The 287,166-nt window shown below is 36.6% G+C and overlaps 10 protein-coding genes and 1 long non-coding RNA gene across 17 annotated transcripts in view; 7 read left to right on the plus strand and 4 right to left on the minus strand.

The window, feature by feature from the left end:
• Positions 1–6,933: 6,933 nt before the first annotated feature.
• LOC137404334 (uncharacterized) lies at positions 6,934–23,379 on the plus strand. 2 transcript variants are annotated; one of them, XM_068090528.1, is made up of 6 exons: positions 6,934–7,072; positions 17,090–17,248; positions 17,468–17,660; positions 18,951–19,084; positions 21,861–22,007; positions 22,847–23,379. In XM_068090528.1, the coding sequence occupies exons 2-5, from the start codon at positions 17,106–17,108 to the stop codon at positions 21,964–21,966; spliced, it is 576 nt and encodes a 191-aa protein (XP_067946629.1). In that variant the 5' UTR covers positions 6,934–7,072; positions 17,090–17,105; the 3' UTR covers positions 21,967–22,007; positions 22,847–23,379. The 2 variants fall into 2 exon arrangements, with proteins under 2 accessions (XP_067946629.1, XP_067946630.1); XM_068090529.1 differs by lacking the exon at positions 6,934–7,072 and adding an exon at positions 15,884–15,990.
• A 34,358-nt stretch (positions 23,380–57,737) lies between these two features.
• Positions 57,738–67,948, minus strand: LOC137403648 (Y-box-binding protein 1-like). Its single transcript, XM_068089627.1, has 5 exons — positions 67,778–67,948; positions 67,599–67,696; positions 59,048–59,275; positions 58,613–58,805; positions 57,738–58,492 (listed from the first exon to the last, which is right to left on the minus strand). The coding sequence occupies exons 1-5, from the start codon at positions 67,845–67,847 to the stop codon at positions 58,152–58,154; spliced, it is 930 nt and encodes a 309-aa protein (XP_067945728.1). The 5' UTR covers positions 67,848–67,948; the 3' UTR covers positions 57,738–58,151.
• Positions 67,949–68,222: 274 nt separating this feature from the next.
• LOC137405391 (eukaryotic translation initiation factor 5A-1-like) lies at positions 68,223–82,056 on the plus strand. Of its 2 annotated transcripts, none has more exons than XM_068091632.1 (5): positions 68,223–68,361; positions 68,893–69,072; positions 74,238–74,480; positions 78,850–78,926; positions 81,797–82,056. In XM_068091632.1, the coding sequence occupies exons 2-4, from the start codon at positions 68,905–68,907 to the stop codon at positions 78,907–78,909; spliced, it is 471 nt and encodes a 156-aa protein (XP_067947733.1). In that variant the 5' UTR covers positions 68,223–68,361; positions 68,893–68,904; the 3' UTR covers positions 78,910–78,926; positions 81,797–82,056. The 2 variants fall into 2 exon arrangements, with proteins under 2 accessions (XP_067947733.1, XP_067947734.1); XM_068091633.1 differs by having other exon boundaries at positions 68,333–68,433.
• A 479-nt stretch (positions 82,057–82,535) lies between these two features.
• Positions 82,536–84,380, plus strand: LOC137405332 (eukaryotic translation initiation factor 5A-1-like). Its single transcript, XM_068091561.1, has 3 exons — positions 82,536–82,676; positions 83,819–84,064; positions 84,321–84,380. The coding sequence occupies exons 1-3, from the start codon at positions 82,536–82,538 to the stop codon at positions 84,378–84,380; spliced, it is 447 nt and encodes a 148-aa protein (XP_067947662.1).
• A 17,387-nt stretch (positions 84,381–101,767) lies between these two features.
• LOC137403647 (rab-like protein 2A) lies at positions 101,768–115,722 on the plus strand. Its single transcript, XM_068089626.1, has 8 exons — positions 101,768–101,922; positions 104,554–104,583; positions 105,525–105,604; positions 105,777–105,856; positions 107,390–107,501; positions 112,957–113,054; positions 113,273–113,359; positions 115,418–115,722. The coding sequence occupies exons 1-8, from the start codon at positions 101,816–101,818 to the stop codon at positions 115,493–115,495; spliced, it is 672 nt and encodes a 223-aa protein (XP_067945727.1). The 5' UTR covers positions 101,768–101,815; the 3' UTR covers positions 115,496–115,722.
• Positions 115,723–115,740: 18 nt separating this feature from the next.
• Positions 115,741–219,409, minus strand: LOC137405333 (cation-independent mannose-6-phosphate receptor-like). Its single transcript, XM_068091562.1, has 38 exons — positions 219,279–219,409; positions 215,311–215,414; positions 210,776–210,888; positions 207,215–207,446; positions 197,923–198,110; positions 196,132–196,303; positions 195,405–195,591; positions 189,121–189,224; positions 187,630–187,771; positions 183,906–184,053; positions 183,315–183,464; positions 179,165–179,338; positions 178,678–178,819; positions 177,807–177,990; positions 177,540–177,649; positions 172,932–173,048; positions 172,645–172,796; positions 170,145–170,222; positions 168,870–168,996; positions 152,537–152,599; positions 150,422–150,569; positions 148,852–149,043; positions 148,441–148,597; positions 147,706–147,838; positions 145,877–146,063; positions 141,943–142,156; positions 139,343–139,555; positions 138,031–138,177; positions 137,640–137,807; positions 131,935–132,112; positions 129,003–129,090; positions 126,922–127,059; positions 125,182–125,312; positions 123,946–124,106; positions 118,933–119,051; positions 117,284–117,453; positions 117,041–117,148; positions 115,741–116,675 (listed from the first exon to the last, which is right to left on the minus strand). The coding sequence occupies exons 1-38, from the start codon at positions 219,407–219,409 to the stop codon at positions 116,344–116,346; spliced, it is 5,802 nt and encodes a 1,933-aa protein (XP_067947663.1). The 3' UTR covers positions 115,741–116,343.
• On the minus strand, positions 152,890–165,138 carry LOC137404499 (melatonin receptor type 1C-like). 2 transcript variants are annotated; one of them, XM_068090722.1, is made up of 7 exons: positions 164,912–165,138; positions 161,522–161,706; positions 159,651–159,842; positions 156,752–156,899; positions 154,863–155,010; positions 153,471–153,647; positions 152,890–153,332 (listed from the first exon to the last, which is right to left on the minus strand). In XM_068090722.1, the coding sequence occupies exons 2-7, from the start codon at positions 161,680–161,682 to the stop codon at positions 153,109–153,111; spliced, it is 1,050 nt and encodes a 349-aa protein (XP_067946823.1). In that variant the 5' UTR covers positions 161,683–161,706; positions 164,912–165,138; the 3' UTR covers positions 152,890–153,108. The 2 variants fall into 2 exon arrangements, with proteins under 2 accessions (XP_067946823.1, XP_067946824.1); XM_068090723.1 differs by lacking the exon at positions 164,912–165,138 and adding an exon at positions 162,149–162,204.
• A 9,873-nt stretch (positions 219,410–229,282) lies between the features above and the next one.
• On the plus strand, positions 229,283–235,744 carry LOC137404714 (uncharacterized). The gene is made up of 4 exons (XR_010979741.1): positions 229,283–229,356; positions 233,667–233,813; positions 235,268–235,327; positions 235,609–235,744. It is a non-coding gene; the product is annotated as an uncharacterized lncRNA (long non-coding RNA).
• A 2,850-nt stretch (positions 235,745–238,594) lies between these two features.
• On the plus strand, positions 238,595–263,463 carry LOC137404070 (threonylcarbamoyl-AMP synthase-like). Of its 2 annotated transcripts, none has more exons than XM_068090226.1 (7): positions 238,595–238,696; positions 250,436–250,494; positions 250,916–251,111; positions 255,874–256,108; positions 257,688–257,824; positions 259,740–259,869; positions 263,185–263,463. In XM_068090226.1, exons 2-6 carry the CDS (start codon positions 250,452–250,454, stop codon positions 259,831–259,833), a joined length of 705 nt encoding a protein of 234 aa, XP_067946327.1. In that variant the 5' UTR covers positions 238,595–238,696; positions 250,436–250,451; the 3' UTR covers positions 259,834–259,869; positions 263,185–263,463. The 2 variants fall into 2 exon arrangements, with proteins under 2 accessions (XP_067946327.1, XP_067946328.1); XM_068090227.1 differs by having other exon boundaries at positions 259,740–259,865.
• Positions 263,464–264,488: 1,025 nt separating this feature from the next.
• Positions 264,489–271,706, plus strand: LOC137405334 (dentin sialophosphoprotein-like). Its single transcript, XM_068091563.1, has 2 exons — positions 264,489–264,503; positions 270,618–271,706. The coding sequence occupies exons 1-2, from the start codon at positions 264,489–264,491 to the stop codon at positions 271,704–271,706; spliced, it is 1,104 nt and encodes a 367-aa protein (XP_067947664.1).
• Positions 271,707–271,786: 80 nt separating this feature from the next.
• The window catches only part of LOC137404355 (tripartite motif-containing protein 3-like), a 40,593-nt gene continuing 25,213 nt past the window's right edge, over positions 271,787–287,166 (minus strand). For 2 of the 3 annotated variants that reach the window (XM_068090553.1, XM_068090554.1), the window contains exons 2-6: positions 279,769–279,913; positions 274,372–274,592; positions 273,075–273,313; positions 272,561–272,779; positions 271,787–272,265 (exon numbers count right to left, since the gene is read on the minus strand). In XM_068090553.1, coding sequence (XP_067946654.1) covers positions 271,990–272,265; positions 272,561–272,779; positions 273,075–273,313; positions 274,372–274,592; positions 279,769–279,913 — 1,100 coding nt within the window. In that variant the 3' untranslated portion in view covers positions 271,787–271,989. Of the gene's footprint in view, positions 272,266–272,560; positions 272,780–273,074; positions 273,314–274,371; positions 274,593–279,768; positions 279,914–282,441; positions 282,567–283,891; positions 283,968–287,166 lie in introns of those variants that run through there. The other variant, XM_068090552.1, reaches the window with a different exon arrangement.

Here is a 287,166-nt window from a genome sequence, read left to right on the forward strand (position 1 = left end):
TAACTAGTACAGCTATTGGGATAGTAAATATGTTTATTTTAACTGTTATATGAGCAGCCACCGTGATACGTCATCCTATCGATATTCATTACGCTCTGTTTTTATAGAAAGGCTGGGTATAGTTAGATCTCAAAGGTCTACTACCATATGTTGCACTTACTGCTGTCGTTGGATAAATAAGGGGTAAGAGGGATACGTCTGCTTTGAGCTGCAGCTTACATTAAGAACTCTTAGCACTACCTAATCCTAACATGTATCTGCAGAACAAATACAGCAAAGTGTAATATAAACTTCGCTGTGATAATCGGGCAGTCAGTAAAAATAGACAAAATAATATTTGGAACAAGATAACAGGAAATGGTGAGAAGATGATGACCAAATATCACGAGGAAGGAGCAGGAGCGATCAGATGGCTTCCTTGTGACTCTGTTTATAGAGCAGCATAAGTGTGTTTGTACATGTTAGCTCTCGTGGCCCTGAGTAGCTATGATGTTACAAGATAAAAGTTTGTTTTGATCTTAGTAGCTAGTATACGCTGATGCTCTGAGCCTAGCTGATATTTGAATTGTGAAGAATATCAGTGGCTGAAGTGTTGATTAGATGCCGTTGTTGCTGGCAGTGGTTATCTATAGGCGTAGGTCACTTGTAATCTATGAAAGATAGTCAGTTTTTTATCTCTTGAATGCTTGAGCTCTGCAGAGCTCATGAGTAATAACTCTCCCTAGAAGCTGTATAAACTGTGCCTATAAAAGCTGCGTATAAAAGCTGAAGCATTCTGCATGTGAATTAGGATGTGCTGCAAGAAACTAGTGTTAGCATCAATATTGCCATAAATGCTTTAAAAAGCACATGGAAGTCAAACATGAGAGCAATACTTGTTCTTGAAATTTGCGCAGATTGATTGATATTATGAAACTTGTAATATAAAATCTGTATTTCTAGGTATCCATTTTAACAATATCTTATGTAACAGAATTTCTATATGCTGAATAGTGTTATATCGAGCGACTGGTTTATATAAAATCAAACTATGCGCCTTTTGTTCGTTTTAGGTTTTATTTTATCATATACTCATCGGCAAACAATCGGCAAACCAATCACGCAGGCGTAAATATTAAGTCTAACTTAAAGTATTAACTTAACTCTAACCGTATTCTCATTATGTTTTTTACGCAATAAACTAAGATGTAGAGGGTAAGATGTAGAGACAACTTCTAATCAAGAACCATAAATTGAGCTGTGGTCTTGCTTTAGATTGATATTGCAAATGGAAATCTTTCAGAATAAAAAGGATGTCAGTTTTACTACTTTCATAAATCCCACAATAAACTGTATAGGAAACATAACAAGAATATAGCTTGCGTGCAGCATGCTACTACAAGCATGTAACCTACATGTACACCAGTGAAAAAAAAATATTTTCATTATTGGTGAATGGACAAGCCTTACAACTATTTGAAATAAAAACCCTTGATCTAGACATCCTATGGTTAAAAAGCCAGAAGCAATTTTTTATTATTGAAAAAGCACTATTTAACAACGATTTCGCCGCATTCAAATGAAAACAACTACGTAAGTACATGTAAACAATGATATACAACTCCCACAATGGTGGTTTATATCATTGTTGTAAATAAAAACAATCATGTAGAATCCCACTAACAAAATAGCAGCTTCCCAACGTGGCTGATGTCGCTGGCTTCTTTGGCAAATCCATCCAAAAAAGTTGTTAATTCAAATTGTTTAGTAAGACACTCCTGTTTATACACGTGCAAGATACAGTATATATCTCAACTTTCACATACTATATACAGTGACTGTCACTTTGGAGCTAATCGATGTGAGGCTAGGATAGACCACCAACAGTAATGTTAAAAGGCTTCAATCAGTGAAAGTTCATTCTTTCACATCTGAAGATGTTCTCAAATAGATTTGTGTTGGAATAGTAGTGAGACGACTAGTAACTATATTGATCTTATGTCCATACTTGTGTAACGCTAACCATTACACTGTCAAATACTCGAACCTCATATGAGATGGATGGGAATTATTAAATAAAATACCTATCAAAATTCGACCTTGTCTTTCCATACACATGATTGGTGAAGGCTACAAAAATTTCAATTATTTATATTCATGTCTTGTTCAACCTGATATGCCACTTTTCTCTACCGAACTAGAAACTCTCATACAAGATGTGTGAGAGTTTAGTCTTTTTTGGCATTTCCAACCTTTCTGAACAAAGAAGATTGTCTGAATTATCCGGGTCTTACATTGTTTTGGTTAAACTAGTAACCTACCTTTTACTTATTCATTAACCTTCTAGCTACCTTCAAGGGCAATTATGACTCAGTGCTAATAATGTTTGTCCCAGTTTGAATGTAGATCGAGAGATTTGTTGTTAATGGTTATACATCAACTTAGATTTGAGGAACCTTTGGTTAAACACACCTTCGGATATTGTTTACAATCGGTCTTTCTTATTATTTCTCTACTTCCCATTAACTTTAATTCCAGTGATAATGCTCAGTGGCCTAGTCGTCTAGAAACCTTGACCTGTAAACGACAGGTCGGTGTGTAATTCCCAAAAAGGCCACTGGTGGTGACAGGAATGACACCCAACCTTAAACTACTCTCCCCTACTGGGCATGTCTCCAGTCATCGAGATTCTCTCACCTCTGGACCCAAAATGTCAGGCTAAGGCCATAGAGCAATTGTTTACGCAACAATACTATTAAAACTCGCACAGCTTATTGCTTGAAGTAAGCAGAACATCGTAGTCGATCTTTGAAGGATTGCTCACACACAATACTCCGTATTATTTATCCTTAAGGTCCAAACACACTAGGCGATTTTATCGCGAGCGTCATGAGGGCGGAGATATCGCTGGCGTGTACATAAACACACTTGAGCGATTCACTAGCGAACGATATAATTGGCACGCCCACAAACTGCCAATAAAATTCCGTATCATTAGTTTCTTCGGAGTTGTTAATAAATCTAGGTTAGTCAATATGGCGCCGTCTAAGCGACAACGTAAACAACTTACTCATTTGTTATTAAACCTATCTCACTTTCACGGATTGTACACTGCCTACACTACAAGAAGACATAAGAAAAAACGATTATTGTATTTTTAACTGTAACATTTTTTACTATTTTTATACATATTTTATTTTGTAGTAGTTTTTTATACTTAATACATGTATATTAAATATTTCCCATTCTCAAGGTGGTCAACCTGCGCAACGATTGACTCCAAATGTTGGTTTTCAACTCGGAATTTTGTAATTTTGTTTGTTATGGTGTACAGGACTGGGAGTGCTATTATTAAATTTATGAACAATCCAGTGTTTGTTCTGAAGATGTTTCAATCGTAACAAAATAGCAAATTGTCACTGCTGTACGTTGGTGAACAGCGATAAGAAATAATTACCCGCCATAAAATTGCATTCTGGTAAAAGCCAACCAATCGAAATGCATCTCGCTAGCGATAAAGTTGTGTAGATAAAGTCTAACGTTATCGCTCTGCATGAGCACGCTGAGTGAATTCTAGCGCAAATTAGCGCCACGCAGCGCGATATCGCTCTAAATATCGCCTAGTGTGTTTATACCTTTAGAGCGATAGCACTCCTGTGAAAATAGCAAATCTCACACCCAAAGCTAGTACATACACAATGTTTTACTCTAGTGAGAGACTACCAGTTTGTATGACAAATATAAACACTCTTCATAGAAGGGACTGTCATATCAAAAAAGGTAGCAACTTAATTTTGCTCGCGGTCTACTCATTCTTGCTCAAAGTTTGGAAATAAGAGAATATGTACCAGATGTTGGATAGAACAGACCCAGTTGTTACTCTTAAATGTTGACTTGCAACAAAATTCACATTACAGTTATTTGGTATCAAAAGATTCACCATGTCTTACTCTGTTGTGTTGTAGGTGTCAAATACGTGGAAATGTGATTACCAGCTCTTAAAAGCTCAAAAACGAAAAGCCGCCGTAGATTGGAATCTGTTTATTCATCTGACGTAGTCATTCCAGTTTAGTTATCGTCTTGTCACGTATGTTCTCACGTGAATTAAAAAGCCAATAAAAAGCTTAATGCAAAACTTATCGTAGCACTAGTTTATGACAAACACTTCGGGTTTTACCGAAGACCCCGTATCAAATATAGATGCTCGCTACTTTACAGTTTTCTTTCGGCATGATTCAATCGTCAAGTCGTAATCTGATCACGTGACCCAATACTTCGCAAATAATTTTTGCAGCTCTTTTCGATTATCACAGGTAACCAACAGGCTCGTCATGATTATCAGACAATGATATATACTCCTTCGAGGTAAGGTTAAAAAGTTTAACGATTTTTTACGGTAAGTTATAAAATATCAGTGCTAAAAGTGACAGCATTACAATGACGATAAAACAGACGCGTAAAAACAATAGACATGGTTTTATTGAATGCGTGAGGTATATTTGTGAAAATATTTCGACGAATAAGGTTGCATGAAAGTGTAAACAGAAACCATCCTGTAACAACTATGTCCCATTTGAGCCGTTTTGGAAAGCGAATCCAAACTACGGCTGTCTCGTGTGGCTGCGATTAACCGTTCGTTTTTGAGCTTTTAAGAGCTTGTAATCACATTCCCATATATTTTGCACCTACAACACAACAGAGTAAGACATGGTGAATCTTATGATACCAAATAACTGTAATGTGAATTTTTTTGCAAGTCAACCTTTAAGTTATATTCCTTTAGTAACAGTGGCTCATTTCAGCATCCAAGGCCTATTCAGCTCAACCTTTGTTGATTATTCAGGTGAGATTATCCAACACTGTGATAATGTTGGGAACCAGAGTGTAGAATCCCATACTAACAGAAAAGACACATTTGCTCATGGTAACAAAGCAAGCGATAGCACCCTGTCACTTGGAAGAGTGCTCAGTCTGAAGTTGTGTGATGGATTTGCAAGGTTCAGCTGTCATTTAGTTAACTGGTTAATACTAAGCACTAAGCCAGCTTGTATGTAAAGCGCAAGAATAAGGCAACTCCTAAGATTAGCGCCTTACGCTCACTTATACATGTATATAATGTATGTCTAGGCATCTACATTTCAATTGGCTGGTAAAAGAGTAAACAAAGAAACATGAGCTACATCGAACTACATTCCAACTAACTACCTAGGAGATTGCTACACTCTGAGTATTTGTTATCGTTATATGCTTCCATCAGCACTCTACATGTACAGCCATACCTCGACATATGAGTGTGCCAATATGCAAAAAAATTGAAATGCAAAAAAAATTCAAAGCAAACTTTTGCCTTGAAATACAGGAAAAATTTGAATTACATGTACAAGCGTAAGAGACAGTTTTCTATGTGACTACTAGATGGTCGGGTATGTGAGAACAGTATTACGAGAACAGCATCGCTCGGTCTTTCTCTTCTGACCATTTGACCAAAATTTTAAAAGGGCTGGCTAAAAGTGAAGTAGAAAACGAGGCAAAAAGCCAGACAAAAAAAGCTGGAAGAAGAAAGTAAAATACTGAAAATGCATGAGAAGTTAGAATTAAGTTTAGTGTAAAATAGGACTAAAACCTAATTTAAGTGTGTGAATAGTAAGCTAAGTTCATTTAAATTAAATTAAAAGTTTATATTACACAGTGTCACCAAAATGTAGCACACTGAGCGTGTTGCTGTCACGTCTCTCTCACGCAGCCATTAGCTACTACTGTCTGTGTCGAAGGTAAGAATCCCATACAGTACTGTAAATATTATTGCAGATCATAAGCTCATAAGATCATAATACTGTTACTTTGTGAGTGTAGATGGGAAATTAGAATAATTAAAAACACTTTTCTTAATGTGATATCCTGTATTTATTTCATTCAAGAAAAACTTGATTAGAGATATGAGCACATTGACATATCAGCTCGGTACCGGAACGCGTTAAGTTTGTATGTTGAGTTTTGCTTGTACAACCTTGTAATTGCTGATTTGAGCACTCAACAAATAGCGATCTAAAGCTGGCTTCTACTTCATGTGTCCACTCCCTTGAAAGAGCTAATAGCTCAGGCTATCTATTGAAAACTAACTCTGAGTCTTAGATGCAGTGCAATATATACTCAAAACTTTATGAGATAACTCTTCAATTGCAATTGCTGCTGTGTTCTTGCTTGAGCTAATAAGCATGGGAGCTATTAATTAGTTTGTATATGTTGTTGTCTGGGTGTTGCCTCTCCATTATACTTTGAATAAAAATAGTGGGCGTGGCCTGTTAGTTTGGAAACTAGTTAGCTCCCATTTACATTTCTGTTGGTCACGCAACTTTCCGCTACTCCGGCACTGGCTCAGGCTGTATTTTGAAATCTAAGTCCTAGTCTAAGATTTACTTATTCTTGCAAACTGCTCCCCAATGTTTCTGCTGCAATATTACATAAGAGATTTCATCGAATACTTATGTAACACGATGTACATTTTTAGATAGACTTTTTTTATAAATTCTTAGCACAAGTTAGGACTAGCATTATCAGACACGAATGAGTAAACCATAGACCCATTAAATATACTATATAAACCACGGGCTAGCCGGGTCACGCACTCAAGGATTTTCGCCACGCACATACAAAACAAAAACAACAAAAACAGTTGTTTTTGTTTTGTATGTGCATGGCAAAAATCCTTGAGTGCGTGACCCGGCTAGCCCGTGATATAAACTTTAGTTAATAGATCTATGGAGTAAACTGAAGAAAAACAACAAGAAAACCCAGAAAACACGGCGCGATGATTTTGTGCAATAATAGTCAAAATGGCTTCATTAAATATTAGCCCAAAATCAACAAATAATAAAAATCTAACACTCAGAATGTCCCGTCCAAACCAGAACATTTTGGCTATCGAGCTACAGAATCATCCACTCCCAAAGATCAGATAAAAAATTTCCGCAAAAGACCCTCTATTGGAGCTAAAAAAAAAAATAGCGGAGCTCTACTTAGAAGAACAAGCTAGCTATTCAATCTCGGCCCGGACTCCTCTCACCGTTCGAGGCCAAAAAGAATATCTTAGCTGGTCAGTATTAATGTGGGGCAGGTAATACTTTCCAAGTCGAGTAGAAAAGGCAGGAGGCCTGTCTTCTTCATCTAAACCACTTTCACTCCTACATTTATATTAACATCGCCTCCCACACTTCTACTAAAAAACCTCTACGCAATCTAGATCGTCTATTCTCCAACGACTCAAAAGAATTACTTTCTCTTTAATTACTAAAACTAACGATTCCTTTTTCTTAAATATAAATCTCAGTGCTATGTTCTGTGTTTGCTTCAATGATAGATCATACTTCCTAAGGTGTGGATCCCAAACCATGCACCCATATTCGAGACCTGGTTTCACTAAGGGTGTATATGCAACCTTTGTAGTTCAAGCATCTGCATCTCGGGATACCCTTCTAAGCATCCCTATTAACTGCTTTCCCTTAGACTCAATTTTGTAAATGTGTTTATTCGGTTTTAGGTCGCTCTGCAGCTCTACTCCAAGATACGGATTAAATAATACGTTTTCTAGTTTTTGAGCACATAAAAAAAAGTCTTTTTATTCGACATGAGATGAGATTTCCTCACTGAAAGGTGGTAACATTTTTTAGGATCAAAACTCATCTGCCAGAGATTCACCCAAGCCTCGAGTGAATGCAGATCTTGTTGCAAGGTATTGGCTTGGTCTCTTGTGGCATACGCCAGAGCGTCATCTGCAAAAAGTCTACACTAAGATTTTATCTGGAAGGTCATTGAAATGTTATGGGTGGATGTGGAGAAATTATGTTATGCATAACTAATACGAATCCATGCACAACATCAGTGTTGAAATTGCTTGTCATATTATTCTATTTTGATTATGTCTAGTTTGTGCACTTTTGCTTAGCTTGTAGGAACTAATTTGATTATTACTGGTTCAGGTACAAGTGAAGGTGTTAAGCTGTTGTAAGCAATACTGATATTTACCAGTAAAAGTTTAATTATTTATTCTATTACATTTAAAGTAAACGACTAACAAAATTCTAAACAATAATATGAATGACAAGAGGTTAGAATAGCTAATAAAAGTGGCACCCTTACTCAAACGGTCGTCCATGTTTGCTTGCTCGGTCCAGACAGCTGCGAGTTTCGATAGTCAGATGAGAGTCACGGCAATCCTTATATGTAGAGGCTCGGTAGTTGAGATAGAAAAGTAGAAGAGGATCAGCTGATGATGGCGAAGGAAGCTCCATAGGTAGGGAAAGGGTAGAGGCTTCAGCGGCAGAGGGAAGAGAGAGGGAGGCTCCAGTAGCGGGAGAGGCTCCTCAGCAGGCAGAGGAGAGAGCGTCCAAGGAGACCCTCGGGAAGAGAGAGAGATGAAGATGGATGTAGATGGAGAATGAGATGCTGAGTCATTGGAGCTGTTCTCGTTTATAGATATCTGGCATGTGGGATGGTTAGCCTGTGGGTGTTGGTTGAGTGTTAAGGTTCAATGCTTTCTGTCAGGCGTATGAAGATATATTGTTTGCGTAAGTCTTTAGCTGGGGCTGCACATGATGTCGGCATGTAGGGTCAAGCTCATGACTTACTCCTGGTATCTAGGTCATGTTTGACAGGAGTGGCAGATCTGTATGTGACTCATTTAATTCGTCTTCAATGTTTCTCTGGTAGTTTTCTGGTGATGGTGGATGGTAAGTTTATTTGCTTCAACTTCCCTTTTGCATGTTCTCCATCTGGTGTGGACGCAATTTCTATGATTAAATCCTCCAGTTTTGAAGTTTTTAATTTACTTTTGGCATTTTCTAATTATTGGATCTTTTGATGTTCTCGGGCGTGTTGCTGCTTTTACGTATTATATGCTTATCCTGTGGTCTGGCTGCATTCCCTATTGGTATGCTGTTTTCACAGTATTTCCATACAACAAATAAAAAGCAAAAATAATAATGGACCAAACCTTGCGGCATACCAGAGGTTACAGACACAATATTTGACAGTTTATTTCCTACCTCAACTACTTGAGTTCTATTATCTAAAAATGATGTTATTCAGTTTAAGATCTGATCGTGTATTCCATAATTCCTGATTTTATATATTCCTGATAGTTTTCGATGATCCACACAATCAAATGCCTTTGAAAAGTCTAGTATTATTATATCTGTAATCGAGTTTCTATCAAAGTTCTTAGCTAGATCATCTAGTATGCAAATGAGTTTTGTTTCAGAGGATCGTTTAGGTGGGTAATTTATTTAGGTGGGCACTTCTGTGGGAATGGATAATATGTTCCAGTAACTTACAACAAACACTACTCAATGATACTGGCCTATAGTTGGCAGGATCATGCCTTGAACCTTTCTTATAAATGGGCACTACTTATGCATGTTTCCACACCGATAGTAATTTCGCTGTGTTTATTGAGTATTGAAAAATATTTGTAAGTGGCCGAGCAAGAGAACGTGAGAAAGTCTTTAGCGTAATTCCTTTGATGTTGTCAGGACCCCCAGCCTTGCAGGTACAAAAGTTCAGGTACACCAATCTCAGTTATTTCTATATAATTAGTGTCTTTAAAACGAGGTGCAACTGTTACAGGTTGGCAATCATTTTTATCCAAAGTAAAAACAGAATGAAATTGTTGGTTTTGCATATTAGCTTTTTCAATCTAATGTTGTAGCTACTTATTGAAAATAAGTTAATTGCATGTTAATGTATCGCTGCATTAACATGAAGTAGTCTGCAGAACCCTCAATAAGATGCAATCCAAGTTTTTAAATAAAAATTTTAAAAAACGTGACCTTCATATTAAAAAGTTGCTAGCACCGAATTTGCAAGGTATTTCGCAAAGTTTGCAGGCCTCTTCATGATCCTACCATAAAACAGTCAAAACAATCTACCATTTTAATATGCCTTTTTGGCACTCTGATCAGGTATTGTGTTAATGAGTTTCAAAACACCCATCTATTATGTCGCCTAACGGAAGCCTGTTAGTAATTGTTGATCTTATACGGGCCCTTTTCCTTGCCTAGCGTGAGCTCTTGGATTCTGTTTTACTTAGACTTAACAGCTAGTAGTACTTTGATATGTTATACATCAATGCATTTAATCAGGCTTTAACTCTGGACTCTATCATTAATTTGTTTTAACATCTAGGAAAGAAAAAAGGTTACACTTCTAGGGAAAAAAATTTAATATAAAAACTTCTAGAAAAAAGGCTTCTTTAATACGAACTGTGACAGCTAGCAAAATTTATGTGGTTGGCTTGTTGCTAATTTTTTCTTCATAGTAATCTTATTATTTTGCAGCTTGAGCCTCGAGTTTTAAAGACACCTTTTATATTATGTGATGCTTTTTTGTGGGCTTCATTACCGGATGGTTTTTATAAGTAATTGCATAAAATTTTAGTTAATAGCCTTTTTCTCCTTTGGTTGTATAATTTGGATACATACGCTTGTATTATCTAGATATCAAATGAAGAAGATGAAGAGTTCTTGGAAGACGCTTTGTGGAGATACGATTAAAATTTTATTTCACGCTCAGCCCAAGTGTACCGCAACAACAACGTTCCTAAGTAAAAGCAATCCTATCAAACCGGATGTTAACATAAAGATACAATTATACAACATCTTCCCTTTTTATCTTTCATGAACAATACAAAGGCATCTGAGCCGCAAACAAAAATGAAAACGAGCAACTCTTCTCAAGAGTTGCCCAAAGGGAAAAACATAACAATTATGTAAGGAACAAAGCAGTAATACAACAATTCACAGCACGTAAAATCGCAACTTGCTAATATCTAGGTACATTGACGAATCCATCTACTCACAGTCAGGATTCCAAAAATCACAGGATACTGCCAGCGGTCGAGATAGAGCTGTACCAACTAAATTTCAAGTTTCTTTACGACACGTCCGGATCTAGTCATTGTTACTTTAGAGTCCTTAGCAGGTTTTTCAGTGTTGACACTAAAGGAAGCAGCTAGAGACTAAGGAGTTTTTTTGAGGCTACTTACATAGTTTTTTTGGGGATTCCAACTTACATGATGACAGACTTGATCTAGATAAGGCATCTGCTACTGTGTTGGACTTTTCAGAAATATGTTCAACATGATATGAAAAACGCATCAAACGCATCCTAAATCCTTGGACTCAGACTGGAAGTTTATCGAGTTTGATATCGTTTAGCAGAGACACGAAAGGTTTATGATCTGTTTGAATGGTCACTGTGAGGCTTACTATATAATTCTTAAACTTGTCACATGCCCAGACAACTCCAAGCGCTTCAAGTTCAATAACCGCATATATTTTCTCTTTTTTTGTTAGGGAACAAGAAGCAGCTCTAACCAATTTAAGATGTTCATCTGGCTGTACCTGAAGCAGTGCCGCACCCAGGCCATTTCTGCTAGCATCAGTCTGCAATATTGTCTTATAAGCAGGGTCGTATGCAGCCAGCTTTACTGATTTTGACAGCTCATTCTTTGTCTTGAAATGTCTTTTCTTGTAAATGGCCTCAATACCACTCAGTTTTGTGGTACACAGAAGTGAACGTAGAGGCCCACTAAGTTCTTCCAACAATGTATTGTATTTGCTTAGTTGATTAGCCATTCCCAAGAAACTACGTACATCATCGACTCCACTAGGTTTAGCCAAATCTTGAATGCCTTGCACTGCATCAGGACTAGCCTTTGTGCCATTAGCTGATATCATGTGCTCCAGAAACTGAATGCTAGATTTAGAAAATTCACATTTTCTTTCATTCAGAGTCATTCCCGCTTCACTCATACGACCGAATACCTCACGAACATGTAGATCATGTTCTTGAACCGTTTCGCCAAACACACACACACATCATCATCCATGTGAATTATCACACCATTCAACCCACTAAAAACTTCAGATATAAGCTTAAAATAGATTTCTGGACTGGATAACAACCCAAATAATAACCTAGTAAACGCAAACCACCCAAACAGTCTGAAAAAAGTTGTGAGAAGTTAAGGCTTGTTGGAGAGAGGGATTTGATTAAAGCCTGAATTGGCGTCGAGCTTTGTAAATACAGTACTACTTGACTTTGCTAGACTGCCTTCCATGTGTTACATGTGATATATCTCGTGTCTCACCACTTTATTCAATTCAGTATGATCGACACATATTCTGACAGCATGGTTTGATTTTCGTACTACTATCATTGTTGACATTCATTCATTCCATTCCACTTTGAATCTGACGTCCTTATCCACCATGTCCCTAAGCTCAGATTCAACGCAACCTAGCACTAAATAAGATACTGACCTAGGAGTATGTATCGCATACCCGCAGTGACATTCTGCCGACAGCTGTCTCTCCACCTTTCGGTGCATTTGACCTAAGCCTGAGAACAATGAGTTGGATTCAGTTTTAAACTTTTACCCCCAACTATCTACAATTTGGTCTACATTTCACAGGTACATTTATCAAACATAGCCTAACACATGCATCCCTGCTTAGCAATGCTTTAATGTGATCTACTACATATATTCTTTCACCCACACATGTTCCTGCTACTCTCAACTCAGTAACAAAATGCTCTAAGACATCAATGTCACTTGTGCCTGCCCCCTTGAACAAATTGTCTGATGGCTATAAGGCTACATTACTCCACAACTGTTTAGGCAAGATTAACACATCTGCCCCCTGAGTCTAATTTAAACTTGACGGATATTTTTACCTCTCTCACATTTACAGTTTTTGTCCATGATTTACTATTTTGGCAGGTTTCAACAGTTCCAAGGAATAGCTGATCATCTGGAGGAACCTCAGCCACTGTATTGTGTACTGACTTTATTTGACAGCATCTAGCGTAATGACCTGGTTTATTACATTTCTTACATGTGGCATCTAGTGCAGGGCATCTCCCTTTGGTGTGTACTTCAAACCCACACCTGCCACATGCATCATCACTGTTCTGCTGTGTTGATGTATTAGTCTTTAGTCTGCTCCTATAATAGTTGACAGCATCAGCAGCTGCTTCTTTGATTTCATCCTGACAGTTTATTAGAGCATCGGCAGCTGTGGCTACTGGCTTGCTACTGATACTGAGTTCCTTAATGTTTATGTCTATTTGCTCAGCTTGACGAGTCATGTTAATTGCCACCCCTTCTGTGAGTGCATCTACATCCATTTTTTGCATCTCTACTGACTGATGTGTCTAAAATGCCCACAACTATTCTATCTCTCATCTGTTCAGATCTGTTGGCACTAAACTCACTCCTGGTCGCTATGTCATTCGAAGCCCTAACATACTGTTCTACTGTTTCTCCAGGCATTTGGTCACGGTGAAAAAATTTTGCTCGTTCAAATATTACGTACTTGCGTGGAAAAAAAATGTTTATCAAAGCCTTGCTTCACCTTACTATAGTCCTGTCAATCAGCATCACTCAATGCTAGACTGTTGAAAATACTCTCGCTGTCATTGCCCATAGCATACAAAAACAATTCGTTTGATACTTTTCTTCCTCGTGGTCAGTCTTAGATATAGTTCTAAATCTTTCCCACTATTGACTCCACTCGGCCCACTTTTCTGATACAAAATCAAATTCCTTGTGTGGGTTAACAAACTTAGTCATGATAACGTCAGTGTAACTCCTACTAGATACCAACAAGTTCTAGTACCACTCTCAAGATTAGTGCTCTGCACGGCTAGTTACCACCACAACAGTTGTGCACTGTTATTATTGTTATTCAAGAAGAGGGCTAATAAATGTCCCATGCTTAAAAAAAGTTCTTGCCAGCAGCGTCACAAGTCCTATTTCGTACTGGCCACCATGTTGTGTTAGCTAGATATCAAATTAAGGTGAAGAATTCTTAGAAGACATTTTGCGGAGATACGATTAAACATTTATTGCGCACTTAGCCCAAGTGTACCGCAGCAACAATAACGTCCCTAAGTAAAAGCAATCCTATCAAACCGGATGTGAACATAAAAATACAACACATGCCAGTTAAAGAACAGCTTATGAAAATTAGTGGTTGTTCTAGCCTTAGCAATACTGCTCTTATACCATAAGCGTATATCTGCATGTATACATGTTTTAAACCTTTTACCTGGATTTAATATGTAATGAATTTTTCCTATTTTGTTTTTATATCTGATATAAGGTATATAATCATGTTTTTTTCACTGCGGAAATATTTTATAGTGGTTGCATTTCCTTTTTATTGGCTGTTTTTATGGTATTTGCGCTATTTAGTTGACTGACTTGTGTTTCATATTCTATAACAATGATTTTTTATCAATCCTGGCATTGCTGGATACCATGCTACCCAGATATCTGAAATCTGTACAATGAGAAAGTCGCTTTGATGTCTATCAGGCGGCAATATGTGAGTTCTGGTGATGGATGCAAAAATTTTACACGTTAATATAAACATTCGGTCTTTTTCATGTTCACTGCCAGGCTGCACTATAATGCTGCTCCAGCAAATTGATCTACAATCAGCTTTATGTCATCAACTGAGTGGCTAACCAAGGCACTGTCAGCTACAAAATACCTCTCTCTTACAAGATATACCTCCCTTTACAAGATATATCTCTCTCTTACAAGAAACTTGGTTATGCATAATTATTATTTGAACTGACTCTTAAAAGATCTGCGTATCATGTCGAATGTAGGCACCTTTACCGACGTCTTTAAAACCAGCCGTCAGCATCACAATATACTGAAAACAGGGTTTGCGCCACAACGCAGCCCTGCTTGACATCTTTTTTAACTGCACATTTTTTTGAAGCTTGATTTGCCTGGACTCCTTGAGCATTTCATCTTGTAAAGGTCTTATCAGGTTTATCATCTTGTTAGTAGAGCTAAAGTTCCTCAGAAATATGTAAAGATCTTGTCTTGAGACCTTATCTAAAGCCTTGGTAAAATCAATAAAAACAGCATACAAAAATCTATTTTGTTTTAGATATTTCTCCAGTACTTGACAAAGGCTGAACACCATAACCATTGTACTACACCCTTCATGATGACCACACTGTATCTCAAATGGTCTTTCCAGCAGTCTTTACAACCTCCTTTCTTAAATCTAGGTGTTATGAAGGCATCTTTCCAATCCTTTAACATTTCCTCTTTGTCTATTATAAGCCTGAGTAGCGTCTCTTGTAATCTCTGACTGCCAAACTTTCATACCACTTATGGAATCCACATCATCCGAGTGCTGTTTGTTTTTTCTTATTACGAATGCATTGAGGAATTTTGTTTCATTGGGTAGTTCATCTAGCTAGCTCTAAACTGCTCTTTGCTTAATGCCATTTCATGCACTCTATTCAATCAATTTTGAAATATTTAAGAGTCGATTGAAGTGATCAGCAAGAATGTTTTTTCAAGTGTTGCCAACTGGGATGTTCTTCTTTTTGGGGAGGTATATGCTCCTGTAAGGCTCTGATGGAATTCCTTCATACTATTGCGATTGGCAGTTTACTGTAAGTTTCTTGATTTTTCTTTCTACTGATGAAAGAGACAATGGTTGTATGGTGGATTGCTGGAGTTCATTCCTCACTGTTGTAAGTTATGCCTTGTTTGCTCTGGTGCGATGTGCCAGACACGTACTTCTTGCAATATTTCTCCCTTCTAGCAGTTGTTTCAGTATTCCACTAAGCTGTCTTCCCCTCCCTAAACTAATCTTGGTGTCTATTGGACGGCCTCCCCAGTATCTTGCTTGCTGTATGAAATGCCAGACTACCTAAAGTCTTTCATCATTCAATGGTTACTCCTGTTACCGCATTCTCATCTAACTTTTGGTTTCCTATTGAGCTGTTTTTGAATCGTTCGGTTTTTCATTCAGCAACATTTAGCTTCTTTTGTTGGTTTTTGTCTGGTTTTTCTGTATTTTATAGACAATGATTATGGTCTCCGAACAACCCATGTGATCTGTAGAACAGTTAATAGGTTTGAATAAACCTGTGTCCAAAACGTCTCTTCGGTCTCTGGTTTTGTAATTATGCAGTCTAGTAAGTACCAATTCAACTGTTCTGTTTTACAAAAGTTCATGTGTTTAAAAATGGTGTTAGCGATGATGAGATAAAGCTCAGAGCAGAATGCTAGCAGAATTTCATTTTTGGAATTTTCTTACACCTTGATACGTAACTACTCTGCCAACTCTCGTGATTACATCATGAGCCAGGCAATAAAGTAACCTTGCAATGACTGACTTATCTGTACTAAGGTTGGTCTCCATCAGTTAACTAGCTGTAGAAGTCTTTCATGGTCTCTTCAAAGTTTGTCATAGTGTGGTCATATGTATTTTTGACGTACAAATATGCATTCCTTTCTCATTGCAAGTCTACAATCGTGATCCTATCACTCGCTTTAGTTGAGTCCTGTTCCATCTGCCTGGTTATGTCACATCTGATGGCCAAACCAACTATAGTCTCTTCTCCTCATTCATGATTCCTTCGGCCACTCCAGGATGTGTAACCTTTGTTCACCGAGGTTTTTGTTAGCACTAGACAGGTTTCACACAGTCTGGTGATCTCAGGTCCCTGCAGTTATTTTGCTATCAGTGATATTCGTTACGTAGGTTGATTAGAACACATCCTGTCTAGGAATGTTTTGGCATTATTTTTTATAACTTATAAGATAGTATTACTGTGCTTCTTTTTGACTTTTCACTGGATGCCAGTGCGGGAGAACTCCAAAGATCAAGCTAGTCTACCATGTACTTATCTAAGCTGTTTTCATAAAACTGCATACAAGTACATTTAAGACTGGCTTTTGCATTACATAGATTTAGTCTGGCAAACAGGAACAATGCTTGAGGTATAATACCCTACAATGTTTACCAAAGATATTGCCAATCTACCTTCAGATCTCTCAATTATGACAAATATAATTATCTCTATATGTCATTAGTTTTTTATGAAAATCGCATTACATGATGTAGCTTTTAAAACATTTCATAACTGACTTGTTATTGCATGTGATGAACAAAGTTTCAAATAACAAGTAATATCAATTTTGGATTTTTTCTATTATCATTTAAAATAATTTGTAAATACCTTCAAGGTTGCGAGTTGGCAGATTAAATTCTAATTTCAAATAATTTTGTAGAAAAGGCCTAAAAACCATGTTTGGTAAATCAAGGAGCAAATCGAAGGCAAACTTAGCCTTGAGCAAAGAGTCAGTGGAAGTCGGACATGATGCGATAGGCGAAGGTTTTGTGGGAAGTCGGGAATTAATTTTTTCTCAGAGTCTTCCAATCCACAGCCGGTGAGCGAGTTAGAAGGTCTTCTCACTATACAAATATTTGAGTTGTTGTCCTACACTCATGATATTACTTACAAGTTTTTTCAGCTAGTAAGATGTTTTTGTTGAGACGTAATAGGTTAATCATTGACCAGCAAGTACCATACAAATGGTACTTGCTGGTCAATAATAAATGAATTATCATTTATTACTGTGATCGTTTTGCTCGTGCTCTATTTGTAGACCCGCTGGATTTTCTGCCCACTATCTTGGTGTGGTCTCACGGTTTATGATGCAGACGACATCCAGTGACAGAAAGTCGCCGGAGAGCCAGCTCATTGCTAAAATAGAGGAGGAACAATTGGATGGCAAACTACGTCTGAAGCCTTTGGCCTCCGATGCCGTAACATTGAGACTGGATAGGCATGGCTTCAAGGTGAGTCCCAGTTCGATTATCAACTCGATATCAACTCGATTATCAACTCCCTTTTAATACAACTCGATGAAGACATTTAAATGCTTTCACCATTTCTAAAATGAAGAGACTCCTTCTTATTTAAAAGGGAAGTAATCATAGTCTTGGTTCCTTTGACCTGCCATTTCCTAAATGATACACTCAGGTGATGTATTGTTTTACTGATGCGTATGCAATAATTTATATAAGCGTTTGCTGCAACAATTATTGAAGTAAATATTTAATATATGCATGCATATATATATATATATATATATATATATATATATATATATATATATATATATATATATATATATATATATATATATATATATAGGTGTATATAAATGCACTATATTTTGTTTAACTTGTTCATAAGCCTAAACAAGTGATGATTACTTAAAGCAACAAAATATAGCATTAAAACAAATTATTATATAAAATTATGTAAACACTGAAACTAAATACCTAGATTACAATTTATGTAAGATAAAAGAAAGTAACAGCCAATAAAAGATGTGTTTGTTGTTAGCTTACAGACAGAGTAATAAGTGTCAGGGTTCAGCAGCGTGTATGTCTGGTAGGATAGTGAAGGATAGAAATATTGTTTACTTCTGCTTACAAAATTGAAATCTTTCAAAAGATCTTTGACGTCATTTATTAAAAATTATTTCATCGGTCGAGACAAATATTTGCTTAGATTTGATGTTGTATGTCGCAAATAGAGGCATGTAAAGGTGATTGTAAGTGCTAGACAAATGTTTCTCTGCTCTAAAAAAGGCTACATGAGTCACAGAATATGTGAAATCACTTAACTGTAACAGTTGGTGTCTATTTATTGTCTATTTATTGCTGTAAAACACCACATTTAAACTAACCTGTTGTCATGACTTATTTCACAAATGCATGGCGTTTGGAGTTATCATACTTTTACACAATAAATATAGCCTGTAAATGGTACTTGCTGGTCATTATGATATAGGGAGTGAAATGCAATCATACTACTTTCAGTTGAAATCCTTCAGTTCAGGGATTTATATCTATAAAATGGGTGTTTCAACTGTTTTATTAATATAATATACGAGTACGTCTATATATCTACACTTGGTATTCAGTCTGTTCATGTCATGACTCACAGTCGAAGGTTCCTGCATGAATATCAAATGTATAAATGTAGTGTATGATGCTTTTACAAAGCCATTGAGATAAAACTTGGCACACACTCTAACGTGTAATCATGTTCGGTGAAACTTGTAAAGTTGGATGCAGATTACGAAACAGGATGGTGAAGACATCATATTGCGGGTGCCTCTGCACACCCTCGCTCAGCTAGTCATGTACGATGATGGCTTCAGCAAGAGCAACCTCGCTGTCAAGGTGATTGTGGGCAAAGACCTATTCAGGTGAGCCGCTCAGATAAGTTAATGTATATACGTAGAAGAGGTAGTATAATTGTCAGAAGAGCCGTGTCCAACTGTATGAAGCCAAGGGTTAGTGTTGGTAAAAATATTGCATTGAACGGGATGTGAGCTAGGACATCCACGCTACAATACCATCTCTATCATACACTACCATCTGTGCCACTCCACCACCTTACTGCATCTCAGAATAATTGTGCGCATAGCTATTACACGTGACAATCTCTCATGGAATGCCCGACTGCCAGGGTACTGTATATATTATTTGGCATGTTAAGAAACTGGCACTTTTTTGGAGTATTCTTAATGCATTTTTATAGTGTTTTTTGCTGTTGTTTGCTCAAGAAATTGCAAAAACTCTGTCTATGCTAAACTCCATTCATAGACAAAGTTAGTTAGTTTTAACAGAGTTTATTTCTCATTCGTTTGATCAACAAATCTATTAAATGGGAGTTGTTTTCATCATTTAGAGGAAGGACAACTACCATATAATTATGACATTCCAACTAGTCCGAGTGTCGCAGTTGAGGGGTTTCTTATGAGATGGCTTGAACGAATGCATCCATGCATTGAATGCATTGTGCATTTCTGTCACTTGTGCGCTTCTGTCGCCTGTGCAATTAACGTAGTAAGAAAGTATGATATTCTGAAAGAAGCAATACAGTGGAACCTCGGTTCTCGAACATAATCCGTTCCAGAAGGTTATTCGAAAACTGAGTTGTTCGAGATCCGAAGCAATTATTCCATTAGAGTTAAGTATGTAAATTTTAATCTGTTCCAAGCCGAGAAAACAACTTCGGTAAAGTAATTTGTTTAATATTTCACACCATAAACTGTACTGTATACTACATACTATAAATAAAAACGGGTAGATATAGATCGTGTTGAATTTTAATAAAAGATTTTCTCTCTATGATGATGAAAAAAGAAAACAAAAAGTAAACATTTCATACTTTTTGCTCTTAAAACATCGAAAAAATTCCAAGTTAAGATACAATACCAAAAATTGCAGAAATTGATAATGAAACAGTAAAGTATACAACAGATCAGTTACATCAAAAATCATGTAAAAAGAAAATATAAACAGCAATGACACATTTACTTCACATCTTTGAAAGATATCCTCCTCAAATAATTTATGAAGTGTAACTTGCTTCTTCCTTTGTTAACGAATGTTTCCGTGCTGTTTCCAATGTGCATGCTCCGGTTTGGTAGAAAACCGAATTTATGTTTGAGATCCGAGAAGAACAAATCTCAATTTCTTGGTCGAAAACCGAATTAGACGAGAACTGAAGCATTCGAGAACCGCGGTTTTACTGTACCTCTAAAGGTCTCTGTAGACTTCTTACCAAAAAAACTACAACTGCATAGTATTCTTATCTGATGAATTCTATAAACTACTCATATCTGTACAAGTTACGCGCATCTAAAGTTTGTTAAATCAGTTGTTACACTGTGGCGTATCCTGTAACCACACAAGTTTATATCTTTGACTCATAAGTCTAGACCAACACAGTGTTAGCTCACTATCTGTACTCTCCATACCATCAAATCTGTATTGTTAACTGTACATTCAATTTCCTTCCTAGTTTAAAAACCTGGCTACATACACCTATAAGGTGCATCGGCAACTCGTAGTGTAGATATTTGTTGTGACTCCACGCACACACACACACCACACACACGCACACACAACGCACGCACACAAGCACACTACACGCACACACACCGCACGCACACACACACCACACACACACCAAAGCTACTAAACGATGAATGGTGTTGACAAGTAGATTGACCTACGTATGAAAGCTGGTCTCAATTGTGTCAAGGCCATGGCGTCCTCGCTTGATTTTCCAGTATTGAAGGTTCCTCAATGATTTGTAATAACAATAATGCTTGCGAAATTTAAAACTTTCAGATACTAAACTGCTTTATGTTGATGACATGAGTCAAATAATAGAAAAAGGGATTTCGTACCAAATGAATTATTATGAATGTTTCATAACCAGTTTCAATTTACAATAGTGACTTTCGTATATCTGTTGCAAGCGAGAATATCTTTGTCCATATATAAATAGTTGGTTGTGTTTGGTGTGAACTCAGAGGTAATTGTCATTGCTTTTTATTAGTGAATCTTAAGAGGTGGGTAATCTTCGGTGAAATTCACTTGCGTTGGAAATAATGAAACAGCATCGAGATTGTCATGGTCAACTATTTCAGCCAATCACAGACGCATCAGTTTTATACTATACACTTAGACCATCCTGTTCATTTTCAAACGAGACATCGACAATGCGCTGCCCATCTGTTGCCAGTCCGTTGACTACATAAAGTGCGCATTCCGTAGCTGTGTGTGTGTAGCTGACATTAATACTTTATCCCATTGGCTGACCAAGGGAAACTATCATTATGTTGATTCCCCAATTGAAGCTCTCATTCCATTAATTAATTTATACATACATTATCACCCCTCTCTTCCATCTGGCGTGTGTCCATCCCTATCTGTATCTATATATCCTATCTACATGTGTATCATAGTATGTATATCATATCTACATGTGTATCATATTATGTATATCATATCTACATGTGTATCATAGTATGTATATCATATCTACATGTGTATCATAGTATGTATATCATATCTACATGTGTATCATATTATGTATATCATATCTACATGTGTATCATATTATGTATATCATATCTACATGTGTCCCTTCTTAAAATCTAACTAGAATTCTATTTTCATTTGCAGCTGTCACGTTTTCCAGTGCGTTAGTGACGATGTGGCTATGGGTATATGTGATGCCCTTCAACGGGTGTTTAGAGTCATCATGTCTGAGTCAGATGCTGCCATGTGACCCTCTCTGACCGTGCTCGCAAATGCCTTTCGATCACACTAGTGAGTACATGACTAAAGCCAAGGCGGTGTATAGATGAGTATTTGACATACTTTCTCAACCAGATTGTTGGTTTTTATTGGCCAAGTAGTAATGGATATGTCTGTGATTGACCAGAGGCGACAGTTTCTTTTTTACGTTTACATTTTGAAATGTTTGGAATTTATATTCTCTCCTGAGCAAGAACAGATTCGTTATTAATCATCACTCCTTCATCTTTTAATAAGAATAATAATAATAATAGTGATATAACAATGCTACAGTCTACTCCATCATTAAATGTTCACAACTAGTGAATTGGTGATAGCGTTAAAAACAACCGACTGTTTGGGAAATCTAGCATGGCTGGAAGAGTTCACTTTATCGTGGCTCATTTCCATTGGTCAATCAATTTGTCTACTCCTGGTGTCATTAAGCTGTGTCAGTATTTGCAGCTATGGCGGGTGTTTTTCTCACAGTCACGGGTTAAAGCTATCATTTGACTACACATTTACTTCTTATATGAAGTCAGGGTTTCACCCTTTAGTACACATGTACATGCTTACATTTATGAGTAAAAAGTGGGTACATTAGCACACGTCTCCAATTGTTAGAAAGTGAAAATACCGACTTGTTTGTTTTACAATTGAAAGCAATGCTTGTATAGTCCAAAATATGGAGTGCTACCAGCTGAATATCAGGAGTTGGAGATTATGCTAGTTGTAATGTGTTTCTGTTGGTTCTGACTACATGATGTCCTGGTAAGGAAGGAGTTCATGAAGTGATATTTAAATGTATGTCAATCACAGGAGAATAGCAGCAAATCACAAGATATCTTTACTCTTGTTATTTCATGTTTTAGACACAAGAATGTTACGATGAAATATTGGAACTTTATCCTGGTAGGAAGAAATTGTGTTTGGACATACGCAGAAGGTGATTTCATGGCTCCATAGATACAGAGTAATGAAAATACTCCATAGATACAGAGAGTGATGAAGGGACTTCATAGATACAAAGAGGGATGAAGAGAATCCATATACAGAGAGTTATATAGAGACTTACAGCTACTAATAACACTCAACTATCTGTAACTAGTATATACCTACTTGTCCATTCAAGGACAAGTTTTGAAATTCATATCACTCAAATGTGGAGAAAACTCCGTCATCTCAAGCTGATGGCATGTAGTTCCTTATTGCTTTGCTGGATAACAAATGAGATTACCTGTCACCTTATCCAAAATGTCATTTCTGTAAAAGGTTTTTGTTTCATGAACTATCTGGTAGTTATTGATACAAAAACATTCTTCAGAAATAATTGTTCAGCGGTGGGAAAGTAAACTGTCTCTCTATTAGTAATTTGCTTCACATATTTAAATATATTTTCATCTATAACCACTGCAAGTGGACTTGTTTTTAAATGTTTGCGGAAAGTTGAGCTCGGCATAAAAATTTCATTATTGCGCATGATAGCAATTTCATTTCTTATGTGATAGCTAGCTATAGCTAGTGATAGCTAGCTATAGCTGATGATAGCTAGCTATAGCTGGTGATAGCTAATTATAGCTGGTGATAGCTAACTATAGCTGGTAATAGCTAGCTATAGCTGATGATTGCTAACTATAGCTGGCGATCGCTAGCTATAGCTGATGATGGCTAACTATAGCTGGTGATAGCTAACTATAGCTGGTGATAGCTAGCTATAGCTGATGATAGCTAGCTATAGCTGGTGATAGCTAACTATAGCTGGTGATAACTAGCTATATCCGATGATAGCTATAACGGTGATAGCTATAAAGGGTGATAGGTAGGTTACCTGGGTTTGCCAGCGTCTGAGACTAATGGGTAATTAACAGTGCCTGCGACTTAGGAAAGTTTCAACACTTCTCCTGATGAATAAAAAGACATCGCAAAATCTTGCTATAATTCCCAAAAATTATTAACAAATCTATTTCAGTGCAGTTTTTAGCTGTTTCATTCTAAACCAGTAAAAGAATAACCATACCATAGTTTATCATTCTTATTTCATGATCCTCTTTCTTCCAAGTCTAAAGATCTCCTGTTGCCATCAAAATGCCTCAAAAGCTTAGACAAATCAGTTCTCAAGGATTGCAAGTGTTTTTGCACTTGATATAAAACCTATACTGAAACTTGGCCTTAAAAAAGCTTTTCACCAATCTTTAAATTGCTGGTAAGTTGAAAATTTCCAAGGGATTTGTTTAATAAAGTGAATTGTTTGCAGAGATCAGACACCACCTGCTTCTTTCTTATTGAGTTAGCTAATCTCAAACAGTCTTCCTTGAGTCTATTTTCTAGTTGAAATTAAAAATACAATGAATGAAAATAATTGAAATTTGCATTCCACCAGTTTCTAAACCAAAGAATAAGTTGAAATATCTGCTATGGCAATGCAATTGTAGCTGAATAAGATAGTGTTTTGACAAAAAGTCAAGACGCACATTTGCATCGCAGTCGATTTGAAAACTTCAAGATGGCAAAATGGCTTTACACTATGTAGCTATTGTACTTTGGTTTGTTTTCTATGGTTGCTACCTGTGACATAGGTAAATATCCTAGAATACATAGCTTCATTTTAATTAAGTCATGCTATGTAAACCACAAAATACATGATAAACTGTAGTTACAACGTGAGGGTTTAGCTCTAGTAGAATGCCTCTGCCTTTCTCACTCTCCGCATATAGGATTGGATAGAGCCAAAGATCATACTCTTCGTTTATAGGATAGAGCCAAAGATCATACTCTCCGCATATAGGATTGGATAGAGCCAAAGACCATACTCTCCGTATATAGTATTGGATAGAGCCAAAGATCATACTCTCCGTATATAGTATTGGATAGAGCCAAAGATCATACTCTCCGTATATAGTATTGGATAGAGCCAAAGATCATACTCTCCGCATATAGGATTGGATAAAGCCAAAGATCATACAATTTTTAACAGTTCGGAGAAGTTTGCGTTTCTGAATAGCTGATTGATTTGTCATCTTAGTAGCAGGAGGTACAAAAGAATAATCAGTGATATTTATGGAGAAATCCCACACATTCACTAGTGAATATGTGGTATTTAGAGCGTTCGGTAATTCATCTCTGAGTAAATTAGTTAACATCAACCATTTGATCACCTGATTGCATCGCTTTGTCCGCCGACATTTGTCATACGTTTTCCCATTGTAAAGCTAAATTAAACTGCCGATCAAAATTAAATTTCAGCATTTCGTTTTAAACGGCGTGAGAACATTCAACAGTTGAATATTATTTTACTCGAGTTAAGGATAGTGACCTATTGTTATGTGAACTGCTAGAGCGGACTCGTATCGTCATCATCAGCCCACTCAGGCTTCCTCCTTACAATGGCAGAGGGGCTGAAGGCCTTTCTCATGCGACGATCATGCACACCAATCTAAAACCGCTATTGCACTCGCTTTCATCTTTCCCTTTCTTAGCATGAAAATGAGATTAAATTGAATGTATTATCCGTTTGGTCATTTAATTCATCTTATATTTAATATTAATTGTTGGGGAAGCTTCGAGGCCTTGTATTTGTCGGTGATTTTTAGGTGTAAGAGTGCTTGAGGTGTGATAAGTGGACTCACCGAGCTCAGGTGTATTCAAGGCTAGCCGCTGCACCAGCCTCCCTTTAATTATCTTATTTTAATATTGTAAGCAGTGGAGCCTCTAGCAGGCTTTGATCTTGTGTGAATTCACCAGCTTAAGGTATTTATTCTTGCTTGGCTGAAAATACGAACCTCATTAATACGCCTAACTTATTGTTCTGTTACAATAACAAGGTTTTTGGAATGTGATATTATAGCGGTGCGATTACGATCCCTTGTTTATCATCAGAATATATAGGAGCAATAGAGGTGAAGGCAAGGGAGACAATCATCAGCTGCCTCAAATTTACTACAGCCGAGGGCCTGTCTGGAATGAGCTACAATTACATGTATTTATAGAGGAAAGACTAAACCTTATCTTGACTAGCAACAGATGGTAGTAATGTTGTCATCTTGTATAAAACCAAAGTATGCATAGTTGATAAGGCATATGACAGTGGGGCCCATTCCGGCCACAGTTAATAAAGAAATGTTGCTTATGGTGGTTTGTTAGTAAGTGTTTTATAAGCGAAATCAGATAGTGAATACAACAATAGAGTCAAGAGATATTCAAGCATGTAGGCACAATAATTGCATCCCTATGTGCGCCTAGGAAATACTTGCTATCATGGGTACAGGTAATCCGTGCTCATGTAGGCACAAGAAATGCACCCCACATGAGCATAGGAAATACCATGGGCACAAATAATGTACGTGAATATGTGGGCACAAGAAATTCATGCCCGCGTGGGCATAGGAAATACATACTGAAGTGAGCACAGATAACGCATGCATATGAATAAGAAAACAATATTAAATATTGGCACGAGGACACTGACTGATTGACTAGAAGCTAGCAGCGCTGTAAAAGCGCTAGTGAACCTCACTGCTTGAGAGAGGTCCATTTTATTGGCACCGTATCCCATAGTGCTCCCTCTCGACTTCTTAAGAGTGGAGTACTTTTTTATGTTATTAACACCGCTCCGTAAAATTGACATGGTAGAAAGCACCGTGGCAAGCTATGCGTTGTGATTGTTTCACTTGAGTAGCAGGTCAAGTAATTGCTTTTTATACTAATATATTATTTTTATAAAAAAAATCTCTAGCTACTACATTAGTATAAGTATAACCAGTTACAAGCAACAAATATGCATTATATATATATATATTATTATATGTATATTATATATATATTATTGTAATCAGAATAAAAATAATGAGAACAAACAGAATAGTTATTTTTTAATAAATTGGGCCTCTTATTTCCTTTTACGATTATTTTGAAGGCATCTTTAACATGGTTTTCTTACACGTTGAACATTGAGAAATTTCTTTTATAACAAACGCAGTAGCGAGCAAGATCTAAGCTATTTATGTAAAGTATTAATGACAGTGTAGTTGCTATGCTCGCTGGTGTATGTTTAATTTACAATAGGTCTGATGTGATTGGCTGATATTTGCAATGGTTAGGTTATATTCACCGCTACTTCTCATCCGCTACACACATTACCTCAACTCCTATCTTCCATGCTACAACCGCTATCAACCTTTTGACAAGGTAACATTTTATTCATCGTATAGTCTACATGTTAACCATCAGTCTCAGAACTCAAACAGTCATATATATACACGTTTTTACTGAAACAATCCAGTTATAAAAAAAGTCATTCTTTTATATTAGCTTTTTTTAACTTTTTGGACTGCAAATTTTTTGTGTATGGCTAAATGATCCAGCATATCAGATGGCTTTGGATATCTGACATATATGTCTACCTAGAAACTGTTTATCCCCACATGTATGTAGACCTGGCTGTTTGCCTTTGCTAATTTATTTTATGTTCAGCAGAATTATATTAAAAATCAACTACTCTTTGTAAAAACTATAGTGTGTTGTCGTAGCAAAATTGTTTGTTTTTTATGAAATGACATTAGGGGTAGACTGCCACCACAAACTCTGTTCGAACCCAGCTGTAATCTGTAACCTTTGTACCAGTCAGTAATACACTTAGCAAAGTATAAGCTAATTTATAGCAGACAAGAACATACGATTTCAAATACATTTTTTCCCAATATATTTCAACTTCTGCCTTTCGCGATAAGAAAGAAGCATTCCTGTGCTCACAAAGTCGCAAAGTGTTTGGTGTTGACAAAATCATAACAACTTCATATTTGTAGTTAGAAGTATTATAGAAACTCTTCAAATGTATGTTATTTCATCGAGAATAAATTTACCACTTTCTTGTGTCATGCGTTTAAACATGACCAGAAAGCTCATAGTGTAATAAATATATTATAATATATTTATTAATAATATTTATAATATTATTATTAATATAATTATAATAAATATTTCTCAGTTGCTGCCTTTATTTAGTTTGTAACTCACTTTATTTTGCAGTGACACAGATAAGCCGAGAGTCCAGAGTCAGATATGCATGCAGTAAATCAGGTACTTTAATAGTTATTTTAGTAATTATTGTTTATTCGTTGCACTACGAGATCATTTATGTATAGAAGGTAAACAACGAGCCCTTTCTGAGATGTTAATAAGCTACTCTAGCGGATAAAGGGAAATGCTAAATTTTAATTATATAAACACAAATATTTATAAATGAATATATTTATAAATGAAAATATTTATAAATGAAAATATTTATAAATGAAAATATTTATAAATGAATATATTTATAAATGAATATATTTATAAATGAAAATATTTATAAATGAATATATTTATAAATGAAAATATTTATAAATGAAAATATTTACAAATGAAAATATTTATAAATGAAAATATTTATAAATGAAACTATTTATAAGCAAATATTTATCTAGAAATATGTATATTTAATTATACATATTTATATTTCTTGACATGTATTTTAAGTAAATTTGGTAATTAATATTTTTATAAATATATATATGTACTTATACATGTAAATACCCATATTTATTTGTAAATATATGTACATATTGTTACGTGTAAATACAAATATTTACTTTTTCTTTTAAATACATATATTTACTTATACATCTAAATACATATATTTACTTGTAAGTACATATATCTCCTTATAAATACATCTATTTCCGTATAAAAGTATACATTTACTTACAAATACATATATTTACTTGTAAATACATGCATTTACTTATCTATGTAAATACATATATTTACTTATAAATACATATACATGTATTTACTTGTAAATATGTTTATATATATTTATTTATAAATACATATATTTCATTATAAATATTTTACTAAAGCATGTAAATACATATAGCTCCGCATAAAAAAGTATATTAACTTGTAAATACATGTATTTACTTATCCATATAAATACATATCTTCACTTGTAAATGCATGTATTTACTTATACACATAAATACATGTATTTAGTTATACCCATAAATACATGTATTTACTTATCATAAATATTTATGTAAATATACACTTATACACATAAATACATGTATTTACTTATAAACATAAATACATGTATTTACTTATAAACATAAATACATGTGTTTACTTATTTATGTAAATACAAATATTATCTTATAGTTACCTATATTTACTTACAAGTACATATGCTGACTTTTTGGCACTGTTTAGGATGAAATTTTTTGAGATAGCACAGCATCAAATAGCGTTTAAAATAATTAATTTATTAACAATTAATTTGGAAAGGTATAAACTATTAGAGTTTTTGGCAGATTTTGGCTAGCCAGTCATTTTACAAACAAATCTAAAATCAATTAGGCGATCAATATGTACAGAATTCAAAGGTTGTGTCAGCAGGTAACTAAAACATTTTTTATCATAAAAAAATGTTGTTAGTTGGTGGTGCTAAATTTTTATCATAAAAAATGTAGCACCAACAACTGACGAGAGAGGTCTTTATTAAAATAATGTATGCAATTATATCTACATGTACCTGCAAGTAATTTAGACATCATCCGCAGTTTTGTAAATCTCACAGAAATCACAAAATCTTTGCCTGCACTTGACCCTTTTTGGTTTACACACTATTTATGATTATAACTGAGCAACTATTAGCTACAACAAAGCTGTTGCAAATAATAAATTGTTATGTAAAAAGAAAGAAGATTAAATGTAAAGTTTGTGCACAATATAATAATAATAATTATATTGTGTAAATATTTTATACTCGCTTAAATTTCTTGCAGCTCGTAATGCGCAAAAATATTTTAGCTGTTAGTAGACCGTAGAAGAGCCATCTTTACAAATCTATGCCCATAAATATTGCTACTAAAAATAGATGCAACTAATCGGAGGCTAAGACCACAATGTAATACTTCCATTTGCTAACATTATAAAATTAAACTAAATTTAAATTGTTTCCTTTGTTAAATATTAACAAATAAATAGATGTTTATTTATATTGCTATTTATATTGCTACTTCCCACAATAAAAAAATACAACGATCAACCATTAGATGCAATATATTTAGACAGAATTATGGATTATGGATTATGGATTGGACACGCTGATTAGATCAGTACCTAAACCATCTTTTATATTTTGATTCGGGTATCTGTAGATTACTAAAATGGCTAAAACACTACCTATAACAGGCTATAAATGGCTAAATGAATGCTGTTTGTGAATATTACGTGAATTCCTCAGTTACTGCTGCCATGAAAGCTGACCAGTAGAATTAATGCTCGGTTTGTGAAATATTTAAGGAGAAATCTCGCATCAATACATTGAAATGCATTTAGATTTTAATAATTACAGACTCGACATGCCCTTCTATGTCTCCACATCTGCCTCCAGCATTATTTTATGATACAGAGGTTTCAGTCCGTGACCAGACTCGTCGATCGTATGCGTAGTAGTCAATAAACTTGAATTAAAATCTTCTCAAATAATCTGGATTTACTTGCACAAAGATATTAATTAGATGGTGTGAGAACAGCGTGTACTCATTATGACATGTATAAGCATAGATATAATGGTTTAACTAGCGCAATATAATAACAGTCTTGCATCGACTTCTCCGTACACATCGCCGGTACTCCTAAGTGAGCAACACGAAGCAATTAAACTGAAATGCAGCGTGTATCTAGCTTACAGAACAACATTTCAATTAATGTCATCGGCCTTTTTCAATTTTCCACTTTAAGCTTGTGATTCTGTTGAAAATCAATCATGCCAGTGATTGTGGTAGTAATGAAAGCGAGGAGATTAGATGGCGTGTAACTCGTGCAATTATCAGCAAATCGCTGCCTGTTACCATGACGATACATGAAAGGAGCTCCTCAAAACGCTCTCTAGTTAAAATGAACGTTGTCTGTGCATTGACATTTGTGATATTGGCTTTTCTAAGCAGGTTTTTGCTGTCAGACGTGTATCCCAAACAGGGTTTCCAGAGCAAGTATAATTTACATTTGTAGAATGTCACTTACTCGGCATCACCGTAGACTAGCTACCAATGCCCAGATTGGAAGTAGAAGAGGTGGTTTCTTTTATTAAAATGCTCCAACCTTCCTACTGATTATTAGTCTATGCTACTAAAGAGCTTCTCCTCACTAAAATGAATTTATGTTGAAATTTTCTCCATTTTTAAGTGCTCTCATTTTTTTCAGACAGATTTTGTAGAGTGAAATGTTTAATAAGTCTGAACCAAAGTTTGAAGCTTGCAAGACAAAACATCCAGAGTTAATAAAAACTTATAAAATGTATGAATAATTATGTGCCAACCGCGATTAGTATGAAATCATTAAAAATCCAGTGCACTTGTCTCAATTGTTTATAAATGAACGGAGGGTCCAAAATTGCAAACACTGACAAATACATGTACATACGTTCAGAATAAATTTTATTTCATCTGATTTATATTTTTTACGCGACCTGATTTGCTTTTATCGGCATTGGCTGGTGAAATAAGGTCAAAGGCTGGTGAGATATGGTTAAGGTCGAATAAACTGTGGAAAATCCATGCTAGGAATAATTCGCTGCAATATTTTAAATGTGTAAATGCTGCAATACAGAGTACTAAAGCATTATAGAGGAGATTCAGTTATACTATGTTACACTTCTATTAAACTCAATTATGTTATGATATATTAGGCAGTTCTATAGTCACACCATATTATGTTTATAAAATGACTCAACACAGTATACTTTTAATGGCTGCAAACATTGTTCTGTGAAACCGGCTCGGCTGGAAATATGATATAATCTAACATATTTTAGGAACTTAATTAATCCAATAGAATATCATATAGCACAATATAATATACTATACATAACAAAATATAGTATGATGTATGATGATCACATATATATGTTATAATACTTTATAATACTAATACAGTATTAGTATACTAGTACAACATGAAGAATGCAGATGCATGAAACTGCCAGTAGCTAAAAACAAAGATTAGTAAACATTTAAACATTATTATACTTTATATATATATATTATATATAGTATATATCATAAATTTTAAATGTATAGATATAGTTTAATATTATATATGTTAATATATAATATGCTACAGAACTATATAACATGCCACATCCTATATAACACGATATAATGTAGTATGACATAATACAATTTAATATGACATAATATGCTATTTATAACTTGATTTACAAAACATCCTCTTCTAATGTTTGCTCTAGAAACCAATAAAAATAATGAGCAATGTGTGCGCCTCTCACATATCACATGCCTAGATTAGATTAGACTAGATTATCAACATTGTAATTACAAGTATTGAACAATTCCATCCTCCTTTGGGGACTTTTCAATGTCCTGTTTCCTCGACCTGTCTCCTCAGCCTATCTCCTCAACCTGTCTCCTCAGCCTATCTCTTCAACCTGTCTCCTTAACCTATCTCCTCAGCCTATCTCTTCAACCTGTCTCCTCAGCCTATCTCTTCAACCTGTCTCCTCAGCCTATCTCTTCAACCTGTCTCCTCCACCTGTCTCCTCGACCTGTCTCCTTAACCTGTCTTCTCAACCTGTCTCCTCAACCTGTCTCCTCGACCTGTCTTCTCAACTTGTCTCCTTAACCTGTCTCCTCGACCTGTCTCTTCGACCTGTCTCCTCAACCTATCTCTTCAACCTGTCTCTTCGACCTGTCTCCTCAACCTGTCTCCTCAACCTGTCTCCTTAACCTGTCTCCTCAACTTGTCTCTTCAGCCTGTCTCTTCAACTTGTCTCCTGCCTTTCTCTTTCGCTATCTAACTTTTTCGTTTTGAAGTCTGGAAAGGCTGGTGAAGAAAGCTATCGTGTCGGTACTGTCATACTCAACGACGAGCACCTAGTTTCTTTGCTGGTTGATGGGGAGGAGCGAGTATGTCTTGCACAGCTATCCAATACACTTCTTAAGGATTATAGCTACAATGAAATACACAATAGGTTGGTGACAGTGCCTATATACTTACTTATACCTGAATCTATAGTTTAAAAACTATAAGAAAGATGTAAGTATTGATCTTTTACCTTAGTGAACTCTTATTCTCTTTTCAGACGAGTTGCCCTTGGTATAACCTGTGTTCAGTGTACCCCTTTCCAATTAGATGTACTGAGAAAGTCTGGTGCCATGCCCGTCTCCTCCCGCAGGTAATCATTTGCACACACAGTGTTACCCTGAACCATTTTGGCAGGGATTGATAGTCATGCTAGCTGTTTTCAATTCAAAGTTACCTTTTGGCCGTCTGTACAAATTGATTAGGTAACGCATTTGGCGAGCCTAACACTAAATGAAAATTTAGTGGCTGTCTGATTCCTCATCAGCTGCCTCCAATATTCGACAGTTCGGCATCTCTATACATTTATTAAGAGTTATTGTAAATATAAGACGCATGCTACAGCTGTCCGCACGCTGTTTTCGCTAAGTCTTCTGCCAACTGCCCACTTTCTTGTGTTGAGAACAGATTAGCTGTAATACTGCTTTATTCTTATTCTCATACCAAATTGTAAACATTTTGAATGACCATGAACTGTGGCAGCTAAAGGGCATGAACTGTGGCAGCCAAAGGGCATGAACTGTGGCAGCCAAAGGGCATGAACTGTGGCAGCCAAAGGGTCATAAACATATTGCTTACGAATAAACATTTTGAGAGCAGAACACTTTTTATAGGAATTTGTGCTGTTTGCTAGTTACATAGATATTATATACAAGCTATTAAGGCCATCTAGTGAACTGAGTACAGGGTGTTTTGCATTTAAGCAGTTGAATATTTAACAATTTAGACACATACTGTCAAAAACTTGCTCATACCCAAATGAATCTATAGATGTGGGATGATAACTAAGAGAGAAGCGGAGCGGCTGTTCAAATCATTTTTCAATGAAGTTACACCCCCTCGCTTGCCCATGGACTTTATGTTTAACGTGTACCACAAGTGCGGGTGGGGATGCACAGGCTTCTTTATGCCCAACAGATACACAAGGTATATACTGTAGCTACATTATAATAAGTATGTTTTAGTCAGTATACTGATCTTGCATAGCTACCAGATTGTATTTGCTGATACTATTATAGCCGCCTGGCAGTGTAGTAAAGGAGACCATTGTAGCAGAGATTTTTACTTTGCCGGCGTCGCCTTATGGCTTTCACCGATCTACTCTGTGAGCAATAAAGACCCTCCACAACTTCTACACTTTGTCACTTTGTCATACACCTACTGAGGTCATACGCTTGCTAATAGATCTTATCTGGATTAGCAACTAGTATACCTAGGTGAGGTACCTAAAGGTTAAGTAGGTACTTAGAGGTTCGGTAGGTAGGTACTAGGCTAGGTAGATAGGTACTTAGAGGTTCGGTAGGTAGGTACTTAGAGATTTGGTAGGTAGGTACTAGGTTAGGTAGGTAGGTACTTAGAGCTTCGGTAGGTAGGCACTAGGTTAGGTAGGTAGGTACTAGGTTAGGTAGATAGGTACTTAGAGCTTCGGTAGGTAGGCACTAGGTTAGGTAGGTAGGCACTAGGTTAGGTAGGTAGGTACTAGGTTAGGTAGATAGGTACTTAGAGCTTCGGTAGGTAGGCACTAGGTTAGGTAGGTAGGTACTAGGTTAGGTAGATAGGTACTTAGAGATTCGGTAGGTAGGTACTAGGTTAGGTAGGTAGGTGCAATGTTAGGTAGGTAGGTACTAGGTTAGGTAGATAGGTACTTAGAGGTTCGGTAGGTAGGTACTAGGTTAGGTAGATAGGTATTTAGAGGTTCGGTAGGTAGGTACTAGGTTAGGTAGGTAGGTACTAGGTTAGGTAGGTAGGTACTAGGTTAGGTAGGTAGGTACTAGGTTAGGTAGGTAGGTACTAGGTTAGGTAGGTAGGTACTAGGTTAGGTAGGTAGGTACTAGGTTAGGTAGGTAGGTACTAGGTTAGGTAGGTAGGTACGCAGAGTAAAAAGTAAATTAGAACTTTCTAGAAATCCATGCGCTTATGACTGATTCTGCTCAGAGTGGGGGCTAAAAAAATATTTATTACTCAAGCGATATAATAATTATAATAATAATGATTGCATATATCGTTACAATGTTATATAAAATACTATTATATATGCCTACTATGTATACTATAATAATGCTTGCATATAATTGTTACAACGTTATATAAAATACTATTATATATGCCTGCTATGTATACTGTAATAATGCTTGCATATAATTATTACAATGCTACATGCATGTAAAATACTATTTTAAACTATATATAGATTATAATAATGCATACAAGCGTTACGATGCTGTATGAAATACTATATTGTGTTATGGTTTTACATTTTGTGCTGTATAGCTACAGATCTTGAGCATTTTAACTCTTTTGGCATTAAATAAATTTTTAAATTGCTACAACTCCGTATACCAAATTAAAACTTCTAATTGCCTCTCAAACCCATCATTACAAATTTGGCATCACAGCTGATTTTTATATATAAATTGATGTATGTAATGATTAATGTGTTGTAGCAGTAGCCCTGGAACAACTATCATTTCATTGTAGTCTACCATGGCGTATTGCATTGTTACCATAGTAACAAATTCTACAGAACTAAATTACATTGTATTCTTACAGCTCGAGGGCCAAGTGCATTAAGTGTGCTCACTGCGGCCTTATGTTTTCTCCAAACAAGTTTATATTTCACTGTCACCAGACTGCGGCCGCAGAGTACACTCACCCAGATGCTGCCAATTTCAACTCATGGAGACGCCACATACAGCTGACAGCTCACCAAGGGTAGCTATTATTATCATCTCTCTTCTCTCTCTCTCTCTCTCTCTCTCTCTCTCTCTCTCTCCCTCCCTCTCTCCCTCTCCCTCTCCCTCTCTCCCTCTCCCTCTCCCTCTCCCTCTCCCTCTCCCTCTCCCTCTCCCTCTCCCTCTCCCTCTCCCTCTCCCTCTCCCTCTCCCTCTCCCTCTCCCTCTCCCTCTCCCTCTCCCTCTCCCTCTCCCTCTCCCTCTCCCTCTCCCTCTCCCTCTCCCTCTCCCTCTCCCTCTCCCTCTCCCTCTCCCTCTCCCTCTCCCTCTCCCTCTCTCGCCTCTATTATTGTTTTCTTTTTCATGTCATCTCTCCTCTCTCATTCTATCGCTCTGTCTCTCTTCCATCTTTCCTTTATCATCCCTTTCCTTTTTTAAGATGTCTCTTTTTCTCTCCCTTATCTCTTCTGTTATCTTTACCTTCACTTCTCTCCCTCTTCTCTCTTAGCTCTCTTTTAACTCTCATCCCCCTTCCTTTCCTGTTCTAACCTTTCTCTCTTCTTCGTCTACTCTTCCTCTCTCCCCTTTTCTCCTCCCCCTCTCTCCCTCTCTCTATCTCTCTCTATTTCTCGCTCTCTTTCACCATGCTATATTGTGGTATAGACAGAGGCATAATTTGGGGGATTTTTTGGACACCCTATATACGTTCTAAACAAGCCACTTGAAGCTCTCAAGGAATGCTCTTTCAGTTCAATTGTTTGAGCTTTTTATTTACACTCTGGGACATACTTTACTGAAGGCTCGTGCAACACGCAATACAATGCCAAATTGTTATTTACGATGCATTTCATTAACACTCGCTTTTATGCATGTTGCTAGATAGCTAAAGCAGTGCGTCATAACTGCCACACTTTAAATCCATAAGGGAGTCGTGGTCTCAGGTTGGGGCTCTCATTAGGCTGATGGCATTCTGGTGCTTTGCTCAATAATTTATCAACCAGACAAAGCTTGATCATTATCCCTCTCATTCCATCACAGTTCGACAAGGCCAAGCATACTAGATGAATGCGCAAGCAATTACATCGCTGAAAGTACATCGTCAGCTATAAAAAACTGCAAGCACTTATTGAGTGGTTCAGACATTTTAGATTGAGAGCTTGCTGTGATAAGGCTGGCAGAGTTGCATAAACATGTTAGAGAATGTAAAGTTTACTAACCATGCGCAGGTAATACTTGCCATCTTATGTTTCTGCTTATACCAACCAGAATAGAGCATGCTCACCTTCCTTTACTCGCAATACTTCTAAAAATCCAAATGCAGATGATAGCATTTTCTTCTATAGTGACTTCATGTTTGCACGATGGGCTAGGTTGTCACCATGAACATTTTATAAATTTATTGTTAGAGATAGCTTATTATATTATGCAGCGTATCGTGTTATAATTTATATGATATACATACTTGTAGTAATAGATAGAGTATCATGTTATAGTTTATATGATATACATGCTAGTAATCGTAGGTAGAGTATCATGTTATAATTTATATGATATACATACTCGTAGTAATAGGTAGAGTATCATGTTATAGTTTATATGATATACATACTAGTAATCATATGTAGAGTATCATGTTATAGTTTATATGATATACATACCAGTAATCATAGGTAGAGTATCATGTTATAGTTTATATGATATACATACTAGTAATCATATGTAGAGTATCATGTTATAGTTTATATGATATACATACCAGTAATCATAGGTAGAGTATCATGTTATAGTTTATATGATATACATACTAGTAATCGTAGGTAGAGTATCATGTTATAGTTTATATGATATACATACTAGTAACCATAGGTAAAGTATCATGTTATAGTTTATATGATATACATACCAGTAATCATAGGTAGAGTATCATGTTATAGTTGATATGATATACATACTAGTAATCGTAGGTAGAGTATCATGTTATAGTTTATATGATATACATACTAGTAATCGTAGGTAGAGTATCATGTTATAGTTTATATGATATACATACTAGTAATCATATGTAGAGTATCATGTTATAGTTTATATGATATACATACCAGTAATCATAGGTAGAGTATCATGTTATAGTTTATATGATATACATACTAGTAATCGTAGGTAGAGTATCATGTTATAGTTTATATGATATACATACTAGTAACCATAGGTAAAGTATCATGTTATAGTTTATATGATATACATACCAGTAATCATAGGTAGAGTATCATGTTATAGTTGATATGATATACATACTAGTAATCGTAGGTAGAGTATCATGTTATAGTTTATATGATATACATACTAGTAATCGTAGGTAGAGTATCATGTTATAGTTTATATGATATACATACCAGTAATCATAGGTAGAGTATCATGTTATAGTTGATATGATATACATACTAGTAATCGTAGGTAGAGTATCATGTTATAGTTTATATGATATACATACTAGTAATCTTAGGTAGAGTATCATGTTATAGTTTATATGATGTACACACCAGTAATCATAGGTAGAGTATCATGTTATAGCTTATATGATATACATACTAGTAATCGTAGGTAGAGTATCACGTTATAGTTTATATGATATACATACTAATAATCATAGGTAGAGTATCATGTTATAGTTTATATGATATACATACTAATAATCATAGGTAGAGTATCATGTTATAGTTTATATGATATACATACTAGTAATCATAGGTAGAGTATCATGTTATAGTTTATATGATATACATACTAGTAATCATAGGTAGAGTCATGTTATAGTTTATATGATATACATACTAGTAATCGTAGGTAGAGTATCACGTTATAGTTTATATGATATACATACTAGTAATCATAGGTAGAGTATCATGTTATAGTTTATATGATATACATACTAGTAATCATAGGTAGAGTATCATGTTATAGTTTATATGATATACATACTAGTAATCATAGGTAGAGTCATGTTATAGTTAATATGATATACATACCAGTAATCATAGGTAGAGTATCATGTTATAGCTTATATGATATACATACTAGTAATCATAGGTAGAGTATCATGTTATAGTTTATATGATATACATACTAGTAATCATAGGTAGAGTATCATGTTATAGTTTATATGATATACATACTAGTAATCATAGGTAGAGTCATGTTATAGTTTATATGATATACATACTAGTAATCGTAGGTAGAGTATCACGTTATAGTTTATATGATATACATACTAGTAATCATAGGTAGAGTATCATGTTATAGTTTATATGATATACATACTAGTAATCATAGGTAGAGTCATGTTATAGTTTATATGATATACATACCAGTAATCATAAGTAGAGTATCATGTTATAGTTTATATGATATACATACCAGTAATCATAGGTAGAGTATCATGTTATAGTTTATATGATATACATACTAGTAATCATAAGTAGAGTTTTACAAAGACAATTGCTGTTTGACCAAATCACTGCCCCCCCCCCCCCAAAGACTCAGTTTTCTACATGATTTTGTAACTAGGAGAACGAAGGAGATAGAATATGCATGGGAAGACGTGAAGGCGCTATTCAATGGCGGGTCACGAAAGCGCCTCGCCGCTTCTCCAGCTGATGAAGAGGAAGAGGAATCTCCTAGAAAACTTGTCAGTAACCTATTTCCTTCATATTCACAGAGATTGCCAACTTCTGTATCGGCGTGTCAGCTCACTCGGCCATCATCCCTCTACTTCTCATCTCCACCAAACATCTCAGCTGCCTCACCAAGTTTCACAAGCTTTTTAAGGTAATGTATTATTACTCGTTATGGCACAGGCATTCCAGAGATAGGGTAACGCTTAGAGTAAACACAGGAACCATTGAAGGAAATAGCTAGATTCTAGGTCATGATGACTAACTTTCAAACATGGCTATTTAAACTTGCTGTTAAATCAGGTGAGATAATAGAACATAATAATGCCAATTAGTAAATTATTCTCACAGAGCTAATCACCACTCCCCTCAAGACGAGCACCAATGTTACATTAACTCTGGTAGGTTGGAGAGCCCCACTGAGTTTGACATGTAACTAATGTTTCTTCCACGAGTAGTGAGCGTTCAGCTGGGTTGCTCTTTAGAGCCACATGACTAGAAGGTTATTTCAAGTGAGAAAAGAAAAATTGTGTTATCAACTGCTCTCTGGACTATAGGAGAGCACTTTGCTACCACCATACCGGAAAAACACCTCTGCGGTTCGATAGGCAATGATTCTGGTTACTGACAATGACAAGCTCGACTACAATATTTTTATTGAAACAAAGTTAGAATACAAAAATAATGAATCTTTGCAAAAACATGTTGGTCTTATAGAGTTTGCATTCCATTTTGAAGATCTTTACACAAGAAATCTACATAAATATTTATGTTGAACATGCGACGAAATTTTTAAATGTTTAATCAACTCTAGAGCCAAGTTTATAAATGTGTGTAACAATAAAAAATTAAATAATTCCCCGTAAATGCAGTCATTTAACTACAAATTCAAGATCTTTTATTTAACTAAAACATTTTAAACTCCAGATGAAACATTAAAATGAGAGAGTCCTTAAATTGAAAAGTAGCTCATGTAAAAATAGTAAGTTTCAATTTGTTGGTGTTTCAGGTGGTGTTTCAGGACACTGATGATCAACAAAGGTCCTCACAAACTTATCATGCTGGTGGTTTAGTGGCATATGATATGCTTTCACTATTTGTAACAATAATTACAGTAACCCTATAGTATGCTGCCATTTTGCATTAAGGTATAAACACACTAGGCGATTTTATCGCGAGCGTCATGAGGAGGGCGGAGATATCGCTAGCGTGTGCATAAACACACTTGAGCGATTCACTAGCAAGCGATATAATGGGCACGCCCACAAACTGCCAATAAAATTCCGTGTCATTAGTTTCTTCGGAGTTGTTAATAAATTTAGGTCAGTCAATACGGCGCCGTCTAGGCGACAACGTAAACAACTTACGCATTTGTTATTAAACCTATCTCACTTTCACGGATTGTACCCTGCCTACACTACAAGGAGACATAAGAAAAACGATTATTGCATTTTTAACTGTAATGTTTTTCACAATTTTTATTCATATTTTATTTTGTAGTGGTTTTTTATATTTAGGCCTAATGTATTAAATATTTACCGTTCTCAAGATGGTCAACCTGCGCAACGATTGACTCCAAATGTTGGTTTCCAACTTAGATTTTTTGTAATTTTTGTTTGTTATGATGCACATGACTGGGAGTGCTATTATTAAATTTATGAACAACTCAGTGCTCGTTCTGAAGATGTTTCAATATTAACAAAATAGCAAATTGTCGCTGCTGTGCGTTGGTGAACATCGATAAGAAATAATTACCCGCCATAAAATTGCATTCTGGTAAAATCCAACCAATCAAAATGCACCTCACGGGCGATAAAGTTGTGTAGAGAAAAGTCTTGCGTTATCGCTCTGCATGAGCACGCTGAGTGAATTCCAGCGCAGATTAGCGCCACGCAGCGCGATATCGCTCTAAATATCGCCTAGTGTGTTTATACCTTTAAAGATTATTTTTAAAAATACTTTTCAATGTTTGTCACTAAAAAATATCATAACGATTGCAATATCCGCAGTACTATTGGCATCACTATCATTATTATCATCATTCTCAAGATTGTTACTCATGTTATTAATAAATAATCTTATTATTCTTGCTAATGCTAGAGCTGAAGTTTGTTCATAGACCTTCCAAGTCCCTCAAGTTGAGCTTTCCTTAGCCTTTATGCGTGCAAAATCATTTTTCATCAGTATTTCCACATTCTTACCTTATCTCTAGCACTAGGTATGCAATACACATTTTAGTTACTAGCCTCAATGACCGTGAGGAAATTATGTACATAAGGAAACAATAAATAGAGACGAAATTGGCTGTCCAACTTGGTCTTGAGCAAGGGAATCCTCTAGCACCAAAGTACTTGAACCACTCTTTTATTCCTGTTCATGTTTAAAACTTTACATAGTTTGTCATGAATATTAATCTACTCTCTTACCAAGAAACATGTTATCGAGTGTGGGCGGCGAGTATATACTTGTTTTTACGTATTTCTGCTGACGAGGTCGTTTATACTCAAGGGTACTTGTAAGTGAACCCTGGCCATCTAGTTGAGCCAGATTCAACCTTTATGGCGTTCATTATTCATAGACCAAGTTCTGCGGAGCCGACTATTCCAGCGCTATGGCCTGTCCCGCAACATATGGCACTCAGTGAGCTACTACATAGGTCAAGAGTGTTTGTGCCGCGGCATCCTTCCCTAGCTCAGTTTCATCAGATACCCGGTACTCCCCACAGTTTCAATCTACACACTTGCGCAGGGGCGCTCAACTCCGCAGCTCACACGATCATGTCTAATAATCCTGGTGATTCTGCAGGTAAGCTCTCCCTTAAATAAAAACCAACTATGTAATATCCTATAGCTAAATCGAATCGCTTCTGGCACTTATTTATCACTAACTGAATACCTACCTTTGATAATAACAAATGTTAAGCACTGCTGACTAATAGGCATATACACGTACATGTACACTGTACATGTACATTGTACATCATCTCTTGAATATGCTGTCAAACAGTTGTTACTTATTCTAGATATACCTCCTTTAACAAACACATTCCTCTAATATATTGTGAGCTCTGGCAGATGGTCAAGTATTAAGAATTTAACAACTTTCAAAGTAATGCTCTCATTACATAAAAAGTATTGCTTTGGGTTAACACAAAAGTATTGCTTGCACAAACATGAAAGAATTGTGTGCACTAACATATAAGTATTCATTGCACTAACATAAAAGTATTGCTTGCACTAACATAAAAGTATTGCTTGCTGGAACATAAAAGCATTGTTTGGATAAGCACAAAATTCATGCATGCACTAACATGAGACAGTTGCTTGCACTAACATATAAGTATTCCATGCACTAACATGAAAGTATTGTAAGTATTGTTTGTTCTAACAAAACAGTATTCCTTGCATTAACATGAGGGTATTGCAAGTATTGCTTGCACTAAGACGGTATTGCTTGCACTAATAATATGGTATTACTTGCACTAACATGAAAGTATTGTTTGTATGAATGTACAAGTTATGCATAAACTAACAAAAATGGATTGCGTGCACTAACTTATCCGTATTCCTTGTGCTAACATAAAATTATTGCTTGCACTAACGATATAGAGTTGCATGCACTAACATATAAGTATTTTTTTGCACTAACACAAAGGTATGTCAAGTATTGCTTGCACTAACAAGACAATATTCCTTGCACTAACAAGAAAGCATTGCTTGGACTAACTTAGAAGTATTGCTTGCATTAACACAAAAATACTGCTTATACCAACATCCAAGTATTGCAGAACGTAACAAAATTGTATTGCTTGCATCTACATGAAATAATTGCATGCACTAACATAAAATTGTTGCTTGCACTAACATAAATGTATTGCTTGCAGGAACATGCGGTCATGAAAAAATAAAATGTACTTGTTTTCATATGGAACGCACGGAGTTGTCATCTGAAATCTTTTTTACAGTTGAAGAGATTGAAATAGGTGAAACAAAGACAAATAAAGATAAAAAAATTAAGCGGCCATGGGTAGATACAGAGGTAAGTATAAAGGGTAGATACAGAAGTAAGTATAAAGGGTAGATACAGAAGTAAGTATAAAGGGTAGATACAGAGGTAAGTGTAAAGGGTAGATACAGAGGTAAGTATAAAGGGTAGATACAGAGGTAAGTATAAAGGGTAGATACAGAGGTAAGTATAAAGGGTAGATACAAAGGTAAGTATAAAGGGTAGATACAGAGGTAAATATAAAGAGTAGATACAGAGGCAAGTATAAAGGGTAGATACAGAGGTAAGCAAACTTCCATAGCCTTAAGGTCAATGTTTTATAGCAGAATAAAAGAAAATCTAAATGTACCAACAAAGATGACTTTTTATTACAATGATCTTATTTTTCAGTCATAGTTTGTACTTTGTTGTCTGGTAACCTACAGTAACTTACAGTAACTTTCAATAACATAATTTCTTTGTCAATCAGCATCATACAACCGTGTAAAAAGGTAGACAACAGACAATATGAGAAACATACCAATACCTAAATATCTATCCTGTAGGGGGAGGAGGTTCACTCAGTATCTGATGGGACAAAAACAACGAGCTCAAGGTTCACTTCCCTCAGCAGTGAGAGGTGATAAAGCATATACCCATGACCACAACACTAGCTTTAGAACCATGGTTACCGTGAGCTTGTGAGTTTGAATCATTTTTTAGGCCTTCCAAACACCTGTCAGCGTGTCGGTAACTATCGACACTCCAACATAAGTCGACTGGTCAATAGCACGCTATGCCACTCTTTCTGCTGGAGTAACATTTAGGCAGTTTGTAAAGGTAGTTACACTGACTGACTTTATTGAGAGGAATGAGAAGCGAGTACCATGACAGAAATAACTGAAAGTGAATTTATTCTCAACTAGATTCAACTAACATTAGCTACTTTATTAGAAACCTCCATATGACCAAAGACATCTCTGTGAATTTATAATTATCTGCATGCTTATTGTTTATGTGGGCACTGAGTAATATTCAGCAAATCTACCTTATTTAAAAACACTTTTTATTAAAAGAAAGGTCAAAACTTTAGCCCTGCTCGTTTTCAATCTTCCAGAATGTCTTCAAAGACGTCATAGTTGTCTTCTACAAAAAAAAACAAATTAATCAGTAAAACATTTATTTGGTTACTAGCAAAAGAAAGCATTTCTTAGCATTTGGCGAACTGTAAAACAGAATGGATATGATAAACTCAGTCGGCTAAAGATACCAACAAGGAGATTTGATGAGCAGAGCAACTCTCATTGTATTCACCTAACTAACACAAACTCTGCGTATAACTACCCTATAACTCATACCGTCTCATAACTCGGCGTTATACAGCTGCGGAGTATTGCTCATTGTCTCCTCTTGTCAGCTCCGACAGCAGCAAACTCTTGTATAGGTATGAGTTTCTTTACAAAGCTAATTCCAAAAATCTATACTAGTTGATTTTGAGCAAAAGTGGAGTTGACGCAATTTCTATATACTTTTCTTGTTGTCAAACACTCTTACCCTACCATATAGATTTGAGATGGTGCAATAATATCTGTTTTATTTCTGTACATTAATTGTATGGCACTAGCATTTCCTTTATTAAACATTTAAGAATCTTTGTATCGCCTCTACTCATTTTTCAGTAGGCTGGTCATCATGGATTTATTGTATAATAAAGTATAAAACCGCTCAGCCTTTATAGTTCAACTAGTACAACATTTTAGTGGACAGCAGGTTACTTAGAAACTAGTTTGATTATAAAATTTGTGCTGAAATTTCCGTTGTACAATTTGGAAGGTGAAGAATATTGAAACAAGAATAATAAAATCATTTGACTGGTTAGTCAGTCAGTCGGTCAGTCAGTCAGTCAGTCAGTCTGTCAGTCAGTCAGTCATTCAGTCAGTCAGTCGGTCAGTCATTCAGTCAGTCAGCCAGTAAGTCAGTCTGTCAGTCAGTCAGCAGGTCAGTCTGTCAGTCAGTCAGTCATTCAGTCAGTCAGTCGGTCAGTCATTCAGTCAGTCGGTCAGTCAGTCATTCAGTCAGTCAGTCAGCCAGTAAGTCAGTCTGTCAGTCAGTCAGCAGGTCAGTCTGTCAGTCAGTCTGTCGGTCGGTCAGTCAGTCGGTCGGTCGTCAGTGAGTCTGTCTGTCTGTGTGTCGGTCAGTCAGTCAGCCTGTCAGTCAGTCTGTCAGTCAGCAGGTCAGTCTGTCTGTCAGTCAGTCAGTCAGTCTGTCAGTCGGCAGGTCAGTCTGTCTGTCAGTCAGTCAGTCTGTCAATCAATCAGTCAGTCAGCAGGTCAGTCTGTCTGTCAGTCAGTATGTCAGTCAGTCTGTCAGTCAGTCAGTCAGTCTGTCAGTCAGCAGGTCAGTCTGTCTGTCAGTCAGTCAGTCAGTCTGTCAGTCGGCAGGTCAGTCTGTCTGTCAGTCAGCCAGTCTGTCAATCAATCAGTCAGTCAGCAGGTCAGTCTGTCTGTCAGTCAGTCAGTATGTCAGTCAGTCAGTCTGTCAGTCGGCAGGTCAGTCTGTCTGTCAGTCAGTCAGTCTGTCAATCAATCAGTCAGTCAGCAGGTCAGTCTGTCTGTCAGTCAGTCAGTATGTCAGTCAGTCTGTCAGTCAGTCAGTCAGTCTGTCAGTCGGCCTGTCAGTCAGTCTGTCAGTCAGCAGGTCAGTCTGTCTGTCAGTCAGTCAGTATGTCAGTCAGTCTGTCAGTCAGTCAGTCTGTCAGTCGGCAGGTCAGTCAGTCCGTCAGTCAGTCTGTCAGTCAATCAGTCAGTCATTCAGTCAGTCAGCCAGTAAGTCAGTCTGTCAGTCAGCAGGTCAGTCCGTCAGTCAGTCTGTCAGTCAATCAGTCAGTCAGTCGGTCAGCCAGTAAGTCAGTCTGTCAGTCAGCAGGTCAGTCTGTCACTCAGTCAGTCCGTCAATCAGTCAGTCAATCAGTCAGTCAGTCAGTCAATCAGTCAATCAGTCAGTCTATCAGTCAGTCAGTCAGTCTGTCAATCAGTCAATCAGTCAGTCAGTATGTCAGTCAGTCAGTCAATTCACTTTAAAGTTAGCTATCTACTGACACAGTTGACTGTTACTTGACAGCTTTGAAACTGGCAAGATTAGCCTGTACCTACTTTTTGTGGTGAAATTATCGCTATTGAAAGACTGCAGAACAGCAGCATGCAACTCGACTGTCTCATTTGCTACTATTATCCTACTAAACGCCTTCAACTCAAACTTACACTCATAGTATTTGCTAGTCAAGAGTTGCTACTCAAGACCAAACACTAAGATCAAAGGAGAATGTCCTGTAGCACTTCTTGATACATTCGGCATGTGTAGGGGATAGGCGTATAGGGTACAAATACATGTGGCAGTATGGACTCCGTTCACATATCTTTCATAATTGTAAGACAATTATGATAGTTTTTCTTCATCAGAGGAGACGACGATACATAGATAACAGAGTCTGATAGGTTCTGTTGATGCTTGATCAAAAATCAGGGCCTGAGATCGTTATAAATCTTTCTTAGTTTGCAAGCGATGATAACCAACTACTGGTTTTATAACAAACACTTTTAGTGGATGCTAAAAATATATCATTTATTTGTTCATGTGTCATCGATAGAGTAGATACTGTGTTGACTGCGTATCACCAAAAGTGGTGTTTAGATGACAACTCCAGGTTAAAGATTACGTCAAGGACTAAACAATGTGCAATGTTTAATATTTTTGATATTTAATCATGCATAGTCCTCTGTGTGTGTATGTGTAAGGTATATGCATAACCCTCTGTGTGTGTATGTGTAAGGTGTATACATAGCCCTCTGTGGGTGTATGTGTAAGGTGTATGCATAACCCTCTGTGTGTGTATGTGTAAGGTGTAGGCATAGTCCTCTGTGTGTGTATGTGTAAGGTGTAGGCATAGTCCTCTGTGTGTGTATTTGATTTGATTTTGATTTGATTTTTATTGCGTAATAATAACATGACAATATGAGTAAAAAAATACACAGAGTAGCAATAGGACATGCCAGATAGCCAGAGGCTAGAGTCAAGGCAGCCCCAGCAAGCAGTAGGAAAAGAAACAGAATCAGCGATAAGCGCACACTCCGGAGCACCAGAGTCAGGAAGGACAGTCCCAGGACGCCCACAGGCGCTCTACCAACTTCGCCTTCAGCTGACCCGGAGCAGAGCCCGCACAATCACTCAAAAATTTATTATATAATTTCATTGCACTAAAAAATATCGATCTCTGTCCCTTAGAAGACAAACACTTTTTCAACTTTAATTGATTTTTACTTTTTAAACGGGTATCTTGACAATGATCTATCATAAAATCTTGCAACTCTTCCATGGGGAAAGAATTTGTTAAAAACATTAGCAGGCGATACTGGAATAAAATTTCAATTGGCATTATTTTTAAAATTTTAAAATTTTTGGAAACTGTTTGATTTGGTTTAAAATTGAGTATTATTCTGATTGCCTTTTTTTGCATGATTAAAAGTTTGTTTAAATCAGTTTTGTTGCCGTGGCCCCAAAACTCGATTCCATAAATTAAAAGAGAATAGAAAAAACTGTAGTACAAATTGATCATGGTTGATTTGTCTAGGTAGGGGCGAATGAAACGTAATATTAGTAATATGTAATTAAGTTTTTTGATGAGACTTTGGATGTGTTTTTTAAAAGTCAAGTTGTTGTCTAACGTGATACCTAAAAATTGAGTCGAATCTTTGATTTGTAGTTGAGAATTGTTTAAAGAAAGGCTTAGATTATAATTTTGAGTGTTTTTAGACGGATTTTTGAAAACTACTTGAAATGTTTTACTGTTGTTTAAAATGAGTCTGTTTGATAGGCACCATTCATTAATAATATTTAATTCCTCTTGGAGTTTAGAATTATCTGTTGAAAATATATTGGTGTCATCTGCGAATAAAATACAATCCAAATCAGGTGCAGCATTTACTAAGTCATTTATAAAAATTAAAAATAAGAGGGGTCCTAAAATTGATCCTTGTGGGACACCAATCGTAATTGCCCTCATTTGCGAACAATCAGTATCTGTTTTGGTAAATTGAAATCTATTTTGGAGATAACTTTGAATAAGAGAGGAAGACTTTACACTAAAATTGTAGGTATGTGTATGTGTATTGTGTATGTGTAAGGTGTATGCATAACCCTCTGTGGGTGTATGTGTAAGGTGTATGCATAGCCCTCTGTATGTGTGCATGTAAAGTGTATGCATAGCCCTCTGTGTGTGTATGTGTAAGGTGTATGCATAGCCCTCTGTGTGTGTATGTGTAAGGTGTATGCATAGCGCTCTGTGGGTGTATGTGTAAGGTGTATGCATAGCGCTCTGTGGGTGTATGTGTAAGGTGTATGCATAACCCTCTGTGGGTGTATGTGTAAGGTGTATGCATAGCCCTCTGCGGGTGTATGTGTAAGGTGTATGCATAGCCCTCTGTGGGTGTATGTGTAAGATGTATGCATAGCCCTCTGCGGGTGTATGTGTAAGGTGTATGCATAGCCCTCTGTGGGTGTATGTGTAAGGTGTATGCATAGCCCTCTGCGGGTGTATGTGTAAGGTGTATGCATAACCCTCTGTTTGTGTATGTGTAAGGTGTATGCATAGCCCTCTGTGGGTGTATGTGTAAGGTGTATACATAGCCCTCTGCGGGTGTATATGTAAGGTGTATGCATAGCCCTCTGTGGGTGTATGTGTAAGGTGTATGCAATGCCCTCTGTGGGTGTATGTGTAAGGTGTATGCATAGCCCTCTGTGGGTGTATGTGTAAGGTGTATGCATAGCCCTCTGTGGGTGTATGTGTAAGGTGTATGCATAGCCCTCTGCGGGTGTGTGTGTAAGGTGTATGCATAACCCTCTGTGTGTGTATGTGTAAGGTGTATGCAATGCCCTCTGTGGGTGTATGTGTAAGGTGTATACATAGCCCTCTGCGGGTGTATGTGTAAGGTGTATGCATAACCCTCTGTGGGTGTATGTGTAAGGTGTATGCATAGCCCTCTGCGGGTGTATGTGTAAGGTGTATGCATAGGGAGCACAAAAACGCCCTTTTTACCTGATGTAACGAAAAGTAAGGACTTTAGAATTATAAAAATTAGCAGCTGGACCTCTACACAAAATCAGTAGTCCTGTCTGTTCTTGGAAATGAGAACAGGAAACAGTATATCCATGACAACGCATCATCTCCAAAATCACATCTGTACTCGGAGATAAGAGATGGGTCAGTGTGGTTTCTTGTGCCATGCAATAAGCCTTCATTGTTCCCAAGCCAGTTCATACAAACATTCAAGGTGTTTTCAAGTCTGTCTATAATATAATATCTCTTGACCATCTATATCAACAGATCATGTCCCAAGTGTGATTAAGTTTGCATGTGTTTGGGTTTTCTATATTTTTTATAATATGCAGAGAACTGATGTCTCTTGAGCTGTTTGTTTGTGTATTAGTATAGTAGATGCCACATCTTTATAATATTTGTGTATGAGGGTAGTAGATGCGACATTTTTGTAACGTTTACACCGAACTAATAGATCATGTCCAAGAGCACTATGACATGACAACTCCACACTATCCAGTCTTATATCCGTTTCAACATGAATGATGCTTATTTCTTTTTAACTGAATCACTTTATTCACACAAAGATGATAATTTTCTTTTGTTGTTTTTCCAATAAATCAGCCAGTTTCTGGTTGTGATTAATTATTTCTGTCAGGCAGGGCGTCCTCAATACTTTGAAAAATGATCATCCACTTATTCTCTAAGCTTTTAAGCATCACACAGATCGCTTGAGTAAATAGAGGAAAAAAATAAAGCTATATGTACCAATAATTAGATGACGCTCTTCCAAATTTCGAAGAAAAGTAAAAACTTTAGTGAAATATAAATGGAACAGCCTAGATGAGGCTGTAAAGGAAGCGTTGTTACATCGTCACAAATTATGCCTTTGGCTGCCATATCATGCCTTTGGCTAGTATTAAAACTATTATGAACAGCAGAAGGTTAAGTGATGTCAAGAGGTAAAAGTCCGGTCAAGTTGTTTAGACCAGGAATATTTCTTGTAGATAGACAGCTTTCAAACAAGCTCGGCTTATTACCTACAAATACGGTCAGCTGATATAAGATGTTTATAAAGGGAAATCAAACTGCCGCAAAACTTGCTTACATAGGTCTGAATGGGTCGTAGTGAGACTCCAAGTGGCTGTGTCTCTTAACAAGGCTTTGTTTAAATATTACTTTACTATCGAGTGACTTGCAAAATGGACACTCTTATAAAATGGTCAAAGGTATATCCTACCTTTAGATACTATATCAAACCAAATGGTTTTTGTTTCGTTTCAAACAAATCATGATGAGGATGTGAAATAAGCATGCGTTTTGAAATAGCAATCATGGCATGATTAATACTAAATTTCAATATAAAGCTTACATCAGCACTACAGATTGTACGCTTGGGCTGACAGGCGAGTATGGAAAACAAGAACCTGCCAAGAATGTCATGCCAGTGTGAAGCAATCCATCACGTAACGGTAAACATACATGAGTGAGTCGTTTAATAGTCATGAATGAGACAAAAGTTGTTGCCTTTCTGAATAGTTAGGGGCTTTTATTGATTTAGGAGGAGACTTTAGGAAGCGTAGAGCTGTGGGGAAGCAACTCTGCTTGCGAATGATAACCCTCGGCAGGGCTGTTGCCGATCCATTGTCTAGGAGTAAAACTCTAGCTGAATCAACAGCTGACATCTGATTTGATGCCTTAGATTCTTTGAGAGTTTTCATCGCTTTGGCGTGGATGGCCTTATCTCCTGACATCAGCACCTAACGAAAGTGGCATTTTACAATCAAGATTCTCAACATATAACATGACAGTTTGTTTAAGTATCGCTGGACTGAAAAGAATAAAACTTCTGTATACCTTATGGTGCGTTTATATTCATATCAAAGCACAGGACAAACTTCAAATGTCTATTTTTACAAGAAACACCAAAAGATAAATCCCTAGTGCAGCGGCCATTTCGCACTCCGAAGATATCAGGTGGTGAGCAACCAGTTCTGAAGCACCTAGTAGCTGTAATATATTTTCGCGCATAGCTCTAAACAAGGTGTACACTATAATAAAATGTTATAAAACTCAGACTCCTTAACGACGATTTAGCAGTTACCAGCCTTAAAAAAGAAGAGACAACTTCTAAAAAGTTACGCAAAGTTTGAAATAGAAAAATGGTCGATTAAAAAACACTACGGCTCTACTTCCAGAGCTTGTGAGATTTTACACAGGCTTTAGCTTATCATAGCTTTTGTCAAATTCGACACAAAAATCTCTTCGTAACGACATAGCATTCAAGCCCACACCATGCTACCGACAAATCAATCAAAACAAAAATTTCATAAAAGTGGATATTAGAAATAGTTTTCATCAGTTTGCATTCATTGTATTACCAAAGAGATGCGTGAGTTTCCCAAACCAAACTGAGTCGGATGTCAAAATTGTTTTGGGAGTTCAAGCTTGGTATGCTCTCCGCTTAAAAGATATCATTTTTTGTAAGAGAGGATAAAGTTCTAGACGAATTCTTTCAAAGAAGTGTTTGATATGATAAGCGATGTAGTGTTTACAAGAGTCAGCTGTTACCACATGTCAACACATTCTGAGTAATAACTTTCTAATAAAGATCGACATTGATCAGCTTGATCAGCGTGCCAAACTTTCAAGAGCTAAAACACATGGGATGGGATAATTTGAGATGCAATGCTTTGTCAACCACCAAGCAAAGCATTGGATTTCAATATTAATATTACCAGTGTATTAAATGACTTAACAGTCAAGTATTAAACATATGTTATTGATGTGTTATATAACTTGAAGTCAAGTATTAAACACGTTACTGATGTGTTACATAACTTGAAGTCAAGTATTAAACAGTTACTGATGTGTTATATAACTTAAAGTCAAGTATTAAACATATGTTACTGATGTGTTATATAACTTGAAATCAAGTATTAAACACATGTTATTGATGTGATATATAACTTGAAGTCAAGTATTAAACACGTTACTGATGTGTTATATAACTTGAAGTCAAGTATTAAACATATGTTACTGATGTGTTATATAACTTGAAATCAAGTATTAAACACATGTTATTGATGTGATATATAACTTGAAGTCGAGTATTAAACACATGTTACTGATGTGTTATACAGGTTAGAGTTAAGCATAATACCTATGTTACTAATGAGCTGTATATAGTAGCCAAGTTGCTGCTGTTGAGAGTTGAAATGATGAATACCTGCTAAACAGAAGATACACAGCTATCGATCAGCAACCATAACCATAATGTATAAATGAAATACTAGTATATAATAACCTGAAGACAATGAACTGTATTACCTTTGCACTCAAAATGAGGGGTTCTGAGGAGGTCTACTTCACTTCCGCAGCACCTCGAATATAAAAGTCAGAGTAACCTAACTGTTCCGATATGATCAAAGTCGTCCAACTATTTAGTACTCCGTAGCCTTTCTCTGCTCAAGTCTTATGTACTTCCTGAAGCAGCAATTCACATCTAGCAGCATGAAGATAAAAGTGAAGAGTTCTTATTGACAGCTCCTCACAAGACTACATATGGTTCTTCCCTCCAATCACAGCTGTTTGAACTGCGTTTTATTTGCATTTCTACGCCCTGATTGGTAGAAAAGTATAACCAGTCTATGCGTGAGTCAAGCAAAGGATGATAAGGGCTAAGTGTTTTGTGGTAAGGAGACTCGCAAGAATGCCATTGTTGATGACACATGACTAAAGGTCAAGTGAGTCTTTGGTCTATGTACATTATATGCTAGCGAGAATGATGTTACAAGATGAAGTGTATGCAGGATCAGATCTTGTGCATTCATACTGAAAACTTGCATAACAATGTTCTTGAGGCCACAACCATGTTGCCTGAATCCTGAACTCAATAACCAAAGGTTTTGTTCTTGGTAGAAAAACAAAAACATCAAAAGTGGATCTGTGACAATTTAGGCTGAAAGCATTGTGTATAGATAATAAAGAAATATAATGTGTCGAAGGGTATGGTATTGCATATAAGGGTACAGAGAGTATAAGAGTACAGGGAGTATAAGGGTACAGAGAGTAAAAAGGTACAGGGAGTATAAGGGTACAGAGAGTATAAGGGTACAGAGAGTGTAAAGGTACAGAGAGTATAAGGGTACAGAGAGTATAAGGATACAGAGAGTATAAGGATACAGAGAGTATAAGGCTACAGAGAGTATAAGGGTACAGAGAGGATAAGGGTACAGAGAATATAAGGGTACGGAGATTATAAGGGTACAGAGAGTATAAGGATACAGAGAGTATAAGGGTACAGAGAATATAAGGGTACGGAGAGTATAATTGTACGGAGAGTGTAAGGGTACAGAGAGTATAAGGATACAGAAAGCATAAGGGTACAGAGAGTATAAGGGTACAGGGAGTATAAGGGTACAGAGAGTAAAAAGGTACAGGGAGTATAAGGGTACAGAGAGTATAAGGGTACAGAGAGTATAAGGGTACGGAGAATATAAGGGTACGGAGAATATAAGGGTACGGAGAGTATAAGGGTACAAAGAGTATAAGGGTACAGAAAGTATAAGGGTACAGGTAGTATAAAGGTACAGAGAATATAAAGGTACAGGGAATATAAGGGTACAGAGAGTATAAGGGTACAGAAAGTATAAGGGTACAGAGAGTATAAGGGTACAGAGAGTGTAAGGGTACAGAGAATATAAGGGTACGGAGAATATAAGGGTACGGAGAGTATAAGGGTATAGAGAGTATAAGGGTACAGAGAGTATAAGGGTACGGAGAGTATAAGGGTACGGAGAGTATAAGGGTACGGAAAGTATAAGGGTACAGAGAATATAAGGATACAGAGAGTGTAAAGGTACAGGTAGTATAAGGGTACAGGTAGTATAAGGGTACAGGTAGTATAAGGGTACAGGTAGTATAAGGGTACAGAGAGTATAAAGGTACAGAGAGTATAAGGGTACAGAGAGTATAAGGGTACAGAGAGTATAAAGGTACAGAGAGTATAAGGGTACAGAGAGTATAAGGGTACAGAAAGTATAAGGGTACAGAGAGTATAAGGGTACAGAGAGTATAAGGGTACAGAGAGTATAAAGGTACAGAGAGTATAAGGGTGCAGAGAGTATAAGGGTACAGAGAGTATAAAGGTACAGAGAGTATAAGGGTGCAGAGAGTATAAGGGTACAGAGAGTATAAAGGTACAGAGAGTATAAAGGTACAGAGAGTATAAAGGTACAGGTAGTATAAGGGTACAGGTAGTATAAGTGTACAGAGAATATAAAGGTACAGAGAGTATAAGGGTACAGAGAGTATAAGGGTACAGAGAGTATAAAGGTACAGAGAGTATAAGGGTGCAGAGAGTATAAGGGTACAGAGAGTATAAAGGTACAGAGAGTATAAGGGTACAGGGAGTATAAGGGTACAGAGAGTATAAAGGTACAGAGAATATAAGGGTACAGAAAGTATAAGGGTACAGAGAGTATAAGGGTACAGAGAGTATAAAGGTACAGAGAGTATAAGGGTACAGGGAGTATAAGGGTACAGAGAGTATAAAGGTACAGAGAATATAAGGGTACAGAAAGTATAAGGGTACAGAGAGTATAAGGGTACAGAGAGTATAAAGGTACAGGTAGTATAAGGGTACAGGTAGTATAAGTGTACAGAGAATATAAAGGTACAGAGAGTATAAGGGTACAGAGAGTATAAGGGTACAGAGAGTATAAAGGTACAGAGAGTATAAGGGTGCAGAGAGTATAAGGGTACAGAGAGTATAAAGGTACAGAGAGTATAAGGGTACAGAGAGTATAAAGGTACAGGTAGTATAAGGGTACAGAGAGTATAAAGGTACAGGTAGTATAAGGGTACAGAGAGTATAAAGGTACAGGTAGTATAAGGGTACAGGTAGTATAAGTGTACAGAGAATATAAAGGTACAGAGAGTATAAGGGTACAGAGAGTATAAGGGTACAGAGAGTATAAAGGTACAGAGAGTATAAGGGTGCAGAGAGTATAAGGGTACAGAGAGTGTGAAGGTACAGAGAGTATAAGGGTACAGGGAGTATAAGGGTACAGAGAGTATAAAGGTACAGAGAATATAAGGGTACAGAAAGTATAAGGGTACAGAGAGTATAAGGGTACAGTTTCCCAGAACTATTAAAACTCTAATTTGCGAGTAAATATTGGTTAAGGGCCAAAATGGTAAGCTACTCTTTTGTAAAAATTGTCCTGAATCAGCATCAGCGCATGTAGGCCTGGCATTGCCGAGGCATTAGAGTTTTCTTCTCCTGTGCTATATTTTCAATATCATGGTGTCTTGACTCCCACTCAGCTCGGTCAAAACAGCAGCTCAAACAGATTATGTACTCCGAAGTATCTCATGCCAGAGGTTTACTCAAAATAGGGCCTGGTTAGAAATATAAGTGGCCATAATATATAGAATAAACAAGCAAAAAGCACATCAACATGAAGAATAAGAATGACATTTGAGGTACAAATACTAAATAATGTAAACAGCATAACTAGCAACTAGGACTAACAGAACTAGCAATTACGTTAACAATTTTGAAATCATGTTAGCAACGCAACTAGTAAATAATATTAATAACACAACGAGCAAATAATATTACAAGTAACAGCACAACTAGCTATTGATATTAACAGCACAGCTAATAAATAATATTAGCAGCACAACTAGCAAATAATATTAGCAACACAACTAGCAAATAATATTAGCAACACAACTAGCAAATAATATTAGCAACATAACTAGCAAATAATATTAGCAACACAACTAGCAAATAATATTAGCAACACAACTAGCAAATAATATTAGCAACATAACTAGCAAATAATATTAGCAGCACAACTAGCAAATAATATTAGCAACTTAACTAGCAAATAATATTAGCTGCACAACTAGCAAATCATGCTAAAAGCACAGCTCGAAAAAAATGTTAAAAATGTCATTAGCAAATAATGTTATCATTTCAAAAACGTTTTAGGCACTGCATCTTTACCCATATGAAGGAACATTTTGAAGAACTAAACTTAGCACCTACATTATTGATGGTATTTACAATGATAAAACATTTGCCTCATCATCTGAACTGATGTAATCTGAACTTAAGTGCTTCCACCAATATTTTTTGGCTTTAAAGCTATGCTAAAATCAGACAAACTGCATTCCACAATGTACAACCTTTTGTAAAGAATTTTAACAATTTGGTATATTTAATCAACTTAGCGAGTGGAAGGTGTAACATAAAATGTTGAATATTGTATCAGATGGGCACAAGGACCACTCAGGTAGTGAAAGAATATGCACAAATATGGTTAGGATTTTTCATAAAAACAAAATTTTTGAGGTTACTCAATGTTTTCACATGTTGAAGGCAAATGGCTGGTGCAGAACCTTATATGACACTCAGCAGTGTGCAGTCTCAATGACCATGCCACCCTAGTTTTCTTTGTTTGCCATCACAAACCTTAAATTGTCAACAATACAGCCTGTTTTTCAATGGTGAAACCAGACAAAAACTGCAGTTACTAGATGGTTGTAAGGCCACACTCAGTAGGCACAGCATAGATATAGAAGCCTCAGTTGTTATTGCAGCAAATGCTGAAAGACAATCACTATGGTAATACATGGCTAAGCATTATATTGTTAATATCTGTGTATTCTTCAAGAGGCCTAATAGAAGGTAGTCATCATTACACGACGGCATTCATTTCATGTAAAAGCCTACTTCCTTTGATATCATACTAAATTAGATTTGTCTGAGTTAACTAGGATCATTTAGTTTCAAATTTTTGTAGGAAAACCAATATTGTATAGGGTTGTATTGTATATATATTGTATAATATTGTATAGGGTTAATTCCCAGGATATGCTTCATTACCAGTGCTTTTGGAACACGCAACTGTTTTGGTCAATAACTACTTCACCTTCAATAAGCAAAGGCTCACCAAGGTTTTTATCATTAGCAGCAATCTAAAATTTCAGTTTTTTACCACACAGCAGTCTCAAATGGAGTGATGATTAAAGCTTAATTAATTTACAGTAATTAAGTAAATTGTAATTATGTCAAACCTACAATATTCGATTTATTTTTTTTCAAGTGTGAATACAAGGTATTTCTAAATGTGACTCCATAATCAGCAGGGTTGCCCATTATTAAACTAATGCATCACAAATTTGCTGAAAGTGGAATTGTTAAAATTTTATTGAATGACCTCAATTTGCATATTACAAGACGGCCAAAAGTTCACTTGCGATCATTCATCGATGCTAAATCATAACAGTAAAAAAGAAATAATAACCATGAGACCCGAACCGCAAAGGAAAACGAGTTGTTGTGTCTCACAGACAATGTGGATGTCCTAGGGTTACTGTTTGAATCCAATCACAGACATTAAAAGCAAGAAACTTTCAATTGGATGACACTAATTTGACTTTGTTTTTTATCATTTTTTTTGGTAAATTTTCAGGAATTACTACAAACACACTAGCAAGATCTTTCCTAAATTAACGGTGAAACAAGACTGTTCAAATTGGAAAAAGGACAAATGTCTAAAGAAGGCTGATAGAGAGAAAGCATCAGCTGGTGTGAGTTGCATGATTAAACAGTGACTGCCTCGCTATGTTCCTGGACAGAAGAATCTGCAGCACCTTCTTCACCGCCTGTGTGGGTGACATGACTTTCCGACTGCTCGGTGTTACCACCACGCCCTCTTCCTCTCCTGTAACCTCTGTAGCCTCTTCGATAGCCCCTTCGTCCTTGGCCTCTTCCGCGTCGTGGCGGCATGTCCTCTCTCTCAGCCCCTTCTTCATGGTGCTGCTCTCCTTGCTCTCCTTCTTCACGAGGCCCCTGTGACTGATATCCACCTCTTCTATATCCGTAGCCCCTGCCTCGTCCTCGGTATCCTCTTCCGCGTCCTCTTCCCCTGTACGGTCGCTCATCTACAATGAACAACAACGTACAAATTTATCTTACAGATTATTGGCTTATGACAAATAAGCTAAACCAACCAGGTGAGCCAATGTCTCAAATCAGTTGAGAATCAACAATAATGGACATACCTCGAGCAATTTCATTTCCATCACCCTCTCCTTCCTGTGGTGCATCATACTCTGCGCTTTCTCCCTCATTGTATACGGGACGATTTCTGTATCTTCTGTAAAATCTCCTGCGCCTGGGTGGTCTTTTAGCCTCTCCGTCTACTGGTTCCCCATCTTGCCCAACATCTCCTTCTCCGGTCTCCGTGCCCTCATGCTGTCAATAGGACACGATCCAACACTAACTATTGAATAAGACTGTGAATCTAAGTAAGGAAGCAGTGAAAGCACCTGTACGTTTGTTGAATAATGATGAGATAAACCTCGCTGATCAGACAAAATAGTGACTGACTTTTGAAAAAAATCAGGCTTTCTATAAAATCTTGAACAGGGCAGAAACTAATGAACTGGAGTAATTCCTGCAAAAGAAATGTTTTTGTTGAAGCAAAATGACCACACCTCAGATCTTCTATAAGGTCGTCGTCCACGGCCTCTTCCACGATAGTAACCACGATATCCTTTCCTTCTATCTGCAGCATATTTGCTACCCTGGACTGGCTCTCCATCAGGACCGGTCACATTGGCAGCTTCACTGCCTTTTTCACCTTCCACTACATCAAACTCTACAGTTTCTCCATCACCAACCGAACGAAGGTATTTCTTAGGATTGTTCTTAACTATGGCCGTCTGCAAAGGCATACCACAATATACAGCAACCATATGATGAATGATGAAAAGCATCTGCAAGAAAGCCATTGATTAACAAACACTGTAGTCTAGTGAAATAGAAAATACAGTGAGATCAGATACTTGAACTTAAAATGTGATTTTGTATGGACCGAAAATTCCATGCACAGCTTATAACGCCGATCTTTTAAAAAAATGTTCTTAACCATTAATGAAAATCTTTTCAACTGCTAATGGATATGCTCATGCCTGAACAATTAACCCTTTCGCGGACAAATTTTCATGACTATATCAGACCCCCTGGGCGAAATAATTTTCCGGAAAATCAATTTCTTTTAAAAGGTTTATACACTCTTTTGTATGTTATTTATGGTGTGCATATATCTATGTATAAACATGACATGCATATGTATACATGTATATGTCCAGATGTATATATATATATATATTATAAATGAATAAAAATGTTTAACAAAAATATTTATATATGTAGATCTACCAAGATAAATATATATATTGTATATCTTTTTATGATACAATTATCCAAAAGCATTCTCCTTTACAAAGGCCCACATCACAGTCTTCGCACCATGTGCTTATTCTTGTCTTTCTGTACCCATCACACAGCATCTACTGGAGTAAATACTGGACCTGTCACTACTACAAACTGATGAATTGTAGGAGATATATCTCTCTTCATATTGGTAATATTCTTCCAGGCACTGGCATTACCCCACCCACCTCATCATCATTACTGTTACCAGCTTCTTCATCGATATCACTTCCAGATGTAAAATCATTCCAATCACAATTTGAACCCGATTCATTGTCATCTCTGGCTACTAAATCTAAAAATTCAGTCAGCTGTGATTCTTTTGGTAACTCCGGTACTAGTTCTTGCTGTATTAGAATAATCTTGGAGAGTTCTCTTAGAAGTCGTCATGACGATACACTAAATTAAAACTCGAAGCTTTTAGTAAATAACGACTAAAGCAGAACCAAAATGAAAACAAGTTAAAAAGTTATTTAGAAAAGTTTTCTAATTTTTTTTTCGCAATTTTTATTCATCTATCACTGCTAACAACGATCGTTTTGTGCAAGTAGAAAATTTATTTTAGAGGCTAGCCGAAGCCAATATATCATAGCTTGCTATCGATAAAAAATGTAAACAAAAAACGGCATTTAGCTAACCAAAAGACCCAATAAAAGAAACATGTTACTATGGTGACAAAAACGTCGCTCCGCCCATTTGAAGGAGTATCGCGAAGCGACAAAAACGTCGCTTTGCCCGCGAAAGGGTTAATAAATTACTGAAAACATACATAGTTGACATGCTTGCTCGAGAAAGCCTTTTGACTGGATTTTCTAGCTTCAAAAAGCAAAACGACTCAAGTCAAAATGGGCAATACTCCCTTTATTATTGCCATGACGGAACATCCGCCATGACAGAACATCGCCATGACGGAACACCCACTATGAACAGTGACATTCTTAGTAACCAAATCCATTACTTGATGTGGACATAGACGAAGATGTCAGTGCATTTCCACATTGCCAGCCACACATTTTTACAAGACCTCCATATCACTATATATTTTACTGGTCAATAATATTCAATGTAATATAACTATAATAACTAATATAATATAGCTTTACAGTTTTCCTGCGCATTGACAATAAGTTGAGCTGAAAAGCCTTTGAAGACTCACCTTTGTACCTATACAAAAACATTGATCACAGATTGAGATGTCAACAGATCTACCCAAAACTTTCCCACAATAAACTAATAAAAAATATTTTATCAACTAGCTGTGCAAAACGATTTGTATTTAAAAAATATAACAACATTTGCCATTTTAACTTTTAAACTTCATATGAGGTAAATGTTTCGTGCAGGCCAAATAAATTTAAAAACATAAAACAAATCAAAAAAGTTTTAGATGTAAATGTGAAATAATTAGCAAGTAATAGCAAAATTAAGTCTGTTTAGCTGCAATTACAATAAACGATCACTTGGTACTGATACAATTAATACGAGCTGAAAAAACAAAATAAAAATCCTGAATATGTAGAATTAATAACAATTCTTGTATAGAAGTGTGTGTGTATAAAAACGGATACCGTTCCACCAAAAGCTATCCATCAACACTTGGAATACGACCACACGAGAATAATATAACTGCCCGTGCGAGAAAGACATGCCTTGACCCCAGATATAGTATTCGAATCTTAGAAGAAATATTTCTTAACAGGGGCATCATAACGCATGGCCGCATCCGCAAAACAATCAGCGTGCTTGCGCTATAACTGGACGCTATAACTGGACGCTATAACTGGACGCATATACAGACAAGAGTGTCACAGAGAGTGTCAATTAGCACTGAGGTACACATGCAGATTTTCTCAGCTTAGGAGAAATTATTAACAATTTTGTCTCGGCATTCAAAACGGAACTGTCTCATTTTTTTCGAAATCTAAAAACGGAGCTTGGACTATTATACCCGAACACACCCCCCCTGTTGGAATGTTGCAAAATGGCTTCTGAAGCGTATAGCTTCAGAAACCATTTTGAATCAAAAGGCAGCAACAAATAAATATTTCTTTAGATTATTTGCGCAGTAAGATACCCTGCTTTGTATGCATGTTATATATGTTTGTATGCATGTTGCATAGCTCTGATGCAATTACTTACAGCAAAATTTAGACTTCCATGCATTTTTATAGTATTTGCGGATTGGTCAAAACAAAACGTAAATTTGATGGTAAACTTCATCAATTCTCAAAAAAATTGCAATAGCGATATAATAGACATCAGAACAGACTCCTAGGTAGCCAGCCACAAACTCATGCAAAGCACACTGAGATATAGAATGGGATGTTTCGACAAATGGGGCAAATTATAAGCTGACAAACATGTGACTATATTATGATAAACGTTTCTCAGAACTCCTGTATCACTTCTTGACAATGGTCTAGTGATTGACCCTTCTGTTTCTTACCACAATAGATTTTATAACAAAATACTGTCAGCAATATTCGAGGCGGGATATTTTTTGTTACTGCCATTACGCCTATCTTACCAAGGTTGAACTAAAATATGAAATACATAACCTTTTATGATTGTATCTTTGCAAAGTACTGTGCGAAGATACAGTCATAAACACTTGAACACTTGAAGAACCTATCATAGCAGATTTATGATTAAAGGGAAGTATTAGTTCAACAACCTAATCGAAATATGCTTAGATTTCATGCTTAAAAATGTGTAAATGCTTGAGTAAATACTATAATTTATACTATATACAGTCAAACATGGATAACTCGAACTTCACGGGACCGAGCGAAAGTGTTCGAATTATCAGAGCGTTCAAGTTATCAGAGCGCTGTCACAAGTCCATGTATTTACTTATTTATTAGTAGATACATGTACATATACAAACTATAATATAAATCAAAAGCACAAATGGCTTGTTTCAAATTAAATGCTTCTAATGTAAAGTTTAAAACGTTTTTATCAAAAAGTATAGAGATTTTTCTATCACTTGAGATTGGTTTGTTGTTTGAGGTGATGTTATTGCCAGGACGTTTTTTGGATTGACATTGGCAAAATGTCGCAGAGCCAAATTTTCTTCTTTTTAGGCTCTGCCCATTTTTGCGTAAGAGCAAAAATGGGCAGAGCCTAAAAAGAAGAAAATATATATAAGCTATACAAGCACACTCTGTATATGTTTGAATGTGGTTCATTGCCTGTCATACATGTATGCTTATGTATATTTTAAACATGAATCAGTACTTAGAAACATAAAAATGTGCAAGATCTGTGATGGAATCTTGATCGTTGTTGAAATGATCAAAAGAAAAAACATCTTTTTCTTTTGAGCGTTTTACCCACGAACAATTTTGCCGATTTTTTTTTGAAGTTTGTGCAAAGATTACCTCACTTTACCTTGCTTCCGAAGGGCGATCGCTAAGCGGATGTTTGATATAAATCAAATTTCACCAAACCTTTAGAAAAGTCGTTGACAAAAATATTTTGCCGATGGTGGTAATAACGACGCTTATGAATTACTAAAAGTTCAGGTTTACCTCTATGGCTTGGAATAAAGTGATTTTCTAAAGCAATAACCACCGTCTCGGTAGCCGTTGGGCAAAAAACAGTTCCGAGTTAACAGTGTTGAGTTCGAGTTATATATAGCAATTTATTATTACGTGGGAATGGACCAAAGAAACCGTTCAAGTTAACCATGTATTCGAGCTATCCGTGGGCGAGTTATCCATGTTTGACTGTACTTATATAAATAATGCTTAATAAATACTATAGCATTGTATTGTTATGAGCAATTGAACGGTCTAGCAAACTGAACATGAATCGGTCATACCAACAAATGTAGTTGCTAAAGCAAGAAAATAGGACTAGATAATACTCCGGCATTCAATCCTTCCAAAAATAAATATTTGAAATTGACGCTTAAATTTCTCTAAATAAAATGATTATTTTAATTCAAAAACAACTGAAAATCATTCCTAAGCCTTTGAACCCTAATGCCCGTTATTCTGGCATTGTGTAGGGTGTGTCGGAAACCCTAATGGCTGGAATACCGGCATTCACATGGCTGTTTACAAAAGCTGTTTCTAAGTAACAGTGTAAACCAATCGAATTAATACTTGCACAGGTCCCTGCGTGCTAGACTTGAACTAACGGCAATTACAACCGCAAGGTTCAAACCAGGCGCTTAACCACTGAGGTATATGGAGTCCTTATAATATATTGTTATTATCATATCCATCGTTTTTTGACATCGCATGTTTGCACATGCGCTCGTCCACGAAAAAGCCGCCATCTTTGTAGAAAACGATCGTCATTCTCTTGATTAATAGTATTTTTCTGTGTTGTTTTGATACTAAAATAAAAAAAATTGCAAACAAGACCATTGTTTGCCATAATTAATTGCAGGAGCTTCGTGTTTTTAACGATAAAAATTGTCCATAAAGATGACAGACAAGGATAGAATGACATCACGAAAAAACGAAGGATACTGTGTGGCGTATGCACACTCATACAGTGCAAAAGTGCACACCAAATGAGCACTTTTGATTATTAACTAATATTATCTTTTGCATTTTTTGAAATTGTTCAAAAACTGTTTTTGCTTCTATTGACTATTTTTTTTATTAGTAATTTTTAAATGTGCTGTTTTAATTTCAAATGTGCGTTAAATTATTTTCGGTTTTACGTAAGGTTCGACTGCTAAATCTGTTAAAGTTAATACTTCTCACGCGTACAATTGTATTATCGACTAGGAATAGCCTCTACATTCTCTCTCCGCTCTGTCAAACAAATAACCAGACAAAAAGTCAATTATCTCATTTTTACATTTGTACCAGTATCGTGAGGTACCAGTATCGTCGTATTCAAAGTTTTGATGGATAGCTTCTACTGGAATGGTAACCTTTTTGATACACGCACACTTCTATGCAAGAATTATTAGTATTATTTATTCAACATACTCGGGATTTTCATTTTGTTTTCTCAGTTTTTATTAATTGTATCAGTATCAAATCATATTTTATTGTAATCGTAGCAAAACGGAATTAATTTATTTATTACTTTCTAATTATTTAACATTTACATTTAAACACATTTATAATGGTTTTGTTTTTCAAATTACTTGACCTGCACAAAACGCTTTTCTCATTTTATTATGTTTGAAAGTTACAATTGTTTGACAAAGTTTGAAAACCTTTACAGTTGTATCATTTTTTCTTTTAATTTATTTAAACTGCACAAAACACTTTTCTCATGATATGAAGTTTGAAAGTTGGAATGGCAACTGGTGTTGAATAAAAATAAATTGCTTGTGCAAAGACTTTAATCACCCGGATATTCACCGAGTTCCTCAACTCATTCGCACCCGATTAATTTCCAGGCGATTAGCTCCAAATACCAGTTCAGTTCAGAAAGTTGCTATAATTCAAATTACTACTACAAGAGACAGAGATAATTTACTCATTCAAGTTTCACAAGAACCAGCGAAGTCACCTCTTTCAGATGATATTACATTCATATAGACAACTCATATCCCTTTCATGTAGATCTGCGTCTCAAAGAAGGTAGTTTCAGAAAATTTCCGATTTTCAAAATATACAAAGTTTGACTAAAATTATTTATTACATAAAAACAGTTATGAATATTATTTATACATATACAGTTAGTCATGAACATGAAAATCACAAAACTCTTAATTTCAAACTTTTCCCCGCAGGTCTCATCCTTCAAACCAAAACATAGCTAATCTACCTACCAATATAACTCAAATAAACTGCCATAAACATGTTTCAAATACTAAAAATATGTTCAATAACTATTTTTGATTTTTCAGACTTGATAGACAGCGCTAAGAATCAATATGATCTTATCGAAAGTGAATGATAACTTTGGGTTGACTCCCGACTGACTGCCTAGAAAGTGCATTTTTATTCGAGCATAAAGATTCAAATTGGCAAAACTAATAATTAATGAAAACTTGAACATCAAAAATAATGTTTTAATGTGGTTTATGGAGATTTTCACTGTCTTATCACTTTTGAATCTGCATACCCTAGGACACGTATATTTCGCTAGTATTTAGTTTCGTGAGTAGCATACAGAATAAAATTTCGCTGCAACTTATTTCCGCAGCTCTGATGAGTGTGAAAATATAGTGATGTGAAAATAAATGCAGTTGAACAAACATAATTAGATGCCTCAGGTCCAGCTCACTGGTAAAATTTTTCAATTTGGGACTAGTTTGTAATTGTGAACCGCAGATAGAATTGTGTGGACGATATCAATGGTGCAATTTGATCGCTTGCTGCCATTTGTTTCTTGGACTATCAATAACCAAAGCTATTTAATTTCGCGTTTTCGCTATCATAACGAGCTATCGTTATGATAGCTATCATCATCGCCATCATCGAGCTATCATTCGTTCAGTTTCGCTCATGAAATTTTCGCGAAAGGATGACTCCGCAAAAACGCGAAAATTAGATGAGGCGAATACATAAGTGTCCTAGGGTATTTACTTTTGGAGTTGAAAAAAATGATCGCGAATGAAAATCTAAGTCACAACAATGATTTACAGTCTAGGTAGACCTCGATATGGGTCTAGTATTTTAGTTATAACTTTTGCCAGAGATATCAATGAAGCATATTTGTAAGTTTTTTGATTAGCCAGAATCTTTTTTTCTCAACCGATCAAAAATCGGCTTTTATAATTTAAAAATAATGATACAAGGAGGAGGTAAAGATCAGAGACTAGATAACTCGTGTTGGGTGTCTAGCAACGTTATAAATACCCAAGTTAACTCGCGTCGGGTGCGAATGAGTTGATACTGACACAAACTGAGATCTGTTTAGTACTATTGACGTGCCAGCATAAGCTTGGTGCTGAAAATTCTGATAATGGCGCTAATAAGAGACAGAAACACTTGTAATACAAGTTTCAAACTAATTTTGGTCTAACTAACGGTAATTTTGTTCTGATCTATTTGGTATCCAATTAGTCTCTATAGACCTTTAGGGTCAAAAGTTATGACAGCTTATATACGCCATTTCCGAACATTAGGTTTTACCGAATATTAAACTAATTAAAATTTAGTTGTCTAGAACATTTGATCTGCAAAAAACAGGGCGTGGTTCAATTACCAAAAATGTCACCAGTGGTAACAAGAACGATATACAACCGCTCTCTGCAATTGAGCATCCTCCAGTCGTCGAGGTTATTTTGCCTTTACACCCAGACATGTCAGGCTAAGATCATAGAGCCATTGTTTGTGCAGCAAAGCTCTTGAAATTTGAAAAATATGTTTGCAGTAAGCTAAACAGACATAATAGATTCAAGGGATTGCTCAAACACAATCACGTCTTAGTAAAAAATTAATTGTGTAGCAAAAGAGTTAGACTGCAATATTTAGTAGATCATTTAGCAGAAGATTTTACTCTGTATCACTAGTGCTGATTTTTTTCTTTCAAAGACCAGTACGTGATAACACAGATCCAGAATGATGAAATGCTATTAAATATGTTATTATAATTGTACTTCATCACAAAACTTATGTCACTTCATTCATTAACACAAGGTTGCATGTTGCTGACAACTCGGCAACCGGAAAACATTCAATTATTGATGTTTTGCTCTTTATAAACGAAATACTTAAAAAGTCAATTCACCATAGCCTTACATTGCGAATACAATAGTCGTTACGGAACAATTTCTAAGGAAAAAGTTGCTAATTAAAACCTCATGAACATACGAATAGTTGAAGATTAATTGTATTACGTTACCTGATGAACAAACACATCTTCTTTTGTATCATCTCGGTTGATGAACCCATACCCGTTCCGAACATTAAACCACTTCACGACACCCGTCACCTTGCATGCTAAAACACAACCGTAGACACTTTAAAATCTTACGCGACACATAGGCCCCCGGCTTGACTATAGACGTAATATTACATTACCTGTTACTTTTTTTTCTTGAGTAACAGGACTTTGTGGTGCAGGCTCTGGTTCAACTTCATTGGAGGACATGGCCGTTTTGATGGTACGCAGGCAAGTGATGTTATCAAGAGCCGCCTCTTGGATTACGTCTTTCTTCTCCGGCGTTTTCGTTCTTTCTGGCTTTACGTTATGCTATGACCCAGAACGCTGCATAACAGATAGCCTATTGGTTGGTTCTGATCCACAGCACAAAAATCACATTTAGAGAAAAAAGTCTGTTAATTTACAAAATTAAAAAAAAATTAATTTTTATTATTAAATTGTATGCAAGTTTGTTAAATTATTAAATGCATAAACAAAAAAAATTGTAAATTTTTGGTTATTTGCTGTTGTGATTTTTAGGGATGACTACAATTGAAAAACTTGCTCTCAATGCTTGATTTGATAGTCTTAACATCGTATATACGCCACGTTGTCAGAGCGTACAATCTAAATGTCTATGGCTTTTTAGGAGTATTATCGAAGGTTACAGGAAATAGGTCAAGAAAACGCGCATGCGAATTGATTCACTCTTTTTAAGACCGAGTCTTAGTTCTCATCACACGTGAGTTTTACACTTTGTTGTTGGACTCCTTATCAGAAAGTTTATTACTATTGCTAAACTGTCCGTGTAAATGTAGGTCGATGCCCAGACACGTTTGATTTACTGATTTTTAGATGAAGTTTTCTGTCCTCAAAAATGGTTTGATTAACAATATCACTGTGGTTCTCCGTGTGGATTTCATGCAAGAACTGTTCACCTTTAATTTGCATAAAAAGTTAAGCAGCTTTGTAATCGTGGTGATGTAGAAATCTGTCTTATAAATTCGTCATCAAGCTGTATAATAACGTATGGGTTGATATTATTGTAATGACTGATCATACTCAAAAAGCATTGCGTTTAACATTTGCATTATTAACGTGGTTTGCATATCTTGGTAATCTCATTAAAGTCTTTTAAAGTTGGTAGGCATTTCATTATTAGTTCCAATCGTTGGTTTGCTTCTATTGGTGGTTGGCATTGTTTTTGCCCAAGCTAGGTTCTTTTTTCAATATACAACATAGATAATTAATAGTTTTTGTACATTTGCCCTAGAATCTTCTCAAAATGGCGGATGATCACGAGACTTTTGAAGAAGCATCTGCCGGTGCATCCAATACGTATCCTATGCAATGTTCTGCTCTCCGAAAGAACGGGCATGTAATTATTAAAGGAAAACCATGCAAGATAGTGGAAATGTCTACATCTAAAACTGGCAAACACGGACATGCCAAGGTAAATTTTGTGTATTATTTAATACTTTGTATGACATAACTATAGTATACTTCTGCAAGGACGAGACTGCTCGTTTTGCTTGAGTGATATATGTTCTGGCATGTCATATGTTAAAAAAGGGTGAATCCCTCATTGAACTGTTTTGAAAGCAGCTATTTGTAAAGCGGTATTTTGCGATAGTATCGAATTTGAACTCTTTGTTTGATTAATTTTGATTGTCAATAGCATACAAGCTGAAATGAAGTCATTTAAACTGGCACCTTCGAATTTGGAAATTTCAGCATATGTGGTATTTTGGTCATTTCCAAGAACTAATTGAGGAATTTGGATGGATTCAGAGTGAATGAGGTGAAGAACAGACAAAAATTTGTTATGACAAATTTTCAGCGTAATCATAAATTCAAGTAGTTGCTAATACTAACTATTCTGGTGATTACCAAAGTTCAGATAATATTAGCATGTTTATAGATATGGCGCCACTTTTTGCGTGGTCATGTTTGTTAAAAATGTTTGCTTCTACTTAGTAAACGGTAAACATTTCGTGTGAACTTTTTATTCAACGTATCTGTTTTCATGGTTGCTGTACGCAGTAAATTTTAAAGTTAACATAATTCATCTTTGTTTTGGAATTCCTGATCATAAGCATCAATATTTTACTGTTGTCCATAGTTATAAATGGGTTGTAAATTATGTTTTGATGTTATTATATTTTTGCATTTTAATTTTGAAAACTAAAATGCCCAAGTTGTATGGTTATTACGTTTATATATAGCAGACGTTCCTTTATAACGTAGACGTACAATGTTAATTTCAGATAACGCAGAGTTGATGTAGAATTTTTGCTTCCTACTATGTGAAAACTTTCATCTAAGAAAGTGTGAAGTCGGGCAAGCTCCCAAATTTGATTTGATTGGTAACCTATTTTTTCGCACTTGCGAAAAAAAAGCGACGTGCATATCGTGTAATACCAGTTAGATATAAAACTTTCGCGACTTTCTAGTTCGTCGTGATGGATCGTCAGATGTGTCAACAAAACTGAGGTATCTGTGAAATTGTTCATAGGTGTTACAACGTCAGCTTACCAATCTGCATGTCATGAGTAGTAGCGTCATCGAAGGTTATGTTTTATCTTAACTGTGACCCCTATCTAGATGCGGATAAACGACGAACTGGTAGTACCAGCACCTTTTTTGCAATATAAAAAGCGGTAGGGCCGTTTTCTTAGATTGGAAAAAAGGTACTGGTACTACCTGCATCTATATTTTTTATAGATGCATAAAATATTTGTTATTACTTTTTCTTTGCAGAATAGACTTCTGTTTAGAAAAAAAAATTTTCCAACTAGCAAATCTTTTCGCCCCTTATCAGCTTATTGTAAAATCACCTCAATCGTAGTCTATAAAGCCAATGAAGCTGACCAGAAAAGAAAGTCAAGTCTAGTTTTTGCTTTTTTTGTGGCCAAAGAAGGGAGTTTAGAAAGATCTTAAAACGTATTAAGTAACCTACATGTATTTTATTGTTCGTATAGCATAAAAGCCCTAAAGCCAGTTTTGCCAACTACCCACACCAGTGGGTTGGTCTTGGCCTTGATGTATGAAAATTCAGTAGAAATCCATGTTTGTCGTATATCACTCTACACTTTGGAAAATATTTACCCTGTTAAGGATCTTTTAACAGTATTTGTACACATGAAAACGTTTGATCTTCCAAATGATGTTGGCATGAAATTTAAGAAGCTGGTTTTTCCTACAAAAAAAAACAATCGAAGAACCTGATCAAACGAGTTGTTATGCTCTAGATGTGCTTTGTTATCTTTTTATTTGAAGATCTGCCGGATCATTGTTTTTTTACTAGTGATGTGTGGTTCAGATTATTTTTATATAGGCGCAAAACCATGAGAATGTTGTAAACTTTGCATATGGTAAGTGTTGCGCAAACTTCCATGCTTTTTTATCAGCTGTTGTGAACCTTGTTTTTAATGTTTTTTCAGTTGTAAGTACTGAAATTCTATTAACAGTGTATAACCAATCCTTTGTTTGGAAAAGGTTGTATTTCTAATTTTACACGAATTCATAAAATATAAGATATCCTTATTTAATAAATATGCTCTAAATTTATTCTTGGTACAAAATATTGTCGAAGTTGTACATAGTTTTGAATAAATTTGCAATTGATGTCTTGATTTTTCCCCAAAATACCGGGAAAATTGGAATGTGTTCATTTCAATTAAGTTTTTTGTGCGTGATTCTCTTTGATAAATTGGATTGTTTTGCGCATTTATGCTGGAGGAAATTATCTGTGTATTGCATTGCACAACCGTACTCGTCACTTGCATGCTTTTATTTGACAACTTAGCATATTTCTTGCATTCAAGTCATAAAATTATCCCGTGCAACTTACATGCAATTTAGTGGAGTAGAATGGAAGAGAGGAATGGGAGTCAAAGAGGCACAAAGGCGCTATGGAATACTTGGGCTCATTCTGCTCTTGTGTGATCATGTGAAATATAAATAACCGCCTGCCAGTTTTTCTAGTATATAGCTGCTAGTGCTAAAAGTGTAGAATACTTGTTGATGCTTGTACTTGAGCCGATAACAGTTAAGAGTTGAATGTCGTAATGTCACTATGGAATGGCGAAGTAAAACTGTACCAGATATGGTTGCTACCTATCAGTTAATCCTTTGCGGTTTACTCACTAAACTCAGGTCCTAACATCACTGGTCCTTCTGTAGCATTATATTGCACATACTGTCAATTATTTACATCACATTTTGTAATTCATAACGGAGGAGTGTTTACAGATTTGTTACACACAAACACTGATATTTGCACAATTGTTAAAAATCGTAATTTTTTTGGCAAAAAAATTCTATTTACTTATAAATAATTTTAATTTGATTGTTTTGGGAAAATCCTAAATAAAATGGAAGTATTTCTTTACTAAATTATGTTTTGTGCTTCCTGTGCTGTTTGGGCCTGTAACTACTAGGCTAAGCCGTTTTTAAAGGTTGACTTGCAACAAAATTCACATTACAGTTATTTGATATCAAAAGATTCACCATGTTTTACTCTGCTTTGTTGTAGGTGCAAAATATGTGGAAATGTGATTACAAGCACCTAAAAGCTCAAAAACGAACAGTTATTCGCCGCCATCACAAAACCGCCGTAGATTAGAATCTTTCCAAAACGGCTCAAATGGGACGTAGTTGTACAAAATGGTTGCTGTTTACACTTTCATGCAACTTCATTCTCGTCAAAATATTTTCACAAATATGCTTCACGCAATCAATAAAACCATATCTATTGTTCTAACGCGTCTGTTTTATTCGTCATTGTAATGCTGTCACTTTTAGCACTGATATCTTATAACTTACCATAAAAATTTAATTTTTTAACTTTAGCTCGAAGGAGTACATATCATACCGATTCCAATCTACGGCGGCTTTTCATTTTTGAGCTTTCAAGAGTTTGTAATCACATTTCCACATATTTTGCATCTACAACACAGCAGAGAAAGACATGGTGAATCTTTTGATATCAAATAACTAATGTGAATTTTGTTGCCAGTCAACCTTAAACCGTTTCAACTCTTTATCTATCCTTATTGCGATTGTAGGTTACAAACTAAATATGTGTAGAATATCGGTTACAAACTAAATATGTACTTATTATTTATTAATAATACCTTTTTCCTGTTGCTACTGTTGGAATTTTTTCAAGACATTTCAAAGTTCATTATCTCTTTTTGGAATTTGTAATTATCAAATTTGCCGTTTCAATTTCAAATCTGCCGGTAAGCTCCTATTTCCGGTTTCTCCTTAGGGCAATTGCTAACTCTACAAAGACAAAATACCCTCGTGTGATTCTATGTTTGTGCCAGTATTGTTACTCAAAACTTTGAATATAATTAGCTTCTGCTGCACAGTAACCTTTTTATACACACATTTCTATGTAGGCATTGTTATTATTAGTTTAACATATTCATGATTTTTATTTTGTTTTCCTAATTTTATATGTCAAATAAAAATTAATCTTTTCTGGAACGACTATTTTATCACTCGTGCAGCGCCAGGCATTCTTCTAGTGAAGGATATAAGCCAAGTTATAATCTACTTTACCCGAAAAGAATTTTAAGTTCGAGTAAGTTACCTTTATCGGGACAAATATATACCTACCGAAGCAAACGGTAAAACAAATTTTTATTGCTTGTATGGTAAATTTGTTTAACCCTTTCACTGCCGTAGACGCATAAATGCATTTTCGTGGAACAGCTGCCATAGACGCCTTTTTGCAACTTTCCCAGCAATTGCGTAGTTACCTAATTTTATTATTTGTTGACAACATAACCCACGGTCTTCAAGACTTATGAAATAGACAGTGTTGTCCGAAGATTTGTCTATAAAATAAGCCTAAAATAATGAAGCAATTTTTAACTTTTGTTTGAGAATTTCTAATTTAAAAACAAAACGTTTTTTGTGTGAGTTCATTAATTACTGCTTGCCAGTCAGAAAAAAGGTAATTAGTTATGTTGATGACATTATAGCCAATTCAGATTTTTGTGATTATACGGATAATTAAAGCAGCAGCACTGTCTCTGATAGTGGTGAAAGTAATAATTTTGTGAGAGTAAGGAACATTGTGGAGGATCGTTATGGAGGATAGCTTCACATCGATTGTCACTTCCCATAGCTTTATCATCGCACAAAGTCTAGATCCATTGAATTTTTGCATAGCATTGTTCGTTTAAATGTAGGCAAAATAAAATATGTAACAAGTTTTCTAGATAGAGATTGAAATTGGAAAAAATACTGTGCATTATCGTGAAACAATATCGGCGATTTTCGGTAAAATGGCTGGCACTTGCCAGATACCCGAATTTGTACATGATTGGCAGTGAAGGGGTTAAATGCTAAGTTATTACCTGAAGTATTTGGTAAAAAGTTATTGCAGGCTTTTGGGCTGTTCAATGAATTTGAATGTTTGCCAGGAATTTTGCTCCAATCCCATGCATGTTTTATTTAACATTTAGAAAAGGATCAATCGTGTCGCTAGAGGTCTGATTATGTTTTATAAAATGAGTCTTTACATAAAACAATACTTATCTGACTAAAAATAAAACTTATTTCTGCGTTTTCATTACTAATTTGAATTTGATTTTTCAACAGGTAAACCTTGTAGGTATAGACATCTTCACAGGTAAAAAGTATGAGGATATCTGCCCTTCCACTCATAACATGGATGTGCCAAATGTTAAGAGAACTGAAATGACTCTGGTTGATATAACTCCTGATGGGTATGTTACTCTGATGGATGAGTCTGGTGAAACGCGTGAAGATCTAAAACTGCCAGAGGGTAATGATGACATCAGAATTAAATTTGAGAGCCTCTCTGAAGACCAGTCACTTATGGTAGGTTTTAGATACTACTATGAATGGATTGCTGATAATCGTCTTGAGTTTTTTGTTGTGCCTAGATGTGTAGCATGTGAGAGGTAATTGTGTCAAAACTGAGTGTACCTTAACATAAATTTGAGTAAAAGTTTGTGGCGTTGTAAATACGAGCATCCGAGGTACTGCTGCCTAAATGAGTTCAAACTAGAGCTGTTCGATGTCTACCTGCACTATGCATTCAATTTCAGAGTTGTTTTCTTCTGAAAACTGAATGAAACGAATCTTCAATTGTTACTTCGGTTTACTCATATTGGTATTATGAACCGCATTGCACCGAGATTTGTATATTTATTAATAAATAGTATACTAATAATTAATCTTTGCAAAAAATGTTTAAGTGATGATGAAATTTTTAATTATATTAATATTAATTAACCAATACAATTTGAAAGATTTTATCCCCTTTAAAATTTAATGAATCAACATCAAATTGATTACGTAATTTAAAAACAATTGAATAAATATAAATAGAAAAATTACAATATACTCAGGACTAATACAATCAATGAAGATTAATACCATAATAAGTTCACATGAGTTTCACATGAGTTTCACATGAGTTTATTTGGCAAGAGTCAAAACTATTGCTACAATTTGGATGAAAAAAAACTTATTTGCTGACCGATCGATGCTCTCACGAAAATTTGCTTAAGAAACTGCTGTGTGGGCATGCGCAAACACTAAATCGAATCGTGATGTAAAATTCGGTTCATACACAGTTGTCTTCTTCTGAATCGATGAACCGAGAGAGAACAACTATCGAAAAACCGAATGCACTCGAATCGTTGTCCAGCACTAGTTCAAACAGTGCAGTTTCATACTGTGACTATAATATAATGCCCAAGATATTCCGTACATTGGTGCACAATATAGCTGCGCGATGTGTTGATGTTAATGCTTTATCCACATGGCCATGTAATGATAAGCTTATATCGATATAAGGCTTTTTATAAGGCTTTTGAGATATAAGGATGAAAAGTTTGTAGTTGAGGTTGAAGAGAGCAATGGAACTGGGGCTTTATACTAAAAATCCAGCAGTCTGTAAAGACTCTTCAGCAATGGCTCTTCCTCATTAAAAATTTGTCGTAATGGTAGAAAGTTGTAGTTAGATTTCCAATTTGTTGTAGTATTTTGTGTTTAGCTATAGTTGGTTTTGGCATTTTCAATTTGGAGTAGATTGTATCCATTTCAAAATACAGTGAAACATGGATAACTCGCCCTCGGATATAGCGAACACATGGGTAACTTGAATGGATTTGCTTGGTCCATTCCCACGCAATAATAAATGGCTCTATATAACTCGAACTCAACACTGTTAATTCGAACTGTTTTTTGCCCAACGACTACCGAAACGGTTGTTATTGCTTTAGAAAATCACTTTATTCCAAGCCATAGAGGTAAACCTCAACTTTTCGTAATTCATAAGCGTCGTCATTACCTCCATCGGCAAAATATTTTTGTCAACGACTTTTCTAAAGGTTTGGTGAAATTTGATTTATACTGCTATAAGATGAATAGCACGGGTTAGCCGGGTCACGCGCGCAAGGATTTTCGCCACGCACATACAAAACAGCATGTTGTATTTGCGTGGCGAAAATCCTTGAGTGCGTGACCCGGCTAGCCCGTGATGAATAGTTTTCCGACGTTGATTCCGTGTTGAATCAACGTCGGAATGTTGAATGTTTAAAACGTCTTAAAAATTGTCTTTATTAAACGTATACGTTGTCTTAGCTAAAAAAACTATTCATCGTTTGACCTAAACACAGAATACGTGTGTACATTCAATAAGTATCCATTCAAAAAGCGTGAGTGATATACAATGCACCGTAAAACCTCGTAAAACTTTTAATTGAACTGCCTCAGAGTGTTGCTCTTAACGAATCCCAGGTAAAGTAAGGTAATCTTTGCATAAACTTCAAGAAAAATCGGCAAAATTGATCGTGGGTAAAACGCTCAAAAGAAAAATGTCTTTTCTTTTGAGCATTTCAGCAACGATCAAGTTTTGCCAATGTCAATCTAAAAAACGTCCTGGCAATAACATCACCTCAAACAACAAACCAATCTCAAGTGATAGAAAAATCTCTATACTTTTTGATAAAAACGTTTTAAACTTTGCATTAGAAGCATTTAATTTGAAACAAGCCATTTGTGCCTTTGATTTATATTATAGTTTGTATATGTACATGTATCTACTAATAAATAAGTAAATACATGGACTTGTGACAGTGCTCTGGTAACTTGAACGCTCTGATAATTCGAACACTTTTGCTTGGTCCCTTGAAGTTTGAGTTATCCGAGTTTCACTGTAGTTGTTTTCTAACATTTGGTTTCATTATAATAGTCTTAATTTATTTCATTGCAAAACCTAACATCATTCCTCAGTCATTAGGAATGGCAATATTGTATCAAATATCGTAGGTATTTATAGCATATCATATCAAAATGCAAAAAACTCAGTTTGCACAGCTATAGTGCACAAAATCCTGTCACGTACAACTGATCGCTTAACCTCTCCGAAGCCAACTCAGGATTGGTCAAGCAATTCCAGTGTTGGTATCATAAGGTGAAAATCTATAGAGGGGTACAGAAGTCCATAGTAATTATTTAATGCAAACACCCTGGTTAAAATCATAAAACTTGTATATACGTGTTTTACATATTAAAAATTAGTAACAAAATAATATGTTAACCATAGTTACTAAAGTTACCAACAGTAACTTGAGTGTATTTAGTGGTTATGATCTACTATAAAATGTATCGTTACAATGTACTTGTGTAGTACATACCGTAGGGAGTTCTTTCCTTCAAGACAGACAGACGCATAACATAAATGCTGAATTTAACTTTAATGAATTTAGCTTGCAAAACACATACCTAAAGCTGAATTTTAGTATGTATTTTACTAAACTTTGTCATCGACTAAGATCACAGATCCATTTTCGGTTTCGTTTTCACTACAACTTGTAACGAATGACGCCTTTTAAAAGTTGTGAGGGATTTTGAAAACTACCATATCGGCATCTGCGCTATTTCGACATTTTCAGTAGCACATTGGCTGCCAAATTTTACTTGTTTCGAGAGGAGTGTTTGTTGATATTGTGTGGCGAAAAAATGTTAAATGGTGGGGATGGAAAACCTTGTGTTCTCCATTCTAAGACGAAAAAATTGCATAACATAATTATCGTAGCCCGGGGACACGTTGTTATAGTTTGACCTGTGATTGACCATGCTCCTGTATTGCGTTACTAAGGCATGTATGTCATATTAGTTTCTAGATGGCAATTGATAGGAATAAATGCTTCAACAAAGTCCAATACCTATATACAGCATTGAGCATATAAATTGTAGTTTTCAAGTTTTTGGTTTGGCACAGTTTTTATACATTCTCCAAATGTATACTAAATTACTAACACTTGTTTATTGTGCAACTGATTTAAGGATCGGTGGACTGCAGTACAGCGACAAGACAATATTATTGAGGAATAATTGAATATCTGTGTATTTTTGTTGTTGGTCCATTATGGGCCAGTACTAATTTCATTTGCGCTAGCCACCTTTCTAGCATGAAGTTTTGTAAGGTAACTTTGTAAGCAAGTTTAATGTCAGACTGCGCTTTGACTCTTTTATTCAGTTTTGCTAAAAATGTTTGTTTTTATTTGGTAGACATCATTTGTAAGGCAATTAAATGAAGATGCGCTATTCAACTTTTCGGAATATTCTGATATCTATTCTCAATAAGTTGCCTGAAAAGTTCTTTAGTCCTACTCACTGATTATCTACCTCTAAGTCGACGAGTTTCCACTTATTACTCTTTTAGAGCGGAATTGTTATTTGTATCACATGCATACAGAAATTTATTTATATGATTTGGTAATCAGTTCAAATCTTTAGCAAGTTATTAGCTAGAATTGGCAACTCAACATCCATCGATTAGTGCCCTCATCTATGCTTTACTAACAATAAAAACTGTTATGAGAACTAATAAAAGATGATATTCCTAGTGTTTGTTTTATGGATATGTGATATTTTTTTTGGAAAAGCATACTGTTTGATTATAATTAACATACGAGTTTTAGGAAGACACTTGGATATTTGGTCTTATAGTTGTCGAAGTGTTACTTCTCAATGTCTCTTTTGGGTTTTTGTAAAATGCGCTTTATGACCTGTGTTGAATTAAACTTATAGTTGGCACCTCTTCGTTTGTTAGTTTGTAATTCACATCTATAGGTTGCTTTGAAAGTTGAAGTTTTGGGTTCATGCGTTTAGCCGACTAAATTGCGTTTTTGGCTAAGCGGCTTTATCAGAAGAAATGTGAATTTTATTTTAGGTTACAGTGTTGAAGGCAATGGACCAAGAAATGCTTACATCTGCCAAGGCTGGAAAGTAACTCCCCCCAACTGCCTTGTGAGTATCCAACTCGCTTTAGTAACTGGTATGGTACTTCTGTAGGAGTACTCTGTATGGTACTTAAAAATCATGTCTTGTAGTAGTACTGTTTTATTGTTTCTGTATGTTCGTGATTAACAAATGTTATATGGAAGTTTAGATTAAGAGTAGGTATATTTGTTAATATACTACCGGTTATCCGTGTCTACTTATGTAACCGTTCTTGTAATTCTATTGAACTAAAACTTGCACCTATTTGTTTGCTTACAATTTGGTTGGATTTATGGATAATTGCTCAGTTTTCAGCTTTGCTGGTATGCGACTGTTTATAGCGACTTGAAATCGATTATCTAAATGGTTTCTGAGCACCTTTTAATTGGTCAGCATTGTTTTATTAACAAACTGTTGTTTGGCAACATGAAAACATTAAATAACCATGTACAGTGAAACTCGGATAACAGCTTCACGGGACCGAGCGAGTTCGAGTTATCAGAATGTTCAAGTTATCAGAGCTCTGTCACAAGTGCATGTATTTATCAGTTGCTACATGTACAAATGCAAACTATAAGTTTATCCGAAGGTTACCTCGCTTTTCTTTGCTTTCGATGGGCTATCGCAAAGCGAATGTTTGGTAAAATTTCATTTTTTGCAAACCTTGAGAAAAGTCGTTGACGAAAATATTTTACCGATGATGATTGACGAAGTTGATGTTTATCTCTACGGCTTGGAATAAAGTTATATTCTAAAATGATAACGACCATTTCGGTAGCCTTGGGGCAACAAACTGTTAGAGTTCATGATGTTGAGGTCGAGTTATCTAAAGCAATTTATTATTGCGTGGGAACAGACTAAACAAATCCATTCGTGTTAACCATGTGTGCTAGCTATCCGAGGGCGAGTTGTCCAAGTTTGACTACATAGTTTTATGAACTTGAATAAACATAAAACATTGTGAGGATTATAATTATTCTCTCGAAGTATTCTCTGTTCATATGATCCTTTGAATTGGAAAAATGTTGTATAAAGCAATTTCGAGCATTCGCTGATCATTTCCCTTTCATCTTGACGCCTTTGCTAAAATTCAAATATGGTGCTAGTTTTTCTTCTGTATGGTTCTGGTGCTGGTAATCCAAACTGAAAAGTTATGAATAAAAAATATATATAAGCTGGTCAATGATATTTCACAATTGTAATCATGTGCAGTGATTTGATACATTCTTTGTTGAGATCCTGGTGTTCGTGAAAAGTCCTAATCAAACATTTTCATAAAGGTGGCAATATCAGTTTCCTTTTTAGATTAAACACTAGATTCTTTTGACTAAATTGACATGTTACCAGTTTTCAGTAAGTAGAAAAACAAAGATAATTATTTTCTTGTATCAATAATTTGGATTCAATTGAAATTATTTTTCGAGAGGCAAAAAAATACTTGGAAAATTCCAGAAGGTGCAAGTATAAATTCCTAGACCTGTACCTCACACAGAGATGTGTTTTTATCAACTTTGCTTGTCATTAAAAGATATTATTTTGTATGGAAAGCTACTCAAATAACTTAGTGCTGCATTTTTGGTGTACATTCAACTCGGTGACAACTATTGCAGTCATTTAGCAGTCATCTAAATAGTTTTTACACTGTTTTGTAGATTCTCAACACATTCTCAACGATCTAACGATCAACAAACATTCTCGAATGTTTATTGATCGTTTAAAACATTTATTGTTGAACTCATTTGTATAAATTGCTAATAAAGGTTTAATATTTTTCAAAGAAGTTGTTAGTGCACCATGTGATTTGTCAAAACAAATCTTGCTACCGACAACTTACGTACATTGTTGTACCTGGTTTTTTATGCGAATCCAAGGAATTTTAGTCTTGTCAATCAATACTTTTCAATCATTGAATAATATTATATCGCCTTTGCAGTAGTTGGACAGTCGGTCATGTCTTGATATTATTTGAAATTTTCTTTTTAGCCAACTCGGTCAAATTTTTCTAAAGCAGTACATACGATATGCCCTTTTCGGTCACAATAGAAATGCATGAAATATCTTCGTTCCTCAATTTTTTTCGTGCTATTTACGTCTGAACGTCCCCTGGCAGCAAGCTGACTGTCAGCTGACAAGTAGTGTTTTTCCACCAATATCTTGCCCAGTTAAGATCGTGTTTCAACTATTGTTCGGAATTGACCAGTCCTTCCTTCATTCTCTACAGAGAGTAGGCAATAAATGTTTTCTATCATTTTGCTAGCCTCTCATTGATTAGCTCAACAATATTTAACTTTGACTTGACCTCACCTCTGGTTCTTGTCCCTGTAATGTTTCACTTGCCAGTTCTCTTTAAAACTCGATTTCAGTATTATATATGTCTTAAACACGTATGCTGCGTGATCCCATGTATTTTCATGCATAATTAGTTCCTTCAAGAAAACTCCTGCAAAGTAGGAGGGATTCTTGTATAGCATTAATACAAATTAATTGAATATGTAAAAACTGGTTTATTATGATAAGTAAAAATTTATCCCCATTGTTACTCGTAAACGGAAGTGGAGGTTCAGCAATATTATAGAATGACGGATAGGTATATTTAGCGTAACATATTTTAACTTAGAATATAGATAGTCTAAAATACTGTTAAACCTTTATTTGAACGCAACTTCTAATAGAATGCCTCTACACGGGAAGAGTTAGAAGATAGAGCATCATTGCATTCAGATAGAGGTTTTACGCTAACCCGATTTACATATTTATCTTCTTACTTATGTTTGTTTTTGATTTTCAATCTTCTCTGTATGCAACTGTAACATTTCTAACATTGAATCTGTGTAAGAGGACTGAACCAAGCATTATTCACGTGACAGCTATTTCATTAGTCAAATGTTTTGTTACAGGTGGCTTGATGCTCTGGAATAGAGGTTGTCTCGCCTTGCGTTCCTCTCCAATTCTGCCAAAACTATGTTGGAGGCACCCGCTGTGGCTCTTTGCGCTCATTCTGTTCGCAATTTAGCTGTTAACTGTTAATTATTATTATTGCCTCTAGGTAATTTAAACCATCCCGTGCTTTTTCTTTTTCTATTTGAAATAACTGAATGGTTCTTGAACTTTTCCAGTATTTTGTATTTGGATGCAATATATGACGAAATACTAGATACATGTATTTGGGACGATTGAGAGTTATTAAATGCATTTGATTAACTGTTTGGATATCTCTGTGCTGCATGTTGTCATCATTTGCACATATACATACCAGTCGTTTCCTGGGCGCCGAAGATTTTTTATCATACATAATTCCTTCGAAGGAAAAACAGTTAATTTATGAGCACATGTATTATTCATTTATAGTATGTGACCCCTTTGACTCAATTAGTCCGAGCTGTATGATTAGTAAAAAAAGTACAGCTATAGTATTGGTCCGATTAAGGATTGCCAAATGATGGTGTAATATGGATAACTAAACCCGGGTTACTTGGTTGATGAAGTTGCTTATGTGAAGCTGGTAAGTATTAACTTGTGTTAGTTTTGGATTTAATTTATTCATTTGTTTCGCAGGTTAAATAGTTTTATGGTTATTTCTGTTCAACAACTTAAATTGTAGGACAACTTACAATGTTGTCAGAAGAATTTCCCCACATGACTTCTGTTGATTCAGCTGGCACATACCCAGTGCAATGCTCGGCATTGCGCAAAGGCGGTTATGCGCTTATAAAAGGACATCCCTGCAAGGTTGTAGAAATGGTAACGTGTAAAACTGGCAAGCATGGTCGTGCGAAGGTAAAAAAATTAACAGTTGGCACATGAGAGCATTTTATAAGTTACTGTGTATGATTGTGTTGCTGTTCCTCATCTAGCGTCAATATTTGATTTGTGGGTGAGGCAGTAAGTGTATTGCAATCCATTAACTGGCATATTGCTGTCTATTTAGCCTACAATTAGCAGTTGTGAGATAGTCATTGTCTGACCTACATGGCTTGTTGCTAATTGTAGTTTTGTATTGGGTAAGGCCAACTTGCCTACCAGGAATCAGTTTTTGCTTCAGCTTCACTTGCTTTCCTTTTTGGAATTCCTATTGATATTACTGGGTCTAAATAGTTGGTATTAACTTTACAAATCATTAATGAGGTTTTCATGACTTAGTTTTGGCTTGCAAATGTTAAACGCATGTGATTGTCTTTTTAGTTTTTATCTTCATTGATCAATGCTGATTGTAAGCCCTGTGATATATCATTGGGAATTCCATGTTTTATCAATTTCACCATGCTGGTGTAATTCAGATAACCTAGTTCTTCCATTATTTGTATACATGAGCATATTTTCTCTGGATCGGATTACCATATATTATGTAAGCCGAGATTTCTGGAACTGCAAAATCGCATGCAATACGAAATTTATACAGTTAATATTTTCTAGAATAAGTTAAATTTGTTGATGAGATTTCGAGACAAGGATTCGTCTCATTGTTGATAAATAATTTTCGTAAGTTGTGTGCACATGCATTTATCATAAAAACTTTCAAACTTCGCTCCCGCTCATTTGGTCGTGGGATTACAACTTGATGTAGTTATAGCTCATAATACCTTAATTTGTGCAGTTGCTACGTGGTATTTCTATTTTCGCCAGGTTTCACTCGTTGAGCAGTGATTTGATTTGGCAATTACTCTATAGAAACAATTTGCTTGCGAGTGTGTGTTTGACTGTAAATAATGTCTAGAACTATCAAGGTTAAACTAAAATAGATGCATTTCGAGATTTATGGAGGTGAAAATACTTCTGATAAAATATTTTAGGTCACGGCAGGCAGCCATTCATCTAGGCAGCGGTGTATTAGGCTATTAGCTTATTGAAAATAGAACTGTATTTTTCTACCAATTCTTCAATCTTGGGTGGTATCAGATGTATAGAATTGACTTATGCAGGTGAGTTTAATTGGCATAGACCTATTCACTGGGAAGAAGCACCAAGAATGCTGTCCTTCTACGCACAACATGGATGTTCCTGTGGTCACCCATGAAGAGTTCATCGTTGTTGATGTTGGCAGCACATTTCTTTCATTGATGGATGATAATGGCAGGCTTCGTTCGGACATAAGGATCCCAGAAGGACCTATCGCTTCGGAGATGAAGAGCAAATTTGCGGAGGTCTCTGATGATGAGACACTAGTGGTGAGCTGATCTTTTCTCATTTCTATTATTGGTCTGTGTGACAACCATCACCAAATAGTAGGTTTCCCCAAGCTGTCCATGAAATATGATTCTCTGATCTTCTGCGGTTACACGGTTATGTGTATTGTTCCTCATCAAGAGTTGTTTTCTCCCTAGTCAGCAACATTACTGGTGACTACTCGGGTCAGCTCTGGCACCCAAGTTCACCAATCTTCTCCAGTCACCTTAATGAGTAATATCGGTGTGCTAATTTTAGGTTTCTGTTGTCAAAGCGATGGGTCAGGAGAAAGTTCGAGCGATAAAGCTTGTGAAATGACATTTCATGCAGGCTGGCTTTTCTGGCAGCTGTAATGCAACTGCTTTGAGAGGTTCTTCCAATAGGCGAGAACACCGAAGTGGTTATTATGAATAGCTTGAATTTACATCTTCATCATACTATGTTGATTTCACAATAACCTGTTATAACCTGTCATTTTGCTTGGCTCTAACACACATCAAAAAATCAATAGTTAAAAGGCACTTGCGCCTCCTCGTCTTTATATGCTATATATCTACATCTGCTGCGCTCTCCATCAGCAATGGTACGTGTATTTAGAGATAGAGATCTATAACAGATAAATCCAAACCACAATTCACTGCACATAAAAAGAACTGCATACAGCGAATCAAATAGCAATCTTTTCTGAGCAGAAAGTTCATAGTTCCCTTATCTGCAAGGTTATGAAGTGGTTGATTATCTTGTAAAAAGCCCAATTCGTATACATAGTTTGTCATCGCAATGTCACGCAAGTGATATGAAGAATTATAAATCTGAGCTATACTTGAACCAATATTATGTGCTTAGTAATATTTGATCTTTATTTGCAACTCTTGAAAAACATCAGTCAAGGTTGAATGTTCGAATGTTTGATTGGGTTTTCTTGACAACATTGGTTATGATCATTGACAGCAAGATAATTGTTCATTACCTAGTGAACAAACAAAATGGATGAAACAGCCAAAATCAATGGCTAGAGGAAATATTTTATGGAGTGGTTCCTTACAGCACATCAATTATATCAGTACTGTTTCAGCTTATTCAGGTTCTTCAATATCTTGGCTTTCAAATGAGCCATTGTTTGACAAGGCGAGACTGACATTGGTTGGTGGTTATAGGATTTCCCCAGAGCTCCAACACAGAAATGTTCAATGGTATAGGCTCGCAAATTATGACATCACAATTTTCATATTCGGTATTGCGTCCTCTTACCGCTTATTTATCAACTGCGATAATGACGCTAGGGCAGGTGAAGGTAGGACAACTCCAGAAAACCAATGAAGATGACAAATAACTATCTCAGATTCCATACACCATCCTACATTTTCCCGATGATATTAAGCACGAGCTCTTTCTTTTTATTGTGATGTTGATGGGCACGACTGAGGCTAATTAATTTAAAGCATTGCTTAATCTCGCGAGAGTGCAAGTCATAATTTAATCGATGTGATTTCATTACCTTTATCAATAACAGTATATATATTGAAGCATAATCATAATTCGAAAGCAATGAAATACGAATTCTTCAGATAGTAATACTACTACTACTGCATTTCTGTATGGGACAAATAATGTCATCATGGTGATAATCGTGATGATAATTACTATATATGTTAAAAATAAACGAAAGGATAAAAAAAGCAAACTCTAACTATCACCCTGAATCTATTAACCCACAGCATGTGTTTGTATTGGTCGGGCGTTAGCACTATTCCCGGGTATTGTTGATTATATAGAATCCTAGTTTGTTATTAGCGCTCTCTGGGTTTAAGAGCACTGATTGTCACAGAAAAGCGCAGCCTTAATGGCAGTGAAAGGGATCGACGACTTAAGGCTAAATGATGATTATGACATCACATTGTGGGAACCACAACCAAGTGTTTTTTTATAGCAGGACATACTTTTGGACATAGGTTTTGACATACTGATTTTCATAGTTCTATTATTCTTTGTGTATTGAATATAGGCTCATTCAAAAGCCAAGACTCTGATGTATTGAAATATTTGATAAAAGGACTGATATAATTGATGTGCTTTAAAAGTTGTTAGTTATGTGAGCTATACAATATGACCTTATGACCTTATCATTATCTGGATGGAAGCTGTGTGATGGCGGCACAGAGAACCTGAAAACAGTCACAAGTGCAATGGCACTGAAACTATAAAACCCTTTGGTGAGTTTAATTGAGGTCTACGTACCCAAGCCATTGCCCATATCAGGAAAGCATGTGTCATGTTCAGGGCAGGCAGTGGAGAACATCGTTAGTACAGATGATTATCCCAAATTGTTTTATGCACAATCAATTGACTTGCTCAGACCTGTGAATTTCGAAGATCACTTTAGCTTATAGTGTAGTTAAACACAGCAGTGTAAATAAGCAGTCAGTATAAAGAAACCCAGTACTTAGAGGTTTCTACTGGAATGCCTTTGGAGCAAGACATGGTTTTGAAGAAAAGACTGAAGCTAAAAATGGCAGTAAAAGTTGGGATCCATTGAGAAACAATTGATGACAACACAAAAGAGGGTATGATATCACATGTCACGAAGTAATGGATATAGTAGTTGTTTGTAGCTTCTTTGCATAAGTAAATTAATTAAATTAACATCAAATTAGGAGGCTGATCTGCTCTTTAACTATGATAGCTTGGCAGCAAGTTAACTGTAAACAAATTAGTTGACAACTCGATTGATTTTATGATTACCGTACAGGATGAATTTATTCGCCGAGTTATATTTCGCGAAAATTGTCTTTTCATGCATATTCGCGGATGAATTTATTCGCGGCTGAAAACTGCCACTCTCTAGGAAAAGTTAACTCTATTGCGGCTAGTAATAGAGTTATTCCTACGCATGCGCACACCGCATGTTCCGGTTTATATTTAACTTACAACTGCGAGGCGATCATGCTAAGCTACGGTAAACAATTTTTGCTGCGTCTAGAGGTTTTCACGAATATTCATCGCTTTGGAGGCCTTTGATAAGCCAACAACATGTGGTAAGTAATGAGTTTTTTTTAAAACCATTTACTAAATTAATAATTGAATTTTACTTACGTGAAACGCAATATTTATTTTTTCCATCCTTACCGCTTTGTTATTCGTTTTAGTGTGAGAAAGAGCCCAATAATCTACACGAACCATTGGCAGTAAAGCTAATAAACGCAGACTGCGCAACGGTTGGTCATCTACCCCGTGAAATAAGTATAGTAAGCAGCTTTTTCATCATATCCGGAGGTGCAATGACTGCAAGGGTGGTGGATGTTATTCCTACAAAATCACCAATCATTCAGGGATGTCTTGAATTTGAAGTGACCGCAGCTGCTAACGAGGAGAATATATCTGTTTTAAAAAAGGAACAAGAACGCCTTCACGATCAAACTTTTGGCCAACCAGCAGAAGTTGCAATAGTAAGCCACGAGGAGAGTTCTGATGATAACTTCCTTACTAGTCATGTAGTAGCGAGAGAATGGCCTTTAACATCTACCCAAGACAGTGACAGAGCTGCTATTACCAAAATATATAGTCAGAGAGCACCATTACACGCTAGTATTCACTTATCAAGAGTACTAGTTTAATTTTATTGCTAGACAACCGCCAAATAGACTAAACTGTTTATATTTACTCCATTCATCGTTTGTAAAATTTTATTTGTATTAGAAATATTTTATTTGTACACTAGAGTTTGTAATAAATTATAATATATCTATACATGAAATAAAATATATAATTTAATCATGTTTGCTGCAGCGATATCAAGGAGTTGTTGTCGATGAAGGGGTCTAAGTTGACTGGTTGCTTCTCTGCCAATATTCCTGCCTTGATGAATATTACTACTTGTCTCTAGTTTTCGTAATCGGAGTAGGTTGTTTCATTCTCAATCTGCAGTAAACACAAAAAAGAAAAAATATTAATAAGTGTTAAGAAAGCACAAAAACAATAGCTGAAGTATTTAATGAAAGCGATCGGTTTTTAAACAAACGAATTAACTAATGCAGTTAATTATGGAAAAAACGTATCTGTACTGCAAAGCAAATACATACCATAATGTCCAGATCAGAATCATGATCGTCCTCAACTTCGGTATTAGAGATTGATGGAGTTGATTTCAATGTAAAAAGACTAGGAGAGATTTTTTGCGCTGACGAAGCCATGCCGAATAACTTGTGAAAACCTTGAATAACTTTGTAAAGTTTGATGCAATGGCAATAAAACTCGAAGCCCGGCGATGATTTTAAAGAAGTTTTAGAACTCGGCTACGTTTAGTACTTCTGCTTAGTGGCTATTTTTGCGATGACGCCATTTTGCATATTTTGTGACAACCTTGAATAATTTTGTAAAGAAATGTGATGCACTGGCAATGGTGTTAGCTCAAAGCCCAGGCAATGAATTTAAAAATGTTTTGGAACTCAACTACGTTTAGTATTTATATTAAAAACTAGCCTAGCGACTAGTTTTCAATTTGATGCAGTAGTTATTCTCCCTTGTGATTAAAAATAGAACTAATTATTCATGGAATTTAATAATTCGCGGAATTGACTGTTTGCAAAATCGCGAATTTTTATGACCAACGAATATTTTCATCCTGTAGGGTATTATCAAAAACTTCTGTTGCAGTTAATCAAGTTTTGTGACTTGCGGAATAACACAGGTATATACTTCAGTTGGTCATGAGCTGCTAGAAATTCATAAAAGGTGACTTCTGCTTTACACGCCTTTTTTGTGTGACAGAAGTTCTGTTTGTTAGTTATACCACCTAGAGTATGCCCAACACCCTAAAAATATGTTCTGTAGGCGTTCAAATTAGTTTTCATAAACCCATTTTATTACATGCCTATGAATTACTTTAATGAATGCCCTGCCTTGCCTGGATAAAGTCTGCAAAAAATTTTTTTTATTTAGCATATAACAGCAGTTACCATTCTCACTTTCAAACTTCATACTATTATAAAAGTGTTTTGTGTAGTTGAAATAAATTAAGAGAAAAAATAAAACAACTGTGAAGGTGTTTAAATGTAAGTGTGTTACCGTGGTTACCTTACAGTAACACATTTACACCTGTATTTATACCACGACTACTTACTGTAGTTACCTACAATAACTTTAGTATATTTAGTGGTTATGATCTGCAGGAAAATGTAACATTACAATTTACTACGAGCAGTACGTACCGTGGGGAGTTCGTACCTTCGAGACAAACGTATAACATAAATGCTGAACTTTACTTAAATGAATTTAGCTTACTAAACACGTTTTAGTAAGTATTTTACTAAACCAAGCTTCAACTTTGTCAATGGCTAAAATTTTATCACTTATCTGTTTTCGAATTCGTTTTTACTATAACTTATCATGAGTGAGGCTGAACTGAGATAGCGAGCAGCGTATATCTCTCTCAGGCGTTGTGGGAGGGATTGTGGCAAACAGCATATCAGCATTTTCATCATAACCCCTGCACGGACTGCCTTATTTGAATTTCGAGAGAAATCTTTTGTTGATATCGTAGAGCATAAAACAAATTCGCCCTAGTATGGCGAGGATGAAATAGCTTCGTGTTTCATTAAGTAAGGCAAAAAATCTTATATCAGGGGCATCATAACTTGTATTAATGCATTGGCATGCTGCATCAGCAGTGTAGTAATTAATAATTTGACATGTGCAATCGCGAAAAAGGTATACAGTATAAGGTAAGGGCAATAGGAATGCAATGTAGTGCAATAGTGCATAGTAATGCAATGCAGTTTGTTTGTTCTATCAAAACATACTAATATAGCAATAGCAACATACCCATTATTTACTATAAAAACAAACATGCTTGTCATGTAGTATAATCAATGCACCAAATGAACATTATTGCACTATTCCAAAAACATCTGTATTTGGGTAGATATATCATTCTAGAAAAGAGTGTTTTCCAGTTGGTGTCAGCAGGTTATAATGCAGAAATCATTGAATACAGCACCCTATTAGTTGTTGGTGTCAGCAGGTTATAATGCAGAAATCATTGAATACAGCACCCTATTAGTTTCAGCAGAAAATAGTGAGTTGGTTTCAGAACCTTCCTGTTAGGTCTAGCACATTGCACCGTTGTATTAAAGTAATGCTTATGTACAGTTCACTTTGTTGGCTTCAGCACAGCGAGTCGGTTTTAGCTCTAGGCTGTTGGGTCTAGTCAGTTGCATTTTTACAAGCGTAGAGTTCAGGGTACTCGGTTGATTTCAGCAAAGTACTATCAGTTGGTTGCAGCTTTCTCTTGCTAGTCCAGTACATTATATCACAGGAAGCATCGAGTACAGCGATTGGTTTCAATAAGAATAGCGAGCAAGTTTCAGCTCTATATGGTTAGTCTCAGCAAGTTACACCATACGAAGAACTGGAATCAGAAAATTATGTAGACTGTAGAGCATGAGTTCGTTTTCAAAATCTTTGGTCAGATTCAGTAGATTTAGGTATCAAGATTATTGTATCTAGATTTCATGTCTAAATAATATAGTGTTTAATCTGTTTTACTCCATCCCTTGGTTGCTTTGCATACATACTATAAGCTATCCACTATTCATATCATGTATTCATTTAATTTATATTTAGTTTTTTTTCTAATATACTAGTATTAGGGCGGTCGACAGAATCCTGTATTCTCATGCTAACCTTAATAAATGTTTTATACTAACAAACAGGTTGCATTACAAGAATCCTTAATTACACAAACTCTGTTGGCGCTCACGGAGTGTGTCAAAATGTTTTACAACAATGAAAATAATGCTGGCAAAATTTTTTTTACAATATAGCCTTTGTTACATCTGCTGTCACATAGTAACCTACTAGTCGCACCTCAAGTGCCTCAAACTTTATTTACGAAGTTTGAACAGTGTCATTTAGGGAGAGTTACGGCACCGGAAGTTCACATATTTTCAAGAGTTCCAAACAAACTTACGCGGCCATATGAAGTTCTGTTGTAAATTGAGGTATTGAATCAGAAATATGATATATGCACAGATGAAATCACAATTTTTCTAGCCTTTTCATATACCAAAAAGATTGTCAGAATTTTTTGATTTTTTTCATGTATAGCATGAGCATCTTATCTGTGGTTAGTTAAGTTTACACCAGGCTAAGAGTCTTGTGCCAACAGCTAGAGAATTTAAATATGCTCTAAAACTGATCACTGTGGCACAGTATCTCAAACCGACCAAAAATTCTAACTATGTAGAAGATGAACGAGAGTATTATTGCTATCCATAGAAGTATCAACTGCAGAGCCTCACCTCATAGATATACTTCTGGCTTCATGTGAGAAAATTGGCGCAGTTATGTTACCCAGCTGGCTATTGTCTACAGAGTTTGCTAAAGTTGAAGCAAGTATGTGAAGATTGTTGCACCAGCTTATCAAACACATCTGGTGTTCCACACTGCAGGTCAGCCTATCTAACACATCTGGTGTTCCACACTGCAGGTCAGGTTTTATGCAATTAAAAAACTTTAAAGAAGGTGCTTTGTGTGAAGTTTCTGGTGAAACATTTGCTCTGTTTAAAAAGTGGGAGTCAGTTGTGAGAAGCTTAGAACCTCATCTTAAAAATAACCCTATAGACACGTTGATAGCTTCTAAATGCATGGAAAATATTGATATGCCACGTGAACTGCCCATTTGTCATCCTATATTACAGAAACTAGTGAGAAAGTTGGTGAATATTAGACTTCATATTTTATGTAAAAAACATAAATCCATCTCACAGTCAGTAGCAAATGCATGGCCTTGCGAACACTAGCTCAGAATATTCATTAAGTGTTGCTGAAATTCGATGCTTTCTGTATTTTTACTGCACTCATGCTTGTTGGCTAGTATAATATTTATATACTGTATGTTATTAACATGTGTAGGTCAGCCATAGCACACAAAATACTACTCTGCCATAACTTGCAATAGTACTAGTACATCTTAGCTCCTTTGACTTGTTTATTCGAAGTTAATAATTTTTATTATAACATTACTATGAAGGATTTTCTATGTGGTATAATATGCTCTTTTGGTATTCAGTTTTTATTATGGAAAGTTGTTGAATGTTTATGTTGTACTACATACCTACTTCATGCACTTTCAGTTACAATCATTGTTCATAATAAATTTGCGGTTGTCCATTAATTTGCATAAAACGAGCCTGTTTATAATTTTTATAACTACTAAAAACAAAGAAATGGGCAAGTGATGGTATTATAAATATAATTATTATTGTGAATACATTAAATTGTTTGTCTGGGGGCCTATAGTTGTGAAATTGCAAGTAAACACAATTTAGCTAAGACACTCTAACACATATAATAGGAGTTATTTACTATGAAGTAGCAGAAAACTTGTAAATATGGAGTTTGTCACTTCTATAACTGCAGTGTGAGTTAGAGCAAAACCTGAACTTTTTGTGGTATACTTGATAGTGCTCCAAGGCTACCCAAAGTAGTTTTATTGGCTTATAAACAAATACAGGGAAGAGCGGTCCATTGTAATTCTATATAAAAGTAGGCTTGGCCGGTGTTTGTTTGGAACTTTCGATGAGTTTGTATAGGCTCTGTTGGTAGCGTAACTCTCCCTAAACGATACTGAGTTTGAAGATCCTGACCACTGAATTATACTACCCTTGGAATGGCCAAGGTCATTTATCCGCGTAACAATTTGAGCACCATCTTGGTCCATGCTACATGGTCACGCTCCCTTTTATAGTAACCTAGCAACATTGTACAACATTTAATCTCAATGAGCTTGTGGGTGCTTTTATCCATCCCCAATCTTAATCAACCTATATATCAAAGTCAAGATAAAGATCTACATATTCATTCAACCTATATATCAAAGACAAGCTAGCTAAAGATCTACAGATTCTAGGCTATAAGCTTTTGTTGTAGATGGCTATTGCCATGATTAAAATTGATTAAAACCTTGCAACCTACATTGCATTGTTCGAAAAGTGGTTGGATTGGCCTCGAGCCTAGATTAGCTTTAGCTATTGCGCCAGTAGGTCCCAACACTCAATATATCTTGATTTGTGTAATATTTATATGTGTTATTCGTTGATATAGACCAAAAGTAAACTATAAATCTTAACTACAGTATGCTTGACCACAAAATTTATTTGTGATTTAGAAAATAAATGATCTATGCATAAAAACTTTATGAGCCAGATGCTCTGATGATCCTAATATAACGTCTAATAGCATTATAGTATATATAAATTATATAATAAATTGAACTACTACATGCCTGCAAACCTTACAATTTGTATGCACATATATAGAGAAATCTTAAAAATAAATACTAACTTAAACCGGCTAAAGACAATTTATGTCACAGCGACATAACAGTTTACTGTCCTCTAAATAATATGTTTTTTGCAGCATTATGTCTGGTGTTCACTTTATGTAAATCCAGGTTTCTTAAGTTGGCAAAGTGGTGCTGTCTTAAATCAAAGTATGTTTCAACCACTAAAGCTAGTAGTGAAAAATGATGATTATCAACTCCTACAGAAGTGTCAGAACAATGTTGCTCTAATTCAAATATATCATAGCATGCAATCTCTTCTTTTACACACTTCAGAATCTTGAGATATTGCAAACATTGATTTGCTGATGTAACCGCCTTCAGATATTTTTCGGTGCAAAGAACAGTTGTTACAACACCATCAGAAGGAGAAATTAAGTCACCGTTGTTCTTAATTCTTAACAGAACATGAATATCATCGTATTTGCTAAATTCGTTAGACTGAATTAGGTAGAGTCTACATGGTTCACAATCACAACTCAACTTTTTAAGCAGTTTTCTGACAAGCCAACCAGATAAATATACAGCAATGTTACTAAGAACAGGATGTGATGTAATGTTTAGCACTCTTTCGGGAAGCATAGTTTGTCTGTCAATAATATCTTCAGCATAATCCTCACTACCAACAGTTGGTGGTAGTAGAAGCTTGTAACAACGCAGTGTCATCCATATATCTGACATTACCAGTAGCTTCTGGTGTAACACTACATCTTGTAACCAAGCGCCTAAAGATATGCTGGAACTGTTCTAATGATGGGTTGTTGTTCCAGCCTCCTAAAATAATAACAGTTATCCTTTGATGCAATTAGAAATAAAATGGGAATGGTGCTAAAATATGGACTGAATAATGATTTTTAAAAGAAAATCGTTAGGCAGTTAACGTATCAGCCAAAATGTCCCCATTACAATCAAACATACCAAGAAAATAGATTCATAGTTGAGCAATATCATGGTGTCAAGCAATATATGAATTGATTGTATTTAAATTTTGGCGCCCATTATCTTGAAGCTTGGTGATATCAATTTTTGTATCATCCTTGATTTGGTCCACTTGATCTATTTTGCTTGAAAGCAGCGTGCGGTCTGAAAAGCTATATCCAGCAGGTGAAATCACATACTGCAAAGCATAATATGTGCGTTTTCAGCTATACTTGAATGAGATGGATTAACAAGCACTGTACTCCATACCACACCTCCGCACAGCATTAAAGAACAACCCTAGATTTGACCGTATTTGACCAGTTTTATCGATCCTACACTCATTGAAGTGGGCACTACATAGAGTTGCATTTTTGCTGGGGATCTCCCGCCACCTGGAAACAGTCCACCAAGTATGCCATCTTTCTGGCTCTTTCTGAAACTTGATGATAAGAAAACTAGGTAATCAAATTATTAAAAAAACATACAGATTAGGATTTGTGGTCTTATAGTCAGTTATAATTAGGGGAAACTTTTATTGACAAAAAAAAAACTGAAAGATTGACTTTTAACCTTTTAGAAAAATGTACCCTTGATGCTCAGGATGTTTTTTTTGTGTTTTAAAACATTCTTATCAACTAACAGAAGTTAACTTTATTGAAAAAAACTTGCTCTAGCGATAATGATAAGGATTGCAGTTACTAACAAAGTTTGTTCCATGTAACTGGCACTCCTGATCTATGAGAACAGTGACTGTTGTTATTTGAATTTAGCAGCACCAGTACTGACCTACTTTGTCTCCAACACCAGCCAAGATGAATCGACCAGCACAAATTAATTCTAGTAAAAACGGTCAACGGTCATCGTGATGTGTAAAATAATAAAAATCAGGTAAAGGTTCACTAAAGGCTTGCTGTGAGTAGTAACACAAGCAAGCTACTAACCAGCTATTAGCAAGCGACTACTAACCAGTTGCTAGCAAGCTACTACTAACCAGCTACTAGCAAGCTTCTAACCAGCTACTACTAAAAGCTACTAACCAGCTACTAGCAATATACCAACCAGCTACTACTAGCAAGCTACTACGAACCAGCTACTAGCAATATACTAACCAGCTACTACTAGCAAGCTACTACTAACCAGCTACTAGCAATATACTAACCAGCTACTACTAGCAAGCTACTACTAACCAGTTGCTAGCAAGCTACTACTAACCAGCTACGAGCAAGCTTCTAACCAGCTGCTAGCAAGCTACTAAACAGCTACTACTAGCAAGCTACTACTAACCAGCTACTAGCAAGCTTCTTCTAAACAGGTACTGCTGTACTAGTGCTACTAATGCAGGAATAAAACGCTAAACTCACCTGTGAAATGATATATCATTAACCCTCCGTGTTTCAGGGTTGTCGTAGTAGTAGCAATTAATGACAAAACACTGATTTCCAGCAGATAATGAGTTTTTTTCTTGGGATAACTATGATCTGCCATTGCACTAATTACAACAGGTAGCCCATGTAGCAGTGATCAAGATGGCGCTCAAATTGTTGCTCGGAAGTACATTGGTCTAGATAGGCCCATTGAACTTAAACTCCTGGAATAGTAATCACGTGACTTTTACACGATAGTGGATACGTAATGCATGCGCCATATTGGAGAGCTAATCATATACTAGTTCCGTTTGTAAACAAACAGTGAAAAATGAGAAAAACATACATGTTGAATAGTTATTTTTCAGTTGCGTGTTAACAAAACTCCTCCTACACAAGGTTTAGAGTGCCCTGATAAAATAAAGCCTATTTATAACATATGGAATGGGATATAATAAATGATAAGTAGATGTAAAATAGATTTTAGTAGACCATATTAGTCATACAAACTGTTGTATTACAGATGCATAAACCCAGCAAATGATATATTCAGGCAAATAACAACTGTTCCATTATATTAAAAATTATATTACATATGCATAAACTATAATGGAGAAACTTAGCACATGAAGTATTTCGATAAAAACAACACATATGCTGCCAAAACAGAAACCGTTATCAAGATTTACGTGATAACAGCTTATGAATGTATGATATGTATGATACACTATCTGTAAAAGATGGAATAAACTACTGCAACAACTAAATGGAAATTGAAACCAGTTGTAATGGAGGATAATCAAAATAATGCAAAAAAGGAAATGCAGGCATTAGTGTAATCAGATGATTAAACTTATACATACACGTTACAGATAATGTGTAAAAGGAGATTTGTATATTACATTGTTACTGGCCTTTACAAAGTACTACTTTTGTATTTTATGCCGCAAAGATGCACCTTGCAGTTTGAATGTAGGATTTTAGCATAATGATGCTGTCGAAGATCATGAAATGACTGAAAAAGGTTTTTCATCAACGACGCAGTGGTTGGATATGCCATCTGCTGTGTCCGTAAGGTGTTTCCCAAGGCATAGCACATCACTAGATCCTACACTACTGATAACATAAACCACACAATGGAGTGGATCTGGCTTTGTATTAATACGAAAGTATCGATCTGCAACTAGCAGGATCCTGATGACACCATCTGATGGACGCACCAATCCTCCATTGTTTTGTAGCTTGAGTAAAGTATAGAGAAGTCGGTACTGGATACTTGACTTAGTGGTAACCAGCGACTGACGGCCAATGTCATGACAGCACTTTAGTTAGCTTTTGCACAATGTAGCCAGCTATATAGACTATACTGTTACCCATAACAAAAATTTGACATCTGAAATCATTGTGAGCTCCACAAACTGATCAACTTCTGGAGTAGCCTGTATGATGAGAATCTCGTTTTGGGCAGTAACATTACCTGTCTTACCAGCATCTGATTTTGCACGACATTTGCTGATGAGTTTGCGAAAGGCAGCCTCAAACTGAGTAACAGTAGGATTATTGTTCCAACCCCCTAAACAAAAGCATCAATTATAACAATTACATAAAATCAACAAAAATGAATGTCAAGAATGTCATAATATATCTGACTGTCATAATGACATAACATAATGTCATGTCATATCTTAACATGTCAAATGAATGTTAATATACAACAATACAACTAATAAAATAAGCGAGAATAAAACAGGTCAAAATGCTACCATATCGCTATGTAAAATGAAAATGTGGCAGTTTTCACTGGAAGTCATTCACACACATCTTAGGCATAAAGCTTAATGGAAATTTCTTAATCAAACATGACTCAAAAATGGATTGCATCTATGAGATTATTTCAATAGAAATGATAACAAACAAATTGCAGAAATACTGCAAAGATGTAATAACCATTGCCACAGATGCATTACTAGAAAATTCACATCAACATCTTCTAAGCTGTAGACATATTCATGAGCACTTGCTGTGGCAGCTGTCACTGTTTTGCGTGCTGTTTGAGGTTTCTGATTTTTTTTTATAGATATATCTACTTTAAGTTGAACAACCTTGCAGCACTGTGCTTGACAATATTGTTTTGAATTCAATCATTGAAAAGCACCATTCAGCATTGAAAAATATTACCTTTAAATGACTTCAGTCGAACATTTTAACCTGTTCTGTCAAAACATGGATCATTGAAATGTTCGTTGCAGATAAGTGCCCAAGAATCAGACTTATTCACTCTTCTGCGGTTGCGATACCGTTGTAAATAACGAGAGTTCTCAGTTGCTTTGTTTGGAAATCTAAAAATTAACATGAAACTGTAGTAGTTAGTTAGCAACAGTAGTAATAACAATAGTATTATTACTTTTATTTCCTTACTGCTAGCTATATCCGTACAACAATAAATAATATTATAGGCACTACAAACAATTTTTTCAAATATAAATATTTAGAAATAACCTAATGGTTTGTAGTTCCAAAATATTATTATAATAAAAAATTCTAAATTTAAATAATAAAAACCTTTCGTTCTGAAGGAAGAAAAATTTGACTCACTAGCTTATAAATTTATGTAATCACCGACAACATACAGTCAAATTCGTACACTCAGTAGTGACACTGATCGACTCTCACTCACCTAGTGACTAGTGTAGTAGAACTAACTAGTGGCAGTACTAACTAGTAGTAGCACAACTATTAGTAGTCGTAGACTTTAGCAATAGTAATAGAACTACTAGTAAAAGTGACACTTGTGAAATGTCATGCCCTTTACTTTAAAAGCCCATTCCTGCGGTTTTTGCAGTTCATGGAATAGCAATAGCACTGTGCTCCTACACCTTTCTGTCTCTTACACAAATTATTATTAGTAATCTCAGTAGTCTGTTCCTTTGATTTAGTGGTGTATTCATGATCTTCCTCAGCTGTTAAATCTAAAATTAGATTTCATTCTCACATTGAACACAATGAAATTAACTCAAACGCTAACTGAACATGGCGTCGGCCGGATTTCTGTACCCGCGAATGACCTTTGCCATTCCATGGGTTTTAAGTTCAATGGCTAGGCTAATGCCATTCCATTATAATTCAGTGATCCTGACCTTGCCGATCGCTATATTCACCCAATCTGCTTTATAGTTTATATCATAGATATAGTAAACCCTAGATATGCGAATAATCAAAACAAGTGAGGCCTATAATTAGCATGACGCAACGTCATGGTGATGTGCAAAGCGAATCAGCTGATCTATTAACTCCTATTGACTTAGCACTAAAAACTGCTCAATTTTTCCATAGTTTGTGCATCTGAGACTGCATATTTTATTGAAAATATGTAAAACTTTTATACAGTAATACTTCAACTTACGAGTGCCCTAACGTATGGGAAACTTGAGATATGAGCCAGCTTTCAAGCAAGTTTTAGCACTAACATACGAGCCATGTTTGAGATACACGCACATGAGTCAGTTGCCAAGTATGTCGGAGGTGTTTTATGAGAACAGCATCACTCTGTATTTTTCAAGTGCTCAGATTATACTTTTGTACCATGTTTTTTGTGTGCGATTTTCAGTGCTGAATTGTGTTAATTAAAAGTACCGTGCGTAGACCGAAAGTTTGCCAGTAAAAGGATAGATAATGCAAAGAAAAATTGAATGATAACAATTGATATTAAACGAAAAATTATTGAAAAATACGCAAAATATGTATGCGTGATTGAGCTAGCTCAGCAATATGACAGAAATACATCCACAATTATCAAACACAAGGATTACATTCAATGCATTTAGTTTGCAAAAGGACTAACCATAGTTTCTAAACGACGCAGCGATTTTCATGACCGCTGATAGAGAGACTGCTCAGGCTTTAGATAAAAGACAAACAATTGGCCGGTGACGGCGTAACTGAAACGATGCTACGTAAAAAGGCCGGTGCTATCTATCAAGACTATAAAAAATAGACATTCGGACAAGTTGGCTAGTGGTCGTGCATTAATCCTTGGTGACGACACCTGTGTTCGTCCTGATCGCAACACGTTGAAAGGGCGACAAAGGCAAACGTCCTTAGATAGGTTTCTCTTAAAACAGCCGGCTGGTCGTGAGAGCGAAACAAAATTAGCTAACCAGCGAGAAACTTAAAACTATGAACGCCGAAGAAATTTTAATTACGTTAAGTTAAAGATTAAAGTTTGCTTTTAGGTTTGCTTTTAAGTTTGTCTTTTAAGACTTGGATAAAATCCAAATTGGTCAATGTCAGCTGTTGTAATGAAGGATAATTTATCTCTCCCTCTCTGGCAAATGCTAGCGTTAGCTGCTATTGTATGTATTTAATTTTACATTTTAATTAATCACATTTCCTTGCATTATTTTTTATTTGTTGCTTTTTGAAAGCATGTGGTAAGTTAGGACAATAACCAACATGTTCTTTCTGTTACAATATATTGTTTTGAGTGTTTTATTTGCATTTTTAGAGTATGGAAACCAATCAATATATATTTAATTGTTCTATATATAAATAAATTGCACCAACATGCGAGTATGTTGACATGCAAGCTCATTCTCTGAACGCATTAAGCTCGTAAGTCGAATTATGACTGTAATGACTTTGGATGAGAAAGGCAAGAATCTTACACACGTGGTAATGAATAATACCAATGATTTAGAAGCTTCTATATCATTGATAATACAAAGAGTGACCAAATAGAAATTAAACTAATAACAAACTAATGAGTCAAATGAGATTTAGAAGCAGTTACGCTGGACCACTGTATTAAACACCCATTAGACATGACTGAAAATAACTAGACAAAATAGTTTTTGTCTAAGGTTGGTTGAACTAGATTCCTGCTTTGAAGCGGCATAGTGTATTCTGATTTTAGTATAGCGATTTACTATAGTTTTGAGTAGACTGTTGGCATGCACTGTACATGTAAAACCTTGATTGAGGTTATGTAATAAGACATATATGTTATTGTCTGTGATGTTACTTGTTTAAAAGCTCTCTGTGTGATACCATAGCTCTCCATGTGTGAACGTAGGCACTTTTCTGCAGCAATACATATTCGGCCTATCAATCTGGTCACCAATCCTCCTCTGTTTTTAACTGAGATTAGGGTTATGTCATCACTATTCCTAGTTCCCACTACTTCTACATCGGTCAAGAACTTGATACACTCATCACATTTGAGTTAAAAAACAATCCTCATCACCGAACTCCTCATCTTCACCTTTCTCAGCTTCTGTCGCTTCTTTCTTTTTCTTTCTAGCCATCCAGATCAATACAGTTAACATTGGGATGTGGTGTGATATCTGCTTTTATGAACAGTGCTCGAATTGCAGATCTAAAGCACTGCACATCCGGGTTATTGTTATAGCCACCCTTAGATCGTATTGTGGAAAACAGAATCTCAATGTGATCCTGGTTGATCTTAAAGGTTAGGAAGTAGTTGATGTAAGGGAAGTTGCTGAAAAGATATTGAGCAATGCCATGTACAGATTTGGCTGCTGACTCAAAACCAATGATGAAATGATGATGATTTTCTTATTATTATCCACTAGCAGCTTTCAGCTTGGTGTCTTTAATCGGCATAGATAGCTTATGATATTGTTGAGAACTTCTTGTTTTGAGTTGAAGTTCTGTCTTGTTATGGGCAATTCAGGATATACCTGGGGTGTTGTGGTCTCTTCTGATGACATTTCACAAAGAATTCGGTCTTATTGTTACGTTTATGACTTAGAAACTAGCATGCCAAGCGTGCTTCCACTACTAAACTTATTGCTCAATTGAAGGCTTTGATGCTGTGATGCACATCACTACGACGTAACGTCGTGAAAACAACAGCCAATTATAGGCCTCACTTTTGCTCCATTATAGTGATAGCTATTCGCCAATCTAGGGTTTACTATATCTATGGTTTATATAGGAGAGGCCCCGATAATTTTATTGTTGTTCAGAGTTTAGTATGATTGGATTATGCTGTTTAAATAGAGAAACTATTGGCTAGTTACAGTGTGCAATAAAGCGACTCCAACTCAAATACCGAAGTAGAAAGGTTCGCTTCTAAAATTGTTAGTTAACATACCTTTTGAACGAAAATGGCCTCTGATGACGCATCACAGCCGCGGTACGATGTATCTGGAGACGGAGGAGCAGAAAAGGTGAAAATTATATGCCTGGGCGACAGCGCTGTAGGAAAATCTAAGTAAGTTCATGGAGTTTAATTAGGTCATTTCTCATATACACGCACGTACTTTGAATTCTAGACCGAACCCGACTGGACAATTCTCACTCCAACGAAAGAACATTCATGTAAAATAAGTGTCTCAGAGGCACACATGACAGTGCGTTATACGGTTCAAAGGTTTCAATATATTCGAGGCTGAATATCAGCATGCAACCGGTTTCGTCTGATAAAGATGTATGATTAAAACCATTGAACTTAAAACCCCAGGGGGTTTGAGTTCAATGAGTAAATCATCAGGCCTCTTACGGATTTGGACCAGAAGCCGTTGCAGTAAAGATTACAAGAGGCATAGGCAGATGTTGATTGACTTTTTTATGCAACCCAGGTTACAACAGTTGCGTTTCGTATGTTGACGGATATCTTTGTAAAGAGATGAAACATGTTGGTGTTTGTCTTCGTTCAAGATAATTTTCGTCAGTGAGGAAATTATCGAACTTTTTTCAAGTATCGAGTTCCAGTTATGTGTAAGTGTTGGTTAATGCTATACTTTTATGTTATCTTCTTCATAACGTTCAAAAGCCCGAACCAAGTCAAGGTAAGTGAACCAAAGTTGAGTTACACAAGCAATTTGTCAGTTTTGTGGAACTAGGTGGCAAGTGATGTTCAGGTGGTGCATAGAGTACTTGTTAGGAATTTGGGCATGTAGTTGGAGTCGAAGTGCTTTTTGCCATTTTTTGTGTATCGGGATAGCATTGACAGTTTTCCGCTGTTTGGAAAGCTTTTCACAACTAAAAGATGCGCCAAATATATCCTGTTCAAGATGTTCTGCATTTGAGTCAACAAGAAACTCAAATTGGTATATTTTGTCATTGTTTGATGGCTTGTTATTCTTCAGGTCAGCTATTAGCTTTTGGATCTCTTCAGCATACATGGTTGTTGAGTACTGACCGTCAGAGTGTTATTTTTACAGATTTGGCTATGTAAGTAGGCGTTGAGAATCTCTGCACAATGAGAATGGATAATGGCATCCTTTGGTTTGAACTTCAAAAAGTTTTTCACAATCTTGATGCATGTTAGAAATTTTGAGAAAGTCGTGTCGTGCCTAAAATAGAAAACATTTATGCGGATGATGCTCACTAAAATTAAAATTGTAAACCATTAAAAATCAATGATTATATTTCTGTTGCCACTATAACTATGCAACCTCTAATTTTTACAATTTCTCTGGTCTATCAGATTGTGGACTCTACTGAAATGAGTGACATTTTTGTACCTTTTTTGTGATCTTGTAGATGAAATTTTAATCCTGAAGTGATAAGTACATGTATATATATATCACAGTCATTGCTAGTACCGCATGCACATTAGTAGACATGTGTATAGACATTTCAATATGTACTGGGCATATTTTGTCTATTGTTAACTCTATATTTAAATATGTTGTTTACTGTAAACTATATGTTATCCACTGTTAACTCTATAATTAAGCTGGAAGTATATTACAAATGCATTTTGTCTAACCGATGAGAAGAATGAGATGAAAGTTTGCTATAGTTGTTGATACATAGCAGCAATTGTATACATTTTTTCATCAAACCTGGATTTTAGCTAATTACAGAAATTCAATCATCAAATCCAATCACTTGCCACTCTTTCCTAGCCCTAGAGTCAGCAGACAAGAATTATTGCTACTGAGAAAAACTTATTAAAATAGCAAAGCATTGAAAGATCAAAACATTAAGAGCAGTAGTTGAGGTGTAAGAATCTTGCTATACAATATTTATATGGATGCATTTATCTAATCAGCCTATTTATCCAAAATAATGGTTTTTGATTAGAAGACTGAAATTATACTATTGAACAATGTAAATTTGCATCATATTATTTATATATATATATTATAGCACCTCACTGCTTGCTATATAATACTTGCTTAATATTTTGTGTTTCTAAATAATGTAGGAAACCATCATGAAGTAATTTAAATATTTAACAATTAATTTGTAGTAATGTAGTAATGCAAGCTACATCAAAAACACACAGGACGTATACACGCATGCATGTATCATTAAGTTCGTTATTTGAGTGTCAGCCAATTGAAATATGCTTGAATATTGTTAGCATTATTGAATTTGTTGCTGTTTAGCAACATTAAGTTGAAGTTGTGTGCTCTTTGAACATGTTTAAAATTCAATCCAGGCCTTTTGAAATTGTAAGGAATTGTCCAAGTTCTGTCTTGTTTTGGTTCAGTCGTGTCTTGGTTTGGTCTTCTCATTTAGTTTTTTTTGTTCTATTTTGTTCTGGTTCAGACTGTCCACCTCAGTCACATTGCATCGAACAACAAAAACTTTACCTTAAGTTGTATGCATGATGCTTAAATTTTAAGCTTGTATCGTTCTGCTCGTTCAGCTTCAATATTTCAGCTTGTATTTAACTGTTTTTAATCCCTTTGTGTAACATCTTTAATATTCATTGTACAAACCTTGCTTATAAATTTGTGGATTTCATTATCTCATTGAAACATTGTTGTTAAATCTTTCATATTACTATTTACATCACACAGTGTGTTGCGCGGTGTGAAAAATTTCAATATTCATGTCAATTTTTGAACTCAAAGTTTGAAATTGATGTTGCTGACTATTGTTTTAGATTGGTGGAAAGATTTCTCATGGATGGATAGTATCCTTTATTTCTCTTGGAGGACTATCTACTGCATCTTCACACAATGTTGTTGGAGAATTAGTTGAGTGTAGAGTGGCATGAACATCGGAATTTGCATGCTCTTTGGTTAAAGAAGATTCTGATTTTGTGTGTTGTCCTTGCCATATCGTGGTCTAGCAGCGGACAAATAATAGTAAGAATAATAGTACTATACTTATAATAATAGTACTATATTGCATTATGTCAAAAACATTTAATCATATCGTGCTAGTTTAGAATATTTTGACGTAGTTTTTGTTAATTCAAACATAAAAATATGAGTAAATAACATGAGTAGTTATTTTTTCTTTGTCGTTGATCTCTATCATTTAGCGATTCAATCTGTAATTGAATCCTGTTTTTGGCTTTTTGTTTTTAGTATCTATCAACCAGCAGCTTTAGTTGTGACTCCATGATGATATAGCCCTTATCGTGAATTGTTGAATGTTAAAGTTAGCTGTTGAGGACAATGAGGCGATTATAGATTAACCAAAAGGGAAGAATAGATAAAGTTTTTTTCAACTTTTGCTAACCGCTAGTAGGTCTTTTGTAGAACTATAGCAAAAGGGAATGATCTTAATTCTTGGTTTCAAGAGGAATTTGTGTGGACAGACATTTATTTTAGCAACAAGGTGATAGAATTGGCAAAAATATTATAGATATAAATTTTTTCTATTATTTACTTCTAAACTTTGATATTGACCTCTTCAGCAAGAATGGTGGTATATTAGAGGGGACAGACGCATTGTTGTTATTACTGTAATACTGATATTTACATTGTTGTTGTTACTGTAATAATGATATTTACATTATATTGTTGTTATTACTGTTATAATGATATTTATATTGTTGTTACTGTATTGCTATGTTCTATTTCTTATGTTCACACCTGTCATGTGTTCTTTAACTGTTTGTCTCAGTAAACCGCAACAGCTGAGTACATTTGCCCTCACATTGTTTAGCTATAATACAGAAGTTGGTGGGGAAAAGGTTCAAGTTGGTAAGTGCATACATACTTTCAGTATTTTTATGTTTAATTTTTACATTAATTTGTATTGTGCTTTTTGGTATTTGGAGTATATACTGATTCTGGTTCACTTTTTACTCAGAGTACAATAAGTCTAGCAGACTAACAAGAATTCATTTTAATGTAATACTTATTCATATTGTAGACTTTTGGGACACGGCTGGACAAGAGCGGTTTAACAGTATGCATCCTTCATATTATCATCAGGCGCACGCCTGCATAATCGTAAGTCCAACCTCAGAAAAACAGTCATACCTCGAAACATGAAATTAATTGTTTCTTATGCTTCCTTCGCATCTCAAGCTTGTCAAATATCAGGCCAAATATTCTTATAAGAATATGTTGTATGCCATTTAATTTTTTCACAGCCCTATAGCAATAAAATAAACCTATTATATAAATTTTGATGAATAACTAAATAGAGAAAACTAAAGTATAGCAAGGTTTGATATTGTCACGTCACCTTTAGTTTACCTATGCTACACAAGAAACTGCTATTGTCTAAATATAAGTAGTGATAATGATATGATTATATCCTTATTCGAACATGTTTACGCATATTTTTCTTTTATATTTCACATTTTTTACAATTTCTCAAACGATTATCGCGACCATGTCACTTTCCCTGATTTTTGACTTGAAGAAATGATTTTTGCTCATGTTTTTCTTTAACTTCATATTTCAAATCTAAGGAAAACATCTTCTTCCTTTTTCACCATCAATTTCACGAGTCTTCTCTGGAGTCCATGATTTTAAATGTTAAAAAAGGTATGAAACCTTGTTTATCATTATTGGAACACTGTAGACCCAAACTATGTGAAGGAGAACTGTGGTATATATGTATACTTGAACTCTGTAGACCCAAACTATGTGAAGGAGAACTGTGGTATATATGTATACTTGAACTCTGTAGACCCAAACTATGTGAAGGAGAACTGTGGTATATATGTATACTTGAACTCTGTAGACCCAAACTATGTGAAGGAGAACTGTGGTATATATGTATACTTGAACTCTGTAGACCCAAACTATGTGAAGGAGAACTGTGGTATATATGTATACTTGAACTCTGTAGACCCAAACTATGTGAAGGAGAACTGTAGTATATATGTATACTTGAACACTGTAGACCCAAACTATGTGAAGGAGAACTGTGGTATATATGTATATTTGAACACTGTAGACCCAAACTATGTGAATGAGAACTGTGGTATATATGTATACTTGAACATTGTAGACCCAAACTAGGTGAAGGAGAACTGTGGTATATGTATATTTGAAAACTGTAGACCCAAACTATGTGAAAGGGAACTGTGGTATATATGTATATTTAAAAACTGTAGACCCAAGCTATGTGAAGGAGAACTGTGTGTATATGTATATTTGAACATTGTAGACCCAAACTACATGTAGGTGAAGGAGCGCATAGTTTTAAATTTCTTAAACGATTTTCGCTTTCACTGGTTTTTTATTTTCACGGTGTTGTTGATGACAGGCACAGGTGAAGGGGCAGGGTAGGTGGCATTTCCAATCTATAGCTAGCTATCAATAAGAAGTGGGTGTGGTGCAGTAAAATACATTGCGAATGGTTTGATGCCTTGAGGCATTCATGAAGTTTGGTTGAGATTACTGTCTTTGTTGGATCTGCTAGAAAACAGAAGTACTACTTCTACAGAAAACAGATTTACTACTTCTACAGAAAACAGAAGTACTAAAGCACCTATATGCCCATTGATATCAATATTTGCTGTTTCACAGGTGTTTGATGTGACTCGTAAAGTAACGTATCGAAATCTCCCGCAGTGGTACAAAGAATTGCGAGAATACAGACCCAAGATTCCATGCATTTGCGCTGCCAATAAAATAGATGGTAAGACTGAAGCCCATTGCACTTTCCATGTATCTACTTTGGGACGCAGTAGAACACAAATATAGTCAAACCTCTAGCTGCCTCTGATATACAAGTTTGTTTATGAGCTACGATTAGAGACAAATCGTTGTTTGCTACCTGAGCCAAATTTTTGGTTACTAACATTGCATATACGGCGAATAAGATCTGGTGTGTATCTGCATCTAGTTTACTACTGCAATGGCGCAGGTAAGTATTTCTTTTGTGTGCCATCATGGTACTACTGCAGTGGGGCAGCTAAGTACTTCTTTTGTGTGCCATCATGGGCCAAGTTGAAAGAACAGTAGAAGGATGTCTGTAAAACTAGACTTAATCGAAAACACGAGCGTAGTGTGCGAGTAATGATATTGTGAGACAGTATGACTACTAGTGTAGTGTGCTAGTAATGATATTGTGAGACAGTATGACTATTAGTGTAGTGTGCGAGTAATGATATTGTGAGACAGTATGACTATTAGTGTAGTGTGCGAGTAATGATATTGTTAGACAGTATGACTATTAGTGTAGTGTGCTAGTAATGATATTGTGAGACAGTATGACTATTAGTGTAGTGTGCGAATAATGATATTGTGAGACAGTATGACTATTAGTGTAGTGTGCGAGTAATGATATTGTGAGACAGTATGACTATTAGTGTAATGTGCGAGTAATGATATTGTGAGACAGTATGACTATTAGTGTAGTGTGCGAGTAATGATATTGTGAGACAGTATGACTATTAGTGTAGTGTGCGAGTAATGATATTGTGAGACAGTATGACTATTAGTGTAGTGTGCGAGTAATGATATTGTGAGACAGTATGACTATTAGTGTAGTGTGTGAGTAATGATATTGTGAGACAGTATGACTATTAGTGTAGTGTGCGAGTAATGATATTGTGAGACAGTATGACTATTAGTGTAGTGTGCGAATAATGATATTGTGAGACAGTATGACTATTAGTGTAGATTGCGAGTAATGATATTGTGAGACAGTATGACTACTAGTGTAGTGTGAGAGTAATGATATTGTGAGACAGTATGACTACTAGTGTAGTGTGCTAGTAATGATATTGTGAGACAGTATGACTATTAGTGTAGTGTGCGAGTAATGATATTGTTAGACAGTATGACTATTAGTGTAGTGTGCTAGTAATGATATTGTGAGACAGTATGACTATTAGTGTAGTGTGCGAGTAATGATATTGTGAGACAGTATGACTATTAGTGTAGTGTGCGAGTAATGATATTGTGAGACAGTATGACTATTAGTGTAGTGTGCTAGTAATGATATTGTTAGACAGTATGACTATTAGTGTAGTGTGCGAGTAATGATATTGTGAGACAGTATGACTACTAGTGTAGTGTGCGAGTAATGATATTGTGAGACAGTATGACTACTAGTGTAGTGTGCGAGTAATGATATTGTGAGACAGTATGACTACTAGTGTAGTGTGCTAGTAATGATATTGTGAGACAGTATGACTATTAGTGTAGTGTGCGAGTAATGATATTGTGAGACAGTATGACTACTAGTGTAGTGTGCGAGTAATGATATTGTGAGACAGTATGACTATTAGTGTAGTGTGCTAGTAATGATATTGTGAGACAGTATGACTATTAGTGTAGTGTGCAAGTAATGATATTGTGAGACAGTATGACTATTAGTGTAGTGTGCGAGTAATGATATTGTGAGACAGTATGACTATTAGTGTAGTGTGCGAGTAATGATATTGTGAGACAGTATGACTATTAGTGTAGTGTGCGAGTAATGATATTGTGAGACAGTATGACTACTAGTGTAGTGTGCTAGTAATGATATTGTGAGACAGTATGACTATTAGTGTAGTGTGCGAGTAATGATATTGTGAGACAGTATGACTATTAGTGTAGTGTGCGAGTAATGATATTGTGAGACAGTATGACTACTAGTGTAATGTGCGAGTAATGATATTGTGAGACAGTATGACTATTAGTGTAGTGTGAGAGTAATGATATTGTGAGACAGTATGACTATTAGTGTAGTGTGCGAGTAATGATATTGTGAGACAGTATGACTATTAGTGTAGTGTGCGAGTAATGATATTGTGAGACAGTATGACTACTAGTGTAGTGTGCGAGTAATGATATTGTGAGACAGTATGACTACTAGTGTAATGTGCGAGTAATGATATTGTGAGACAGTATGACTATTAGTGTAGTGTGCGAGTAATGATATTGTGAGACAGTATGACTATTAGTGTAGTGTGCGAGTAATGATATTGTGAGACAGTATGACTATTAGTGTAGTGTGCGAGTAATGATATTGTGAGACAGTATGACTACTAGTGTAATGTGCGAGTAATGATATTGTGAGACAGTATGACTATTAGTGTAGTGTGCGAGTGATGATATTGTTAGACAGTATGACTACTAGTGTAGTGTGCGAGTAATGATATTGTGAGACAGTATGACTATTAGTGTAGTGTGCGAGTAATGATATTGTGAGATAGTATGACTACTAGTGTAGTGTGCGAGTAATGATATTGTGAGACAGTATGACTATTAGTGTAGTGTGCGAGTAATGATATTGTGAGACAGTATGACTATTAGTGTAGTGTGCGAGTAATGATATTGTGAGACAGTATGACTACTAGTGTAATGTGCGAGTAATGATATTGTGAGACAGTATGACTATTAGTGTAGTGTGCGAGTAATGATATTGTGAGACAGTATGACTACTAGTGTAATGTGCGAGTAATGATATTGTGAGACAGTATGACTATTAGTGTAGTGTGCGAGTAATGATATTGTGAGACAGTATGACTATTAGTGTAGTGTGCGAGTAATGATATTGTGAGACAGTATGACTATTAGTGTAGTGTGCGAGTAATGATATTGTGAGACAGTATGACTATTAGTGTAGTGTGCGAGTAATGATATTGTGAGACAGTATGACTATTAGTGTAGTGTGCGAGTAATGATATTGTGAGACAGTATGACTACTAGTGTAATGTGCGAGTAATGATATTGTGAGATAGTATGACTACTAGTGTAATGTGCGAGTAATGATATTGTGAGACAGTATGACTATTAGTGTAGTGTGCGAGTAATGATATTGTGAGACAGTATGACTACTAGTGTAGTGTGCGAGTAATGATATTGTGAGACAGTATGACTATTAGTGTAGTGTGCGAGTAATGATATTGTTAGACAGTATGACTACTAGTATAGTGTGCTAGTAATGATATTGTGAGACAGTATGACTACTAGTGTAGTGTGCGAGTAATGATATTGTGAGACAGTATGACTACTAGTGTAATGTGCGAGTAATGATATTGTGAGATAGTATGACTACTAGTGTAATGTGCGAGTAATGATATTGTGAGACAGTATGACTATTAGTGTAGTGTGCTAGTAATGATATTGTGAGACAGTATGACTATTAGTGTAGTGTGCGAGTAATGATATTGTGAGACAGTATGACTACTAGTGTAGTGTGCTAGTAATGATATTGTGAGACAGTATGACTATTAGTGTAGTGTGCGAGTAATGATATTGTGAGACAGTATGACTATTAGTGTAGTGTGCTAGTAATGATATTGTGAGACAGTATGACTACTAGTGTAGTGTGCGAGTAATGATATTGTGAGACAGTATGACTATTAGTGTAGTGTGCGAGTAATGATATTGTTAGACAGTATGACTACTAGTATAGTGTGCTAGTAATGATATTGTGAGACAGTATGACTACTAGTGTAGTGTGCGAGTAATGATATTGTGAGACAGTATGACTACTAGTGTAATGTGCGAGTAATGATATTGTGAGATAGTATGACTACTAGGGTAATGTGCGAGTAATGATATTGTGAGACAGTATGACTATTAGTGTAGTGTGCTAGTAATGATATTGTGAGACAGTATGACTATTAGTGTAGTGTGCGAGTAATGATATTGTGAGACAGTATGACTACTAGTGTAGTGTGCTAGTAATGATATTGTGAGACAGTATGACTATTAGTGTAGTGTGCTAGTAATGATATTGTGAGACAGTATGACTATTAGTGTAGTGTGCGAGTAATGATATTGTGAGACAGTATGACTATTAGTGTAGTGTGCTAGTAATGATATTGTGAGACAGTATGACTATTAGTGTAGTGTGCTAGTAATGATATTGTGAGACAGTATGACTATTAGTGTAGTGTGCGAGTAATGATATTGTGAGACAGTATGACTATTAGTGTAGTGTGCTAGTAATGATATTGTGAGACAGTATGACTATTAGTGTAGTGTGCTAGTAATGATATTGTGAGACAGTATGACTATTAGTGTAGTGTGCGAGTAATGATATTGTGAGACAGTATGACTATTAGTGTAGTGTGCTAGTAATGATATTGTGAGACAGTATGACTATTAGTGTAGTGTGCGAGTAATGATATTGTGAGACAGTATGACTACTAGTGTAGTGTGCGAGTAATGATATTGTGAGACAGTATGACTATTAGTGTAGTGTGCTAGTAATGATATTGTGAGACAGTATGACTATTAGTGTAGTGTGCGAGTAATGATATTGTGAGACAGTATGACTATTAGTGTAGTGTGCTAGTAATGATATTGTGAGACAGTATGACTATTAGTGTAGTGTGCGAGTAATGATATTGTGAGACAGTATGACTATTAGTGTAGTGTGCTAGTAATGATATTGTGAGACAGTATGACTATTAGTGTAGTGTGCGAGTAATGATATTGTGAGACAGTATGACTACTAGTGTAGTGTGCGAGTAATGATATTGTGAGACAGTATGACTATTAGTACAACTAAAAGAAACAACAAAGTGAGGATTAAATAATAAATAAGTTTAAATTAAAAGTTCATAAAACTCTTTTGTTTCTTTCTTTTGAAAATACATAGACAGTTTTGTTTACGCTATGAAGAATTAATTGCTATCATTATAGTTTTTGTCATTGGAAAAAATAAAGACCTTTAATTTTAAAGTTAAGAAATGCTTTTTCTTCCTATACTTCTTCCTATCCTATCTTCTTTCTGCCTATACTTCTATTGGCCGCATTCATCTATCACTAAGGCAAAATTCTAACATTTATTTTTATTTAATATTAGTTATTTTATGCTTTATCACACATTAATGAAGGATATGAAAAAGCTTTTTAAAATGGTGTTTATTTTTATGATTTACAGCGATAACCGCACGTTTGTTCAGGTCTAAAACACATAAATTTGCTTTCAGTTATTTGAAATTGGATTAATTCTATTAGATCACTAGCTGACCTATTTACGAAAAATGAATTAAAATCGTATTTCTATTTTTAACGCTAGCTGGCAAGACCGAGACGCGTACCCAAATCCAATCATCTTCTAGTTATTAACTGGTTTGACAGGAAGTAGCTGATGAGTATTTCAACTCTATAATTCTCACTCACACTTTTCCCCTCTATTTCAGTTGACTACAGTATCACAAAGAAGGCTTTCGGCTTTCCTTCTAAAAATAACATGCCATTCTTCTTTGTATCCGCATCAGACGGCACTAATGTGGTCAAGGTAAGATTACTTCTGTGTATAGATTAGACTGAACCGTCACCTTTTGATTAAAAATGCTTATAATTTGTGACACTACTGTTAGGGTCAAACAGCCTGCACATCATTTTCAACTCATTTTTCAAGCACATAGTATCGGTAGATACCAAAGTTTGAATAATCCAGTAAAGACGAGAAGTATAAGTAACTCTTATAGCATTACTAATTCATCGATTTTGCAGTTATTTAGAGAGGCTATTGAGGCAGCAGTGAAATACAAGAAGAGTGGTGAAGTGGACTTTATAGATGAGATCATGAGTGAACTCGAGGTATGGAATTAGCTGTCCTCAGTCTAATATGACCTAGTTTAGACACTTATCTAGTGCTGCCCTCAGTCTATTATGACCTAATTTAGACACTTATCTAGTGCTGCCCTCAGTCTGTTATGACCTAGTTTAGACACTTATCTAGTGCTGCCCTCAGTCTGTTATGACCTAATTTAAACACTTATCTAGTGCTGCCCTCAGTCTGTTATGACCTAGTTTAGACACTTATCTAGTGCTGCCCTCAGTCTGTTATGACCTAATTTAGACACTTATCTAGTGCTGCCCTCAGTCTAATATGACCTAGTTTAGACACTTATCTAGTGCTGCCCTCAGTCTATTATGACCTAATTTATACACTTATCTAATGCTGCCCTCAGTCTGTTATGACCTAGTTTAGACACTTATCTAGTGCTGCCCTCAGTCTGTTATGACCTAATTTAGACACTTATCTAGTGCTGCCCTCAGTCTGTTATGACCTAGTTTAGACACTTATCTAGTGCTGCCCTCAGTCTAATATGACCTAGTTTAGACACTTATCTAGTGCTGCCCTCAGTCTATTATGACCTAATTTATACACTTATCTAATGCTGCCCTCAGTCTGTTATGACCTAGTTTAGACACTTATCTAGTGCTGCCCTCAGTCTGTTATGACCTAATTTAGACACTTATCTAGTGCTGCCCTCAGTCTGTTATGACCTAGTTTAGACACTTATCTAGTGCTGCCTTCAGTCTGTTATGACCTAGTTTAGACACTTACCGTAAAACCTCTAATTGAATGCCACCTCTATTTGAATGCCACTATAAGAAAAGGGTTGAAAAATAGAGCGCCGCTCTCTATCTGAACGCGACTTTGACAATCTTTGATCTTTATGAACCCATAATATCAAGGGATTAGTAGAAAAGTGTCCACAAAGTCCTATTATTAATGAATCGTTTATATCAATAACAATCAATTCTCTCGTTGCCCAACTCCAAAGCTTTTAGCTTTTTTTTGTTAAAGCTTTGAAAGCAACACCATAGAAGTAATTAATAACAGTCTCAGGCTAATGGTAGTTCCTTATTTAATGCGGTCTTGATACTTCAAAGTACATATATATAAAAACGGTTTGCATTCACCATGGTACAAATATTACGTACAAATATTACGTTTAGTGACCAAAACTTATACGCGTTCCATTTGTGCTAAATGCACAAATGGAATATCAAGAAGGAATAAATCTTGATAATAAAAAAGTTTTTTCTATGAAACCTGGGAGCAAACCTTGTGATGAAATTCGTTTTGGACACAACAGTGGATTCATTGAAGCTTTATGGTGATCAAGCAGTGTTAACTTTTATGCAGTCATAAGGGAGGGTCGATATGATTGGGTAGTTTTACATGCTCCTTGCCTCCCTCACTTTAGAATAAAACTAGATCTACACTATTACTCTATTTTCTATAGGAAGATAATAATTTACTGCATGCATGTGTAGATTATACCTTGCATTATCATTGACTAAATCGGTAAGTTGGATGAAACGCCAGAAACATTGTAAACAGTGCTGCCGTCAAATTTTGTACCAATGTAAAAAATGTAGACTTCGTTAGAGATTCATACTGGTGTAAACGTGATTGGATATAACACTGTCCAATCACGTAAAATCACAAGCTTTGTATTAGCAGCATTATAAGGGAATGCTGGTGTTCACACTTGCCAAATTCCATCAAATTCAAAACATAAAAATGATTTTTTTATTTCACCCACATTTTAATGATTTTTAAAGACTCACAAGTTTGCCTTCGCAACTTTAACAACCTGGTCGGGCATACAGCAAGATCGGAAGTTTTTTGACATTGATTCAGGCCCAGCGAGTTACTATTCATCGTGTCTGTTCCTTTTACTGGTTTATGGTCTAGGATCACCTGACTATATCTAAGCTATGAAGGACCTACTTGATAGTGACACGGGATCAGTATCGAGCGATTGACTTGCTTGAGATGCAAGGCTGTAACGCCATACATGCATAGGGCTAGAATATCATAGACCTAATTTAGGTTTTTAAAATTTGTTGTATTTGCAGGCCTTTGATTTGGAGGAAGACACAAACAAACCGGGTGCAGCTGGCGATTCTACGAGAAAAGAGAGCGAAGAGACATGAGCTCACCGACTAACGACTAACCATTTTTAAAGTATTAGAATTCTAAATTGCACAACCGTCCTACATGTTAAAGTAGTTAGTGTCTTCGCATGCCTATAAAAATATTTTTTTAAACCTCGACTATCCGTCCTTAAGCCTTAACCAGCTGTGACACAGTTTGACTTTTGACATTTGAAAATAGACAACGAAGTTTCCATCCTCTCAAATATCTGGTCAATTGATAGAAAATAGCGTAAGACTGTCTCTGAGTCAGCTGCTTCAATGTGTATTTGTCTAAATAAAATTGAAAAAATAAGCATGATACTGGTAATATCTAATAGTACAAGAGATTGTAGCAAGAACATTTTCAATATCCTATCACGTGAGAAACGCAGTGTGCCCACAAAAAAATAGTGCAATTCTAGCTGTCTTACTAAGGATGTTGTAAAGCATGAGTGATTATCTCAAACGCTTGTAAATAGGTCGCATTGGAAGGATTTTCTGAGTTCCATGGACCGTTTCTCCTAAATTAGTGAGGTAATTATGCTACAAATGCACAGTCAGGAAAGCATGGAAGTTATGGAGTGTGGCAAGAGATTACAACTCTTACTAAAATATCCTTTCAAAAAAGCTAGTGTCTTGTATTCAAGTGCTCAAAATGTATGAGATGCAAAAGTCAGCTGTAGTGCCAGAGTTCAGTCAAACCATAAAGTAAATTGCACAGAAATGTATAGGAATGCTCATGGATAAGAATTCTTGCTGATTAAAAATTCTGAAAACTTGAAGATATTTCTTAGCATCCGTTGTATAAATAGCAGTTGAGCATCATTGATTCTGGAGAGAGAAACTGCAGAAATGAGGTGAGATGCTTAGATTATCATGTCTTCATCATCATCATCATAAAACCTCGGAGTGCTGCCCCTATTGGCTGATATCAAGCCTGTAGTATCATCATCTTGAGCAACTCCTGAATATTCATACACACCATCCCAGCGTCGACGATGTTTCTTTTTATAAATGATTATACCAACGATGAGAGCAATGAGTAGTAATAGTGCCGCCACAATACTGACAGCCGTGGCCACATTTCCATTTTTGCTCAAAGGTTGTGCGGGTTGGATGGGTTCACAAATGATTGGCGTGTGCCACTCGAATAAGTAGTGACACGAGGTTGTTTCAACCCTAAACTCCGGATTGGAATCTGCAACAAAACTGGATGATGCTAAAGACAGAAATAACTGTTCATTTAGCTAAAATATTCAACTAAGCAATTGTATAGACTAGTCATTTCGGCAACATTTTGATTACCAAAATAATAAAAATGCATCATTTGGAACTCATGGGTTTTGTTTGGGGATTCATGGGTTTTGTTTAGGGACTCATGGGTTTTGTTTGGGGATTCATGGGTTTTGTTTAGGGACTCATGGGTTTTGTTTGGGAATTCATGGGTTTTGTTTAGGGACTCACGGGTTTTGTTTGGGGACTTCCTATTGCTCAGAGACTGAACATATATACTGAGCATAAATACCGCAGGATGTAGGGCAACAGAAGCTAGTCAGAACTTACCTTCAGGCACTTTGTCATTGCATACAAAGTTAACGATAGTTTGAACATAAGTGTTTGGCACTCTTCCGCAGACACTGGTAGAATTTAAAACCATCTGCAGCTGCTCATCTACAATATACGCATATACGCATAGATTGTTTAAACATGAAACAATCAAGGGTTCATATTTTCTCATGAAACTGTTGTAACAATCACTTGGCCGCTAAAATGTGAAATGGATACCCAAACTTATGAGCAACAGACCTTGGTAATAGTATGACGTTATCTGCTGACCCAAGCTCCTGCTAAATTCGGGTTTGTACTGACAGACGCGAGTATCTCCTTTGTTGCAATTGGGCCCAAGGCTTTCCTCATTTGGTAACACCTGGTTGAGTGACAGGGAGTATGTGTACTCGCCATCCATAATGTCAACTCTAGAAATGAATAACGCCTTAGTCCTCAAGTGCGTTCAGTGCTGAGACATCCCTTGCAATTACATCTTACCTCAAGATCATAATAAACATATCTGATATAATAAACTATGCAGAGTGAGCAGTTATATATTTGTTTAACCTAAAGCTAGTAAATTCATGCAAGTCAATCTAACACCAAAGTTACTAATGTTTGGCTATTAGTGCAAGTTTTAAATATAAAAACTGCACCAATTTGCGAATCGTAATATCGGCTTATGATAATCTTTGCTATTCAACATCTTATGTATGAAAATAAAATTCCAAAAAGATTCCAAAGAAAAAACTGTTGAGAGAGATTAATGCTTCAAATTAAAAAATTATTCTAACCAAACTTTCAGGTCAGCATAGCTATTGAAACATTTCTTCAATACTAAGCAGCAACGAATCTGTAAACTAGACATATTGCGAATTTTAAGAGAGCAAGGGCTAGAGTGTAAAATGGCTAAAGAGTGAAGTGTTAGAGCGTGAAAGGGATAGAGAATAAAACGGTTGGAGCATAAAAGAGATAGATAATGAAAGAGCTAAAGCGTAAAATGGCTAGAGAGTGAAATGGCTAGAAAATGAAAAGGGCTAGAAAATGAAAAGGGCTAAAATGAAAAGGGCTAGAGATTGAAAAGGCTAAAGAATGAAAGGGTTAGAGGAGAGGATGAAAGGTCTATAGAATGAAAAGGGTTAGAGAATGAAAAGGGCTCAAGAATGAAAGGGCTACAGAAGAAAAAGTCTAGAGAATGAAAGGGTTAGAGAATGAAAAGGGTTAGAGAATGAAAAGGGCTAGAGAGTGAAAAGGGCTAGAGAGTGAAAAGGGCTAGAGAGTGAAAAGGGCTAGAGAATGAAAGGGCTAGAGAATGAAAAGGGCTAGAAAATGAAAAGGGCTAGAAAGTGAAAAGGGTTAGAGAATAAAAAGGGCTAGAAAATGAAAGGGCTAGAGAGTGAAAAGCGCTAGAGAGTGAAAAGGGCTAGAGAGTGAAAAGGGCTAAATAATGAAAGGGCTAGAAAATGAAAGGGTTAGAGAATGAAAAGGGCTAGGGCATGAAAGGGCTAAGGTATGAAAGGGCTAAAGAGTGAAAAGGGCTAGAGAGTAAAAAGAGCTAGAGAATGAAAAGGCTTAGAGAGTGAAAAGGGCTAAAGAGTGAAAAGGGCTAGAGAGTGGAAAGGGCTAAATAATGAAAGGGCTAGAGAATGAAAGGGTTAGAGAATGAAAAGGGCTAGGGTATGAAAGGGCTAAAGAGTGAAAAGGGCTAGAGAGTAAAAAGGGCTAGAGAACGAAAAGGGTTAGAGAGTGAAATGGCTTAAGAATGTACAAAGATGAGGGTGAAATACGAATACAGCACAAAGCTGGGAAGCGCAAGGACTGAAACATGAAGCTCTGTGTGTTCAATAGTACATATAAATATACAGCATATTGTGGCAAATATACAACCTAGCAAGTCTTATTTGTACCTTCGATTTAAAAGAGCAGCAATTGAGTATGTGAGTTGAGAAATGGAATCCACAAATTGACCATTAGTGACTTGAATTGCTGAGCGATCATCATCAGCACAGGCCACATAAGTGCTCCACTGCAGTAATGTATAAAACAATGCATTTAATATTATACAACGTGTAACATACAACGTGTAACATACAACATGTAACATACAACAACATGTAACATACAACAACATGTAACACACAACAACATGTAACATACAAAAATATGTTACATAAAACAACATGAAACTAGGGATGGACAAGATAACCATAAACGATAGCGATATTCGATAGTTGTTTTCCCGATAATATATATCGAAGTGAAACTGCCCTATCGTGTTATCGAACTTACCGATAGTTTCTTTTACTCATCGATAGTTCACACCTCAATATATTGTTTGTCAATATTTTTGCTGCAGATTGTTTTTTCTGCAATTAATCATTCTTATTCATGGATCACGATTGTTGTGGCTGTGATTTTGTTGCTGAATCAAAGGTATTTTCTTTATCGTAATAAATACTGACTGAAGCCTAAGCACCCAACTGAATTTTTTAAAGACTATTTTTGCACACACACAATCTCATCATTTCAGTAGATCTTACACCATAAAAATCCTTGTTCCCTTGATAATTATTGAGATTTTTTAAATTCTTTTCTGTCAACTCAACGTTTATTTGACCGATAAGTCGATAGTTATTTTATTTCGATAGGTAGTTGATTGCATCACCATTATCCAGTAGTTATCGGTAACGTGATATATCGAGAAGACAACTACCAAAGATACGATAATAGCATATCAGTATTTATCGCCCATCCCTACATGAAACATACAACAACATGTAACATACAACAACACGTAAAATTGTACATCGACGTAATGTTATACAACAACAGCTAGTATTACGCAACAACATGCAAAACTATACTACAACATGTATTATTGTAACATGTAACATACACAATCATGTAACATCATACAACAGTGTGTAACATTATAAAACAACATGTCACATACAACATGTAACAGCATGCAACAGGGTGCAATAGCAGGTAGGAGCGCTGTGCAACAGCCTATCTCAGTGTAAATAGGCACAAAACAGAATAGAAAAAATCTAAGAAAATATGACCGAAGTCGCAGGACCAGTTATTTACAAGTGGGAGAAGGTTATATTGATCAGGTAATTGATAATAACTAATAGGAAACTGCTGATAGGAAAAATACAACAACTAAAAATCTAATGGCACTTATGCTGGACAATCTCTGCAACTCAACCAGTTAGCATTACATTTTTATATGAGCATCTTGACTGGGTGCAGTAGTTTCACTCGGTTAGAAGGAGCTTAGCGTATGCTTGGATATCTAATTGTCAGTTCTGGAACTAATACTAATTTGTGTTGCTAATATTGACTATTGATAAAAGATATTGTAATATAACAAGGCTCAGTATTGGATGTTGTCTGGCTCGGTATTTGATATTTTCTGGCTCAGTATTTAATATTGTCTAACGCAGTTATTGATACTGACGTTGAATATTTTCTGGCTCAGTATTGGATGTTGGTATTGGATACTAAATATTCTGTGGCTCAGTATTGAATTTTAATAGGTTCAGTATTGGATATTGGTATTGGAACTAGGTTGGCTCAAGTATTAGAAGTCGCATTGGATATTGACAAGCTTAGTATTGGCGATTGGTATTGAATATTAAAAGGTTCAATATAGGATACTGGTATGGGGTATTGACAGGCGAAGTATTTAATAGTACTAAAGATGCTATTGAATATTTATTCACTACCAACCCAATCATATCATAGACTGATATCAAATCCTGTAGGTACCCTTATTACACATGAACACGGTGCTCCAGTTAGGAGACTTCTCCATTAGACACAAAGTTTAATTATTATAAATATTGTATGTCTGAATTGTTTGCACTCATTGTAATATAATGTACTCGCAAATTAATACAAAGAACAGGTAAAGTGTTTTACGTAGACTTTAAATTTTGGCCTCATATGATACCACGATATTCTGATTGCAATTCTAAAAGGATTGCCGATGTTAGCCTTAGACGTGAGCCTTAGATGTTAGCCTTAGATGTTAGGCTTACAAACCATAAAACCAGCTTTAGTAAAAGCAATTCTCGCTAATCACTACGGAAAGTTGATTTGTTAGCTCAACAACACAACTGAAATGACTTTCTAATTCTTTGTATTACTGAGTCGTTATGACACAGATTTTGTGCTCAAATGGACAAAAATACAATTTGATGTTTATTGCGCTGCACCAGAGCATCATTTATAATTCATAGAATGGCTGTACAAAGACTTGCCATTATTTCAAAGTTTTGATATAGACAACTACGATAATCTATAAATCACTTCTAACTGGATAAACTTGACAATTTAAGCGCTCATTTGTGATATAGTCAACAATTTGATGAATACACAGCAAAAATACCCATACTAGAGGGATTCATCATACAACAATTCATCATACAACAATATTCAAATAAAGCTGTGAGTGCGTTTTTGACCAACGAATTTGACCAAAATTATTACTTCCAGCTCTTACAACAAATAATAAAATTTTATTCATAAAACATATCACTTGTATTACCATCAAATTTGAAGACGCAAAATGCCAGAGAACTTGGCTGAGACATATTCACCTATTATCAGCTTATGCTGGCCCACGCTATTCGCCAACGTAAAATAACTGCCTAACAAAACTTGGCTAAACTATCCCGGAGAGACAGAAATACAAACAAGTTCATAACCAATTAAAACCAGACAGATGTGTCAATTCATCTATGTTCCTCAGAGAGTCAGATTTATGACAGGTTTAGGACATTGTAAACAAACTCTAATATAGTAAAGCTAGGTATCACTGCCTGAGTCCTCTTATCTGATACAGTTTATTTGTCTGAGAGTTAATAATGTAACTCGTGTTATAAACCATTGCACTCCCTTAATTACCACCCACTTATTACATAAGCAACGCTACTTTATATGCTCATAATTCATATTTTGAGGCGGTTGTGGTAGAATCTTTGACAGCATTATCAATTATCGACACTTTTGCTTATAAATGAATGTGTAAGCATTCTTGACTAACGAATTTCTGGGCTAGCAACACCTTCTCTATGCAACTTATTTATCAAGCAAATAATGTCTTGAGTCAGGAAGGAACTTCTATAATAGAAATGGTAAGGAGAATGTCATAAGAAAGAGGCTTTTGGAGTTATCCATAGAGTTATCCATAGAGACTGCACGCATTACGAGCATCGTTCAGGCTAACAAGTAAAGTAATAGTTCCAAAGAAGGCAGAGCATTGGTGCAGCTGTGACTGTCAAATAGCAAATTATCCAACTGTGCCAACTGTGAGCTCACCAGAAGGTGATGAGACTAGTGCATGCAAGTACTTGTAATAGAAGGAAGTACACCTATTACAAGACACCAGAACTGCCAGCCAGATAAGTTGCAAAGCTAAAATGGCAAAGATTCAAAGACTAAGAAGATCAATGTGGGCGCAAACACAAATCGTAAACCCCTGATCAGTGGAAGAATGGGCTTTCTCTGTCAACATTTTCTGTGAGAAATCATTCTGGTTTACAATTTGTGTGAAGGAGAATACATTGCATTACATCAACTGCTAAATACCCAGAACCTGTTAGAATTTTGGGCTGCATGATATTCTCTGGAGTGAAACGCTTGCATGGCATAGGGTGTTCTCAAGGGCCATGGCCTTATTTGTAGGAAACTTTACGTGCTGGTGATACCAAGGTGATAATGTTTCCTACCACAACAAAAAGCCAAAATATTGATGAGACAAAACAATGTGACACGAAGAGCTCAAAGCCTGGATTTGCATTCAGTAAAGAATCTCTGGCATGAAATGGATGCAACGTTAAACTACACAAAGCCAAAGCTGAGAAAGAACTTGCAGAAGCTAATTGTAGAATCCTGGCACAGAGGAAGTCAGCAAGATCATAAAATACTAGTTTCGCTATGCCAAACTGCTGGAACCTGGTTTCAGTAGACAGCCAATCGGATACAATGCTGTCTAATAATCCATAGTCTTATTAAGTAATATTGTGGTATTACTAGTAGACAGCCAATCGAATACAATTCTGTCTGATAATCCATAGTCATATTAAGTAATTTTGCGGTATTACTAGTAAACAGCCCATCGAATACAATGCTGTCTAATAATCCATAGTCTTATTAAGTAATATTGTGGTATTACTAGTAAACAGCCCATCGAATACAATGCTGTCTAATAATCCATAGTATTATTAAGTAATATTGTGGTATTACTAGTAAACAGCCAATCGGATACAATGCTGTCTAATAATCCATAGCCTTATTAAGTAATATTGTGGTATTACTAGTGAACAGCCAATCGAATACAATTCTGTCTAATTATCCATAGTCATATTAAGTAATATTGTGGTATTACTAGTACACAGCCAATCGAATACAATGCTGTCTAATAATCCATAGTCATATTAAGTAATATTGTGGTATAACTAGTAAACAGCCAATCGAATACAATGCTGTCTAATAATCCAGTCATATTAAGTAATATTGTGGTATTAGTAGTAAACAGCCAATCGAATACAATTCTGTCTAATAATCCAGTCATATTAAGTAATATTGTGGTATTACTATTAAAACCTTAAGCTATTTTCAGGAAAACCCTTTATAATAAAAAACTGTTACGTTGAAATAAGAAATTTGTTTAAAAGGAATCTAAGTTCACCCAACTGTCCCAAGGTGAATGATGCTCTAACAGCTACTTATAACATACGTTCCAAAGGCAGGAGGAGGCATTCTTAGCATTCCAATGTATATATTTTGGCTGTACCTCTTTATCAGCTGTGTCGAACATGATACATGAGATACATGTATATCATACATTGCTGAACATATACACATATTTAGCATTCGGGAAGAAATTAGTAATGTTTCACGAGTCCTACCTGAAAGACAAAGGTACAGGTGCCTGTATCTTCAGCTTTAAAAGTGGGCCGGCCTTGCGTGTTGCTGCAAGACAACTGAAATAGCACGTGAGGCATCTGTCCAGACGAGCCACAGATTGAACTGTCAGATCCATTGTAACTCAGTGTCAGGTTGCCTTTCTCTAAAAAGCGCCAAGCTATGCTGAAAGCATTCTTTCTATACATCTGTGGGGCATGTCATAAGTTCAATATGCAACATCAAGCAAGAAGCATGTTTTATATCACTAGTCCAACATGTAACATCCTAAGAGACATGTTTTATATCACTAGTCCAACATGTAACATCCCAAGAGACACAATTTAAAATCATAAATTAACAAATTGCAATACAACTTACGTCATAGCATGGAGCCCTTATAAAGCATTACTTCATAGCATGGAGCCCTTATAAAGCATTACTTCATAGCATGGAGCCCTTATAAAGCATTTCTTCATAGCATTGAGCCCTTATAAAGCATTACTTCATAGCGTGGAGCCCTTATAAAGCATTACTTCATAGCATAGAGCCCTTATAAAGCATTACTTCATAGCATGGAGCCCTTATAAAGCATTACTTCATAGCGTGGAGCCCTTATAAAGCATTACTTCATAGCATAGAGCCCTTATAAAGCATTACTTCATAGCATGGAGCCCTTATAAAGCATTACTTCATAGCGTGGAGCCCTTATAAAGCATTACTTCATAGCATAGAGCCCTTATAAAGCATTACTTCATAGCATGGAGCCCTTATAAAGCATTACTTCATAGCGTGGAGCCCTTATAAAGCATTACTTCATAGCATAGAGCCCTTATAAAGCATTACTTCATAGCATGGAGCCCTTATAAAGCATTACTTCATAGCATAAAGCCCATATATTTACTTCAAAGAATAAAGCCCATATATTTATTTCAAATCATGATGACCCTATAAAAGCATTACTTCATAGCATAAAGCCCATATATTTACTTCAAAGAATAAAGCCCATATATTTATTTCGAATCATGATGACCCTATAAAAGCTTCATTTCATAGCATGAAGGCCATATAAAAGCTTTGCTTCTCTTTATCAGCATCCTTACAGCTGCCTAAATCCAACTGTTTGACTAATATGCAAACAAGTGAACTCAAAATCATCTATTCTAAAATTCTATTGTAAATTTGCAAGATGAACAGGCAGCTGAAGGCAGTCTAGTGATAGTCAGAAAAGTAAAGCATACCATTGTATGTAGATACCAATGTAGAAGTCTGTGCCAGGGCGTATGTCTGTCCATCTTTTACAACACTTACACATGTTCCCTCAGAACCTGCTTTTGATAGTGGCAAGTCCTTGCAGATGTTTATATAAAACCTAAAAAACATTACGCAATATTTAAAACAATTCAGATGAAAATTACGCTGCATAAGTATAATTTAAGTTAAATTATTTCTTTGCAATAGAGCCTTATGACATCAGACTACTATAGAATATATATACAGTCATACTTCGACTTACGAGCTTAATGCGTTCCGAGACTGAGCTCGTATGTCAATTTACTCGCATGTTGGTGCTATTTATTTATATATAGAACAATTAAATATATATTGATTGGTTTCCATACTCTAAAGAATGCAAATAAAACACTTAAAACATGATATTTTAACAGAAAGAACATGTTGGTTATTGTCCTAACTCACCACATGCTTTTAAAAAGCAACAAATAAAAAGTAATGCAAGAAAATGTGATTAATTAAAAGGTAAAATTAAATACGTACAATAGCAGCTAACGCTAGCATTTACCAGAGAGGGAGATATAAGTTATCCTTCATTACAACAGTTGACTTTGACAAATTTGGATTTTATCAAAGTTTTAAAAGACAAATCTAGAAGTTAACCTAAAAGCAAACTTACATTTTTACATTAATTAAAATTGAAGTAATTAAATTTCTTTGGCATTCATAGTTTGAAGTTTCTCGCTGGTTAGCTAATTTTTCCTTTGTTTCGCTTTCACGATTAGCCGGTCGTTTTAAAATAAACCTATCTAAGGACGTTTGCCTTTGTCGCCCTTTCAACATGTTGCGATTAGGACGAACACAGGTGTCGTCACAAAGGGTTAATGTACGACCACTAGCCAACTTGTCCGAATGTCTATTTTTATAATTTTGATAGATAGCACTGGCCTTTTCACATAGCATCGTTTCAGTTACGCTGTCACCGGCCAATTGTTTATATTTTATCCGATGCCTGAGCAGTCTCTCCATCAGCGGATGTGAAGATCGCTGTGCCGTTTAGAAACTATGGTTAGTCCTTTTGCGAACTAAATAAATGCCCTGAATATAATCCTTCTGTTTAATAATTGTGGATGTATTTCTGTCATATTGCTGAGCTAGCTCAATCATGCATACACATTTTGCATATTTTTCAATAATTTTCCGTTTAATATCAATTGTTATCATTTGCCTTTTATTTGCATTATCTTTCATTTTACTGGCAAACTTTCGGTCAACGCACAGTACTTTTAATTCACATAATTCTGCACTGAAAATCACTCACAAAAACATGGTACAAAAGTATAACCTGAGCAGTTAAAAAATACAGAGTGATGCTGTTCTCATAAAACACCTCCGGCATACTTGACAACTGACTCACGTGCTCGTATCTCAAACATGGCTCGTATGTTAGTGCTAAAACTTGCTTGAAAGCTGGCTCGTATCTCAAGTTTCTCATACATTGGAGCACTCGTAAGTTGAAGTATTACTGTATTAAAATAGAGTATCATCAGCCTACTAGAGAATATATACATTTCCATTTTGTGGCTTGACTTGGTGTCTAGCATGCCAACTGGCTGACATGTAACAGAGCGCACTAGTAAATACAATGAGTTTAGTTCTAAGATTCTCATCTCGTCAGGAATACAATGATAGCTGAAAGAAATATTGGAAAATGTCATAATTGCAGTAATTAATGTAAAGTTACTGACTCAAAGTTGTCAGCTGAAACTTGGTAGAAATCAGTGTGTAATGTGAGATGGCTGAAGTCGTACAGCAGACCGAGGTGTGAGAGTTGGCAGTCGGGATTGCAGACATGGTTAGTATTCCATTGAAAGAGCAATTCACAGCTGAAATATATGAGTAGAAATAAAGCATCTATTGAAATCAGCAACAAGTACCATATTAAAATGTTGTTGTATAATATTATACAAGTTGTTATATAATGTTACATGTTGTTATATAATGCTACATGTTGTTGTATGTTACATGTTGTTGTATTATGTTACATGTTGCTATATAATGTTACATGTTACATTTCTTTACTAGTTATATACATGTAGTTAAACATAATAAACTTAAAGTAGGTGAGTTGATTATGTATATAATACTAACTAAACTATGTACCAGACCAGATACAAATGAGGTAGGAGAGAACCCTAAAAGCCGTTGTACTTACAAATGAGGTAGGAGAGAACCCTAAAAGCCGTTGTACTTACAAATGAGGTAGGAGAGAACCCCAAAAGCCGTTGTACTTACAAATGAGGTAGGAGAGAACCCTAAAAGCCATTGTACTTACAAATGAGGTAGGAGAGAACCCTAAAAGCCATTGTACTTACAAATGAGGTAGGAGAGAACTATGAAGGGGGACCTAAACTGATATTTCAGAGAAACTAGCAAGATGAATATGAAGGAACTGGTTATGGACGAATAGCAAAGGTTGACAAGAAATAGAGTCGGCTGGAGACATGGAAATCATGCAGAATGAAAACCCTCATTGTCACACCGTCAGATCCCCATGATGATAATGCAAAATGATGCAGCTGCCTATTTTCTTGGCTCACTAGAAAACTTGACGGTATGGGCCAGTCATTACTACTGCATTGTTTTATTGCCTGAGAATTTTGAATTGATTTTAAAGATAGCCTAATATTTAAATAGCCTAATAGATAGCCTGTGTTTAAGATAGCCCAATATTCATAATGAGCAAATATCGCTGCCAACACCATACCCGCCAGTGCTTTGTTACTAAACCTAAATACTTAGGAATACATTGCTGAAAAAGACAATTCTATAACAAGTCAGCGTTATCATTTAATCTGTAATATCATATTGCCACATATTGCAACAGTTCAAAAGTATTATATGAAATATTATTTGGTTTCTAAGAAACTTGTTTAAATATTACAAAACCATCACACACAGAATATCTCATGTATTTCTGTACTAGAAATACAAAAACAGCTCACATTCTAATTATTTTCACCTTAGTATTCATAACAGGGCATAGACAAAGACATGTGAACTTATAATAGCAATCTGACAAAGGCAAGTTGTAATCTGGTTTCAGCAGAAACCAAATTATAACGAATCATCGTTTTATAAAGCCTTCATATCAAGTCGTCATTATATAAAATCGTCGTTATATAAAATCGTCGTTATATAAAGTCGTTGTTATATAAAGTTGTCTTTATATAAAGTTGTCGTTATATAAACTCGTCGTTATTTAAAGTCGTCCTTATATAAACTAATCGTTATATAAAATCATAGTTATACAAAATCTTCGTTACATGAAGTCGTCGTCATGTAAAGTCGTCGTTATATAAAGTCATAGTTATACAAAATCGTTGTTACGCTAAGTCGTCGTCATGTAAAGTCGTCAATATATAAAGTCAGGGCTATATAAAATCGCTGTTACATAAAGTCGTCATCATATAAAGTCGTCATCATATAAAGTCATCAATATATAAAGTCTGGGTTTTATAAAGTCGCCGTTATATAAAGTCGTCGTTATACAAACTCGTCGTTATTTAAAGTCGTCCTTACATAAACTCGTCGTTATATAAAATCATAGTTATACAAAATCGTCGTTACGCTAAGTCGTCGTCATGTAAAGTCGTCAATATATAAAGTCAGGGCTATATAAAATTGCTGTTACATGAAGTCGTCATCATATAAAGTCGTCAATATATAAAGTCAGGGTTATATAAAGTCGCCGTTATATAAAGCTGTCGTCATATAAAGTCATCAATATATAAAGTTATTGTTATATTTAATAGTATTATAACATTACCTGTGATCGTAAGTCCACATTAGCTTCGGTTCTCCCTTGCCTACTGTGATGTCACATACAAACTCTATTGTTGTTGACCATGTGCCACCTATGAAAACGATAAAAATTTTCATAGCATCATTGGAGCACGAAGTAAGGTCATAAAAGGCACACAGTAGCAATAGATAGACAAATGCTCTAGAAAAACACTGAGAGTTGTGATAAAAGAATCTAAGTATTTGGCAATGGATGCACAAACTAGAAAAGTTTAAAAAGCAGATAGACAAATGGCTGAGCAAGTATTCTGAACATACATCTCTCCACATACAAGTTTTCAAAATAAAATCATCTCCACATCAATACTCTGGATATTCAATAATGAGAGAATTTAACTTTGCATGTGAAAATGTTTGAGAGGAAAACATAATATTCAGTTTCTGAAAGAGTACAATACTCCACCTGGAAAGGAAAATATAACCACCACATTCCATTAAGGGAAACTAGTTGCACTACCCAGCGTTGCCCGAGTAATAAAAAAGTCTTTGGACAAAAAATTGATTTGTATTTAACATATAACAACATTTGCCATTCTAATTTTCAAACTGCATATTATGAGACAAGCGTTTTGTGTAGTTGAAATAAATTAGGAGATAATAAAAACAACTGCAAAAGTTTTCAAACTTTGTCAAACAACTTTTAAACTCATATTTCCTCATATCATGAGGAAAATGTTTCGTGCAAGTCAAAAAATAAAATGACTATAAAACGGTTTAGATGTAAATGTGAAATAATTAGCAATAGCTATATCAAGTAGGCTTTGCTACGATTACAATAAAAGATGATTTGGTAATGATACAATCAATACGAACTGAGAAAACAAAATAAAAATTCTAAATATGTAAAATTAATAATAACAATTCTTGCATAGAAGTGTGTGTGTATAAAAAAGGGTACTGTTCCACCAGAAGCTATTCATCAAAACTCTGAATACGGAGACACTCCTACTCCACGAAGACTCCTCCCACGGAGACAATGTAACTGTCCGCGCTGCGAGAAGAATTGGCATTGACCCCAGATATAGTAATTGAACCTAACGAAAACTATTTCTTAACAGGGGCATCAGAACAGCGCAATGCTAAAATAATTAACATGCTCATGGGGTATTTGGTATATGAAAACATCTTTGATCTATGCTGTTGTAGTTCAGTGGTAGAGTGTCCAGATAATAAACTTGTTGATGCATTTGTCGTGAGTTCAAGTCCATGAGAACGCGGAATTTTAATATCAAGATTTTAGCTGTAGCCGAAATGACAGACTGCGAAATATATATACAGACTAGCTGCACTACCCAGCGTTGCCCAAATAATAAAAAAATCTTTGGACAGAAAATTTATTTATATTCAACATATAACAACATATAACTACATATAACTACATATAACTACATATAACAACATATAACTACATATAACAACATTTGCCATTCTAACTTTCAAACTTTCAAACTACATTTCATGAAAGAATTTTGTGTAGTTAAAATAGATTAAAAGAGAAAATAAAAACAACTGTAAAGGTTTTCAAAATTTGTTAAACAACTGCAACTTTCGAACTCCATACCATGAAGAAAGTTTTGTGCAGGACAACTAAATTAAAAATAAATAAATCAACTGTAAAAGTTTTCAAACCACTAAATTTAAAATTTCATAATTTTCAGCTTTTTCGTTGTTCGAAATCCGAAACGATTTTTCCCATTGAAAATGTATGTAAATTTTAGTTCATTCCAAGACGAGAAAACAACTTCGGTAAAATAATTTACAATTGACACCATGAAATGTACTGTATACTGCATACTATAAATAAAAACGGGTAGATATAGATCGTGTTTAATTTTAATAAAAAGTTTTTTTATTTAAGATGATGGAAAAAGAAAACAAAAGTTAACATTTTGTATGTTTTGCTCTTAAAACATCAAAAGCTTTAATAGGTTAAGATACAATAACAAAAATTGCAGAAATTGATAAGGAAACAGCAAAAACAATGCAACAGATCAGTTACATCAAAAATCGTAGGAAAAAGAAAATAAAAACAGCAATGTCACATTTACTTCACATCTTTGAAGGAGAATCCTCCTCCAAAACAATTTAAGGTAACTTGACTAAAGGGGTTATCTCCCTAGCAAATCTCTTTGGTAGAGGAGACGTCGTCCCAGATGGTTCCTTCTTTTTTGTAAAGAATTTATGAAGCGTAAAATGCTTCTCTGTTTGTTAACAAATGTTTCCACGCTGTTTCCGGAGCTGTTCCAATTCCAATGTGCATGCTCCGGTTTGGTCGAGAACCAAATTTATGTTTGAGATCCGAGATGAACAAATCTCAAAATCTTTGGTCGAAAACCGAGTTGGTCAAGAACTGAAGCGTTCGAGAACCGAGGTTTTACTGTATATAATCAGTACACAAATCGCCAAATTGTAAGTTTGAGATAAATTATTGTCGATATCATGGGGCGGAATAAATTAACCCTAACGAAAAAAACACAGAAGAAGCATCGCGTTGCATATACTTAGGTTCCCAAACATTTCTGAACAGAGGTATCAGAACTCGTGGACGCAAGGCTAAAATAATTAGCAAGCGCATTTTGTATGCTCTGTATGAAAACCATTTTGATTGCTATGCTGTTCTAGCTCAGTGGTAAAGCGTTCAGATAGGAAACTTGGTGATGTGTTCGCGGTATTCGTCACGAGTTCAAACCCATCAGAGAGCAGAATTTTAACATCAAGATTTTAAGATCTGCTGAAATGACAGATAGATCCACATACTTTAAGAAATATGTATGTATATATACATGTATATAGATAATAGAAATCTTTCTTTTTAAAGATGATAAAAATTGTGCAAAAGACGGGAGAGTATGACTAGGTGCAAGAAAAAAGCCAGAGTTTATAAGAAACAAACCTACCTTTATCACAAGCAGTACTAGAATTGTATCTTAATAGAATATCGTGTCCATGAAACTGAAGAGGTGACATAACACTTCCTTTGGCCACTCCAGCTTGACACACGGCTGTGCCGGCAGGGCAGCCATTAAGATCCTCACTAGGCAAACCTTCACACACTCTAAGGCTATAACCTGATGGCTAAAATAGAATAACCATTGCAATTTTATTCAGAAATAATAGTTTTTTATACCATTCTTTAGAACCAATCAGAAAGCATAAAATAAAAATGAAACAAGGTTAATTAATAGAAAAACAAAATTTTCATAAGATAAAATGTGATGTTACCATACTCATATGCTCACTCTCATACGCTCACTCTCATACGTTCACTCTCATACGCTCACACTCATACGCTCACTCTCATACGCTCACTCTCATACGCTCACACTCATACGCTCATACTCATACGCTCACTCTCATACGCTCACTCTCATACGTTCACTCTCATACGCTCACACTCATACGCTCATACTCATACGCTCACACTCATACGCTCACACTCATACGCTCACACTCTTACGCTCACACTCATACGCTCACACTCATACGCTCACACTCATACGCTCACACTCATACGCTCACACTCATACGCTCACACTCATACGCTCACACTCATACGCTCACACTCATACGCTCACACGCTCACTCTCATACGCTCACACTCATACCCTCACTCTCATACGCTCACACTCATACGCTCACACTCATACGCTCACACTCATACGCTCACACTCATACGCTCACACTCATACACTCACACGCTCACTCTCATACGCTCACACTCATACCCTCACACTCATACGCTCACTCTCATACGCTCACACTCATACGCTCACACGCTCACACTCATACGCTCACACTCATACGCTCACACTCATATGCTTTTGGTGACCAAAGATTTTTCGTTTCAAAAGCCATTCTAGTTCCAGAGAACCAGCCTCATAAACTCCCACCTGGTTAGAAACTCAAGAACGCATCTTCACATAAAAGACTCTATTGTATTCGATGAATATGTTTATGGATTCTTGTCATGAAATCAGTGTAACAACTGTATTCAATGAGCATGTTTATGGATTCTTGTCATGAAATCAGTGTAACAATTGTATTCAATGAGCATGTTTATGGATTCTTGTCATGAAATCAGTGTAACAATTGTATTCAATGAACATGTTTATGGATTCTTGTCATGAAATCAGAAAATAAAAAACACTAAAATTTAGCTCTAAGTATGTGAATCTTTTGATACCAAATAACTGTAATGTAAACTTTGTTGCAAGTCAACCTTTAAGTGTGTGTTTAGTAAGCTAAACTTATTTGAAGTGAAGTCAGAGTTTATGTGCAGAGAGCTATGTGCAGTACGGTACGTACTGCACATAGCACATTGCAACGTTACATTTTAATCCAGTTCATAATCAATAAATACACTAAATATACTAAAGTTACTGTAGGTAACTATAGTTACTAAGGTTAACATACTATTCTGTTACTAGTTTTTAATATGTAAAGCACTTGTATAAAGTTTTGATGATTTTTACCAGGGGATGTTTGCATTATATTATTACTATGGTTTCTATACCCCTACATCAGATTTTTCCATCATGCAATGCCAACCCTGGAACGGATCAAAATCGTATTCTGAGGGTGCACTGTATTTACAACTATAGTAGATATGTAAATGATTTATTCTAAGCTGCGAGTAACATTGCTCAGAAGCTATTGATAGTGGTGAAAACCCATACCTAGTCTGTGGTTTGTCTATATACATATACTAAAATAGATTCACGCTGTAATTTGTTTCTCATATGTGATATTGTCATCCAAAATTGTACATGTACTAGATGAATGCCAGGGTAATAAAATACTTATTCGATGAATTTGAGTAACTTAAGCTAGCTTAAAACCTTACTATAATAAGAGCTGTACTCGTCCACTTGAAGCTAGCTTGTACTTATAAATGTGATTATAATCTTAAAACCCTACTATAATAAGAGCTGTACTCGTCCACTTGAAGCTAGCTTGTACTTATAAATGTGATTATAATCTTAAAACCTTACTATAATAAGAGCTGTACTCGTCCACTTGAAGCTAGCTTGTACTTATAAATGTGATTATAATCTTAAAACCTTACTATAATAAGAGCTGTACTCGTCCACTTGAAGCTAGCTTGTACTTATAAATGTGATTATAATCTTAAAACCTTACTATAATAAGAGCTGTACTCGTCCACTTGAAGCTAGCTTGTACTTATAAATGTGATTATAATCTTAAAACCTTACTATAATAAGAGCTGTACTCGTCCACTTGAAGCTAGCTTGTACTTATAAATGTGATTATAATCTTAAAACCTTACTATAATAAGAGCTGTACTCGTCCACTTGAAGCTAGCTTGTACTTATAAATGTGATTATAATCTTAAAACCTTACTATAATAAGAGCTGTACTCGTCCACTTGAAGCTAGCTTGTACTTATAAATGTGATTATAATCTTAAAACCTTACTATAATAAGAGCTGTACTCGTCCACTTGAAGCTAGCTTGTACTTATAAATGTGATTATAATCTTAAAACCCTACTATAATAAGAGCTGTACTCGTCCACTTGAAGCTAGCTTGTACTTATAAATGTGATTATAATCTTAAAACCTTACTATAATAAGAGCTGTACTCGTCCACTTGAAGCTAGCTTGTACTTATAAATGTGATTATAATCTTAAAACCTTACTATAATAAGAGCTGTACTCGTCCACTTGAAGCTAGCTTGTACTTATAAATGTGATTATAATCTTAAAACCTTACTATAATAAGAGCTGTACTCGTCCACTTGAAGCTAGCTTGTACTTATAAATGTGATTATAATCTTATAACCCTACTATAATAAGAGCTGTACTCGTCCACTTGAAGCTAGCTTGTACTTATAAATGTGATTATAATCTTAAAACCTTACTATAATAAGAGCTGTACTCGTCCACTTGAAGCTAGCTTGTACTTATAAATGTGATTATAATCTTAAAACCTTACTATAATAAGAGCTGTACTCGTCCACTTGAAGCTAGCTTGTACTTATAAATGTGATTATAATCTTAAAACCTTACTATAATAAGAGCTGTACTCGTCCACTTGAAGCTAGCTTGTACTTATAAATGTGATTATAATCTTAAAACCCTACTATAATAAGAGCTGTACTCGTCCACTTGAAGCTAGCTTGTACTTATAAATGTGATTATAATCTTAAAACCTTACTATAATAAGAGCTGTACTCGTCCACTTGAAGCTAGCTTGTACTTATAAATGTGATTATAATCTTAAAACCCTACTATAATAAGAGCTGTACTCGTCCACTTGAAGCTAGCTTGTACTTATAAATGTGATTATAATCTTAAAACCTTACTATAATAAGAGCTGTACTCGTCCACTTGAAGCTAGCTTGTACTTATAAATGTGATTATAATCTTAAAACCTTACTATAATAAGAGCTGTACTCGTCCACTTGAAGCTAGCTTGTACTTATAAATGTGATTATAATCTTAAAACCTTACTATAATAAGAGCTGTACTCGTCCACTTGAAGCTAGCTTGTACTTATAAATGTGATTATAATCTTAAAACCTTACTATAATAAGAGCTGTACTCGTCCACTTGAAGCTAGCTTGTACTTATAAATGTGATTATAATCTTAAAACCCTACTATAATAAGAGCTGTACTCGTCCACTTGAAGCTAGCTTGTACTTATAAATGTGATTATAATCTTAAAACCCTACTATAATAAGAGCTGTACTCGTCCACTTGAAGCTAGCTTGTACTTATAAATGTGATTATAATCTTAAAACCTTACTATAATAAGAGCTGTACTCGTCCACTTGAAGCTAGCTTGTACTTATAAATGTGATTATAATCTTAAAACCTTACTATAATAAGAGCTGTACTCGTCCACTTGAAGCTAGCTTGTACTTATAAATGTGATTATAATCTTAAAACCTTACTATAATAAGAGCTGTACTCGTCCACTTGAAGCTAGCTTGTACTTATAAATGTGATTATAATCTTAAAACCCTACTATAATAAGAGCTGTACTCGTCCACTTGAAGCTAGCTTGTACTTATAAATGTGATTATAATCTTAAAACCTTACTATAATAAGAGCTGTACTCGTCCACTTGAAGCTAGCTTGTACTTATAAATGTGATTATAATCTTAAAACCTTACTATAATAAGAGCTGTACTCGTCCACTTGAAGCTAGCTTGTACTTATAAATGTGATTATAATCTTAAAACCTTACTATAATAAGAGCTGTACTCGTCCACTTGAAGCTAGCTTGTACTTATAAATGTGATTATAATCTTAAAACCTTACTATAATAAGAGCTGTACTCGTCCACTTGAAGCTAGCTTGTACTTATAAATGTGATTATAATCTTAAAACCCTACTATAATAAGAGCTGTACTCGTCCACTTGAAGCTAGCTTGTACTTATAAATGTGATTATAATCTTAAAACCTTACTATAATAAGAGCTGTACTCGTCCACTTGAAGCTAGCTTGTACTTATAAATGTGATTATAATCTTAAAACCTTACTATAATAAGAGCTGTACTCGTCCACTTGAAGCTAGCTTGTACTTATAAATGTGATTATAATCTTAAAACCTTACTATAATAAGAGCTGTACTCGTCCACTTGAAGCTAGCTTGTACTTATAAATGTGATTATAATCTTAAAACCTTACTATAATAAGAGCTGTACTCGTCCACTTGAAGCTAGCTTGTACTTATAAATGTGATTATAATCTTAAAACCTTACTATAATAAGAGCTGTACTCGTCCACTTGAAGCTAGCTTGTACTTATAAATGTGATTATAATCTTAAAACCTTACTATAATAAGAGCTGTACTCGTCCACTTGAAGCTAGCTTGTACTTATAAATGTGATTATAATCTTAAAACCTTACTATAATAAGAGCTGTACTCGTCCACTTGAAGCTAGCTTGTACTTATAAATGTGATTATAATCTTAAAACCTTACTATAATAAGAGCTGTACTCGTCCACTTGAAGCTAGCTTGTACTTATAAATGTGATTATAATCTTAAAACCTTACTATAATAAGAGCTGTACTCGTCCACTTGAAGCTAGCTTGTACTTATAAATGTGATTATAATCTTAAAACCTTACTATAATAAGAGCTGTACTCGACCACTTGAAGCTAGCTTGTACTTATAAATGTGATTATAATCTTAAAACCCTACTATAATAAGAGCTGTACTCGTCCACTTGAAGCTAGCTTGTACTTATAAATGTGATTATAATTGTTATGCATCATAGTCTCTCGTGCAATCATGATCTTCAAGTGTTTTAATATTAAGTAACCAATAGCACTTTCCATGTTATGGCAAGGATGATGTAGCGTAGTGGTTAGCTCGCCTGTCTGCGAGACTGGTGGTTCAGAGATGAATTCCAGTGAAAAGCAGATTTTCCGTTCCTCGATTTGAATCATTATAATTGGACACACGGGTCATAGACAACAACCACAGAGATTCATATTGATATACTCATACTGTGACCATAGGCTAGCAACTCCTAGGAGAGATATCAAATGATCCAGAAAAGACTGGAGTTGTCTTACACCTTTTATTTGAAATGAGCCTACTAGCTGGGTCTATTATTCACATAGTTACCTTGTAAGTTTGCCCTTTGAATGGCGATAGGTCTATAACGCGGCCATTTGTTAAAGACGTAATCTTGCAGTCTGCGGTTGGTGCCGAGTTGTCCGCGTGGCAAGCCTCAGATGTCTGCCAGGTAAAACTATAAGTGCAACCATCTGCTTCATCCAAGACTGGTGAACCCTGCGAAAGCCCAATTTCTATTTAGTAACTTAGCTCGCCTATAAAATTTCCAACAGACAGTAGTTTATAGCGTTCCAACTCAATGAAAATTCTACCTTCACTCAATGGCATGCCTACCTCTACTCAATGGCATTGATCCCCAGTGTATGCCCACCCTAATATCCTCTGTGTGCTCACCCTGATGTCTAGTATATGCCCACCCTGATCCGTATTGTATGCCTACCATTGTGTCACCACAGCTGAATGTGATAACTGAGCTGACAGTTTGAGATGAGTTCCCACTGCATGAAATCGTCGTGTTGTAGATAAGCTGGAGATGGCCATCTTCGCCGTCCATTACACGCAGTCCATCACTCAAAAAACCGAGATCCTGCCGAAAAATAAAAAAATGTCAAACCAGACTGTACAAGTGTCTATTCAAATCATTCAGCGGAGAGCACCTACTCACACATGTCATATTCTCAACTTCATCCGCATTACAATATTTCTTATTTACTTGATTTTGAAACCAAAAATTCAAAATCAGCCAGCAACGGCAGATTAGATCAGCGACTGGCAGAGAGACCATACACGTAGCGAGACAGCTTACATTAAAACAGGCAGTGGGCATACACCCCAGCAAGGAAGCTTATGTTAGAGTGGGCAGTGTTCATACACCCCAGCAAGGAAGCTTATGTTAGAACAGGCAGTGGTCATACACCCCAGCAAGGAAGCGTATGTTAGAGTGAATGTGGTCATACAGCACAGCAAGGGAGCTTATGTTAGAAAAGGCAGTAGTCATACACCCCCAGCAAGGAAGCATATGTTAGAGTGAATGTGGTCATACAGCACAGCAAGGGAGCTTATGTTAGAAAAGGCAGTAGTCATACAACCCAGCAAGGAAGCGTATGTTAGAGTGGGCAGTAGTCATACACCCCCAGCAAGGAAGCACATGTTAGAATAGGCAGTGGTCATACAACCCAGCAAGGTAGCATATGTTAGAGTGGGCAGTAGTCATACACCCCCAGCAAGGAAACATATGTTAGAATAGGCAGTAGTCACACAACCCAGCAAGGTAGCATATGTTAGAATAGGCAGTGGTCATACAACCCAGCAAGCGTATGTTAGAGTGGGCAGTGTTCATACACCCCCGCAAGGAAGCTTATACTAGAACAGGCAGTGGTCATACAACTCAGCAAGGAAGCTTATGTTAGAATAGGCAGGGGTCATACACCCCAGCAAGGAAGCGTATGTTAGAATAGGCAGTGGTCATACACCCCAGCAAGCGTATGTTAGAGTGGGCAGTGTTCATACACCCCCGCAAGGAAGCTTATGTTAGAACAGGCAGTGATCATACAACTCAGTAAGGAAGCTTATGTTAGAGTGGGCAGTAGTCATGCACCCCAGCAAGGAAGCGTATGTTAGAATAGGCAGTAGTCATGCACCCAGCAATGAAGCATATGTTAGAATAGGCAATGGTCATACACCCCAGCAAGGAAGCTTATGTTAGAGTGGGCGGTATATATATAGTGGCGCGTCACCATATATCATCATACCTTATAAATTTCAAGATTGGAATTGTCTGTCTCACAAACAGCAGCCCCGGGACATTTGTTTGAAGATGACAGAGGCAAGGGTTTACACACACTGATTTGGTAGAGCTTGTCTTGATAATCCCTGAGTGCAGGTGAGGCCTGAGCATAATGTGTCCTACCAGAGAGGGCAGAGAGGTCCATAATATGTCCATCTTGAGTCACGGTACAGACAATCTGAAAACATTGAAAGTCTAGTTCCATTCAAACGTGAAATCACTGCAACTATGGGTCAAATATAGCTGATAGCTAGCAGGGGTCTAGAGGTGCCAAGTCATGAAATATTAACTCGCAAGCACCTAGTTCCAAAAACTATTGCTCTAATATAAACCTACTCTAGCGACAACTACAGCCATTCTATGTCTAATATAAACCTACTCTAGCGACAACTACAGCCATTCTATGTCTAATATAAACCTACTCTAGCGACAACTACAGCCATTCTATGTCTAATATAAACCTACTCTAGCGACAACTACAGCCATTCTATGCTCTAATATAAACCTACTCTAGCGACAACTACAGCCATTCTATGCTCTGATATAAACCTACTCTAGCAACAACTACAGCCATTATATGTCTAATATAAACCTACTCTAGCGACAACTACAGCCATTCTATGTCTAATATAAACCTACTCTAGCGACAACTACAGCCATTCTATGCTCTAATATAAACCTACTCTAGCGACAACTACAGCCATTCTATGTCTAATATAAACCTACTCTAGCGACAACTACAGCCATTCTATGCTCTAATATAAACCTACTCTAGCGACAACTACAGCCATTCTAAGCTCTAATATAAACCTACTCTAGCGACAACTACAGCCATTCTATGTCTAATATAAACCTACTCTAGCGACAACACAGCCATTCTATGTCTTAAAAGTTCTTTATAGATCAACTTGAACAAAATTTTAGTATATTCTATCAAAAAGTATGCGTAGTTTTCTATGGTATTTTTCTTGTGATAGTTTTTTATGTTTGAGATGACTTGAGTGCCAGGATGTTTCAAGATTAAAATCAACTAAACATGGCAGTTAAAACACTCACAAGAATAATAAGTATGAAATGACATCACTAGTTGCTATCGGCTATTGCATTAAGGTTGTGGCGTTACATCACTAGTTGCTATCGGCTATTGCATTAAAGTTGTGGCGTTACATCACTAGTTGCTATCAGCTATTGCATTAAGGTTGTGGCGTTACATCACTAGTTGCTATCGGCTATTGCATTAAAGTTGTGGCGTTACATCACTAGTTGCTATCGGCTATTGCATTAAGGTTGTGGCGTTACATCACTAGTTGCTATCGGCTATTGCATTAAGGTTGTGGCGTTACATCACTAGTTGCTATCGGCTATTGCATTAAGGTTTTGGCGTTACATCACTAGTTGCTATCAGCTATTGCATTAAGGTTGTGGCGTTACATCACTAGTTGCTATCGGCTATTGCATTAAGGTTGTGGCGTTACATTACTAGTTGCTATCAGCTATTGCATTAAGGTTGTGGCGTTACATCACTAGTTGCTATCGGCTATTGCATTAAGGTTGTGGCGTTACATCACTAGTTACTATCGGCTATTGCATTAAGGTTGTGGCGTTACATCACTAGTTGCTATCGGCTATTGCATTAAGGTTGTGGCGTTACATCACTAGTTGCTATCAGCTATTGCATTAAGGTTGTGGCGTTACATTACTAGTTGCTATCGGCTATTGCATTAAGGTTGTGGCGTTACATCACTAGTTGCTATCAGCTATTGCATTAAGGTTGTGGCGTTACATCACTAGTTGCTATCGGCTATTGCATTAAGGTTGTGGCGTTACATCACTAGTTGCTATCGGCTATTGCATTAAGGTTGTGGCGTTTCAACACTAGTTGCTATCAGCTATTGCATTAAATTTGTGGCGTTACATCACTAGTTGCTATCGGCTATTGCATTAAGGTTGTGGCGTTACATTACTAGTTGCTATCAGCTATTGCATTAAGGTTGTGGCGTTACATCACTAGTTGCTATCGGCTATTGCATTAAGGTTGTGGCGTTACATCACTAGTTGCTATCAGCTATTGCATTAAGGTTGTGGCGTTACATCACTAGTTGCTATCAGCTATTGCATTAAGGTTGTGGCGTTACATCACTAGTTGCTATCAGCTATTGCATTAAGGTTGTGGCGTTACATCACTAGTTGCTATCGGCTATTGCATTAAGGTTGTGGCGTTACATCACTAGTTGCTATCGGCTATTGCATTAAGGTTGTGGCGTTACATCACTAGTTGCTATCGGCTATTGCATTAAGGTTGTGGCGTTACATCTCTGTAGGTCTCTTTGCAACTACAGACGTCATAATCACACTTTTCAATGGTCTGAACATTTCAATCGCAATCAAGCTTTGCCGATGTTAATCTTGAAACATTCTTACAGTCACATCACCTCAAAACAATTATAACTGATACAAAAATACCGATACTTCCTGGTAAAATCTACCAATATCTTGGGCGAGTCCATCTTTAAAGAAAGTCACGAACACTTAAATACAAAATACAAAAAGGTACAAAATACTGACCTTGTCAGTCCTGCACAGTTCTACTCTTGGCCAGTACATGTAGTAGGTACAGTCAGTAACTGTCTCACGGTGAAACACTGGCACGCTGTCAACTTCTGCATACTGACTGCAGAATATCTCAAGCACAACGTTTCGTGGAGACTGGTTTGGATCATGCATGCACTTGTTTCCGTCTATGTAGTTGAATATGATTCTTTCATTTACCTGGGTAGCTCTAAACAAATCGATAATGAATGAGTGAATGGGAATGTGAATATGCGGTACAACGGTGAATATGCGTGAGTGTAAGGAGAGGTACAACAGTGAATATGAGTGAGTGTAAGGGGAGATACAACAGTGAATATGTGTGAGTGTAAGGAGAGGTACAACAGTGAATATGAGTGGGTGTAAGGGGAGATACAACAGTGAATATGCATGAGTGTAAGGGGAGGTACAACAGTGAATATGTGTGAGTGTAAGGAGAAGTACAACAGTGAATATGAGTGGGTGTAAGGGGAGATACAACAGTGAATATGAGTGAGTGTAAGGAGAGGTACAACAGTGAATATGAGTGAGTGTAAGGGGAGGTACAACAGTGAATATGTGTGAGTGTAAGGGGAGGTACAACAGTGAATATGTGTGAGTGTAAGGGGAAGTACAACAGTGAATATGTGTGAGTGTAAGGGGAGGTGCAACAGTGAATACGTGTGAGTGTAAGGGGAGGTGCAACAGTGAATATGAGTGAGTGTAAGGGGAGGTGCAACAGTGAATATGAGTGAGTGTAAGGGGAGGTGCAACAGTGAATATGTGTGAGTGTAAGGGGAGGTACAACAGTGAATATGTGTGAGTGTAAAGGGAGCGCAACAGGGAATATGTGTGAGTGTAAGGGGAGATGCAACAGTGAATATGAGTGAGTGTAAGGGGAGGTACAACAGTGAATATGTGTGAGTGTAAGAGGAGGTACAACAGTGAATATGAGTGAGTGTAAGGGGGGTGTAAAAGTGAATGTGTGAGTGTAAGGGGAGGTACAACAGTGAAGATGAGTGAGTGTAAGGGGAGGTACAACAGTGAATATGTGTGAGTGTAAGAGGAGGTACAACAGTGAATATGAGTGAGTGTAAGGGGGGTGTAAAAGTGAATGTGTGAGTGTAAGGGGAGGTACAACAGTGAAGATGAGTGAGTGTAAGGGGAGGTACAACAGTGAATATGTGTGAGTGTAAGGGAAGGTGCAACAGTGAATATGTGTGAGTGTAAGGGGAGGTACAACAGTGAATATGTGTGAGTGTAAGAGGAGGTACAACAGTGAATATGAGTGAGTGTAAGGGGGGTGTAAAAGTGAATGTGTGAGTGTAAGGGGAGGTACAACAGTGAAGATGAGTGAGTGTAAGGGGAGGTACAACAGTGAATATGTGTGAGTGTAAGGGAAGGTGCAACAGTGAATATGTGTGAGTGTAAGGGGAGGTGCAACAGTGAATATGAGTGAGTGTAAGGGGAGATGCAACAGTGAATATGAGTGAGTGTAAGGGGAGATGCAACAGTGAATATGTGTGAGTGTAAGGGGAGTGCAACAGTGAATATGTGTGAGTGTAAGGGGAGGTACAACAGTGAATATGTGTGAGTGTAAAGGGAGCGCAACAGGGAATATGTGTGAGTGTAAGGGGAGATGCAACAGTGAATATGAGTGAGTGTAAGGGGAGATGCAACAGTGAATATGTGTGAGTGTAAGGGGAGGTACAACAGTGAATATGTGTGAGTGTAAGGGGAGCGCAACAGTGAATATGTGTGAGTGTAAGGGGAGGTACAACAGTGAATATGTGTGAGTGTAAGGGAAGGTGCAACAGTGAATATGTGTGAGTGTAAGGGGAGGTGCAACAGTGAATATGAGTGAGTGTAAGGGGAGATGCAACAGTGAATATGAGTGAGTGTAAGGGGAGATGCAACAGTGAATATGAGTGAGTGTAAGGGGAGCGCAACAGTGAATATGTGTGAGTGTAAGGGGAGGTACAACAGTGAATATGTGTGAGTGTAAGGGGAGGTACAACAGTGAATATGTGTGAGTGTAAGGGGAGGTGCAACAGTGAATATGTGTGAGTGTAAGGGGAGCGCAACAGTGAATATGTGTGAGTGTAAGGGGAGATGCAACAGTGAATATGTGTGAGTGTAAGGGGAGGTACAACAGTGAATATGTGTGAGTGTAAGGGGAGGTGCAACAGTGAATATGAGTGAGTGTAAGGGGAGATGCAACAGTGAATATGAGTGAGTGTAAGGGGAGATACAACAGTGAATATGTGTGAGTGTAAGGGGAGGTGCAACAGTGAATATGAGTGAGTGTAAGGGGAGATGCAACAGTGAATATGTGTGAGTGTAAGGGGAGCGCAACAGTGAATATGTGTGAGTGTAAGGGGAGGTACAACAGTGAATATGTGTGAGTGTAAGGGGAGATGCAACAGTGAATATGTGTGAGTGTAAGGGGAGGTACAACAGTGAATATGTGTGAGTGTAAGGGGAGGTGCAACAGTGAATATGAGTGAGTGTAAGGGGAGATGCAACAGTGAATATGTGTGAGTGTAAGGGGAGGTACAACAGTGAATATGAGTGAGTGTAAGGGGAGATGCAACAGTGAATATGTGTGAGTGTAAGGGGAGGTACAACAGTGAATATGTGTGAGTGTAAGGGGAGCGCAACAGTGAATATGAGTGAGTGTAAGGGGAGATGCAACAGTGAATATGTGTGAGTGTAAGGGGAGGTACAACAGTGAATATGTGTGAGTGTAAGGGGAGGTGCAACAGTGAATATGTGTGAGTGTAAGGGGAGATGCAACAGTGAATATGTGTGAGTGTAAGGGGAGGTACAACAGTGAATATGTGTGAGTGTAAGGGGAGGTACAACAGTGAATATGTGTGAGTGTAAGGGGAGGTGCAACAGTGAATATGCGTGAGTGTAAGGGGAGATGCAACAGTGAATATGTGTGAGTGTAAGGGGAGGTACAACAGGGAACACTGATTAGAACAAGCTTGTTTAATATTAGCATGATGTTTCTTTGAAGTAAATAAATATAAAGGAGAGAGACGGCAATGAGCCTGTATATGATGTCAATTCCTCAAAATATAAAAATATCTCATCTTTAGCCTCTCATGTTTGTAAACTGAATTTAATTAGAGGCACACAAATTAATCTCACTGTTTACTGGAAATGCCCGCAAGAGTATCATGATTGAAAATCACATTACCTATCCATGACATAACATGACATTACCTATCCATGACATAACTCTTCTCTAGTCAGTCATCAGTAAAAAACAAAAGCTGTCATGCTTACACAGATACATCATCAGTAGATCTTCCATAGATACATCATCAGTAGATCTTACATAGATACATCATCAGTAGATTTACTCTAACTTACTTGACAGCCAAGAATAAACTAATCAGATGTAAGTAGGCCTCTTAACTCTGAAAGTACATGCTTTAGTATTATACGCTGGACTCTATTCTCTATCCAGTATTTATTTACTTCATCAAAGAAACCAATTACAACTCATGAAACCAGGTTGTTGACAAAAATCAGAGTTTTACTGAAGATGGTTAAAAGAGGAATGGATGCCAATGGAGAACTGAGTTTTCATTTGAAATCAACGATTGGGAGCATGTTCTGGGAAAGTCAAAAGCGATACCATAGAGTAGTAAGTGAATCAAATCAAACTGGCAAGTAACCAGAAAGTAAAGGAGCTATAAGCAGTTTGATTACACAGCTTGGCTAGTCAACAGGTCGAACCAAGCTTTTAACACAATGAACATTCTCTACAAGCAGCTAATAATGTAGGAGTTAGTTCATAAGAGAAGGCGGTCTACAGCTCTATGTTCTACAGCTCTATGGACTATAGCTCTATGGACTATCATGTGGAAACTGAAATACCTTTTGAAATTTGAACTAGTGCAAGAAGAAAAAGACTTACGAAGTTGTGGGTAGCCCAGCCAGTACTTCTTCCTGTTGAGAGTTCTTGGACACCTGGCATACACCAAAGTTGGAAGTCGAGTTGCAAGTCGCCTTCTCGCCAGATGCACCACAGAAGTTGAGATAGTATGTGTGTTCATCAGCGTCAATTTCATACTGCTTTTTGAGTTCAGTTGTGTCCAAACCCGCTGTGTGTAGAACAAAAGCAGATAAAAATACAATGGAACCTCTATTTACGAAACTAATTCATTCCAGAAGCAATTTTGTAAGTAGAAAATTTTGCGAGTAGACACGGTACTACCATATAAATGCCCTAATCCGATCCTTAAAACACAGACGTGATATTTGTATAAATTATAAATACTTGTATTGGTTAAAACCTGCAACAAATACAAAATAGAATTTTATTATTATATTACTACATAATGAATAGAAAGAATAAACATTGAAATAAGAACAGAGAAACATCAACTACACACTAAAAATTATGTTTGTTTACTTTTGGGATTGGCCGTCTAGACGAGGCTAAGCAAAGACCGTGGGATGTGGAAGGACGATGGTCAGAGGGGGTGAGTGTTGTCTTGCTTTTGATTTGCTCAGAATAAATGTTTTCAGAATGCAAATAAAAAATTATTTATACTGCCATGAACTGGAACAAATTCATCATACAAAAAATGCAAAGCTTGAATTGCGAGAAACTAAAGTTTTCCTACCTTCTATACGACATAAAAACTCCAAATTATACAGAGACCGAAAATTAAACACTGTTGTTTACGAACCTTCGCAAGCTAATAAAAAGAGTCAATCGTGTCGTACGATGTACCCACGGCGAGTAAATGGGCCAATATATGAAACCAACAGGCCCAAATACGAAACAAGCAAGCATACCAATATATATGATAGGCCTTTCAAATCTAGAGAAATCTTGTGTGTCAAAGCAAGATTTCTATAAAGTACGTTTCGTAATTTGAAAATTTAGTAAGTAAAGTGTTTAGTAAGTGTGTAAGGTGAATACGATGAAAGATATACAAGCAGGAGGGACCAGCAAGTTTTGTGAGAAACAGAGAAAATTATAGACAGAGGTAATAGATCAAGGTGACATGCAAGAGATACAATATACAGGATGAAATATCCTTGAGCGATGATAGTCAATAACAGACAAGAGAGACATTACAGGAGATGATATAGAGGAATGAAGATATATAGAAAGACAATAAACAAAAGTGACAAACAAAGGTATAATAAATTATATGAAGATATAATAAAGATATGATAACCAAATCTCTTTAAAAAGGTTAATAAATCTGTTCAAATATATGCTTCGTATGCCAAACTCGTAGCATGCCAGAGCAAATCTGATAAAAAGATATGGTATTTTACATATTTTATTCCGAGCTTAACACATGATATAAAACTATATAAAGAGATTAGGTAGTAAGAATTAAGGAGAAGGCCTAAGAAATTGATAAGTAATAATAAATAAAAAATAAAAAGGACTTCATTGTGAGGCAAGTTGATTGAAACTAGGTGATGCAGGATATGGATCCTGCATAGATTAGATAGAAGTAGTGATAAATGTAAGGAGTTAGTTCAACTTGGACTTCATGAACTTTCAAACTAGATAATAGAGTCATCATCTGAAATAGGTCATGATACGCCTACCCTGGAAGATTCTCTGATAGAAATACAATGGTAAACATTAGCAGACACTCCTTATACCACTCCTCACCTGTCAGCTATGACAACTCGGCCTACAGACACATGAAAGAGATGCCTAGGCATTTGAAGCTGTGAATTCGGGTTCCAATTAGTATGAACTGCGAAACTTACGTATATTTTCGCATGACATTGTTGGAGCAGGTGTCGTCACAGTTGCTTTATCAAAACACGCTGCTGCTGTCTCTATGAGAAAATCTTGTCTACAGTCATCTGACTTTCGAGCGACTTCAACTTCACCTAAAACCTAAACCAGACAAGGCTTAGTTCCATACGAGCGTACCCAATGTATATTGCTTTGAAAGATATGCATGTATACTGGTTTAGGAACCCAGAACTAACTCATTAGACTATTATATACCAGTTTTGTAAACATTATCATAAGCTATAATAACAGACTATTTGTTCATTAATAGCAATCTGGTTTTAAATTTTCAAAACCTTCTTTCTCTGCATATTGCCTCTACCATTATATTATAGACAAGATAAATTGATATTCCCTCTTTCTACCAGCCTATGGCACCACCTTTCAATATTCAGAAAAAAATCCCTTTGTGCCTACCAGATTATAGCCTATCTATCAACATAATTATTAATACCTTCGCACCTATCAGATTATAGTAAATCCATCAACATATTCATACCTTTACACCTATCAGATTATAGTATATCCATCAACATACTCATACCTTTACACCTATCAGATTATAGTACATCCATCAACATATTCATACCTTTAGACCTGTCAGATTATAGTATATCTATCAAAATATTCGTACCTTTACACCTATCAGATTATACCATATCTTCCTATCGATTAACATTGCCTCTATGTCATTCCTTACTAACCTTTTTATCAGGATTGCATTTGAACATGATGAGTGATGACCAATTGTAGGATGAATTGGATGCACAAACATCACCATTCTTGTACTGCACGAAGAGAGCAGTCCCCAAGTTAGTTAAGACAGGTTGTGTGGGGTCCAGCTGACCGAGTGAGATGTACCTGTATATAGTTGAACAGCCCTCAATAACATGAGTGCTTTCTTAAACTACTAGAATCTCTCATTAGAACAGCTAAAGAGAACGGCGTGCATATTTAATGATAGTAATGGTATGTATCGATAACTGCACCATATTCACTCTCCTTAATGTGTGTGAATGTGTGTGTATGTATCAATCACTTCACTGAATGCGATATAATGATTATGTGTGTGTATTAGACTTCACTTTACCTGCTACAAAAACAATGCTTCTTACCTTTTGTCACTGCCCGAGCCGGATACCATGCAGGCAGCAGCTCCAGCAGGACAATTGACAGCATCATCTGTCGCGGTGAGTCTATGGCAGATGTTGATGTAATAGAGATCTTTATAGGAATTGTGTCCAACATAATTACTTCCATGGCTGATGAGGGAAGAGAGGTCATAGGCAGTACCATTCGGGAACGTCCTTAAATGCGAAAAATGGAGTCTTGAATAGTAGCTGACCAATACCCATACAAGAATATAACATGAGCACTGTACAGTAGTTTATTGTACAGTAGTGTATTGTACAGTAGTGTATTGTACAGTAGTGTATTGTACAGTAGTGTATTGTACAGTAGTGTATTGTACAGTAGTGTATTGTACAGTAGTGTATTGTACAGTTGTGTATTGTCCAGTAGTGCATTGTACAGTAGTGTATTGTACAGTAGTGTATTGTACAGTAGTGCAATACATGGTTTATCACACCTGATAACCCAACCTTCAATTGTACAAAGCCTGATCATCTTACTTCACCTACTAGAAAAATCCTGGTAATACATCACCTAGTAGTAGAATATCTGGTAGTACATCCCCTAGTAGCAGAACATCTGGTAATACATTCCTAGTAGTAGAATATCTGGTAGTACATCCCCTAGTAGCAGAACATCTGGTAATACATTCCTAGTAGTAGAATATCTGGTAGTACATCACCTAGTAGTAGAATACCTGGTAGTACATCACCTAGTAGTAGAATATCTGGTAGTACATCACCTAGTAGTAGAATATCTGGTAATACATCCCCTATTATTAGAATATCTGGTAGTACATCACCTAGTAGTAGAATATCTGGTAGTACATCACCTAGTAGTAGAATATCTGGTAGTACATCACCTAGTAGTAGGATATCTGGTAATACAACCCCTATTATTAAAATATCTGGTAGTACATCACCTAGTAGTAGAATATCTGGTAATACATCCCCTATTATTAGAATATCTGGTAGTACATCACCTAGTAGTAAAATATCTGGTAGTACATCACCTAGTAGTAGAATATCTGGTAGTACATCACCTAGTAGTAGAATATCTGGTAGTACATCACCTAGTAGTAGAATATCTGGTAATACATCCCCTATTATTAGAATATCTGGTAGTACATCACCTAGTAGTAGAATATCTGGTACTACATCACCTAGTAGTATAATATCTAGTAGTACATCCCCTAGTAGCGGAATATCTCGTAATAAATTACCTAGTAGTAGATCTGGTAGTACATCATCTAGTAGTAGAATAGTAGTTTTACGCTTCTGTGAAGCTTTTAAACATCCCTAGTTTATCCTTCCTATTTAGGCCTATAACATATCATCTCAGTGATCTTACGCTTATCTCACACATATATCTTACATACCTAAACTGCACCCTGAACCTCTTACATATATACCCAACAAGAATTTGAATTAGCCGTCTATGAATGGCCTTCAACTCTCAAAAGACCAGACATAACTAGTCAATTCATATCTAGCGGCAGTGCCTTTGTAAGAAGCAGCGCCTAATGGTTGTGGAAAATGACAGACAGTATCTTACCCGCTACAGGTAACTTCAACGGGCGCGCAGACCAAGCTCGTCTCCCATTCAAAGTAAGCCAGCTTATCATCACTACTACTTCTTATGAACCGAACTTCTCCACTTTTCACTGCGCCACAGACGAGCGTAATTATAGATTTAGTTTCTCCTAAAATGGCGAATGTATGTAACAGTTGCGGTTGGAGTGATAGAACAGAGTGATAAATACATGTATGTTGTTGAATGTTTAGCTGAGAATATTAATTGGATTTGACTCTTTAGTTATTTTGCTGTGCTCGCCGATTCATGAACCGATGGATGCATAAGAAACAGCTCAAGACACGAAACATCAGACAGAAATTTGAGGTTTAGTATGCGATTTATCTTCGCCTCCGCAGCTAGCACAGTTGTGATATTACAGACTGAAAAGTTAAGAGCTAGCTTGCACTAATAGACTTTTATGATGATCGTGGGTGATGTCAGAGTGTCACACATTCAGGATAGATGAGATAACTTATTATCTTGCGGCAGTCAGTAATTATCCTGCAAGATATTTAGCTATTGACAGCATGATTAAGTTGAGTGAATGTTGCGTATCACATAACCTCTCATTGGACTAACTTTCAGTAGTAAATTACAGTGAATATCCCAGTTCATCATACACCACAGCAAAAACTCAACAGGATTTTAAAAATTACATGCATGGAAGCTTTGATCGATTATTCTATGAAACTCAGCGGTGTATAACAACTGCCATTTGATCATACAATAATTGCTGAACCAAGCGAGGCTATATTAGTTTCCTATTGCAAGTTTTCAGTTGTGTACTAACTAATATAACAAAAGCTGCCTAGCTTTAGCCAAGGTCATGATGGGACCAACAAAACATACTTTTTTGAGAACATGAACCGAAGACTTGATGTTTCCCCATATGCATATACTTGAAAATTTGCTGTTCATTTAATAGCAAGCGTTACCTATTCCAGCGATATATTCTCACAGTATGAATGCAAACAAACTCCATGGTAACCAGGATAACTCTACGTTAACCCTATGATAACCAGGACACTATCAATGAAATTTAATACTGGCCAGTTGTCCTCTCATTCTCGTCGCCATCGTGAATACTATTAGAATATTAGATGATACGGCTTTTGATAAATGATTTGGCAAAACAAAAATGTGATTAATTCTTCTGGTAGCCAACTGCAGTGAACAAAAAACCGAGGGTCTGAGAACCTTTTAGGCACAAATAGACTTGCTAAAAGTGCCTGTCAATTTGTGACTCTACCTGCCATAGACAAGTAGAGTCTGAATTATAGTAGTAGATCTGAATTATACAATCAGATATCTTGAAGAAACTATGGCCTCTCACAAACCATCCTATTAAAGGTTAGGGTTACAACCTATTAAATTGACTGAGGAGCGTCTTACAAATTCCGCCAAACCTATATTTAGATTTGGCACTCATGGCATGCTTCTTGTGTGATGACATACGATGCAGTTTTACAGCTGCCTATGCAATAGCACATAAAATTCAAAATTTGGCTGTTTTTCTATTTCTGGATAAGTTAAAAATGACACCTCCCACATATTTGGTTGGCATACTATTTAGAAATGTTTTATTTAAAATAATACAAAACTAATGATCTATAAGTTTTGCAAAGTTTTAAAATGTTTTGAAATTTTGCAATACCTACACAGCAGAGCTGAGCACAAATTTTGCAAACCTACACAGAGGAGCTGAGTACAGATTTTGCACAATTTGCAAAAAATCATGATAGATCTGAAATATTTAGGCCAAGAAACCTTCAACTCGGTGAAAGATTGAGTTTGTATGATGGATTTTAACAATCAATAATATTAACAATTGCAGATCATGTTCAAAGAGTATGAATTATTAAATAACTAATACGGAGTCTGATATAATAGCCAGTTTATAAAAGTTGTCAGTCATGCAACTAGTCTTGCAAATGTTTTACCTCTTCTAACGCTAGCAAACTATTTACTAAACAAAATGAGACAGTACCACTTTAATGTGAAAACATAAGCAAAGGTGAAGGCCATCGGTAACTAACATAAAACTTGTCGCTTTTTGACTTTGAAAAAGAATATAGTGAGAATATTTAAACTTACCTTTAGTGTAAACAATTTCTGTATTTCCACCATCTGCATGAATCTCACGATTGGCAACGTTCCCTAAAATATATGGCAATTTGTAAACTCGGTTAAATTTCCACATCGGATCCAAACTAACCGGCAGTCTCTAAGCAGTGAATTCTACCAACTGGTATACTTACAAGGGAAAACCTACTGGTATACTTTCTTGTAAGACTAATGAAAAGGAATGTTATAGACTATATAGGAAAGACTAAGGAAAGTTAAACCTAATAAACTATTACAATATAGCTATATGAATTTATGACTTACTTATACATATATGACTAATGACAACAAAAGACGCGTTTGAAAATAGGTCAACGACATGGTTCAAGTTTTCCAGTAGCGAAATATATTTGATAGAAGCATTGTCTAGCATCCAGAATGGCAGCGGGAGATCACAGGGTGGTGATTATAATATATAACAACACGAATAAATAATTTATATACATGCGATACAAAAATATACATGTAGTACATATAGTAATACCATTTGAGAAAGTTTTATAAAGTCTAAAATCTAATTAGTATTGTTATTGCATTGAGTGTCACTGAACAGAAAGATCATCAGCATCAAAAGTGGCGAGTGGAGGTCCGGCCACATCAGGATTGGCTACAGTAGTCGTGAGAGACTGCTCTGAGATTGGGGGTTTTCTTGACTGGCTGTCCTTTTGGCATCCACAAATGGCATCGATGATGCGTTTAAATATTGGTGTTCGTAGCCCATAAATGAGAGGGTTGATTGCGGAGTTGAGGTAGCTGAACCAGTAAACTACAACAAAAAACACTCAACAGTTCAGAAATACGTAAGAACACAAGTCAGTGATGAAGATTCCACGACAAACAGGAAAAAGGAGACGAACTGATGTTGATAATATTGATAAAGAGACGGTATAAGAAATGTGTTTACCTATTGGATTTATAAGTGTAGGAATAGACTTCTTATCATGCACGAAGGAAGCATAGTTTAGGTAGGCAAATATCGGTGTCCAGCAGATGAGGAAACTGACTACTATGATTATACAAGTGATAGAGATTCTCCTCTGCTCCACATGAACTTCACGACTATAACTGCTGTAGGAAGGATCTAGAAATAAACCACCCGAGTCTCAAGATAAACATATAGCAAAAGCATGTCTTATAGACTAGAGCAGGCTGTTGAATGTATTGTGTACATAAGCAGGCTTTGGTATGTATTATAAACATAAGCGGACCTAGGCATGTATTACAAACATAAGCAGACTGAGGTATGTATTATAAACATAAGCAGACTGAGGCATGTATTACAAACATAAGCAGACTGAGGCAAGTATTATAAACATAAGCAGACTGAGGTATGTATTATAAACATAAGCAGACTGAGGCATGTATTATAAACATAAGCAGACTGAGGTATGTATTATAAACATAAGCAGACTGAGGTATGTATTATAAACATAAGTAGACTGAGGCATGTATTATAAACATAAGCAGACTGAGGCATGTATTATAAACATAAGCAGACTGAGGCATGTATTATAAACATAAGCAGACTGAGGTATGTATTATAAACATAAGCAGACTGAGGCATGTGTTATAAACATAAGCAGACTGAAGCATGTATTATAAACATAAGCAGACTGAGGTATGTATTATAAACATAAGCAGACTGAGGCATGTATTATAAACATAAGCAGACTGAAGCATGTATTACAAACATAAGCAGACTGAGGCATGTATTATAAACATAAGCAGACTGAAGCATGTATTATAAACATAAGCAGACTGAGGTATGTATTATAAACATAAGCAGACTGAGGCATGTATTATAAACATAAGCAGACTGAGGCATGTATTATAAACATAAGCAGACTGAGGCATGTATTATAAACATAAGCAGACTGAGGTATGTATTATAAACATAAGCAGACTGAGGTATGTATTATAAACATGAGTAGGCTGTAGAATGTAGTACAAACATGAGAAGGCATAAGAATGGCAATATGTAATGCTATTAGAATTCCTATAAGCCCTGCAGACATTAACACGTGGCAGCACTAGTCGGCCATCTTTGATACGAATGCTTATAAATGGTAAAATAAATAACAATATTGATTATATGAGTGTCTGCTGCCCATAAAGTTACTAGCTTCCTGCGCCATTACATCACTTTTACCGAGAAACACTTACATGTAAGTCACAAAAGGGCTAATTACATTGTCAATAGTTTTAAACTGCGATTATATAGTAACATGAATAAATTAAAGTTCGCATGGCAATCAAAAGCATGGATTCAAATAATCAAGATCAGATATCCACTAACCTTCTAAGCGAGTGAAAAGTCTGTGGGCCTTCCTGAAGAGCAATACATAGACAAAGACAATGATGGCAAGAGGTAATAAGAAGCAGATCGAAGCAACTATGCCGATGTTAATCCAGCCTTTCACATCTTGAGGATAAACCGGCCCACACTAAAACAAGATAACACAACTGATGATAGTGACTAGTCTATCTGTATAAATGTAGGTAATCTACTATTGGCTGCTAAACAAGGCTGTCATAACGATGCAAGTTAAAAACACCTAAATCCAATAATAACGATGGCAGTTAAAAACACCTAATTCCAAGAATATCAGAAACATATTGGCTAGTTTGAAATTTGGGCAACAACATTTACTAAGGAAGATCTCATTGCTACCGATCAATTGACATGCGAGTATTCACTGCATTCACTGTGAACTTCTAGAAGCTTCTTAGAACTTTTGCATATATACATGCTTAGCTACTTGTGACTTCAATATATATGTACTTGATGAACAAGGGAGCTTTCAAGTTTCTTACACGGAGGACATACGCAGATTAGATACAGGCGAGGCGTTCAAATGCCAATCAAACAGCCCTAACAATTATAGAATGACAGTAGTTTGTGTTTTGATTGGTGTACACTATGGTACAGAATAACCGAGTGAAGTAAGTGTACACTATGATACAGAATAACTGAGTCAGGTAAGTGCACACTATGGTACAGAATAACTGAGTCAAGTAAGTGTACACTATGGTACAGAATAACTGAGTCAAGTAAGTGTACACTATGGTACAGAATAACTGAGTCAAGTAAGTGTACACTATGGTACAGAATAACCGAGTCAAGTAAGTGTACACTATGGTACAGAATAACTGAGTCAAGTAAGTGTACACTATGGTACAGAATAACTGAGTCAAGTAAGTGTATACTATGGTACAGAATAACTGAGTCAAGTAAGTGTACACTATGGTACAGAATAACTGAGTCAAGTAAGTGTACACTATGGTACAGAATAACTGAGTCAAGTAAGTGTATACTATGGTACAGAATAACTGAGTCAAGTAAGTGTACACTATGGTACAGAATAACTGAGTCAAGTAAGTGTACACTATGGTACAGAATAACTGAGTCAAGTAAGTGTACACTATGGTACAGAATAACTGAGTCAAGTAAGTGTACACTATGGTACAGAATAACTGAGTCAAGTAAGTGTATACTATGGTACAGAATAACTGAGTCAAGTAAGTGTACACTATGGTGCAGAATAACTGAGTCAAGTAAGTGTACACTATGATACAGAATAACTGAGTCAAGTAAGTGTTCACTATGGTACAGAATAACTGAGTCAAGTAAGTGTTCACTATGGTACAGAATAACTGAGTCAAGTAAGTGTACACTATGGTACAGAATAACTGAGTCAAGTAAGTGTACACTATGGTGCAGAATAACTGAGTCAAGTAAGTGTACACTATGGTACAGAATAACTGAGTCAGGGTCAGTTGATAGTGAAAAAGAGTATGAGTGGTGATCTTTACAAATATGTTAATGTTTTCAGTCCATGATAATCAAACAGTCATCGATAGAGTAATAACCGTGTCAGTCACGTATTGCTGAATGAGGTATGTGGAGGATAACTCCGAGTTTATGGCTAAATGCAAGACTACACGATTGCTTGTGTAAATCGATCCATGAAAAACATTTTTCATGTACACCGCGCCAGGGTACACATAGCGCACCCGAAAGCACCCTCAAAATGCTCAAGGACCGCAAGTATTTCTATGTAAATAGTTTCTACACTTTCTTTCACCCATGTCTAAATAGTTCTAATTTCAGATTAAAGGTCAGGGGAACCTTCATAGCTAGTGACATTGCTCACATGAGATTCAACAAGCGAGGGAAGTTCTTACCTGCGTCGTGAATGGTTTATACACAAAATGTCCAAGTATACCAAAAGACAGACTTGATATAAGTATAGCGAGTGTCCAGCTGGCGGCGATCATTAGCCCAACTTTACAGATGTGTACTGGAGTGAACGGATCACATATGGCCAGGTACCTGCAACAACAGAAATACATATAAAATTGTCCAAGTGTAGTCACACATGCATGCAACAGTTGTCAACTATCTATAAACAAAACCGAGTACAGATACTGAGTACATGAAGCTCTGACCATATCCTAGTATATAGCATGATATATATAGCATACTATAGCTATATAGCATACTATAGATCATCATCAAACTAGCAGATCTATGAGTAACTCGATATTACATAAATTAAAATAAATATTCCCATTTGTAATACACGCCAACTATTTCTAGGGGAAGATCCTCTAAGTAGTGTTGTAGTAAAAACCTACTTCTAGGATCATCTTCTACAGCGAGTTAAGCTAAAATGAGGAGTCTACACAACCTCTCTAGGGCATCCACAAGTCTCCCGAAAAGACCCAAACTCTGTTCACCACATCCGTGTGTTAATAATGCATGCCCTAAAACTCCCACAAGCTCTAGAATTACAAATGACAGTCAAAATGGGACTAAGGAGGAACGGTACTCACGCAAGGGATAAAACTACTATAAAATACAGTCAAACCTGGGCTTACGATCATCTCGACATAGTAATTTGTCAACATTGACATAAAATATAGCAAATATTTGCCTAGACACTCGAAGTGTTTTCCAACATGCGACGTCTGAAATTCCCTAAAATAATGCAGTTTTGCAGGAAAAAGTAAAAAGGCTAATAACATTAAAAATAAAGCGCAATAACAAAAAAAAAGTTGTTTACAACTGTACCTAATGTAACTTAGTATAAGTTACGCAGTGTATTCCATCCTATACCCTAGCAATGTACCTCAATTCATGTGTCACTGAAGTCAAGTAACAATAGAAATTGCTTTCTATAGCAGAACTAAACTCTAACACAGAATTTAAGTTCTTAATAAAGCTTTTCCAATAGACTTATTATATACTACTGTTGTATGGCCTAATTTGAAAAACATTTCTATTTGAAATAAAATTATTGCCAATAAAGTAATATATATAGATATATATATATATATATATATATACTTTCAAATGAATCATTTGTTTTCATAGATAGCATTACTGGTAGTATTTATCATTGTTTAATGGCTTCTGGAATTAATTACCAAAGATTCCATGTATTTTTATAAAAATACTTGCTCCAAGACAAGACGGTTTTAACATACAAAGTAGACACTGAAAGGGATTAGAAACACATGGCAAGGTTTGACTGTATTTCTTTATATCCCTACTGAACTCAACTTAGATATAAAGGTTTGACTGTATTTCTTTATATCCCTACTGAACTCAACTTATATATAAAGGTTTGACTGTATTTCTTTATTGCCCTACTGAACTCAACTTATATATAAAGGTTTGACTGTATTTCTTTATATCCCTACTGAACTCAACTTATATATAAAGGTTTGACTGTATTTCTTTATTTCCCTACTGAACTCAACTTATATATAAAGGTTTGACTGTATTTCTTTATTTCCCTACTGAACTCAACCCAGCATGTCAGATAATATTAACTATAATAGCAATTGTATTATTGCTATTATGCATCCATACACACAAATGGCTGTATACACTCATACCTGTATACACTCATACCTGTATACACTCATACCTGTATACACTCATACCTGTATACACTCATACCTGTATATAATCATACCTGTATACACTCATACCTGTATACACTCATACCTGTATACACTCATACCTGTATACACTCATACCTGTATACACTCATACCTGTATACACTCATACCTGTATACAATGATACGCATGAGTAAACGTGCATAATTGTAACTCTATGTAATTATAGATATGAGTGTATGTACACGCTTGTAGCTACATACAGTATGATCCTGTCAATTGTGCATACACTTGTGCCTACATGTATGCATGCATATATATAAAGGTAAATGATAATATATGCAGCCACAGATGTTAGTGTATATATAACATCATTCACATACCCATGTGCATTAGTTCATATATACACACACCTGTATACAGCTATGTGAATTAGTTCATATATACACGTACCTGTATACAGCTATGTGCATTAGTTCATATATACACATATCTGTATACAGCCATGTACCTCAGTTTATATATACACATACCTGTATACAGCTATGTGCATTAGTTCATATATACACATATCTGTATACAGGTATGTGTATTAGTTCATATATACACATACCTGTATACAGGTATGTACCTTAGTCCATATATACACGTACCTGTATACAGCCATGTACATTAGTTAATATATACACACGTACCTGTATACAGCCATGTACATTAGTTCATATATACATGTACCTGTATACAGCCATGTACATTAGTTCATATATACACATACCTGTATACAGCCATGTACATTAGTTCATATATACACACACCTGTATACAGCCATGTACCTCAGTTCATATATACACATACCTGTATACAGCCATGTACATTAGTTCATATATACACATGCCTGTATACAGCCATGAACATTAGTTCATATATACACATACCTGTATACAGCCATGTACATTAGTTTATATACACACATACCTGTATACAGCCATGAACATTAGTTCATATATACACATACCTGTATATAGCCATGAACATTAGTTCATATATACACATACCTGTATACAGCCATGTACATTAGTTCATATATACACATACCTGTATACAGCCATGTACATTAGTTCATATATACACATACCTGTATACAGCCATGTACATTAGTTCATATACACACATACCTGTATATAGCCATGTACATCAGTGTATGTATACTGGTGATGAAGAGCACCTGCACCATAAAACCATTGAACACGCAAGCAGCATGAGAATATATAAAGTCACCATGAATGAGTGTCGAAACAGAGATTGGCATGATGCAGACAGCAGTGAGGAAGTCAACCACTGACAGGTTGAATATAAATATGTAGCCTCTACAAAAGAGAAAACGAAAGCGTATGTTAACCAACTCGACCAGGAGATCGCAATTTGTGAAGTATATTCATCAAATATACTTTATATCATTAAATACTAAATTTCAAAATCAACAAGTTAAAATCTAGTTCGTGTTGATAAAATCTAGAAATTTGTAGAATACTGCTACGGAGCACTCTGGCTAGATGGCCATAGATGAATTGAGTGTGAGAGAATGCCCCACCATGAGTGAATACTGCTCCGGAGCACTCTGGCTAGATGGCCATAGATGAATTGAGTGTGAGAGAATGCCCCACCATGAGTGAATACTGCTACGGAGCACTCTGGCTAGATGGCCATAGATGAATTGAGTGTGAGGGAATGCCCCACCATGAATGAATACTGCTACGGAGCACTCTGGCTAGATGGCCATAGATGAATTGAGTGTGAGAGAATGCCCCACCATGAGTGAATACTGCTCCGGAGCACTCTGGCTAGATGGCCATAGATGAATTGAGTGTGAGAGAATGCCCCACCATGAGTGAATACTGCTACGGAGCACTCTGGCTAGATGGCCATAGATGAATTGAGTGTGAGGGAATGCCCCACCATGAATGAATACTGCTACGGAGCACTCTGGCTAGATGGCCATAGACGAATTGAGTGTGAGAGAATGCCCCACCATGAGTGAATACTGCTCCGGAGCACTCTGGCTAGATGGCCATAGATGAATTGAGAATGAGAGAATGCCCCACCATGAGTGAATACTCAAACGCTGAGGCCATGTAGCTGAACGGTTATTCACGGACAGTAATCAGTGCTAGTGCTAGGTACAAACAAGTGAGATCAATACTTAGGAATGCTTCTAAGTAGTCATTCTAGAGAGCCGCTAGCTTAGGGAAGCCTGATGATGTCATGCTAAATGTACAGCGTGACAATTTACTGCGCTTCCATACCGCGATAACATAGTGGCACACTCCCATATGATGCTGCAAATGCCATCGTGGAAACAGCTATGTCGCTTTCATTCTGTCGTCAAACAGAGTTGCTGTTTGGAAGCTAAACAACCATGTAATGTCCCATGGAAATGGCCTCAGTGACCAATGTGCAAGGGACCTTAGTGACCAATGGTGTCGCACTTGTGCGGGTGCAGAGATCATACTTTCCTCTTGCTTCATAGGCAGAAAGTTTTGTCGATGAAACGCTCTACTCTGTCTGCTTTTAAGAAGTAGCGGTTTTTTCTTCAGATCATCCATGGTTTGTTTTGTCCTTGACCTCTTAAAGATACAGCCTTGCAATAAGACGTCGCACAACTATCGCTCTAATATAGCACTCTAGACACATAATTTGCTTGTAGGTCCACTATAGTGCTCCGGCAGTGGCACACTCCTGTGTCGCTATGGTTACACTGTATGGAAAACACTGGTTATACGCCTTGACTGACATGTCATGAGAACACTGGTTATATGCCTTGACTGACACGTCGTGAGAACACTGGTTATATGCCTTGACTGACACGTCATGAGAACACTGGTTATATGCATTGACTAACATGTCATGAGAACACTGGTTATATGCCATCACTGACAAGCTGGAAGGAGCATGACAATGACATATAAAATGTCTGCTTAGTTGTCAGTACCACTGAATCTGCTGGCTGTAAATGTTACACAAAAGGCAGTGACATAATTGTGTATACCTGTCACATTGCTTTCTTGTGATGAGTATGGATACCATGACCAGGAGGTTGCCAAGGGAGGCAACTACAATGAACACTCCAAGGAGAACAGCAAGGATGAGCACCGCTGCAGAGCCCCACTCACTCTCCATGTCAGTTAGGGTCGTCCCATTGCCAGCCATTGGCACAGGTCAATGCAGGCTGGTCTGCAAGCAGAGCAGAAACTAGCAAGTTTCTTAATAAAATATTGTAAAACAGGAGACTTAAATACTGCCACAACTAATGCTCCCAGGTAATGCTACTAGTAGCTATAACAAAAATTATGCACTAAGTGTGGGTCAATAACTAAAACAAACTATTTCAAGTAAAGACCATTACTCTATCTCAGAATAGAACTTTAAAAAGGTACAAGCAACTTCCAACTAGAGCTACATGTATATACAATCATGGATGTACACAGTCATAACATATACGTACTTCTGTTGAGTATCATAAATATATCTATTATAACAGAGTGGCAGTAGAGTGCTAGTAAAGGAGGTTTATACTCGTAATTTGATATGTTTAACCATGAAAGGTCGCTGCCGAATATTTATTATTTATTTATATTTACGATAACTCACATATTTACAATAACTCAGTACCCACCTCAACATTGTTCACTTTTATTAGTTCCAAGAAAATACGTGGAATCCATAAGAACGTGGAATTCATAAGAATGCAGGCACACATATAGACACACACATTGAACATATAAGGATATGGCAGACAACCAAACATCCTGTTAACTGAAGCAACCTTGGCAGCTTCATATCTCTTGCGATCACATGATGACATCATAAACTACATACATGTATATGCTAGCCTATCTAGTCATCTATAGCAGTGCCTTTGCAGCCTATACAGCTATATACAGCCTATACTAGTGCTGGGCACGGATAATAAAACTAGTTGGACTCGCAGGTTTATCTTCTCTCGAGTATCGGGTAATAGAGGTTTTGAGCATTTTGATCTTGTGGGTTCGGGTTTTGACTTGCGAGTTCGGGTTTTGTTACACGGATCCGCCAAGTAGAGTGGACAAAAACTCGGTCTATTGCGCCCTTCGCTCTAAACACAGTTTGATAACCCTGTTAACCCTGGCCTTTTTGTTAATGCGTGTTAGTAACCCTGAGCAGCCGGTCCAAAGATCCGAAGTTTTAAAACTTTTATATATGTCTGAACGCGCTCATAATACAATGATATTTGGTAGAACACTAGTAAAAAAGTCGGGCAACCTACAGCAAATGTCATCAAACCAAAAAAACAGTATTTTACCATTATTCGGGCTAAAACTATAAAAGTTTGTACGATTCTAAAAAACTCGTAAAAATATTTACAATAGGATCATATCCATTGAGCACATGTTCATCATTAGTTTATGACTCAAAATATACTAGAAGATTGTAATTAGTATTATAAAGTTCTTTATTTGCATCACAATCATTCATGACCTACCAACAAATGAGTCGCGTCAATTTTTTCGCGATATCGTTCAAATAAAATTTGTTATGAAAACGAAGGAAGTAGGTAAAGAAAGATATTTGAAAACTGTTACAAATGGAAGTAAAATTTCTGGTCTAAGATCTTGTGCAAAAATTAATTTGTTTTGTTTATACTGTTACTTAAAAACGGCTTTTGTAAACAAAGCCATGTGAATGTCGGAATTCCGGCCGATAGAGATTCTAACACACCCTACGCAACGCCTGAAAACCGACAGTTGGGGTTCAAACTTCAAAGGATTAAGGCTGCGGGCACGAATATTGGTCGTTAAAAAATAGTAAAAAACAAATGAATTGAATAAATCTATAATTGCATTGTAAAATTTAAACTATGTCTGATGTTTTAGAAATTTTAGACATAAAACCAGTAACAACAAAGGCCAAGGCATACTCCTGCCAAGCACTACCATCTACCCGATACTCGAAAAACTCGAATGGGAAGGGACGAGTCTAAACTGATTGGCCAAGAAGTACTCCTGCCTAGCACTAGCCTATACCATTGCACCCTTGCAGCTACCACTGGCCTCTGCATGTCCTTGTTTTGGCACATTAGTCATGAAAACTATGATAAGCCCTACCAGGATATCTCATGAGCGCTTAAAAGCTTCTACTTAATAATGAATAAATACTGTGTCCTGCATTGTCGATGAAAAGTACTACAACTTCCTCTGAAAATGGGAGGAAACCAACCACTGAATAGGACAGTCATTGCGATATATACGGTAAACATCATGTTTATGCAAGCAGAGAACTTGTTTTTTTTACATGTATATAGTATTTTCCTTTAGGACATTTTTATAGTTTATTGATTATTGATAAATTGACTGTTTTAGATTGCTCAGCTATTTAGATCACCTCAAGAGTCCCACTAATGACACGTGTTACCAGTGCCAATACATGTAATCACAATTATCATCAATGAGCACAATTCACTATTTAATCAAGCACTATTCAACTGTTAACATTCACAAAAACCACGCAACTGATCCATAGATACTCAACTCTCAAAGCTATGAATTAGACTAAGGACCCGAGCTATATAGTCAACATCAGATATCCTAGCTATATAGCTGCCCTCATAACCTATCTAAATACCCATATCTTCCAATATCCCATAACCATAGCATTCGGCATCAGTAAAAGCACCAACAGAGTTATCAGACCTAACGTGGCAATATTAAACCTGGTATATTAAAACCAGGATAGTCACACTAGCCATGACATGCCTAGTAGTAGTAATATTAGTTATAGTAGTAATAGTAATACTAGTTATAGTAATAGTAGCAGTACTAGTTAGTAGTAGTAATAGTAGTACTAGTACTAGTTATAGTAGTACTAGTTAATAGTTGTACTAGTATAGCAGTAGTAGTATCAGTAGTAGTGATTGAGGGTGACTGAGTGAGACATTACATACAGTGGGATAGTATAGCGATGGCTGTGGTCAGCATACAGGAGGTGGCTGGTCAATACTGCTATTAAAATAAAAGCTCTATGCAAGAGAGGGCTATTGCAGCATACCAAACATCCACACACCCCTCCATTCACGTGCACATACACACTTACACAAACACACATACGCACACCAACACACCAAACGGATGGTTACCTACATGAGTCACAAAAGCCATAAAGATAATAGGCCATATTACCCTAGTTCCAAAGAGATAATACTTACACTTATAGTTCAACTGATCTACTTAGAGCAACTTACTCAAGTATACTGTCAAACTATTTATTTGATTTCAGTGGCTAACTGTTGCCCTTTTATTCTTATGTTTTGTTTTATGGCTGTTGTATGAAATAATTTGAAAAACATTTCTATTTAAAATGAAATTATTGCCAATAAAGTAATATATATATATATATAGCTTACCTCCAGAGTGTAGCTTTCCATCCAAAGAAATTTATAATCCGATGTTTGTTGGACGCTGTAATCCTTTCGTATACGTTTCAGAAAATACACGTGATGACTTCTAGCGGAGCGAGCGAAATGGCTATACTACGGTTGAAAATATAGAGAGCAGTGTTTGATTATCCAACCTTACATAAAGGCATTGTGAAAAGTCAATACATTACGAGGTTTTATAAAGGAGCTCTATGCTAGGCGGAGAGCAGTGGAGCCAGACGCTTTATACTATGACAAATGATGACCGCATTTCCTTGCGCTCTTTAAAACACGCAACATGCAGAACTATCTCATTGGTTACTCGTTAGCTTGTCACAAAATTCTTTACATTTAAATTCTAACAGCAGGAAGTAAGCCTTACTTGGCATGAACAACAAAACTGTCATAGAGAGAACAACAAAACTGTCAGAGTGAACTACAGCAATGATATACAGCCCCCTGTGGGGGCTGTATATCATTGCTGTCATAGAGTGAACTATAGCCCTGCTTGTGAAAGTCTTTCATAAGAGGAAAGCTTGCAGCCGCTATGGACTACTTCGCTATAGGCACCAAAACATTTATATGAAATTGAATTTCTTATAAAACTGGCTCATAGATTTATGAATCAGTGAGATAAGGAAGTACTATGCACTTAATATAGAGATTTACAAGAGCCTCTCACTACTGAGGTTTAGGACAAGTAACATCACTTCTAGGATACAGCTCCACGGAAGCACATACAATCACATTCCTGCAAACGCCTATCTCCATTCTCCATTGTACTTTGTTAGGCAACCAATGAAAGTTCACCAACATGCATTTTTCCTTGATTATACAGTATGGGTACTGTACAGGTACAGTACAAGCACAGTACAGGTATAGTATGGGTGCTGTACAATAAAGGCACAGTGTAGGTATTGTACAGTACATGTACAGTACCGGTAAAGGAATTCTAAACTAAACTGGCCATTCCAATTGTTCAAAATCATTAAAAAATGCTTTTCCGTGATGTATTAGCCAGCATATAATAGTTTATCATTTATTTTAGCAATCGAGCATCGTTAGATTTTTACAAAATTCTGGGAAGAATAAACAAAAGTTCTGAATGCTGAAATGAAAATACGTAAGAAAGAGATTGTACTGACTGCTACACTACTACAGTCATACCTCAACATAAGAGCTTAATGCATTTTGGTACCGAGCTCGTATGCCAATTCACTCGCCTCTCAAACCCCTGTACCCTATATACTATATACATGTATATATAAAATAATTAAGTACAAACTAATTCGTTGGCATACTACGAAGAAAACACCTAAACAGGATATTATAAAAGAAAAAGGTTTTTAATTGTAATTCAGTAACAAAAAGTAACATATACCTATTTAGTTGCTATGATCTGAAATAAAATGTAACATCACTATGTACACTAAGGAATTTTACCTTCGAGACACGTTGTGTATAACGTTGTGTATAACGTTGCGTATAACGTTGCGTATAACGTTGCGTATAACGTTGCGTATAACGTTGCGTATAACGGCTGTCTGAGAGGCTTGAGAGCAACACATTTGGTACACTAAACTTTTGTGACTCTGCGTAATAGAAACGTTGAATTTAACTTAAATGAATTTAGCTTACTAAACACACACTTGAAGATAAGTTTTAATTTTTTACTAAACTTACTTTAATTTTGTCATCTTCATTTTTATTGTCTGTTTCTGGTTGGCCGCGTTTGCCTCGGGTTTACTTTAACCTTTAGGCAAACTATTAAAAACTTTTTCAAACTGATTTGAGGAGAAAGACCGAGTGATGTTGTTCTTGAAAGCAGCCTCTCGCATGCTTGGCCATGTAGTGGCAATCAACAACCGGCCCGTTTGCTCGAATCTCAAAGATTACTCGTATCTCAAAGAAAAAACTCAGAAATTCAGTTAAAAAGTCAGCTCGTATCTTGAGTTCCTCGTAAATTGGGGCACTCGTTTTGTAGAGGTATGTCTGTATATTACTTTCAAGTTTGTTTTTATACACTATTTAACATCACAATAACTGAGGTTTCTTTGAAAATATAAAACTTAAATCCAAGCACCTCGTGTTACCTAGTTCTATGCATAAAGCATGAGAAAGCTATTAAATAGCCTGTGGTTTGAACAGCTTCAGAGTCACTCACTCAACATGTCTCAATATTTCAACTAGTTAGTCGATGCTCGGAAGGAGGTAATTAAAGAAGTAATGATGAATCATTTGTTTTATTATAAGAGATTGTTCCCTTTATAATTATTTTTACTATATGCTATACATCCGTGTCACAGCGAATCCCTTTTGACTATTTGTTACTTTGCCTCACTAGTATGGCCACCTTTATGAACCGTCGCTAGTAGTAGTGCTATAACTGGCGCCAGCCAATCAAAGACAAGTATAAAAAACCTCAGTATAATCAGTCTCGGACCGAAAATAACTGATTGGACAAGCTTAAAATGATACCTGAAATTCGGTGTTTCTGAGATGATCACTTTAAAAACCTGAGACAGCGGTATAAGAAGACATGGATGGAGAGGGCAATTATGAAATAAACATAGACTAAAGAAACACTCTCATTAGAGTAATGGCATTAATTGGGCACACCATTATAGGATATAAACAAATGAAAGGCATGAAATTAAGAAGAAACCCCTTATACCGAGAAGTGCGGAAATATCGATGGAATACTTGAGAGTTGATCTCGCATTGTAAAGGTATAAACACACTAGGCGATATTGAGAGCGATATCGCGCTGCGTAGCGCTAATCTGCGCTAGAATTCACCCAGCGTGCTCATCCAGAGCGATAACGCTAGACTTTCTCTGCACAACTTTATCGCTAGCGAGATGCATTTCGATTGGTTGGATTTTACCAGAATGCAATTTTATGGTGGGTAATTATTTCTTATCGATGTTCACCAACGTACAGCAGCGACAATTTGCTATTTTGTTAATATTGAAACATCTTCAGAACGAGCACTGAATTGTTCATAAATTTAATAATAGCATTCCCAGTCATGTGCACCATAACAAACAAAAATTACAAAAAATCCAAGTTGAAAACCAACATTTGGAATCAATCGTTGCACAGGTTGACCATCTTGAGAACGGTAAATATTTAATACATTAGGCCTAAATATAAAAAACCACTACAAAATAAAATATGTATAAAAATAGTGAAAAATGTTACAGTTTAAAATGCAACAATCGTTTTTCTTATGTCTCCTTGTAGTGTAGGCAGTGTACAATCCGTGAAAGTGAGATAGGTTTAATAACAAATGCGTAAGTTGTTTACGTTGTCGCCTAGACGGCGCCATATTGACTGACCTAAATTTATTAACAACTCCGAAGAAACTAATGATACGAATTTAATTGGCAGTTTGTGGGCGTGCCCATTATATCGCTTGCTAGTGAATCGCTCAAGTGTGTTAATGCACACGCTAGCGATATCTCCGCCCTCCTCATGACGCTCGCGATAAAATCGCCTAGTGTGTTTACACCTTAAAGGTAGCACTAACGCTTGTGTCAAGCGTGTATCAATAATATTTAGGAAACGTAACCAGATGCTGTCATCAAAAGTGTAAACAAAGAAGGAAGATGCAAGAATTGGAGGATAAGGGCAACAGAAGAAAAGGTCAAAGGTCTCCGATACAAAAGACGCAGGAAATTGATTATAAAACTATTAGGCATAAATATTGAGATGTGTTGTTACGACAACGACGGGATAAGGTAGGAAGTATTCCGTTATCTCAAAATAAAATAAAAAATACAAGATTAGGAAAGGACATCAACAGTGCAAGCTACCAACTTGTCACTCTAGTTTTACCTTGGGATTAAGATGAATTAAGATGAAATTTTTGAACAGCTTAGATGCCTGAAGCAGTTCAAAGTCATCAATTCTCTAAGTTGAAAATGGGAAGGCGTGATACTTACCGACATCGACGAGCGTAGAACCCGTCACCTTACACACACCAGCTGTCTGGCAGTTACTAGAGTCACCATGTACCATCACATGGTTGCATACAGTCAAGTAGTAGGTACTGCTTTTCCCATCATAAGCCTAGCCAAAAAGTAACAGAATTTCACTATATCTTTAAATAATCTCGCTCCAGTTACAAAAACTATTACAGGTAACATAAGCCGATTTGGTTACAAAGGAAAGGCCCCCCACTAAAGGAACCCATTACAAAGTAAAATTCATTTAGACATTTGAGTGCTATGCTATATCCAGTGAAGATGCTGAGGACATGAGGTTAGCTAGTGGTACAGAGGCGTGCTGGTAATGACTTGCACTAGATCTCAATGGTAAAAGCAACATACAACCATATTATAGGCTATGGCCAAATGAGATCTAAGCTTACGCATATAATTAGGCGGTAATATGACAATGGTAATATGACAATGGTAATATGACAATGGTAATATGACAATGGTAATATGACAATAGCCTCTGGCCAAGTGAAATCTTGTTTTGAATCACAGCATCTATGAACTCATTTAAAATTCAACTGAATTAAATTCAACTGATGAATTAAAAAAAGAAACGATGCAACAGGAACGACTAACAGGAAGATAAAACTCCATGCTCCAATGGTTATAGTTCAAGTAGCGGAGTCATCAAGATCTGCTGACAAAAAGAACAATACTGTGGGAAGGGGCATACGAGCAGCTGTTGATGACAAATGTACCAAGCAGTTCCTTGTTCTCCATATTTATCACTGTTGCAATGAAATCCACAATAAAGTCGGGAGCGGTTGATGAGGAAAGGCAGCTAACTTGACGTCTGCCCAACAGGGGTTTGCAATAGCCATTTACGTATCCAGACAGAGTTAAGAGCTAATGTAGTGGCAGCGCAAATATATAGTAAAACAGGACAGACAATTTAGAAGCCAATACAACAAGGAAGTTTTGTAGAGAAAAATCTCAATTAGCGGGAAATCAATGAAATGCTAACAGCTGCCATTTTGGACTCGGTATTGCTCATTGTATAAACAGTAAAATAGGTTTGAGAGAGTCTTTGCTTCACTGCTAAAGCAAGTCAGTATCCGGCCGAGTTGAAAGCTTCCTCATATCTCTGCAATAGTCTTTACATGTACATGAAGGCATAGACATAGAGGCAGCGGTGCTACCTCACTACTAAATACAACTTAAGCCTTTATACCGATGTGTGTATATCGCGAGTGTCTAGAATACCTCAACTGCACTTACCGATCGTGTTTCATTGAGTGAGGAAAGGTCAAACTTAACGCCATCCTTGATAACCACACATTTCTCGATGACAGCTTTCTGTAAGCAGACCAATCTATGTATATAAATCTCAGTTTGTTTGTCTGTCATTCGTTTATCCAGCTATAGCGATAATGTATTAACGTCGAAAAAGCACCTTCGTATTGAAGCTGAACTGGTGACATCCAAATCCCAAGTCAAAACCATACAAGGACAAAAATTTTTCACTTTTTCTCTGTCATACTATTTCAACAAAAATTTCACTCAAAATTAAAATTTGGTTGTTGGCGCTGAAATCCCACACCAGGCCTGAAAGAGATACAATGCTCGCTATCTGAGTCTAGCGTCATCCGCTTTAAGTTATAGTAAAAACGGAACCAAAAATTTTAGCCGATGACAAAGATGAAGTTTAGTAAAATACACACTAAAACTTAGCTTTAGGTATGTGTTTAGTGAGCTAAATTCATTGAGTTATATTCACCATTTACACTATACGTCTGTCTTGAAGGTCAGAACTCCCAGGGTACGTACTGCACGTAGTACATCGTAATCTTACATTTTCTTACAGACCAGAACCACTAAATACACTAAAGTTACTGTAGGTAACTATAGTATATTGTGATGTTACATTTTATTGCAGATCAGAACCACTAAATACACTAAAATTACTGTGGGTAGATACAGTTACTAAAGTTAACCTATTATTTTGTTACTAATTTTTAATATGTACAGTACTTGTATAGTTTTGATGATTTTTACCAGGCATTAGATAATCACTATGGGTTTCTATACTCCTCTATACGATATTTCCGCTTTATGATGCATTCACTGAATCAAATTAAAATCGTATCATAGTATACCATATAATTTTTCATTATAATCGTAGCAAAACTGACTATATTTAGCCATTACTCGCTAATTATTTCCTATTCGAGCACTTTTACAGTTGTTTTTTTTTCATTTACCGTACTTTTCGGACCAGCTACTTTTTTCTGATGATTTGGGCCATGCGGCTTATATAAGGGTGCGGCTATTCTGTGGTTTTTTCTTTTACCGCAAAGGCGCATTAACCGAAATCTCCGGTTAATGCGTCTCTAGTGATGAAAAAAAAAACAAAACAATGCCCAACGGTGCTGTTCCGTTAGGCACTAGGTTAAAAAGCGTCGGTTAATACGAAACAGTGCCATTATGCACTGTTCCGTTTTAAACAGCAATGTTGCTGCCGTGTTAAAATGCACCGTCCTGAGTTCTGCGGCCTATACCTGTTTTTGCATAATTTTCAAAACCTTTACAGTTGTTTTACTTTTTTCTTAATTTATTTGAGCTAGAAATTATTTCTAAATTAATTAAATATTAATTAATTAATAATTTAATTAATTAAATTATTTAATTAATTATTAAATTAATTTAATAAATTAATTAATGAATTGATTAATTAATTTATTTGAAATACAAAAAACACTCTTCTCATGATATGAAGTTTAAAAGTCGATGGTAACTGTTGTTATACGTTAAATAAAAATAAAATTTTCTGTGCAAAGACTTTTTTATTACCTGGGCAACAGCAAGCCTTCAGTAGTACTTCTACAAATCACAACTTATAAAAACATGCGCATCGACGCCTAAGATCTAATTTAATGTTACAACAGCAAATGACATTTTTATGTTGGAACAACTGCATATGTCTACTGTTCTACTTCTATTTTCTGCTGAATTTCAATCATAGTTCAGTTTACCATGCTTAACCCTTTTGCAAGCAGAGTGACATTATTGCCGTTTCGCGATACTGACGCCAATGGGCAGAGCGACTATTATGTTGCCACGCGAACGTTTTTATAAATTAATTTCTGGTTAGCTTATTGCATTTTTTTATTTAATTTTTTTACTAATAGTAAGCTAAAATATATTGGTCTCTGTTAGCAACCAAAAAATTAGCCGTTTTGAGAAAAAAAAACGATCCTTTTTGCAATACTAAACGGACGAAAAATCTGAAATAAAAACGTATTGGAACAAAATGGAGATTTTTGTTTGTAGCTTGTTTATGCTTCCGCTACTGCTTTCTGAATATTTTCCTAGAGTGCAACAACTTTCTTTTACTGTCATGGCGTCCTCCAAAGGCTATAGGCAAAGGCAAAGCTATAGAGGAACAATAATAAGCACATGATGTCAAGACTGTGGTGTAGGCCTCTGCATGGGCAAATGCTTCCAAAATTACTATAGCTAGAGAAACACTTATATAAGAATTTGACTTATAAATGTTTATTTGTATTTACCTGTGTAATAAAAACATAATATGCATATACAATATCATAAATAAAAGTGTATCAATGATTTTTTAATTCAAATTTTGAAAAATTAATCTGCCCAGGGGGTCGCAATTTGCCCAAAAAAACTTGCCTGCGAAAGGGTTAAAAACGCTGACTGTCGAATTTGTCATAAAATATGGGAAGCCGGCTGAGTATGATCAAGATCTAAATGATACCTCCAAAGGGCAGGCTTTCGGTGTGTCCCACCATATCTCATAGTCGCAATCATCATTCTCAGCTCGCATTTGAGGTTTTTTCTCAATATCTTTACAATTCAGCGTCAACGTTGTTTGTCTTGGAGTTTTGTTACCATGGCCACACAACTGTCCTATAACATAGCGAGGTCAATGATAAAAGAGGCGGAAGAGAACGAGTCCGTGTAAATAATATCCCTTCCATTTTTAAACCACTCAAGCGGAGAACACTTGAATATTGAGTATTTAAGTATATAGCCTTGGCTCACCATTTACGTAAGTGATGCTGATGAGACCCTTTGAGATGACTACAGGGTTGGAAGTAGCATAACCCAGGTTCACATATTCCTTACTAGATGTAACTTGGCAGGCTGATATTGGTCCTCCTACAAAAGTAGTTTTGAGAGAAGGTGAATACAGGTGTTGGTCAACAGCTTCGCTCCTCACCAAAATAAAATCTTTAAAGATAAACTTTAATAAAAATACATATGACCAGAGAATTGAACAAACACAATCCAGTAACAGATTTTTCACATTTGGAATTATTTAAAAATCGAGTCAAGATTTGCCTCCCAGACTCTGCCCTTTATAGATAGTACATGTATGTTTAAATGCTGTTTTAGCACTCATGCCATATAAGCAAGACCAGGAAAAAATTTGGATGCCTTCATAATTTTCGTTCATGGGAATAATTGGAGATTAGGCCCATAATGCTTATAATAAGTAACTTAACAAAAGAAAAGACTGAGTGGTAAAAACCATATTTTAATAGCAATAAACATACAGACAAATCACAGCTCATGATCATTTTTTAAATAACAAAATACTCCATGTTGTTATTTAAAAAATTTAGAATCGCATACGTCTAATGCGCATAATCTGTAATAAACCATCACTGACTTCATCTCGGTCCCTGTTTGTTCTGCTGTCTGTGTTGCCTGTTGATAAACTTTATCAGTATAAATATCTCTTGACAGCTCATTCAAAATTTTATTCAGGTCATGACAAAATAAAAAAAGATTCACACTATAACACCAGATTTTTAGAAATTAATCTAACTTTACCATTATTTTATACAGCTTCAGGTCAAAAAACAATCGAATACAGAATACCATCACAATGGAACGGTCTTCCAATAGACTTACGCAAAACCTCTGCATTGATTCATTTTAGAGTTAATGTTAAAAGCCATTTGTTAAGCCTAGATTAATCAAGACCTGGTGTTTGAGAGTGCTAATTCCTGTGGGCCCAGCACCTCGCCTAGTTGCAGCGCTACTGCGCATATGGGCCTCATCATGCCTTAACAAATAGGAACTAAGCTTTCATTTATTTTGTTTGACTTAATCAATATTAGAACTATATCTTCGTTTTGCTTAATGTTATATTTCTGCTAATTGATGAAATAAACTATATATATACACACACCACCCACACACACACCACCCACACACACACCACCCACACACACCACCACCCACACACACCACCACCCACACACACCACCACCCACACACACCACCACCCGCACACACCACCACCCTAACACACCACCACCTGCACTTACCACCACCCGCACACACCACCACCTGCACACCTAGCCACCCACACACACACCCACTCACACATCTGAATCTGTTGAATTAGAGTGTCAAAGTTGACCAAGTATTTGACTCGGTATATGCAATAATTTTCAACACACGATGTCTGAAGTTTTTCAAAATATTTCAGTTATGCAAATCGGCACATACGTACCCAGTTCTCATGTACACAGTTGACACGTACACAGATTACATGTACACAGTTCACACGTACACAGATTACATGTACACAGGTCACACATACCCAGTTCACATGTACACAGTTCCCATGTACACAGTTCCCATGTACACAGTTCCCATGTACACAGTTCACATGTACATAGTTCACATGAACACAGCTCACATGTACCCAGTTCACACGTACACAGATCCCATGTACACAGATCACGCGTACACAGATCACGCGTACACAGGTCACACGTACACAGTTCACACGTACCCGGTTCACACGTACACAGTTCAAACATATACAGATCACGCGTACACAGATCCCACGTACACAGATCACACGAACACTGTTCACATCTACACTGTTCACACGTACACAGATCTCCTTCACATAATCGGATTCAACTGAATAATAAGCAGTCCACACCTTTCAAGTTTTAAATTCACGGATATAAAGAAGACTAGTAAAGCAGTACTCATAGCAGTAAAAATAAAAAATAGACAATGCTTTCTGTAGAACTAAAATGATAAGATTACAAAAAAGCAAGAGTAAATATCTACGAATCAATTCTGTAAAACATTTCTGAGTCTTGATGAAGTAAGTGAGAGTGTCACAACAAAGAAGTGAAAAGGCTGAATATGATAATTAAAGATAAAATGTAAAAATATCAAGTATCAAATATAACAATAAATAAGTTATGATAACTTTATGTTCACAAACACGTATCAACACCTCTACCCACTCAATATAACAATAAATAAGTTATGATAACTTTATGTTCACAAACACGTATCAACACCTCTACCCACTCAATATAACAATAAATAAGTTATGATACCTTTATGTTCACAAACACGTATCAACACCTCTACCCACTCAATATGTCTCATATATTGTCAGGATTTAACATGAAGGAGAAATGACAATAAACCCTTTTAATTTATGATTTCTACATTACTTTCTTAGTTCTAGTTTATTTTTTACATAGTTGTATATGATGTATTTTTAAAGCTATGTGTAACCACCTCAAGTGCTTATCATCGTTGTATATAATGTATTTTTAAAGCTATGTGTAACCACCTCTAGTGCTTATCATAGTTGTATAAAATGTATTTTTAAAGCTATGTGTAACCACCTCTAGTGCTTATCATAGTTGTATATAATGTATTTTTAAAGCTATGTGTAACCACCTCAAGTGCTTATCATAGTTGTATATAATGTATTTTTAAAGCTATGTGTAACCACCTCAAGTGCTTATCATAGTTGTATATAATGTATTTTTAAAGCTATGTGTAACCACCTCAAGTGCTTATCATAGTTGTATATAATGTATTTTTAAAGCTATGTGTAACCACCTCAAGTGCTTATCATAGTTGTACATAATGTATTTTTAAAGTTATGTGTAACCACCTCAAGTGCTCATCATCGTTGTATATAATGTATTTTTAAAGCTATGTGTAACCACCTCTAGTGCTCATCATAGTTCTATATAATGTATTTTTAAAGCTATGTGTAACCACCTCTAGTGCTTATCGTTATCAGCTAATAGTAAAACAACAAGCATGTGTTAGAATTAATCTCTATTCCTATAAACATGAACTAGTTTGTTTTTGTAAACGATGGAATGAATTAAATGAAATACAATTATTATAAAAATAGTTTTATAAACGCATAACGGGTTTGACTACCTGAAATGAGGATGGAGGAATGAATTACCTCCATACGCTGTGATTTAACTGTAATATGACGCATAATGAGATAGACAGCAGCTTACGATGCCTTAGCCCGATGCCTTAGCCCGATGCCTTAGCCCGGAGAGGTTAAGTTTATTTGCCACAGCAACCAGAACTATATTGCGAGTAGGAGTGTTAGACGAGGTTACACAAACACCTCTGGTACACAAACAGTACACGGCCTATTACAAACAGTAAGTGTTCAACTGGCAAAAGTAGCGAGTCTGTGGAGATGACGTTTCTCATTACAAAACTTGTAAAAGCCATACCATTTGAGTGCATGAAATAAAACACCAATCATGCATTAAAATTGATCTCTATTCAAATAAAGATAAACTAGTTTGTTGCAACAAACAAAATAATAAGAGCGACAAACCTCAGAATATTACTGCTATAGCGAAGGGTTAATCTTTACAATGCTACTGCTACAGCAGAGGGCTAATACATGTATTTCCATAAGTGAAAATACGAGCAAAATCTGAACCACTAAGACTTAATTTCCAACACAAGACAAGCACTGGGTCGGATGAACTGCATTGGCGATGACACATTCTGTAAGAGAGATATTAATACAACCCAAAGTGGCATAAGGCTCTTACAAACGCGAGCATCTATAGACGCGTATACAAATGACAAAACCGCTGTCATCAACTCTACTTCCCATCCTCATAGATATTAGCGGGATGGTCAACTGATACAAACCCATCCAAGAACAACATAAAATGTGAATATAATATTTCTGAATTCAACAGGAGCAGTGATTAGAGATGATTTAACAAGCATAGCATGCACACAGGCATGCACACAGGCATACACGCAGGCATACACGCAGACATACACGCAGGCATACACGCAGGCATACACGCAGACATACACGCAGGCATACACGCAGACATACACGCAGACATACACGCAGGCATACACGCAGGCATACACGCAGGCATACACGCAGACATACACGCAGACATACACGCAGACATACACGCAGACATACACGCAGACATACACGCAGGCATACACGCAGACATACACGCAGACATACACGCAGGCATACACGCAGACATACACGCAGACATACACGCAGACATACACACAGGCATACACGCAGACATACACGCAGGCATACACGCAGGCATACACGCAGACATACACGCAGACATACACGCAGACATACACGCAGACATACACGCAGACATACACGCAGGCATACACGCAGACATACACGCAGGCATACACGCAGGCATACACGCAGACATACACGCAGGCATACACGCAGGCATACACCCAGACATACACGCAGACATACACCCAGACATACACACTACTATCGCTCTACTATTGCTCTTACAGGGTACAGACATCAACTAGCCAACTCACCAGTGCAGTTCTGTAAAGTATCAATAGTCCTGTTTAAAGGAGTGCAAACAGAGAAGAAATACTGCATGTGGTCTTCGCTGTCAGCCATGTAATTCCTTCCAGAAAAGGCCCTGAAACACATGATTACAGCTGTCAAGTCTCTGTATGCAACTGAAGTCTGAAACTTTGAAAAGGCAAAATGTTCATATGCTTAACAACATTTACTATTTTATTCTTAGGTTCTGTAAACTAAAATGCCCTGGTTGTTGTATAGAGATTGGTGCATACCTGAGATCGTAGATATGGCCATCATCACCCGATGGTCTACAATCGATAGCCTTAGGAGTGCAGGAAAGTGTAGTGTTCACCTCCATCTTAATCGACCCATCGAATGTGTATGTCTGTGTCACCCGCGCCACCTCTGCGGACTCGTCACAATTGTAGCGCACAATCACATTCTTCTGTCCATCCTCTGCAAATGTGTCAAATATGAGCTATAAGGGTGAGAAGTAACTGAGAGACCTAACATGGCTGGTAGCTAGTGTGACTGCTTCAGTCACCTATACATATGAGCTATAAAGGTGAGAAGTAACTGAGAGACCTAACCTGGCTTGTAGCTAGTGTGTCTGCTTCAGTCACCCATACATATGAGCTATAAGGGTGAGGAGTAACTGAGAGACCTAACATGACTTGTAGCTAGCGTGACTGCTTCAGTCACCTATACATATGAGCTATAAAGGTGAGAAGTAACTGAGAGACCTAACCTGGCTTGTAGCTAGTGTGTCTGCTTCAGTCACCCATACATATGAGCTATAAGGGTGAGGAGTAACTGAGAGACCTAACATGACTTGTAGCTAGTGTGACTGCTTCAGTCACCTATACATATGAGCTATAAAGGTGAGAAGTAACTGAGAGACCTAACCTGGCTTGTAGCTAGTGTGTCTGCTTCAGTCACCCATACATATGAGCTATAAGGGTGAGGAGTAACTGAGAGACCTAACATGACTTGTAGCTAGTGTGACTTCTTCAGTCACCCATACATATGAGCTATAAGGATGAGAAGTAACTGAGAGACCTAACACGACTTGTAGCTAGTGTGACTGCTTCAGTCACCCATACATATGAGCTATAAGGGTGAGGATTAACTGAGAGACCTAACCTGGCTTGTAGCTAGTGCTGATAACTTGATCATTTTCTACAACCAGTTTTGGAACTTCTCTGCTGAGAGTTTTCTGCCCTTGACAGACAGTAGCATCTGACACCTCTCCACAACCTTCCAATAAGGGAGCACATGGGCTGACCTAGATAGGTATATACCAAGATGGAAGCCACTTGTGAGAATGAGTAGACAGAGGGCGGAAGTTCATAAGCTTCATCGTCAGATAGTCAAATGAGCCAGAAAATCTATGGCTACGCAATAGGTATTAAGAGACTCGCTACAGGAGTAGCTAATATTGAAAGAGAAATAAGTACAACTATAAATCCAAACTAAGTAAAGCTATGTGGTGTTCAAATGTTTGCAAGCTAAAAGACAAGGAAATGTGAATTAAAGGGCATAGAACAGAGAACCATCTAGGCTAAGGAAAGATGAGTCAAAAGTGCCCTTGGCAAAAATAGTACAAAAAGGTCTGCAGTAAGCATACTACCTGAATATCTGAGCCAAGAGAAGTGATGGATGAGAAGTCATAACGAAAACCTCGACTAGTGACTGTGCAGTCCCCTGATACGCTAGGAGTGTTTCCACAAGCAGCAGGAGTTGCCCACCTTATTGTGTGATAACAAGCCAACAAATCTTCTTCATTCCACTGCGGTCCAGCCAACTGAAAAAAAAACATCTGCCTTTTTGTTTCAAATGCACAAGTTACAAACTGCTTGTTGAGAACTTGTGTATTTGATGATAAATCAATTGCTGAGTTCTACATTCTAGGCATGGTAAGAGCTAGTAATGAAACTTTGATAAATTAAAACGAAAATCACTTTTCCACATTTGTATTATTATATACTCAGAGCCATATAATGAGAATAAGTATATACTATGAACAGAATAATAATAAGTATATACTACGAACAGAATAATAATAATAAGTACATACTATGAACAGAATAATAATAATAAGTATATACTATGAACAGAATAATAATAAGTATATACTATGAACAGAATAATAATAAGTATATACTATGAACAGAATAATAATAAGTATATACTACGAACAGAATAATAATAATAATAAGTACATACTATGAACAAAATAATAATAATAATCAGTATATACTAGTCGTGTCTAGTTTAAGGAGTGTCTAGTTTAAGGAGTGTCTCAAGTAAGACAAAGACAATAATGATATTAGTTTAAACTGATACGAGATTGCAAAGATTGTAAGGATTACTGGTTATCTAGAGACCCGTGTCTACTGAAAAGCATAACTTGAGTAACAAGAGACATGTAGAGAGTGACAAAAGAAAAGTGGTTAAAAACATTGTTTTGATCATCACCTACATGTAGGTAATGTAATCTTATCAGATATCATCATTTTCAAATTGTTTCAAGTATAATTATTGAACATGGACTTGCGTAAAATCTTAGTAAATTTTAGGGGAAAGTGTCCGTGTTTTTGTATCATTATTGTCAGATTACCTCAAACATGAAAAATAATCGAAAATGAGAGAATGATGTCGATACTTTCTAATATAATCCCATAACCAAACACGAGCGAAACGATTGTTTGGGAGATTTATGATAAATGCATATTGTGCACACAACTCACGAAAGTTATTCATCAACGGCTGTGGCAAACCCTTGTACCGAAATCTCATCAACAAATTTAACCATTTTTCAATGGAGTCGTTTAAGTATAATAAAGATACAAAACACATATAAACCTATTTAAATATGTTATCAAGTCTTTGTTATTTGTAGATAATTTTCTAAACCTTACCCATCTGATCGGCTTATACGTAAATAGACAGATTAATTCGGCCTAAAATCGTTATTAAAACTTGCCAAGCCTTACTTTTATCAAAATTAAGACCGGCAAACGAAACGCCGAGCGACAGAGAATAGAGCCATTAAGTCGTGCGAATTTCACGAAAAAATAACGTGCACATTTCACCAGTCTATAGCATTGTCGAATTGTCGAAGATTTCTGTAATTAACGTAGAAGTACTGAAATATAATCATTTCTTTTTTTGCCGATTTCAAAGTAACTGACATTTTGGACACTTTTGAGTACTTTGGTATTCTAACTGATGTCCAAAGCAGTGAAAGTAAAGGAAATGACGATGATATTTTTTCTAACAATTCTTATGAGATTATTACAATATTTAACTATAAGAATAATTATTCGATTTTATAAGATTTAATTGTAAAATAATTATTTGATTTCATAAGATTTAATTATAAGAATAACCATTCGAATTTGCAAGATCAAAGTATATAGTGATCGATGTTGAGCAATATACTACTGTTATTATTTTTTCTAAATAGTTTTGTTAAATAGATTTTCTAAAAATCTATATAAATATCACAACTTCTTGATATTGTTAGCTATGACGTTTTGAAATGTAAACAAAATTGTGCATTCATTTTCTATTATTACTGTATTACTATATTAATAATATTGGTTATTCTAATAATATCAGTGCATTTTACTTCTAATATTGCATTTCTCCTATTGCAGGGGAAGAAATATAAATATATAATCTTTTCCTTTCATTATTGCTGTTTGTTGAACATAATAACACCCAGTACATTACAGCTACCATTGCAGTTATCCTATTGCACTGCAGTGCCATTTGACTGCTAATATTGCATTTCTCAACCATCAGTACCCTTTCTTTTTTTCAATATCACTTTGGTCGTGGGCTGTATGACAGGGGAATATCACTTTGGTCGTGGGCTGTATGACAGGGGAATATCACTCTGGTCGTGGGCTGTATGACAGGGGAATATCACTTTGGTCGTGGGCTGTAGGACAGGGGAATATCACTTTGGTCGTGGGCTGTACGACAGTGGAATATCACTCTGGTCGTGGGCTGTATGACAGGGGAATATCACTCTGGTCGTGGGCTGTATGACAGGGGAATATCACTTTGGTCGTGGGCTGTATGACAGGGGAATATCACTCTGGTCGTGGGCTGTATGACAGGGGAATATCACTCTGGTCGTGGGCTGTATGACAGGGGAATATCACTCTGGTCGTGGGCTGTATGACAGGGGAATATCACTCTGGTCGTGGGCTGTATGACAGGGGAATATCACTCTGGTCGTGGGCTGTATGACAGGGGAATATCACTCTGGTCGTGGGCTGTATGACAGGGGAATATCACTCTGGTCGTGGGCTGTATGACAGGGGAATATCACTCTGGTCGTGGGCTGTATGACAGGGGAATATCACTTTGGTCGTGGGCTGTATGACAGGGGAATATCACTCTGGTCGTGGGCTGTATGACAGGGGAATATCACTTTGGTCGTGGGCTGTATGACAGGGGAATATCACTCTGGTCGTGGGCTGTATGACAGGGGAATATCACTCTGGTCGTGGGCTGTATGACAGGGGAATATCACTCTGGTCGTGGGCTGTATGACAGGGGAATATCACTCTGGTCGTGGGCTGTATGACAGGGGAATATCACTCTGGTCGTGGGCCGTACGACGGGGGAATATCACTCTGGTCGTGGGCTGTATGACAGGGGAATATCACTCTGGTCGTGGGCTGTATGACAGGGGAATATCACTTTGGTCGTGGGCTGTATGACAGGGGAATATCACTTTGGTCGTGGGCTGTATGACAGGGGAATATCACTTTGGTCGTGGGCTGTATGACAGGGGAATATCACTTTGGTCGTGGGCCGTACGACAGGGGAAGTTCTAGTCTAGTAAAACTGTCTGCAAGCTTATCATGAATGTTTTAACTTGCAAACAGCATAAATCGCTCAGTTAATACAGGACTGTATGCTTTGTATAAGAGAATCCTTGTTAGCTAACTTATGAAATTAAAAAGTCTGTGAACAGAATAAACACATAAAAAAACATGTAGAGTCTGGAAAAAGTTGAAGGAAAAATGTGGAACACGAAGGCATCAGAAATTGAGTAGAGTCTAGCGAGATTAGAATGAAGAATGTGTAAAACAGGTGCATTAAAAAGTAGGTAAAGCGTGATATTACACTAGAAAGGAAGTCAAGTATAGTACCAACTCGAGCAGGGAGTAAGTAGGTAAAGCGTGATATTACACCAGAAAGGAAGTCACGTATAGTACCAACTAGAGCAGGGAGTAAGTAGGTAAAGCGTGATATTACACCAGAAAGGAAGTCAAGTATAGTACCAACTCGAGCAGAGAGTAAGTAGGTAAAGCGTGATATTACACCAGAAAGGAAGTCAAGTATAGTACCAACTCGAGCAGGGAGTAAGTAGGTAAAGCGTGATATTACACCAGAAAGGAAGTCAAGTATAGTACCAACTCGAGCAGGGAGTAAGTAGGCTAAGTGCATTGTAAAGCGAGTGGATGAGAGAACAAATCGAGTAAAGAGTAGACATTGTGAAAAGTTGTTCAGCCAAATAGCGATGGCTGACAAACATGAAAAAAGACACTGTATGGTGAGCAGCCAGAACGTTAGCTACCAAATTTACAACAAGCTTGTAATTGCTTCATGTTCAATTATGAGCACTCATAGCTAGCTGTCCGCACTCATAGCTAGCTAGCCGTCAGCATTTATAGCTAGCTAGCTGTCAGCATTTATAGCTAGCTAGTTGTCAGCATTCATAGCTATGTAGCTAGCTGTCAGCAAAAGGTTTTTACCTGGCCACCTGTATCACACATAAAGTATATCGTGGTGCTATGCCGCTTCGTTCCATCCCCACAAGGGTCTCCATTTGAATATGTGAGACTAACTGTTGAGCCGGAAGACAAGCCAAATTCCATTGTGCTAGCCTGACCGAGGTTGACAGCCTGTATGAAGATAGCGCGTGTCACTATATAACAAGCCAATGAATAGCGAGTAATAATTCCTTCGAGCAAAACAACTGGATCAAAATCTAATGTTATGGAGTAGGCTTACCCAGACTGGCACGATTTACCAGAAGTAAAGCTCAAGTCAAAATATTAATGCTTTTAGCCTCTGCTCAATGGTACAAATATCCCCCTCATACTATTGTTGACAACTAAAGGAAAAGAACCTACAGCAAACATGTGGTTAACCACTTTCATTACCAGTTATAGTCAGAACTTCAGTAAATGAGTATAGGGCTAAACTGTGACTTTAACAGGTTGCCCAGGTACCTGCACTTGGAGTCCTATTATATCAGGCTAATTATTTCTCAGCATACTGTTAAAGTCTAACTACAAACTCAGCAGTTCATCGATGGTTAAAAAATGCTGATAAAATATTACCTTATCGGAATTTACGGATTTACGACAGACAGCAGCAGTAGGGTCACATCCATCCACGCCTTCCACAGGATGGCAGACATTGATGTAGGCCAAATTCGTTGCATCTGTTTTTGTAGACCAACTGGCAGAGCTGTCATGCTTTGTCAGACTGGAAGAAATAGCTTGGTGTTGTACATAAAGAGAAGAAAAATAGATATTTAGAGAGTACTCTGATAGTCAACTGAAGTGAACATGACAACTCTGATAGTCAACTGATCATTAGAGAAGTGAACATGACTACTCTTATAGTCAACTGATCATTAGAAAAGTGAACATGACTACTCTGATAGTCAACTGATTATGAGAGAGGCGAACATGACTACTCTGATAGTCAACTGATTGTTAGAGAGGTGAACATGACTACTCTGATAGTCAACTGATCATTAGAGAGGTGAACATTACTACTCTGATAGTCAACTGATTATTAGAGAAGCGAACATGACTCCTCTGATAGCTAACTGATCATTAGAGAAGTGAACATGACTACACTGTTAGTCAACTGATCATTAGAAAAGTGAACATGACTACTCTGATAATCAACTGATTATTAGAGAAGTGAACATTACTACTCTGATAGTCAACTGATTATTAGAGAAGTGAACATGACTACTCTGATAGTCAACTGATTATTAGAGAAGTGAACATGACTACTCTGATAGTCAACTGATTATTAGAGAAGTGAACATGACTACTCTGATAGTCAACTGATTATTAGAGAAGTGAACATGACTACTCTGATAGTCAACTGATTATTAGAGAAGTGAACATGACTACTCTGATAGTCAACTGATCATTAGAAAAGTGAACATGACTACTCTGATAATCAACTGATTATTAGAGAAGTGAACATGACTACTCTGATAGTCAACTGATTATGAGAGAGGCGAACATGACTACTCTGATAGTCAACTGATTGTTAGAGAGGTGAACATGACTACTCTGATAGTCAACTGATTATTAGAGAAGTGAACAAGACTACTCTGATAGTCAACTGATTATTAGAGAAGTGAACATGACTACACTGATAGTCAACTGATTATGAGAGAGGCGAACATGACTACTCTGATAGTCAACTGATTGTTAGAGAGGTGAACATGACTACTCTGATAGTCAACTGATTATTAGAGAAGTGAACAAGACTACTCTGATAGTCAACTGATTATTAGAGAAGTGAACATGACTACACTGATAGTCAACTGATTATTAGAGAAGTGAACATGACTACTCTGATAGTCAACTGATCATTAGAAAAGTGAACATGACTACTCTGATAGTCAACTGATTATTAGAGAAGTGAACATGACTACACTGATAGTCAACTGATTATTAGAGAAGTGAACATGACTACTCTGATAGTCAACTGATCATTAGAAAAGTGAACATGACTACTCTGATAGTCAACTGATTATTAGAGAAGTGAACATGACTACTCTGATAGTCAACTGATTATTAGAGAGGTGACCATGACTACTCTTACAGTCAACTGATTATTAGAGAGGTGAACATTACTACTCTGATAGTCAACTGATTATTAGAGAAGTGAACATGACTACTCTGATAGTTAACTGATCATTAGAGAAGTGAACATGACTACACTGTTAGTCAACTGATCATTAGAAAAGTGAACATGACTACTCTGATAATCAACTGATTATTAGAGAAGTGAACATTACTACTCTGATAGTCAACTGATTATTAGAGAAGTGAACATGACTACTCTGATAGTCAACTGATTATTAGAGAAGTGAACATGACTACTCTGATAGTCAACTGATTATTAGAGAAGTGAACATGACTACTCTGATAGTCAACTGATTATTAGAGAAGTGAACATGACTACTCTGATAGTCAACTGATTATTAGAGAAGTGAACATGACTACACTGATAGTCAACTGATTATTAGAGAAGTGAACATTACTACTCTGATAGTCAACTGATTATTAGAGAAGTGAACATGACTACTCTTATAGTCAACTGATTATTAGAGAAGTGAACATGACTACTCTGATAGTCAACTGATTATTAGAGAAGTGAACATGACTACTCTGATAGTCAACTGATTATTAGAGAAGTGAACATGACTACTCTGATAGTCAACTGATTATTAGAGAAGTGAACATGACTACTCTGATAGTCAACTGATCATTAGAAAAGTGAACATGACTACTCTGATAATCAACTGATTATTAGAAAAGTGAACATGACTACTCTTATAGTCAACTGATCATTAGAGAAGTGAACATGACTACACTGATAGTCAACTGATTATTAGAGAAGTGAACATGACTACTCTGATAGTCAACTGATCATTAGAAAAGTGAACATGACTACTCTGATAGTCAACTGATTATTAGAGAAGTGAACATGACTACACTGATAGTCAACTGATTATTAGAGAAGTGAACATGACTACTCTGATAGTCAACTGATCATTAGAAAAGTGAACATGACTACTCTGATAGTCAACTGATTATTAGAGAAGTGAACATGACTACTCTGATAGTCAACTGATTATTAGAGAAGTGAACATGACTACTCTGATAGTTAACTGATCATTAGAGAGGTGAGCATGACTACTCTGATAGTCAACTGATCATTAGAGAAGTTAACATGACTACTCTTATAGTCAACTGATTATTAGAGAAGTGAACATGACTACTCTGATAGTTAACTGATTATTAGAGAAGTGAACATGACTACTCTTATAGTCAACTGATTATTAGAGAAGTGAACATGACTACTCTGATAGTCAACTGATCATTAGAGAGGTGAGCATGACTACTCTGATAGTCAACTGATTATTAGAGAAGTGAACATGACTACACTGATAGTTGACCGATTATTAGAGAAGTGAACATGACTACACTGATAGTCGACTGATTATTAGAGAAGTGAACATGACTACTCTGATAGTCAACTGATTATTAGAGAGGTGAACATGACTACTCTGATAATCAACTGATTATTACAGAAGTGAGAATGACTACACTGATAGTCAATTGATTATTAGAGAGGTGAACATGACTACTCTTATAGTCAACTGATCATTAGAGAAGTGAACATGACTACTCTGATAGCCAACTGATTATTAGAGAGGTGAGCATGACTACACTGATAGTTAACTGATTATTAGAGAGGTGAACATGACTACTCTGATAATCAACTGATTATTACAGAAGTGAGAATGACTACACTGATAGTCAATTGATTATTAGAGAGGTGAACATGACTACTCTTATAGTCAACTGATCATTAGAGAAGTGAACATGACTACTCGGATAGCCAACTGATTATTAGAGAAGTTAACATGACTACTCTTATAGTCAACTGATTATTAGAGAAGTGAACATGACTACTCTGATAGTTAACTGATCATTAGAGAAGTGAACATGACTACATCAGTGCCCTGAGACATATCCATGTGCTGAAGTTCAACCTCGGCCAATCACAGCAGCTTAGCAAGATCAACATAAAGAAAAACCAAGTAGTTATTGTAGCAGCCCCATTTCATGGTAAAGTAATCACGTAAATCATGTGAGATGATCAACGATACACCAGCAAGATTCATGCTACAACGAATGCGGCACAGTGCAAAAAGTAATGCATCTATTTAATAAGAGCTAAAACATGAAGTAAAGAACAAAATATAAGCACATATATCAACTAAAATAGATGGATTCTTACCTCGAAAAGTCATAGATGTTACTATTGTTTGATGAATCGGGCTGGTATGTACACGGGAGACTTTGGTCACAAGCATATGACGTGGTCCAGTTAAAATGATAGGAGCAATTAGACTCAAAGTCAAACACCGGCTCACCAATGCCTGCATGAAGGTCACAAATAAAAACTCCAGCCATGTCTGTGCTGGCTGTACAGTAATCTGGTACTAATTGATTAGGATAAATTTTTTATAGATGCATACAGACAAAGAGAGATAGATCGTTAGAATGTTCTGTTACCAGTAGCAGAAATTGGAGTAATCTACATAAGCACAACCAGGATTTAACAAACACAACAAAGATTCACAAACCACCATTGAGCGTGGTTGAGCAATTTTCAAAGGCTTATCGTATAATATAACAGTAAACACTTATCTTATAGAATAAAAGTAAACACTTATCTTATACTGTAATATAACAATAAACACTTATCTTATAATATAACACTATACAGTTATCTTATTATATAACAGTAAACACTTATCTTATAATATAACAGTAAACACTTATCTTATAATATAACAGTGAACACTCATCTTATAATATAACACTATACAGTTATCTTATTATATAACAGTAAACACATCTTATAATATAACAGTAAACACTTATCTTATAATATAACACTATACAGTTATCTTATTATATAACAGTAAACACATCTTATTATATAACAGTAAACACATCTTATAATATAACAGTAAACACTCATCTTATAATATAACACTATACAGTTATCTTATTATATAACAGTAAACACATCTTATAATATAACAGTAAACACTCATCTTATAATATAACACTATACAGTTATCTTATTATATAACAGTAAACACATCTTATTATATAACAGTAAACACATCTTATAATATAACAGTAAACACTTATCTTATAATATAACAGTAAACACTCATCTTATAATATAACAGTAAACACTTATCTTATTATATAACAGTAAACACTTATTTTATAATATAACAGTAAACACTTATCTTATAATATAACAGTAAACACTCATCTTATAATATAACACTATACAGTTATCTTATTATATAACAGTAAACACATCTTATAATATAACAGTAAACACTTATCTTATAATATAACAGTAAACACTCATCTTATAATATAACAGTGAACATTTATCTTATAATATAACAGTGAACACTCATCTCATAACACAACAGTAAACACTTATCTTATAATACAACAGTAATCTTTTGACGATTATACCAAATTTGTAAATTTCCTATCCAACTTTCACTCGGCAAGAATACTCAGAGATGATAAAATACATAGATGAGCCTGATGAGAGCGCATAAATGTACCAGTAATAGTCGTGGCTAACAACCAAATACCCGTAAAAGTGTTAACAAATCACTGAGCTGACCGAGAAATCACTAAATAGTAATATCAAAAGTCTCCATTAAGCGGGAGACGTTAAATGACTTACTAGCGTCTTGACTGCAGTAAAACCGAATAATTGTCTCTCTCTGGAAGTTGTTCCTGCAGGTTTCACCCTTGTAGAGTTTCATTGTGAGAGCATCATCCACATATCTGAACAAAGCATCCCCGTAGATCAACATATTGGTTGCATAACATAATTTCATGTATATTAACATCAAGCAACACCTACGACCAATTTCTAAACTTTTTCATAATTAACATGAGCATTCTGAATGTAAAAAAACAACCAATGGTCTATCACCACCATAGGTTTGCATTGCAGCCAACACACTATAAATTTATAGTAAAGTAGTCTCACAAAATGCTACACAAATGCGGAACTTTGTTAGCGCAATGCTTCAGCAAGAGCGGTATACTATTCTCTATAGAGGTAACTAATAGCCTACTAATCATGGAGATGAGCGACATACTATTCTCTATAGAGGTAACTAGTACTAATCACGGAGATGAGCGGTATACTATTCTCTATAGAGGTAACTAGTACTAATCACGGAGATGAGCTGTATACTATTCTCTATAGAGATAACTAGTACTAATCACAGAGATGAGCGGTATACTATTCTCTATAGAGGTAACTAGTACTAATCACGGAGATGAGTGATACACTATTCTCTATAGAAGTAACCAGTACTAATCACGGAGATGAGCGGTATACTATTCTCTATAAAGGTAACTAGTACTAATCACGGAGATGAGCGGTATACTATTCTCTATAGAGGTAACTAGTACTAATCACGGAGATGAGCGGTATACTATTCTCTATAGAGGTAACTAGTAGGTAATCACGGAGCTGAGTGGTATACTATTCTCTATAGAGGTAACTAGTACTAATCACGGAGATGAGCGGTATACTATTCTCTATAGAGGTAACTAGTACTAATCACAGAGATGCTCAAGACATTTCTTTCATTTTCAACCAGCCTGCAGGAGGGTGTTTGAAAGGCTGGTTCTCAGTAAGGATCGTGTGTGTGTGGGCTTGTGAAATTAGGATAAAAATCTGCCATAAATGGAGAAATGCTCAAGATTTATACGGACCAATTGACCCTTGGTGCAGACACAATGATGAAGTATGCTTCAAGAATATAGATAAGGGAAAGCAAACATGGCATACCTGAGATTGTCTACTCTAGTAGTAGGAGACTAGCCTCTAATCTTACGTCTTAATGTCACCAACTATAGATGTACCTATACTCTAGTAGTAGGAGACTAGCCTCTAATCTTATGTCTTAATGTTAGAAACTAATAGATGTACCTATACTCTAGTACACAGGTGTCAATCACATGGTCCGCGGGCCACATACCATTTTGGCCAGGTCATTTTATGTGGCCCACGAGAGCTCAACTCATTCGCACCCAATGGAATTAACTCCCGTATTTATAACGTTGCTAGGCACCCAACGTGAGTTATCTTGCCTCTGAATTTTATCTACTCCTTGTATCATTATTTTTAAATTACATAAGAATATCTTTGATTAGTTAGAAAGAAAAATTTCCGGCTAATCAAACAAACGTACAAATATACCTCAATGATGTCTGTGGCAAAGGTTATAACTAAAATACTACAACCTTTTTTGACATCTAGCTAAACCGGAAATAATCGCGGTCACTTTAAATTTTATCGTTCACAATCAATTTTTTCAACTCAAGAAGTAAATATGCAGATTCAGATGGAGTAAGACAGTGAAAGTAAATATGCAGATTCGGAAAAGGTAAGACAGTGAAAAACTGCATAAATCAAATTAAAACATTATTTTTACTGTTTCAAAGTTCATATTAACTTTTAATTTTGTCAATTTGAATCGTTATGCTCTAATAAAAATGCACTCTAGGCTGACTAGGCTGTCAGCCGTAGTCAGACTAAAGCTATCATTCAATCTCGATAGGATCATATTGATTCTTAGAGCTGCTCCTGAAGCCTGAAAAGTCAAGAACAGAGTCACAGAACATATTTTTATTATTTGAAACATGTTTATGACAGTTTATTTGAGTTATATTGGCCTGTAGATTTGCTACGCTTTGGTTTGAAGAATAATACTCACGGGGAAAATTTCGAAATTAGAGTTTTATGACTTTTATTGTTCATAACAAACTGTTTATGTATAAATAATATTTATAATTTTGTATTGTATGTGTCACAATATTGTTGTATGTACAATGTGTATTTGGAGTTGTCACTCCTTGATATATATTAGTAATTGTGCTTCCCTGTCTGGATGTTAAAATAAAAGGATATAGACAACAAGAACGAGACATGGTGGCAGCGGATTTTTGAGAGCGTGGAGAGGATAAAATAATAATCCATCGTAATGGCTAAGTTAAACCCACCATCTGCTTTTGATTTCAAAGATCCTTCGAACTTTGGATCATGGTTGTCTAATTTCGAATTATATCGCATAGCTAGCAAACTTAAGAAGGAAGATGGAGAGACCCAATTAGCAACGTTACTTTACTGCATGGGTGAAGACGCAAAAGCTGTGTATGACACTTTTAGCTTTCAACAAGATGCTGATAAGACTGACTTCAAGAAAGTTACTGACAAATTTAAGGATTACTTTAGACCTAAGAAGAATTTAATTCATGCCCGATCAATCTTTCACAAACGCATTCAAATGCCAGGTGAAACAGCCGAGGCATACATTCGAGATCTTTATAAAATTGCGGACAATGCTGAATTTAACGACAAGGAGGATCATATACGAGACAGACTAATAATTGGAGTGATCGACCAAGACTTATCACGAAAGCTACAGATAGAGCCAGACTTAACCTTAACTACAGCAGTGGGCATGATAAAACAAGCAGAGTCAGTAAAGAATGAAATTTGTCAACAGAGAACTGGCCAAGTAGATGGTGTGAGATTTGGCCAACACGCTAACAGACGGCCTACTAATGCTAGACGCTACGGTGGTGCAAATAATTCTCGTGGTGCTCGAACACCATCGTCAAGCTATCATAGCCAGAAGCCAACAAATCCCGGTAAGGATCCATGCCGTAGATGTGGTGGATATCACCCACCCAGAAGTTGCCCAGCTTATCATGCCACATGCAATAACTGCCACAAGAAAGGGCACTACCAGAAAGTCTGTGAGTCAGGACAGTATCAGAAACGAAATCAGAGTCAAGGACGGAACCATCATCAATCCGAAGTGACTGCTCAGGTTGCAACAGATCTATTCCAGCACAGAGGCATCAACTACCTAGTGTTGGTAGATCAGTATAGTAGATACATAGAAATCAGTCAGCTACGCGAAACCTCATCCGCAGCTGTAATTCAGAAACTTGAGTGGATATTTAGTCGATGGGGCTTTCCGCTCGAGATCATGTCGGACAATGGACCCCAGTATAGCAGTCACGAGTTCCAAGCTTTCGTCGAGCAACGAGAGATGCGCCATATAACAAGCAGCCCACGTTATCCACAATCCAATGGGTGTGCAGAACGAGCGGTTGCTACTGCAAAGAAAATTCTAAACGCTGAAAATCCAGCAATGGCGCTGCTTAGTTATAGATCAAGCAAAACAGTCACTGGTTACAGTCCCAATGAGATAATGCTACGACGTCAAGTACGCACTACGATCCCGTGTACCGATTACGCTCTAAAGAACGTAGACATCGATGAACGCCGGGTTCGCGAAAATGAGAACGAATATCGTAGTCTAATGAAGCATTATTATGATCGGAAGGCTTCTGCTAATCCTCTACCACCTCTTAGTCGTGACAGCCCTGTACGCCTGCGTCGTAATGGCGAATGGACTGAGGGCACATATAGTGTAGTTGACAGAGCTAGTACACCACGTTCCTACATAATTAGGGATGACCAATCTGGAAAACAATTTCGTCGTAATCGCCGTCAATTACTTGCAGCTCCTAACACCAACGCCGAGCAGCCTGTCAGTTCACCACAAAACACCAATACTATCGTTACCAGATCTGGCAGAACAGTAAATGCCCCAAAATGCTACGGAGATTGGGTCACAAAATGAGTGGCGACGCTTCGGGTCCCCGTCCATGCTGTACCTGCCATTGGCTCGGGCGTCACTGGGACTGGGCGATGGCTGCAACCCTAGCATGTAGATCTGTTTCTTTTTTTTTGTGTGTATGTTTCTTTCTTATTTGTGTACTTCTCTTAGTTTTCTGTGTTTAGCTTAGATTAGCGTAGAATATTAAATACAGGCACGTTATGTAAGATTTTATTTGTGAAAGAAATCCGACAAGTTTAAGGAGGAGATGTCACAATATTGTTGTATGTACAATGTGTATTTGGAGTTGTCACTCCTTGATATATATTAGTAATTGTGCTTCCCTGTCTGGATGTTAAAATAAAAGGATATAGACAACAAGAACGAGACAGTATGTAATAAATAAGTAATTTTAGTCAAACACCGCATATTTTGCAATCTTCATGGTGCAAGTCTAAGTTTGTTTCAGCAAATAGCAAATAATCTTTTGTTTTTAGCTGCCTGCATATTGATTTTGTGTTGCTGCTGTTGCAATTATTTAGTGTTTGCAGGTTTAATGTGTGTATGCACTAGTGCTGGGCACGGGTAGTAATACTCGTTGAACTCGCGGGTTTATCTTCTCTCGAGTATCGGGTAATAGAGATTTCGGTTATTCCGGTCCTTCGGGTTCGGGTTTTGACTTTCGAGTTCGGGTTTTGGTACACGGATCTGTCGGGTAGTGTGAACAAAAACTCGGTCTATTGCACCCTGCGCTCTTAGTCTGGGGTCACAGGGCATTTCTGTGTCATTTCTGCTGAGGCACGACAATGGGGTATAACGAGTCTTTAATTTAATAGATAGAATAAAGCATCTCATACCTTATTTACCATACCTACAGGAGATATTGCAGTCAAGCAGTGATTATTTGTCATTAAAAGGTGAGTAGAAATTTGATACTTAAATCAAATTTTATTTGCGCAATTAGCCAAATCGGCTTCGTAAACAAATCTATGCCTTTTTAATACGGCGCGTGTTCGCTATCACCGATAACGCAGGTCCTTAGTCTGTTTCCGCTATCGCCTTGTTAGAAACAGCTATCAGCGTTGATAGTAGCGGTGAAAATTTAATAACTCTGTTTAAATTGATTACCACAGCTAGCTATGATGGATTACATAATTCATTATAACCAAGTTTTACTAAGCCAACAAGCCTTACTAACGGAAAAAGCCGATAATGTAAAGTTTTTATGAGATTTGGAGCACCATCTACAAAAAATCAGAGAGGTCCATAGAACATGCTTAAGTATTAAGCTACCATAGACCCTATCTTCTGCCACCTGTTAACACGAAAATTCCCTGTGGCCCCAGACAATCTTGACTGTTTAACAATCCGCCTGTTAACGCTGCGAGTACGAATGTCAGTCGATAAAAACTGAAAAATGATAAATAAATTGAAAAGAAATATAATTGCTTTGTAAATTTGAAGATATATCTGTTTAGAAAATTTAAACATAAAATCCATATCAACACACCCGATACCCGAAAAACCCGTAGGCAAAGAAATACCCGAGCCTAGCACTACTAGCTACCCGATACTCGAAAAACCCGAACAGAAAGGGTCGGGTTTAAACCCGTTGACCAAGAAGTACTCGTGCCCAGCACTAGTATGCACACAAATTCATGTTCTTAGCAGCTCACAATTTTTGATTTTACTGAAAGTATGTCATGTTAATGGGTATTGTGTAATTTTTCTGATTCTTTTCCGAAAAAAGTGTTCTGCATGTTTTGCTGTGCAACTGTTCTGTTTGCAACTTTAAGTAATAAAGTCAGAGTTATTTGATATCAAAAAATAGTTAAGTTTATTTTACATTATTTGGTTACATTTTGTTACAATTATAAGCTACATCTGGCCCTTTGAGGACAGCCATTACGCTGATGTGGCCCTCGGTGAAAATGAGTTTGACACCCTTGCTCTAGTAGCAGGAGACTAGCCTCTAATCTTAAGTCTTAATGTCACCGACTAATAGATGTACCTATACTCTAGTAGCAGGAGACTAGCCTCTAATCTTAAGTCTTAATGTCACCGACTAATAGATGTACCTATATTCTAGTAGTAGGAGACTAGCCTCTAGTCTTAAGTCTTAATGTCACCAACTAATAGATGTACCTATACTCTAGTAGTAAGAGACTAGCCTCTAATCTTAAGTCTTAATGTCACCAACTAATAGAAGTACCTATATTCTAGTAATAGAAGACTAGCCTCAAATTTTGCAGGAGATGAACATATTGGACAAGAGGCAAAATTATAGCAATCAAAAAAATGAGTGATTCCATACCTTAGTTCAGCAAACTCTGACATGCCAAGGCTTTTATGCCAAGCGGGTTCCGAAGATTTTTTTTGGCAGGAAACCGTGTCTCCCCGACTACTATCACTATCAGATAGAGCGCAGCCAGTCACCTTAGTGCCACATACCCCAATCTCATACTCATAGGGATCTACCTTCACAGTGAATGTCTTGCCATCTACACATATAAATACATAGGTCAATGTATGCCAACATATGCGCTTCATCATGAAGCATTACTACCAATAATTTACTACCTACTGATTTACCACCAATAAGCTAAATCCTTCAGCTAACATAAATAGTAGTCTAACATACACGGTACAGTCTAACATACACGGTACAGTCTAACATACACGGTACTGTCTTACATACACGGTACAGTCTTACATACACGGTACAGTCTAACACACACGGTACAGTCTAACATACACGGTATAGTCTACCATACACGGTACAGTCTAACATGCACGGTAAAGTCTAACATACACGGTACAGTCTAACATACACGGTACAGTCTAACATACACGGTACAGTCTAACATACACGGTACAGTCTAACATACACGGTACAGTCTAACATACACGGTACAGTCTAACATACACGGTACAGTCCAATAACTATAAGAAAGGTCTATAGAAAGCTATCCAATACTTCATACTATGTATAACCTTTTTGGCGCTTCTTCATATGATTATGAACAGTACTCTGAACTTACCATTGTTCAGAGGAGAGAGATCGATGTTCACCCCATACTGAGGACTGCTGAGCTGACAGGAATGCTTTGCCACTAAGTGGCTGATAGGACACGCGTGCGTAGTGTACCAATCAATCGTCCAAGGAACGTTATTTTCTGAAGAGCATTCAGAGGTCACGGCCGGTGGTGTAGCCTAAAGAAAAATACTAGCGTGCAAAAGGGAACATTAAAATTATATCTTACGGACAGTCATATATGCTTGCATATGAATCAGTCGCCCAGTTTCCAGTTTCTATTCTAATAGAGAATAAATAATGAATGACAAATTTGACCTTGAACTCAGGTACGCTTAGCTGGTCAAACGCTGTCTCAGAGCTGACCTCATTGTCCGCTACAAATGAAAACAGCACACTTCCCTATTCATCAACTACAAGAGCAGTCTTCACTATTCATCAACTACAAGAGCAGTTTTAATTATAAACAAGATCAAACTACTACTCTTTACATGCAAAAACTATATTTATACTGCTAGGTGAAGCATTGAGTAATGAGTGCGGAAGAAAAGACAACTACAGAAATATTAGATATTCGTCCATATGCAACCATATTTGAAACATTTGCTTCGTACAAAACGAATTTTTGAACATGTTGGAGATGAATGGAACATAAAAGCCTGCGCATAGGATAATAGGATACCAGACAGTTTCAAACTGATACAAACAGGCATTTCCGACAATTAGCTAAACACACTATTGTTAGTATTGTTACTGAATAATGGGTTGCAATGACAAATGGGCTAATAAATGAAAGGAGGCTTCCGTCAAGTGAAGGCTATGAAATTCTGACTGAATCAATCTATTGATCATCAATATTCTATCAACTCCTTATTATTGATCATCAATATTCTATCAACTCCTTATTATTGATCATCAATATTCTATAAACTCCTTATTATTGATCATCAATATTCTATCAACTCCTTATTATTGATCATCATTATTCTATCAACTCATTATTATTGATCATCAATATTCTATCAACTCCTTATTATTGATCATCAATATTCTATCAACTCCTTATTATTGATCATCAATATTCTATCAACTCCTTATTATTGATCATCAATATTCTATCAACTCCTTATTATTAATCATCAATATTCTATCAACTACTTATTATTGATCATCAATATTCTATCAACTACTTATTATTGATCATCAATATTCTATCAACTCCTTATTATTGATCATCAATATTCTATCAACTACTTATTATTGATCATCAATATTCTATCAACTACTTATTATTGATCATCAATATTCTATCACCTCCTTATTATTGATCAACAATATTCTATCAACTCCTTATTATTGATCATCAATATTCTATCACCTCCTTATTATTGATCATCAACATTCTATATGCACAAGGAACTGACAACCTATGAACACTGATATGCTCAAGGAACTGACAACCTATGAACACTGATATGCACAAGGAACTGACAACCTATGAACACTGATATGCTCAAGGAACTGACAACCTATGAACACTGATATGCACAAGAAACTGACCACCTATGAACACTGATATGCTCAAGGAACTGACAACCTATGAACAATGATATGCACAAGGAACTGACAACCTATGAACACTGATATGCTCAAGGAACTGACAACCTATGAACACTGATATGCTCAAGGAACTGACAACCGATGAACACTGATATGCTCAAGGAACTGACAACCTATGAACACTGATATGCTCAAGGAAGTGACAACCTATGAACACTGATATGCACAGGGAACTGACCTGGAGTGGGGAGTTGGGACATATGAAGTTGATAAGAGTGCTGCAGCCATTTGGATTAGCGGCCGCTGTGTAGTTTAGCTGTACGAGTTTACTTGTGTGCAGGGTCAGTTTGGTAGCAGGATTCATTACAGAAACCGTCTGCAGTGTAGCCTCAGCACCCGACTGAGAGCAAACAGGGCCATCACAACCTGTAAAAGAGTAGAAATAAGGGTTGACCACATTTCTGTTGCTCATTTGAGTCGCCATTTTTGTTCGAGGGTTCTTTAGGAGCCAGCCATGGTGTAAGATTCTTAGTATCATGATATCATATCTTAAATTCATAGTATCATTGTCAGCATATTTAGAAGTAGGAATAGCCCTATAAATAGCAATTACGCATCAAATCCAAACAACGTAAACACATGTCGAAACACAGCATTCAGCTAATTCATGATGTCACCAGTTACCTTGTGTGTAAATCAACAATTAATTGCATATCACATCCGGATAGTCACAATCTGTCAGCAACATGTGACCTTTTTCCTTTATATAGCAATTTCGTTGCCTTTATGAAACAATTATGATTCACGATGTTTTTCTGATATTTTCCTTTTGGATCCACAAAAGAGCACCCTTCTTCATTTTTACTCTGCGGCTCATCCAGAAAACAAGCAAATTCTGCGATGAGCATTATAAACCTTTTACTTCAACACATATCATTTTAAAGAAGATACTTGGAAAATTATACGAACTTCATCTCTTTGTCTTTACTGTGTATCCTGTCTGGAGCCAACAAGGTATTTTCTATCTTAATGCATATTTTTGAAATATTTCTTATAATTGGATTCATTGAATTGATGGCTGCTATGTTTAAATATGAAACAAAAATAATTCTTGTATTTTATCATGTAACATGCATTGTTTTATCTGAATTATATAATCAAAGACAATGTTATTTGAATATTTACTATGCTTATTTTATTCATAGTTTTCACGGTGAAACTGTGGTGATAGAAATAAAACACTAGCATCACAACTCATCAGTTGAATTCCTTCTCACAAGACGCGATACGCAGTACAGTGAAAACTTGATGCTCAGTGAAAGCTTGGACCTCCAGTGAAACCTGTCGGTAAAGATCTGGAGCAGCAATACAAACTGCAACCTCAATGAGAACGTAAGAACACATTCTCAACAAACAAGGTATGAGTGATTACTAAGACTGAGACAGCAATTCTACAGAAACCTGGCAGTAACTCCACAACAGTAACTCCGTATAGGGACGGTAATCCTGAAATTGGTAACCCTGCACTTCTGGACAATTTGAAACTGTTTATGTCAGTAAACTCTTCTTGTCAGTCAACTGTAAATTTAATATCAGTAGACTTTAATTTAATTAGTGAAGCTTTCTTTGCATCATAATAACTTTCTTGCTGTAGCAATCAACCATATTAACAAATTTTGTTATTGTAAAGCTGGTGATATCAGACAATTAGTTGAATACTCATTGTCATAATCGTCATAGCGTAGGAAGCTCCCATCTTGCGCTAATTGCTATAGGATAGGAATAGCTTAGGTTACTTGCTGCGGTATTATTATTAGGATAGCAGCCGTGTTTACACCTTTATTGTGTTGCGATGGCCTCACTGGAGGGTGGATTGCCCACTGCTGATACCTCACCAGGTGACCAGCCATTGCAAAATCTAGCTTCGAATTTTAATGAAAACTCCCAACTTCACCCTGATATTTCTGGTAATATGGATGTTAGACCTAAACAATCAAAGGCTAATGATTCCACAGTGTCAGTAACTGATGAAATCACAACAGATGAATTGCCCAAAACTGATGAGCGCCGCAGCTCAGAGCGCATTAAAAACATGGCAATTAAACAACAGTTGTATGACGAAATCAATCAAATTATGCTACAGCAGACTGAAATAAACAAAGCTGTCATGCAAGAACTAAAATCTGGTACTAGTACAGAAAGGCTGAATCAAATGAAAATAAATTTAGAAGCGAGCATGAAAGAGATCACGGACACCCACAACAAAGTAAAACTGACTATAGAAACTGTAGAGCCATCAACAGTTAAGGCAGTTGATAGGATAGTGCATGACATACAACTACTGCTAAGCACAATAGAGCAAGTGCAAACCAAAACTGATAGCGGGTCTATCCATTCAAAATCAAGCATGCGATCCCGAGGTTCAAGCCACCGCTCATCCTCCATCAGAATGATGGCAATGGAAGCAGCCGCTGAAGCCGCTGAAAAAGAAGCCAAGCTAGCTGCCTTGATAGAAGTGCAGCAAGCCGAAAAGGAGCTTGCTGCCCAGCAACACAAGCTGAATGAAATCAAATTGCGGGGTGAACTAAATGCAGTGAAAAGAAAATCGGAAATATTTCAAAAGGCAGCAATAGAAGAGGAGCAGGAGGAATATGGATTCCTTAGCGTTGGTAGTGTGTTGTCAGTGGTTAGCAACAAACCTCCTCACACTGAAAATGATGCGAGAAGTAAGTTGCTGCCACCAGACAACGCCTCACAACCACAACATGCAGAACAACAAGCTAAACCTGCACCAATTGGAACCATTCAGCCAGCTCCCACACCTAATCCGATGCCGGCTGCCCAAAACCAGCCTGTTACATCCAACCATGCGCTCCCGCATGTTTCAAATCATGCTGATAAAACCCCACTTGATGTAATTGACTCTGATGACGATGATCTACCCGCCGCAAACAAACTAAATCCCAACATAACAGTGCAGTCGTGGAATCTAAGTGATAGAAGTGTGCCAAGCAAAACAATTCACACACCAGCATCAGAAATGTCTGAAATCTCTGCCAGTGCAATGAATAGACTCACTACTGGCATAGAGCAGGCCATTACATCGGCATATTCAATGTCAAGATTGCCCCCTCCTGAACCCACGAAGTTCTTTGGTGATCCACTGCAATACTCAGATTGGAAACTCTCATTTGACTGTCTCATTGGGAAACAAAATCTTTCATCCATTGAAAAACTTCACTATCTCAAAAGATATGTTGGAGGAAAAGCAGAAGCAGCAATCAGTGGTTTCTTTCTTTTGCAAAGCCCGCAGGCCTATGAAAAAGCCATGGCCGCCTTGACCAAGCGATTTGGGAACCCATTCACAATCTCCGAGGCATTCCGCAGTAAAATTGATTTTTGGCCTAGGGTTGGAAACAAGGAGGGAGATGCCTTGAGATTATTTTCTGATTTTCTGCAGCAATGTCTAGCAGCCATGGATGAAATCCCAGAACTGCAGATATTGAACGACTCTAGAGAAAACAAAAGATTGCTTCAAAAGCTTCCGGAATGGACGGTACTCAAATGGGCTCGGCATGTCAATACCTACCAAAACAAACACATGGTTTTCCCACCATTCTCAGTGTTCTGTCGCTTCATTGAGAAGGAGGCAGAGATCGCATGCTGTAGTCTGTTTCAAGCCACTCATATCAATCAAAACAAACCTGCTAGCAAGAAAACAACCACCATGGTCACCAACTATGAACAAAAGGCCAGAGTCAATGAGAAGAAATGCCTGTACTGTGACATGACCAATCACAATACAGACACTTGCTTCAAGCTAGGGAAGCTCCCCTTCAAGGAGCTGCATGATTTCGTGAGGTCAAAACGCCTGTGCTACTCCTGCTTTGAACCATCAAAGCACACCAGCAAGGACTGTAACAAACCCAAAACTTGCAGAATCTGCAAAAATTCTCACCCAACTGCTCTTCACACCATGAAGACAACCCCTAAGGTAAGCGATGGGGAACAAAAGACTCCAATTCTGCCTCAACAGAAACATGAGGTCAAACCACCAAAACCTGTTGACAACACAAAAGAAACAACTCCTGTGATTTCTTCTGAAACTAAACAATCTAGTTGACTATCTAGTGATCAGAACTTACAGGCCATCAACATGAAAACAACCATGAGTGCAAACTCAGATGGCTTGGCTTGGATAGTACCTGTGTGGATAAGTACTTCCGAAAGTAAAAATGATGAAATGCTAGTGTATGCACTTGTAGATTCTGCTTCAGATACCACCTATATATCTGATAATGTCATGAACAAACTTCAACCAAATCACAAAGTCACAAATCTCTCTATGACAACCCTCACATCTCAAAATGTTGAAGTTAAAAGCTGTGAAGTTAAAAACCTTTTAGTTAGAGGCTTCAACGATGAAACTTGGCATGCATTGCCAACTGTATATTCCCATGCAAATATTCCAGTAAAGAAATCTGAAATTCCAACACCAACCAATCTCATTCAGTGGCCGCATTTGGTAAAAGTAGTAAACAGCTTACCTAGCGGCAAAACAAATATTCCTGTAGGCTTGTTGATAGGTCGTGACTTCGGCAAAGCATTCAAACCCACTGAAATTCTGAAAGGAAACCATGACAATGAACCATTTGCTATGAAAACCAACATAGGATGGTTTGTTATGGGCGAGACAAATTCAGATCATAGAACATTTGCAACAATTGTAGACCAGCCAGTAAACCGTTCTGTAGTAACGTTCCAATGTAGTGCGAGTACACGTAAAGACATACAGAAGCTCATAGATATTTTTGACCGTGACTTTGCTGATTCTGATGACAGTAGTTTAGGAATGTCTGTAGATGATAGACAATTCATGGAAATTATGCAAACAAAAATCCACCAAGACAAAGACAAGAGAGTTGTCATGCCTCTGCCATTTAAAACATCTCCTTTACGACAAAACACAAAGCACGCTGCCATGCATAGGTTTAAAATGCTAGAAATTAAATTTGCCAGGGACCAGATATATAAGCAACAGTACATAGAATTCATGAATGACATAATCAAAAAACACGAAGCCACAAAGGTACATGATGAGAATGATGGTGCAAACGACTGGTACATTTCGCACTTTGGAGTGTACCACCCCAAAAAACCAGACAAGATTCGTGTTGTATTTGATTGTGCTGCCAAGGTGGGAGGAGTCAGCTTGAATGACTTCCTTCTACAGAGGCCAGAGCACATGAATTGCTTGCAAGGGATTTTGTTAAGGTTCCGAAAAGGACCTGTTGCTGTCATGGGGGACATCGAAAGAATGTTCCATCAATTCCGTGTTTTGCCAGAACACCAGAGATTCCTCAAATTTATATGGTACGATGAAAATACCAAACCAGCAACATTCAAAATGCAAGTGCATCTGTTTGGTGCACGTTCATCACCTGCTTGTGCTACCTATGGACTGAGGTATCTCGCTAATCAGTATGAGAAAGAAAATCCTGGCTCTCATGCTCCAACACTAATCCATCGGAACTTTTATGTCGATGATGCGTTGGCCAGTGATGACTATCCCAAAGAAGCAATCAAACTGATTCAGGACACACAAAAGCTTTGTGCTTCTGGAAATCTGCGGATACATAAAATTGTATCCAACTGCCGTGAAGTCATGGAAGCAATACCCAAGACTGAACACAGCAGCTCACTGCAAAATCTCAACATTCACACTGATAACCTTCCTAAAGAGAGGTCATTAGGTGTCACATGGGACACTGAAATTGATGCATTCACATTCAAATTTGACCTAACCCTAGAGAAACCAAATACTAGAAGGGGAGTGCTCTCAACTGTTGCCTCTCTCTTTGATCCTACTGGGTTTGTCTCACCCGCTATTTTAAATGGCAAGTTGATCCTGCAAGAAATCTGTAAATCCAACTCAGCTTGGGACACTCCACTTGAAGGTCCTATACTTCAAAAATGGAAACAATGGAAGGCCCAAATGGGTCACATTGACCAAATTCAAATTTCAAGGTGCTTGAAACCAAACTACCTGCAAGTAGTTCAGACAGCTGAGCTTCACACCTTCGCTGATGCAAGCACATCTGGCTACGGTCAGTGCGCTTACCTTCATCTGAAAGACAAGGCCAATCATGTTCATGTTTCACTGCTAGCTAGTAAAGCTAAAGTAGCACCTCTCAAATCTGTTACTGTTCCACGTCTTGAACTCCAGGCTGCTGCTGGAGCTGTCAGACTTGCTAACAAAATCCAAGAAGAAATTGACATCCCTGATCTACAGAAATTCTTCTTTTCTGATTCCACTGTTACCCTTGGCTATATCACAAATACCAAAGAGCGCTACCATACTTATGTCTCAAATCGTGTTCAAACCATTCGTTCTCTTTCTGACACAAACTCATGGTTTTGGGTGCCTACGGAGGAAAATCCAACTGATTTGGTCTCCAGAGGAGCAACACCTGATACACTTTTGCAATCATCTTGGTTAACTGGACCAACTTTCTTGTGGACAGAACCTATGGTCTTTCCTTCCCAACCTCAAGTAACTCTAAATCCAAACGATGTGGAAGTTAAAAAGAACTCCACATCCTTTGCAACACTGCAAAACAAGTTCTCTCTTGACAAAAACCTTGAAAGATTTTCTCAATGGGACAATGCCATTAAGGCAGTCGCCACACTTCAAAAATTATTAAATAAACAGCCTGTTCGCGACTTGAAGCAAGCCGAGCTGGCAATTCTGAAACTTGTGCAACAAGAACACTTCCCTGATGAAGTACATATGCTTCAATCATTCCAACCTTTAAAAAGATCTAGTGCTCTACTCAAACTATATCCATTTCTTGACAAAAATGGTATCCTTCGCATTGGTGGGAGGCTGGAAAACAGCACCATGCTCTCGTATGAAGAAAAGCACCCCATCATCCTTCCAAAATCTGCTCACATCACCACTCTCCTTATTCGCCATTTCCACAATCTTTCTGCACATCAAGGTCGTGAACCCACCCTAGCCAATATCAGAAATCATGGATACTGGATTGTAAACGCAAAATCCAAAGTATTTCAAGCAATCCGAGATTGCATCACCTGCAAAAAGATCTGCGGCCGGCCCTGCCATCCAATAATGGCAACTCTGCCAGAGGAAACAGTGAATGAATCTGCTCCATTCACTCACTGTGGTATTGACTGTTTTGGGCCTTTCATTGTCAAAGATGGGAGAAAGGAAAGAAAGATGTATGGTCTCATGGTAACATGTCTTTCGTGTCGGGCTGTGCACATTGAAACCCTCGAAGACATGACAACTGATTGTTTTATCAATGCCTTGAGAAATGTAATCGCAATTCGAGGTCACATCACCACTATCAGGTGTGATCAAGGAACCAATTTCGTAGGAGCATTTAACGAACTATTCAAAAATCCGCAAAGGTCAGAGAATCTCAACACAAAGTTCATTTTCAACCCTCCACATGCAAGCAATATGGGCGGAGTCTGGGAACGCCAGATTCGATCAGCTCGTAGCATTCTGAAAGGATTGGGAAGCAAGTATGGAGGGAGAATGAGCTCATCTCAGTTGCGTACCTTATTCTATGAGGTCATGGCTACAATCAATAGTCGGCCTCTGGGAAGTGTAACAGAGAACGAAATGCCTCTTTCTCCTAATATGCTGCTGACCATGAAATCAGAGATTACTCGTCCACCTCCTAAAAACTTCACTGACGCAGATACATACTCTCGAAAAAGGTGGCGTGTTGTGCAATCATTAGCAAATATGTTTTGGAGGCGCTGGAAAGGTGAGTACCTGCAGAGCTTACAACAAAGACAAAAGTGGTTCAGAAAAACACCAGAAATATTGGTGGGAGACGTAGTTCATGTATTACAAGATGAAAGCTTTCGTAATTGCTGGTCACTGGGAAAAGTTGAAGAGTGTGTAAGGTCACATGATGGTGAGGTCAGGTCGCTTCGGCTCAGGGTTGGGTCGCGGCAGTATCCTGCCCGGGCAGCGCGATGCGTTGAGAGGCCAGTGAGCAGGGTTGTTGTACTGATAAGAACGTCTAGCAAGTAAAGTAAAATTGCGCTCTGCTTATTTTAGGTGGGAGTGTAAGATTCTTAGTATCATGATATCATATCTTAAATTCATAGTATCATTGTCAGCATATTTAGAAGTAGGAATAGCCCTATAAATAGCAATTACGCATCAAATCCAAACAACGTAAACACATGTCGAAACACAGCATTCAGCTAATTCATGATGTCACCAGTTACCTTGTGTGTAAACCAACAATTAATTGCATATCACATCCGGATAGTCACAATCTGTCAGCAACATGTGACCTTTTTCCTTTATATAGCAATTTCGTTGCCTTTATGAAACAATTATGATTCACGATGTTTTTCTGATATTTTCCTTTTGGATCCACAAAAGAGCACCCTTCTTCATTTTTACTCTGCGGCTCATCCAGAAAACAAGCAAATTCTGCGATGAGCATTATAAACCTTTTACTTCAACACATATCATTTTAAAGAAGATACTTGGAAAATTATACGAACTTCATCTCTTTGTCTTTACTGTGTATCCTGTCTGGAGCCAACAAGGTATTTTCTATCTTAATGCATATTTTTGAAATATTTCTTATAATTGGATTCATTGAATTGATGGCTGCTATGTTTAAATATGAAACAAAAATAATTCTTGTATTTTATCATGTAACATGCATTGTTTTATCTGAATTATATAATCAAAGACAATGTTATTTGAATATTTACTATGCTTATTTTATTCATAGTTGTCACGGTGAAACTGTGGTGATAGAAATAAAACACTAGCATCACAACTCATCAGTTGAATTCCTTCTCACAAGACGCGATACGCAGTACACATGGCGAACAGCAACAAAAAAGCTGAAAGAAAAACAACTATGTGAGATCGTCTTACTTCAGTTGTCGACAGACTGTCTCAAATATGATTTTGCTAATATTGCATGAGAGAGGGTAGGATCTATCACTGACGGTGACAATGACAGCAAAAAGGCATTCATAACTAAAAAGCATAAGTTGATGACCATAATTTTCACAAGTTTATCAGTCAGCGAGGTGTCGGGATAACATTGTCACTCAGTGCCTAAGCTCAATGAGTCTGAGCAACAGCAAGAACTCTCTCTCTCACAAATCTCTCACAAATCTCTGGCCTGGCTCGCCCTTTAAAATCCATTACAACCATCATTCAGCATTTCATACAACTTACATAACATTCACATCAGATGGTACTACAAGGACAGTAACCAGGAACACACGGATTTACCATGACTAATGATGATTGAAAGGCCTGAATCACCACAGAGAACTCTATGCTGGTGAGTAAAACACAACAGCATACTTACATCATTTGTTCAGCATAGAATCTCACACCCGGCATCGCTGACTGGATTGGCTACATACATTTATCTTCTCCATATTAAACTGACAAGACTTCCTTAAACAATTACAACAGGCAGACCAAGGTTAAAATATCCTACCCATCTTACCTTTAACGTTACCACAGACGTTTATGTACAATTTATCGGATGTTTTAGTGCTCAAGACGTAAGACGCGTCTGTCTTTGTGAGGTCTGTTAAGTCAATCAGCTGTTGTGAGGAAGTGTAGATATAGCAGGGCATCTGCGGGAGAGGCAGCGGTAGAGGCAAAACGCATACCAGCAGCGTTCTCCACTCAAAAAAGTAACGCTTCTCGCCCTGGTCTAGCAGCATCGGTTTGCCCTAAACCAGAAAACAAAAAATCTCACCTGGCTATAGGATATCGTGCTACGGAGTACATCGCTATACATCTGTACTCTGTATAGCTCACACAGTGTATAATGTCATGTCTTTGCTCATATGTACTCTTTATAGCATAAGCATGGTGAACAACGTCATATGATATATCTGCACATACTGACAATAAATGAGCAAGTTATCTTTTCTGTTAGGCATATTTTGACTACGACAATAATGATAAGGTACTCTCCGCCATGGAACAACGCAGATGGTACATGGTACATAGTTTCTGTAAACTTGTATCGATAGATCTTCAGCCATTTTGCAATGCGTACAGACAAAAGGCTAGTGCGCTGCCAAATAACCAACGGAACACTGCTCACTGTTATATAAAATGTCCTTAATGTTTCAACTTGTTATGTTGGAGAGGGTAACATAGGCTATGTATACAAATATGGGGGTACCACATAGAGATATGAATACAAATATAGGGGTACTACACAGAGATATGTATACAAATATGGGGGTACTACATAGAGATATGTATACAAATATGGGGGTACCACACAGAGATATGTATACAAATATGGGGGAACCACACAGAGATATGTATACAAATATGGGGGAACCACACAGAGATATGTACACAAATATGGGGGTACTACATAGAGGTATGAATAAAATTCTTGGTTTTAAAGCTACTGAATTGATAGTACCAAAGGTAGCCTATAGACATATATAGATAGCCCATAGACATATAAAGGTAACTCATAGACATATAAAGATAGGAGGAACAAGAGAAACATCAGTAAACCAACCAGGAGTTTAGATTTAAATCGCGAAAGTAAAAACTTTGTGGGCAAATCCTTTGAGCCATTAGGAAGTCTTATTAGGCTTATAGGAAGTCATTAGCTTCCTTCAAGAGGAAAACCTTTTGTTTACACACCCTAATTTGTCTTACATGTATTGTATTACACGTATTGCATTACACGTACTGCGTTACATGTATTGCGTTACACGTATTGCGTTACACGTATTGCGTTACACGTATTGCGTTACACGTATTGCGTTACACGTACTGCGTTACACGTATTGCGTTACACGTATTGCGTTACACGTATTGCGTTACACGTATTGCGTTACACGTATTGCGTTACACGTATTGCGTTACACGTACTGCGTTACACGTATTGCGTTACACGTACTGCGTTACACGTATTGCGTTACACGTACCGCGTTACACGTACCGCGTTACACGCACCGCGTTACACGTACCGCGTTACACGTACCGCGTTACACGTACCGCGTTACACGTATTGCGTTACACGTATTGCGTTACACGTATTGCGTTACAGGTACTGCGTTACACGTACTGCGTTACACGTACTGCGTTACTCATACTGCGTTACTCATACTGCGTTACACGTACTGCGTTACACGTACTGCGTTACACGTACTGCGTTACACGTACTGCGTTACACGTACTGCGTTACACGTACTGCGTTACACGTATTGCGTTACACGTATTGCGTTACACGTACTGCGTTACACGTATTGCGTTACACGTATTGCGTTACACGTATTGCGTTACACGTATTGCGTTACACGTATTGCGTTACACGTATTGCGTTACACGTATTGCGTTACACGTATTGCGTTACACGTATTGCGTTACACGTATTGCGTTACACGTATTGCGTTACACGTATTGCGTTACACGTATTGCGTTACACGTATTGCGTTACACGTATTGCGTTACACGTACTGCGTTACACGTATTGCATTACACGTACTGCGTTACACGTACTGCGTTACACGTATTGCGTTACACGTATTGCGTTACACGTACTGCGTTACACGTATTGCGTTACACGTACTGCGTTACACATATTGCGTTACACGTATTGCGTTACACGTACTGCGTTACACGTATTGCGTTACACGTACTGCGTTACACGTACTGCATTACACGTATTGCATTACACATGCTGCATTACATGTATTGCATTACACGTACTGCATTACAGGGAAATTAGCCACCTGTTCAACGACTTCCAAAACTGAGCAATCGATTAAATAATGGATTAACACATGGTTAATTGAAGTTTATAGCGTATGCATAAAACGTTACTGTGCAGTAGAAAAAATTATCTACTTTGTTCGTATAGCAGTTTGAAATTAAAAGAAAGATACACCTGTGAATTTTGTAGATGGTAATGAAAAATTGTTGATTGCATAATCATGATTGACCATTGAATGAATGATGTGCAAACAAAGGCATTAACCAAGCATTCAGTGATCAGACTGCAAACTTTTCTATTTGACTGAATACAATGCTAAATTATTCCTAGAAGCTCCTGGCTCTTGTGAGTCAATCAACAACAACACATGACCTCTAAGGCCTACTAGATGCTCAGCGGAGGCAAGATGCAACACGAGAATCATTTGTTCTATATGAAGAGTAACACTACACCTCTGAGAAACATTTTCTCTTCTACCGAGTCTCAATGATGACAAATACCAGAGCAAGGCAACTGTCTCTTAGTGATATGAACTAAAAGACAAACCAACTCGTAAAACTAAGCAAAACCAAAAAGGATGACAACCCGATGATTGTACCACAAGATGCGCTGAAGCAAGACAATTGTTGCGGAGCAGTGTGTTGTCTTGAATCACATGATGAACTGGTGATTGCTAAGAAAGACCAGAGAAGAGATAAACTGAAGAGTCTAAGAAAGTTCATGAGTTCAAATGGAGTGATGAGTCATGAGTTTATCACACACAGATCAAAATGGCTCTGCCCTTCCTTCGCGCCTACGGTATTGTTTGACCATCCTAATCCATTCAAACATCTCTTTCTAAACAAACACTAGGGAGAGTTATACCTAAATACTAACATGTCTCCTCTTTCTACACAGTGATTAGATCGGGTTATACCTGATTACTGACTTGCCTTCTCTTTCTACACAGTGATTAGGTTGGGTTATACCTGAATACTGACTTGCCTTCTCTTTCTACACAGTGATTAGGTTGGGTTATACCTGAATACTGACTTGCCTTCTCTTTTTACACAGTGATTAGGTTGGGTTATACCTGAATACTGACTTGCCTTCTCTTTCGATACAGAGGTTAGATAGAGTTCTACCTAAACTTATTTGTAACACAAATAGGTATCAATCTGTTGTATCTCTGAAGGACAAGCATAAACACTACCAGAGCGTATGTAATACCCAAGATGATATTTCCGTGTCACATTTAAGCAAAGCTAACGAAACAGATAACATGACGTGAGTCTACTCATGCATCAGGTGACAACCAGTAGATTGACTTACCAAGGTGTTCATCTGACACGTAAAGAAGATGAATGTTTCTATGCCACTGGTTGTGTTGTACCTCAGCAAGGTCTCTCCATAATCAGTTTCTGACTTATTCACATATGTTGAACCTTTAAAAGAACCGCACAGATGTTAGCATCATAAAACAGATGTTAGCATCATAAAACAGATGTTTGTATCATAAAACAGATGTTTGTATCATAAAACAGATGTTTGTATCATAAAACAGATGTTTGTATCATAAAACAGATGCTTGTATCATAAAACAGATGCATGTATCATAAAACAAATGCTTGTATCATAAGACAAATGTTTGTATCATAAAACATACGTTTGTATCATAAAACATACATTTGTATCTTAAAACAGATGTTTGTACCATAAAACAGATTTTTGTATCATAAAACAGATGTTTGTAGCCTATCATAAAAATGTGACATATTTAGGATGGAAGTTACCTAAGCTAATCTTTTATGACAGCTCTGTTTGACAGAGCATTGTACTGAAACATTAATAATTACAGCAAACCAATTATATCAGTATTGTTTCAGCTTATTGTCAGTTTTAACTGACAGTTTTAACATGAGACGAGCCGCAGCAAAGTTCGTGCCACGCTTGCTAACTGATGACCAAAAAGAGCTCAGGATGCACACTGGCAACGATTTTAAGGGAGTTTTCAGGAAGGATCAAAACTTTATTTCGAAGGTCATTATGACCTTCGAAATCATAATCATATCTTGTAATATCATATCATATAATCATATCCTGTAATATCATATCATATAATCATATCTCGTAATATCATATCATATAATCATATCCTGTAATATCATATACCGGGTAATCATATCTTGTAATACATCATATAATCATATCTTGTAATATCATATAATCATATCTTGTAATATCATATCATATAATCATATCTTGTAATATCATATAATCATATCCTGTAATATCATATCATATAATTATATCTTGTAATATCATATCATATAATCATATCCTTGTTTTCTCTAATTTCATACAAAATTTAATGCAAATACGCTGGTCTGGTTTATTAGACATGACGATAAAAAATTTTAAAAATTGACGGAAGCACCTGACAGACCTGGACATATCGTCGGTTCACAGGAGAACGCGTTGTCATAGCAACCTGAAATTTTGTGACAACACTCCGGAGGTGTTTCCCAGCAAACGCTGCAATAGATTTTTCCATCAAGCAAATATACAAGTGTATACAACGCCATTCCGGGAACTTTTGGATCAGACCTCGCATAAAGTAAACTATAAAATATCACTGTTAAAAATATAAGAATCGTCTTTTTATGTCTTCTTGTAGTGAACAATCCATGAAAGTGAGATAGGCCTAATAACAAAAGCGGAAGTTGTTAACGTTGTTGTCTAGAAGGCGCCATGCCGTATTGATTAAAATTTATTAACAATTCCGAAGAAACTAATGATACCGAATTTTATTGGCAGTTTGTTAGCGTGCCTACGTTATCGTTTGCTGGTGAATTGCTCAAGTGGGTTTAGGCACACGCCAGCGATATCTCCCAGCTCCTTATGACGCACACGATAAAATCGCCTAGTGTGTTTGGACCGTCAAACTGTGTCCACACCAGCCGATTGCATGCCGATTTTCTGGCGGATTTCCGACTGACTAAGAATCACATCGTATAAAAAGAGCAAATGAGCCCAAGACTGATTCTGTTCTGAGAGCAATTTTATTAGGCTTGTGCTGGATCAGTGGATGATTTAAAACCAATTTTTCATTGAGTAGCCAATAAAATCACTTTCGCAACGAGTCATAAATTGTTAGTTAGAGTGAACGCCACAATTGTGCATGTTTTTGTCATAGCTTCCCTCGCGAGTAATAATTCTGTTAATAGCACCCCTGAAGGATGCTTTCAAAATTATTGCTAGGGTTCAATTATTATAGCAACAGCATAATAACTGAAGTATCTACTTCAATTATTATGTTGTTGCTATAATAATTGAAGCAGATTATGATAGCAAAATATCCTCCCTATATTTATCCATTATTAGTGATGAGCTAAGCAGTGAAAAATATCCTCCCTGTAGTTATCCATTGTTAGTGATGAGCTAGGCAGTGCAAAATATCCTCCCTGTAGTTATCCATTATTAGTGATGAGCTGGGCAGTGCAAAATAATCAGTAAACTTGCTAAATGTCCACGAGAAACATCATAGGGAACAGTCAACGAAAAATAAAGAACGACTCACAAAAAAATATATCAGCTAAAGTTATCTGACGCTGCAAATAATAACTGGCAAGATCGCCCAGCCTCGGTCCAAACTCAGCCTGGTGTGAATGAAAGAAAACCGGTCGATAGCTCCCATAAAATCGTTCAAAGATCAGCCACAAAAACTTGGTTTGCAAATCAGCTGTTGTAAACGCAGCTTTGGAGCAATCAATTCTGTCCCTATGACGATAAACTAAACCAGCTACACAGTTTCTACACAGTTTTGGTAGCAAGATTAAATAGCAGACTGAGAAACCATGCGGTAACACACAACTCCCATCTATTTGGCCTCTTTTCATGCTCTGGTTCACAAACACCAACTCCATTAGATCACTTACCATACATGATGAAAATATTCGTTGGTTATAAAAATTCGCGATTTCGCGAACAGACAACTCTGCGAATTATAAAATTCCGTGAATAATTAGTTCTATTTTTAATCACAAGGGAGAATAACTACTGCATCAAATTAAAAACTAGCTGCTAGGCTGGTTTTTAATATATATACTAAACGTAGTTGAGTTTCAAAACATTTTTAAAATCATTGCCTGGGCTTTGAGCTAACACCATTGCCAATGCATCACATTTCTTTACAAAATTATTCAAGGTTGTCACAAGATATGCAGAATGGCGTCATCGCAAAAATAGCCACTAGGCAGAAGTACTAAACGTAGCCGAGTTCAAAAAGTTCTTTAAAATCATCGCCGGGCTTCGAGTTTTATTGCCATTGCATCAAACTTTACAAAATTATTCAAGGTTTTCACAAGTTATTCGGCATGGCTTCGTCATCGCAAAAAATCTCTCCTAGTCTTTTTACATTGAAATCAACTCCATCAATCTCTAATACCGAAGTTGAGGACGATCATGATTCTGATCTGGACATTATGGTATGTATTTGCTTTGCAGTACAGATATGTTTTTTCCATAATTAACTGCATTAGTTAATTCGTTTGTTTAAAAATCGATCGCTTTCATTAAATACTTCAGCTATTGTTTTTGTGCTTTCTTAACACTTATTAATATTTTTTCTCTTTTGTGTTTACTGCAGATTGAGAATGAAACAACCTATTCCGATTACGAAAACTAGAGACAAATGGTAACATTCACCGTGGCAGAAATATTGGCAGAGAAGCAACCAGTCAACCTAGACACCTTCATCGACAACAACTCCTTGATATCGCTGCAGCAAACATGATTAAATTATATATTTTATTTCATGTATAGATATATTATAATTTATTACAAACTTGGGTGTACAAATAAAATGTTTCAAATACAAATACAATTTTACAAACAATGAATGGAGTAAATATAAACAGTTTAGTCTACATGGCGGTTGTCTAGAGCAATAAAATTAAACTGATACTCTTGATAAGTGAATACTAGCGTGTAATGGTGCTCTCTGATTAGTTATTTTGGTAATAGCAGCTCTATATCGCTGTCACTGTCTTGGGTAGATGTTAAAGGCGATTCTCTCGCTACTACATAGCTGGTAAGGAAGTTATCATCAGAACTCTCCTTGTGGCTTACTATTGCAAAGTTCTGCTGGTTGGCCAAAGATTTGTGCTCGTAAAGGCGTTTTTGTTCCTTTTTTTAAAACAGATATAATCTCTTCGTAAGTAGCTGCGGCCACTTTTACCTTAATTCCCAGACCTCCCTGAATAATTGGTGATCTTTTAAGAATGACATATACCACCCTTGCAGTCATTGTGCTTGCGTGTGTGATGAAAAATCTCTCTCTCACACTAAAACAAATAATGAAGCGGTAAGGATGGAAAAAATAAATATTGCGTTATACCGAAGAACCAAAGTAAAATTCAACTAATTTAGTAAATGGTTTTGAAAAAACTTATTACTTACCACAAATTGTTGGTTCATCAAAGGCCTCCAAATCTATGAATATTCGAAAAAACCTCTGAACGCAGCAAAAAAGTTTATAGCTTAGCCCGATCAACCTGTAGTTGTAAGCTAAATAGAAAACGAAACACGCAATGCGCGCATGCGTATGATTAACTTTATTGGTAGACGTAATAGAGTTAACTCTTCATAGAGAGTGACAGTTTTCAGCCGCGAATAAATTAATCCGAGAATATGCATGAAATGGCAATTTTCGCGAAATATAACTCCGCGAATAAATTCATCCTGTAGGGTATGAGGCAAACTGTGCAAGATTGACTAAAGAACAGTAATTAACTAAAATTGATGAGCAGTCTAAATAGTGTTAGGGAGCAGACAAACGTAATAACTCGCAGCCTATGGCTACATACCAATAACCGTGCCATTATGGAGCGCTATGTTAACTGATGTGTTGCTGTTCAGACATAGATCAAAGGTTACTTGGTCTTCTGGTCTACGATAACTCTCATTACTCCTACAAGCATCGAAGGAATGGATAGAGATACTCAGAGTTAGAGCTGACATGTTTTCTTTTTATATACAGTAGTTAGATAGAGTTAGGTGGAGTTTTACTTAAATACTGACATGCCTCCTCTTTCTACACAGAGATTAGATAGAATTATATCTTAATACTGACATGCCTCTTTCTACACAGAGATTAGATAGAGTTATATCTAAATACTGACATGCCTCCTCTTTCTACACAGAGATTAGATAGAGTTATGTCTAAATACCGACATGCCTCCTCTTTCTACACAGAGGTTAGATAGAGTTATGTCTAAATACTGACATGTCTCCTTCTACACAAAGATTAGATAGAGTTATGTCTAAATACTGACATGCCTCTTTCTACACAGAGGTTAGATAGAGTTATGTCTTAATACTGACATGCCTCCTCTTTCTACACAAAGATTAGATAGAGTTATATCTTAATACTGACATGCCTCTTTCTACACAGAGATTAGATAGTTATATCTAAATACTGACATGCCTCCTCTTTCTACACAGAGATTAGATAGAGTTATGTCTAAATACCGACATGCCTCCTCTTTCTACACAGAGGTTAGATAGAGTTATGTCTAAATACTGACATGTCTCCTTCTACACAAAGATTAGATAGAGTTATGTCTAAATACTGACATGCCTCCTTCTACACAGAGATTAGATAGAGTTATATCTAAATACTGACATGCCTCTTTCTACACAGAGATTAGATAGAGTTATATCTAAATACTGACATGCCTCTTTCTACACAGAGATTAGATAGAGTTATGTCTTAATACTGACATGCCTCTTTCTACACAGAGATTAGATAGAGTTATGTCTTAATACTGACATGCCTCTTTCTACACAGAGATTAGATAGAGTTATGTCTAAATACTGACATGCCTCCTTCTACACAGAGGTTAGATAGAGTTATATCTTAATACTGACATGCCGCCTCTTTCTACACAGAGATTAGATAGAGTTATATCTAAATACTGACATGCCTCTTTCTACACAGAGATTAGATAGTTATATCTAAATACCGACATGCCTCTTTCTACGCAGAGATTAGATAGAGTTATGTTTAAATACTGACATGCCTCTTTCTACACAGAGGTTAGATAGAGTTATATCTAAATACTGACATGCTTCTTTCTACACAGAGGTTAGATAGAGTTATGTCTAAATACTGACATGCCTCCTCTTTCTACACAGAGGTTAGATAGAATTATATCTAAATACTGACATGCTTCTTTCTACACAGAGGTTAGATAGAGTTATATCTAAATACTGACATGCTTCTTTCTACACAGAGGTTAGATAGAGTTTTATCTTAATACCCTAGGACACTTATGTATTCGCGGCATCTAACTTTCGCGTTTTCGCGGTGTCATCCTCTCGCGAAAGTTTCATGTGCGAAACTAAACTATCATAACAAACGAGCGAAAAAGCAAAACTAAATAGCTTTGTTCATTGATACTGTAGAATGGAGTTTTATAACGACATTTATTTTAACGTTTTTAATGACCACTATAGCATCGTTAAAATATAAACCAACAAAATAATTTGACTGTCAAAAGTTATTACGTTATTATTTTTCAATTAGTTATGATTATTTTCCCATTAAGAATGATTTATAATGATAGGAATTTGATGTCAATGCACACGCATTAGTAGCGTTATCGTTTGCTGGGGACATCAATCGATGCAGTGAGCACCGTGTGTTGAAAGAAAATAAGACACACTGACCCTCGCAGTACTAGACAAGCAGTATGGCTCGGGAAAGGTTTGGATTCACCACTGACACCTCTTCAATAACTTGTAATTTTTTGAGATTTGTTTTGTTTTAAGTGACGTGACTGACGAGACGTTTTTAAATTAAAATAGGCAAAACATGACCGCAGTTAAAACGCTCAGAAAAAGACATATTTTTCTTTTGAGCGTTTTAACAAAGATCAATTTTGCGGATTTTATTTTAAGTTCATTCGGAGGCTTTTACGCTTTCTGTGAGACATGGCCAAGCGGGTGTTTGATAAAACTTAATCTTCTGCAAACCCTTATAAAAGTTGTTAACAAAAATATTTTGCCTCTGATGCTGATAATAATGATGCCTAAGAACTACTAGAAGTTGATGTTTGTCTCTATGGCTTGGAATGAAGTGATATTCTACAGCGATAAAAACCGTGTCCATGGCCGTTGGGCAAATAACTTTTCGAATAAATGATGTTGAGGTCGAGTTATCTGAAGCAATTTATCATTGCGTTAGAACTGACCAAACAAATCCGTTTGAGTTAACCTTGTGTTTGAGATGAAATGTTACATTTTATCTGAGGGCGAGTTATCCGAGTTGGACTGCCTTTACCGTAAAAAATTCCCAAAAAGTTGGGGCGGCTCAGCCGGCCAGCTGCCCCAGTGAAAACGGGCCTGTTGATAGTCCAAGAAACAAATGGCAGCAAGCGATCAAATTGCATTATCGACCTTGCCCACACCATTCTACCTGCGGTTCACAATTACAAACTAGTCGCAAATTGAAATTTTTTTTATCGGTGAACTGAACCTGAGGAATCTAATTATGTTTGTTCCACTGCATTTATTTTCACATCACTATATTTTCGCACTCATCAGAGCTGCGAAATTAAGTTGCTGCGAAATTTTACTCTGTGAGCTACTCACGAAACTAAATACTAGCGAAATATAAGTGTCCTAGGGTACTGACATGCCTCTTTCTACACAGAGGTTAGATAGAGTTATATCTTTATACTGACATGCTTCTTTCTACACAGATGTTAGAGTTATCTCTAAATACTGACATGCCTCCTCTTTCTACACAGAGATTAGATAGAGTTATATCTAAATACTGACATGCCTCTTTCTACACAGAGATTAGATAGAGTTATATCTTTATACTGACATGCTTCTTTCTACACAGAGGTTAGATAGAGTTATCTCTAAATACTGACATGCCTCCTCTTTCTACACAGAGATTAGATAGAGTTATATCTAAATACTGACATGCCTCTTTCTACACAGAGATTAGATAGAGTTATATCTAAATACCGACATGCCTCCTCTTTCTACACAGAGATTAGATAGAGTTATGTCTAAATACTGACATGCCTCTTTCTACACAGAGGTTAGATAGAGTTATATCTAAATACTGACATGTTTCTTTCTACACAGAGGTTAGATAGAGTTATGTCTAAATACTGACATGCCTGCTCTTTCTACACAGAGGTTAGATAGAGTTATATCTAAATACTGACATGCTTCTTTCTACACAGAGGTTAGATAGAGTTATATCTAAATACTGACATGCCTCCTCTTTCTACACAGAGATTAGATAGAGTTATATCTTAATACCAACATGCCTCTTTCTACGCAGAGGTTGGATAGAGTTATATCTAAATACTGACATGCCTCCTCTTTCTACACAGAGATTAGATAGAGTTATATCTTAATACTGACACGCCTCCTCTTTCTACACAGAGGTTAGATAGAGTTATATCTTAATACTGACACGCCGCCTCTTTCTACACAGAGGTTAGATAGAGTTATATCTTAATACTGACATGCCTCCTCTTTTTACACAGAGATTAGATAGAGTTATATCTTAATACTGACATGCCTCCTCTTTCTACACATGCCTTCTCGCTAGAATTACGCTCTTTCGTCTAAACTCAAAGACAAAATGTTGAATCACAGGTAATAAGTAAATAGAGTGGTATGCATCAGCAATAGCGAAGCAGGGTATAATTACAAGATAAAATCATAGCACTGGTATTTCATAAACTTGGTTTAGCAATAAGACATGGGAAGACTGCCAGTACATGCAGCAAAATGTACACAAACTCACCAGTAGAGATGTGAGAGGGTCAGCTGATGGTCACCCTGACCAGCACAAATCTTTGCGGAACCTTCTAGACTATGAAGGTTAAACAAAAGGGTAAAAGTCACCAACAGCCAGCAGCATGATATTTTTCCCATATCATAGGTTTATCTATAATGTCAATTTAACATAATAAATTTTGATATTCAATGAACAGGTTGGAGAGCTTGTTGGGCATTTTCACAAACATAAACAAACTGTCTAGGGCACAGGAGTTCCCAATTAGGTTCGCTGGATTCCACCCTCCAGACTATGAAAACTCTATTCCCTCTATTCTATCAGGCTTCGCTTTGCTTTCAATCTGCATACTTCTTCATATTTTGTCAATTCTGCATTCCACAGCACCAAATATTAAGTACCACAGCATTTAGTAGTTTAACTTTCTTTAGTCTGGTCAGCATCTCATTGGTAAAAAGGAAGTGGAAAATCCCCAAAGTTATAGAAAGTATGATGAGACTATGAATAAAAAGACAGTATACAATGTAATAAACACCCAGTTTATTAACAACAAACAACAATATGCAGCATGTAACTATATATAGCATATATTATGCACAGCTTTGCAAACACATTGTATCAGCAAAATTTATAAATAAAGGCCAGAATCCCCCTGAAAATTTCCCCCTTTGGGGAAATTCCCTACCATTTGGAAGCCACTGGTCTAGGACAAGGAGAGCCATTGTTGATGCTTTGTGTCTACACCATAGAGTTATCTCCCCCTAGAGTGATAACTGTGCATTCAACAACACTAGCGTTTCCGGTGCCAACAAGGAGCGTTTAGGCCACGCCCCTTTTTTGTGCTAGTCAGTCGTAGTGATCGACAGAACAATAAGGTCAGCCATGAGAATGATCATGAATTTCCAGTTAAGATAGTAATTATTGCTCATATTAAAGAAATGATGATTATAGTTTATTACTCTAATATATTCTTATTATTTAAAACAATTCAATATCTACCTACATGCATTGAAAAGGCACTGAATAGATGGTGTTAAGTAAGTGAGTTAATGTAATCAGTTACTCCAATGATATTCAGCCCCCACACATGAGGGGCTGTATATCATTGGTTATTCATAGATAAGATAGATAGTCATACTGGGGTTGTATTACATTGGTGTGATGGGAAGCTAATCGACTGCCATCAACTGAAAGTATTGATATTGTATGGTGATAGAGTGATTCATTGTCACCTCAGTTCACAAACAGCCCTTGCATGTAATCTTAGATTTCAATACATATCAATCAAATACATAGACTAGCTTGAAGCAAAGATGTCCACTAGTTAGTGGACATCTTTGCTTGATGTAAGCAAGCAAAAAGTTTGAAAGTTAGAGTGGCAAATGTTGTTATATGTTAGATAAAAATAAATTATACTTAATTATACTAAATTATAATTATTTAAAAATAAAATAGACTTTTTATTACTTTATTTATTAAATAAAGTAATAAAAATTAGCTATGATTACAATAATTTTTTATTGTAATCATAGCTAAACAGATTATGATTAGCATTACTTGCTAATTAATTTACATTTAAACACATTTGCAGTTTCATTTTTCTTCCTAATTCATTTCAACAAAAAACTTCTTTCATGATATGAAATTTAAAAGTGGTAGTTGTTTGAATAAGCTTGAAAACATTTACAGTTGTTTTTATTTTCTCTCTTCTCTTCATTTATTTCAATTACACAAAACACTTTTCCTAATATGTTTGAAAGTTAAAGTGGCAAATGTTGTTATATATTAAATAAAAATAAATTATATTTAATTCTACTAACTATAATTATATAAAAATAAAATATACTTTTTTATTACCTTATTTATTAAATAATTTTTCATTGTAATCATAGCTAAACAGATTATATTTAGCCATTACTTGCTAATTATTTTACATTTAAACACATTTACAGTTTTATTTTTTTCCTAATTTATTTCAACAAAACTCTTCTTTCATGATATGAAATTTAAAAGTTGTAGTTGTTTGAAAAAGCTTGCAAACCTTTAGAGTTGTTTTCTTTTTCCTCTTAATTCATTTAAACTGCTTAAAAATATTTTCTTATGATATGAAGTTTAAAAGTTAGAATAGTAAATGTTATATAAAAATAAATTTTCTGTCCAAATACTTTTTTATTACTCGGGCAACACCGGGTAGTACAGCTCATAGTTGATGGCAGTTGATTAGCTTCCCATCACACCAATGTAATACAACCCCAGTATGACTATGTATGTTATCTATGAGTAACTGCTTGCATTACCTTCACTTTCACTCACTATCTATTCAGTGCCTTGACAAGTCATGTAGGTATCAGGGATTACGTGTATGTCACAATTTCCATTTTCATAATTCATTTCCATATTATTTCCATTTCCATAATTCATTTCCATATTAATTCCATTTCCATAACTCATTTCCATATTATTTCCATTTCCATAATTCATTTCCATATTATTTCTATTTCCATAATTCATTTCCATATTAATTCCACTTCCATAAAAGTTCCATAATTCATTTCCATATTAATTCCATTTCCATAATTCATTTCCATATTATTTCCATTTTCATACCATTTCCATACTTGTAAAATAAAATTTCCATATCCATTTCCCTAAACTTATGGAAATATTTATGGAAATGAAAAAGTAAACATTTCCATAATATGTTTAGCAATCCCTGGTAGGTATTGAATTGCTTTAAATAATAAGCATATATTAGAGTAATAAACTATAATCATCATTTCTTTAATATGAGCATTAATTATTATCTCAACTGGAATTCATGATCCTTGTTTAACCTTTCTCATGGCTGATGTTATTGATCTAGTCAATCACTACGACTGACTAGCACAAAAAAGAGGCGTGGCCTAAACGCTCCTTGTTGGCACCGGAAACGCTCGTGTAGTTATCACTCTAGGGGGAGATAACTCTATGGTCTACACCAACATGTATGCCTATGTCAGTTGGAAAGAAACTGCCGCATCAATGATTAACAGAAAAGGCAATTACAAGCAAACATTGTCTAGAATTCCATTCATTCATTTTCACAACAAACTAATCTCTTTGCAGACTCACTTTTGAAAAACAGTGACAGAGCTTCCCAAATGAACAACTATCCATTGACAAAGGAAAGAAGATTTTTTCTGAAGGAAGAGCCCTTCCTTCAAAAGTTAGCTATTTAAAGCTTTTCTGCTTTTTTCACAAACACATACCAGTTACCGCAGCTGTTATATTAATACATATACATTCATACTGTAATAAATACTTGGATATAACAGCTAATTCTCTGTTCCAACTTACAGTAGTTGCACTATCAAAATGCCTTTTACAAGAACTCAATTGCTAAAGGAATGAAAATTACCGAAGTTTTCGTAATGTTAAATTGCAAAGTAATTGAAAATTTCTTTGTTTCACTGTTTAAGATGCTAATTTGTAAAACGCTGATGTTTCATTTACTTTATAAAGATGGAAGTGATTCCAACCCTGCAGTTAATGGTAACATCCAAACATGCAAAGATATCAACTCCAATAGCAATGACTGAACTAAATGAAATGGCCCAGATCACAGCAACTGCCAACCAGAAGCTCATAATACCCTGTTGAACACACCAGCTCAATTAAAAAAAAGACGTGCCATGGCTTCTGCCTCATACAAAAATAAATAGAATATCACGAAAAGATTTCTCTAAAGCGATTCCATTTAGGAGCATTTTGTTATCATTTGGCTGGGTAGATGTACTCCACAGAACAATAATTACTGTCTGTACCAGCTATCTGGTTCTTCATTAATGCTGTTTTATTAACGCACATTGATGCCGAAACCATTTGCATGGCAGCTCACAGTCTTTACGTAAATCAACAGAATGGGAAATAAAAATGATCAAAAATGTAGTGACATCCAACACTCGATTGATTGCAGAAAAAGTTCAAAAGACATTAAGGTTCTCTGACCTCAATTTCCAGTTGCATGCATGTTAAGACAATTGTTCAAAAAACTGCCAAAAATGTTTGTGTTTCTAGTCGTTAGTTTAACAGCAAATGTCATGTACACCAAGAATACGTTCGGCAATAGGTTTAGCAAATTTTATTATTCCATTAGGCATTAGCAGAACAGGTTCTGATGACCCTGGCATCTAATCATGACACTCTTCAGACAAAGAAAGATATAATTATTACATTACTCGGTCTCATACATCAAGACACAAAAAACGCATGAGGCTCTACAAAATTCTGGCAGCCACTGATGTGGCCAACTTAGCTGTAAATGACGGTGATAGTTGGATGTAAATGCCACCCATACCAAACATGATTAAAAAGATTTCATATTTGCAAGATGTCATTTTTTAAAATTTGCAATTGGTGAAACCCTATGCCCAATAGAACATCTTGAATTGTGTGTTTGAAGATAGGTGCCAATTTCAATTTATAAACTTTGGTGCAAATGCGAACTCTGTCAGGGTTTAGTAACCTAGTGAACATGCAATGGTTTGCCAGATGAAACTATTTTCATTAAACCCCAGACATTTGTATACGACCAGGATGTAAATAATGAGTGACTCACTAGTAGGTTGAAATGCTAGTTTATTTTATAAAATGTTTATAGGTTATTTAATAAAATAATATATTCCGTAAAAACCAGACAATTAAATCTAATGTATTAATCAAGCAAAGTAGGCAACCAACTTAATCATTGCAATGCACATTCGCAAACATCAAACAAATACCAAATAAGTTGATTTTCACACAGAATTGGAACTTTAATATGCAATAATGACCTGTAAACAAATGACCATACTACAAAAACCAAAAATTGCTAACACCAAATAGCAAATAGATAGTCAATGACGTATGATATTAAAAACCTTTCAAGCCGAATAAAAACTGTTCACTTTTTTTAATTCAATCTTTTTCTCAGTGAGTAATAATTGCACTCAAGGACAAAAATCAATAGAGCATTCAATAAAATACTCTCACACATTTTTTCGAGAGACAGTGCTTTACAAGTTTATAGGTCTTCTTCACAAAGTTTGCACATCAACATTAGTCATATTTATTGCGGGTTTTAAAATTATTTATACAATAAAAACATTAGTACTAAAGAAATGTAACACTAAACACAAATAATCCAAAAACGAGTTCTGAGAATTAAATTTAAACATTCCCATGAACTTAAAACAGATCTTGAATTATAAGCTTTATCTATATCTAAACTGTGTGTCTCAACTCGAAAACCAAAGATCTTTCTGTTACCAAGTACAGTAAAACACGAATAACTCAAACTTCAAGGGACCGAGCAAAAGTGTTCGAGTTATTAGAGCGTTCAAGTTATCAGGACAGTCATAAATGCACGTATTTATCAGTAGATACATGTACATATACAAACTATATATCAATCAAAAGCATAGATTGCTTGTTGCAAGTTAAAGGGTCTCTTGTGTGAAGTTTTAAATATTTTAAATCAGAAAGTATAGATATTTTACTATCACTTGAGATTTGTTTGTTGCTTTAGTTGATGTGACTGCCAGGACGTTCTCAGATTAAAATTGGCAAAACTTGATCGCGATTAAAACGCTCATAAAAAATACATACGTATTTTTCTACCGAGCGTTTTAACCAAGATCAATTTTGCAGTAAGTCAGTTATTACAAAACTGCTTTACTATTAAAAACCCATTGTCAATTTTGCCGATATTACTTTAAAGTTATCCAAATTTTACCTCGCTTTTCTTGCTTTCGGAGGGCTTATCGCTAAGCGGATGTTTGGTAAAATTTGATTTTTGCAAACTTTTAGAAAAGTCGTGAATGAAAATATTTGCCGATGTTGGTAATAACGAGGCCTAAGAACTACTAAAAATCCATGTTTATCTCTATGGCTTGGAATAAAGTGATATTCTAAAGCGATAGTAACAACCGTCTCGGTAGCCGTTTGGCAAAAAACTGTTCGAGTTAACGGAGTTTCGGTCGAGTTATCTAAAGCCATTTATCATTGCGTGGGAACGAACCAAGCAAATCCATTCGAGTTAACCATGTGTTCGATATATCCGAGGGTGATTTATCCGAGTTTCACTGTATATACCTTACAAAAGGGTTACAGTTGTTAATACCTTATTCTTACCATTCTTTATTATTATGTAACTAAATTGCACACACAAAAAATTATATATTGTGGTTGGTAGAAGTATACTTTGTTAAAATTGCATAAACTGTCGTAAACATATACCTTCATTAGCAAATAAACATTCAAACTATCTTTTGGAGTTGCAAGCTAGATTTTATAAGTCAAAATTTAGAGATTTTGCCATTGCAGTAGGTTTTCTTTATGACTTACAATTTAATGGATGTTGCTATAATAATAATAATAATTTCGAAATTGTTACAGCATGTAGTCAGTATTTATAATAGCATGACTACCATGCATCAATTTTGACATAAACCATTATAAAAAACTATGACTCACTAAGAAAAATAGAAAGGAAAAAACTGTTGTATGAAAGTATTAGCAAAGGCTGATAGCATAATGGAGAAACACCTAAACCACCTAAACACCAAACAAAAAACACCAGTACGTCAGAGGACCATCAGGAATGACTGGAAGAAACCTCCAGGGGAAGAAACTCATGAAGAAAAAGACATCAATTGGTGTACCAAAAAACAACCTAAAGAAATTAGACCTGTACCAGACATGAGTAAAACAATTCGAGTTAGTCATGATTTCCAATCATTACACTCCCACTTAAGACAAGTTTACTCAATTGCTAAGCCTCTACAACAAAATTCAGAGCCTGAGCACCTAAACACCTTCTCACAGGCTAAGAGAAACATAGATAAAAGAGAACAGCTCTAATGACTCAGCCTTCTCCTATGCCTGCTGAGGCTCTTTCCTCTTGTTATGGAGACCCTCTCTCTCTCTCCCCTGCCTGTGGAGAGCCTCTCTTTCTCCCCCCCCCCCTGCATGTGGAGACCCTCTCTGTCCCCTGCCTATGGAGCCTCTTTTTTTCCCCTCCCTGTGGAGCCTCTTTTTCTCCTCTGTCTGTGGAGCCTCACTTTCTCCCCTGCCTGGAGAGCCTCTCTCTCCCCTACCTGGAGAGTCCTCGATCTCCCTTGTCTGTAGAGCCTCTCTCCCTTGCATGTAGAGCCTCTCTCTCCCTTGCCTGTAGAGTCTCTCTCTCTCCTGCCTGTAGAGCCTGTTTGTAAAGACCCTGCCTGTAGGGCCGCTTTCTCCCCTCACTACCTGCAGAGCCCTCTTACCCTTGCAGCTGCAGAGCCTTTTTCCTCTGTCTTTAGAGACTTTTTCTCTATCATCAGCTGAGCCTTTTTTTCCACTATCTCAACTGTTGAGCCTCTATATCTATAGATCAGCCTGACTTTCATTTGGCTGTCGAGACTCACAGCCATACAGGAATGAGCAGCGAACATCGATGACCATTCGAGTAAAGGTGCAACTTTTATTGGCTATTTTACCCTTTTGTCATTAATATTATTGTTTTTGAATTTTTTTAGTTGTGTATTTTAATTGTTTGACTTATAAAATGAAAAATATTTTTCCCTGGTAAATATCAGTATTGCTTATACTAGCTTTACACTTTTACTAGTACCTGAACCATAAATAATCAATTTCGTTCCCACAAGCTAAGCAAAATGCACAAACTAAACATAGTCAAAATAGAATAAAATGACAGAGAAAATTCAATACTGATGTTGTGTGTGAATTCAGATTAAGAGTAGTTATGCATAAAATAATTTCTTCCTAAACACTCATGAAAATACATAACTGAAAAAGTTGAAAATGAATGTACACATGCAATGAGCGTATAAAACGAGTTAGACACTGAATCAAAAAAACATTAGCGTACATACAGAATCCTATTAGGCATGGATTTCACAGTGTGCGGAGCTGCTGGTCTTCAGAATAACGTAATGGCACTGTATGACTGGTCTGTCCAATGGGGCATGACTTTTAATCCTACTGAATGCGTTCATATGGAGGTGGAAAAAGACTTTCCCAGTTTTACTTTAGAGCTAAATGTAAATAGAACTCCTACCCCACAATTCAACAGTGTAAGATACTTAGGCGTCACTATAAAAATAAGTTTAAGCAGCATGAACACATATCAGAAGAGGCCAAAGAAGGTAACAAGACCCTGAGCTTGATAAGAAAAAGTCTTTTCAAAACTTTTTGTAAGACCAAACTCATTGCTTATGAAGCAGCTGTGAATCACTTCTTGAATAGGTCTGCCAGCTGTGGTCGCAATACAATAAGTCATTAATAGATATGCTAAGAATTATATAGAGATATGCAATTAGATGGATTTTCAGAGTAAGGCAGTCAGAAAGAGTCATTGACTGTATGAAAAAATGCTATAGATACACTTGAGGCTCTGCGATGGTGGTTAGATGAAAGATTTATGGAAAAGGTTGAATCTGGTCAATGCCACATGAACATAAATGATTACGTCTCTTTCAACAAATAGTATTTTCACTAAAATGGCACCCTCACTCCTCATTTTTGCTTAGAACAATTCAAATTCTCATTTTATTATAGAATTAGGGTTTATTACATTGACTGGCACAACTGTCATCATAGTAAATTGCGATTATTCTTTGTTTCCTTTTAATGAGAAAAAATATGAAAAAGGAACAATAATATTTTGAGTAAATATCCACTGGCGTAATGGATTATCCTGTATATATGTCCCAAACTAATTCGAAACCCTCAAATATTAAGTCCGTTAGAGAGCGAATGAAAATATTACAAATACATGAATTTAAGAGCTTGAGTTGGCAAGTTTCAGACAATAATATATTGTATAACAAACAAAACTAAAAAATAAACAAAAATTAAACCTAAAAAGTATTCATGAATGTAGTTACCTAGGTAGGATAGAAGATGCGACTAGTTCCTACTACAGGACATACATGTAGAATGAGAAACTCTCGTGATTATGTACTGTTGCGCTTCAACTTCGATCATGTGATCAACAAATCATAAAATCATAAGTTTGATATTACCTAGTTGCAGTGAAAACCTCTCCACGTGCGAATTTGAATGCCATGAAATACAATGCCCAAAATAGATAGGGCATTTTTTGCAGTAAAATATTTTTTGTGGTAAAATGTTTTTCTCACATAAATGTTTGAGCCAAAAATATTATTCAATTAAACGTTAGTCTTTAAATTGCTATAAAATAAAACTACAGCGCATGGCCTATACATGTATTATTTTATTTCAATATTGTTTATTTGCATTTCAATTTAATTACTTTTACTGTGTTTTCAATTGTGAGTTTTATACAATTTTTGAAAAGATAATTAGAATATCTGCATTATTCGACACGCTCGTCAGCTCGTATTCGGTCTCGCGTAGTTATCTGGTCGTTACCAGAGCCAATTTAGGTAAGACTTGGCCTTTGACTAGATGGACTTTATATTTTTTAATTGCAAGAGTATTAGCGTTATTAAGCAAAGCATTTTGTCACTTTTCAAATTATTTATAATGCACCACTCATTTTTGGAGTTGCCGCAGTTAGGAGTTATTTTTGCTTGTTGATGGTGGGCAGAGCCTTATAGTTTTACAGAGTCACGCGACTAAAACGGAAACAAAACGCTCGTTTCCAAAAAACTGATCGACTCACTGATCTCTAATGGAATATTCATACCTCGCTCTTAATGACTCACTTTTTTGCATTCACTTTATTTTTTTACAGAAAAATTAGAACAGTTTATTGTAGGAATTTTTGTGTTCTTTCAAATGGTGTATTATGCAACAATCAATTTCAGAGCGACTGCCAATGGGAGTAATTTATGTTAGTTGGTGTTGCAGCCTCTCCATTGAAACTTATATGAAAAATCGTGGGCGTGGCTTGTTTGTTTGGAAACGAGCGAGCTTTGGTCAGGTATAATTGCAGTGGCTCAAAACCTGGTCAGTTTCTGGGTCGTTTTGTAGGGGAGGAGCCTAATCCGGAAACACAAAAGCTTTAAAGTTAGTCGAACCACTGCAAACGTTTAGTTGTTGAGAAATCGAGTAGTTATCTTTTTGTTTAACAAAATATCACGTAAGCATTTTTTCCAAGCAAATTTTTAATTACAAATATGAGTTTTTTTTAGCAAAATAACACAAAGTATTTGCATAGCTGTTTATCGTTGTTTTTTCTTGTTAAGAATAGATGGTAACACGCTCACGAAACGGAAAAAGTCTTCTCAAAAATACACCATTAATTATTCTGCATTCGTTTATATTTGAAAAATAGTTTTATATTTTTTAGTATGAATACACTTTTGTAAAGCAGTATTACATAAAATATTGAAAAGTTACGATTATGTTCTGAACAAATAAAATGCACATTAAAACGGTTGTCCACTTTGTTACCATTCTGAGAGCCTAAAATGATTCTATTTAATTTCACTGTAAATATTAATATTAGCATCTTGTTAGGCATTGATTGTAAAAATGAAGACAACAGAAGACATCAGTTTCTTATCTTTATTGTATTTGCTGCAAGCACACACTTTTTTTAACAACTAACTTTGTATTACTACTAAGTCTCAACTGTAGCGCCTTTTGAAACAACGACAGTATGTAGCTACCTAAGGAACAACCATTTAATTGTGTATTTCAAATTTTATTTGAACTTGTTACTACAATGGTGCATTGTCAGTAGCACTGCTAGGCCTAGGCTGTATCTCATCTGTTTGGTTCACAAGAAGTGTAGGAGAGGAGGCAAGGTAAAGCAAATTTTTGTAGTCTCCTGCAATGCAGGACAGTTATATTTTCGGACTTGAGAGCCTGCCTGTGATCAGTAGTCCTCAGTAATCAGAGTCGGTTACTGCTTGCAATTTGTCTTAAAAAATTAATTGAAATGCACTACATATTCATATTGCTTCAACCTTAAACCATAACTGTCACGAACAACTTTTATCGTATTTTCTAGGTAAATCAGACACGCTGATTCCGATTTTGTACTCAAAATAAAGATTAGTTCACTAACCTTCAAAGTCATTTAGGCTTTTTTAAAGCGTTTCAATATCCGTTTCAAAAACAACACAATCGGCATTACAAGCTCCGCCCATAAATATGTGACGAAACCTAGCTTTTTCAGAAACGGAAGTTCTAGGTCTAGGTCTAGGTGTTTTAAGAACCTGTAAATCCCGAAATCGGGCAAAAGAAGGCCGTTGAGAACTTTATTTAAAAATAGTCAATAAAACATAAAATTATGGTAAGCCGCGCAAGTTGCGCGATGTTCTAGGTAAAAAACTATTCATATAAAACCCGGTGTTTGCACATACAGCTGAAGGAGCACCCCCCCCCCCCCCCCCGTAACCAATCTTGTTTCATGACTGTGAAGAACATTTTGTATTTGGTTAAAACTTTCGATAAGAGATTCATGGCAGTCGTCAGATAAAATCTTTAGCATGAGAGACATTCTTGCATGTTTGCGTCTTAGTTCTAAAAGTTCTAGATCTATAAAAATTCTTGCCTCCGTAACACTCTGCCTACCTTTCAAACCAGATATAAACCTAACCGCCTTTCTTTGAACTGCTTCCAATGATGCCACCTGTCGCATCAAATGAGGGTCCCATACTTCACTCGCATATTCCAATATTGGTCTACACAGAGTGAGATATGCAACCCTTCTAACCCTCATCGGCGCATTAAACAAAACATGTTTCATCATTCCCAATCGCTGACTTGCCTTAGATATGACTGAGTCTATATGTAAATCCCAATTAAAATCATTTGATATAAAAACTCCGAGGTATTTAAAACTGTCTACTACAGATAAAGGTCTGCCACTTAGGTAATACACCACATCTGGGTTTCCGCTACTCTGCCTTGCAAAACGAACGATTTGGCATTTATCAGTGTTAAAATTCATTTTCCAGTTATAGGCCCACTGGTCTAATATGTTTAAATCCTCCTGGAAATTCACTGAATCCTGAAGGGTGTTTACCTGAGAAAAAAGTAAAGCGTCGTCTGCAAAAAGCTTGATAGCAGAAAACTTTAGATTATCGGAGATATCATTTATGTACACCAAAAATAGGGTGGGCCCGAGGACAGACCCTTGTGGAACGCCCGATGAAACCAGCAGGTCAGAAGATGCAGCACCCTCTATCACTACTCTTTGGAGTCTGTTTGACAGAAAGTCCCTAATCCAATTTACCATGTACGGGTTTATGTTTGATTTTATCAATTTGTCGATCAACAAGCCGTGAGACACCTTGTCAAATGCCTTAGAAAAATCCAGTACCGCTGCATGTACTATATTATTGTTATCTACTAATTTCATTATTTCATTCACAGTAGAGACTAGCTGGGTGGAGCAAGATAGGCCTTTTCTGAAACCGTGTTGGTTAGAATATATGACATTTTCCAGATCTTTATTGATGTTACTAAGCACAATATGTTCTAACAATTTGCAAGCAATGCATGTCAGAGATATGGGCCTAAAATTTCCCGGATCTTCCCGACTGCCTTTTTTATGTACCGGAACTACATTGGCCACTTTCCAGATATCTGGAAGTTTTCCAATGTTCAACGAGTACTGGAATATGCTCGCCAATATCTTACTAATAATTTCAGGTTCTAGGCAAAGATCTTCTTTTCTAAACTTATCTGGGCCCGGGGCTTTCCCGCGCTTAAGAGTATTTAGAAGTTTGAGAACTCCATCACTTGTTACTTGTATAGGGCATTTATCTGCAGAAAGTTCAGTTTGAGTTGTGGAAAAACAGTCACTATTTGAAAAAACACCCTGAAAAAATTCGTTAAAGTTAGGAATGTTTAGTCCGATTTAGAATAATAGAGATGGGTGTCTTAAAACCCATTAGTATCTAAATCCAGCCTGTAAAACAATTTCAGTTTTTTATGAAAGGGATATAAACTATTTAAAATTGCTCGCAGCTTGTTACATGACGTTTAAATGGGCTGGACGCCGAGAAAAATGAGCTCAAAAAGCGCGGTTTTATCACGAGCTAGCGTTGTTATTGCGCTTTTTAAATATGCAATGCTAAATAGCTTATCTACCTTTCAGAAAAGACTGATATTATTTTTAAGGCTGGATTTAGATATTAATGGATTTTAAAACACCCATCTCTATTATTCTAAATCGGTCTAAACATCCCTACGTAACTTCTGTTCCTAAAAAGCTAGGTTACGTCAAGTATTTATGGGCGGAGCTTGTTATGCCGATCGTGTTGTTTTCGAGACCGATATTAAAACGCTATAAAAAGTTCTTCATTACTCTGAAAGTTAGTGGCCTAATCTTTATTTTGATTACAAAATCGGAATCAGCATGTCTGATTTACCTAGTAAATATGATAAAAGTTGTTCGTGGCAGTTATGGTTTAAAAGAAGACCTCAGTGGGTCATCATGTATTCATAACTGACTTTTTGTATTTGTCATTTCATCTTTTATATAGGCCTACCTACAGGCCTCCCGTGCCTGTAGTCGGCAATCGTGTCGGTAGGTTATTGAAGGCTCGATAGCTGAATGACATGATTTCTGACGACAGTCAACTTCTACGAGGAGCCTGAGGGCCTACCAAATATATTTTTTGCAGTGCATTTACGCATTATGCCACTCGTTCTTGTCTCATTGTTAGAAGAGGTTGAGCAAGCCATCAAAGCCCATGAAATCGAATATGGCAACAGGTTTTACACATACCATGAGGACGGCATATTAAACAAGCATGAAAGACTTTTTGAAGGAAATCTCATATCCTTAAAGCACTTCTTCTCCACTGCCTAATTTGTGATATTGTGTTGAAAATGAACATTTTACACCTCGGATATTTTAGTGTAACTTTGAGGTTGTTGTGCAATAGAAGTACATGTCAATAGTAGCTTATATGTTTTTATGCTGCAGTTTTATGAGGCCCTTTTTGGTTCGTTTTTGTACCATGTGATCTATGACGTCACAGGCCCTACTTGAAGCAGAGTTGATACAATTTTCATCAGTTCACTAGCAACTCACACTGGATACACACCATCTACCTCTCAGCAATAAAGGATTACTCGCTATGGACACTCAACTCTTAAGCTTAATTTAACGAAGTGGATATTCATGTATATACAGACATGCAGTGGATTACAATCAAGCTTATAGTGCAGCTTTGATTCGAAGATATACATGGGCTTCAATGTACAAGCATTGGCATGCAATTGAAATTACATTAAAAATCATTGTATATTAATAACTACAATCAAGCAAGCAATAAATGTATAAAGCATCATATACATGCAGCAGTTAGTTCTCAATTAAGTGTTAGCAATCAAGTAAGGCTAAAAACCTATAACGTCTTCAGCCAATGAATCTAAAAATTCTGTACCATGTTTCTTAATTTTAAAATTTTATCTGCTCTAATTTAGCAAGGTGAAGGTATTTGGAGAGGAAAGAAGGTCATTCATGACAGTCAAGGCTATTTATGTATGTATGGCGAAGAAAAAGAGTATGGCTGCATGTACGGCCTTGAATGACATCAAACCCAGAAGGAAAAGTACAAAGAACAGCGGAGGGTAAGTTACCGGCACACCAAGAATATTTTACTCAGGCTATTATAAGAGATATTTTGGACAGCAAAACTTGGTCATTGTATGTCCAACATATTTAGACAAGGCTATCATTTCATGTCTTTGCAAATGCACAGATAGTATAGTATGGATTTCACATAGAGATGATAAATAATATTTACTTTTATGGATTTTAATTTGTCTTATTTCTGAAATAGCTATCTTGTAACAAAAGCACGCGTGCACATTTATGTTATTGTAAGCCTGAAATCAGAGAATGCAGTAAATCTAAGTCTACACTACTGTGAGGGTTGGACATGTCTAAGCTGTATTCGATACTTTGCTTTCGGTCTCACGGTACATCAAAGTTCAAAAACACTTTTTCTTATTTTAATTCATCTACACTCTCATAGAAATTCGGTAGAATTGCAAAGAGACAAGGACTTGATTGGAATGCTCAGATACCATATCCTTAACCCAATAGCCAGTGAAGTTTACGGCAATCTGTCTCATTTTTCTTGAGAATTTCTCATCCCGAGGCCTCACACATGCGCCAGATAGTATTATATCGCAGTTCACACCTTTGCTTAAACTTGGACGTAATATTTTATTTTACATTTAATATTTCACACCTAAAATTTGCAAAAACAATCATTAAAAGCAAGATGAAATGAATGCTTATTTTAGAGCCCTGACAACAAAGCCTTTGTTTGGACTCTTTTGCCAATTTGAATTTGGTTAGATTGCGCCCACAAATATAAATATTATGGCGCCTTACAGTGCCTCGCGTTGCGCGTTCACAACTCGAGTTGCACAACTCGAGTTCATCAAAACCCAAGCCGAGTTCTTTCAACAACAACTCGGCTTGAGAACATCTCACCATTTCATTTTCTCTAGCTACGGTATATTTTTATATGGAATTTTTTTGGTGCATCAGTAAACGTCGTTGACATAATTTCTATGTTTGTTTATTTTCGGTGTTCATTCAGTTTCTTGTCAAGTTTTAGAGAGATAACTCTTTTTTCATTTGAAAAAGAAGTGGCCCAGCTCCCACATAGATTGTTTTTTAGTTTGCTTCTTACATTCTACAATTGTTTTTGTCTCGTTATATTTATAGAAACAAATATGCGCAAATATCGCCAATATAATTTAAATGTGTATATATATTTAAATTATTATTATTAAATTTCTGTAAATGAGACACCCCAATTACTCATTTTGTTTTCTTTACGAACCCGTGTTAGTTTTGTGTAACACAACTCAAGTTCATCAAAAACCCAGGCCGAGTTGTACAACACGGCAACTCGAGTTGTACAACTCGAGTTGTACAACTCGAGTTGCGAACACACAACGCGAGGCACTGTAAGGCGCCATATAAATATGCTATACATGTTCATAAATTCATATATGTTGTCACATGGTGTCGATATACGTAATTTACGTATTGTTTATATTTTCAGTCACAGAATCCAACAAAGAGACCGCATCCTCAAGACAATACATCTGATAGTAACACGAAAGTACTCACTCACATAACCAGCAATAAAATTTTAGGCAAATTGTGCAATATTAATTATGGTTAAATGTGGAATTACATTGGTAGGCGGATCTTCAAGCCCTTTTTAACCCTAGATTAGTAGCTAGAAAAACATGAAGTTATAGTAGGATAATGCAGAAGAACTCCTTGTATAGACAGGATTAGGTTTTAGAAACAAATTATTTGCTGCCAACTGCGATATTCGTTAAGTTGCCTGTTCACACCCAGCCAAACGTTCAATGTCTCGAGCATTCTGATTTATAGCTCAAGATAAGGAGGAAACGCAGTGCTTGCTCAGGACGGGTAGGAGTAAGAGCAGAGGCTATGCGAGCTTCCATAGATGTGGGGAGCATCTACAAAACGCCACAAACGACAGCATTATAGATGTAGCTGAGACACCTGATGATACTTTCATACCTAACAGTCCGGTGAGTAATATTCAGTAACTCAGTTTTAAAATTAGAACCCTGTTGCATGATGCTTTCGTGTCACTTTAGTGTAAGTGCTCAGTGTCTGAATTGGAGAGAGTTGTGCAGCGATGCTCCCAAATCTCTGATTCCAGATTTGTAAAGCATATCAAATCGCTGGCATGCGCTTTGCTCCAAATCAAATCACTTAGAAGGGTGACGACTCAGCTTTGAAAAAAAATGAAATTAAAACCATCATCCACTATGTAATTGATGGTTTTATTTGGTTTAATTTACAAGCTGGGCAATCCATTTTCATGGTGCTTTGATGCCAATCTCATGATTGGTGATTTGATGTGATTTGCAAATCTCTAATCGGGATTTGGGAGCATCTCTGGAGTTGTTATCAACTCTTTGAGAAGTTGATAACAAGGTGCCACAACACCATCCGATTCGTTGACTGAGTACTTGGACTAATGTCGTTGTTGTCTTCTACAAGTCAACTCTATGGGCTAAGTCGGTTGAGCAGTGTAGGATCGGAGAAGATATATGAAGCCAGGAAATAATTGTGAAATAAAACTATTGTAAAAACAGTAATAAAGTCAGGAACTAGCAAAAGCAGATTTGCCCGGTTCTTTGAGATCGCCAAATTAACTTCCAGCTAATCACAATGTCCAATGTAACTTTCCAATCTACTTCATTAAATTAACAAATAATATTCCTGTCAAAGTCAAAAATCATCTCAAAACAATGCCACTTAAATACTGCATTCACAGTACTTTACAAGTTCAAGGGATGTAAATACACATGCTATGATTGTTTTTATTTTAGATCAAGGATCTCCAAGAGGAGTTTGCAGGGAGTAAGAAATGACAGAGCAAAAATGCTTCCTGAGTCCTGAGGCTTTATAATACATGCAATATCTAGATAGGCATAGAACAAGTTTGTTCCCTATAGCTGTGGGTGAACTGGCAATGAAGGGAGGGCACGCCAGAGGGCATCTGGCGTGCCCTCCACCTCATTGCCAGTTCATCTGCAGCCATAGAGAACAAACTTGTTCTAGATCGGAATACTTTTATATGCAAAAACTTGAACTGTTTCAGCTAGGTACTGTGCTCAATTTTGAGTGAATATATTGATCAAATTAAAACATACCTGCATGCATACAACATTCAGGACTTTCATCACTGATTTTTTTAAATAACCCAGACTTATATTCACTTATTTTCACATATCTACATGTAGTATATGTGGCCCTTTTCTACTGTGTTATTCTGTTCTCATTTGTGCTTGTTGAAGGCCTTTTATGGCTTTGGTGCTGATGTGGTAGTAATTAAGTTATGTGCAACATTTTCTTTTTATATTAAATAAAGTAAAATTATTAAACTTAACAATTTATCATGATAGATTCGTCCGATAACTGAAACAACCTACTTCCTATGATTGTTCTAGTGGTCCATCACCAGACATTTTGTCATTGCGCATCGACTTTTCAAACAATGTATGCTGTATAACGTCAGCAATGCCAATAGATATACATCATGCTAAAGGTTTTGTGTGTTGCCCTCTGATTTTCCAGAATTGGCTACATTGTGCTTGTGGAGGTAACGGGAAAGCTGCTAACAATGATGCACAACAATTGCCACATGCATTATTTATATTGGAGCAAGAAAATACATCATCATACCAACAGTAAGAACATATTTTTTGCCCAACAAATCAAGAAAATCTTTTTGGTTACACAATGCTGTACATAAATAATAAATATATAAGCAAATTGACAAATGAATACCTACAAAGTGCGGTCATGTTCAAAATCTAAATAAAGTTAGTTGTTGGAGAAGTCGGTGTTTGCAGTAAAGATACGATAGACTAATGTCTTCTGTTGCCTTTTCACAATCTTTGTCTTACGATACGCTAACATAAATAGTTACACTAAAATGAAATAGAATCTTCTTTAGCTCTCAGAATGGTAGCAAAGTAGACAATTGTTTCAATGTGCATTTTATTTGGTTAGAACATAATCACAAATATTCAATAACTTATGTAATACCGCGTTACATACATGTAAGTGCAATCATATTACAACGTATGTAAGATATTTTTCATACACACTGTATAAACGAATACAGAATAATTAATGATGTATTTTTGAGAAGATTTTTTTCCGTTTCGTGAGCATGTTACTATTTCGTCTTAACAAGACAAAACTACGGTAAACAACTATGTGAATACGTTATGCTAGTTTGATGAAAGATCTCATATTTTTGATTAAAGATTTGCCTAAAACGATGTTTATGCTTTATTTTGTTACAAAAAAATAAAAAGATTAGACTCAATTTCTAACCGACTAAACATTGGCACTTGCTTAAAACCTCGTCGCTTAGTGCCGGCAACACATTTGCATTTCCGGATTAAGCTCCACCTCTACAAAACGACCCAGAAACTGACCAGGTTTTGAGCCACTGCAATTATACCTGACCGCGAGCTTTCATATACTCTTCAGAGCAATTGAGTGTAACACTCGATGGCTCTGATACGCTTCTGTCGATCGCGGGACTCTGGGAAACCGTACCGCTCTGATGTTAGCATCTCTCCAATAAAGATTATAGAAAAATAGTAGGCGTGGCCTATTGATTTTGAAACTAGGAAGCCTTTTACACTTTATACATTGGTCGCGCAGCTTTTTCGTACAGACCCTGGCTGTTACCAAAAAAACGTAAGCAGTCTAGCTCGCGAGTCAAGTTCGCACTTTTGACACGCTTTTCACTTGATTGGCATGGTGTTACATCATCGATCTTTTGAAAAGCAACTACTGTTCAACAATTAATGTATCATTTTGCTATAGCTCTACATTCAAGCAACACGACTTTCTAAACCAAGAATCGTTTCAATTTTAAAACACAGAAATACTGTTAAGACTTAAGTTCAGTGTGCAAATAAAGGTTTGTTTTTTTTCGTAGGGTAGCTTTGTTTATCTGATATTATCTCACTGATTTTTTTACGTTAAAGCATCTAGGAATGTGAAGGACGTGTCTCAGATAAATGCCAGTATAAATAGTTTTGGATCAAGTTTTTAAAATCTATATCTTTATATTTAGCATTTATTCAGACCAATGATATACAGCTCCCCAAGGATAGCCGACAGCTGTCATATGGGCGGGGTTTAATGATGGAGCTCTGTTAGCATTATGCTAGCCTAGGTTTCGGAGCTAACACAACTCTCGCGAGGCGATCGCATTGCCTTGTTAAGTTTTGAAAAACACGACTCGCTGTTATCGTTTCATTAGCTCATTCAGTCAGTAGACCCGCAGTTCACAATAGCAAACCTTGAATTTCTACAATGTAGGGGTGATACCTAACCAAAATAATGCGTTCATACTGTCAGAGTTGGAAACGGTGAAAGTTAGAGTCTGTTGTAAACAGTGTAACAAAAGGCAGCAACCACGCTAGCATTAGTGTTGGAAGCACTGACAAGCCAGCTTGGAAGTCAACGTGAGAGTCAGCGGAGATCGGAATGTAGGTCAGCGTGAGAAGCTACAGAGATAGGAGGCCGAAGCATCAGATATGACAGCTAGGAATGCATGATTGATTGAAGCGCTGACAGGTCAGCGTGAGAAACAGCTGGGATAGGAATGCATCAGCGTTAGATGCATTGAAGCGTTACGAGGACAGCATAATAGTAGCTTTGAAGCATTGCCACCCAGCTGCCACAAACAGCATACTAAATCATGTGCTGATAAAAATATCAAGCATATGAGCCCTTTAACGTATTTAACCATTACAACTGATGAGAGGCATTAACAAGCATGATAGATGTACCCCCCCCCAATTATGATTATTACCATTACGCATGAAGGAGGTGTATGACCATCTACGAATCAATTATAATTGTCACCACTACATACAAAGGAGAACAGTACATCACATAACTACCCGGTATTATTTTGCAGAGTGACAACAAGCACAAGCAGAGACAGATATGCATCAGACCATCAACCGATAGAGTATTTACAACACTTTTATATGTATAGCTTATCTCATCATTTATTATAGATAAAATGACTTTGTGAAATCATAATGTAATTGCGCATGAATTCTAATGTTTTGAAATACAAAAAAAGTTATGTAATAACTATAGAATGCATCATATGAAACATAAATGTCTCTTTTGCCTTATGTTAGATAGATAACCATACGTATAGCTGTCTCAGGATGAGTATTATAGCAAAAGCCATTGTTTTTAATCAGCTAGTGATGGTTTTCAGGTTATGGCCATTTTTGTCGAAAATATCGACTTAGTCTCTTAGCTTATTGACTTGTTAGCTTATTGGGATTCCCAACATCGTCATGGAATCCTAAAAAGATGACGTCAGATATTAGCTGTCAGAAAGGAATGCTGGTTGACATCGGAGTTACTAAAAATAGACATTACAGGAATGTTAAAAGATACGCAAGAATGAACTGAGGCAGCCAATGAAACTTGTCAACAATCAGAGAATGAGTATATAAGGAGGAGCTGGCAGCAAGCCAAAGCATGGGGGAACTGGCAGCGAGCCAGAGAAAGGAGAGCGCATCTGGCAGCGAGCCAGAGAAAGGCATGAGCGCAACTGGCAGCGAGCCAGAGAAAGGCAGAGCGCAACTGGCAGCGAGCCAGAGAAAGGCAGAGCGCAACAAGCCAAATAGAAAAGGGGCGCATAGAAGGAGGCTAATATAAGCCCTATTGGCCTGCAGCAGATAGCCTGCAGAGGATAACCCTATTGAGGAGAATAAACTTACAACAGAGCGATTTTCCCCAGGAGTTGGGAAGCCAGGAAAATTACTAAGCCCTGAGAAGATAGAATACAGTCAGCCCCCTGCCAGCAGAAGGAGCCATTGCTACACGCCGCTTCACTACACACATCGCAGACACGTAACTATTAAACTTAGAAAGGCCATAACCAATAGGGCTAATTACATTTACACAAGCGTACTGTTATTTTTGCTTGCTTTGGCTAGACAGCATTGTTATTTTTGATCTGTTAAGGAAAATAGAGTTGCAGACACTTGAGAACAAACCACTGGCGCACTTTTGTTGTTATTAGATAATTGCCTACAATCAGTAGTAGGCTGTGCATCTCAATACTACTTGTGTTGAACTTGATACTTGGGGCTCATCATTGCAATAACGAGCTACTGTCAAAACAAATTGCAACTAGGACTAAAAGGAGTGCCCATCTTCATTGATTGAGTTGTTATTTCAATTTGGCCTTATAGCAGCAGTCTGATTTTTGTGGGGCAGAAGTGCCACTTTGTCTGCGGTCAAAATTTGTCTTGGGAGAAATTTAACTCAAGGTCCAGAGGCTAATCATTACACATAGAACCATAGAACCATAGAACCATAGAACCATAATATTATTACTATCAGAGAAAACACACAAACAAACAAACTTATTACTATTAAATATTTAATTTTAATAAGTCTTAATCTTTCTTATTTCTTAGTTTCTTATTTCTACAAATTTCTCCCCTGACAATACAAAATAAGACATTTCAAATTGCCTACTTTTAGTAATTTTAAAATTTGTAAAGGTTGTAGTATATGCTTAAAGTTGAATATAATTTACCCGAACATTGGCTTTTTTTCCTAGTTTTTGATTAATATTTTGCCACCCCTAATATAAAATGACAAAGTCTTTCATCGTCTTCACATTGTTTTACCTAGCCAATAAGATGGGACAGCAGGCAAAGCTGTGCAGTGTAGTTTTCATACTCAAAATCTAAATACAAAACCGAATTTGAGCTATTTTACGATTGTGACTTAATATCACGAATGCTTGCGAATGGCAACTGTGGTATAATCTCAAAGATACTTTAATTGAGTTTATATAATTAATCATTAGTTCGAGGTTATCTGGGGTTCGTTTCCGGTAGCCATTAAAACCAGTTATACAAAATGCATCTGCCTCATCTTAATCCGAATTCATCAGCCCAACAACACATGGTGGCAGCGAAATAGTAGTAAATATGGGTGATGAGGAGGTTGAAGCCGCTCCGAATGTTGTTATTCCAAGGTCCATGCCAAGGATTGACCCTCCAGCTGAATTAATATTAGACAGTAACAAAGAGGCCAATTTCAGGACTTTTAAAGCTAAGTGGCGCTCTTATTATGTCTTGTCCAGGTTGGGAGGGGAGGAACTGGAATACCAACGAGAGTTATTGTTATATACAGCTGGTACTGAAGCTAGCAAGATAATTGATAACTCAGCTAGGTATGCAGGTACAGGGGATGTGGATAAGACTTGTGACTTGGTTTTAGAGATATTGGAACAATATTGTATAGGTGAAAGGAATACAATCCATGAACGATATAAGTTTAACACACGTACACAACTCCCTGGAGAGTCCTTTGATGCTTTCTACACTGAGTTAAGAACGTTAGCAAGTAGTTGTCTATTTAACTATTGTGCTGCGGAGGGGGCACCAGCAGAAGCTGAAAGTCCTATAGATGAAATGTTACGTGATAGGATAGGGTTAGGCCTAAGAGAAGATGAACTGCGAAAAAGGTTGATTTCTCAGGGCAACAATCTTACACTGGCAACAGCTGTACGGTTATGCAGGTCACATGAGGTTACATCTACTACAATGCGGTCTATGAGTGGAGGGTCCAGTCAGCTGGCAGTCAATGCTGTCAGAGCTAGAAAGCGCTCTGAGCAGTCAAAACCGGCTACTAAAGGGAAATCGCACTCGAGAGCTAGCAGTGGAGAGCAGAATAAACCAAGTGATAAATTTCCAAACAGTCAAGCACAAAAATGTAGTTGGTGTGGGAAAACTCCAAATCACGCTAAAGATCAGTGTCCAGCTAAGGAAGCAGAGTGCAGAAACTGTGGAAAGAAAGGACATTACTCGAGAGTATGTCGTTCTAAACGCATCAATGAGGTCAAGGAAGAAAATGATGACAACTTCCTGTTTACAGGTGAACTAGTTGTTGGAGAAGTTGAGTGTTGGCAAGCTAAAGTAGATGTCAATGGATTTCAAACTATCTTCAAACTGGATACCGGAGCTGATGGAACGGTTGTCAGTCATGCAGAACCTTGGGTCAACCAGATGAAGTTATCTCCACCTGATACCATACTACATGGTCCTGGTGGAAAAGAGTTAGAGGTATTGGGAGTATTTGAGGCTAAAATGTCCTATAAAGGCCTAAAACATAGCGAGAAAGCTTATGTTATTAAAAACCAAAATACCTCGCTCTTGAGTAGAAATGCTTGTGTCGCATTAAATCTGGTAACTTGTCATGTAAATGAAACTCTGAAACTCAATGACATTTGTTCAGAATTTCCCAAGTTGTTTAAGGGGTTAGGATTGCTCAAGGGATATACCTATAAGATTTCCTTAAGAGACAATATAACACCCACATGTATATATACACCACGGAAAATACCTCACCCACTTAGAGAGAAGGCTAAGCTACAATTACAGGAGATGGTCACCTCTGGGGTGATATCACCAGTGACTGAAGCGACTGACTGGTGCAGTGGACTAGTCACCATCCCCAAAGCTTCCGGAGCCGTACGTTTGTGTGTGGACCTGACTGGCTTAAACGCAGCAGTAAAAAGGGAGATCCATCCTATGGCGACAGTGGAGGAGAGTTTGTCTAAATTGGGGAAGAGTTCTGTGTTCAGTAAACTCGATGCCAACAGCGGGTTTTGGCAGATCAATCTTGAAGAAGAATCTAGGAGACTAACTACGTTTCTATCACCATTTGGACGTTATTGTTTTAACAGACTTCCCTTTGGAGTGTCTAGTGCTCCAGAGATCTTCCAAAGAGCTATGTCAAGACTATTAGAAGGTGTACCAGGAGTTGTTTGCCACATGGACGATATTCTGGTCCATGGCAAAGATTTACAAACACATGATGAGAGACTCAGAGAGGTGCTTAGAATTCTCCAGGACTCTGGACTTACGCTCAATGCTCAGAAGTGCGAGTTCAGGAGATCCTCTTTGACTTTTCTAGGTCATATTATTAGTCAGGAGGGAGTCAGACCTGATCCCACTAAGGTGGCAGCTATTCAGGATTTCCCCACTCCTACCAGTAAGACAGATCTGAGACGCATTAATGGTATGTTGAATCAGATGGCAAAGTTCATTCCAAATCTTGCTATTCTCAACGCTCCTATGAGAGAGCTGCTGAAAGAGAAGAGAGAGTGGATATGGGGACCAGCACAGGAGGATGCTTTTGCCAAAGTTAGAGATACTCTGACATCTGCTGAGACTATGGCACATTATGACCCGAAGTTAGTTACTATTGTCAGCACAGATGCTAGCAATATTGGTTTGGGAGCCACTCTGATGCAAGTTCAGCCAGATGGAAACAGACGACCAGTGATGTATGCTTCACGATCTCTCACTGAGACGGAGAAGAACTATGCTGCTATTGAGAAAGAAGCTTTGGGGACCGTTTGGGCATGCGAGAGGTTCGATCAGTTTGTCCGAGGGATGGCTTTCACTATAGAGACAGACCACAAGCCTCTAGTGCCATTGATGATGTCTAAGGAGTTAGACCAGGTGCCATCAAGAATCTTACGGATGAGGCTAAGAATAATGAGGTATGCGCCTAGGTTTCAATATGTGCAAGGGAAACTTCATTGCTTGGCAGATGCCTTATCCAGAGCGCCAGTAGAATCTCCAAGCACAAAGGATCACATGTTGATCGAGGCAGTTGAAGAATACGCACAGAGTGTTATTCCTTCAAATGTAGCTGTTGACAGACTGAAAGAGGCTCAACACAAAGACGAATTATGTCTGGAAGTTATCCGATGTTGTCGAGAGGGGTGGCCAGTCTACAAGACAGATGCTTACTTAAGTGTTCAACCTTACTGGGAAGTGCAGCAGCATCTTACAGTTATTGATGATCTACTCCTCTATGATGATCGTATTGTGGTTCCCTCGAGTGAGAGGTTGAGAATGCTTGACATTATTCACCAAGCCCACCAAGGAATAGTTAAATGCAGATTGAGAGCAAGACAGTCTGTGTGGTGGCCCAGGATTTCAACAGAAATTCAGTAGATGGTACAGAACTGTAGAGTCTGTAAAGTCAATTCAAAACCTCCTACGGAACCTCTTCTTCCTTCATCACTCCCCGAGAGAGCTTGGCAACGTCTTGGGGCGGATTTGTTGGAGTTTCAAAAGTGTCACTATTTACTCTTAGTAGACTACTACAGCCGTTGGATTGAAGTCCGGAAACTTTGCTCATTACTTTCGAGAGACACCATTGAGGCAATGAAGTCTATCTTCTCAGTGCATGGAATTTGTGAGATGGTCATTTCAGACAATGGCCCTCAATTTGCCTCAGAGGAGTTCCTTAAATTTACAGAAGAATATGGATTTACTCACGTCACGAGTTCACCACGCTACCCAAAAGCTAATGGAGAGGCTGAACGAGCAGTTGGAACTGTGAAGGGACTTTGGAGATCAAACCCCAAAGACCCACATCTGAGCTTGCTTACTTATAGAGCCACACCTCTAGATAATGGCTATACCCCATCAGAGTTGCTGATGGGAAGACAGATACAAACAAACCTTCCTGTTCTCCAGGCTAACTTGATGCCTCACAAGACTGATAGAAGTCACATTGTTGAGAGCGAGGGGGCCAGGAGACAGGCTACAAAGCTGAATCATGATAAGCACTTCAGGGCCAAGGAGCTACCAGAACTCAAACCGGATAAAATGGTTTATATTCGGGACAGTCAGAAAGATGGTATGGTAGTGAAGAAAGTAGCACCAAGGTCCTACCAGATCCAAACAGATACTGGGATAGTCAGAAGAAACCGGAGTGCATTGGTAGACATGGAACAATCTGCAAATAATACAAAAGAGGAGGAACTACAGACTACACCCAAACGTAGTCAGGATGTCTATTCTCCTGGCTCCACCAGAGGCGCAGAGGGCAGGGCGATACGAAAGAGCCCACAGGCCAGTCCAGGTGGATGTCGGGGGTCTGAGTCGACTGTCGCAGAGGGCAGGGCGATACGAGAGAGCCCACAGGCCAGGCACGTTGATTCAGACCACAGGTTTAGTAGACCGCAGAGGTCGAAGAGGGTACCAGGATATCTTACCCAGGATTATGAGCTTTACTAGTCAAGAGAGATGTTAAACACCCTAAATGGACTCGGACAATACTAGTCATATAAACATTGCAATCGGACAATCACTTGTTAAACACTCCTTGTTTATTACCAAAGATATTTGAGTTACATATGTTTTCTTATTTGGTTATGTATGCTTTGTTTGCAAACATCCATCTGGAACGGGGGATGTGGTATAATCTCAAAGATACTTTAATTGAGTTTATATAATTAATCATTAGTTCGAGGTTATCTGGGGTTCGTTTCCGGTAGCCATTAAAACCAGTTATACAAAATGCATCTGCCTCATCTTAATCCGAATTCATCAGCCCAACAACACAGCAACTGACTGATCATAATGGTGACAATATTGGGATACTATATTTATTTGACAACAAAGTGAATTCACCAGATAAGTAAAATAACCACTATAGTTCATAATATTTGTAAATTTACAAGGGGCTTTATTCAGCATATTTGTTTGTTCGGGTGCCGTGTTCGGGTTCATCCCAACAGAGCTCCATCATTAAACCCCGCCCATATGAGAGCCGTCGGCTATCCTTGGGGCTGTATATCATTGTTCAGACCAATACAAGCAAGCCCAGTCTCTCTTGTGTGTACGTGTAGCGCACGGCTGCTCTGTGCGACTGGTTTTTGTTTTGCTGTTTTTAGTTTTTTGACAGCCTTTGGTAGAAAGCTAGATTGCGGTTTTTAGTTTTTTTGACAGCCTTTGGTAGAAAGACTGCTGTTTGTTTGCACTAAGGATGGTTGGCCCACACAATGAGTCATAGTTTTAATGGAGTTGTCTGGTTGATCCTCACATTATCTTGTAGTATCACTCCTAGGTAGCGATTTTCTGCTATTTGCTTCAGTAATTTCCCATTTAGCTTGTATATTGGCATAGAATCCATAGTGAGCCTGTTGAACACCAAGGTTTTGCTCTCGTTGGCATTGAATTTCATTCCCCTTTTTGCTGCCCATGATCCAAATGTTGATAGGTTTTGTTGGAATAACGTAACATCTAGGGTGGAATAGAGCTGGGTGATTCCCCTAAAATCATTTTGATTCAATTTTTACATCAAGTATGCGATATTCGATTCTCAATTTTATTACAGAAGAACAAGTATTTAATTAAGAAGTACAGACCAACAGTAATAGTAGTTTAAAGCTAGCAGCATAGCCTATATCTGATCATAAAAAAAATACATACTAACAGTAAGAGTGGTATAAAACTGACTTCATAGAAGGTATCTGGCCACAAGAAAATACGAATCAGCAGCATAGACTATATTGCCTTAATAGAAATGCTACAAATGTTGGTGGAGTGCTAATGCTCAGATGCTTCCTGTGACTTCAGATTTTGATGCACTTGTCTTTTTGGTATCTTGTAATCACATTTCCACATATTTTGCACCTACAACACAGCAGAGTAAAACTTGGTGAATCTTTTGATGTCAAATAACTGTAATGTGAATTTTGTTGCAAGTCAACTTTTAAGCAAAAGGGTATTATGATAAATAGATCTTTTAGCATAGGTAGTAAGTGGCTTATGTCCTGATGTTGTAGTGGGAGGATTTTTTTTTATTAGGCCAAACATGGGATCTGACTGCTTTGCTACATTTGCTTGGCTTGTTCACAGCTGCTTTTCACATTAGCGAATATTTATCACCCAGTACGAAGTGTACAATCGTCACTACATCTATCCCGAGCAATATGTACAATTGACCAAATTTTTATCACCTAGCAACACGATTGATTTGGAGGTTAGCGAGCATTCTGATTGGATAAGGACTCCATTGTATGCAGCGAGTTAAGAATTTGAATCTAACTATTCTGTCAATGTATGTTCTACCAATGTGTTTGACAGCAAGATGCGTTATGACTATTAAAGGGCTACGCTAATCAGACCATCTGTTGAGCTTTACTGGAGAGCTCCCAATACAATGCTGTTATAGTGATGATTGTTCTTTTTGTCATGAGTTCATCATATGCTATTAGCAAAATTCGGTGTTCTTTTCGAATTATAAAATGTGAGTGTCTAATTTTTGCATGTCAGTTGACTAGAAATTGTTGATGGACTCTTTTCCTGCTCTACTATTATGTTACCCCTTTCCTTAAGGTCTAATATGAGTCTTATGGCATTATTCTGTATTATTTGCTGGATGGAAATTTCATATTTATTTTTGTTGCTTTTTCATGATTAATCATAGGTAATCATCATTGACATTCAAGTTTGTTGGCACCCATTTGGGGCATAAGGAAATTCATAAGGAAATTGAGGCTGTGTTTACTCAATGCTTACTGTACATTTAGATAAAATTATTTCAAGTAAAATAAGATTTGCATGATGCATGAGAGATTTTAGAAACGACAAATCAACAAATTCTTTGTTGCAAATTAAGAACTGCCTTTGTTGAAGCCAACAGCTCCAACAAAGGCAGTTCAAACTCGAATACGTTTGAACTGTGGTAGCAGCATCAATGAGTAGAAGAACTCATATAGTTTTTTACTAAAAAGATAAACCCAAAACATTGTAGTCGTACCTACCTGTACATTGTACCTACCTGAGATTAAGACATGTAAAAACCAGAAAAAAAAACAAGAAGACCATGCTTGGAGCATTGTGAAGATATGCTAAATGTGCTTCCAACATGGGAGCCACTTATAAATAATTCTTGCTCATTATAACTCAACTCATTTCCTCTAATGGCTATTTAGATTTTAGCTATCAGCTTCAATTGAGGATTTTCACAAAATATATCGAGGAATGTGTTGATAAACGTCGGTGTTGTAAGTTTCACTTGTTTGCAGTCAATGTGTGGACTGTTTTTGTAGGTTTTTTTAAAGTTATCTATTGAAATTTTTTTTCTACTTTTTTTCTGATAATTTTAAACAAAAACCTTTCCTCCAATTCAAACTCTGACCCTAACTTGACATGGGTCATCAACAATTTAGTTCAGTGTTTCAGTGTGGCAAATCTCATATAAATTCTACAGTAGTCTTTCGCAGTCCCATCTAAACAACTGCTACAAAGTCTTTCTGTGCCGAGGATGTGTTTCCGTGGGTTTCTTTAAACTGACTAGTTATGATGTTTCTAATCTCTATTTGCAGCAATCTTACCATTTGATAATCAGAATGGCTTTTTGTTTATTTTTACCTGACCAACCTTTATGCAGCAAATATTTATTTGGGTTTTGTCTTATTTTTTGGAATTTTGTCTGTTGGTATTTGGTTTGGCACCCTTTCAATTCACATGAAGGGATGTAGTATAATATTGGATGAAATGATGTTGTATAAAGTAGTACAGTCAAAATTTTCACAATCGCTATTTTTTGTACAGCATTGCTTTGCCAAAACTCCAAAACTAGTAATGAAGATGGGAACTGTAAAGCACTAATTTGAAATGTTTTGATGATCTCCAGTTTAATATTCACATCCGTTTGTTAACACTGCAGATAATTAGATCATAATTTGGGTTACTGCTAGGTAAGTTATACCAAAAAAGTTCAAGTTTCAAGGATGTCAACACATGTGTTGTTTTAACTGCCCATCTCAAGACTGACTGCTTGAGCTAAATAAGATAAACAGTTTAAAAAGAATTGAGTCAGGTTGAAATCAGACAACCAAGCAACTCCTTTTTCACTCAGGCTTATTGTTTTCAGAGAAACTCTCTTTGTCTCCTTTTTTCAGAAAAAAATGATGGCTTGAAACTTCTAACTTTTACTCCAAATCAGAAGTTGCAGGAAGCAGCACTACACTACACCTATTGCCTGGTACCAGAGCCCCGAGGGCAATTTTCCAGCTGTTGTTTCCTGTTGATTGAAATCTTGAGTAACTCTGGCTGATTAGTCAGTTTGCCAGTCACTGGATAAAGATTTTGATGTAATTTTGATTTGAGGTCATTTTAAAACCTACTCAGCTACAATTCAAAAATGTATCGATTACAGGGCAACTCTCTTCTATAAAATAAGAGAGATTAGCTGACCATCTCCAATTGTTGCCAGTGTGGTCATGACCCTCGTAGAAAGGTCTCCATTCTGTCATCTGATCTACTTTCATTTTTTCATGAGGTGGCATCGACCTCTTTGCTGATGGCATAGCCTTCCTTTTGATAAGACCTGAAACCTACAGTCTGAATTTCACACTTCTGAAATTTACTTTAGAGGATTTTTGAAGTAACAATGTACTAGCAGCGAGCTGAATTTATCTTGCAGACATATCACCGTGCCTTTCCATAGGCAACTCTGTTGTACATGTTCATTTAGCTTTTTTCTGAACCAGTTTCCTCACAAAGGGATGAAAAAAGATTCACTTGATATGGAGTGTTTCGTGATATAGGTATTGCTGTCTAATGGTTTTTGTTTTTAACGTTTTGATCTGGTAGTTATGATTTGATAGTTTCTATTCTAACCCTTCATTGGCTGATACTTGATAATGTTATTTTGCTGCTTTTTGCCATATCTAAAAAGCTAATAGCAATATAAAGAAAAGAATTGATACAAACAAAAGTTTGACTGGCGGAGCATATCTTATGCGTGATGCGTTGCATCTTCTCCAGAGTTTGCCCTTGTTTCTTAGGAAGAGAGCAAGAACTATGCAACATCTGAAGCCTCTGATCTTGTCTGCACCACAGAAATGTAAGATGCTTTTATGTAATTATTACTTATTTTACTTATTCCATAGCGCCTGTTCATCAAATTGCTTTATTTGTTCCATTCTTTGCCTCAATCACATATGTAATTAATTTCATTATATCTTTTTAAAAGGTAGCTTGGGATCTAAAGCCTACATGGGTGCAACAATTGTCACCCGCTGATTTGTCTTAGCACTATCACTAATTTACAATAGCTTTACATATGTGACAACAATGGCCACATATAAACAATAAGCATGTGCCTCCACCAGTTTTAAATCACGTTAGCTGTCTGCTGTTGGCTGCAATTAACAAAAACTATTGGGTTGATCTCATAAGCCTTTTCTAGCACAAATGAACGTCTCCAAGAAAATTGTCTGTTTTTGTAATTGGGGTTATCTAGGAGTTTTGCTATTTACTTGCAGGTGATGCAAAACACCTACTTGCTGGGATTGTCACACTCCGTTCTGGTGGGGTTATTGCTCTCCCGACTGACACAATATATGGGATAGCTTCTCTTGCACAATGCAAGAAAGCCGTAAACCGTATTTATGTAATTAAAAACCGCATCGAAACCAAACCTCTTGCCATATGTGTTGGCACTATTCCACAGGTCTACAGGTATGTGTTTGCAGTATTTCACAAGTCTACAGGTATGTGCTGGCAGTATTCCACATTTCTACAAGTATGTATTGCCAATATTCCACATGTATGGCATAGTATACTATAGTTCATGATCCATGTTTGTCTAGGAAGAGCATGGATATAATCTGCTAACTTATATTGCAACAGATTTGCAGTGCAAGAATTTTAAATGATGCAAAATGTGAATGAAGATTGTGGCATATTTTATTGCTGGCTGTCATACATTGCATTAATAAGAATGTTGGATGGCTGAAAGCAGCATACTTCACATGAACATACGTAGTGATAAATTGAAAATTTAGGTCGTGTGTTTTTTAGTATTGCTGCAGTTGAACTGGGTAGCAGTATATTTTGTTATCTTTTAATGTATAGTAATAATAATATATGGCTAGTAATGAGAATACATCCACAAATGATAGATTTTAATTCTTCTGCAATGCATAGCTAAAGAAACCCAGTTAGATGTCAAAATGGCCACGACTATATCAATGGTGAAGTTTTTATTGGTACTGCTATTATGTAATCTCAAACCCAGTTAGATGTCAAAATGTCCTTGACTATATCAATGGTGAAGTTTTTATTGGTACTGCTATTATGTAATCTCAAACCGAGTTAGATGTCAAAATGGCCAAGACTATATCAATGGTGAAGTTTTTATTGCTACTGCTATTATGTAATCTCAAACGGAATTCTACAAAAGGTGAAGTATAAATAAATGTAATGATAACCATAAATTGTCAATTGCATGAATGTTATCTAGCCAAGCTAATAGTCAGTTTACAAAGCAGTAATAACAATCAAAATTTGTTACTAATTTGCGCTACTGCTCATGAATAGCTATGAATAGCTATGCCAAACGATCAAGTTATTCTATGAGGATATAACTCCAAATTAAATTATAGCTGCTTGCCAAATCGCAAGCGTTTACACTGCAGGGGTGTGCAACAGGCGGCCCGCGGGCCACAATCCGACCCACAGGCTAAGATAATGTGGCCCCTGCATTGCGATGCGGGTGTTTTAGAGTAGTAAACAAACTCTCATTCACCTAGCGCCTACGGAATAGCCATGAGATCATCATCGCATTAACAACAATATAATAGCTTAGTTAGTGATGCTTGTTTATATAACCTATGCTTGTAGATTGCACTGATGCTGCCTATGAATCAAATTGCCCATTTTAATCCTTTTTTGTGTATTTTTAGCTAAGCTAGAAAGATTCGTAGCTCTTGCATTGCCATGTTGCAATAAATTGTATTTTTGTTTATGTTATAGCCAACAATATATAAACTCTGCTGATTTGTACTAAGCCATTTTATACCAAGCTACTCTGCTAGTTGGCAGCATGTAGTTTTTTAATATTTACACTTTATCAACAGTCATAGCTTGACATACAAGTGATCAAGTCTTTTTACTGTCTTACCTGGATAGAAGGCCAAAGAGGTATGCGATTTATATTATTACCAATCATTCATGTAATTGTTGTAGCATTTGCATATTGTAGAACTTATATATTTTATTGATTTTGTATTGCTTAGAATTGTTCAAATTGCCTACTTATATAAGCTTATATAAACCCATGTCAAAATGTTTTATGTCATTATGTTATGCTTTTATTTTAGTTTTCACGGTTTGGGTTCCAAATAAACAATATAAACCTGAATCAGTTGGTCTCAGTTCTTTAACCCCGTAAGGACAGTACACTCTTTATTAATAAAATAAGATTGGGAAAGATTATTACTGGTAAGTGCTAACCAAAATGAAAATAATTTTTTTTGGTAAGTTGAACATTCTGGGCTAGATTTTTCCTCCAATTTTTATTAAGATATTTTAAAAATATTTTCTTCAACTTATATCCCAAATTTAAATGAAATTTATCAACTCTACCCAGTTCTGTGTCATCTGATTGTACTTATTAAAGCTTTTTTGCAATGGTAATATAACAGTCAAGGAAATTTGTTTTTTGTAGCTAAACATGTCTGCTACTAAGAAAAGAAAAGTTGACGTTGAAGGAAGAGTTTTCACTAAAGATTGGAGTAGCAAATATTTTGTTGTTGAGCACAACAAAGGTGTTATATGTGTAATCTGCCAAGCTACAATCGCTGTATTGAAGGAATACAACATCAAACGACATTACACATCAATACATTCAGCCTCGTATGATACCTTGTTAGGCCAAGCTAGATTAGACAAGCTGGAACAGATGACCGCGGCAATTAAGAAACGACAAGGGGTGTTTACTTCATATAAGAAAGACTCTGAGCTTGTAACCAAGCTTAGCTTCAAAGTCTGTGAGTTACTTGCAGAAAAAGGGAAGCCATTTAGTGATGGAGAATTCGTAAAAAGTTGCTTGGGTATATTCACTGATTTCGCCTGTCCTGAAAAAAACAGTTGTTGCAACAAACCAGTTTGTCTTGTTTTACTGTGGCACGCAGGATTAACCAGCTTTCAGATAACATTGAAGAGACTTTGAAAGAACGAATAAAGAGATGCACATCATATAGCTTGGCTCTTGATGAAAGCACAGATGTTAGTGACACTGCCAAATTGGTTGTTTTCATACGAGGCATCACAGATAATTTTGAAATAATTGAAGAATTTTTAGACATGGCCAGTATGTCTTCAACAACCACTGGACAAGACATTTGCGACCAAGTAGTGAAGCTGATGAATAAGTTTGAACTGGACCCTTCTAGGCTCGCTGGCCTAACAACTGATGGGGCACCTTCGATGACAGGGAAAATTAATGGATTCACCAAGAAATTCTTAGATGCCATAGGTTCGCCAGAGGTTGTGGTGAATCACTGTATTATACATCAGGAAAATTTATGCACAAAAATTCTTGGTTTTACTGATGTGATGAAAAGTGTGGTTAAATGTGTGAACTACATTCGTGCTCGAGGACTCAATCATCGCCAATTCAAGGCATTTTTAGAAGAACTCGATTCAGATTACCGATTCAGATTACCCAGATGTTGTGTACTTCTCTGCAGTGCGTTGGTTGAGCCGAGCTAGTACGCTAAAAAGATGTTGGAATCTGAGAAAGGAGATTATGACTTTCATGGTTAATAAGCAGCAGGATGTTGCTTGTTTAACTGATGATGACTCGTTAAATGACCTTGCCTTTCTAACTGACATCGCACAACATCTTTCAGATTTAAATGTTAAACTACAAGGCAACTTTCAGTTGGTAAACAAGATGTTTAAACACATATGTTCCTTTGAAAACAAGCTTCAACTGTTTCGGAAGCAACTGAGTAAAACACAACTTACTCATTTTCTTTGTTTAGCAGTCAGAAAAGCAGAACTGCCAGAAATAGATTGCTCCAAATATACTGAAAAACTTGACAAGTTGCATTCCGAATTTTTAACGAGGTTTGCTGATTTTAGGAAATGTGAACCTAAGTTCAAACTATTTTCTCAGCCCTTTGACATGGTACCTGAAGACAGTCCTGACCACTATCAAATGGAGATGATAGAATTACAATCAGATGCTGATTTGAGGAGAGCATATACTAATAATGATTTAGTAACTTTTTATAAAAAATATGTATTTGGAAAGTATCCGAATCTAGAGCTGCATGCTAGAAACATGTTATCACTTTTTGGCAGTACGTATTGTTGTGAACAGTTTTTTTTCAAAAATGAAGTTCACTAAAGACAGGTACCAAAGTCAACTCACCAATGAACACCTGACCAGTCAACTTTGAGTTGCTACTACATCAGTAAAAGCGGACATTGAAAAGTTCTGTAAAACGCAAAATACCAAGTTTCACACTAATTAACTGATATGCACTTTATTTGTTTGTCTCAATTTCTTGGTCCAATATTACAGACTCATTCTAATAAAAGTTTGTATTTATTGTTTGCAAAAAATGTACTTATTTATATTGTTATATTTTCTCAGTCTCCTCAACTCGACACACAGTTTTCTATTAGATTACATTATTTTAGGTTGTTGGCCCTAGGTGTTGTTCAAATATTGAAAAGTCGCCCTCAAAAGAAACATGTTGCACACCCCTGGTTTAGAGAATGAGTTTTATAAGATGTACACCGGTGTCTTATCTTAATCTTCGCCGATGCCTTGTTCTATTTCTTGCAGACACCTGTGACTTGCTCTACTTCTTGCAGACACCTGTGACGTGCTCTATTTCTTGCAGACACCTGTGACCTGCTCTATTTCTTGCAGACACTTGTGACTTGCTCTATTTCTTGTAGACACCTGTGACTTGCTCTATTTCTTGCAGACACCTGTGACTTGCTCTATTTCTTGCAGACACCTGTGACTTGCTCTATTTCTTGTAGACACCTGTGACTTGCTCTATTTCTTGTAGACACCTGTGACTTGCTCTATTTCTTGTAGACACCTGTGACTTGCTCTATTTCTTGTAGACACCTGTGACTTGCACTACTTTTTATGACAACTATGGCAGGTGTACAACACTACCATCATGACAACTAGAGCAGGTGTCTAACTCTACCATCATGACAACTATGGCAGGTGTCTAACACTACCATCATGACAACTATGGCAGGTGTACTACACTACTATCATGTTTCGTCATTATTACCATAGTCTTTTTTCATCTTTAACTATCCTGTTTTTCATTTACAGTATCTGATCATCACCGCTAGCTCATCCAAAGTTCATCGCTATCTTTATTTAAGCTGTGACCAGGAACTCCTCATTTCTTTTTACTTAAAATGGAGTATCATTATTTTCTATTACTGTTGTTTTTAGATGGTGTAGGGTGACTATATCAAAAGCCTTGTTGGAGTTGCTTTTACCTGGTCCTGTAACATTGGTATTTGCTCGGAAGGCAGCGCTTAACCCCGACTTGAACCCTGGTAATCCTTTGGTTGGTGTAAGGATTCCTGACTATCCACTGATTCAAGATCTCTGCAGGCAGTTGGATGAGCCATTAGCCTTAACATCCGCGAATATAAGCAGTGGGATCAGCACAGTTCGTACACAGGTAACCGCATGATGCAAACTGAAGTGTTTAAATGTATATGTGATGTCATTAACAAGTAATGGCTAAATATAATCTGTTTAGCTATGATTACAATGAAACATTACTTCGTGTACGATTATATGATTTTAGTTCATTTCAGTGTTGACATCATAATGTGAAACTATCATATAGACGTATAGAGTGGTATAGAAACCCGTAATAATTATCTAATGCAATCACCTTATGGTAAAAATCATCAACATCATCATCATTAAAAATAGTAAAAATATATTACCCTTAGTAACTATAGTTACCTACAATAACTTTGGTGCATTTTGTGGGTATGATCTGCAAAAAATGTAACATTACAACGTTCTACGTGCAGAGTTATTACCATCAAGACAGACGTAACATAAACGCTGAATCTAACTTATATGAATTTTGCTTACTACAAACATACTTGAAAGAAGTTTTTGTATGCATTTTAGTAAACTTTTAACTAAAATTTTATCACTGTTTATCATCCGTTTGCGAACCAATTTTACAATAACGGATGACGTTGAATTGAGATATAATCGCCAAATTTAAATTTCGAGAAAAAATAATCTTGAAATCGTTTTGCAGAAAACAAATTAGCTCTAGTACGGCGAAGATGAAAAAGTATTGTGTTTCATAGAGTTAATAGAATTCATAGAATTTCAGTTAACACGTCATTTACCGTGGAAATACCTATAAATTAATGCGCTAATATCAGAATTAAGGAAGCGTAGTGTGGCTAGGAAAAAGTCTTCGGAGCAGCGGAAAAAAATTAAGAAAGCAAATAAATGTTGATGTGAAATAAATAGCAAGTATGTAAACTACGAAACAGATGATTTTGTAATCATACTATTGATACAAACTGAGAAAACCCAATAAAAATCGTTATTTTGTCGTAATCATACAACAATCCCCAATTTTAATTTTGAGATAATCTATTGTTGATATCGTTTTTGCTGAAAACAAATTAGCCGTAGTACGGCAAGGAAAAAAAAGCATCGCATTTCATAGAGCTAAAAGAGTTCATAGAGTTTCAATTGAAACGTTATTTTGGATGTGAAAACAAAAAAGAATGTGTACGTTATGTAGTAAGAGCGATAAATTGAAAGAGGTTTCGTAGTCTCGGGTTTAGAAGACTGGATTGCAAAACTGCGGTTGCAACCTTTGTGAGTTCAAGTTCAGCAAAATGTGAAATTTTAATTCTAAAATTTTAATAGCTAAGGCTGGACATACCCAAGGACGACAGAAGACAAACTTTTAAAAATATATATATGTAGATTATATTATTATCAGTAGATGTGAGGTCACTTGTAGTGAGGTCTTTATTATCAGTAGATGTGAGGTCACTTGTAATGAGGTCTTTATTATCAGTAGATGTGAGGTCACTTGTAGTGAGGTCTTTATTATCAGTAAATGGGAGGTCACTTGTAGTGAGGTCTTTATTATCAGTAGGTGTGATTTCACTTGTAGTAAGTTCTTTATTATCAGTAGATGTGAGGCCAGTTTCAGTGAGGTCTTGATTATCAGTGGATGTGAGGTCAGTTTCTGGGTGGTGTTGTTTTAGGAATTCCAGGAACTTTGGCCATATCTAGATGTTATATATGATGGTGGAACATTGGGCCACTCTGAAAGTCATCGTCTTGGTTCCACTGTGGTGAATCTCAGCCAGACTGGCTTTTTCACCATCATTCGGCCTGGCAGGTGAAATGCTTTTCTTCACCCCACACAAACCCTTGACAGGTCGATTCATTTTATTCTATTACCTTGGGGTGACTCTCGGTAAACTGTGAACCTTGGTATGCAGTCACCCTTGTTACTTTGTGGCTTGTGATATGAAACTATATTCACTACATGGCGCTCACATACCGTAAAACCTCTCATTGAACCCCACCTCTATTTGAACGTCACCTCCAATTGACCGCTACCCTGAGAGAAGGGTTGAAAAATAAACCGCCACTCTCCAATTGACCACCACTTTAATATTATTTGATCTTTTTGAGCCTATATTATCAACTGATCAGTAGAAAAGTGTCCACAAAATCGTATTAATAATCAATCATTTATATCAATAACAATTAATTTTCTCGTTTTCCAATTCCAAAGCTTTGTTTTATTTGTTAAAACTTTGAAAGCAACACCGTAGCAATAATCAATAAAGGTCTCAGGCTAGTAGTAGCTCTTTGTTTAACACGGTCTTCCTACTTCGAAGTAGCCTACATATATAAGAAAAACTTTCAAAGCAGCGCTATAGAAATAATTACTGTCTCAGGTTAATAGTGGCTCCTTGTTTAACGAAGTCCTGATGCTTCGAAGTACTGTACATGTACATATATAAAAAACGGTTTAAGTTTACGATGGTAGATAGAACTTGGAAAGCAACGCCATAGAAATAACTACTATCTCAAGCTAATAGTAGTTCTTTGTTTAACCCGATCCTAATACTTCAAAGGACATGCATACAAAAACCGGTTCGCAAAGTTTGGACCAAAGGTTATACGTTTAGCGAGCAAACTTTTAGCACTGCATCAGTGCTAAATGCAGCACGTGAAAGTTTTGCTTTGCCGAAAAATTGTTTGGACACTAATATCGACTGGTTCATCAGTGCAGAAGAAGAATTGAAGCTAGAAGACATCGTGGAAGGTATTCGACAACTAGAAGATGTTCGTTTCATCGAAAGCAACAATCAGAACACAGCTATCCAAGCAAACGATGGAAATATATTTTTGTTTTAAAAACATTAATTCTGTTTCTGCATGTAATATAAGTGCGGTTCGTTTGTGTCATTTGTTCATGAATATAATATATTTGTATCATTTGATAGATTATTGCTGTATAACTTGTAAATATGCAGATTTATAGCATGTTATTTAATAGCATTTTGCGGCTATCTTAACACGGCTTACAATGGATCGATGCTCATAACTCCACTTCTATTGCACATAAAAAGCTAGTTTTGGCTGCAAACTGTAGCAAACATATCAGTGATTGCAATGAGTTTTTATGCAAGATTGTTAAATATAGATATAAAATAAAAATGTTTCTTCAACTTTAGAATGAAATAAAAATTGAAAATGCCAACAAATTGCAAAGAAGGACACAGGCTATAATATTATCGCAGGTCAACTGCAAGCAATAGAAATCAACTGGTAGAGATATTTTTCGCTTTCTTGATGCATATTTTTATTAAGAGATCTTTGACAAGTTAGAGGTAAGCTGGCATATTTATTGCATTCAAAATGTTAAATATCGGTCCACCGGAAAAAAAGGGCAAAATATAGACGACATTCTCTTCACCCGCGATAGGGCTAAAATTATCTTCCAAAAATTCTGACGGGCCATTTAAAAAATAGACAACCGGCCTCTATTTGAACGCCGCCTCCAATTGACCACCACCATAGGGGAAGGGTTGACAAACAGAGCGCCATGGCGTTCAATTGGAGGTTTTACGATATGTTGATTCCAAGAACACATTCAAACCTCTATATTATTTTGAGTCCAATAATTCTGCCTTGTGTCTTATAGTTCATATCTTCATTCAGATTAAGAGATTTTATTGCCCGTATTTGACAGTTTGTCGGGAAAATAGCTTCACAATCTGTTCCCTTGTCTATTGAAGCGCCTATGCCGTGACCCGTGAATTACTGCTGGGGCATGGTCTTGTGGAGGATATCCCTGACTCGAATCTCATCTCAAATGTCTCTCTGAAATGACAGAACAGAGAAACTACACACAATGGTTAAGCGTAGGTTTGTTGCAGTTTATTGTTATGGCTCATCACATTTTACAGTCCAACTTGGGGGTCACCTCAACTTGAGACTTTTTAACTCGAGACATAAAATTATAGCTAATATTTGTATGTATTTGAGTGTGCTGTGTGTAAAGCTGAGTAAAACAGAGAAGCTTCTTAGAGACATGTTTATGTTAATCACTAAATTAACTCTCGTACCAGCTATCTAACAACAGCATGCCTTTTTACATGTTAAATTATCAATGTAACAACCAATGGTTTTTTTCTGTATTAAGGCTTGGTAAACAGATTATCTAGTCCAAGAATTCTCTCTTCCACGAACAAGCTATACTTCACAAACTTTGTTTTAACTCTCTTGATTAGGTTCTCAGGTTACTTTAGGAAAAAGGCTAGCTTATCCGATTTCATGCCGATTGCATTTAGTAAACCTTTTATGAAACTATGATGAAAAGGTGTGTTGTGTTGCGGCATGATGATAAGGTGTGTTCAAGTGTGTTGACAAGGTGTGTTAAGTGTGTTGACAAGGTGTGTTAAGTGTGTTGACAAGGTGTGTTAAGTGTGTTGACAAGGTGTGTTAAGTGTGTTGGCAAGGTGTGTTAAGTGTGTTGACAAAGTGTGTTAAGTGTGTTGACAAGGTGTATTAAGTGTGTTGACAAGGTGTGTTAAGTGTGTTGGCAAGGTGTGTTAAGTGTGTTGACAAAGTGTGTTAAGTGTGTTGACAAGGTGTGTTAAGTGTGTTGGCAAGGTGTATTAAATGTGTTTAAGCATGTTTACAATGTGCGTTTGCCTAAATGGTTTAGCAGTAGGAAGCAAAAACATATCATCTGTTTAATAGAGGACCCGATTTTCATTGTATAAATAAAGGGCAAGATTTTACAATGGCCTCAGCCGTCACAACTGGCACATGCATACACCAAACGATTTAAACTAGTCATTTTATGAGTGCGTAACTCCCACATAGACCAAGCTCGTAATGATTTGTTCGTATCTTTTTCCATAGGCACAAATGAAGCCTCTTTAAAGTTGGACTTGCAACAAAATTCACATTACAGTTATTTGGTATCAAAAGATTCACTATGTCTTACTCTGCTGTGTTGTAGGTGCAAAATATGTGGAAATGTGATTACAAGCTCTTAAAAGCTCAAAAACGAACAGTTAATCGCAGCCATCACGAAACTGCCGTAGATAAGAATCCCTTTCCAAAATGGCTCAAATGGGATGTACCAGAACACGACGGCTTCTGTTTACACTTTCACGCAACCTCATTCATCGAAATATTTTCACAAATATACTTCACGCATTCAATAAAACCATGTCTATTGTTCTTACGCGTCTATTTCATCATCATTGTAATGCTGTCACTTTCAGCACTGATATCTTATAACCTACTGTGAAAATTCGTTTAATTTTTTAACCTTAGCTCGAAGGAGTACATATCATTGTCTGATAAACATGACGAGCCTGTTGGTCACCTGTGATAATCAAAAAATGTTGCAGAAATTATTCGCGCTGTTTGGCAGGAAGTATAGGTCACATTATCAGATTACGACCAGGCCAAGCCAAAACAAAACTGTAAAGTAGCGAGCATCTATATTTGATACGGGGTCTTCGGTAAAACCCAAAGTGTTTGTCATAAACTAGTGCTACGAGAAGTTTTATATTGAGCCTTTTATTGGCCTTTCAATTTACGTGAGAACATCACGTGACAAAACAATAACCAAATGTAATGACAACGTCAGAGAAATAAATTGATTCCAATCTACGGCGGTTTCGTGATGGCGGTGATTAACTGTTCGTTTTTTAGCTTTTAAGAGCTTGTAATCACATTTCCACATATTTTGCACCTACAACACAGCAGAGTAAGACATGGTGAATCTTTTGATACCAAATAACTGTAATGTAAATTTTGTTGTAAGTAAACCTTTAAGGTTCAATAAACAACTCGGAGTGCCTTTATTATCAAGTTTAAAGATGGTTTGAGTTGATTCAACATTTGGCACCACACTTTTGGTTCTCATTCTGTCATATCTACGTGTATGTTATATCTACGTGTATATTATATCTACGTGTATGTCATATCTACGTGCATGTCATATCTACGTGTATGTTATATCTACGTGTATGTTATATCTACGGGTATGTCATATCTACGTGTATGTCATATCTACGTGTATGTCATATCTACGTGTATGTCATATCTACGTGTATGTCATATCTATGTGTACGTCATATCTACGTGTATGTCATATCTATGTGTACGTCATATCTACATGTACATCATATCTATGTGTATGTCGTATCTACATGTACGTCGTATCTACATGTACGTCGTATCTACATGTACGTCATATATACGTATACGTCATATCTATGTGTATGTCATATCTACGTGTATGTCATATTTACATATAATATATGTATATGTATTATTATATATTATTATTATTATATATATTATGTCATATCTACATGTATGTCGTTAAAATGCCCGACTGCGTCAGCCAGTAAAGTGAAGCTTTTTTCTTTGCATCCGCTGATCAACTACAATTATGAGCTCGTTTCTCTTTTGTACGGTATTTACTACCTTCTGCTAGTTTTCCCACTGATAATGTTTTGTCACATTCGAGGGCAGCCTTATCCTCTTCATATCAAATGACTAACACCTCAGCCACAGAATATAATAGAGAGTAGAAATATGCTTTATATTACCAGGCAAAAGTACTTAACTTAGTAGCTAGCCTGTTACTCCGGCCGGCCGTTTACTCTGGTGTGGTCAGTAGCCAATAAGCTGGTACTAGGCACTTACAGAATATTAGAATGTTGGCTGCCTTCAAGGAAACTTTTGCTTTTTGTGTTAACACTATTACTTCACACGAATGTGAAAAAATGTTAGTTTCAATAATGCTGAACAGAAGGGTAAGGCATGGTTCCCATATTGAATGCGAGACCCTGGCGTTAATCTTGTGCAGCAAAACACTTGCGACGCTAGGCTCGGTGGCTTCTGGTCACATAAAGCTGCATCGCTAATAATCACATAAAAAATGTTTGCTTGCCATGCCGTTTTGAAAATGCTGACCTTCACCTGTGCAGTGCATTTTGGGAAGGTTTTGCCTGCGGCTCTTCGCGAAAGTTGAACAGCGCTGATCTCTTGCGTTGACTACCGGCGGCACTCAGCGGGTAGGTTCACATTTCACCGCTGATAGCCCTGCGGTGCTGTCGCCGGTGCTTGCGGTGTATATGGGAACCAGGCTTTAATATGCCTAGATAGTCCATATCTGCCATTATTCATAGCATCATCACACCTATGTTGTAGTTGGACTAGAGCAGGAAAAGCAATGCAATTCATCACATCAACGAATGTTGACAGACATCCTTCCGTGATCAAAAGTTGGTCTCACCACTAACCACTACACCTGACCTCTAATTCTCACCAATCTCATATATAACCAGACACTTTTATATCAAGGCTTGTACTTGTATATTGATATTTTAGCAGGCACGTGTCTGTGAGTGTCTGCTCTGCTGTTCACACAAATCTCAAATAGCCTATCCTTTAGATGAATGACACGCATTAAACTGAGTGTTATAGCTTCTAGAATGTTTCTGTGTTGGTTGACAATCACTTAAGTCATGTAAGTTCCTGATGAACAAGCGTCATGACTGATTGTACCGAGTCTTTTTCATTAATGCTTTTTCGCTTTCATGATAACTCATATCAAACAGTATTTAAATAAAGAATTATTACACGTAACAATTGGTACTTTATTAATTGTTATGCGTTATAATTCTTCATTTAAAGGTTGACTTGCAACAAAATTCACATTACAATTATTTGGTATTAAAAGATTCACCATGTCTTACTCTGTTGTAGTGTAGGTGCCAAATATGTGGAAATGTGATTACAAGCTCTTAAAAGCTAAAAAACGAACAGAAAATCGCAGCCACACAAGACTGCCGTAGTTTGGATTCGTTTTCCAAAACGGCTAAAATGTGACGTAGTTGTGCGAGATGGTTTCTGTTTACACTTTCACGCAACCTTATTCGTCGAAATATTTTCACAAATTTACTTCACGCTTGCAATAAAAACCATGTCTATTGTTCTTACGCGTCTATTTTATCGGCATCGTAATGCTGCAACTTTGAGCACTGATATCTCAAAACCTACCATAAAAATATGTTTAATTTTTTAATCTTAGCTTGAACGATTGCATATCATCCTCTGATAAACATGATGAGCCTTTTGGTCCGCTGTGATGGTCGAAAAATGCTGTAGAAATTGTTCGCGCCATATGGCGGGAATTGTAAGTCACATGATCAGATAATGTTAGTTTCAGTTCAAGTTTGATCTATCGCAAATAACAGATACGCTTTCTCGTATTAAACTTGTTAATTTCAATTCGTCATAATCTCTAACGCGCCACATCTTGTTTGTGCAGCTGGCAAGCTGAGAAGCACCTTTTTTTGGCCAAGAGCAGAGAAAAGACCAGACCTTTACCGGGCGTGGAGCAACTGGGTGAAGCTGGATGTGACAAACTTTATTTATTCGCTTGCTTACTCTTACCTTTGTTTTCGCCATTTCAAAGACGACATGTTTTCTAACCGGTTTGCATACTCAACATGTCACCAAAGCACGTGAGTAATTTATTTTATGAACTACTTGTATTAGTAGTAGTAACTCGGGTTATTTTCTAGTATTCTCCTAATACTACTGTATTAATCTATATTTAATATTACAATATTAATGCCATTTAATTGTAATATGATATTATTAGTATTTTATCTTTTTAATTACGTGTATTATTCTGATTATAATAACAAAACTAATTCATACTGCGTATCTATCTGTAAAACGTAATATATTAATCTATAATTAATAAAATAATGTTATAAGTTTCACGATTAATTTTGCCAAATTTCTTAACCCCACTCACTTATAGATATGTTATATAAAATAGTTATTGTCATTTTCTGGTATCATCGTTAATAGCATATTAATATTATTAGATGATTATTATTAGTATTAGATGATGAAGAGTTTGTGCCAACCACTGAAGACTGGGAAGAGGTTGAGCGCTATGTTGGCCAGCGTCAAACGCTCTCCAATTACATGTAAGATAGAGCTGAACTTAACCAAACTTGACAAAATATAAAGAATATCCATAGAGTTATTACTCACATTTTTATGCTTACAATATCATGAATTCTGATAAGGTTATGTAAAATCTGTGTCATGATTGCATGGCTATATATTTATTCTTTTTCTGATCAAGCAAATATGATATAATAACAGGAAATGATGTTGTACAAATCTTATTGCAAGTCAACTATTGTGTTGTGATTTCAGACCCGAATCCTCCTTCAAAGAGGAGAAACTAATAGTAAGTGTGACAGCACTCCAGCGACTATTTCACTGCCACGCCTGCGCCCTCCCCTGCTCATTCACGATGGTGCGAGAAGGCGGATGGGTAGAGTTCAAGGTTACATGTGCCTCCTGTCACCAATCGTACACTTGGGAAACAACTGCCAGGGTGAACAGAGCTCACGTCATCAACCCCCTGCTGGCAGCTGCATCACTCTTTTCTGGCGGATGCCTTACGCAGAACCTCCGTTTTCTGCCGCTCCTGAACATCGCTATACCAAGCCACAGCGTTTGCCTCTACCAACAAAGAGAATACTTACATGGTGTGAGTGTTAATATTTACCCATAAACTTGGAAAATGTGAGTAAAAGCTTGGCACACTAATTGAGTAACGACATTTAGAAACAATTTTTTTCTTGAAATGAAAATATGTCATCCTTCAAGCGAAATATATTATAATTTAAAATTCTGATTCTTCATCATAATATAGCAAATAAAGAGGGAAGAGGATTCTACATTCTTAGACTAATGATAATGATACAAATTAATCTTGTATAATGAAGTTTTACAATATTTTACAGTGTATTGCTGATCAGTACACCCTGCATAACGAGGGATTGATGGCAGCAATCGATTTGGAGCTTGATTTGGCAGGTGACGGTAGATGCGATAGTCCAGGGCATTGCGCACTATACGGGGCCTGCACTATGATAGATCAGAGCTGCGGTTTAATAGTCAGCAGCCATCTTGTCAAGGTAAAACTTTGACAGTTTTTACTTCACAGCCTGACAAAAACCCAAATTTTTTAGTAGTTATCAATACATAAACATGAAGTTGCTGATCTAGCTAAATAATTCATTCAAATAATGTGAAAGTGATTGTTGGTCATAACTTTCTTTACTTTGCAGTCAACGGAGACCACCAGCTCTAACGCCATGGAGCTGGAAGGCTTCAAGCGATGCCAGTCCGATCTAATTTCCCACGGCCTGAGAGTGAGGTCCATTACAACGGATGTTGTTACAAAGGTTGTCTGCATACCGCAAGCTTGTGTTTTGGCTTATGCCGCAAATTCGTCGCGGTGATCGGCGGCCTCTACCTGCCTGCTTGGTATCTAAGATTCGGGCTCTTTTCCCACCAACGGATGATGAAGAAGAGTTTGCAGACTTGCAAACAAGATTTGCGGCATAAGCCAAAACACAAGATTGCGGTATGCACACAACCTTTTCCGAGCATTTGGTGATGGCTCTCCAAATGGGAATAGATTATCTACCAAAACAATTATTGAAAAACTGCTGATCATTGCTGAATAATTGCTGATCATCAAAATAATCTCGATCTTTATATAATAAAATCATAAAACTAATACACTCTATACTGTAGTAAGTGTACAAGCCAAATATAACAGTTCTCCTTGTGTTCCGCGAGTTCAGAATATGTGTGTTCAACCGATGCATTAAATGTGTAACACAAGAATTGTAGATAATGCTTGACACATTAGCATAGCTTTTGTGTTGTTGGCATTAAAAGAAAATCCAACTCACTATGATATCGCAGGTAATTATTCCACCCCAACTCAAGGGGTGCAGGTGCCACAAGTTCGTCCACACCAGGATGCATACACAGGCATTCATGCTCCCCGCGGTCATAGAGACGATGCGCAAACTCAGCATCATGGCAGCACAAACATTCAGGAAGAGATGGCATGTCTTGACAGCGCTTGCAGACACACCACTCTGTAGCCGGTGGTATTGGCTCCTAAAGAAATGAACAGATATGTCTATGCAACCATAGCTAGTACATCAGGTCGATGTTATCCAACAGTATATCAGTGCAGCACAAGATTTAAATATTAAAATTGTTAATGTTGTCATTCGAGAAAAATCTGTAATTATTTTTTCGCAATATGAAGCGATAATTATTATCATCATTAAAATCATATATATATATAATAATATTCGTTCTATCACTCTTTAGCTAAAACTATTACTACTAGCTAGCTTGGCACATAAGAGCTGGCTAGTGGCGGTGCTTACTTGCTGGGAGGTTTGATTCTGTTGAGGATCTTCTTCAGATAGAGCGTCAGGCTCGAAACGCCAGGGTCTTAACTCTTCAGAATTTGACATTTCTTATGATCGCAACTCAGACATGTACACGTACATTGAATTGTCGGACGGAATGGCTAAGCTGAAACTGTAAAGTAGCGAGCATCTATATTTGATACGTGGTCTTAGGTAAAACCCGAAGTGTTTGTCATAAACTATTGCTACGATAAGTTTTATATTGAGCTTTGTATTGGCCTTTCAATTCACGCGAGAACATCACGTGACAAGACAATAACCAAAATCCGTGGATACGTCATCGAAATCAAGAGATTCCAATCTACAGCGGCTTTTCGTTTTTGAGCTTTTAAGAGCTTGTAATCACATTTCCACATATTTGGCACCTACAACACAACAGAGTAAGACATGGCAAATCTTTTGATACCAAATAACTGTAATGTGAATTTTGTGGCAAGTCAACCTAAACTTAAGCTTAACACTTCTTATTTATTAAACAATTAACACACCTCATAATCATATTTAAACACACTTAACACACCTTGTCATCATACTTAAATACACTTAACACATCTCATCATCATACTTAAATACACTTAACACACCTTATAATCAGGCTTACACGCCCTTAACACACCTCGTCATTATACTTACATACACTTGACACATCTCTTTATCATATTTAAATACACTTAACACACCTCGTCATCATACTTAAATACACTTAACACACCTCGTCATCATACTTAAATACACTTAACCCATCTCTTCATCATACTTAAATACACTTAACACACCTCGTCATCATACTTAAATACACTTAACACATCTCTTCATCATATTTAAATACACTTAACACACCTCGTCATCATACTTAAATACACTTAACACACCTTGTCATCATACTTAAATACACTTAACACATTTCTTCATCATATTTAAATACACTTAACACACCTCGTCATCATACTTAAATACACTTAACACACCTCGTCATCATACTTAAATACACTTAACACACCTCGTCATCATACTTAAATACACTTAACACACCTCGTCATCATATTTAAATACACTTAACACACCTCGTCATCATATTTAAATACACTTAACACACCTCGTCAACATACTTAAATACACTTAACACATCTCTTCATCATACTTAAATACACTGAACACACCTCGTCATCATACTTAAATACACTTAACACACCTCGTCATCATACTTAAATACACTTAACACACCTCGTCATCATACTTAAATACACTGAACACACCTCGTCATCATACTTAAATACACTTAACACACCTCGTCATCATACTTAAATACACTTAACACACCTCGTCATCATATTTAAATACACTTAACACACCTCGTCAACATACTTAAATACACTTAACACATCTCTTCATCATACTTAAATACACTGAACACATCTCGTCAACATACTTAAATACACTTAACACATCTCGTCATCATACTTAAATACACTTAACACATCTCTTCATCATACTTAAATACACTGAACACACCTCGTCATCATACTTAAATACACTTAACACACCTCATCATCATACTTAAACACACTTAACACACCTTGTAATTAAATTTAAACACATAGTTGAGGCAGCACTTATCAAACTGTGCTGAAGGTTTTTTGCAGCATTAAATGAAGAAATGTTTTATCGAATACCGAAATATTATTAGCATCTGTTAAGTTGCTTGTAGTATGTATTATATATAAAGCAAGTGAGAGTTCAGGAAGTGTATGTGTGTATATGTGCTTGACTAAACCACAACTGAACACAAAATACTAACAGCTAAGCTGGCTAATGAGTAGACCATAGCTATCCAGAATAACAGCCTACCCTAGGACACTTATATTTCGCTAGTATTTAGTTTCGTGAGTAGCACACAGAATAAAATTTCGCTGCAACTTAATTTCGCGGCTCTGATGAGTGCGAAAATATAGTGATGTGAAAATAAATGCAGTGGAAAAAACAGATTACATTCCTCAGGTCCAGTTTGCTAATAAGAAAAAAAATTCAATTTGGGACTAGTTCGTATTTGTAAACCACAGGTTGAAACGCGTGGGTGAGATCGGCAATTCAATTTGATCACTTGCTGCCATTTGTTTTTTAGACTATCAATGACGTCTAGGTTCCTCCCGCTGTGACTTTCACACTCGAATCCCAAGAAAAAGAAAATAGATAGGTAGCAACCAACTTTACAACCAAAACTGTATAACCCTTACGCTGCCATAAACGCTTCTAGGGGCCACTGCCATAAACGCATTTTTGGACTTTCTCAGCAATTGTCTGGTAACCTGATTTTATTATTCGTTGACCACATAACCCACGGTCTTTAAGTGTTTTATGAAATTGACTGTGTTGTCCGAAGATTTCTCTATAAAATCAGCCTAAAACAACGAAGCAATTTTAAACTTTTGTTTGAGAATTGCTAATCTAAAAACGAACATTTTTCTGTGAGTTCATTAACTACCCCGCGCAAGTAATAAAACAGGTAATTAGTTGTTGATGACATAATAGCCAATTTAGATTTTCGTGATTATACAGATAATTAAAGTAGAACTTGAAAAAATACTGTATACATATCATGAAGCAATATCGGCAATTTCGGTAAAATGGCTGGCACTAGGCCGGTAGCTAATTTGTACATGGTTGGCAGTGGAAGAGATAATGTGGTTAGACCTGATGAGGGTTGATATTGTTTTTGGTTGGTAATAAAATTCATCACTACAATAATTATTCTGCAATTTTATGACTTCACCTACCAGACTTTCATCCTCATCAGTTACAAATTCGGTGACTAAACTGATATAATCTTAATTTGCTTTGCCATGCTGCTCAGTCGGTGTATTAGCTATAATGAGTTTACCAGAAATTTCCCATTTATCCCAACCACAGACGAAAATTGCCTGCATTTCTAATATGACGATTTTATTGTGAATATCAATGAACAAAGCTATTTAACTTCACGTTTTCGCTTGTTCGTTATGATAGTTTAGTTTCGCTCATTAAATTTTCGCGAGAGGATGACACCGCGAAAACGCGAAAGTTAGATGCCGCGAATACATAAGTGTCCTAGGGTAGCTATTCAGGATAATAAACTAGCTATACAGGATAATAGCTTTGTAACAGTATTATGGAGTGATCCTGTTATGTTGCAAATTGTGATTGATTTAGAATCCTAATAGAAATCTAACTTGACCAATGAAAAATCAAGAATAAGTAGCTGTGACTTTTTCTGGCATTTAATACTTATTTCATCTGCTGACAGTTAGGTCTCTGTATTTCATCTGCTGACAGTTACGTCTTTGTATTTCCTCTGCTTATTCAAGTAGCTCTCTGAATAGTGACCAGAGTGAGGAACATGCAAGTAGCTCTCTGAATAGTGACCAGAGTGAGGAACAGGCAAGTAGCTCTCTGAATAGTGACCAGAGTGAGGAACAGGCAAGTAGCTCTCTGAATAGTGACCGGAGTGAGGAACAGGCAAGTAGCTTTCTGAATAGTGACCAGAGTGAGGAACAGGCAAGTAGCTCTCTGGATAGCGACCAGATTGAGGAACAGGCAAGTAGCTCTCTGGATAGTGACCAGAGTGAGGAACAGGCAAGTAGCTCTCTGAATAGTTACCAGAGTGAGGAACAGGCAAGTGGCTCTCTGAATAGTGACCAGAGTGAGGAACAGGCAAGTAGCTCTCTGAATAGTAACCAGAGTGAGGAACAGGCAAGTAGCTCTCTGAATAGTGACCAGAGTGAGGAACAGGCAAGTAGCTCTCTGAATAGTGACCAGAGTGAGAAACAGGCAAGTAGCTCTCTGGATAGTGACCAGAGTGAGGAACAGGCAAGTAGCTCTCTGAATAGTAACCAGGGTGAGGAACAGGCAAGTAGCTCTCTGAATAGTGACCAGAGTGAGGAACAGGCAAGTAGCTCTCTGAATAGTGACCAGAGTGAGAAACAGGCAAGTAGCTCTCTGAATAGTAACCAGGGTGAGGAACAGGCAAGTAGCTCTCCGAATAGTGACCAGAGTGAGGAACAAGCAAGTAGCTCTCTGAATAGTGACCAGAGTGAGGAACAGGCAAGTAGCTCTCTGAATAGTAACCAGGGTGAGGAACAGGCAAGTAGCTCTCTGAATAGTGACCAGAGTGAGGAACAGGCAAGTAGCTCTCTGAATAGTGACCAGAGTGAGAAACAGGCAAGTAGCTCTCTGAATAGTAACCAGGGTGAGGAACAGGCAAGTAGCTCTCTGAATAGTGACCAGAGTGAGGAACAAGCAAGTAGCTCTCTGAATAGTGACCAGAGTGAGGAACAGGCAAGTAGCTCTCTGGATAGTGACCAGAGTGAGGAACAGGCAAGTAGCTCTCTGGATAGTGACCAGAGTGAGGAACAGGCTATGTAAAGAGGTCTTACAAATAGCAAGGATAGTAACACCAGTCTATAAAATGTCCCCTACAGTAGTTTAGCACAAATTCACTGGAATGACATCTTAAAAATATATTTTTATCTCATAGTATTTATCACCAGTATAAATCAATACAAGTTGAACCAGAGAGGAAGGGCACATCTAGGCATCTGACATGAGCGTTTCATAACTAGTATATTTACAAGAATTTTCCTGTCATATGGCTCGATATTATCTCTTCTTATCAACAGATTTCTTTAGAATTTTGATGCAATGTTTCTTACAAGCCTGATAGTTGGCTAGAACTGCCTTCTCTGCATTTACTAACTGGAAACTTATTTGGCGTTATCGGAGTTTTCATCGAGCCCGGTCGGTACCGGTGGCACTCGCACTCCCTGTATCTGAATATCTTGAAGCAGTGTGTGCTTGTACTCGAACACTCTGTTGTTATAAGGTGGCCCTCTGGTCCAGTGGCGCACTGCTGTACTGACCCACATCCGTCTGTTGGTCCAATCAGTTGCTTGATATACATTCCTTTGTCTGAGAACACCGAGACCTGTGTGTTGAAATAAAACTTGGTTTATTTGAAGACATCACAGCCAAAGTCATAAAAATTTAATGCGCTACCGTCTGATCAGAAAGAGCTGGAAAAGTGTATCCGTTGCAGTTTAGAAGTGTTCCTTTCACATTATTCAATGCACTGATATTGTCTAGCAGAAAGCAGATGTTGCATGAGAAACCTGTAATCACACTACGCAATGCTTTGTCATGGTTCATGGAAGTCATTTCTACTCAGGCCAAGCATCTTATTACTTGGATGATATACTAAGCATTCATCAAGGCTCGCTTACCGTGTGGTTAAGCGAGTCACACACACAGAATTGACCGTTTATAAGAACATGTATTCCTGTTGGAATGCATGTTAGTCCATCATCTGATCCACATGGTTGAAATCTCTCCAGCATGTCCCCTGTATAATTGAACACCTTTATGCGTCTGTCCGTTGGATCGGAGACCACAATAGTGTTTGTCATTTCATTAACGCTCAGAAAGAGTGGACAACTCACACCCTATAAGCAAACATGCAATTTATATAGCGGTGAGGGTTTTAAATACAACATACTTTAGAGTCTGATTGCAGTAATCCATATTGTTCGCAGAAATTACCGTAATGACCTCAATAAACTGAACTGCATGTATTTTTTAATGTATGTCGTTGAACAAACATGGTGTGAGTTCAAATAGTGTTTGGTCTAAATAAATGCATTTAATCAGTTTTTTTATATAAAAAAAAGTTTGCACCTCCCATGTAACCTTTCTACATCGGCAACCATCCATAGCAGCACTTTGCTCATGGTGACTTACAGATTCTCTCTCAGTCTGTGTTCCAAATCTATTGACAAGCTTGCCGCCTTTCCTGTATATCTCAATGGTACGCTTGGTGGTGCCAACTATCATGTTGGAATACATGTCCACAGCTATAGAGTACGGCTCATCATTCGTAGCATACGAGTCTTTAAATAATTTCCTTCTCGTAAATATTTGGATTCGCCTGTTCTTGCTGTCAGCAATCATGACCTCTCCATTCATTGTTACAGCAATGCCTGTTAATCATAACAAGAGAACTTGGTTCGTTTCTCGATACTCGTTTCTATATCTCTCAATAGAAGACTGTATTAGTAGAAGGGCCCAATCAGTTATTACAAAGTTCAGAGGAAGGAATATATTTAGAAATTATCTGTGAGTCATCCTATCACAACACATGCAGGTGCATTGAAACAAATAGCTTAACAATATGACTATTATTTATTTTATTTTTTATCTATATTTATAAATGTGAGTGTCTGTCATTTGTATGTCCAGTTATAGCGATAAAATCTAGGAATGAAAAATCTGTTTGCAATGGAATTAATTCGGAACCTCCAGCTCCGCAGACAGGCGAGCTAACCGCTACGCTGTCTTTCCCATATTGGAATTATTGTGCTCATACTTATGCAGTACTTGCAGAGACACTATTGGTTACTACTAGCACGGTAGAAGATCATGATTGCAGGAGAGATCATGATGCATAACGATTATAAGAACGAGTACAACCACAAGTTGGCTTCAGACTGATGGTCATGGCCCTTATTATAGTAAAGATTTAAGTTACTAGGTTATGTTACTAGCTTAAATCACTCAGTCATTGGGTAAAGAAATTGTTTGTGCAAAAAATGTTTTATTACTCATGCAATGCTGAAAATTCAGCTAATCAATTACAAAATGCCCTGCAGCACAAAATTCTTCAAAGAAAAAGTAGTTTATTGTTTTACTGGTTCCTTGTGCTTAACACCTCCATGTGTTATAGCTAGTGAGAGACTAGTGAGTGTGTACAGTCTGTAGAACTATAAACTTAGGAGTGTGTACATATCATGGGTTTAAAAAGAGTGACTCACAAGCCTAATGCCGCAGCCAGTACTCAACTGATTCTATCACCACCCAGAGGGAGCTCTTAGAATAACTATCTGATAATTAAGGTCAGCATTGAGTCATTCAACAAAATGAATGATTGTAAAATTGTGTTACTTTATATTGGCCGCTATTGGGGACTCGATATAAAATGTGATCAGACACCCATGATATATCAGTAGACCTACGACTAGCTGAACTATATAAAACTAACCAGTTGGGCAGTAGAATTCTCCTTCCTTTTCTCCGAAGCTTCCGAATTTATGCATGAGAACTCCATACTGATTAAAAGTCTGTACCCTGTGGTTTTCTGTATCTGCTATAATTATCTCTCCTGAGCTTGCCACAGCCAAGCCTCGAGGCCAGCAAAACTCTCCCTCCTTTTTGCCCATTTTATGAACTTCATTTCCGATGTGAAACAGCAACTTCTGTGGCCTACATAAGAATGCTTCAGAATTATATATTTATATAGTTATATGTATATATATATTCCAACGGTATCATAGTATAAAATCAAAAAATTGAGAGGAAAGAGACAATTTTAAGAAGTTGCAAATTGCTTTAGATAGGCTATGATTTAAAGTTTCAATTTCGGAAAAAGAATCAGTGAATACACAGCAGTAGCTGTAGGAGGCACTATCATAGTCTCAGTAGTATTTAATGTAGCCGCGGGTCCTCAGGTTTAGTTGCTGTTGGTCGATAGGTATTCTTAAATGCGCATTACTCCAGCCGTGTGCTCTCAACCTGAGCTCCGTTCATAGTAATTGGCATAAACAAAGATAAAAGTTCCATAAGGTATTTCAGCTTTACTCTTAGGGAGCCATGTCTAGCAGACATTGCCAATAGATGGTCAACATAATGACAGCTGTACAGAAAATAAGGTTGCGTTAAATAACATATAAAGAAAACCAAGTGAAAGACGAATGAAAAGTTAAATTGTTAAATGGAGATGGTAAAGTAGGTAAGGTTCATATCATCTGAAACCCACTCCTGTGACTTACGTGCTGAGAGCAAGTGTTTCATTGGCAGGTCTGTAAAATACTGGGTAAGTTACTGTGCTTCCTGTAGCAATGCACAGAGTATATATTCGATAGATTATTGTAGTTCTAATAGCAGTAGACGGAGCATACCTATATCCAATAAATATCTGTAGTTCCTATATCAGTATACTATATATTTGTACCATATCAGTGTACTCAGTAAATTACTGTAGCTTTTATAGCATTACAGGGAGGGCATATTCAGTAAGTTACTGTAGTTTCTATAGCATTACAGGGAGGGTATATTCAGTAAGTTACTGTAGCTCCTATAGCAACACAGGCAGGCTATATTCAGTAAGTTACTGTAGCTCCTATAGCATTACAGGGAAGGTATATTCAGTAAGTTACTGTAGTTTCTATAGCATTACAGGGAGGATATATTCAGTAAGTTGCTGTAGTTTCTATAGCATTACAGGGAGGGTATATTCATTAAATTACGGTAGTTTCTATAGCATTACAGGGAGGGTATATTCAGTAAGTTACTGTAGCTCCTATAGCAACACAGGCAGGCTATATTCAGTAAGTTACTGTAGCTCCTATAGCATTACAGGGAAGGTATATTCAGTAAGTTACTGTAGTTTCTATAGCATTACAGGGAGGGTATATTCAGTACGTTACTGTAGTTTCTATAGCATTACAGGGAGGGTATATTCAGTAAGTTACTGTAGTTTCTATAGCATTACAGGGAGGGTGTATTCAGTAAATTACTGTAGTTTCTATAGCATTACAGGGAAGGTATATTCAGTAAGTTACTGTAGTTTCTATAGCATTACAGGGAGGGTATATTCAGTAAGTTACTGTAGTTTCTATAGCATTACAGGGAGGGTATATTCAGTAAGTTACTGTAGTTTCTATAGCATTACAGGGAGGGTGTATTCAGTAAATTACTGTAGTTTCTATAGCATTACAGGGAGGGTATATTCAGTAAGTTGCTGTAGTTTCTATAGCATTACAGGGAGGGTATATTCAGTAATTTACTGTAGTATCTTTAGAAATGCTAGAAAAGTATGTAAGCCATAAATATGTTGGAAGGGATCAAGTAATCATGTTTTCGCATTCTCTAGGCGTACCCTAGATAAGCACGCATGATAAAATGTTGAAAAATATCTATTATAGAATTAAGTATGCTAAAAGAGTATCTTTAAACCTACACGTATCTATAAACTTGGAGTTGTCTCCTGCAAGCCTCTTTTAGTTATATGAGACCAACATGGCAATTACTCTAATGAAGACATCAAAATGAATCCAGTAAAACCTTTTTACCAAACACCGAACACACACCTAAAGCACGTGTTCAGTTATGATAGACATTAAAGCATTTGTGATGATCTCAGGCTATAGCTTTTGTTGATGTATCTTCGCGCCTGTAGTTATCTGCTGTTGACAAACTGACTGAAGCCTGGTTCCCATATACGACGCAAGCACTGGCAACAGCACCACAGGGTTATCAGCGGTGAAATGTGAGCCTATGCGCATTTCAACTACCAGGTTGCCAGCGGTAGGTAGGTCATCACAAAAGTTCAGCCCTGTTCAACTTTCGCGAAGAGCCGCAGGCAAAACTTTCCCAAAATGTACTGTACAGGTGAAGGTGTAGCACTTTCGAGATGGCATGGCTAGCGGCCATTTGCAATCATCAGCGGCACAGCTTTCTGTGAACATAAACCACCAAGCCTAGCGCCGGAAGTGTTTTACTGCGTGAGCTTACTGCCGGGGTTTTGCATTCGATATGGGAATCAGAGCAATCTAAATTCAATACGGGAATCAGAGCAATCTAAATTCAACATGGGAATCAGAGCAATCTAAATTCAATACGGGAATCAGAGCAATCTAAATTCATACGGGAATCAGAGCAATCTAAATTCAATACGGGAATCAGAGCAATCTAAATTCAATACGGGAATCAGAGCAATCTAAATTCAATATGGGAATCAGAGCAATCTAAATTCAATATGGGAACCAGAGCAATCTAAATTCGATATGGGAATCAGAGCAATCTAAATTCGATATGGGAATCAGAGCAATCTAAATTCGATACGGGAATCAGAGCAATCTAAATTCGATACGGGAATCAGAGCAATCTAAATTCGATATGGGAATCAGAGCAATCTAAATTCGATACGGGACTCAGAGCAATCTAAATTCAATATGGGAATCTAAACAAGGCAAAGACGATCATATTTCTCCTAAAATGGTGAAGAATACACTATCAGGATATGAACACCTTACATATACCCAATCGCTTATCACCTATGAATGGTGAAGAATACACCATCAGGATATGCACCTTACATATACCCAATCGCTTATCACCTATGAATGGTGAAGAATACACCATCAGGATATGAACACTTTACATATGCCTAATCGCTTACCACCTATGAATGGTGAAGAATACACCATCAGAATATGAACACCTTACATATACCCAATCGCTTACCACCTATGAATACACCATCAGGATATGAACACCTTACATATACCCAATCGCTTACTACCTATGAATACACCATCAGGATATGAACACCTTACATATACCCAATCGCTTACCACCTATGAATACACCATCAGGATATGAACACCTTACATATACCCAATCGCTTACCACCTATGAATACACCATCAGGATATGAACACCTTACATATACCCAATCGCTTACCACCTATGAATACACCATCAGGATATGAACACCTTACATATACCCAATCGCTTACTACCTATGAATACACCATCAGGATATGAACACCTTACATATACCCAATCGCTTACCACCTATGAATACACCATCAGGATATGAACACCTTACATATACCCAATCGCTTACCACCTATGAATACACCATCAGGATATGAACACCTTACATATACCCAATCGCTTACCACCTATGAGTAGGGATTCTAAAAGCATCTCAAGTTTATCTTCTTTTGCAGTTATAGACATGCTTTCAAGTTGTAGCGTGATATGCCAGCCTACATCGGTATTAGTAAAACGATTTTGACGAGACTACGCACACGATAAAAAGTACATAAGTATCTAGAAGTAGCTATGGCTGATTAAGAGTGCACCATACACAATCAGTTAGGCCTATCATAGGCATCTCCATAAACATCTCCATCTATAATGCATCTCCATAAACCAGGAGTTATCTTCTATTTACTACTTTTAACAATATACCATCGGTGCAGTAATTAACCAATCATTTTGAGGATGGTACGAGAAGAATTCAATAAAAACCTTTTTAGTATTCACAGATGAAAACATTAATTATATGTACTCTATTCATTGCAGGCGTTACCATAGCTTTTCCAATTCAGAAAGGAACTTGAATGGAATCAAAATCTATTAAGTTTCGCATGCCTTCGTCCCCTTCGCATAGGAAATCTGACAGCTCCTTAAAGATGTGATTGCTTCAAATTTTAATTGATTTTAACAGAAAGTATTGATTTTTTTCTATCAGTTGAGATGTTGTTTGTTGTTTTAGGCAATCTCATTGTTAAGATATTTGAAGATTAAAATCTACAGAAATTGATCGTTGTAGGAACGCTCAGAAAAAAATATGTACCCAGACTTGCCCAAAATGATGTATATAGTGAAACAGTCTGTCTTTATTTTTTGTACTTACATTGGCTATTGCGATAAAAGTCTAGTCCTATGTGGCTCTATTGTATTACAATTCTGTTGTTCGTCAATAAAACATGTCAACATGTTGATGCAGTAATTCTGTAAATTAACGATGTCAATTAATTCAGTAAATTAAATAGTGATGTCCATGAGCTAGTAATTGAGTAAAATCTCTAACGACAAGAATCCTCCAGATCACAGACAACGTGTTTTATGAGTGATAACATTTATTATCACCTATATAATAACTTTGTGCTGAGGATTGGCTAAAGAAGACATCTTATATTTATCGCTCGTGGACTCTTTTCACATGTAGGCCCTATCACTAGATATGTCACGTATAAAGCACCCGCTCGAATCCGAGCGTTTCAAAAAAGTATCTCCTTCAAACGTTTATATCTCTGTACAGGGTTAGTCTACAAAAACAAAAATGACATCAAATTGTAGCTGATGTTTTAGCTTTTTATTGGTCTTGATTTCATTTGATCGCCTTTTTTGATGCAATCACATCTTTAAGAGTAGTTTGGACGATGCTTAGACTCCAAACATGTAGCCATGGTCATTCTTCAAAAATTATTGTTTAAAAGTTATGCTAGTCTTGTACTGAATGGAATACATAATAGTTCAATATACAGAGTTATAAATCTTTCATTTGCTTTGAATGATCCCATATTATTGAAGGTAACAGATAGGGGATAATTCCTTGTTTACAGTTTGTGTTGGACTAAATGATTGCTTAATGTGTACCTCCAATAAAAGATAGTAAATGTCTTTTTCAGCCACAACTCAGGGAGATGCATGCAGGTATATGAATGCATACCTAGTCACCTGTCTTTTTCAGCCACCACTCAGGGAGATGCATGCAGGTGTATGAATGCATACCTAGTCACCTTCTCTATTCATCTTCAAAGCAAACCAAAGCAAGAACCACGCTTCAGAGTGTAAGGCTAACCTTCTGTCATCCATTTTAAGCTTAGGCTTGCTATGCGCGCCTGTGGCACTCTCAACTGTCGCCCTCAGTCCATGGGCGAGGAGATAAGTATCCCATTGATGGTTGTCTTGCATGTCCTTCATAACAGGTTCCCGGCAGTCGTGGGCTATAAACATAACCAACATAAACAGTTGTTTACATCGTGGCACAGTGTCATCTGCTTCACCAATAATTGGCACTCCACCATGCCACAGGGTGCAAGTGAACTCAAAGCTTGTAATAATGATATGTAGTTGGATGACCTTGATGACCTTTATTGAATGCCATGCGGTTTCCGATAAGAAAAGCTTTGCAAGACACTGTATCAATTTCTGGAAGACATTCTGGATTGTAAATAAGAACACCATACCATTCCTTATAAAGCACCATCCCAAATCTTCTAAAGTACCATACAAATCTTTCTACAACGCCAAACGTATCCTTATGAGACACCATAACATTCTATATAAACCACTCCACCACACCAATCTATATAAACCGCTATGCCAATCCTCGTAAAACACCATATCAATCCATATAAAGCACCATACCAATTCTCATAAAACACTATGCCAATCCTCATAAAGCACCTAGAAATCTATACAAAACATCATGCCAATCTATATAAAACACCATACCAGCCCATAAAAAACATCATACCAAATCATATAAAACCCCATATCAATCTCTGTACAACATCACATCAGTATTCATAGATTTGTTCCCATATAGCAATGCATAAATGAAACAGCTGTGCAATTGTGTGTCGATCTCTGAGCCAGATATTAGTACAGAGTTGGTCGACACACAGCTGAGACATAACTAACTATGAGCCAGATATTAGTACAGAGTTGGTCGATACACAGCTTAGACATAACTAACTATGAGCCAGATATTAGAACAGAGTTGGTCGACACACAGCTCAGACATAACTAACTATGAGCCAGATATTAGAACAGAGTTGGTCTACACACAGCTGAGACATAACTAACTATGAGCCAGATATTAGTACAAAGTTGGCTGACACACAGCTGAGACAACTAACTATGAGCCAGATATTAGTACAGAGTTGGTCTACATACAGCTGAGACATAACTAACTATGAGCCAGATATTAGTACAGAGTTGATCTACATACAGCTGAGACATAATTAACTCTGACCTGCAGAAAGTCTGTTACTAATAGATTAAATGTTTTCGTAAGAGCTCCTTAAAGCCCTGGTTCATTCCTAGTTCCATATGAAGAACAAAACAACAGTCAAACAACTATCAATGTTTTAGATGTATCCCTGATGAGCCTCAGTCTAGAACTAGCAGTGTATCAAAGTGCCGACTCAATCTGATTTCCCTAAGTACAACTAATATCTATAAACCATCATATTGATCTCAAACACTAAACCTGTATAGAAAGCACTTCATTGAGCTCTTAATTTGCACAGCTGCCGTTTTAAAATGCATTTGCTGTCACAATCACTAGAGAGCAATTTGATTAATTTTCCGTAGGCTCACCCCTCATGCTATCTCCAGCAATCTCTAATAATATGTTGGCTAATAAGCTTAGGCTGTTTGTGGTATGATGCGCTGCCGAAGGAAGGTGCTAGAGGATCGATCTCATCAGTAAAAAGAGATGTCGATAAAATATATCACAAAGTATGGTTTCATAACATTACCTAATATGGTTATCACCTGATGGCTTCACGAAAAGCCTGCTCATGTTTCGCCAAGTCTCATTACTCATCTACACAGAGTTATAAATGAACTATTATGAAGTGAACGGGCATCAGTCGGGTAGCCTAAAAATAGCTGCCAGTAGTCTTTGATTTGTAAAAACCCCTTTACAGTAGTTTTAGCTAAATCAAGTTTTGCATTTTATCTTCTACTGCGTGTAGGATGCTTCCAACACTACTGACGAATACTAAGTGTGGTGCGTAAGTTTCGTGTAGCAAAACTTTTGTCAGCGCTGCCCTGCGTTGCTCCTTTGAGCTACTTTATAATGCGACTCTGTGGTATACTACATCGTACTATAGAATGTTAGGTTACATTGTAGATAAATAGGTGTAAACTTTATTTAAACCGCTCAATGCTGTACAATATCAAGTTTTATTTTAAATGTTGCATCACATCATATTAGGTTGTATTTTGTTGGAGAACTTGCAACACAGTATATCGCCCTGTATTACATGGCATTGCATTGTCATACCTTGCATTACAACTCAATTCTTTACATTGCACTGTGTTACATTGTGTTATGTCACATAACATAGCTTTATATGGTATTATGAATTATGGTAATACATGAAGTTGTTAACACATATAATATGATATAATATGTGATATTCTACTATAGAAGCTAAAAAGCTGAGTTATATTAGTTTTGCCCCTCCTTGGCTGCCAGATATAAACCTGTTATTCCTTTGCTTCAACTGTTGTTTACCTTAGTTTTTAACTCGATTGTAATAAACATTTGTACCTATTAGTTTTAACCTGATAAGCAACTGTATTTACTTGTAGTACCAGATTGATACCAGATACCAGTTAGTTAGGGTGCACCATTTACAACTGATATATTATACTGACATACTATAGTGGATATATGATACTAATGTATTATAGTGAAAATATTACATGGATATATTATAGAGGAAATACTCTGAACCTCGTACTGTGCCTTCCGATGCTGAGTTGAATAAGAATGGTGTGGTTGCTTTGTAGACATCTCTGAGGGTGAAGGCAGGCTTGGCGGGAGTTGTGTACACATACTGGTAAGGGTAGATCTTATACCTAAATACAACATGCGGTCCGACATATGAATAGTGAAAGCTGGTGTATGGATAACCAGCAGGCAACAAATTTTTCAATTGTGACGCATTCAAATATGCAAAAAGGAAATGAGCTTAAAGGTTTACTTGCAACAAAACTCACATTACAGTTATTTGGTATCAAAAGATTCACCATGTCTTAACCTGTTGTGTTGTAGGTGCAAAATATGTGAAAATGTGATTACAAGCTCTTAAAAGCTCAAAAACGAACAGTTAATCGTAGCCAGCACTAAAACGCCGTAGTTTGGAATCTCTTTATTTCGATGATGTACTCAAACATTGTGGTTATTGTTTTGATACGTGACGTGACGTTATCACGTGAAATTAAAGACTAATAAAAGGCTCAATATAAAACGTCTCGTAACACTAGTTTTTGACAAACACTGGGTTCTATCAGAAAGCCCGTATCAAATATAAATGCTCGCTACTTTACAGTTGTGTTTCAGCCTGGTCTAATCATCTAGTCGTAATATGATCTTGTGACCCATACTTGCTGCCAAAGAGCGCGAAAAATTTCTGCAGCATTTTTCTACTATTACAGTTGACTAACAGGCTCGTCATGTTTATCAGAGGATGGTATGCACTCTTTCGAGCTAAGGTTAAAAACTGAACAAATTTTTACGGTAGGTTTTTGAGATATCAGTGCCCAAAGTGACAGCAGTACAGTGATATTGAATGTATGAAGTATATTTGTGAAAATATTTCAACGAATGAGGTTGCATGAAAGTGTAAACAGAAGCCATCGTATTTAACTACGTCCCATTTGAGCCGTTTTGGAAAGGGATTCCAATCTATGACGTTTTCGTAATTGCTGCGATTAACTGTTCGTTTTGAGCTTTGAAGCGCTTGTAATCACATTTCCACATATTTGGCACCTACAACACAGCAGAGTGAGACATGGTGAATCTTTTCATATCAAATAACTATAATGAGAATTTTGTTGCAAGTCAACCTTTAAAGGAAATGGAAATACAATCAAACATGGCCTTGACATGGATTGAACACAGCATAATCTGACATAGTACTAGTGCTACTCTATATTTAATGAAAGGATGCTACATAGCATATGCTATATGCACATATGCTATAGCAAAACTTTGGTTTACTCCCTTGAATAACAGCTAAAAGAGAGGTCACAGCTGCAGAAATAATAAACAGCCAGTTGTTTCAGCTGCTAAGTTATCTGTTAAAACTTAGGCTAGCCTGGTTGTAAGAACCAGACAAGGTGGGAAGCAGCGCCGCCCGTACAAACAGTGAAACAGCGAGGTTATGATGCGCAAGACTTACTTGGTGTGGAAGTCAGCCATTTTTGGTATCTCTTTCTATGCTATGATATATGCTAGTCTACTACGGGCAATGACTAACTCACCTTTGTGTGCATTCGTTATGCCGTCTTTGTATTTATATCTTAACTCAATAGTGTGTCATTGTGTGTCGTTTGATAAGTAAATGAAAATTAATACAAACCCTTAACAGCGGATCCGTGATATGATTGTACTCTATTTAAGCTTTGATAAGCCAATACGAAAGCTGTTGACTGGTATCTAATAGCAACCGGAGAGTAGTTTCATAAGCAACTAGGAGTTGTGTGCTCTTAATACTTAAAACAAACTGTAGATCTGAGAAGCTGTTCAGTTGTTGCAAGTTGAGAGATAAATAAGCTTTTTCTGTTTATTATATGTTTAATCCATGTCAAGGCCATGCTTGATTGTATATCCACTCCCGTTTAGCTCCTTCCTCTCTTGCGTATTTAATTGTGTCACAGGAGACAAATCTGTTGCCTTCTGGTTATCCATACATCAGCTTTGACTATTTGTATGTTGGACCGCTTGTTGTATTTACGTATAAGATCTACCCTTATCAATATGTGAATGCGTCAAATTAAAAAAATTTCTATCAAAAGTCAAAATAAAATTTTCTATTATTTGAGACGCTGTCATTTTGGGTGATTTAACTGCCGGGATGTTTTAAGATTAAATCACCAAAACTTGATTGCGGTTAAAACCGGTTAAGACCGGTTTCTTCTGACCGGTTTTAACCGGTCAGAAGAAAAAGACATATCTAAAAATGATGTCAGTAGTTGCACTTCCTGTTTGTCATTTGTCAAGTATATTTCAGAGTAAGTTCTGAGAATGGCATGGCTACCCGCGATGGCTACCTGCGTACTTTGTGTGGTATGATAAGGATTTGTTGTTACGGCAGCAGCTATGAAATATGGCTGGATGACATTGTAACATCAGTCAGTAATTCTGTCTACTAGGTTTTTTAAAACCAGTTACTTTATAACATGCGTAGAAGGTCTGCAAAGTTCAGTATTAGTTTTTACAGAGCTTCCTGTGTAAGTCGAATGTGATTAATGTTTAGCATGGATAGTCTTTCAAGATGAGAACATTTTTGTTTTTAAAGGTTTAGGCCTACTAGGTTCACCATGTCTTACTCTGCTGTGTTGTAAGTGCAAAATATGTGGAAATGTGATTACAAGCTCCTAAAAACTCAAAAATGAATGGGTAATCGCAGCCATCACGAAAACGCCGTAGTATGGAATCCCTTTCCGAAACGGCTCAAATGGGACGTAGTTGAACACGATGGCTTCTGTTTACACTTTCATGCAACCTCAGTCGTCAAAATATTTTCACAAATATACTTCACGCATTCAATAAAACCATGTCTATTGTCCTTACACGTCTATTTCACCATCATTGTAATGCTGTCACTTTCAGCACTGATATCTCAAGACCTACCGTAAAAATTCGTTTAATTTTTTAACCTTAGCTTGAAGGAGTGCATATCATCCTCTGATAAACATGACAAGCCTGTTGGTTACCTGTGATGGTCGAAAAATGCTGCAGAAATTATTCACGCTGTTTGGCAGAAAGTATGGGTCACATAATCAGATTACTACTAGACTATTAGACCAAGCTGAAACGAAACTGTAAAGTAGCGAGCATCTATATTTGATACGGACTTTCCGGTATAACCTGAAGTGTTTGTCATAAACTAGTGCTACGAGACGTTTTATATTGAGCCTTTCATCGGCCTTTAATTTCACGTGATAACAGCACGTATCAAAACAATAACCACAATGTTTGAGTACATCATCAAAATAAAGAGATTCCAATCTACGGCATTTTTGTGATGGCTGCAATTAACTGTTCGTTTTTTAGCTTTTAAGAGCTTGTAATCACATTTCCACATATTTTGCACCTACAACACAGCAGAGTAAGACATGGTGAATCTTTTGATACCAAATAACTGTAATGTGAATTTTGTTGCAAGTCAACCTTTAACCTTATAACCTTTAACCTTGAGGCACACTCGCTGGTCCTCACAATTCTTTATCCTGAAAGCATAAATAAATATGGAGTCACTTTAGTTCCGCTCTAGTTGCACTGTACTATCAGGCCTATGGAAGACATATAAAAACTTGTTGGCATGGAATAGATCTTTGGCAAGGCACCAACAACCGCCGAGGTTAGATAAGCTAGACAAATAGTTACCGTAACCCTAGTATATGGCGGGATAAGGCATGGCCTGCATAAATCAAGTACCTATATGGCAAGGTTAGGAGATGTATAGGAAACAATAAGGTTGAATAAGTTATGTTTAGCCTTAGAATATGCTAAACATAGAATGTCTCTAGGATATGATATGGAGAAATGTGTTTGATGCTGGAGCTAGCCAGTTGCTAAACCGGATTCGCTTTGAGAAGTAATCATGAGCAAATAGGTTGACTGTTCAAGTGTAGCTTATTGCATTGGGCGTGTTTGATTGCAGAATAATCCGGCTCAATTCCCAGATCGGTGTTCACATAGAGCTGTATTGCTGCCGGTGATCGAATGGCCAAGCTGCTACAGAAAGGCAAGGTCAGCTCGAAAATGGCTGCTGCCCGCATAAAACAGAAGATTACAAGCCTGATTTCTATATCAGTCTTGATACCATTGCAACAATTTCATGCCAGCCTTAACCTGCTCAGTGTTGGGAAGGTTTTTGTCTGCTGTTTACATCTGAAAGTTAAACAATGTTAAACTCTTGTAAATCGCTGCCGGCAGGTAATGTCAGTACTCAGAGCATAGACTCCTGGTGAGCCTATATAAATATTAAGGTAGTTTCAGTTGATTTTCTGCATCTATGCACATTTTTAATGTTTGGTGAAGGGAACACAACTCTCCTAACTCATGCCAAGTCTCAATTAGCTGGTGTCCTTCTAAATTAGTCATTATATTTACACAATGAGAACTTTTGTTAATATATTGCTTAGTGGAGTCAGAATATGACACTAATGTGACCTTTATAACCTCGGAGCATAAAAATGGTAAACACTGATATATACTTTTAGTAGAGCAGACCTCTCTCCTTCACTAAAAACTTCTATGGGAGTCTTTGCTAACATTATGCAACTCTATGCTGCCGTAATGGCGGCATGCTAAGAACATTGACTCATGAAGACTCAGAAATTGTCTTACAATGGAAACTTACACTATGCAGCCTCTTGAATTGCACTATTCCTACATCTAAAACTGAGTTTAAATAAAGATAATCGAAAATTGAGTTGTTTAATTAAT

Source organism: Watersipora subatra, chromosome 9 (genome assembly GCF_963576615.1).
Source record: "Watersipora subatra chromosome 9, tzWatSuba1.1, whole genome shotgun sequence".
Taxonomy (NCBI): Eukaryota; Metazoa; Bryozoa; class Gymnolaemata; order Cheilostomatida; family Watersiporidae; genus Watersipora; species Watersipora subatra.

Bases quoted from the DNA above. Each gene is read 5' to 3' on its own strand.
- LOC137404334 (XM_068090528.1), top strand. From the start codon at position 17,106: ATGTTTGGTAAATCAAGGAGCAAATCGAAGGCAAACTTAGCCTTGAGC. The intron at 17,661-18,950 runs GTGAGTCCCAGT...AGTTGGATGCAG, and splicing joins TGGATAGGCATGGCTTCAAG to ATTACGAAACAGGATGGTGA. The intron at 19,085-21,860 runs GTGAGCCGCTCA...TTTCATTTGCAG, and splicing joins GTGGGCAAAGACCTATTCAG to CTGTCACGTTTTCCAGTGCG.
- LOC137403648 (XM_068089627.1), bottom strand. From the start codon at position 67,847: ATGTCCTCCAATGAAGTTGAACCAGAGCCTGCACCACAAAGTCCTGTT. The intron at 67,697-67,777 runs GTAATGTAATAT...GTTGTGTTTTAG, and splicing joins TCAAGAAAAAAAAGTAACAG to CATGCAAGGTGACGGGTGTC. The intron at 58,493-58,612 runs GTATGTCCATTA...TGTTCATTGTAG, and splicing joins TGGAAATGAAATTGCTCGAG to ATGAGCGACCGTACAGGGGA.
- LOC137405391 (XM_068091632.1), top strand. From the start codon at position 68,905: ATGGCGGATGATCACGAGACTTTTGAAGAAGCATCTGCCGGTGCATCC. The intron at 69,073-74,237 runs GTAAATTTTGTG...ATTTTTCAACAG, and splicing joins GCAAACACGGACATGCCAAG to GTAAACCTTGTAGGTATAGA. The intron at 74,481-78,849 runs GTAGGTTTTAGA...ATTTTATTTTAG, and splicing joins CTGAAGACCAGTCACTTATG to GTTACAGTGTTGAAGGCAAT.
- LOC137405332 (XM_068091561.1), top strand. From the start codon at position 82,536: ATGACTTCTGTTGATTCAGCTGGCACATACCCAGTGCAATGCTCGGCA. The intron at 82,677-83,818 runs GTAAAAAAATTA...TGACTTATGCAG, and splicing joins GCAAGCATGGTCGTGCGAAG to GTGAGTTTAATTGGCATAGA. The intron at 84,065-84,320 runs GTGAGCTGATCT...TGCTAATTTTAG, and splicing joins CTGATGATGAGACACTAGTG to GTTTCTGTTGTCAAAGCGAT.
- LOC137403647 (XM_068089626.1), top strand. From the start codon at position 101,816: ATGGCCTCTGATGACGCATCACAGCCGCGGTACGATGTATCTGGAGAC. The intron at 105,605-105,776 runs GTAAGTGCATAC...TTCATATTGTAG, and splicing joins TGGGGAAAAGGTTCAAGTTG to ACTTTTGGGACACGGCTGGA. The intron at 105,857-107,389 runs GTAAGTCCAACC...GCTGTTTCACAG, and splicing joins AGGCGCACGCCTGCATAATC to GTGTTTGATGTGACTCGTAA.
- LOC137404499 (XM_068090722.1), bottom strand. From the start codon at position 161,682: ATGGCTGGCAATGGGACGACCCTAACTGACATGGAGAGTGAGTGGGGC. The intron at 156,900-159,650 runs GTATGTGTGTAT...CTGTTGTTGCAG, and splicing joins ATGTACATGGCTATATACAG to GTACCTGGCCATATGTGATC. The intron at 153,333-153,470 runs GTAAACACATTT...TTTTTGTTGTAG, and splicing joins TACACTTATAAATCCAATAG to TTTACTGGTTCAGCTACCTC.
- LOC137405333 (XM_068091562.1), bottom strand. From the start codon at position 219,409: ATGGGAAAAATATCATGCTGCTGGCTGTTGGTGACTTTTACCCTTTTG. The intron at 183,465-183,905 runs GTAATATTTTAT...ATCTTCATACAG, and splicing joins AATCCGTAAATTCCGATAAG to GCTGTCAACCTCGGTCAGGC. The intron at 177,650-177,806 runs GTATGCACCAAT...CATGTGTTTCAG, and splicing joins GGCCATATCTACGATCTCAG to GGCCTTTTCTGGAAGGAATT.
- LOC137404070 (XM_068090226.1), top strand. From the start codon at position 250,452: ATGCAACATCTGAAGCCTCTGATCTTGTCTGCACCACAGAAAT. The intron at 250,495-250,915 runs GTAAGATGCTTT...ATTTACTTGCAG, and splicing joins CTTGTCTGCACCACAGAAAT to GTGATGCAAAACACCTACTT. The intron at 251,112-255,873 runs GTATGTGTTTGC...TGTTGTTTTTAG, and splicing joins ACTATTCCACAGGTCTACAG to ATGGTGTAGGGTGACTATAT.